Genomic DNA, 283035 nt, shown 5'->3' with positions numbered 1-283035 from the left:
CCTGTAAGAGAGTCACGTTTAGATATTACTGTAATATTAATATATTAATTTGTTTTCTTTTTGTACGATTTTGTAAATAATAGGACTTGTATTTTGTGCGCATTTATTTTAATTCTCCACTTACTCCAGTTAAAATTCTATATTGTTTAGTAGTGGCTATTTATTGCTGTTATTGGTTTTTCGGCACTCTTCCAGGCTGCAACATCACCTGTGAATTGTAAAAGAAAAGTGTGGTTTGGGTCTTTGAGAGGCTTGTCGCTGACACGCCCCCTATCAAAACGCTCCTAGTAAAACAACTCCTACTGATATTGTATCTTTGTTAATCTAAAGATGACCTAAGAAGGTCGAAACGTTGTTCTCTGTTTTATTAGTAAAAGTATTAATTCTCACACCAGCCGTCCTGAGATACATTTTTACTTCAAGTGGGTTACTCGTCATCACGAATTACTCCTACTGATATTGCCTTCTGGTAACAGTTTGTGAAAACATGACTCACGTGACCTCCTAGACTCCCTGATGTATTTAGGCCACATGACCGCATTAACAGTTTCGACAAGTTAACGACGTAGATGGTTTGAGAAAAGTGTTTTTACTTCTTTACCTAATAAACAAGGATGTATTTGACTTGGTATAGACGTCAGGCAGAATGGTATTAAAGGATAAAAAGAAAAGGTACTTTACAAGCGCAAAACACTGTTACACAAAATTTCATATCAGTCTATGTTTATATACACATATATTTGAGCATTACATAAAAGTTGGATACAGGAGGTTTGCACCTACTTCTTAACTTTCAAAATTTAAGGACAGTAAATGTAAAACTAAATTTCAATATTACCAAATCTGTAGTAGACGAAGGCAGAAATAACTTGATTTTTTCATCCGTAAATAAACCGAACGTGACATAATTTCAACAGGTAATAAAAAAGGCAACTAAAGATATAACATGTTAATAAAGTTCATAACTGGGAGTATTTTGGTGCAATTAAAATACAATATTAATTAAACTTTAACCTTCGAGATGAACTCATGAGTGTTACCGGAGTTGTTTGTTTATTACATTTGTTTATCAAATACTTCGCTTTTAAATTATAGATAATTTAAATGTTTTGAAACAATGACGTGTTTTCTTAGCGTTTTCAAATTTCCCTTTATTAGTTTTAACCATTCAGCTAAAAAAAAAAGAAAGCTTGAACAATAAAGTTAGTACAATAGTTGAGGTGGGTAAAGCGCAGATAACCCATTGAACACATACAAAAGGTTTACACCGAAGTATTACAACAGGCTGACTGATTTTGTTTCAGAATAATTTTGACGCAAACCTATCTCTAGGTTACGACCATCCCACATAACATTTTTAACAGGCAAAAACATAAAATTACCCGATATATTGGAGTATGTGGACCACTACCAGTAATTAACAGCTTAAAAAAACAAATAGGCAAGGTATATCAGAGGATAACGATGCGAAATTGAACGAGGTCGATAACAACCCGTTGGTGCTTCAGAGAATGTTTTACTAATAGTAGTCACAAAACTAAGCCTCATGAGAAGATAAGAGATAATTACATATTTACATCTACATTTATAATTCGCTTTTCCGATTGTCTTACTGATTTTCATTGATTTTTGCTTTAATAATATTTCAGGTACTTAAAAAAAGCCGCAATCCGTTTTTTTATGCCAAAACAGTTTAACAAAATTTAAAAAGAATTCAGTGTAATGACTTTTATGGTTCATTTATGAAAAAAATTAAATTGTCGATTTGGTAGATCCTTACCAAAACCTTTTCTCACCCGTAACTGTCGAATTATTAATGAAAGTAAGATATATTGATTTAAGAAAGATTTAAATTAGTTAAAGAGATCTAAAACGTGATTATTTTGATAGTTTCAGGAATCTTCGTGTCTCGAATGAGAGACCTTGAAACAATAACTTTACTATCTGGATTGAAGAAAACAGGAGATGAAATTTTAGGAGTAGATGGCGTGAACGTCAAACAGGAAGATATTACAGAAGTATGTATGTGTGTGTATGTGTGTATTTCTTATAGCAAAGCCACATCGGACTATCTACTCAGCCCACCGAGGGGAATCGAACCCCTGATTTTAGCGTTGCAAATCCGTAGACTTACCGCTGTATTACAGAAGTGAATAAATTAATAATAAAAAATAACAGGATATTCCTGACAATCTTACCATATTGTAATCGAAAGAACGTTTGAAACTGTACCTGAACATTACAAAGATCTTCGTTTAAACACCATTTTTTAGTTATTCTTTATAAACGTCTCCTCTAATGTTGTTTTTTATTAATCATATTTTCTGTGTATTTATATATGTGATTTATTAAAAATTATATACATTGTTTGTTTTGGAATTTCGCACAAAGATACTCGAGGGCTATCTGTGCTAGCCGTCCCTAATTTAGCAGTGTAAGACTAGAGGGAAGGCAGCTAGTCATCACCACCCACCGCCAACTCTTGGGCTACTATTTTACCAACGAATAGTGGTCAAATATTATTTGTATGAGATAATTTTAATGTGTTTTTAAACCTTTGCCCAAGCTGTATCTTCCTCTGTGTAGTAGTTAAAAACTATATTAAGCCTACGTTATCACATAGAAACAGTCCGTTATAATGCAAATCAGTTTTTGATATAATGTATAAACATAGGCGTAGTAAAATGACTTATCATAAACGAAAGTGATTAAAACGTATCAAAACATGTCACTCTGACGTCATGTTCTGTAATTTTACTACTCATTTTACTATAATAAAGAAGTGGGACGTCGGGTATAGGATTTCTTTCCAGTTACCTGAAGTAAATTGAAACTTTCTCAGACGTTGTGAGCTGGCTTACGTATTCAAATTTGTTTTTATATAACGTATTTACCAATGTGGAAGTTTAATGCAGTCAGGTAAATTTGAAGTTAACATATTCGATAACTTATTGTTGATATAGGTTCCTCAAGTAGGTAAACAGTAAGTTGACAAAGTCACAACCATAAAATCTTGGTTTTCATTTCCTATTCAGAGAGTATAAAGCCCATTCTGTAGCTTTACACTAATCCAACGACGATAGGAACAACTTAAAAAGAGATTAAATTAGTCACAACAAATTAAAAATCTTAGGACTCATAAGCAAACACACAAATGGTTTTAATAGAAGCAGAACTGAATACCTTCATAAATATTTGTACCAGTATATAAATAATAAATGTAGTACTATACTATAAGATTCCATATAATCGTACTCTGCAATACGCGAAAAAAATAACTCCAAAATTTGTAGTTTTATTCACTATAATTCAACCCAATGTTTTGCTGTTGAACTGAATGACTATTAGTCGGGCATGTATAATAGGTCTGCCTGCACCACCCCCATGATCCTCTGAAACCAACTTTTTTTAAAGTTTTTAGGATACTTTTGAAGATTAAATATGTTTCCGGTTGCGCTTTTATGGTATAAGGGGGTTTTCGAACCCTTTTTAAAATGGTCGCCACCGAAAATCGTAAAATTACACAATATATATGAAATGATCATTATTTGCATCCACTTGGCCTATAATATTTAAATTGTTGTTATTCACTTATGTATAAAGCACAAATTGGACCAAAATATGGAGTTTTGAAATTTTGTGACATGGCAGAAATCCAAAATGGCGGCCAAATTTTGGTGCATTTTCGCAAAATCGCTCATAACTTTTGAACCAGTTAATGTATAAAGTTGATTTTGGTGTCTAACCACATGTTTTGCCACATAAGGAATTCAATAGAACCATAATTAGAATGATTTATCCAACCCTAGCCATATTAGCAACATATTAACTGTGCACAATGAGTGCAAAGTGATTCATGCCATTTTCCGAAAAACGCCCTATTATTCCACTCTATACTCAATGCTTTGTACATTTGACTTCCAACATTTTTCTGAACTAGGTACATAACAAATGACCTTATTCAGCAATTTTTAGAAATATTTTGTACAAGTCTATACTGAATAAACACTTGTTAAAAAATATTTATTTCTGGTCACATATGGCACACACATATACTACACATCAGTAAAACATAAAAATAACATAGTAATCAAATAAGATATATAAGTTGCAATATATACATGTATAGTAAAAATACTATAAACATGACGAATAATGCATTGTAACATGTCATTTTAAAATATCTTTCTTTGTTATAGGTGGCATAATTACCAATCGACGGTGGTTAACAAGACTCACAGACTTAGAGCTTTCCCTATTCCTAGCGGTGTCGGTGATCTAATATTGTAGTTGTAGAGACACTTTAACATCTGCCTGCATCCCCATGCCCAAAGCAAAATCTAAAACTTGTGGTGGTGGCACTGACTCTGGTGATGGTCCAGCTAAAAAACAATCACGCCTGCCAGTTTGTATTATACACACTGATGGCATCAAAAATACAGGGAACCTGACTTTGATTTCCAGCCTTTCAGATCCACAAAGAAGGTACAATGAAATTTGTAACATAAGGGACAGGCGATTGTTGCTACCAAAAGATTCACCAGAAAAGAGAGAGTCGGCATGTTACCTCATCCCAGAAATTCTCCAAGATCACCATGGGTATCATAGAAATTGCTACCAGCGATTCACTAATCATCTGGACCAGCTTCCCTTGCCTGATCCTACCAGTGTATCACAAAGCACCGCACGTCAAAACTCTGTGCAAGGCACATCAAATCCTTCTCGTAGATCCTTCACACAGGGAGATCACTTTCTGTTCAAGAAAGACTGTATATTCTGCAACAAAGTTGGGCGTATCAAAGTCAAGATTGCAGGAAATTGGGAGCAGCAGTTTACGTCAACGTTCGAGTATGGTGGCGGTCAAACTGTTATTGATATTGCCACAAGCCGCAATGATGACAGACTTCTAACACGCATACGTGGGCAAGACCTCTTTGCTTGTGAAGTCCAGTATCACCCGAATTGCAGAAAGAAGTATACATCAAACCCTGCGCTATGGAACAGCAAAGACCCTGAGAACATCAAACAACAAGCAGGTCTGGAGGAGACACACCAGAATGCCCTGCAGAAAGTTGTCGATTATGTTTCCAACACCATAATAGTGGAGCAAAATGTTGTCATGTTATCGCACCTTCGACGTTTGTATGCTACTGAATTACAGCAAACACGCTATGACAATCCATACTACAGAGCTGAGAAACTCAAGGACAAATTACAAAAACACCCAGAATTAGGTTCCAAACTTGAGTTCACATTGGTTGAGACAGATCGTGGCAAACTGCCATTTTATCTTGTATTCAAAAGCAGCACCAAAACATCTAGTGCTATCGCCAAGGCTTACCAGCTTGCTTCACAAGATCCGATGAGAGATGTGGCCATGATCCTTCGTGGAGCTATCTTGCAGGCATATGAACAAGTAGACGATACTCAAGAGAAATGGCCCCCAAACCCAATGGAATTGATTGTCTAAGATAAGGTGATTCCACATGTACTTCAACGGTTTCTGGGTCTGGTTTTGACAGGTAGCGAAACGGTTAAGACATCACGAGCTGAACGCATCATGCTCTCCATTGGCCAGGACATATGCCGAGCCGTAACTAATGGAGAGGGAAGCTGCCTAAACACCATTGAGTCCTTCTCCTCAGACGACGACTTGGACAATGAAGTATAAAGAAACAGTGTGGTTTCATGATATTGTTTTTTTGTTTGTCCATGTTCAAATGGTTATTCTTGTAACAATGTAAAGTTTGATTACATTGATTAAAGTTTTATGAATACTTACTTTGTTTTTCTTTGTATGTAGTGATATTAATACCATATAAAATAGCGATATTACCTTATAAAATAGCAGAATAAGGTCATTTGTTATGTACCTAGTTCAGAAAAATGTTGGAAATCAAATGTACGAAGCATTGAGTATAGAGTGAAATAATAGGGCGTTTTTCGGAAAATGGCATGAATCACTTTGCACTTATTGTGCACAGTTAATATGTTGCTAATATGGCTAGGGTTGGATGAATCAGTCTAATTATGGTTCTATTGAATTCCTTATGTGGCAAAACATATGGTTAGACACCAAAATCAACTTTATACGTTAACTGGTTCAAAAGTTATGAGCGTTTTGCGAAAATGCACCAAAATTTGGCCGCCATCTTGGATTTCTGCCATGTCACAAAATTTCAAAATTCCATATTTTGGTCCAATTTGTGCTTTATATATAAGTGAATAACAACAATTTAAATATTATAGGCCAAGTGGATGCAAATAATGATCATTTCATATATATTGTGTAATTTTACAATTTTCGGTGGCGGCCATTTTAAAAAGGGCCCAAAAACTCCCTTATACCATGAAAGCGCAACCGGAAACATATTTAATCTTCAAAAGTATCCTAAAAACTTTAAAAAAAAGTTGGTTTCAGAGAATCATGGGGAGGGGGGTGCAGGCAGACCTATTATACATTCCCGACTATATTGTATATGGAACCTTGTATGATACACTTGTAACAGACGAAGGACTTTTGCCTAAAGTGTTGTTTATAAGAAACAAACCATAGTTTGTCACGTAGTCCATTTTTGTTTTTGTTTGTTTTTAAGTTATGTAATTTACCTGCCAGGCGAGTTGTTAAAACTATTTTTACAACAATAATTGTGATTATTTAGCAAGTATTATTGTGAAACAACAATATCTTATTTTGTAATAAAAATAATGTAAACATTAGATGTTTTTTTCACACATTTTTGAATTTGTATATTTTAACTCCAAATCAAAGCTGTTTAAAAATGGAATTGTGGTTTCTGTAGCCTCATCATAAATTTTACACCTTTTAGTTTCTGTACTTTGTCAGCTTTTGGCGTTTAATCCGTAACTCCGTAACTTTTATGATATATTGTTTGTGGTGTATTTGTGTAGAGCACAAATAGACGAACATAACAAGAATGTAATATACCTTCAGTCACATATATTTACTTACTTTCTATACATTTTTATGCTGGTGTTCTGCGTGAACTTTAGACACCGTTATAAATATAATGTATTAAGGCTATAAACTTTACACTCTAATCTTCCACCTTATAAGAAACGTTTCAATTTAATGATGCGGTATCGATTTTTAGAAGGAAATTGCAGTCGGTGTAAATGGATACTTGATAACTAGCTTCTAGAGATGTTGTGTGTAGATATATACATATAATACAAGTTTCTTCTTTATCATTGCAGCCATCTCAAAACATTTTCGAAATTGTTGTTCTCTAATGACTCTGTTTATGAGGCATGTGTTTTCACAGTTATTGCGCTATTGACACAGTTGCGGATGAATCTTAACTTGGTATAGGTATACAACAACAACTTTATGCCATGTCGCTTAGCAACAAAAGTATAACCTGATATTCTTGTTAATCTATGTACTCAAAGTATAAAGTGAAATGTATGAACAACAAAATTGTAAAAATTACATATTTCCTACTGTGTTAACATTTGGGAAGATATATGAAAGATGCTTCTAATATGGCCATTTTAAAACGGTTCCACTTGGATAGAAGCTGTTTCAAATTATGGTTCTAAGCCCGCTACGGGGAAAGGAAGGCGTTTTATCAGTATTTTATCTCATGGTTTTCATTGATCTGGTCACATATAAGGGAGACAATTCTTCATGTCGTTAGATAACTTTTCATTAATTATGAATTTACGTAAATTCCGGCCAGGGGACTAGTACTTTCGCTAGTATATAATAATATTTTCTTCATTACCATTCAAGCCGTCTCTAAACCTTTAATAAATGTTTATTCTATAGATTTGTATTGCATGACTCTGTTTATGAGTCATTACCTCGTAAAGTTGACTCTCACTCATTCCATTTAGTAGCAGAGAAACATATATACGTATGATGTATAATGTGAGGACTTCCTTCCTTCATACACTACAACTGCTAATTTAGTAGTGTGAGACTAGAGGGAAGGCAGCTAGTCATCACCACCCACCGCCAACTCTTGAGCTATTCTTTTGCCAACGAATAGTGGGATTGACCGTCACATTATAATGCTCCCACGGCTGAAAGGGCAAGCATATTCGGTGTGACGGGGATTCGAACCCACGACCTTCGGATTACGAGCCGAGCGCTTTAACCACCTGGCCATGCCGGGACATTTGTATTTGCTTATTTTCTTTTGCTGTTTAACAAACCGGCATTAGCCAAATTTTCTTTGCTTGGATAACTGTAGAACTTTGATGTATCTTATCTGATGTTCAAACACCCCTTTCGTCATGCCAAAATATTAAACAGCAGAAATTCTCTAACAGGTTTACATTTATGCTAGCTAGAAACTTTCTAATTAAAAACACTGGACTCATTTACGCACCACATGGAGTTAAAAATGTATTTTATTTTACTTTTTATGAAGCATCATTATTGTCGTGTTTGTATTCTTCTTGCGCTTTAGTTCAAATCGATATTGATGAATTTCGCAGCGTTATCTCGATGTTAAACTGCTTCCAAACAAGTATTAAAATATTTCGAATTTTAAATACAAAGGCACCCATAGATCAAGGACATCTGGTGGAGCCCAGTAATAAGACCGAATACTTATAACTCTAATAGTCTGGTATTAATGCTCTTGGTGAGCAGACACAGATAGCCGGTTTTGAAGTTTTCTGATAAGAAAAAACAACAAAAACAACGTAGAGTGAAACTCTCGATAATTGCAGCAACTAAATTAAAATATACATCACGCAATTTATCATTCTCAAAAGTATAGTTGTTAGTACCAACGTTTTTTATTTCAATTGTTTTTTAGTTTGATTATTTTTGAAATTCTGAAATTTCTAATAACGCTTGTTAGTAATTGTTTACATTTTGTTCTCTTTAGTACTAGAGAAATATAATACTTTCTACAGAGTTTTTCCACGAAGTAAAGTTGTAAATATTTCGATATGCATAAGATAAACATTCCCTTCCCTTTTTACTTATTAGAAATCAACTTATAGAGTCAATTAGTTTGCTCAAAATTTAGATATTTCAATAAAAGTGTTGTTCGAAAACGTATTTGAATTGATATCCACTAAATTAATATAGCCCAGTTATCGGTAGTTTCATTGTATTAATTTCCAAGAGGTAATTTCCATATAATGATAACTCACATCAAACTATCCTGATTCTTGTTATTTTTAGAAAGAAACGAAGGCGAATGTTTTTACCAATAGGAAGGACATTCAATATAGTCATGCCTCAAATAAAATAACAAACGTGATGACGAGTCTTGAAGGATCACATACAAAATATTTTATACCAACACAGACTCATAAATATCAACCAATAATCTCATATATATCAGAAACTCTGTTAACTGAAAGGAAGAAGGTACCTTCACATTGTAGACGTTACAACAAATTTAAGAAATATAAATCAAAGAGACCACCATACTTCAAAGAACTGCGGGATTTGTTTCACGAAAGGAAATCATCAGATTCAGAGTGTTCAGAGGACTAGAGTAGATAGAAAAATTGAGAAAAGTAAGCTCCTGAAACATATTTAGATCCGCAAGAATATTTTGACTAGTGTTTAACTGAATTAGAAAGCCAGATGCAAGACAACAATAGAAGAACTATGATCGGACGATTTTCTTCACCAATAAGAGACAGTAGAACTCGATTTATGTTTTCTTGTCCCGAATTTTCACAAACTTCACATCGATAAAAAAATTAAAATAAAATCTATGTAAATAGAAAAAGTTATAGAGTATTTAAAAACCGCCTGTTTTATCGCGTAAAAAATCCATGTTTGTTTCAAAGAAAATGATTATTTATTACAGAAGCTTTATAAATTATAAACCCTCATATTGTAGTTGTGAGCAGAACAGTTTTATTTAAAAGTGTGTTCTGTTATAAAGGAATGGTTGTTGCACATACCACACTAATTTTTTTTTAATTTTCTGATCTAGAATACCCAAAGAGTGAAAGATTTTATGGATTTTTGTACAGCCATCCAACAGATAACGCCACATTTAGTATTTCATTATAGTTATATAACACTTTATCGCTCAACAACCCAGCTCTCAAAAGTTTGTTTGTTTGTTTTTGAATTTCGCACAAAGCTACTCGAGGGCTATCTGCGCTAGCCTTCCCTAATTTAGCAGTGTAAGACTAGAGGGAAGGCAGCTAGTCATCACCACCCACCGCCAACTCTTGGGCTACTCTTTTACCAACGAATAGTGGGATTGACCGTACTTTATAACGCCCCCACGGCTGAAAGGGCGAGCATGTTTGGCGCGACGGAGATGCGAACCCGCGACCCTCAGATTACGAGTCGCACGCTTTAACACGCTTGGCCATCCCGGGCCCAACGTGGTAAGAGTCATACATTGTGTGAGTGAATTATTGACCCCACGTTACTGTATTTTTTATGTTTCCTCAAGTTTGTATTGTTACACTCAAACGTCACTGCGTAGTTTACAGAAAGTTTGAGGCCTCAATGAACACTTTATAAATATATGGGCTACCAACCAACTGTGAGCTGGGTTGAGAAAAATTGTTCTTTTCTCAGAAAATTAGTCAATGAGAGAAAACGTGAAGTTAGCTGGTGTGAGAATAATTAACCATAACGCGCGATACGATAAAGTTAGTTTCAAAGTTTAATAAAGATAATAATTTGTATTGTAAAAGGGGGATCTATATTAATGGAACCATTCTCTGTGGATTTTGGTGAGAAGTAGACAATTTTTTAAAGTTATGATACAACTGTTGTAACCCATGGGGTACTTACTAAGTCAATAATTTACTAATAGTACTGTGAGAAAAATTGTTTATATTGTCAATTATATTCTAAATTAATTGAATCAGCCTAAATGGATATTTTAAAATAAAGATTAATTATTTAGAGTTTTGGATACAACTGTGATATTTCATGGTGTAAATAATTTTTGTACATACGTTTGTCTTATTTTGAAGAGATTATTATTTAAAACAAAAACTGGTATTTGACAAGAAACAGGAGTCTACCAAAGGTTACATGGGGTTAACAGACAAATGGGTAAAGAAATGTTATATTTGTTATAAAATATGTAACGTTGCGAAAGTATGGAAGTCCATTACTAACAAGCAACAGCAGAAATCTCAGTATAAAGCTGCTATAGCAACTTCTATAGATGGTGTTGTTAAGAAACTAGAAAAGTTTGACTGTCAGCATAGATGCTGCTGCCAAAAGAAAGAGAATCAATAAAAGACGCCAGATTTACTATGAGAAGGAAGTTCCATTTCCATGGTTAATCAGTACACGACTAACAATCGATTTAAGTTAACAAATGGATCAACAGTGCCAATAGTGATTGGAGCATGTTACAGATATTCAGAAGTACCAATAAATCACAACATGCCAGTGAGTGAAGAATATGTTGGGGACAAAGAGTGAAGTGTCTACAAGAAATTGTTTGCAGTAGTGAGAACCAGTCTACTATATTATGACCAAATGAGAGGCAAACTACACATGTGAGTGTGTGTGTGTACTTATTAATGGGACAATGATAAAGTGTGCCATAAGAAAATAAAGATAAATGCACTATATTATGTGGGAGACCTGGAGACAATAGTATAAAACATCCATATTTGACCAAATTGTTTAAAACAAACCAGCTAGTAGAAACTCAGATACCAGACCGAAAGAAGATAGATGAACCATTGGTGGTCACTACTAGTGGTCAAGAAAAGAAGAGCAAGCAAGACATCAAGACCTTACAAGTTTCAAAAAGGAGACATTCCGAATGTAGGTTTGTAGGAACTGAAGGAATCATGAAAGAAAGTCCCTCCATTGCAGAAACTTTGGGACAATGCCTGGGAGAAAATTTAACAGAAGACAAAGGAGACAGTACCAACAGAATAGAGAAACAAAAGGGAGTGCTTATCAGACCTATCAAAAACTATATGTATGAAAAACATATATATATAAACGAAAAAGCATTGGCAGTCACCAATAGAACTCAAGAAAATAAGAGCAAACATAACACGAAGATCTTACAAAGGTCAAAAGGTGATATCACGAATGTAGGTTTGCAGGAATTGAAGGAAGCGTAAAAGAAACACTTTTCACTGCACAATCTTTGTGACAGTATATGGCAAAAAATCGAGCAGAAGACAAAGGGGTAAAGCACTTATAGAGTAGAGTATTAGAAGGAATTGCTGTACCAAATCAAACAGAGAAATTATACTGGGGAAGTGTAGCAAATCATAACAACAGAATACAGGACTCAACTGATGAAACAAATTCACGAGGTGACTGTTCAAGGACACCTAAGAGCAAAGAAGATAGCAGATAGATCCACTAGTTATGTCCATTGCCCAGGAATCATTAGAGATGTGAGCAGATCTTGCTGGCCATGTACTATCTGCCAAAGGACAATACCAGGAGGGAGGATGGTTGAGGTGTTACTGGGGGAGATTTATTAATTAAAGATTAATTAATAATGTGATTAATATATGGTGAAGTGCAAATTCTTAATTAATATCTAAGTAATACTTTATTTAATTAAATATTAATAAATTACTTAGGTGATGGATATGTATGTGATATGCAAAATTAAATTAATTAATATTGGAGTAATAACCAAATTTAATATCAATTTTTTTTTCAAATACTTAATATGAAAGCCCATGTTTTTCCAAAAACGAGGATGTTATCAGGCAGCATAATATGATCATGTCACTAATGTCAGAGGGCGAGCAGCTAGAAGTGATCCCATCACCACAAGACGAAGTGTCAACATTGATCTTTTCATATTATAATACTAGATTTATAGTTTTCGCTTTTAGAGTCACTTTAAAAGTATCTTCTGATTGAAAACAACAACATTCTATGATTTTAGTAAATGTAGTTTTACTCTATTGTAAAATAAGACTTCAGATATATGGCATATTTTACATTTTTAAATACGTTATTTTTTTACTTATATAAAACTCCACTATGTTTTATGTAGGTATATGTTAACATGTGTTACTTAAACAATGACTCAATGGCTTTCACTTCTATATTTCTGTGGACTTATAATGCTAGAAAATAAGTTTAGGTGAACGTGATGGGCAGCCACAGATAGCCTATTGTGTATTTGTGTAGCTAACTTTAAACAAAAATAAACAAACAGTTCTACATTTAATTTGCATGGCATAGTTTTGCATTTATAACGTTTTATAGGTATAGCACTTATCAATAACAAATTAGTTTACATTTCTGTAATTAATATATTGTATAACATATATTTGTAATAAAGAAAAATAAATCCGAAAAAAATCAAAGACGCTGTACCATTTAAAAGAATCCCAGGATACAGGCTAAAATGTGATATATAAACTGTACTCTAGATTTTGAAGGTGACTGATGACGTAGAAACCACATTGTGGTTGGAAACACTGACTGTCAGTTTTAACCTCCACTCGCCAGTCTCACATGAAGAAATTCAAGAGCAATAAAATAATCAAAATCAATTGAAATTAGGAGAGCGAGATGTGGGTGTTCGAGCCCATAACGTCCCACATCTATATCACCCTTTACTACCAGCAAACAATTGTGGGAAAGTGCCTGCTCTCCAAAGTAAAGAAGAAGAAATCAAAATAATAAGATATCACCACTTGGGGGTAAGTAAGATAAACTTACCTCCTGAAATTGACATTCCAGCCCCAAATATGAAGGTAAGAAACTAATTAGTAGCCTAGCAGACAAGTAATAATAGAGTGGAGGGACCCAACCAGTTATTCAAATTAACTAATATAACTCTGAACCACCATCCACTGTATTGTTTGTTTGTTTTGAATTTCGCACAAAGCTATTCGAGGGCTATCTGTGCTATCCATCCCTAATGTAGCAGTGTAAGACTAGATGGAAGGCAGCTAGTCATCACCATCCACCGCTAACTCTTGGGCTACTCTTTTACCAACGAATAGTGGGATTGACCGTCACATTATAACGCCCTCACGACTGGAAGGGCGAGCATGTTTGGTGCGACCAGGATCCGAATACCCGACCCTCGGATTACGAGTCGAACGCCTGAGCACACTTGCCATGCCGAGCTTCCATCCACTGTAACTGTCAATTTTCATACTATAATGAAACGCCACCGCTAGTACAGCGGTAAGTCTGTGCATTTACAAGGTTAAAATCAGCGGTTCGTTTCTCCTCGGTGAACTCAGCAAATAGCCTAATGTAATTTTGCTATAAGAAATACACACACTAAACAAGCATTTGTAGGTGACAGTGTGTTCATCCGCATAAAAGTAGGTCGAAGTTGTTTAAATGACCTTATTAATAACTAAAAATACTTATGTTTGTTTGTCTGTTTTTTTAAATTTCGCACTAAGCTACTCGAGGGCTATCTGTGCTAGCCGTCCCTAATTTAGCAGTGTAAGACTAGGGGGAAGGCAGCTAGTCATAACCACCCACAGCCAACTATTGGGCTACTCTTTTACCAAAGAATAGTGGAATTGACCGTCGCATTATAACGCCTCCACGGCTGAAAAAGCGAGCATGTTTGGCGCGACGGAAAAATACTTATGAGAAAGTTTCAGTAAAATTTCCCTAAACTTTACTTCTTTATATTTATATAACACATTCTTATATTCATCAAATAATATTTTAATAATTTTATTTAGAGTTTCTTTATTTAATTTATTAAATATTAATTGTTGCATCAATAATTGAACATTAATAATAAAATGGAATTTTTACAAAATCATTCTAATTGTGAAGTTAAAATGCTTATAACAGAAAAATAGGGTACACGACGATTAAAAAAGGTAAACCATATATTTCAAAAGCAAAATATTTTTTCATTAAAATATTTTAGATTGATGTAATTATCAATTATTTTGATTTCTAAATCTAAATAATGTGCCTCGTAAGATACTGACGTATTTTCAATTTCTAATTCTACTGTACAAATAGTGTTAATAACATCATTTATGTCAGGATTTTTTACACTAATTAAATCATATCTGTAAGTTAAACAAAAATGCCTGGATTCAGGTAATAATGTTTAATAAACATTTTCTCATAAAAATAACTGTATAAATTTGCAATACAAGTAGAATAGTTAGCGTCCAATGAAACTCCTATTACTTGTTTGAATTCCTGGTTATTGAAAAACATATAATTATTATAAATACCAAAACTTAATATATCTTTTATGCTTTTGGAGTAAAAGTTTATTTCTTCCGATACTATGAAAGAATAACACAATTGTTCAATTAATGAATTTATAATGAAAATTGAAGCTTTTAACAGAATTGTGGAGAACAATGTAGTAAAGTCAATTGTTGGACCATTCTTTACTTGTACAACATAACTTGACCATTCTAACCACTCACTGTTGTATATACTTACAAAAAAAAATAACTTGACTCTTCCAACTCTTTCCGTTGTTTCAATTAACAATAACGCTTTCTATCTAGAAAATGAGAACCAAACGACAGAAAGATTAAAGGTAAACAAAACCATAACGTTATCTTCAAACCTATTTCTAATAATAGAACAATGCATTTCATAAATAATTTAAGTGGACAAAGTCAAATCCCCTAGTGACCAAATGTTATGTCTGCGGAATTAAAACGATGGAATCCAGGTTTCAACAGTCAAACGAAACAAATCAAATAAAACTTAAATGAACGTCGTAGTTGCAATTGGCATAAAATAATGATACATTAAATATATTTTTATTCATAAATACTTTGAGTTAGTAATTGACTATTGTCGATAAACTTTGCAGTTAAGCACAAAACTACACAACGTGCTCGGACCATTACATGTATCGAAAGCTGCTTTATAGCGTTGTAAATTCTGCAGACATACCACTGTGCTGCTAGGGAATGTGTGTCGAAAAACATGTAACTTTTTTCTAGATGCACACAGTGAAACTATTAATCATTTTGGTGATGAAGTGAGTAATTATCTAGTCTCCTGGAAACCAGTCTCTCACGTGAGGTTCTAAAAGTAGTAAATGCTTAGAACTGAATCATGTAATAATGCCAACTGGTTTTGTTGCACTTGGTTGAACAAGGTACAAGAATGACCTTTTAGAATAACGTGGCTGCTGCACGTAACACAATCATATTTCTGTTACACCCTTGTGCAAATTAATTGAAACAAATGGTCATTTTACAATATTTTCAGCATGGCGACCGGTGTAGGCTCGCTGGACCCGCTTATTTCCTTTAATACTCATTTTTTCACACAGACGGCGTAATTAGCTTTGTTTTACAGTACGGTCGATCTATTTTTGGGATATATGACGAAAGTTTGAGGAATATTACGCCATTCAAAATTGCGTTAGACTTTCTTCAAAAATGAGGCTATTTGTTTTACTGCTAATCAGTCGTTTTTCAACAGTCATATACAATGGATGTGACTCCTAGAAAGCGTACAAAGATTGTGATACTGCACGACCACACCGGCATGATTTACAGGAAAATCGCGGACGTTGTTGGTGTTAGCCTATCGACCGTCAGCGGTGTAATCAAGGCCAAGGTGAGTACCGGATCTAGCAGTCCGAAACGTAAAGGAAGATGTGGCTGAAAAAGCAAAACAACGCCAAGAGACGACGCGTACGTGGTTCGGGAGTGTGTGAAAGATTAACGGAAAAGAAGTGACGCCATAAAAAGATATTTGGAGGTCAAAGGAATAAACGTTAACTCTTCAACGGTTCGTCGTAGGCTTCTTGATGTCTGTCGAAGGGCAAGGAGACCAGGCAAAAAACAACTTCTTATCAACTCAATGAAGAAACAACGGTATCAATTGGGTCTGAAATACAAGAACTGGACTCAAGAACAGTGGGAGAAGGTGTTATTCAGTGACGAGTCTCATTTCTTCGTACAGGGTGAAATAAGTCTGCATGTTCGCAGATCTCCAGGTGAGAAACTTCGAGAATCTCACATCAATCAATTCGTAAAACATCCCTTGAAGAAGATGTTTTGGGACTTTTTCAGCTACTATGGCGTCGGAGGCTTACATATCGTAGAAGGTATAATGCGAGGACCACAATATATCGAAGTTTTGCAGAAAAGAGTCGTTCCAGAATTGAAAAAGAGATTTCCAGATGGATCTGGCATTTTTTAGCAAGATCTGGCTCCGTACCACACATCGAAACTTGTGAAGAATTTTATGACTACAACGCGAATAAAGGTGCTGGACTGGCCTGAAAACTCTCCGGACTTAAATCCTATTGAAAGCCTTTGGGCGATTTGTAAAAAAAGACTTCGGGCAAAAGACTGTAATACGCAAGATAAGCTAATTGAGGCCATAGTTGAGGTGTGGTACCGCGATCCAAAAATTAGTAAAGATTGTAGTCAACTCGTGGACTCAATACCAAAGCGGATTAATGATCTGCTGAAAAATAAAGGCGGTCATATCATGTATTAATTTGTGAGTAATTTTTGGATTCTCAGAAATAAAACGCAAAAAAATTGAAAAAATCGTAATTTTTCGTCTTGTTTCAATTAATTTGCACAAGGGTGTGCATACGTGCAATGTGCAGTCAAGTCCTGGCTTTCTAGTTGACCGAAAACCCATACAAAGGACTGTCGGACAGTCATTGTGACTGACGTAGTTACAAACATACACGAATGTAATACAAGTATTTTCTTTCGGAGAATGAAATTGTCATGAATATTTGGTTATCTACTGTCTCTACTGAGGGGAATTTATCCCCGTATTTTAGAAATTTAAACCTAAAGATATACTGCTGTGTCATCGGAGAACATCATGAATATTAATACTAGAACCACAAGAGATTCGAGAACAGGAATAATTTTTGATACAGATCAAACAATCCTATCTAAAATAATAGCTCACAGATATTTTTACATATATTTCGGCTAGTACTGAAATATAGCATTAATATATAAACTTTTGTAAATTTGTGAACAACTTGAAATTTAATAACCGTGTTTGTCCTTATGTTTTACCATTTTACTGTAAATCAAGATCAGTAGTTAACTGATATGAAAATAAACTTTTGTTGTAAACTATGAGTGTTGCCTCATTTTAACACATTAATTACATATTTATCATCAACACATTATATTTCCGAAACTGTAAGTATATATACCAGCCTGTAGGTGGTGCTTGTTTCATGAAAAATGTGATTATTTGGACAGAATCATGCATTAAAATATATTTATTGGTATATGATCTATAAAATATAAATGTAAATGTATCGTAAGGTTACAATTCAAGCGTTGCCCCGTTAAACAATTAGATCTAGATTCTAGGCCTAATGGCCCAACATAACATGATAGTTAGAGCGTTCAATTCGTAATATGAGGGGAATGGATTCGAATTCCCGTCACATCAAACATGTTCGTCCTTTCAGCCGTGGTGGCGTTATAATGTGACGATTAATCCCAATATTCTTTGGTAAAGACTAGCCCAAGAGTTGGCTATGGGTGGTGAAACCCAGCTGTCTTCTCTCTTGTCTTAAACTATTAAATTAGAGACGGCTAGCGTGGATAGCTCTCGTGTAGCTTTGGACGAAATTTCCCCAAACAAACAATAATACTAATATATCTGGTAAACGTAACTAAACAATTTAACAAATAAGTAGTTTCTCTTTAAGTGTAGAACAATATCTACCCACATTAAATATTTATAACCAAGTAAAGGTGGTTATATAGAACTCATGTGTGTCCAGTTTAACAGATTTTGTACCAGTTCTTTAACTTCGACTGGATTATGAAAACTAATGCGTCTGACTACGTGCACCCAGCCTGTTACAAGGCATTTAAACTTTGTGTGCTTTCAAAATTAAACACTGAAAATTAGGTAACTGAAAATATCTGGGTATTATGTGTCGGGTATATCCATAACTGTTTCTATGTAAAAAAAACTGATAAAAACGGCAGCTAAATCTGTGGACAGAGCTGACATTTATCCTGTACTGACAGTTCATTTAAATCTTCAGACAAGGCAGTGAACAAAATGTTTTCCTGCACACAAGAAACGTTACAGAATTCCATTTGCTCCAAAAATAGAAAGTAACTTCCTTGGGTTTAAACCAATCATTGTATCTGCCATTGAAGATGATGAAGGTTATGTTTTCATCCCAGTGTGTTTGTTTCTGTGTGTGTTTCTCAGCACGATTTATCATAAACAGCTGAATGGATATGGACGAAATTTGATATACTTTGGGTCAAGGTTACAGCCATATCCGTTAACATGGGGATAAATTTTTTATACTATTTTTGCTTTATAACTCAGTCCAAGGTGATCGAATCTGATGAAACATGAAGGACATATGTAGAATATTATTCCTCATTGTTTTGCCACACTGGTTTGAGTCTGTTGATAATCACGGACATACGAAGATATTTTCGCATTTTATGAGGGTCGAATTTGATCAATGTGGCAAACTATCTTTCCTAAACTCTCTACAAATGTCGCCACTTGTAACCGGCAAAATTCAAGAGCTATGAAGCTTTTAAAATACGAAAATCTGCTAAATCGACTGCTGTTGGCTACTACAGTTGAAAGTCATCCAGAACTATGTGAAAATCCAAAAGAGTTGACGCTGTTTTCGTTACCCGACTTACAAGTCAAATTAAAAAGTTTGGATAACGAAGTGAAGAGGTTGGTGAGTAAGCACCTTACAACTGATCACACACCCCTGAAAAACATTCAAACACAATGACATTTAGAAAACCCTTGAAAAACACGGCTATTCATTAAAACTTCGTAAAATTATCAAGCCATATGTACGATAGTGTCCTGATTATATAATTTTATATCGCTATCAATTTACCTGTGTAACATTTGAGTTCATTTAACTACTTTAAAAGTAATCATTTAAGGTTGGTAATTTTAGCATGAGTAAACCATTATTAGTACGCATGCGTAAGCTATTATGCATTTAACCACTACTAAACTATATGGCGCTTTACGTATTTACTTTATAATTAACTCACATTACTCTTCTCAACCTCCGTCATATACCAGTAATGTTCATAATGATATGGAATGTTTACTTTCTGGTACTGTTTCTTCAAATTTACAAAGAATGGCTAACTAACTTCATTTTAACTTTGTGTGTATTAGAAAATCCTACTCGTATATGTTATGTAAAAATGCAAAATTCTTTACGATATGGGGCTTACACTGACCTACTGTTTGTTCGGAATCGAATTGTAAAAATGCAGCAAAGAACACACGACAACCTAGTTACAGAAAGACAAAAAAGAAGTCATAACGGCAACTTCGTATTTACAAAATAATTCAATTGGCTGATCGGTCGGTTGTTTAGCGTGCAATTGCACAAGCGATATTGAAATTCGAGTTTTAACATTGTTAGTCTGCTAACTTCTTGTTGAGCCACTGGGGTAGAGGGGGGGCAAAATGATTCGAACACCACTTGTAATGATGGCCCGTTTGATGCTGATTTTAGATATTTTGTGGTAACAAACACGCTAAGTTAGCATTGGATCAAAGAACTCTATCCTATCAAAGGTCTAAATCCACAATTAACCATCAATCAAATAGTTGGACAGTCCGCTTTCTCTACGAATCCAAGTTATAGGCTAGGAATATGTTTATAAATTTAAAACTTAGTAATAGTATATTTAGACTAGTTGTTGTTTTGAATTAAGCACAAAGCTACGCCATGGGCTATCTGTGCTCTGCCCACCACGGGTATCGAAACCCGGTTTTTAGCGTTGTAAGTCTGCAGACATACCGCTGATCCACTGGGTGACATTCAGATTGGAGGAATATAATAATGTTTGTTCTGTAAATTGGTTTTGATGTAAAACTGAAAAATAAAATTCGTATTGAGACTGGAAAAAATATAAGATTGTTAGAACTGTGATATAGAACTGAGAGAAAATATTGCTACTGAGGCCGTAAAGGGATAATAATGTTGGAATTGTAGTGTAGAACTGCTACACAGAAGAATTTTACTGAAAATGGAAAAAACATAATATTGTTAAAGCTGAAATGTAAAACTGTTTGGTTTGTTGTGAAATTCTTGCAAAGTAACAAGTAGGCTATCTTTGCTAGCTGTCCCCAATGTAGCAGTGGAAGACTATAGAGAAGAAAGCTAGTCATCACCCTCCACCGTCAACTCTTGGGCTACTCTTTTAACAGTGAATAGTGAAATTGACCATCACATTATATCACCTCAACGATTGAGGTAAACGGGAATTCGAACCCGCAACCTTCAAATTGCGAGTCAAACGCCCTAACATGCCGAGCCATGTGTTGAATTAAAATACAAGAATGGTACTGAGATTAGAAGCATTGTAGTGAAGCACATGAGATGAAAAATAATATATATATAAATATTATTTGTAATATAAGAATTCTTACGTACAACCAAAGTAAAAAGACACTTCATAAATATATCTTAAAGTGACAACAGCTGTAGAGATAGAATCCAAACACATGTCATTACCCAGGCTGCAGAGGAGCCATTAAATCAGACAAGTAAATGTTCAACAAATATTTTTAGGATATGCAGGAAGGACTTGAGGGTGGATGCAGAAACTAACGATAGTTGCTTGACAGAAATATATAATATAATTAAAGTTAATTTTGTTATGTTTGTTAACTCGTGCCGCTAGAGCTGTTAGAGATGTGCACCGTTGAAATCAATTAATCTTTGGCCCATGTTGCGTTGTTACGGTTGCGCGGCCTTTTATAATTAAATGTTTTAAATATTTCAGATTATGAAAGAACTACGTACTTGATGAAGAAACCTTCTTATTTTGTACCAGAATTCTCCTACCGCGTTTACGATCCGCCATAGAACCAGTTTCAAACGCAAAACAAATTTAAGCAATCAAATATCTTATAGCATACCCACATCACGCTATATGCCGTGTCCCTGATTTTTAGCATTGTCAATGTGAAGACTTATCCTGTTTCACTGGGAGGCAGTCAATCCGAGAAAAATATATCTTATTAAAAATGTTTCGTTTTATGAGGAAATTTTATGAAAGAAAGAAATAATAATAGAAAAAGAGGACTTACTTTGTCGACCAAATGAAAGTAACAGTTTAAAGATGATATTTTTTTCATGTTAGTATTCTATTCATGCATTATTTTATTGTATCATGTCGAGTAAATTGCCTTGAATAAAATATCTTTGAAACTTCTTATAGAAACGACAACTGTCAAACAATTCTTACCTCGGTAGAGGTCTCTTCTTGCGCTCAGTAAAATGACAAGAAACAGTGGAATCCAGCTGGAAAATCTACACAACTACTTAGCGAACTTGGGCGCTCTATATTGTGCTGCATGCACCCATTGCTTAAAAAACAAAACATTTTTGCCAACTGCGCAACAGTTGAATTGTTTCAACAAGCACCTGCTAGTTATTACACAAACATCTGTTAGTTAAACATAAACATAATTTTAAAATAATCATAGTAAAGATGGTACTTGACCAACATTTAGTACCTAATCCTAGACTGAGGTAGAGGATGACTTGTAGTGATGAGGAAGAATTGGAACAAAATAACTCTAAAACCAACTAATTCAAAATCTCAGCAATAATTTAAAATATATACAGCAGTTATAACAAAGTTGAAAATTTCAGACATTAAACTTGTTGACAGTATCATCTCATCTATGTTACGTTCAGTAATGTAAATTATATCCATAGTAAGTCGTGGCGACTTCTCTTGTCTCCTGTTAAAACAACAAAAAGTATTTATTTATAACAATTTATATAGAAAACATACCTAATTTTTACTAAAAGTCTGCTGCGAAAAGTCACATAAGGGATTGAAAATGCAAAGTAATAATTACTTGTATAACATGTAATTAATGGTAGAAAATTACAACAAATTCTTATACTTGTAAAACACGATGAAACATGTTAAATAATTGTAAATGTGAATACGGTCCTGATTAATGAGTGTTTTTCATAATGAATCTTTTCTCCTGTGAAACATAACATTGATCTTTTGTTTAAGTAGATTCAACTTTGTTCATAAATTTAATAGTGCAATGTCGAATGTTGTTTTTACAGCAATCATTACAAGTAATATTTGTTGACAAACGCATATTTGCATGGCATGATATTTTGTCAAAGAAAAAGAAAATAACAGGTGAAAAAATTATGAAAAAGTTAAAAAGTATTGTTTCAATGGGCGATTCCTATAAAAAACATACTATGATAAAACAGATTGGCCAAGGGTAAGTTTAAATGTAATATGTACACCAGGAGCTTTTTCTACATTTAAAACTTAAAGAAAAGTGTGTTAAATTCTATATGGTAGACACTCTTTGGTTTGAGATTCTGTATGTGAGTTGTTCAGAAGACTGAATCCAAAGAATAAGCACTTAACATTTTATGAAAAGTTGCAAAAGAATGATATAGTGATTTAAATATAAATTTGTACTAAGTAGTAAAATATTAGAGAAAAAAAGATCATTTCTGGAACAAAACACTAATTAATAAGCAGGTATTACTTTAAGTATATTACTTCAATAATCAGTTAACTGTTTTTTGTATGCTGGAATTTTGTTTATTTTTTGTTTTAGGTTCATTAGTTCGATCCCGCGACCTTCGGATTACGAATCGAGCGCCTCAACATATATGGCCATGCCGGGCCCCTTAAATAGCTATACTCATTCAGTGCTACCCTCCACAAGCAAAAAGGTTTTTACGCATACCACAAGTGTCCTCCCGCCCCTCCATTGGAAATAATTCATTGCAATGAGTCTTTCATGCAAATTACCAGACGAAAACCCTCCACCAATAATAGTGACAAATATTCTTGTCACACATACGACTCCCTCCATTCAATTCTACTAGACTATCATTTCGTTTTTTGCACAGTTCTTGTTAAGATGGTTAATTTTTTTTTTTTGGTGTGCTTTCTAATTATAACTTAAATAGTTATACTATTGAAATGGTATTTTTTATTAATCGCTTTTATTATTGTTAATTCACTGTCCAATCTTTATTGTTTTCCTGTTTGTTTGTTTTTCGCACGTTTGTATTCATTTATAAAACAATTTGTTCGATTCACTATTTACCACGAATGTCGAGGTTAATGTCACCAATTTGAGTGTCACACCTCTTACAAAACACTTTTTCATTCGTAACAGGTGGTGTCACCCGTCATTGGATTTATCTACGATTATTTGCCAAGAGATAGGTACTGTATGGGCCAACTACCTCCACCTTCTCCTGAACTATACCTTGCTTCCCAAGAACATGTCAAACATGTTCGGTTTAACGAAGATTTTGATTGCATTTTTCTGACGCTCAATTTTGCCGTAAATTCTTATGCCCCATCTATGGAATCAGCTAGCCCTTAATGACATATTAAGACATGATTTCTCAGGTTTGTGGTGTTTAATATGTTTCCTCGATTTCTTATGTTCCCTATCATCCTTATCATTATTATTTACTCTTCCAATCTTCTCTGGATATATGATATTTCTAGTAGGGCATTTTACTTCCCAATTGGTTGAGAGTGCCAGCATGTCTTTCCTTTCATGAGTTACCAATCACATTGCTTTTCTCAATTTTGGACACTCCATGATTTTCTGCAGTGTTTACATCACAGCAGGTTTTCACACACTCGTCTTCACTTTACTACATTCTAACGGTATTTATCCACAATACATCATCTTTCCCAGGCTATGTATGCACCAAATTCTTGAGGGTTCATTAAGTGACGGCCTCATCTGTCATTCTTGATTCTTGACTTACAAACGTGGTTTCTCTGTTGTTGGGATCTTCTGGGTTTCAGTGTGGCCTTATCCCAGGGTAGTTTGCCACCAATTTATCTTGGAGAATTACATTTTGACCCTCTATTTAGTGGCATGTATCAAACATGTTCCTGACACTTTGAAATCACGTGAGGAATTATTTACCATTTATACCTTTGTAAATTGTTTATTCTAGTAAAACCATAACAAGTCCCTGACCCATTTCCTGTTTTAGTCCTCATCAATGCTTACCTGTTCTTTCTTCCAGAGGTTCTGTATTTCATCATTTTATTTCATGTAAATTGGCACAACGTCAAGAGTATTGGTGACTACTCACTGAAATGTGATTTGGTGGAAGCTTGATTGTGAGAATTTGTTCCCCTGTGATGATCTTTTGTCACAGATGAGTGGGATTTTTGGATTCTATCAGATAGATCTTTGTCAAAGGTATCCATTTCCTTCTCTCAGCCTCAGGACCCTATCACCGACAGGCCATTGAACCTATGACGTATCTCAGACGTATTCTATGCTGTTTATTTTCTCCAACAAAAATAAAGACTGGCGGCCTGTCATATATTTGTTTGACCTCAATCAACTTCTCAGTCTCCCTCGTTTTATCGTTTCTTACTCTCAAGTCGGTTTTTACTCCAGGTGTATGAATGACCAAGATAGATGTCGCGAATACTTTCTTACTTATTCAAGTAGCTTTGCAGTCATGACTATATCTTTCGTATGCCCATCAAGAGATAAGTTATCAATCTTACAAGCTCCCCTTTAGGCTTTGTTTTGGCCCTGTATATTTTCGTTAAACATTTTGATCTTTTTTCTCATCATTGTCATGCTCTAAACAGGAGTCTACCCATCATACACTTCAGTTGCTCCAGGAGACGACAGCTCGAGTGGGCTGGTTAATGAAATTTAACTTCCGATGTGCTATGCTTTTGGGGATGTGGTCTTCCTTGGCTACCATGATCCCATTTAGTCAGGCTCATTTGTGAGCTTTTCATAATTAGTAGACTCGTGCATGGAATCCTATGCAGGATTTTACTACCCTTCCTCCTGCTGTAGTCAAAGAACTACTTTGGTGGTTGTCCAGGATCAACACATCGGCAGGAGGCTTTAAAGTGTTGTTTTGCAGCTGAAGAGACTTATTGTATCAACACTCTGCAGCTTCAAGCTATATGTCACACTTCAGATCATTTTCTCCATCTGGTCAGACATTGTCTGGTCATGATTCATTCCAGCAACTCCACAGTGGTTACATTAGTAAATCACCAACGTAGCACTCATTCCTAATCCCACATTAAAGTATACAGAAACAAAAGGATTGAGACATCAAAGTGCATGTTACACCTTAAATTGGGATCTCTCATCTTACTTCCAAGTAGATGTCAGTTACCAATGGCCAAGTTTTGGATTTAGGGTATAATCAATCAACATGGGTCCTCATACATGTTTTATGGATGTCTGTATTTCTTGAGATGAAGACAGTATGCTCCTCATCCTATCCCTGCATGGATTTCAGTTCCCAGTATCATGGTTTTAGATGTAGTTACCTTGCTGAGTGTGGCCTGTCGTGCCCTAACCACTTTACTCTTGGGAGCAGTTCCATATTTTTCTCATACACCACTTGGACGTGCTCCTCTGTTTTTCATCCATGTGTACCGTACCTTTCTGGGATAGACGAAGACTATAACTTGTTGAGACGTGGTGTGGTCTCTCACATCAGTTCTTTGAGCCTTATTCTCTTGTGTCCAGGTGTGTCCTTTGCATACTTTCAAAGAATGCTTCTATTATTTCCTTGCACATGTCCCTTCACCTCTTGAATGTGGGATTATAGCTATTTATGTGAATGCAGGTATAATTTTCATATACTAAATATCTATTTTCGATATACACCTACACATTCCACATTTCCTTCTCATTGAAAACCGATGTTTCCAATTTCTGGGGAAATGCCAAGTAATAGTCTGGTTGAATTGAATAGAAAAAATCAAATGTGTAACCAGAGTATGGGGCACTCTCACTGGTTGAGGGTTGCCTCTTGATAATTTTCAAGGACACACACTGGAATGTTTTTTTTTTAGTTTTGTACAAAGCTAGCTATCCCCAATTTAACAGTGTGATACCAGAGAGGAGGCAACTAGTCATCACCACACACTGCCAACTCTTTGGCTACTCTTTTACCAATGAATAGTGGGATTGAACATCATATAATAATGCCCCCATGATTGAAAGGGTGAGCATCTTCGGTGTGATTGGGATTTGAACCTGCAAACCTTAGATTACAAGTCGGACATCCTAATCACCAGAGTAATTTCCATTGGAAGGGAGGCAGAAAACTTTTGTTATGCGTGAAAAAAATGTTTTGCATGTAAAGGGAAACAATGGATAACAATAGCAATTTATATGGAAGGAGGTAAGTATGGCATGGAAATACATTTTGTGTACAGAAAATTATAACTTTCATAACATTATTACACTATGTGTAATGTAGAGAAAAAATGTATGTGCTGGTTAACCAGTCTGTAGAATAATATTCTTCATGTATTGATAATGTGACTTAAATCAAGAAATATAGAAATGTTCAATATCAGCAACATCTTCCCAATTTCTGACCTACCAAGGAATAAAGAAAATAGAGTTACAAGTGTGCAGTTTGATCCATCTCACACAAATATATCTACTTTATTTTGCATCAACAAAAGTTTTTGTTAAAAATAACTATTTTAGTCCCAGCAAAAATAGTTGCATAGTTCAGAAAGTTAAAATTTTGAAACTGAATAATTGCACAGTTTGATTAAAAGAGAGTATTTGGCAAATTATGAAGAATAAAATAACAGCGCAGTAAGACATCATTGTGTTGTGAAATTTTAAAGTACATTTGATCACACACAAATTTACAAGATTTATGGAACAGAATAATCAATAGTGACATTTATATTATTGTGCTTAAAAGCATACATTTGCCCTAATGGATTATTTCATTAATGAATGCTTAGGTGAAAAGATTCTAAACCCATCACATTACTAGTACTTTTCGATTGTAACAGCTGAAAGTTCTTTCAAAAAGTTACTGATGTTATTTTAAAAAGCAGTGCTTACATGTGTCAATATAACCTGCTGTTTATTTTTTATTGATACTTTATAGTAGTCTTAATATAATGAGATATTTAATAACGTATGATGTTGTATTTCCTGTATAATAAGATAAGCATACAGTTTTATCACCTTACAAATACTTTAAATAGGTGATATTTCATTGTTCATTTGTTTTTTAAAGCACAATACTTTTATCACCGGAATCTGGTAACGTTTTTACGTGACAATATATTACAGATTTTAATGATATTTCTTTTAATGTTTCAGTGATTCAGTAGCTGGAAATAAAGCCACAGAAACCGGGACTGTTTCTTGTACCTTGAATGATTTAGTGGCAGTTGTACAATATACCTATAAATGATTTATTGTTAGCTCTATAGTACATTTATAAAAGAATTTGTGTCAGTTGTACCATTTTGTATAAATGAATTACTTTAAGTTATATAATATATGTATAAAGGATTTAGTGTGAGTTGTATATTGGGCTATAAATTATTTGTTCTCAGTTGTATAGTCTATCTATCTATAAACAAATTAGTCTGATATCTAAGTGTCTAAGTGTCAGTTGTTTAATGTACCGATGAATGATTTAGTGCGAGTTGTATAATGTGTTATAAATGATTTATTTTCAGTTTGATAATGTACTTATAAATGACTTAGTGTTGTATGTACAATGTACTGCAAATGATTTAGTGTCAGTTGTGTGATGCATATATAAATAATTTAGTGTTATTTTTATAATGCACTGCAAGTGATTTAGTGTCAATTGTATAATGTACTACAAATGATTTTTGTCAGTTTAATAAACCAATTAATGATTTTGTGTCAGATTTAGTGTCACTTATATAATACACCTATGAATGATTTGTATCACTTGCATTATGTACTATAAATGATTTAATGTCAGTAATATAAAATATCTATAAATGATTTAATGTCAGTAATATAAAATATCTATAAATGATTTAATGTCAGTAATATAAAATATCTATAAATGATTTAGTATCATTTGTATAATGTGTTATGAATAATTTACCTTCAGTTGTATAATGTACCTATAAATGATTTAGTGCCATCTATACAATGTACCTATAAATGATTTAGTGTTAATTGTATAATGCATATATAAATGATATAGTGTCGTTTCTATAACGTATTGTAAATGATTTATAATTAGTTATAATCAGTAATCTGAAAATCAGATTACTCTATAAGCCATTTACAACTTCAGTTTATCGAAAAGCAACGGGCTACTACCAGTGAACATGATTCACCAATATGACCCACGCCATCTTCTAGATGGTTTAAGTGTGAAACTACAAAGTTGATAAATATAAAAATAAATATTGTTTTTCTAAATGTTAAAGAAATTACTTAAATATTGTAACATATAAAGAAATGTTATTTTTCAGTAGCAGGTTTTAGAAAAGCTACAGAATGTTCAAATCTATTACAAAAATATTTAATTCGTGAAATGCTTAAAATTGATTAACGTAGATTGACATTTGCACGACTACACAGAAAATAAATACCTACTTATTTTTTTTATTTAGTGTTTATTTTCTATTATATGGTTCAAACAACGTCAGTAACATCACTTTGTTTAATGTTGATTTTACCTAATGGTTTTAATAAAATTTACCAAAAGCATGATAGCCCATTATAACTTTGTGCTTAGCTATAAACAAACAACTTAAATATGAACATACACTTTGTTTTATTAAACATACGTCTATATACACTTACTTCAGCTTTTAAAATAAACCAATAGCATTATATTTTAATAGCTGATCATTCACATTTTGTATGGTTATTTTTTTACAGGTAACTACAGTTAATACTTTCCAATTATTGTTTGTTGGTAGATTTCTTACATACGTAGTTTTTCTCTTATTACAATGACTTCTTATCATTATTTCGAGATAATTATATTCCCTGTTGTTATAAATATATTTTTATTAAATACAGTTTAGTTATTACCCATACATACATGTTTTTCAGGTGATTATAAGCACAAGTTTAGGCTTCTGCCGACACTTATAATTATCACTAGGGGACCGTCAGATGTTACGGGATGAGTCATAGAATAATACAAGTTAAAATGTAAGTGTATATTTATTTTAAATTCATTCATAAACTACTGATATTAGGATATTTTATAACAAACACAATAAAATATAAAACAACTAATATATTTTAGTGAAATATAGTAACATAGAAACTCATCCGATTAAGAAGTTTGCATGGCTATGCACCTGAATTGGGAAAGTTTGAAACTCGTGGATTATAGCGAAGTCAGCACCACTGCTATCCCTTGGATCACTCTTTTCAAATAGAATACTGAAATTTGCTATTGCAGATTATGTCTTATTACCCAGTCTGTGAGTCAGGGAAATGCAAGACTCATCGGTACTCTTTTTTTCTTTTTAAAAATTTTGAATGAAGATTTGGACTCTTTGTATATCTAGAATCTGATTTACTCACCAACGTAACTAAATTCACGTTAGTCACGAGGCTATGAGAAAATAAAGAGAACAGCCTCATATACAATCCTGTACAAAACTCAGTAGTGGCTACACATATTGAAAAATACAAGATATGAGGAAAAAAACTGAACTTGGCAGCAGCTGTTAATAAAGTATTATCGGACTGATCTACAAAAATAAGTTGGGTTGAAATGAGATTAGTCCTACAAACCTTTCTGTAGTTGCTGTTGATTTAAACTTGATTTATTCATCAAAAGGACTATGATTAGTTAATCTGTCAAAATAATATTTAGCCCACGACTGCACGTGGTACCTTTCAGATTGGAAGTTTCAATGCTAATCAAAAACAGTATAAATGTGATATGTTATCATTATAGTCTAAACCAAAGAGTTATGAACATTTCTTTATACAAATTGATTACTTTTGTTTGTTTGTTGTTAGTTTTTACTTTCAAATTGTTGTGTTTCTTTATTTTATTATAATTTTCCTATTTAATATTGTTCTCTTATTTTTTAAAAAGCCTTTAGTTGGGTCAGAGGTATGTGTAGGGACTTACAACACTAAAATCCAGCATTTGATTTCCTCTGATCAACAACACATATGTTTTCCTTTGTGTAGATTTTCACCAAAACAACTTTTTTATTTTTGCATTTAGAAACTTCTCCGGCTAGAAGGTAAAACATTAATAATTGCTCTGTTTACTTTTCTTTACGATCTTATCTAAATATTATCAAGAAAACAAACAGGTAGGTGGTTTCCAATACCTTTTGGCATGGCCAGGTGGGTTAAATCGTTTGACTCGTAATCTAAGGGTCTCGGGTTCGAATCCCTGTCGCATCAAACATGCTTGCCCTTTCAGCCGTGGAGGCATTATAATGTGAGGGTCACTATTGGTTGGTAAAAGAGTAGCCCAAGAGTTGGCGGTAGGTAGTGATGACTAGCTAGCTGCCTTCCTTCTAGTCTTTCACTTCCAAATTAGGGACGGCTAGCGTAGATAGCCCTAGTATAGCTTTCCGCGAAATTCAAATCAAACCACTACTATTTAATAGTGATTGACTTAATACGATAGAATACCAATATAGAATCAGTTATTAATATTGGCAATAGATCAAGCTATACTTAGACAAAAACTGAACATCAACCAAATAATTATATAAATAAATAAATATTCTTTTTCTTCATTATTAGTTACAAATATTATAGTGCAGTGTTTAAACAGTTGTGTTCTCTCGCTGTTAACGAGAATTTAGACTAGTAGTGATGACTAGCTAGCTGCCTTCCTTCTAGTCTTTCACTTCCAAATTAGGGACGGCTAGCGTAGATAGCCCTAGTATAGCTTTCCGCGAAATTCAAATCAAACCACTACTATTTAATAATGATTGACTTAATACGATAGAATACCAATATAGAATCAGTTATTAATATTGGCAATAGATCAAGCTATACTTAGACAAAAACTGAACATCAACCAAATAATTATATAAATAAATAAATATTCTTTTTCTTCATTATTAGTTACAAATATTATAGTGCAGTGTTTAAACAGTTGTGTTCTCTCGCTGTTAACGAGAATTTAGACTTAATATGAATCTAGTAGTATAAGACGTAATGTACATTAGTTTAGATTAACAGTATGTGTATTGAGTAGACGTTACATTTGATAGAGTATTATAAGAACTAGCTTTGATTTCGTGGCGTAAGTATTTTTTATTAGATGGTTTTGAATTTCGCTCAAAGCTGCATGAGGGCTATCTGGGTTCGTTATCCCTAATTCAACAGTGTAAGATTAGAGGGAAGGCAGCTAGTCATCACCACCTAATGACAATTCTTGGGCTACTCTTTTACCAATGAATAATAGTGGGAATGACCGTGACTTTATAACACCCTCATGGCTGAAAGGGTGAACATGTTTGGTGTGACAGCGGTTCGAAACCGCGATTCTCAGATTACGAGTCGAGCGCCCTAGCCACATGACAATGCCGGGTCTTGTTAGTTATTACACTATATTTGTGGAGAATATCTAAAACCAAACTCAGACAATTTCTATTCTTACATGTGTTGATGAATACTGAGAAAGAAGTCTAGACTAGCTTCTCATTCATACTGTTCATTTAAACCTAACTTTAGTCGTTCTTGAGTGGGTCGGAAGAAGCTTGTAGGCTTATAACGCTAAATATCGAGATTAGATACCTGCGATGGACATAGCTTAAAAGTACACAATTGTTTTCTGGTCAGGAGAACGACAACAAGCTATCGTAAATAATCGACATTGGATGTTTGATTGAAAGTATTCTAGAAATGTGAGGAAACACGAAGCTTTTGAAAATATTTTTCTAGCAAATATGCCCTCAAATTCCATGAAGCTATTGTTAGTTGATAATGTAATGGAAAAACAAATTAAATTTCATTACGAATAAACTATTCTATTTTCAAAGATAGAAATAAATAAAAGAGGGAAAATTTAGGTGACTCACACCCGCTAATATTGGGTGTTCACACAAGTTCCTGAAGCATTGTGTTACGTTTTTCATTATAACGTTTATCATCGTTGCGTGATACTACACAATACTATCCACTACCTTCTGAATATGTAAAAGTATCCACAGAGCGATAAGATGCAGTAGAAATACTGAGTTCATGACCACTGTAAACATCAGTGTAATCATGATGAAGACAATTAGCGTTGTTTGTTTGGAGGCCCGGCATGGCCAAGCGTGTTAAAGCGGGCGACTCGTAATGTGAGGGTCACGGGTTCGCATGCACGTCGCGCCAAACATGCTCGCCCTTTGTTTTTAACCAGAGCATGATACATTCAAGTAGACGCCATGAGATCCAGACAAGTTCAAATATTTTAAGATGAAAAAAATAAAGAATCTGTCAATCTTCATAAACGTAAGTTATATATGACTCTAGAACATGATATAGAAACAGTAATATTAGAAAACATCATTCCCATTTAATTTAATATTTTGTTTCTGAAGACATAAATTCCCAATTATTTAAATAATTAAAACGTATATGGTACGATATTTTTCAACTCTTCAACTATAATAAAATAAAATTTTCATTAATTTAAATTAAGAAATAGAAATATTATTTTATTTCTGGCCTAACTAAGTGGTCCTTTTCTGTAAAAAAAACCAACAAAACAATAAAAAATATACTTAAGGAGAATTTCAAAAAGAATCTGAGTAGACTGAGACAATCAAATACTAAGTAGTTTTGACTGAGACAATCAAATACTAATTAGTTTTTGTAATAGGATTAAACTCCTATAGTTCATTTGTTACTCACATAACTTGGTCAACAAAAATAGAAAAGACAGTCTTCATTCAGTTCTACTCTCGTGATGTCTAGAACACATCAGTGTACGTCTAAGAAATTTTCCGCTGGTATTTTCTCTCCAATAAGGGAATGACTCTTGATATCATATGACAAGTAGAAAAAAAAAGTTCTCAAATTGCAAAGCTAGACATACACACATAATTTGTCGAATAGTTGGATCAACACGTGCAAATGCGGAAATTTTGGTGAAGAAGAAGTGTTTTCTAAACTGAATGTGAAGAAGCACCTGGTGTGTTTCAACATAGCACAATTTATATAGTTTAATGTGCTTAATTAAAAAAAGAAATATTCAAATATTGTATCCAGCAAGCACGTGTAATTAGTTCTATGGTTACTACACAAAGTGTATATATATATATATATATTTATTAAAAAGAATACGGTATCAATTACTTTAAGCTTTACAAAGAACTTATCTTAACGTAACCTGATATGAATGTAACAGAAACATTAACACCAAATTTCTCCTTAATATACTTCGTCAACAGATATATGTATGAAATAATTAAAGCTGGGTAATTCATCATTTGTTTTGAAAAAACCTATCTTTCTACTTGTAACAAAAACTTTGCTTCAACCACAAGGAAACAATAAATAAGCCTCAAACCACATGGAGACAACGAGAACAAAATACATAGAAACATTTGTTTATTGAATTACGTTCAAAGGTACCGAGGGTTATCTGTGCTCGCATACCTAATTTAGAAATGAAAGATTATAGTGAAAGCAACTAGTAAACACCGCACACTACTAATTTTGGGTTATTCTTTTATCAACGAAAAATGAAACTAACCGAACGTTATAACACCTCACGACTGAAAGGGCTAGCATGTTTGATGACGAGATTCAAGCTCGAGTACCTAACCATTAAGCCATGACAAGCCCCCACATGGATATAATGAGCAGGTTAAGCTGTGTAAAGTTTTAGAATTTTATGACGAATCGTATTACCTTTTCTTTATCCAATTCAAATCATTATATATGTAAGATACAGTTTCATTTATAAATGTAGCCTTCCCTTCATCAGATATCTACCAAAACATTATATATGTAAGATACAGTTTCATTTATAAATGTAGCCTTCCCTTCATCAGATATCTACCAAATGCTGTGAAATATTTTATTGCTGCTAATTTATACAAAGGAGGAAGACAGTGGCCTAATATAGTTCGTGTTCCTCTTTCGTTTGTGGTGAAACAAAATATTCATTCTGTTTGATATGAATTGCTCTGGAATAAACCAGTTTCACGATAAGAAAAGTTCAGTTATTGGTGAAGTAACAACCTGTTTAATTAGTCTTCTTACGCCCGGTAACTGTGGAAAAACAAAACAGGATGTACAACAGTTATATGTGGTTTTGAAATTGAAAATTCCGAAAGTAAACAAAGAAAGAAATTAAAACAAAATTCAAATCTGTATATTACCTAAATAATATCAATTTTCAATTATTATTAACTTCTTATCAAGATGAAGCTTCTTTGTTTTAGAATTTATAAATAGAAAACTATTTATAAGTTTAAACTAATAAACCAGGTGGAAGTCAATTCTTGGGGCATTTAATCCAATATATTGGGATTTGACCATTACTCTTCAAACTTACTGACGACTCCATAGCGCATAGCGAGTTTTTGTGGCAAAGGCTCAGGGTCTATGAATTGTGGCATTTAAAATGTGGACATTCTCTGCAATTAAAGATGTAAAAAAATACATCTACTATATTCTATACCCACTCTTTGAAGGTTCCTTGTTATTTGCGTGAACATAGTTAATAAAGGAAATGAAAATATAATCTACGAAACAGGTTTTGTATTTTAATTTTAAATCTTTATTTGTTTTATTTTGCCTAAAGCTACCGGCATTTACCATCCCTAATTTTAAAGTAGCTTGGTTGTTTGTTTGTTTTTGAATTTCGCACAAAGCTACTCGAGGGCTATCTGTGCTAGCCGTTCCTAATGTAGCAGTGTAAGACTAGAGGGAAGGCAGGTAGTCATTACCACCCACCCCAACAATGCTTTTGTTGTGATCAATAAAGTTATTAACTGTATTATAAAAGTATCTGTTCATGTCTGGTTCATGATGTGTCTTGAACGTGTTTTCTACGTGTTTTTTAAATATCTCAGCTTTTTCTATGTCAGTGTACGATGTTTCTCCATCCAGTTCAAGTGGTGGATATACTGTGTTTGTTGTTCCTGTATTCGTAAATCTTTTTAAGTGTGTCCAGAATTGTTTTGGATCAGTTTTGTGATTTAGTTCTGAACAGAAGGTGTCCCAGTTTTCTTGTTTTTGTTGTCGGATTAAATGTCGTATCTTATTCCTTATAGTGTTGATCTGTGTTTTAAGTGTGGGGTTGCGATTTTGCATGTACTGTCTGCGGAATATACATCTGTCTTTTATTAAGTGTATTATGTCTTTATGTGGTTGCCATGAGTGAGTTGTTGTGAAGTGTTTTTGTTTCGGTATCGAACTGTTGGCTGCATGTTTTAGACACTCAGAGATGATATGACAGTATGCATCTATATCTGATGCGTCCGCTGCAATATGTAGTACTTCGGGAGGTAAGGTTTCATTTAATATAGTTTGAAAAACTGGCCAATTAGCTTTGTTGTAGTTCAGTTGGTCTTTAACTTTAATTTTGTTTAAGTGGGGGGTGAGATTGAAGATACACCAAACTGGGAGGTGGTCACTGTCCAAATCGTGACCAACAAGAAAGTTTATGAATTTGCGACTCATATTAGACGAACACAGGCATAGGTCCAGTATTTCACTGGTGCCATGTGCGTACGAGATATGTGTCGGTGTTACATCGTTTAATAAAATCATGTTAGATTCATTCAAAAATTGAAAAAGTATATTGCCGTTTGCGTTTGTACTTCGACAGTTGACAGAGCAGTCAGCAATAATTACATAAACTGACTCAGTAGAACTCTGTCACATTTTTAAGAGATTAGATTAATATAGCAGGAAAAGTACAACTTTCAAAAACATTTACTTTCCAAGTCAAGTTTAAACAACTGGGATAAAAATTAGTTGATTCAGTTAACAGGTACAAGTTTACTGGTGTCACTTAGAAGTAACTAACTAGTTATGCTGAAAGTGTTTATATGTTTATATGTTATATGTTTACTATTTAGATCGCCTGTAATGATTAGATTATGATTGTTATTATTCAATGAATGCAAAAGATTTGCATCTAACACTGTACTAGGCGAGCAGTAGATGTCCGCCACAGTAACGTCAGTGTGATTATGCGTTTTTATATTGATGACTATGGATTCGTTACGGGAAGGAATGCTAAGTTCCTGAACTATAAGTTCAGTCCTGTAAAATAATAAAATACTTCTGTTTGGATCTCTATTATCCTTCCTGTCATGTCTAATAATGGAGTAGCCGTTTAATTTGAACCGATGGTAGTTATAGAGGAGAGTTTCACTAATTATAATAACATCTGGTTTTATGGAGTTTGTTGTATCTTCAATCTCATGTTTCTTGGAAGCAAGAGCACCTTGGATATTGATGTGTAGTACTGAAAAGTTATCCATGTTTAGTGGAGTTTATGATGGAGGTTAAAATTTGCAGCAGGAATTTATGTATGTTTTTCAAAATAATTTTAACTATTATGTCTGTGAGACTGTTGGTGTTTGTAGGGTTTGTATATTCTGCCATAATTTCCGAGAAAGTGGAAGTTATGGCAGATGTCAGTGTGGTTTCAATCGTTGTTGGCGTGGTTGGTTGTGTGTCTTGAGGTGATTTGGGTAATTCGTCTTCACATGGTGATGGTTTTTCCTGTCGGAATGATGAAGTTTTGACCATCGCAGCATAAGTGTTTGTTTGTGTGGTTGTGTTTTGTGGTGCTGGAGTGGTAGGTATGGGTTCGTTAATTGTTCGTGGTGGCGGCGGCTTGTTCGTGTTGGGATTTTTAATTTCATATAAGTGTGTTTTAATGGATTTATATTTTTGGCATTCTTTAGCCGTATGTTCCTCCCCACAATTGCAGCATTTGGGTTTGGGGTTTTGTTTAGTGCATTGTGAAATGTGGTGATTCTCCCCACAGCCCACACAACGCGCATTTGCTTGACATGCTGCTGCTTCATGTCCAAACCTTTGGCATTGATAACACTGTGTGACAACCACTGTTGGTGTTTTTGTTTGTTCAACCGTGTACCTTTGGTACCACATAGTGATACCATTATTAATGAACTGTGTTATGTCCTGGCTATTATCTGTGACTACTTTGATTTAATTAGTGGGTGTTTTAGTGATGTTTGAGATTATTCTGTCCACTGAAATATGTTTTATGTTTAGTGTACTTAACGCATCCTTTATATCTTCTATGTCTATTGAGTAATGCACACCCCATATCACAAATGATTTAGGTGTTGGCTCCAGGTAAGTGGATTGTAATTTGCCCTGTTTTAAATGCGTCTGAAGGCCAAGCTTTCAATAAACAGTTCAAGTCAGCGGATTCCTTTCCTTGAACCAGAACACTGCCTCTAGGCAGAAGCTTAATGTCAATAATCCTGGTCGTTGGTTGGCACCTGTATATTTCTTTTGCCAGTTGTGGCTGGTTGAAACTACCAGGGTCTCCTTGGATAAAAACGGCATGCTTCGGTATTTTCGGTGCGGGTTGTGTACGTGTGTCGGGATTGGTTGTCTTTTGTTTAAGTTGTTTTTTCTGACTACGAGTCTGCACTAGCGTGAAGCCTTTCGTCGTCAGAAAGAGCTTCGTCTTGTTCTGAATTTGTGTGTTGTGGAATATCCAGGGTGGGGTTTGAGATACTTAAACTACTAGTTATTGGCTTGTCATTATCTAATACTGTAGGCTTATTAGCTACACTATCATCAGAAGTTGAAGGTAAAATATCCTTAACAAGTTTTCTTTTATTTTTCTAGTTCTTACAGTAGTATCTTTAGCAGGAGTTAGTTTGGCTTTTAGTTCTTTTCAGCAATAAACATCAGTGATTTTAATTTTACATTATCATCTACTATATGGCCACCATCACTAGACTTACTTTTGGTCCCTGTTGTACACGGACTTGTTACCTCTATATTAGACGCTATAGCGTTCTCCACGGTGTCTGACCGCTCCGACTCCCTGGCCTGCATGACGCCTCGCTGTTTAACTAAGTGGAACTTGCAGTCTCGGGCTACTTCTTAAGGTAATAAGGTCTTCTGTCTCTGTAACTGCTAGCGTGCAACTCGAGGTAAATAGTAGGAACTCGAAGAATATGAAACTAAAATAAGTTGTAGAGCATGTAGAATTTGCGAGCCTTCAGAGGTGTAACTTGTCTCGTCCCTCTCCAAGCGCAGAATATCCATTGACTAACGCTGATAAAGTTCAGGTTTGGTTTGAATTTCGCGCAAAGATACATGAGGGCTATCTGTACTAGCCGTTCCTAATGTAGCAGTGTAAGACTAGAGGGAAGGCAGGTAGTCATTACCACCCACCCCAACTCTTGGATTACTCTTTTACCAACGAATAGTGGGATTGACCGTCACATTATAACGTCCCCACGACTGAAAGGGCGAGCATGTTCAGTGTGATGGGGATTCAAACCTGTGATCCTCGGATTACGAGTCGAATGCCTTAACCACCTGGCCATGCTGGGCCTAAAGTTCAAGAAACTACAGTTTCTGTTATGTTTCTCCAGTTACAAAAAAAATAATTCATAATACAGTTCGAAACAGACACATTTCTAAACAGTTTTATAATCCTTACAATCCGCTTTTCTTGAACAGTAAATTGACAAGAGGAAATTCTGGGTAAAGATATGCACAGTTCTTGAAACTTGTGAGGAGTGTCTCTGTCTCTTTAATTAATTCTTCCAATCAACTAACTTCTGAGATTTTAAGCATTCAGTTGGATTATAATCTTAATAATCTAACTTATTCCTAACATCCATAAAATTATTAACCTTCAAAGATATCTCGTGTTTTCCAAGTTAGCTAATTCTGAATTACATAATTAATTACTCTTTGATAAAAAGTCTGTTTTTTGTGTACTATTAATCGATACATGGAAAAGTAAACATTTGTCTTTTGTCATATTAAATATAAGTTTTGCGAAACGAAAAGACAGTTACGTAAGTTCTAAATACTTTATTTCGATTTAAGCTACTGGTACATGATTATTTCTGGTATGTATGGCTTATTTATATCCAGTTTTAAAAATCTAGAATATTTTACAATGAGTGATATTTTGATATTTACGCTTACTGAATGATTTAAGACTTAACGGTAAGAATAAAGCTAAAGAACAATCTAAAAACATAATCTCTCTCCATACATATGTGTTTTTGTGTGTTTATACAAAAACAGGCCAAAAGCTTGTAACTTAAAAAAAACATTATAAATCTACCCGTCTCCATCTCAACATATGACTTTTTAACACAAATCGTAAGTTTAGTGTTTTTACTTTCAGAAAAGTAAAGTTTATTACCAACGTTTCAACTTTACCGTCAGTCTGAAACTGGTGTCATCACGTAGATAAAGATGTGAGTGTAACTGACGTCATCAGGCGTAACTGATGTCATTAAACAATCAGAAGTGTGACTATAACGGCATGAACTAGAACTGATATCATGAGATAATCAAGAGATTTGGTTATAAAATTTAGTTCCATTGAACTAGAGAAATAAACCGGGTATACAATTGGACAAATATATAAAATGTGTTCCACTCCATGTTAATTTTTTTGTTAGAGATACTCGACATTTAATATAATTTTGTGTTAGATTGTAACTGCCTGATCTACTATGCCTAAGAACAACACGTGCTAATAAGAACGGTTACTGGAAGAGAAGGCATCAGCTTTAAGATTAACAATTATGTAAGCACCCTTAAGTGAAAGTACGATATTTCAACAAATGTATTAATACAGCTATTAGGCTATAGCACAGATTTTCATAAATGTTTAATTTTCAGATCGAGGAAATCAAAGAGCAAATTCATTTTGAAAAGTAATAGAAACAAAATTATGGTTTTGTAACTATTACAGTATAATGTAACGATTGTATATATTGTAACTATATTTGTTACTATTATAGTAACAATGATAGATATTTTACATCATTTCTTCGGCTACTGTAAATATTTGGGCGATGATGTAACTAGCATCAAAATTAGTGTTTTCCTTAACTATTAAATATTTGTTTCAAAATACGTAACAATTAATATATATATATATATATTACAACTGGAAATTCAAAAGAAATTCTAATGACATTTTTAGTTTTATAATTTCTAAACATTTCTCTTTACATCTACCCTCCTTCAGTGAGGCCTGGCATGGCCAAGCGCGTAAGGCGTGCGACTCGTAATCCTCGGGTCGCGGGTTCGCGCCCGAGTCCCCCTAAACATGCTCGCCCTCCCAGTCGTGGGGGCGTATAATGTGACGGTCAATCCCACTATTCGTTGGTAAAAGAGTAGCCCAAGAGTTGGCGGTGGGTGGTGATGACTAGCTGCCTTTCCTCTAGTCTTACACTGCTAAATTAGGGACGGCTAGCAGAGATAGCCCTCGAGTAGCTTTTGTGCGAAATTCCAAAACAAACAAGCAAACAAACCTTCGTCAGTGAGCTCTTTTATCATATTATAATTGACGAAAGTCTTTCAATACCTTTTTCCTATTTAAAATTTCTATATTAATAATGTAACGTTTTACAATGAGCAATATTTTACTTCATATTTTTTCGGTGGACGACAATAAATTACAATTTTCAGAACAGTTAAAATACTCTAGCAGTTTCCTCTAAATACATATTGTATCATCATACTCGTAACAGGTAGGAAATGCCATTTATTTAATGACTTTTCTTACCGGATATATTTAAATTTTTAGTGCATTGAATTCAAATAGTTGGAAATTCAATTCTAACATTAATATTCAAAAATCAATGCTTACATACTCCAACATTACACATATCTTCTTCTAAATTTGAAGAAAATAACAACGATAATAAATTTTTTTTGTTTGTTTTGGAATTTCGCACAAAGCTACTCGAGGGCTATCTGTGCTAGCCGTTCCTAATGTAGCAGTGTAAGACTAGAGGGAAGGCAGGTAGTCATTACCACCCACCCCAACAATGCTTTTGTTGTGATCAATAAAGTTATTAACTGTATTATAAAAGTATCTGTTCATGTCTGGTTCATGATGTGTCTTGAACGTGTTTTCTACGTGTTTTTTAAATATCTCAGCTTTTTCTATGTCAGTGTACGATGTTTCTCCATCCAGTTCAAGTGGTGGATATACTGTGTTTGTTGTTCCTGTATTCGTAAATCTTTTTTAAGTGTGTCCAGAATTGTTTTGGATCAGTTTTGTGATTTAGTTCTGAACAGAAGGTGTCCCAGTTTTCTTGTTTTTGTTGTCGGATTAAATGTCGTATCTTATTCCTTATAGTGTTGATCTGTGTTTTAAGTGTGGGGTTGCGATTTTGCATGTACTGTCTGCGGAATATACATCTGTCTTTTATTAAGTGTATTATGTCTTTATGTGGTTGCCATGAGTGAGTTGTTGTGAAGTGTTTTTGTTTCGGTATCGAACTGTTGGCTGCATGTTTTAGACACTCAGAGATGATATGACAGTATGCATCTATATCTGATGCGTCCGCTGCAATATGTAGTACTTCGGGAGGTAAGGTTTCATTTAATATAGTTTGAAAAACTGGCCAATTAGCTTTGTTGTAGTTCAGTTGGTCTTTAACTTTAATTTTGTTTAAGTGGGGGGTGAGATTGAAGATACACCAAACTGGGAGGTGGTCACTGTCCAAATCGTGACCAACAAGAAAGTTTATGAATTTGCGACTCATATTAGACGAACACAGGCATAGGTCCAGTATTTCACTGGTGCCATGTGCGTACGAGATATGTGTCGGTGTTACATCGTTTAATAAAATCATGTTAGATTCATTCAAAAATTGAAAAAGTATATTGCCGTTTGCGTTTGTACTTCGACAGTTGACAGAGCAGTCAGCAATAATTACATAAACTGACTCAGTAGAACTCTGTCACATTTTTAAGAGATTAGATTAATATAGCAGGAAAAGTACAACTTTCAAAAACATTTACTTTCCAAGTCAAGTTTAAACAACTGGGATAAAAATTAGTTGATTCAGTTAACAGGTACAAGTTTACTGGTGTCACTTAGAAGTAACTAACTAGTTATGCTGAAAGTGTTTATATGTTTATATGTTATATGTTTACTATTTAGATCGCCTGTAATGATTAGATTATGATTGTTATTATTCAATGAATGCAAAAGATTTGCATCTAACACTGTACTAGGCGAGCAGTAGATGTCCGCCACAGTAACGTCAGTGTGATTATGCGTTTTTATATTGATGACTATGGATTCGTTACGGGAAGGAATGCTAAGTTCCTGAACTATAAGTTCAGTCCTGTAAAATAATAAAATACTTCTGTTTGGATCTCTATTATCCTTCCTGTCATGTCTAATAATGGAGTAGCCGTTTAATTTGAACCGATGGTAGTTATAGAGGAGAGTTTCACTAATTATAATAACATCTGGTTTTATGGAGTTTGTTGTATCTTCAATCTCATGTTTCTTGGAAGCAAGAGCACCTTGGATATTGATGTGTAGTACTGAAAAGTTATCCATGTTTAGTGGAGTTTATGATGGAGGTTAAAATTTGCAGCAGGAATTTATGTATGTTTTTCAAAATAATTTTAACTATTATGTCTGTGAGACTGTTGGTGTTTGTAGGGTTTGTATATTCTGCCATAATTTCCGAGAAAGTGGAAGTTATGGCAGATGTCAGTGTGGTTTCAATCGTTGTTGGCGTGGTTGGTTGTGTGTCTTGAGGTGATTTGGGTAATTCGTCTTCACATGGTGATGGTTTTTCCTGTCGGAATGATGAAGTTTTGACCACCGCAGCATAAGTGTTTGTTTGTGTGGTTGTGTTTTGTGGTGCTGGAGTGGTAGGTATGGGTTCGTTAATTGTTCGTGGTGGCGGCGGCTTGTTCGTGTTGGGATTTTTAATTTCATATAAGTGTGTTTTAATGGATTTATATTTTTGGCATTCTTTAGCCGTATGTTCCTCCCCACAATTGCAGCATTTGGGTTTGGGGTTTTGTTTAGTGCATTGTGAAATGTGGTGATTCTCCCACAGCCCACACAACGCGCATTTGCTTGACATGCTGCTGCTTCATGTCCAAACCTTTGGCATTGATAACACTGTGTGACAACCACTGTTGGTGTTTTTGTTTGTTCAACCGTGTACCTTTGGTACCACATAGTGATACCATTATTAATGAACTGTGTTATGTCCTGGCTATTATCTGTGACTACTTTGATTTAATTAGTGGGTGTTTTAGTGATGTTTGAGATTATTCTGTCCACTGAAATATGTTTTATGTTTAGTGTACTTAACGCATCCTTTATATCTTCTATGTCTATTGAGTAATGCACACCCCATATCACAAATGATTTAGGTGTTGGCTCCAGGTAAGTGGATTGTAATTTGCCCTGTTTTAAATGCGTCTGAAGGCCAAGCTTTCAATAAACAGTTCAAGTCAGCGGATTCCTTTCCTTGAACCAGAACACTGCCTCTAGGCAGAAGCTTAATGTCAATAATCCTGGTCGTTGGTTGGCACCTGTATATTTCTTTTGCCAGTTGTGGCTGGTTGAAACTACCAGGGTCTCCTTGGATAAAAACGGCATGCTTCGGTATTTTCGGTGCGGGTTGTGTACGTGTGTCGGGATTGGTTGTCTTTTGTTTAAGTTGTTTTTTCTGACTACGAGTCTGCACTAGCGTGAAGCCTTTCGTCGTCAGAAAGAGCTTCGTCTTGTTCTGAATTTGTGTGTTGTGGAATATCCAGGGTGGGGTTTGAGATACTTAAACTACTAGTTATTGGCTTGTCATTATCTAATACTGTAGGCTTATTAGCTACACTATCATCAGAAGTTGAAGGTAAAATATCCTTAACAAGTTTTCTTTTATTTTTCTAGTTCTTACAGTAGTATCTTTAGCAGGAGTTAGTTTGGCTTTTAGTTCTTTTTCAGCAATAAACATCAGTGATTTTAATTTTACATTATCATCTACTATATGGCCACCATCACTAGACTTACTTTTGGTCCCTGTTGTACACGGACTTGTTACCTCTATATTAGACGCTATAGCGTTCTCCACGGTGTCTGACCGCTCCGACTCCCTGGCCTGCATGACGCCTCGCTGTTTAACTAAGTGGAACTTGCAGTCTCGGGCTACTTCTTAAGGTAATAAGGTCTTCTGTCTCTGTAACTGCTAGCGTGCAACTCGAGGTAAATAGTAGGAACTCGAAGAATATGAAACTAAAATAAGTTGTAGAGCATGTAGAATTTGCGAGCCTTCAGAGGTGTAACTTGTCTCGTCCCTCTCCAAGCGCAGAATATCCATTGACTAACGCTGATAAAGTTCAGGTTTGGTTTGAATTTCGCGCAAAGATACATGAGGGCTATCTGTACTAGCCGTTCCTAATGTAGCAGTGTAAGACTAGAGGGAAGGCAGGTAGTCATTACCACCCACCCCAACTCTTGGATTACTCTTTTACCAACGAATAGTGGGATTGACCGTCACATTATAACGTCCCCACGACTGAAAGGGCGAGCATGTTCAGTGTGATGGGGATTCAAACCTGTGATCCTCGGATTACGAGTCGAATGCCTTAACCACCTGGCCATGCTGGGCCTAAAGTTCAAGAAACTACAGTTTCTGTTATGTTTCTCCAGTTACAAAAAAAATAATTCATAATACAGTTCGAAACAGACAGATTTCTAAACAGTTTTATAATCCTTACAATCCGCTTTTCTTGAACAGTAAATTGACAAGAGGAAATTCTGGAGTAAAGATATGCACAGTTCTTGAAACTTGTGAGGAGTGTCTCTGTCTCTTTAATTAATTCTTCCAATCAACTAACTTCTGAGATTTTTAAGCATTCAGTTGGATTATAATCTTAATAATCTAACTTATTCCTAACATCCATAAAATTATTAACCTTCAAAGATATCTCGTGTTTTCCAAGTTAGCTAATTCTGAATTACATAATTAATTACTCTTTGATAAAAAGTCTGTTTTTTGTGTACTATTAATCGATACATGGAAAAGTAAACATTTGTCTTTTGTCATATTAAATATAAGTTTTGCGAAACGAAAAGACAGTTACGTAAGTTCTAAATACTTTATTTCGATTTAAGCTACTGGTACATGATTATTTCTGGTATGTATGGCTTATTTATATCCAGTTTTAAAAATCTAGAATATTTTACAATGAGTGATATTTTGATATTTACGCTTACTGAATGATTTAAGACTTAACGGTAAGAATAAAGCTAAAGAACAATCTAAAAACATAATCTCTCTCCATACATATGTGTTTTGTGTGTTTATACAAAACAGGCCAAAAGCTTGTAACTTAAAAAAACATTATAAATCTACCCGTCTCCATCTCAACATATGACTTTTAACACAAATCGTAAGTTTAGTGTTTTACTTTCAGAAAAGTAAAGTTTATTACCAACGTTTCAACTTTACCGTCAGTCTGAAACTGGTGTCATCACGTAGATAAAGATGTGAGTGTAACTGACGTCATCAGGCGTAACTGATGTCATTAAACAATCAGAAGTGTGACTATAACGGCATGAACTAGAACTGATATCATGAGATAATCAAGAGATTTGGTTATAAAATTTAGTTCCATTGAACTAGAGAAATAAACCGGGTATACAATTGGACAAATATATAAAATGTGTTCCACTCCATGTTAATTTTTTTGTTAGAGATACTCGACATTTAATATAATTTTTGTGTTAGATTGTAACTGCCTGATCTACTATGCCTAAGAACAACACGTGCTAATAAGAACGGTTACTGGAAGAGAAGGCATCAGCTTTAAGATTAACAATTATGTAAGCACCCTTAAGTGAAAGTACGATATTTCAACAAATGTATTAATACAGCTATTAGGCTATAGCACAGATTTTCATAAATGTTTAATTTTCAGATCGAGGAAATCAAAGAGCAAATTCATTTTGAAAAGTAATAGAAACAAAATTATGGTTTTGTAACTATTACAGTATAATGTAACGATTGTATATATTGTAACTATATTTGTTACTATTATAGTAACAATGATAGATATTTTACATCATTTCTTCGGCTACTGTAAATATTTGGGCGATGATGTAACTAGCATCAAAATTAGTGTTTTCCTTAACTATTAAATATTTGTTTCAAAATACGTAACAATTAATATATATATATATATATTACAACTGGAAATTCAAAAGAAATTCTAATGACATTTTTAGTTTTATAATTTCTAAACATTTCTCTTTACATCTACCCTCCTTCAGTGAGGCCTGGCATGGCCAAGCGCGTAAGGCGTGCGACTCGTAATCCTCGGGTCGCGGGTTCGCGCCCGAGTCCCCCTAAACATGCTCGCCCTCCCAGTCGTGGGGGCGTATAATGTGACGGTCAATCCCACTATTCGTTGGTAAAAGAGTAGCCCAAGAGTTGGCGGTGGGTGGTGATGACTAGCTGCCTTTCCTCTAGTCTTACACTGCTAAATTAGGGACGGCTAGCAGAGATAGCCCTCGAGTAGCTTTTGTGCGAAATTCCAAAACAAACAAGCAAACAAACCTTCGTCAGTGAGCTCTTTTATCATATTATAATTGACGAAAGTCTTTCAATACCTTTTCCTATTTAAAATTTCTATATTAATAATGTAACGTTTTACAATGAGCAATATTTTACTTCATATTTTTCGGTGGACGACAATAAATTACAATTTTCAGAACAGTTAAAATACTCTAGCAGTTTCCTCTAAATACATATTGTATCATCATACTCGTAACAGGTAGGAAATGCCATTTATTTAATGACTTTTCTTACCGGATATATTTAAATTTTTAGTGCATTGAATTCAAATAGTTGGAAATTCAATTCTAACATTAATATTCAAAAATCAATGCTTACATACTCCAACATTACACATATCTTCTTCTAAATTTGAAGAAAATAACAACGATAATAAATTTTTTTGTTTGTTTTGAATTTCGCACAAAGCTACTCGAGGGCTATCTGTGCTAGCCGTTCCTAATGTAGCAGTGTAAGACTAGAGGGAAGGCAGGTAGTCATTACCACCCACCCCAACAATGCTTTTGTTGTGATCAATAAAGTTATTAACTGTATTATAAAAGTATCTGTTCATGTCTGGTTCATGATGTGTCTTGAACGTGTTTTCTACGTGTTTTTTAAATATCTCAGCTTTTTCTATGTCAGTGTACGATGTTTCTCCATCCAGTTCAAGTGGTGGATATACTGTGTTTGTTGTTCCTGTATTCGTAAATCTTTTTAAGTGTGTCCAGAATTGTTTTGGATCAGTTTTGTGATTTAGTTCTGAACAGAAGGTGTCCCAGTTTTCTTGTTTTTGTTGTCGGATTAAATGTCGTATCTTATTCCTTATAGTGTTGATCTGTGTTTTAAGTGTGGGGTTGCGATTTTGCATGTACTGTCTGCGGAATATACATCTGTCTTTTATTAAGTGTATTATGTCTTTATGTGGTTGCCATGAGTGAGTTGTTGTGAAGTGTTTTTGTTTCGGTATCGAACTGTTGGCTGCATGTTTTAGACACTCAGAGATGATATGACAGTATGCATCTATATCTGATGCGTCCGCGGCAATATGTAGTACTTCGGGAGGTGAGGTTTGATTTAATATAGTTTGAAAAAATGGCCAATTAGCTTTGTTGTAATTCAGTTGATCTTTAACTTTAATTTTGTTTAAGTGGGGGGTGAGATTGAAGATACACCAAACTGGGAGGTGGTCACTGTCCAAATCGTGACCAACAAGAAAGTTTATGAATTTGCGACTCATATTAGACGAACACAGGCATAGGTCCAGTATTTCACTGGTGCCATGTGCGTACGAGATATGTGTCGGTGTTACATCGTTTAATAAAATCATGTTAGATTCATTCAAAAATTGAAAAAGTATATTGCCGTTTGCGTTTGTACTTCGACAGTTGACAGAGCAGTCAGCAATAATTACATAAACTGACTCAGTAGAACTCTGTCACATTTTTAAGAGATTAGATTAATATAGCAGGAAAAGTACAACTTTCAAAAACATTTACTTTCCAAGTCAAGTTTAAACAACTGGGATAAAAATTAGTTGATTCAGTTAACAGGTACAAGTTTACTGGTGTCACTTAGAAGTAACTAACTAGTTATGCTGAAAGTGTTTATATGTTTATATGTTATATGTTTACTATTTAGATCGCCTGTAATGATTAGATTATGATTGTTATTATTCAATGAATGCAAAAGATTTGCATCTAACACTGTACTAGGCGAGCAGTAGATGTCCGCCACAGTAACGTCAGTGTGATTATGCGTTTTTATATTGATGACTATGGATTCGTTACGGGAAGGAATGCTAAGTTCCTGAACTATAAGTTCAGTCCTGTAAAATAATAAAATACTTCTGTTTGGATCTCTATTATCCTTCCTGTCATGTCTAATAATGGAGTAGCCGTTTAATTTGAACCGATGGTAGTTATAGAGGAGAGTTTCACTAATTATAATAACATCTGGTTTTATGGAGTTTGTTGTATCTTCAATCTCATGTTTCTTGGAAGCAAGAGCACCTTGGATATTGATGTGTAGTACTGAAAAGTTATCCATGTTTAGTGGAGTTTATGATGGAGGTTAAAATTTGCAGCAGGAATTTATGTATGTTTTTCAAAATAATTTTAACTATTATGTCTGTGAGACTGTTGGTGTTTGTAGGGTTTGTATATTCTGCCATAATTTCCGAGAAAGTGGAAGTTATGGCAGATGTCAGTGTGGTTTCAATCGTTGTTGGCGTGGTTGGTTGTGTGTCTTGAGGTGATTTGGGTAATTCGTCTTCACATGGTGATGGTTTTTCCTGTCGGAATGATGAAGTTTTGACCACCGCAGCATAAGTGTTTGTTTGTGTGGTTGTGTTTTGTGGTGCTGGAGTGGTAGGTATGGGTTCGTTAATTGTTCGTGGTGGCGGCGGCTTGTTCGTGTTGGGATTTTTAATTTCATATAAGTGTGTTTTAATGGATTTATATTTTTGGCATTCTTTAGCCGTATGTTCCTCCCCACAATTGCAGCATTTGGGTTTGGGGTTTTGTTTAGTGCATTGTGAAATGTGGTGATTCTCCCCACAGCCCACACAACGCGCATTTGCTTGACATGCTGCTGCTTCATGTCCAAACCTTTGGCATTGATAACACTGTGTGACAACCACTGTTGGTGTTTTTGTTTGTTCAACCGTGTACCTTTGGTACCACATAGTGATACCATTATTAATGAACTGTGTTATGTCCTGGCTATTATCTGTGACTACTTTGATTTAATTAGTGGGTGTTTTAGTGATGTTTGAGATTATTCTGTCCACTGAAATATGTTTTATGTTTAGTGTACTTAACGCATCCTTTATATCTTCTATGTCTATTGAGTAATGCACACCCCATATCACAAATGATTTAGGTGTTGGCTCCAGGTAAGTGGATTGTAATTTGCCCTGTTTTAAATGCGTCTGAAGGCCAAGCTTTCAATAAACAGTTCAAGTCAGCGGATTCCTTTCCTTGAACCAGAACACTGCCTCTAGGCAGAAGCTTAATGTCAATAATCCTGGTCGTTGGTTGGCACCTGTATATTTCTTTTGCCAGTTGTGGCTGGTTGAAACTACCAGGGTCTCCTTGGATAAAAACGGCATGCTTCGGTATTTTCGGTGCGGGTTGTGTACGTGTGTCGGGATTGGTTGTCTTTTGTTTAAGTTGTTTTTTCTGACTACGAGTCTGCACTAGCGTGAAGCCTTTCGTCGTCAGAAAGAGCTTCGTCTTGTTCTGAATTTGTGTGTTGTGGAATATCCAGGGTGGGGTTTGAGATACTTAAACTACTAGTTATTGGCTTGTCATTATCTAATACTGTAGGCTTATTAGCTACACTATCATCAGAAGTTGAAGGTAAAATATCCTTAACAAGTTTTCTTTTATTTTTCTAGTTCTTACAGTAGTATCTTTAGCAGGAGTTAGTTTGGCTTTTAGTTCTTTTCAGCAATAAACATCAGTGATTTTAATTTTACATTATCATCTACTATATGGCCACCATCACTAGACTTACTTTTGGTCCCTGTTGTACACGGACTTGTTACCTCTATATTAGACGCTATAGCGTTCTCCACGGTGTCTGACCGCTCCGACTCCCTGGCCTGCATGACGCCTCGCTGTTTAACTAAGTGGAACTTGCAGTCTCGGGCTACTTCTTAAGGTAATAAGGTCTTCTGTCTCTGTAACTGCTAGCGTGCAACTCGAGGTAAATAGTAGGAACTCGAAGAATATGAAACTAAAATAAGTTGTAGAGCATGTAGAATTTGCGAGCCTTCAGAGGTGTAACTTGTCTCGTCCCTCTCCAAGCGCAGAATATCCATTGACTAACGCTGATAAAGTTCAGGTTTGGTTTGAATTTCGCGCAAAGATACATGAGGGCTATCTGTACTAGCCGTTCCTAATGTAGCAGTGTAAGACTAGAGGGAAGGCAGGTAGTCATTACCACCCACCCCAACTCTTGGATTACTCTTTTACCAACGAATAGTGGGATTGACCGTCACATTATAACGTCCCCACGACTGAAAGGGCGAGCATGTTCAGTGTGATGGGGATTCAAACCTGTGATCCTCGGATTACGAGTCGAATGCCTTAACCACCTGGCCATGCTGGGCCTAAAGTTCAAGAAACTACAGTTTCTGTTATGTTTCTCCAGTTACAAAAAAAATAATTCATAATACAGTTCGAAACAGACAGATTTCTAAACAGTTTTATAATCCTTACAATCCGCTTTTCTTGAACAGTAAATTGACAAGAGGAAATTCTGGAGTAAAGATATGCACAGTTCTTGAAACTTGTGAGGAGTGTCTCTGTCTCTTTAATTAATTCTTCCAATCAACTAACTTCTGAGATTTTTAAGCATTCAGTTGGATTATAATCTTAATAATCTAACTTATTCCTAACATCCATAAAATTATTAACCTTCAAAGATATCTCGTGTTTTCCAAGTTAGCTAATTCTGAATTACATAATTAATTACTCTTTGATAAAAAGTCTGTTTTTTGTGTACTATTAATCGATACATGGAAAAGTAAACATTTGTCTTTTGTCATATTAAATATAAGTTTTGCGAAACGAAAAGACAGTTACGTAAGTTCTAAATACTTTATTTCGATTTAAGCTACTGGTACATGATTATTTCTGGTATGTATGGCTTATTTATATCCAGTTTTAAAAATCTAGAATATTTTACAATGAGTGATATTTTGATATTTACGCTTACTGAATGATTTAAGACTTAACGGTAAGAATAAAGCTAAAGAACAATCTAAAAACATAATCTCTCTCCATACATATGTGTTTTTGTGTGTTTATACAAAAACAGGCCAAAAGCTTGTAACTTAAAAAAAACATTATAAATCTACCCGTCTCCATCTCAACATATGACTTTTTAACACAAATCGTAAGTTTAGTGTTTTTACTTTCAGAAAAGTAAAGTTTATTACCAACGTTTCAACTTTACCGTCAGTCTGAAACTGGTGTCATCACGTAGATAAAGATGTGAGTGTAACTGACGTCATCAGGCGTAACTGATGTCATTAAACAATCAGAAGTGTGACTATAACGGCATGAACTAGAACTGATATCATGAGATAATCAAGAGATTTGGTTATAAAATTTAGTTCCATTGAACTAGAGAAATAAACCGGGTATACAATTGGACAAATATATAAAATGTGTTCCACTCCATGTTAATTTTTTTGTTAGAGATACTCGACATTTAATATAATTTTTGTGTTAGATTGTAACTGCCTGATCTACTATGCCTAAGAACAACACGTGCTAATAAGAACGGTTACTGGAAGAGAAGGCATCAGCTTTAAGATTAACAATTATGTAAGCACCCTTAAGTGAAAGTACGATATTTCAACAAATGTATTAATACAGCTATTAGGCTATAGCACAGATTTTCATAAATGTTTAATTTTCAGATCGAGGAAATCAAAGAGCAAATTCATTTTGAAAAGTAATAGAAACAAAATTATGGTTTTGTAACTATTACAGTATAATGTAACGATTGTATATATTGTAACTATATTTGTTACTATTATAGTAACAATGATAGATATTTTACATCATTTCTTCGGCTACTGTAAATATTTGGGCGATGATGTAACTAGCATCAAAATTAGTGTTTTCCTTAACTATTAAATATTTGTTTCAAAATACGTAACAATTAATATATATATATATATTACAACTGGAAATTCAAAAGAAATTCTAATGACATTTTTAGTTTTATAATTTCTAAACATTTCTCTTTACATCTACCCTCCTTCAGTGAGGCCTGGCATGGCCAAGCGCGTAAGGCGTGCGACTCGTAATCCTCGGGTCGCGGGTTCGCGCCCGAGTCCCCCCTAAACATGCTCGCCCTCCCAGTCGTGGGGGCGTATAATGTGACGGTCAATCCCACTATTCGTTGGTAAAAGAGTAGCCCAAGAGTTGGCGGTGGGTGGTGATGACTAGCTGCCTTTCCTCTAGTCTTACACTGCTAAATTAGGGACGGCTAGCAGAGATAGCCCTCGAGTAGCTTTTGTGCGAAATTCCAAAACAAACAAGCAAACAAACCTTCGTCAGTGAGCTCTTTTATCATATTATAATTGACGAAAGTCTTTCAATACCTTTTTCCTATTTAAAATTTCTATATTAATAATGTAACGTTTTACAATGAGCAATATTTTACTTCATATTTTTTTCGGTGGACGACAATAAATTACAATTTTCAGAACAGTTAAAATACTCTAGCAGTTTCCTCTAAATACATATTGTATCATCATACTCGTAACAGGTAGGAAATGCCATTTATTTAATGACTTTTCTTACCGGATATATTTAAATTTTTAGTGCATTGAATTCAAATAGTTGGAAATTCAATTCTAACATTAATATTCAAAAATCAATGCTTACATACTCCAACATTACACATATCTTCTTCTAAATTTGAAGAAAATAACAACGATAATAAATTTTTTTTGTTTGTTTTGGAATTTCGCACAAAGATACTCGAGGGCTATCTGTGCTAGCCGTTCCTAATGTAGCAGTATAAGACTAGAGGGAAGGCAGCTAGTCATCACCACCCACCGCCAACTCTTGGGCTACTCTTTTACCAACGAATAGTGGGATTGACCGTCACATTATACGCCCCCACGACTGGGAGGGCGAGCATGTTTAGGGGGACTCGGGCGCGAACCCGCGACCCGAGGATTACGAGTCGCACGCCTTACGCGCTCGGCCAACGATAATAAAACTGAATGATTTAGAATTACAATTGATTTAAGTAAATAAACTTACCACTGTCCTCGGTTAATAAATATTGTATAAATTTATAACAGTGATTGATATTAAGATCTGCAACCTATTAACAGATTTTTGCTTTGCATTTCCACTATAATTTTATCCTTTCTCCACTCTCCTTTTAAGGGAGAGAAAAAAAAAGAAAAAGGTTTTTAATGTAATTTTCGTTTAAAACGATTTATAAGTTATTAATAACGAGTTTTACTTTTTTTTTTTTTTGTTAAGCCTATATAATAGTGAAACTATTGCCAAGTGCAAGTTAAAAATAGTTTTAACAATACTGATTTTATTTTGGATATTAAAAATGTGGATATTAGGATGACGTCATATAATCACAAACGAGTAAATTTAAACTGATTTTTTGGAACTGTGCGTCTGAATTGAGTAGTGTGCATTACAAATATATCAGCTATTACATAATTACAACTATATTAAAGGACATGGATCAATCTAATCCAGTGTTTCCCAACGTGGGCGATACCACCCCTAGTGGGCGCTTTTCAAATTCAGAGTGCAGTAATCTCTGAGGGATGGCAAGAAGCGGACAGGAAGTTTTGAGTATTTCAAAGTAATATTTGTCGAAATTAAACCATAAGATTGGACTATTATTGCCTCACAATTTTCATTTAATAAGATATTTTAATGGTCTAAAAATATACTAGAAGGGAGCGTCAGCGCTCCTTGTTCGCTGAAGGGGCGCTGCGGCGATAAAGGTTGGGAAACACTGATCTAATCTAACAAGAATCGTTAAAGTTATGGGGTAAGTAAGACTGCTAACTGTTTGGCTTATTTCTCATCTTTTACGTGCAAAGAATAACGTATCTCCATGTGCAAACTGTTGCTTCTTACGATGAGAGGGAAAGATACAGGATGAGCAGGGTCAGATCTTCCACGGTGCACCTATTAAAAAAAAAAACTGTTTTTCAGAAAATGGAACGTTAGATATATAAGCACACGTTCAAACAATTCTACAGGATGTATCAAAAGTCAACTGAGTACAAATAATTACTCTGCTTCTTTTCAGCTCTATGAGTGGAAAATTGCTCATGGAGCACATTGTTTTGAATTTGTTTGTTTGTTAAATTTCGCGAAAAGCTGCACGAGGACTTCCTGAACTAGCCGTCCTTTATTTTAAAATGATATATTATAGGGAAGATAGCTAGTCAACAGTACCATCACGAACTCGTAGGTTTCATTTGTTAGACAAGGTTTGATCATTACTCATCTGGCACATTTAAGGGTCCACATAAGAGAAAGTAATTTGGTGGTGGTGGGATACGAACCACGGAACTTCAGATTCACAGTCTAGCAAGGTAATCACAGAACCATATTAAACTAGTATTACTAACAATATCGAAATAGTGTTATTGATCATATTAAGATAATGTTGTTGACAATATTGAGGTGGTGTTATCGACCATACTGAGATAATGTTACCAAGAATATTGAGGTGGTGTTATTGACCGTATTGAGACAATGTTAATGTGTATAGTGATTAGAATCAGAAAAAATAACAAATCACAAATTGTATTTATTACTTACTTCAGTAAATTTAGCTCTTATAGTTAAGTGAGAACGAATATTCGATGGTAAATGTTACAATATTGTTCGTTTCATTCGAAGAGCAAAGTTGCAAAATAGTCTACTTTCGTAATGTACACCGCAGGAATCGAATCATTAATTTTCGCGTTACTGCCAGTTACAAGAGGGAATACAGAAGCAACGTCAAAATCTTGTTTATAGTTCTTATTATATTTGGTTTCAACTGGTTTCGTTGTTCAAGCTTTAAGTATCAACTGTGTTATTTAAACAGAAAATAATTAAATTTCTGAATAAACTACTTTCAACACATTTACATATAAACATTATACGAAATACCTCGTTTTCTTTACAACTGAAATCGAGATAATTCACTCATTTACCTATCAGATGGTCAAAAAGTGAAATTCTGTCGAATATGCATCCAAAAATAATAATACTTAGTTGATGAATAATGACCATTCATTTAATTTTAGATTGATGTATTAAACACCAGTTTTTACTTCTAACAGAGAAAAAAGTTAAACGAGCACATAAAATAAAATAAAAAATATGAAAATTTGAGAAGTGTTTATATTCAATTTCAATCTTGAATTTTTCTTATACAAAGGTTTAGAACGTTTCATCAAAACGGTTTTAGAACCTCACTACTACGTCGTTGCAGTTTGTGCCCATGTGGATATGATCTTATTTGAGACTGAGAATTTGAACAATAGCCAATCAGCGTAGTTTCCATTATAAACACCTCCATCGTAAGGTGTCCCTTCGTAGCTCAGCAAGTTTGAAGGTTTATAACGTTAAAAGTCTTGTTTCGACAACCGTTTTGAGCACTGCACATACCGTCCATTGTATAGCTTCATGTTTATCAATAAAACAAACAAATTTATCAGAATATCGTAAGAATGTCATGGTCAAAGCACACCACAGTTCCCCATTTGCTTTTCTATACTCTATCTAGTCTATGAGAACGATAGTTTCCTAGTGTCTATTTGAGCAGGTTTTTTTCGCAGAGAAATCTGTAGACACCACATTTGTCTGCTTGACTGGTACGTCTTCGTATGGAATATCATGTTTCATTCTCCACTGGATAAACAAAGATTAAAAAGATATGTTGTGGAAGCAACTTGTGTACACGTGACTTGTGGCACTTTTTCAAATGTAGGTTTTTCTTGATCAAGTTCTTATTTGTTGCATAGGGCACATGTATAGCTTTTATCACCGACCTTTGTTTTCGTGTCTTCTCATTTGTTACAAAATGCCACATTCGACTCATCCTGGCTATGGTATGACTTGTTGCAGGTCTTCTTTTGGATGGTCTTTGTGTTCCAAGTTGATTCATCTTCTTCTAATTTCAATCTCATCAAGTTCAAGAAATGTCCTCTTAAATCTCAGTTTAGAAATAATTTTTATGATCTGAATGTATGAATATATTGCATCAGAAAGGACTGTTTGATACCCTTCCTAAAAAAAAGATTAGTTTTCGATGGCATCACACGAAACGCGAAACAGTGTCAGAATATAGGTTCGATGCATTCTCTTTCACCGCGATTTTATATCGGCTATGGTTGTCACGTGGCTTACTTATTTGCATATATACAAAATCATTATAATATAACGTATTCAATCCTGTGTAACATGTTACAGTCAAACACTGCAAGAGTAAAAGAAGTTAACTGAGGTTTATTTTTTAGAGCTAGTTAAAACTCTCGTGTTTTTATTATACAAGCAGCACTGCATGAATATAAACATTTTTAAATTCTTGTTAGTGTTTCAACATATACTTAGAATAGTCTAAGAGGTAGTTGCTAGTGGTTGATATTTACTGACTACCTTCCCTCTAGTCTGTCAGTTTAAAATTAGGGACAGCTCGCTTTGTGTAGGTTTACGCAAATATGTAAATCAGAGAACATCCTACAGTACAATTCACAATGTAAACAGAAACATATAACAAAACCACACTTCTTTTTACCGCGATATTACAATGGCATACAATTCATATACCAGAGGCGCGTATAGGTAATACACATACTGATAAATACCTTGACTATAGGTGAACCACACAAACAGTGTAAAGAAGGGTGCCATAGGCTGTCTTATTTCCAGAATGAACCAGGTTTGTAACATAGAAAATGTTAAGAAGAAGGAAGACAAATCACCACAACTACCCTTAACGATGGTTATCTGGAAAACTTGGTAAAGAAGATAAACGCCAAGAATAAATAAGGTGAAAATGACAGACAGTCATATTTCTCTACGTTAGGGGTATAGTTAGAACAGTATTAAAAATGAAACACAACACAATAAGTTAGTTTACATTAAAATACTTAAGGACCCAATGAGAAGAAAAACACCACTTATAACATTATTTGTAAATGAGGATTCTAACACATTTAAGAAAGGCCATCAAAGGTCAGAATTCAGAATCATAATATACATACAAGACTCTTGTAATATCAATCTATCTGCAATAGTATATCATGCCAGAGAAGACCATACAATAAAATGGTTTAATATTAAAATAATAGGATATGAACCACACACTATGAAAAGAAAGATAAAAAAGCCTTCTTCATCCACATAACTGTTAACACACTAATTCACCCTTTTACAGAAGTAAGGAAAACCTAATTATCCCTTGAACTGAACAGTTGGGTGTTTCAATCTTCAACGGAAGATACCCAAACTGAATGTACAAGACTTTCTACCAAGAAGGCCCTGGAACATATATCTAATACTAACAATACCTAAATATATCCTTTACAGACGTCACCATATTAGCTGGGGAAACGCTGGATAAAAACTTAGATGATCGTATAGATTAACACCCATAATAATGGTACACTAATTACTTTGGGCTCCTGTGTATGTATAGTGGAATTGAATCCCAAACTTCAATGTTGTAAATCTATAAACATACCGTATCCCACGGAGAGCATATTGAGTGCTCTTGTGAGATGTTAATATTTTTAGACGTCCTGCAGACAGTTGAAGTACATAAATGCGTTCTTGAAATGCTTTAAAACACGCAATACAAGAGTGAAGTGCACTGTTTAGTTTTAATGCATACGTTTTTACATACCACTAATAACCTAAAAACTTTAAATAAAACATATGCCCGTTACAGGTGATTATTTGTTATTATTCAGCAGACTAACTGATTATTTGTTTATTTCGTTTTCTCATCAAAACGTGAAGAAAAAAACAACATAAAAGCCTAACCTATAATTTGGTTTAATATTTCCACTGTAGCGGACTAGTTTTAGTTTTGCTGAATTCACAACGCATGAGTTGTTAACCATAAATATATTAAACCTCTGTTATCTTTAATTCACTGGAATTCACGTTTAGGTCAGGAAAGAAATTCACAAATGAATAGCTAAGTGTATTGTTGAAATTCAGTACTGCAGTGAGGTAAGTCTACTGATGGCGCTATGCTTACCGCTAGGTAGGACTTGAAGAAGGTATAAAACGAACTGTCATCTTCAGCTTTATTCCAAGGTAATACATTTCTAAGATTTTGTTTCTGCTAAAACAAAAGTCAGAAGAGGATAGTCACGTTGTTTCCCCTTCAAAGATATAAAGTGGAACAATACTTACGATAGCAAACTTTCTTGTGCGACGGTCCATCAATACGTAGACACCGTGTACCACAGTAGGCCGACAGACCACAATCCATACACTTAATACGAGCGGATTTCTCGCAGTTAGGTTCAGTACACTTCCCCATTGGTCCATCTAAATTTGAATCCATGTATTAGGATTGCTATTCTAATGAACATCATCGTTTATAAGACTGATGGTTTCTAATGTTTATATAATATTCTAAGTTGTTCTAGGATTAAAAACCATAATTTTGCATAAAATTAGTATGACAAGGTGCGCTGTATATTATCTTTAAAAATTTCAATTTATTAAGAAATACAGCACAAATTGATATTACTTGTTTAAATTACTATGTTAACCGAACAGAGTAATCTAAAATTTTAACTGTTAACTTAAGTTGCAGGTTAAAAAATATATTTACACTACATGGATATATTGTGATAGAAAAAACAAAAAAATCAAATTATCCCCTTTTTCAAAAACGAAAATGTGCAGCTAACAACATGTAGGTTCTCAAAAAGACTTAAAAACAAGACAGAAAGAAAAAAATACACATAGAACGAACTGTGAAATGATAGAGAATTAACATCGGGGTCTTACCAGCGCACAAAAAAAATAATTCCTAGCTAATCAACACAGTAATAAGTTGGAACAATAAAACCCAAAGGGCGGGCGATCGCCAGTGGGTTAAGGTGTGCGACTCGTAATCTGAGGGTCGCGGGATCGCATCCCCTTCGCACCAAACGTGCTCTCCTTTTCAGCCGTAGGGGCGTTATAATGTAACGGTCAACCCCCTATTCGTTGGTAAAACTCTAGCCCAAGAGTTGGCGGTGGGTGGTGATGACTAGCTGCCTTCCCTCTAGTCATACACTGCTCAATTAGGGACGGCTAGCGCAGATAGCCTTTGATTAGCTTTGCGCGAAATTCAAAAACAAACCAAAAGGAAAATACTCCATACTAAACAAATGTTAAGTTCAGCTGTTGTTTAGTATAGTTTCGTTTAACTTTTTTGTGTAATTAAGAATATGTTTAAAATAGTTTAAAAGTTCAGTTGTGAATATAAATTTTAGTCATAAAAGCAACGGTAAAATGAGGATTTACTTTTTTTCTAACTTCTTTTTCAACCTAATTCCTCTCAAAGTTTCTAGTGAAGTCAAACATATGCCATTATTTAAAATAATCCACTATCTCTCTCCTAAGGTTGTCAAGTATTAGATAAGTAGTGAGTAATGTAACACATTGTTTAGTTTTATTTTTAAGAATGATTTATGTCTGTATATTTGATATAAAACAATTATGAAATATGGAAAGGAAAATTTTTAAACCTTTTCCGAGTTTATTGCAGCTCTTAGAAAACGGAATATCTAAATTCGCTAAAATTTGTTATTACATTTTTCAATGAAACAAAAAAATTGTAAACATTAAATTGAACAAAACATACAAGTTGTTAAACAAAATGTAAACTTACAATATCGCTGAGTCTTTGCTTTTTTGGCGGCTTTTTCTGAAATACCAAAAACACATTGAAAACTGTTAATAATATAAAACATGCGCAACATTTGTTAACAATATATAAATGTTAAAAGTGATTCAACAATAAAAAACAAAAAGCAAGAGGAAAGACTGTCCAATAATAATATATATTAAGTGACAAAAATAACTGGTGAAAGTACATAAGACTTAGAAAAAATGTTTCGTTTTGGATTATCCAACTAACCTTATGTAAAATGACCGACTCTACAGTTTTTAAACATTTCTCCCCCCCTCAAAATCATATCCCACCCGACCTTAATGATTAATTATGTTATTTTCATTAAATTACTACATCAATATTCTACCATGTTTTTAATAAGAAAAACAAAGAATAAGATAAAAGCAACATATGTAATAAGACATTAGTATCAGTCCTACTATATTTCTAAACACTACATTCTTTATATAGTTCCTTAGCGATTTTCAAGCCACACTATATTTGCCGTATTTATTGCCGAAGAAACGATTCACTCAGTCCAGATCTGTTCAGGCAATCGAGGATACAATAAATACATTAGTGCTCGGAAGACTTTATAAAAGCAATTTCATACAACAACAGTTATCGTGTGTATATCTTTTACAAGCCGGAAAAGAATGTTTACTATTATACTTGGCATAATACATTAGTATTAGGCCTATTACATCATTAACCACAACACACAAATGTAGTGTGATTGGAATAGTGTTATTATAAATTCTTTAACCTCCTTTAAATTTGCAAGGAAACACTAAACATTGTAGATATTTAACATTAACTTCTGATCAGAGTAAACTACCTGTGTAAATCACAACTATACGTCGATTTGGTAATGAGTATAGCTAATTAAATATACTGTTCTTATAAATATCAGAAAGCATTATTTCATCAGTTAGATATGCTCTATTTTACTGATGGTTTCGACTGTAATCCTAATAATATTATATGAGATTTGGCCAGCTTAGGAGATTTAACCTACTCGTAAACCCATATACTAAGCTAAGAACGCAAATTAATCTTTATAATAAAAATATAACATTAAAAATAAGTGCATTAAACTTTCAAACCAACACTATTATTGAAGTAATATTAAAGAAAGTATACAATACACTTCACTTAAGAAACATAAATATTAGTTGTTAGCTTCATCACACATATGCTATGCGAGATGTGTGTTATTTACACACCAGAGTAAACAGAGAACTAGGTAGTGTATAAATACGATAGAATTACAAAAACTAAGTGAAACTAATTACCTTTCTTCTCTTTCCTCAGCTCATCTGGAACAAACAAATCAGAATGTTATTCATAAATATACCAGTACTAACCTTTAGTATTCCAGAAATTGTTTAATCTCGAAGTCTAACTTATTATAGCTGCTAATGTGCGGCTATGTAATCTGAAGAACTGAATAATACCAATTACTCTTTTTTCTTCACCTATCCTGTGTATAGGTTTTTTTCACAGTGACTAAAAAGCACGTTCATATCAACTATACATTTGAATATTTATACTTTACAAATACCACAATGCTTTCTTGGTCTATTATTTAAACAGTGTAAAAGGACCTTTAATTAATTATATTGAAATGAAGTTGATAAAGTGAGAACACAAAATATTTCCACTATCAGTGGTGAATGTGTGTTTTCTGTTTTGAAATACGTCATTTTCATTAGTAAAAACGATAACACGGAGAGTTCTAATATTTACAAGCTGTGTGTGTGTGTGTGTGTAGACTAATATCATAATCTATTGGTCCCGAAATTTATTTAATAGGTCGCTGGTCTTAAGAAGCCAGCCTTTCCTTTCGAGCTTTAATAATTATTATTACATTAATACCAAACGTAAAGCTTGAATTACCTTCGGAAACTAAACGGATGTTTATTCCATGCGATGGGTAAATTCTGTCGACTAGCAAAGCTCCTTCTTGGAATGTAATCTCTCGGAAACTCTCATTCACGAAATTAAACTTATTCTGGATTACATCTTGTACAGAGGGCGTTGCTTGAGCTGCTAAATAGTTGCGTACTTGTGTCAAGGTCACCGGATTATTATGTGGTAACCATACATGACCTATGCACTCCCGTGATCCATCTTCGTCAAGCATCAGGTAGACCAGATATTTCTTCTTATTCTGTTGTACTTCTATTATGTCATCTAGATCTTGAAAAGATTACAGAAGTGAATGCATGTAAGTGCGCTTGTTGAAATTAAGTATGATATATAATTACAGCGGCCTGGCACGGCCTAGCGCGTTAAGGCGTGCGCTTCGTAATCTGAGGGTCGCGGGTTCGCGCCCGAGTCGCGCCAAAACATGCTCGCCCTCCCAGCCATGGGGGCGTTATAATGTGACGGTCAATCCCACTATTCGTTGGTAAAAGAGTAGCCCAAGAGTTGGCGGTGGGTGGTGATGACTAGCTGCCTTCCCTCTAGTCTTACACTGCTAAATTAGGGACGGCTAGCACAGATAGCCCTCGAGTTGCTTTGTGCGAAATTCCAAAACAAACAAACAAAAATATAATTACAGAATTAATCATGAGTTATTTCATTTCTTACAACTGTATCGAGCGCAAGATAGTTTTCGACCAGCTTTACGCAAAATTCAAAATAGAAACAAAGAATCTAATTGATAAAATAATGAAATGCTGACAGAACAAAACTTTAAGATACACAACAATCCCTCTTTAGGTTTTATTTCTACTCTAGTTCGTTTTGTTAAAGTTTGGTTTTGATTTTGCTCAAAGCTACACGAAGACATCTGCGCTAACAGTCTCTAATTTAGAGGAAAGGCAGCTAGTCATCATTACACATCGCCACCTCTTGGACTGCTTTTCACCAAGGAATAGTGGGAGTGACCGTCAGACAATAACGCCTGTGTGGCTGAACGGACGAGCCTGTTTAGTGGGATGGGAATTCAAACCCACGGGCTTCAGATTGCGGTTTAAGCGCCGTAACCATATGGTCATGCTAGGCAATCTTTTTGTTAATATGTGGAAAACATTTGTGATTTCATGAGCAACAAAAGTTCAAGTTACAATGTGCATATCAACGAACATAGGAGACAGATGTCACAACCGTCCCCTACGCTCAGGGTAGATAAAATTAGTTGTATTTATTGTAAAACCAATAAACTATTATACTTATTTGTAGCTATAGTCAAATATTTATCTTATATACACTAACAAAAGAAGTGCGATATCGACACTCGCAAACTAACAGAACTTTTGGCTTTCAATAGCAGTTGAACTAATGATTTACTGATGGAGAAAATTTATTTACTTTCTTTAGAGATGAATACTTGCGTACCTTATATAATTTTGTTTATAAAACAACAGATAGCGCAACAAGTTTTAGAATGATCACGGAAAGAAATACGCTGTAACAAGTACATTTCTGTGAATTTGATATAAATAAATATTTGTCATGCGGTGCACTGGTGAATTAATTTAAGAAACGAAAAGAACCAAATACAATTATTTAGTCGGGAAATAAAGGTTTATAAGAAATCGAAATACGTTCTATCTGAAAACGATTTTTTTTCTCGAAAGAGAATAAAAACGTTTAATAGTAATATTTATTAATCCGTGTGATGCATACATTCAAAGCGGTTTTGCTTTTCGTACCTGTAGCTTTGCTAACATATAAAAATCTAGTGAGACAGCATTCGATGGACAAAATCTGGTATAGCTTAAGCTGGAAAACATACTTACCATCTTCGTGGTCGCTGATTTCGCTTTTTTCTATAGTACCAGGAAGAACTGGTAGGTCGACATCATCAAGGGAGTAGCTCCTGGAAACGTGAATAAAATAATCAAAAACTGCTCGCGGTGACAACGTGTATCTCATATCGAACTTTTCAGTATTTCACTTGTTACAAAATTAAACATAAATTTATACAATTATGATTCATGAATCCTCATATAAAAGAATGTTCACAGTGGTTGTCTACCCACTTTTACTTCAGAACACATAGCAAAGGATAAATTTTTAGCGGTTGACTTGTTAATTTCTTGTTTCATTGAATTCGCCTTTGCTTTTCGTTAGAAATGTTCCGTTTACTGAGAACTCTTTGGTGATTTAATAAAAGTGTTATCTTAAAATGCATTACACACATAAGATCTGTAAATTTCGAGAAACATATGTTGTATTTGTTGTTAGAGAAGCTTATATTCTACTCCGATACATTTCATTCAGAAGAAATAGGGAGATCCTTGAAAAGGACTCAATTTATCTGATGACATAATCTTTAAAACTGTAATTTAACTATTAAACACACTAATCAAAGTTTATGTTTAGTCCAGTTGAGTTGAATCAGTAGTAGTCAACATTTCACTGCATCGATTATAGAAAAACCAAACACTAAATATTTCTCCTCGACATAATAGGTAAAAAGAAAATATCAGTGACAGCTACTAGTGGATATATTAGTTATCTTTATATTTTTTCATGTGGTTTTAAACCATCTTAAATGAGCTTAAAGTGAGCCAGTAGACATTAATCCTGGACCGTCGTCACAGTAACAGTCAAGAGTGTTTCATGTGCACTGAGATATTCATCTGGATTCACTAAACTCAGGAGAATTATAAAACCTTGTGGAGTGAACACGTTAATTTGACTTTGCCAACTTCTCAAGAACTGTATGTACATCAGAAGCTTCTATCAAGTCATGTAATTCATAAAATCACAGCGCTCTTTTAGTATTACATCTATATGTAACTACATCTGAAGATGTATCAATATATATAGGCGTGATCCGATGGATAGCGTACCTGGACGGTGAGCCCCGACATTTAACCGTTCACAGCACATTAACTAGAACTTTGCTTTGCACTTTGCAATTGTGTAAATTATAAGATTAACAGGCAAAACTAGCTAACTGGTCTGACAACAGTGGTCCAAGAGTTGGAGATAGGTGTTGTCGACTAGTTGTCTTTCTTCTACACTATCACTTTTAAATAAGAAGAAAAACAAATAAATAAGACACATCAGTGAGACAACGTGTTCAATATCCCCAGTACAGACACGCTGATTCGACACACCATCTATTCCTGTAAGCGTTTTCCAAGTCCCTCAATGAGTCAGCGGGTGAGTTTCGCGACTTACAATGCTAAAATCCAGGGTTCGATTTCCCGGGGTAGACAGAACGTAGATAGTTCATTATAAACGTACTTCTTTCTAAAAATAAAGTAACATTTCAGACGTCATGTTCAACATGAAATTTTCCATAGTTTGGGCACACCTTTGTGTAAATTACTGGTTAGCTTGCGTATAAATATAAGAAGTAAAGAAGGTTATTTATGCGTTAAGTTTTCATGATTTGTATCTCACGGTAACTTTAAAGCATTTATTATACAAAACTTAATATAATATTTAGTCTCTTGTTCCTTTGTTTTTGACTAAATTTTAGCATTGTTTTTCACCATTATGGTATAACCAAAGTATTTTCTTAGTATGCAAGTACCATGTACCTTCCTTTCCTTATATATACACATTATAACCATAAATGTTTAAGCCAAAATAAACATATTAAAATTAAACAAAATACGCTGCATGTTTTAAAAAAGATCCTAGGGTACAAGCAACAACGTGGGATTATAAAACTTATCCTAGGTTTTGGAGGTGACTGAAGAAGCAGGACCCACATTGCGGTGAGGATACACCGTCTAACAGTCTTAACCTCCAATTCCCTAGTTTCACTTAAGAAGACTAGAAATTAGGAGAGCGAGATGTGGGTGCTCAAGCCAACAACGTCCCACATCTATATCACTCTTCACTGCCTGCAGACAGTTGTGGGAAGGTGACTGCTCTCTCAAGTTAAAATAAGAATAAGAAAAAGATAAACATAAAAAGATGAAAAATAAGTAAACAAAAAAACGAAAATAAAAATAAGGTACTATGAGTTCGTAAGTAAGATGAAATTTGATTTTGTTTATTTATTTAACTTCATTTAAATGTAATTATTTAATTTCATCTTACTTACTCCCAAATCGTAGTACCTTACTTTCCTTATTTATTATTTTATTTTTATTTTCATTTTAGTTAGTACATAGCAAGTACTAATCGACATTTTAATAAGAACTTACTAATAATTACTGCATAATAAGTATTTATCAATATTTAACAACCAGTTACGAATGCTTAGTGCATAATAGTACCCATTAGTGTTTACCGATGAACAGCGTAAAACAAGTATTCACAGATAACAAGTACATACCGACTGCTGTTTCTAGAATAACTAGGATTGTCAGTTCTGAAGTCATCAGTTTCTTCAATTGTTTCTTGAATCAGGTCGTCAAGGTTTTCTTCCTCTTCTTCTTTCTCTAGTTGCTGTTGTGATTCGACTTCTGGAATGGTTGCTGGAGAATTGGGAGGATGACTGTTTTGCAAATTCGGATCTAATCGTGAAGGATCGTCACAATAACATTCAGGAGTGTTGCACGTGCAGCGAGGATCTACTCTAGATGTAGGTCTACTCCCAAATGGAATGGAATAATTATCGACGTCATTACGGAACGAAGGCCTTCTATTTGATGAAGCGTAAGTCTGCTGAATTGGAGAACCTCCAGATTTTCCACTATACATTGGATCAGGTTCTCCGAGAAAACTATTTTCGATTATATCGGAGTTTCGAGAAGTACCTAAACATTTTAGAATATTTCAATTTTTAGTAAAAAATAATTATAATACACCTTATGAATAATGGAACCACAGTGTTAAGTTGAACAGTGAATATAAATGACTGAAGCTATAACTACTACCAACAAGAACTCCGTTTTGCAACTTCAGGCAATACAGAGCAGAAAACCAATGCATAGTCGTCTTTGAACAAGGGTATTGTATGTGTATGGAGTTTTTTCTTCCTCTTCTAGTTGCTGTTACTGTTCTACTTTTATTTTATTTAAGCTTTAGCACTATGTCTTATTTCATATTTCTTACATAAAATTAATTAAAATTATATCTTTGTCCATCAGGGTTAATACGACATATTATTAATCGATTAAAGTACACCCTTAATTATAATAAAAAAGAAGAAATCATATGGCCTATGTCAAACAGTATCCTCACATAATCTCCACCAATGCATTTTGTATATGCAAACAACTAGTTTTATACTTATATGTGTATTATAGGGAAAGAATGAAGGGACCTAATAAAGTAGCCATTATAATCAATGGTTATTTAAGATAAATTTATATTTAGAAATATACATAACTTATACTGTTAAATCTGCATTGCAAACTTCCTGCTTATTCACTAAATTGTAAAAGATTCTCGAGTGTAAGAATTAACAATATATATCTGTACGTAAACAATGGAGTATCGTCTATATTGTTGTGCAGGCTGAATTTTTAAGAAACTCTCCTCACACCTATAAATGTCACCAACGCAACGCGCCAAATGACAGTATATATTATTGGTTTGCTATTGGAAGTTATAACGGGATTAATATGGAACTTCATATATTTGATCAGGAAAGTTTATATATTTTGAGCATTACAAAACCATTTTAAATTCGCGGAATTACATCGGATATTAATATTTTAAATAAGACATTATATAACTTCAGCGGTGAATTAATCGATGTGTGATCAGCGAAGACTTGTACTTACATCAACTTGAAAATAATTAATTCATCGTGAACCTTCGATAAAACATCAAGGAAGTTCCAGCCCAGAAAGAAGACTCAATATTGTTTGTAATCTTTACAACTTTTCTATATAGATCATTATTTGTAATAACCGTTATTTTCAATTGTATTACTGTTTGTGTATTAACATATATATATATATATTGTGTTAAAAAAAGAAAATTGTATGTATCAATCCTGTTGGTAAGTATCATAAATTGGATACAAATAGTCATTTATTTAAGTTCTAAGACTAAATTATAATTTAACTTTGTTTTAGGCTATTTTAAATTGTAACATGTAACACCAGTAAGTTTAAACACATAAAACTCTTCCAATATTTAGTTGTTACATATCATAAAACTCCAGTAAAACATTATATTTATGGCGCTGTGCCTATTCAACTTAGCTTTATAATGTTCTATGTCTTACCTGAAGTTATACATGAAGACTAAATTCACGAAATAAATTAATAGTCTTGGACTGATTTGGCTGCCATATGACTGTTTTTATAACACTTTTTGCACTGTTAATAATTTTATTGACTTTTTCTTGTCTGTTTTTTTGGTTGTTTTAATAACATTTCACGTTATTTGTTGAGGCTTTCGGTAAGTGTTATGAAGCTAGGCGTGAGAAACATCAGTTAGGATTGAGAGAGGGGAGAAAGTATTCGACTTTTATAAGTCTCCAAAGGATTAAGCATTTATTTCACTATAAGTAATTAGAAGATTAATGGATAGATCAGATGTCTTTTTTGTTTTGTCAATGTGGAGATTACGGAACCCTCGAAAATTATGAAATGTTGTAATTCTAACTGTGTAAGGACATTAAGGAAAGAGACTTGCTGATGTGCAATTTAAGAAAGGAATATAAAACGCAGACATTCAACAGAAGATTTAAAAGAGGTATTAAACAAATAAAAGACGAAAGAATAAGTAATAGCCTGCCAATAAGAAACAAAACTATGTATTCTTGACTATGGCAAAAAATGGCAATTTGTTATATATATATTAGCATGAGTCAATTCTGATAGAAACAAGTACTATCTTAATAAATTTAAAGGGAAGGTGAAGTGCAAGCATAGCAAAATCATAATAAAATTGTGTTAGAAGCGGTCTACAGCAGTCAGGTCTGTTTTACATCTACGACATATATAATAATGTTTGTATTTTATTTTAAATTCTGAAACAAAATTCAGACAAAGTTTTAAGTATTCATAGCTTAATAACAGAATAGACTTATTTTTGTATTACCATTTTTGTCACTCTTTGGTAATACTTATCATATTTTATTTTGTTTAAAGTTTGTTTGTTTTGCATTTCGTACAAAGCTACACGAGGGCTATCTGCGCTAACCGTCCCTAATTTAGCAGTGTAAGACTAGAGGGAAGGTAGCTAGTCATCATCACCCACCGCCAACTCTTGGGCTAGTCTTTTACCAACGAATAGCGGGATTGACCGCACATTACAACGCCCTCATGGCTGAAAGAACGAGCATGTTTGGTATGATGGGGATTCGAGCCCACGACCCTTGGATTACTAGTTGAGTGCCTTAACCACCTGGCCATGCCACGCCCACAATGATAGGAAGTGATAGGTATTAAGAGAAAATATTGTAGCGCTCATTGGTGACAAAAAAAAAAGTGTGCCAGCAAGCACCATATCTAAGAAAAACAAAAGACAACGATGACCAAATGACCGTTCTTACAACGTCGTAGACAGTAGGTCTAAATGGACAAATATAGTTACAAAAATTGGAACTTAAAGACTACTGCAAAACGCACAAATCGAGTCATCTTTATGGTTTATTCAATACTACTTACTTTTTCTTTTGTTGCAGTAACAGTAGATCAAGAAAATGATGAACAAGAAAACCAATGCACAGTTTATAGCAATAGCAGCTATCCAAGCCGGCGGTAAGCCTTCACTGGCAACGTTGTTATTACTTGTCAACTTCATGGGCTAAAAACAAAACACGAAAATATAAAAACAAAGTAGGTAATTGTAAATAGAATCAGTCTCCACCCATGATGTTTCTTAATACCTGTTTGAGAAATATTTCTCATTTCAGAAGTTGAGTACAGTAACAAAAATGTGGAAGTTATTGGTTTCCTAACCATATGTAACCTCTTGTCGTTTTCTTCCTGTTTGTCAACCGTATAGTAATAGATGCCTATCCCTATACATTATTATATAATTAATTTCAGTAGTTTATCAACAGTAATTAACAATTTAACCTAAATATCACATATCATTTTTCCTTATAGCTAGTCTTTCAACAATAATTAAAAGATTCATTTACATATGAGAACAGTTATTTCAATATTTATTGTGATGCTCAAGCCATACACGATATATAAGTTTTATTTATATATAAGAAAACAAACATCATTGCATACTTTGAATAATATGCTTGTGTTTAACCCTGGAGAAACGTTTTAACATTTCTAACACACTCTTGCAGAAAACTGACTTTAAATAGGCTAATTCTTGTATTATAACAGAATCTAAAGGAAAATACCCTAGTTTAGGTTTGCTGAATGTAGTGTAATAAAATTAGTTATTCTGTAGGCGTAAGTTTGTTTTTGGATTGATAAGGAAATACAGGAGAGCGTTGAATGCACAAACGGGTTTTAACTTCGGAAACAAACAATTTTTTTATTCATTTAAAAACAACGCAACTTCAATTCTGACATGAATTGCAATTAATTCTAGAAATATCTGTAACAACACGCATGTCAGTCGTTCTTGTTCATCAGCATGTTGTTATTCCTAATCTATATGGGCGCAGAATTCAACTGAGTTAGACAAGGAACAGACAAAACTGCTCACAAACAATGACGAAACGGAAACTTATCTTTCAAGTAAGTAAGAATGTCAAAATAATTCATTTGAAGCATAAAGTAAATATAGACTTCTAATACTTTATAACCCAAAATAAATTTCCGTTTAAAAATTCTTGAGCAGTTACATAATTAACTTTAAAAAAGTTTGAAGGTTACGATATATGCGTATATGTCAACTAATAATTATGTTTTCCAACATACATCTCTGTTTATTCTTGGAGCTAATTGTTTCAATTAACGCTGTTTCCGTGTATAAATTATTTTTCCACTTGGGAGGGGATGCAACAAATCAACGGTGAAATTAACCTAAATATTTTAATAAATTGGTCAATAAAACTAATCAAATGTAATAATATTTAGAGATATTTTATTTTTATTAAATGATACAAAACGAATTTACTACATATAAAAGCTGAAACGTAGTATTTGATCAACAAGGCTAGATTCCCCCTTGTCTACACCTCTGGTTCTATAATTGTAATGTTACTTCCAATATTGTTGGGAAATACTGTTTTGCCAACGATGTTTTCACATAAAAAATTGTGTTATTTGTTTTTTTCTTGTTTTGTTTTGCATTTTCCTATCAGTTTCTCCAGAATAATTCATGCCCCACTCTAAGCAAGTATCTGGTAATCTATGCTATTATTGGTATACATGTTTCAAGTACCTTTTTCTACCATAGATTGTTACCCGATCATACAATGATTAACAGATACTCGAAGACCCTTTGTAACGTTGTTACTAATATATCAATAATCAGAAATTGTTAAATTTGAATCAGTTTTCTTGTTGTTGTTGTTGATAATAGAAACGAATGTTATTCGATAAAACATTGAAGCTCGGTTGAGAAGAGATATTGATATCATAATTACGAGGAAGCTTATGTTTTTCTGTGTAGAAATTGTAAAAAAAAACTTTATTCACTTACTCAGATAAACGATTGTTGATTATGGCACAATCTTGGTTATTTTTTACTTTCTTGTTCACACTAGTTTTCTGTATTAGGGATCTGGTGTATATTAATATAAATATGAAAGTTTCTATTCAGTAATATAACTTTGACAATAACGAGTTGTCACTTCGTTATAATCGTTTGATCGGATGAAAGTTGTATGTTGGTTACAATGACATATCATTACTTTGAACTGTGTTCAGTTGTGTATGTTTTTGACTCAGATGTCACTGTTTGAAGGTGCTAACGCGGTGAGTATATTTGACCTTACTTAATATTATCGATCGTTTTATGTTGGATAGTGTGAATTGTAAATAAAGGTGGTAAGATTTCGTGAGCTGTATAGTTCATCATCTTTTACTTTAAATGTGTCAAGAAAGGACAGTTCGCTAACATCTTTTGAGTGTTCCAAATTAAGCTAAATGACAGATTAGACAGCATTCAGTAATTTTAATTTATTTAGGTTCCAACGACTATGACGCCAAACACGTTATATATATATATTGTACCAGTGAAGGGTTTCACAGTCAAAGTAGTGCAAAAGTGGCAGTCATCCGGTTTACCATTACTTTCACTTGCTGACAAATATAAATCTTAAACTTGGAGGTGTTATTTGTTAGAACAAAATTGCACACATTCAACAATAGTCTCTAATTTCATAAAGGTAATTTAATTCACTCAATAAAGTAGGCCTTCCTCTTAAAAGCATAAGGTTACTTTAGTATTTTCTTTTGTAGGTGCTGAGTAATGAACACAAATAACATCAACCATAGTCAATGGTATATACATATATTAACAGTCGTACAACATTTAAAGGTCGAAACCTATTCGTTGAAAATGATATTTATTGAGTGTATCTGAAGGTGACTAATTTATATTTCTACTCTCTATAGCTTCCCTGTGGCAAAGGGGTACGTCTACAGACAAGCAGCGGATGAAACCAGTTTTCGATACCCGTGGTGGGTAGAACGCAGATTGCCTTTTGTGTTTAATTCCACACAATCAATCTGCTTCTGTAATTTCACATACCTCATTTATTAAATTTTTATATTCAGCTGTTTTATTTAACTCAGGTCTTCATCTATATTTATAGTTTCTTTGGAATTTGTCTTTAAACTGGGTCATATTCAAAATACAAAAAGGATACTCTGACCTAAATAGTTGCTTAATGTAAAAATAAAAGAAATTATATAAGTCTAAGGTTACTGGTAAAATCCCATCAAGTTACTGGTACGTTTTGTTTTTTTTATTTACTGCTGTTAATTTATCAAATACGGATTGTAAGTTGGAGTCTTTTGAAACTAGAATTTTCTACATCTATCTTTTGTCTGCTGAGAATAGACAAAAACGTCTATAGCTCTTGTTGGCTTGGGCAGTGAACAAAACATAGATTTAAATGCTCTGGATTGATATTTGTAATACACAAATTAAGACATATATAAAATATATACGTAGTATTGTATTTCTACAATGAATATTATAGTTATTGATGTAAATGTTTCCCTTTCTACATGTTTACGAATAATGTGCAAATATATATATATATATATATCATGCAAAAAAATACCAAGCTTTCAACAATCTGAACTGTGACACAATATTGTGATAAGTCATTTGAACATCCAAAACCGATGTATTCTAGGTTCTAACACTATTCCAATAAATTAGACGTAATTGGCATTTCTGTATCTAATAGTAAATAGTTAAATTTTGCTTTGATTAATAACTTTTTCCAGTTCAATAATTATATATATCACCAAGGAAAAGCGAGCCATTATAGTCGTAGTTTTTACAGTTTTATTCACGTAACTTTGATTGTAGATCCCTGCCATTTCCGTATGAAAAAATAAGTAAAAAAATTTGTTCCAACTTTCGGGAAAGATAAGGAGTGTTTAGCATTATGGTCTTGAACACTACTGATCTCGTTACTTTAAAACACACCATAGTCTTGACAGTTTACCGTAAACACTGCTAATCTTGTTACTTTAAAACACACTATAGTTTTGACAGTCTACTGTAAACATTGATAATCTGGTTACTTTAAAACACACCATAGTCTTGATAATCTACCATAAACACAGCTAATGTGGTTGCGTTAGAACACACCACTTACTGTAGTTTCTTGAAACATCAGTGACGATTAGGGATTGTAAGCTATGTGTTTCAGTTTAAATAGCAACAATATGTGTCTCATACTATATTTAAGTACAACTCATATCATATAAATAGTGTAAAACGATCGCTAATACTAGCTAAATTGAACTAGTTTGATTCCATATGCAACACTCCGAAGACTGAAGTTCAACATTTTCTGGACTTCATGTCACTTCATGAAGTGACTACTATTCTCACCACTTCATAGTTAACTCCAACAAATCAAAAGTCAAGGATGTCACCAAAGAAAGAATAAAGTGGTCGAAAGTGGGTTGAGGGTACACAGCGACCGAGAAGAAACAGAGTTTGGGTTTCTAGGTGTTAATTTTGCGTAAAAACAAAGATAAATAACGTGAATTGTTTGTTTGTTTTTTGAATTTCGCACAAAGTTACTCGAGGGCTCTCTGTGCTAGTCGTCCTTAATTTAGCAGTGTAAGACTAGAGGGAAGGGAGCTAGTCATCACCACCCACCGCCAACTCTTGGGCTACTCTTTTACCAACGAATAGTGGGATTGATCGTCACATTATAACGTCACGACGGCTGAAAGGGTTCTGCTTCTGTAATAGGAATGCAAACCCTCGACCCTCAGATTACGAGTCGCACGGCTTAACACGAAATAACGTGAAGCGCGCGTAACGGAAGTTACGTAAATAATCGTGAAGCACTTGCATTTCATACCTTCTTAATTAAACGCTGTTTTAGAAAAATGAGGCCGTGTTTACAGTGAGAGTGTCAATTGATGATAAGAAAAAAAATGCTCAGAATAAATGTACGCGATTTTTACAAGACGCGCGCATTTTTAAACAGTTGTCGTTTGGTGTATTAAAAAAAAAAAAGTTTGTGCTCACGACGTTCTCGAATGTACCCCTTCCCCATCTTTTCATTATTAGATTTGTGCAAAACACACGAAAAATGAAATCGATGTTGCCAGGGGAAATATCCGATGACTGAAAGAAAACTAATGTAGATTTTTGTTTCTTTGTTTTAAATTTCCTGCAAAGCTACATGACAGATATCTGCGCTAGCCGTCCTTAATGTTTAAGCAATAGACAAGAGGGAAGGCAGCTAATCAACACCACTCACGGCCAACACTTTGTCTACTGTTTATTAATTAATAGTGAAATTGATCATCACATATATAACGTTCCCCATGGTTTAAAGGATGCGCCATACTGTAGGGAACATAATGTAAACCTCTTCCATTACAGTTTTCGCCAGCATGTGAAGTGAGGCGTGTATGTCTAGCAGTGAAATCTCCTACTGTTAAATCCATAAGAGTGTCGTCAGACAGTTCAAGCAGAAATCTTCAGTCTTCAGCATGATGGATAATGAGTAGGACAGAAGTCCACTGGTAACAGCAGTGAAGCAATTTTCTTCTACCTGGGAGAGGCCCGGCATGGCCAAGCGTGTTAAGGCGTTCGACTCGTAATCTGAGGGTCGCGGGTTCGCATCCCCGTCGCGCCAAACATGCTCGCCCTCTCAGCCGTGGGGGCGTTATAATGTTACGGTCAATCCCACTATTCGTTGGTAAAAGAGTAGCCCAAGAGTTGGCGGTGGGTGGTGATGATTAGCTGTCTTCCCTCTAGTCTTACACTGTTACATTAGGGACGGCTAGCACAGATAGCCCTCGAGTAGCTTTGTGCAAAATTCAAAAAACAAAACAAAAAAAAAACAATCTCCCTGTGATGGTCTCCAAGCGCTCAACTCTTGTCCACTTTATGAGTTGAAACGCAAGAACCTTGTGTAGCTTTGCACTAAATTCTGTAACAAACAAACAAAAGTGAAACATTGATAATTTGATGTTAATAATTGTAGCGGATTTACCGTTATACGTTTATTTTAGTACCTACGCTTGTTTCATTATAGCTTTCGTTTTTGCCTGTAACTTATAATGTTGGCTGTATATTGAGCCATCCCGTCTGTTTTCGAAATTTATAGAATATTCTTGAAAGTAAAAATCAGCAATATTTATTTTATAAAAACGCTAGCATGTTCGAAGTTTGGTGAAAGTTCCAAAAATTTTCCTTAAACTAGACAAACCGACGCACCGAGAAGAATATAACTGGACAGCTACAATCAATGTGCTACAGGCCTCGGAAGCTATAATTGTGATTAATACGTATTAATCAGGAAACTACAGAACTGGACCAGGTACGTTTGTAAATGTTGAACATTACGAACCATTCAACTTCAGAGAATCAACTTCATACATTAGTATTTAACTTCGAACGTCTACGTATCTACGAAGACATTAAATATCTTCGCCGGAAAAAATCAGCTTATATCCAGTATGAGGTTAGCTAAGAAAATACATCGTTAGCTTAGGCAAGGTGTAACGAAATCAACTCAGAATTAATTTACTCGTCGTAGACCTGGATCGTCGATAAAATGTTCAGTTCTATACCAGATATAAAAATCAGTATTTTCTGTAAGTTTGCAAAACTCTTGTATATAAACCGTAATTTGTAATAACTATTAGTAAAAACCATTTTTTATAAACTGTATTGTTTTTGTGTTTGTACATGGAAATATATTTGTGTTAATACAAGAAAATTTTGTAGATCAATCTTGTTGGCAAATATCATAAATATGATATATGTCAACATTTAATTGACTTCTAAATTCAAATTCCCTGTTATTTGAAACAGTAACACGTAACGTAAGTAATATAAAAAGGTCGGAGACTTGTCCGTAATAAATTATAATACACAACATAATAAATTGGGGTCGTGTCGAAATCTAAATCAGAGACAAAATTCGATCTAATTTAAGATTCAAATCTTAATTCAATTTATGTTTATCAGTGTTAACAAGGTTTGATTATGTCTGATTATCAAGGCTTTCTTGAATCACCCACCCTCGAACAACTAGAAAAGTATAATAAAAGTGACTTGCTTGAAATTACCAAAATTTTAGAATTAGAAGTTAAAAATCAACGATTAAAAATGCGCTAAAAAAGCGTATTGTTGAAATATTAGTCGATGATGATTTGTTGTCTGAGGAAGCATTAGGGGATTACTCTAGTGTCTTCATTAGCCAATCAGAGTTCAATGATAAAGATAAGTTAGAAATTCAATTAAAACTCAGATTAATCGAGCTTGAACAAACCCGTATGGAAGCCGAAAAATAGCAAACCCATATCAAAGCGGAAAGAGAAAGTAAACCTCTTGAGGCTGAACTAGCCAGTATTGAAGCCAAAAAGGAAATTTGGCTGAAAGAAATTAAAATTTATCTCAACTTCGATCGAACAAGGCAAAATGACAACTTTGAACTCAGTCGATAAGTTAAAGTACTACCACTTAATGAAAATGACGTTGATAAATACTTTCAAGCAAGCAGATCACTGTTTCATCTGAGGATGATGTTGTTGAGAAGAATCCAGAAGTGTTTCTCTCGTGTTCAGTGATTTGAGCTCAGACTAAGAAATTAAGCCAAAAAGAAATGATAAACACGTATCAAGAGGACGATATTATTGATTTGTCAAGACATTTTTTATATCCGACATGGATCCTGTGAATGATTATCTTACTGACAAGGCTTTAATCAGTGATAATGATGGACGTGAGGGATCTAGTTCACCTGGTGAGGTTCCGTTTGCTGAAAGCAAACTGATCCATGAACGAGAAAAGGATTCACAGATCTCTTCACTATTTAATTATGCACTCACAAAAGATGAAGTGGAGAAAGTTCAAAATGGTGTGCTCATGTGAAAAATGAAGACCACCAAACGTACCAGCTCCAGAGGAAACATTGTTCCAAAAGCATATCATTCTGAAATATCGAAGGTTGCCCATGAACTTCCCATGGGAGGTCATTCAGGAGTCAAAAAGACATGTAACAAAATTTTGAGGCATTCTTTTGTTGAAAAATCAAGCAAGATATTTCTCACTTTTGTAAAGCTTCTCAGAGATGTCATCTGGCTGATAAACCTAATTTAAGCACTTTCACGTGCTATGTAATTTTATTATCATATGGTTATTTGTATTATCATGCGTATTGAAGTTGTATAACTCTTTGACAATGTATTGTATGTTATGCATTGTTATCAATATTTTTATATACATATGTATGTATGTAATATTTTAGTTAAAATTATCTAATGCTAATTTTTAATTCTCTAAGGAGGGAGGAGTAATGGATTTACAGTTATATGTTTATTTTAGCACCTACTCTTCTTTTATTATAGTTTTCTTTTTTTTTTTGCCTGTGATGTATATTATTGGTTGTGTATTGCGCAAGTCTCTTTTGCTCTCTAAATTTGTAGAAGATTCTTCAGAGTAAGAATCAACAATATTTGTTTACGAAAACGCTAATGTGTTCGACCTTTGGCGAACGTCGTAGATATTCGTCTTAAAGTATGTAAAACCGATGCACCAAGAAGTATATAACCGGAATTGGACAACTGCAGTCAGTGCGCTATAGGCCTCGGAAGCTATAATTGTGATTAGCGTCGGAAAACTACAGAATTGGGCCAGGAACGTTTATATATTTCGAACGTTCACACCAACGTTTTCATTTCAACGAGGACATTAAATATCTTTGTCGGAAAAAGTCAGGTTGCACCCCGTGCGAGGCTACCCAAAAAAAAAAAAAAACATGTCGTTAGCTCAGACGAGGTGTAAGAAAATCAGCTCAGATTAATTTACTTGTGGTGGACCTGAATCATGGATAAAATATTCAGTTCTAGACAAGATAGAATACTCAGTATAGTTTGTAAACTCTTATATACAAACCATCATTTGTAATAGCGGTTACTATAAACTGTGTAGCAATCTTGTAGGCAAATATTATAAATTTGATACATATTAACGATTAATTAGCTTCTAAATTCAATTTTCCGGTTATTTAAAATAGTAACACGTAACATACTTTCCATTATTATGATACTAAATAATACGTGATACGTTACTATGTCTTAAATGACGTGAAACATTCATATGGATATTTCTTACTAAAATGTGACATTTCAGTAAATCATAAATGTCTATTAAACGATAAAGTGACTAAATTTCGTTTTCTTGAATAAGTGTTGTTCCATAAAATGTGAAAGAAAAAAACTTGGATAAATGATAATAAAATATATATTGGCACGTCTACAAGAGCATTTTTTCTAGACTCAGAGCCTCATTCCATTGTTACACAGTGTTTACTGTCTGAAAAAGAGCATCTGATCCAAACGTTACAGAAAATAAATTAGAAAAAGTTTTAATTTTGGTTATCAATTTATTCTTTACAATCATTTGTCCAAGTTAAACTTTGTTTTCGTCGAACTCTAAGACAAAGACAAAGTTTTGCATGTCAAGCTTCAAATCAACAGTCTACTTTTTAAACCTAGTTTGGTCTTAAAAGACATTTTAATACAATTATGATCCCTTCTACTGATCTCTGTGACTTTGACAACAGAGTAAATCAAACAATATCACTACATTCCCAGTTATATTTAAAATATTATTTTATGTCTAATCTTAAACATGTTGGTAAAATTACTTTTTAATATTCGTGTTGAATATTTTTATTTATATTTTACAAAATGTTATTTGGAAATAAAAACCACATGTATCTCTTGACATGTATTATCAATTTATTTTCCCAGAATTACCTTTACCCTCTTTAACATTTATACATCTTCTGAACTACATTACCTGTCCAGCAGTGAAAACATCTTGTTCCTTATTCACTGCCACGTACGTTCGAGAAAAAGAGTTTCCATCGTACACAAATTCAGCTTCAGATGCCAGAAGCGCAGTTTTAGTTTTGTCCAAAGCCTCAACTGTTCCCTGGATAGACGTATTAGTTACAACACTACCTGAAAAACAAAGTGTTTCGAATAACTGTTTTCGAATATTCCCGTAAAGCCACTCAAGGGCTATCTGTTATAGCCATCTACAGTTTTGTAGCAATTAACTAGAGGGACATCTAGTCAACAGTATCAATTGCTAACTCTTGGGCTTCTCTTATTAATGTTCACGTACGTTTATAATGAATCTGTGGCCCTAAAGTGCGTATTGCACTTTTATTTATTTTTATAATTAGTAACATTTTTTTTATATAAATATATACAGCACTTAGGAATTAATGAGAAACTGTGTGTAATGAGGAGAGGAAGCGAAATCGGAAGTGAATTAAATTAATAAGAAATGATCTGCCTAAGGCAGGTGAAAACTGGGAAGTTTCCCTGGTATGTTTTGCATATTTTGATGCATTAGAAACCAAGATATTATAGAATTAAAAAAAAAAAGTGAAAATTGTGTAAAAATAAACAGTTTTATGAAAAGGTGCACGAACTTTTATTTATTTTACCTTATTAATCTGTTAATATTACCTGTTAATCGAAACTAATAACAATTTGTCCGCTTGTGGTATCTGGGCACCTGTACTTTTCATAACATAAATATTTGTTTTGTTTTGTTTTGGAATTTCGCACAAAGCTACTCAAGGGCTATCTGTGCTAGCCGTCCCTAATTTAGCAGTGTAAGACTAGAGGGAAGGCAGCTAGTCATCATCACCCACCGCCAACTCTTGGACTACTCTTTTACCAACGAATAGTGGGATTGACCGTCACATTATACACCCCCACGGCTGGGAAAGCGAGCATGTTTAGCGCGACGCGGGCCCGAACCCGCGACCCTCGGATTACGAGTCGCACGCCTTACGCGCTTGGCCATGCCAGGCCCAACATAAATATTTGGTATCAGAATGTGAAAAATATTCACTGGGCTGTAGCTTTATTGCAGAGACAGTCAAATAACTGATATTTTGATATCACTAAGACTAAACGTACAGGTGCTTCTCATCCTATTGTTGTTTACCATTTATACCATTGCAACATGCAAATGGGCAAATAGTACTTTCGATGCTATTTGTTTCTGAAATAAACCTGGTGATTGTATTTGTCTAGAGTAATTTTTCAACCTTCTAAGACTAGAACCTTGTCCTGAATTTCAGTATTTAAATAAATTCTCATCTATTTACTTTCACTTTGAACAGTTAAAATTGAAGTCCAGTTTTATTATCTTTTAATTTTAATTCTTAAGCTGTTTATTTAAATTCCATATTGTAGAAAAGTAAATAAATTAACTTTGTGTTTTATTTATGAAATAAATCCCTAGTGGCACAACGGTATCTCTGCGGACTTGTGAACATCTTTGTGAACTTGACGATGACCGAAGAAGGTCGAAACGTTGTTCGCTCCTCTACATAGAGTTTTCTTTACCCATACCAGCCGCTTTTACATATATATTTCTCTCTGCGAACTTATACCGCCAGAAACAGTGTATGGATACCCGTGATAGGCTTAACACAGACAGACATTTATATAGCTTCGTGCTTAATAACAAATAACAACAACAATATATCAAATAAATAGCTGTGATTTATATAACACCATATAGTTTCATGTCCTCAATTTCCTACCAAATCTTTCAATTCCTTTCGTAAACTAGCTTCCAGTAGCCCATCATGCAACCTTACTCTTAAGTCATATAAATAGACTTACAAACTATGGCCACAGGTTTACAGTTATCAGAAGGTTCTTAACATTCTGATCGCTAATTCATCTTTTTCAAAATTATTTTTTTTTATCTAGAGTTGCGACAACTAACACAAAATAATTAAATTAGATAGTACAGAGAGTCAAGACTTTTCAACCTGACTATTGCCCTTCCGAACACGTTTTAATTTTTCTTAGGTAAATATAACTCAAGAGATCACATATTTCCAATGAGTCATTTTATACACTATAATAAAACAAACTTTTTTCAACATCATTTACTTTGTCTAAGACATTTCTCTACATCAGTACTTTCTTCACTTCAGATGTTTCAACTCCGAAAGTTATTGTATAACGTTAGCGTAACGCTTTTTGTTTTAACGCGATACAACACTACTGGTCGCAGTTCTAGAACTATTAATCCACCTGTCCTGCTCACGCATTCATTTGCTTATATATACATATATGTACATTCCATCCGCCCATCCATTCTTATATCGTTATCTGCTTATCTTTAGCTACCTTCCGATCACTTAAACGTCCATCTACCTGGTCATTCACCTTTTTAAGGTAGTTTGATAATAACGGAAGTGATAAAGATATGGAGATAGTTTAGTTTAATAACAACAATAAAGATACGGAGAGAGTTTAGTTTGATAAGAACGATTACGCTACGGAAAGAGTTTAGTTTAATAACAAATATAAAGATACAGAGAAAGCTTAGTTTGATAACAACGATAAAGATACAAATGGGGTGTTACTAGCAAATAATCAGTTAGAAGTACCAGCACTAGAAGAGAAATTCATCCACTCCACTTCTGGATACATGCGACCAAATTTGTTCAGAAAGAAAACGTGGAAACGTTCAGTATCCCTACTGACCAGCGAGTAATCTTGACTAAATTTCATAGTAACCAACCGATTTGTCTTCGATGTTACTACTACAGTATTCTCGTCAACTGCTTTTCCTACGTCAAATGGCCCTGGACAGAAACGAAAATATTTCGTGTATGTCTTGCTAAAATACCTCAGTTTTGTCCTAATACAAAGAATACTTTTATTAAAAATAAATTAAACTATAGAATGAAAATAACAAAAACCAACAACAATTGCACAAAAGTTTAAAATCTGGAAATGTTGGTACCCAATCACATCCGTCAGATATTGTCAATTCTTTCGCTTTCTTATCTTTATTATCCAGTAATATAAGTGTTTTACCTGCTTTCATACATTTATGACTACTTAATTTAGGACCTTCATTTTGTGAAATACACATAAAATCTTCTGTAGGAGGGATTGAAGATAAGAAGATGAAGATAAATCTATATTTGAGATCGTTTTGCTCGTATATAATCTCAGTAGGTTTTCATATTCAGTGTCTTTAGAATTACAGCAAATATTATTGTCGTTTAACGAAAGGTTCCCATTATATTCAAATTGTATAATAATAATCTAAACTTATATTATTTTATCTGTTTAAACAAATAATCAAATGAGTGAAAATAACAGGTGTTGGATCTGTGATTTTAGCTTTCTATGAAAACGCTTTATCTGACTGAAAACTTGAGACAAAAGGGGTTTGTTCGTCTTTATTTTGAGAGCGGAAAACGTTTTATTACTTTCAACCTTTAAGAGGAAAGTATGTTTAACGTCTGTAAAATTATCCAATGGAAAATTTCAAATGTTTGCAGTTTCTTGAGCTTACCGATCGTAAGATCCATGGATTTCCTAAGCTTGCTGTCATCTGTTACTGTAATTTTTAAATAGTATCTATAACCCCACTTGGTTATTTTGAGATCCGGGAATAAAAACTCGTTGTTTCCATTCTGTAGAACTTTTTTCTTCTCCCCAATAATACTGGCACCGTAGACGTTTTCATAGAGAAAATCAACATTTGCTTTCCATGTGCCATTCTGTTGATGAAATAAAAAAACAACAACAAAGAAACATTTAGTCACGAGCTGCACGTGCTTGTAACAAATCAACACATTAAAGAATGAGTAGATATACCTTGTGTTGTTTTGCCATGTTTAGTAGTAATAAACTTGGCCCATCTTTCATATTAACATTGAAAATTTTGATTGTTTGTTACTAGTTTGTCTCAAAGTCCAAAGCTACACAGTAGGCCACGTGTGCTGTGCCTATCACGGGTATCAAAACCCGGATTTTATCGTTATAAGCCTTCAGACTTACCGCATAGTTAAGGTACAACTTAACGCGCCTATCATTTCAATTATCACACTTATTGTTAGTATTTTATTAATTTTCAAATAATATCTACCTATCTAAGGGTTAATCTAACTTTATAACAATAACGTATAATAACAATGTTCCAGGTCCATGAAGTCCTTAGGCCATTTTCTCCAGCGTATCGTGCTCGGTCTGAGGATCTTAATTACACACTGTTGTTCTACGCCGTATTTTTAGCGTAAGAAGATTCTGCGAAAAATAACTCAGTCCGTATGCTTTGACACAAACTTTGGACTGTACATAGCGTTGGCTTCTAAGGCCATCACAACATAAAATCTACCGGAGATACATCATAAAGCTTGACAAACTTGCTGTGATCCCAGTTTACTCATCCAGATATCTTATGTCGTTTATTTCATAATACAGACGGAAACTTGTGAGTCTTCGCCAATTTTACATGACTTTCGTTTCTTTATCCTGTTAACGGTGCTAAAACTAAAAGTATTATTGCAATGCCTTTTGGGTAAGAGTTCTTATTTTGTACCGAAATCCTTTACTTTTGAATTGCTCCATATTGGGTTGGAGTGTACTTTTGGAGCCATTTATTGTCCAAAATACTCTTCTCTGTATGTTTCTTTCTTTTCAGGAAGAACGTCAAATGCTTCCTTCTCTGAATTTTTTTTTATTATATTTCATTTAAATTTCGCTATAAAAATATCCATCTTTGAAAAGGAATATGTTGTCGTCCATGTTGTTAAGAGCAAAGCTGAATATGGGGCTATCTGTGCTGTGTTCACCACAGTTATCGAAACCTCATTTTTAATGTCGTGAGTCTGTCTGTAGGACAAAATGTGATTAACTCTTTATTTTGTGGCTGTTTTTCTCATTAAAACTAGCAGTGAAATCCAGCTAGCTGAAATGTAACAGTTAACAAGTAATAACCCACTTATGAAATTGTTGATCTAAATTCATCAATATTATCCTTTATATTACAACAAGTCCTAATCCATTTCACGGCCCGGCATGGTCAGGTGGTTAGGGCGCTCAACTCGTAATCTGATGGTCCCGAGTTCGAATCCCTGTCACACCAAACACGCCCGAACTTTCAGTCGTGCGGGCGATATAATGTAACGATCAATCCCCTTATTCGTTGGTGAAAGAGTAGTCCAAGAGTTGGCGCTGGGAGGTGAAAACTAACTGTCTTCCCTCTCATGATGCTAAATTAAGGACGGCTAGCGCAGATAGCTTTTCTGTAGCTGAGCGCGAAACTAAAAAACAAACAAACTTCATTTCACTGTGAGTTTCCCTGTTTACCTGAGGCACTATTGATATATCAAGATCATAGGGTTAGAATTATGACAAATGCCATTGAATGGTTAAATACTTCCTGTATATAAAACTCAAAATTAAGCGTAAAATACTGTACGCCTAAACACTTTTACAAAATTTCTTTTCTGTATTTATTTTTCATTCGTTATATTTAAAGTCAAGTATTTTAAATAATGTCCAGTCTCTTAATGTAGCACAGCGAAATGTTTGTGGACTCAAACGTTATAAACTGGGTTTAGATTAAAACAACAATGACTTTCAGAAAGATACCTAACTGTTTTATTCGTAAAACTTCGTACAACAACTAAATTATGTTACTATGGGTTAAATCTTTAAACCTTATACTGACAATCAGCAACGTTGCAAATATAATGAAGATAATATACTTCGAATAGTGCTTGGTATTCTAGTTCAAAAAACGTATTTAAATTTAACTAAAAACTAAAAGATCAGTTGGAAAATTTGTTAGTACAGACTAATCAGTCCAGTTGAACCTCAAACTTGTTAAAGAGATTGGCTACATAGCCTTTGACTTGTCAAATGACAGAAACAGTCACTAATAACCCCAAATATTTGAAAAGCTAAAATTTGCCTCGAGCAATGTTCTATTCCAGAAACTAAAGTTTATCCAAGGCAAACCTTTACCTGCGGAACTAAAATAGACTCGGGGTAAACTTCTATTCTAGAAATTTAAAAATACCTCAGGCAAAACTCTATTTGAGAAAAAAAGATATACCCTGAGAAGACAAATATAGTGCAAATAAACCTCTGTCTCAGGGTCCCGACACGTTCTATATCTCGGGCTGAGACCAATAATCTCATTTTAATAAACTGGTAAGCTTCATAACTTGTTAAAGTCATTAATAATATTATCCATTTTGTAGTTTACCTTCATAACTCATAGTCTCAATCGTTCAACGATTTTTACATCTTAGTTAACATTACCTAAGAGTTTTGGTGTTCCATCCACTGATTTCTTTTTTCGTTTAAAATTGTTAGTAAAGTATTCAATGTATGTTAAGAAACACTTACACCGATAACGCTTGTGTTGGCTGGTTGATTGTCTATGCCATCAATTATCGTAACTCCAACTAAGGCTCCTAAACTACCATTCTCTTTCACGTTATAAGGTACCCCGTTAGATACCTGCCTTAGTTTCAGTGGACGATGTTTAACGTTTATTGGCCCAAACACAACTTCTAGAGGCTTTGATGAGTTGATTGACGATGTTCCGTTATAAACCGCAAAAGTGATAAACATTCTAAACAGACATAAGAAATAATACTTAAGAACCTTAATACTATTTCACATAATAAACTCACCCAAAGTGATAAACTCACCCAAAGTGCTTACAGCAATAGATAATTTTCATTCTCCACACTAGAATATCAACTCATCTTTTCACGATAAGAATGAAGCCTCATTAGACATGGATAAATTATTATAATTATCTTTTTCATGTAAGTCGTTTCTGTTTTACAGTTTCACTTGTTCATTTACACCGACAGACACGAGGTTTATAAGATTTAATATAACTCTGTGTTTATAGATATGCTTTATATCTCAATTGCTTGAAATATTACAAAATCGCACTTTCTTACACTATTTCACTGCAAATGTTCTTATAGTAGGTAATGAATGGTTAGCGAATTCTCGTTGAATAAATAATGCTATTATATTCGCTACATCTGGAGACATAGTCTAAAACATTTATCACAACAATTAAAATACACTTCTATACACTACATTTACCTATTTATACTATAAAGAGTAAATAACGATTCTGACTGTTGTTGAACAATATATCAGCTAAAAGTTGTCCACTTTGCATAGTTCGTTTGAAACCTATAGAAATACTGCAGAACATTAAAATCGACCCGTGAACAATAAAAAGTTAAGAAAGCAGATTTATGGGCGAGCGCCAAAACGAGAAAGGAATGCCTGTTGTAACACTGATCGCTTCTTCTCTTACTATCTGTTAGGATATATAACTGATCACGACATATGAATCATTTGATTTATTTGAAATAGTGTCTAATATCAGAATGAATAATGTGTCTCTATAAACCTACCCGTCTTTAGCTTTAATAAATCGTAAATCAGTAAAGTTTGCCATCCCTTCAACAAGAGATACTTCTTTAGTTCCTTCAAAATCTAACTCAGACACTGATTCACCATAAGTGGCAGACACCTTTGCTTTCCAGGATGCTGATTTATCGAACGTTGTTACTGTCTTGTCCTGAACAACAACAACAACAAAAAAGAATAATGAAAAGACAGCAATCTTCAGTGAAAAATTCTATTATTTTACTGTTACTTTTATAGTGATTAAAGTTTTAATATATATATTTTTATTTTCATTTACAGTACAAAGCAAAAGTACACTAGAACAAATGAATATGTTGTAATTCTTTCCATTTTATGGGGCTAATTCCTCCATCCCATTACAGAATATAAATTTCAACACTCTTTACCGGTAATGCTTCACTGATCCCTGTTGACAACTAAATAAGGCAGGCTGAGAATACTTATCATACTTTAAAATTCCCATATACTTATACCAAGGACAATTCACAAGGGTTCTGCTTGAATGAGCATACTGACCAAATTTAGGGTCTGAAATAACTGTCAAGTTCAGCATATGTCGTGAGACTGAGACAAGTCAATTTGAAAATAGGAAATGGAAAAGATAGAACACTTAAAACTCAATGATACTGATGTTTAGTATTTTCGTTTATGCAGCCTTCGGGACAGAAGAAAGACTGTCACTGATCTCAAGCATAAGATAGACGACTAAGCACCAAATGACAAAAAAGGCGTCCAGATCTACAATACCGAAAATACTTTTAAAAATGAAATATTTGGTCGTGTAGCAGTTTAAAAAAACTTTTACTCTGACCTCCACATACTGTCAGAAGACTGACATTTTCTAAACAGTATAAAAACTAGACTGTTGGTGATTGTAAAAGAGCGTTATGGACGGATGAATCCAAGTTTGAACTATTTAGTTCAACGCGTAGGTTGTACGTCCGGTAAAAAAAAAAAAAAAAAAAAAAAAAAGGTGAAAGATACCTCAATGCATAGCACCTGCCATAAAGCGTGGGGGAGGCAGTGTGATGTTTTTGGGGTGTTTACCTGCTAAGTCGACAGAAGCTATTTTAAAAATAGATGGAATAATGTACCAGAGAAAATATCATCAGATATTGAACCGTCATTGTATACCCAGTAATTTACATATCATTGGTAAAGGATTCTGCTACTAAAAAAGATAATGACCCCAAACACTCATCCAACCTATGTAGAAATTAATCAGCTAAGAAAAAAGCCGTTGAAGTAATTCAAGTGATGCAATAGTCCATAGTGCCCCGATCTCAACCCAGATGAGAAGATCTGGGATTTGACAGATCAAAATCATGATTAATCAAAAGTTACTTCTAAAAAAACATTATGAGAATATGTAAGAGACATTATGAGTTTAATCCCAAAGGACGCTTTGATTAAATATGCTGTAACAATGTCTGTAGTTATTAAAGCAAAGGGGGGCACACAAAATATTAACTCTTTATTGAACTCAAGCACTTCCACTGAGTTTCTGTTGTACTAAATATGAAGAATAATAAAAAGTATGATGTTTCAACTGTGATTTACATTCATTTTATTTTGAAAATAGCCTGAAATCTAATTTTGACTTTGTCTTGACACTTTTGTACAGTACTGTATTTAGAATTATTTTAATTTCAACATTTTAGAAAATATCATTCGTTATCGTAATTGCTTTTGTAGTACTAGCTTGGAGTTTGGAATCTGGCTTGATATAAATCTTTTAAGCTATTCAAATTTCATGAAATGTTATTGAGATTACGGCCGAAAATACCACTGAAAGTATCCAAATGGTAAACCAAAATTTGTTGTAGTTGTTATTCGTAGTTTCTCTTAATGACTTTTCACCGTGCTAGTTAGAACGACAAATTTAATTACCTATGTTCATTAGTGGGTTCATTTTTAATTCTAGTTGTTGATAGCTTACTTTGATCAGAAGATAATAGTAATTACATTTAGTAACCAAAATTATTGTAAAATATCACTGTGAGTTACAAATATTGTGGCTTAAAAACCATATTTTATTCAGAATAACCAAAACCAAAGCATGTTCAGGAAATGCTTTAACAATAACATCAGGACCGATATCTCTCTTAACGAGTGAAAGTTGAAGATATATAGAGTCAACTGAACATAATATAACGCGGATCAAGACACTGGCACAATCTCAGGTGGTCACTTACATTAGCATCTTTAACAACCAAAGTTATGGCCAGAGGTTCGTAGACTGTTAGTACTGCTTCTGTATTCGTGCAATCTTCCCTGCACACTAAAAGGTTGTACGGCGTTTGATACGATGAACTGTCCGACGTAATGGAAGGATTTCTTTGTACAAATAAAATTTGAAATTAATTTCGTAATGAATGAGCATCTCGACTCAACAAATATACCATTGTACACGTATCAAAAATTAATATCTTTTTGTACTTTATTTTCTTAACAAAAACTCCGTAATTTCAAATCTACGAACACTTGTTAGAATCGACTGACTCTTAGGAAAATGTGGAAATATTTACATGAACGTTGACGTAAACCTCAAACCAAGTTGAGATTTTAAGCATAAGATCACATGTAGAATTAACATTAACAAGATGCTACATTTCAATGTGTACTTAGTAGTTTGGCAAGATTATATGTAACCTTTACTTCGTACTTTGACAAGGTATGTTTTAATTAATTGAATTACAATCTGTACATGAGGTGTGTTGTAAGTTATTAGATTGCAGTCTTTACTTAATAGCTTGACAAGGTGTGTTTTAAGTTTCTGGATTACAGTCTTTATTTAATAGATTTGCAAGGTATGTTTTAATTTATTGGATTACAATCTTCACTTTGTTTATAAACTGTTTTAAGTTACTGAACTACAGTATTTGCATGAAAGTAGTTTGACAAGATACTGAATTACATTGTTTACATAAAAGTCTGACAAATTACTTGATTACAACAGTTATGTTTTAAATTACAGAATTACAATCTTTACATACAAGTTTGACAAGGTATGTTGTACAGAGGCATAGCTCAGTGGTTAAAGAATTCAAGGCTCGGGCCCACAAACGCAGGAATTTTGAGAGTTTCAGTATGATATCGATGTTGGTTTTCTTTTTGATTTTCCAAGATACCAACTGGAGACTCAGGATATTGTCAAATAAGAACGTGTTTATAAAACAAGCAAATAAGGTGTATTGTATACCATTGAATGCAGCGAACATCAGTAAACTTGTATCAAGAGTTATGACGTGCTCACTTCGTAGCCTAGCAACGTTCAAAGCTTTGATTAACAACCACCAAGCACCGTGTGTTACAAGTTTACAAACATTCATTTTAGCAAAAACTGCTTGTCTACGTGAGCTCTTAGCATATATATCAGTATGTATTTGCTCATGTAAATAGATAGCGTATAATTTTATATGGTAAATTCTAATGTTCTTCACCCAGTTGTAAGATTTCATATACAGCCTCGTAATGGGACATCATATATGTAAAATCTATAAAACTTACTGATTATTTTGCCGTCGTGTCCGTTTTAGTGTGGTGCCTTCAATAACTGTGTCCATGTCTCCTCCATTGTGGTTTCGGATCTGTTATATTAAAATATTTGGTTCAAAAGTTATTTAAAGTTGAATATTTTCATATTGACAAACAAATAAAGCATTATTATTGTTTACTTACAAATTACGTTTACATTCTAGCGGGAGGCGAATTATTAGAAACCAATACTTCTGACAAATATGATACAAATCACATAATTTGCGTTTTGTATTTTTCGTATTCCTTTTAATTTGTACATTTCAGGTTTGAACTGAGGAAACTTTGTATAGAGCAAATGGCCTCTTGGGCAGTGAGTGGCTAGTGGGAGACAAAATAGATCTAAAATTGCTGCTTTTACACATTTCTGAGTTGAATCTGAAACTGACCCATTTTGAAAAAAAATACGTTTTATGTAATATTTTTAATCTAAAACACATTATTTAGCTGTTTCAGAAATATATCTTCCAATGTAAAATTATTCAGATACTCGATTTATGCTCTCATTTGATTTTGATTCTAAATCTATTTCACAAACAAAATAAATTTTCTTGTATGTCCATGCATGGACTGTGCCCTGAAACGGGCCTGAGTACGGTGTTTTACATATACTCTGGCCCAAAGCTATAACAAAACAAATCCCTGAACGACAGACGTTATCAACGTTCGGGAGGGAGGAAGAGGTCTAATGTACCTGACCCTCCTGGGTATTTAACATCAATACCCAAATACCCACTCAGTGAGGCTCGACAAACAAAAAAACGCTAACTATAATTATCAATTTACCTTAAACTTCCCTCCCCTTATCTTAAGCTTAACAAAACTTGTTCTTGTTGAAAACTTCAGTCAGCACATTTTACTTTTCTCTTTTTTCTTTTATCTCAAATATATTATTGTTTAAATACCTGTAATTGTAAATAAGACATATATTTACAATGAAAAGAAACTATTATAAATCTTAATATTGTAATTCAACCTTTTTTTTTCAAAAGCCCATTTTTTAGGCCTAACGTTACAATTTTAACATTTGCTACTAATTACTTCTAATACTAGCTTAGGCTTATTTGTGCAAACTTTTATGTCGTTCGCTGTTTAGTACTATCATATCTAAAATAGCAAATAAAGTGTCTACAATAATTTACGACTTTATAACGCTAAAATTTGGAGTTTGATTCCATGCACATTTTCATTAATATATATTTCATGATTTTCTATATATTTCACATTTTGTTTATTTTTATTACAGTTAGAAGTTATAAATCTTACCCGTAATGAATGAACTTCATGCTTCACTAGTTTATCCATGTGTCCGCTTTGAACAGCTGACGCCAACACATCCACGTAGTTTTCAACAGAGTTGACTGTTGTTATCTCAACTGATCCGTCAGTTGAGGTTCGTGGGTTTCCAACTTGAACCTTTAAGATTTCGTATTATTATACTCATTTAAAGTGTTAGTTAGATAAGAACTATCTATACTTTTCCAAAAGTTTTATACATGAATTTAATTTAGTATCTAAATGATATCAAACGTAATCCTTCTTAGATTAAATGCTGCTATTAGATATGAATGTTCGAAAGCGGTTAAACTTAAACTTTGAAACACAGAGGTTTTGAAGTATTTACGTTTGACATGTTTAAGTTATTATTTAGAAGAGATTTCAGCTTCTAATAGTATATCCTTTTACATAAAGTGTACTACAGGAATACTATGATTTTTTCTTAGAGTTTACAGAAATATTTGAGCAATTTTCGCTTCAAAGAAAGTAAATTTCAGTGTGTAAAATATACAATTTTCTGTGCCTTCCTAATGTACAACTGAAATATTTAAATAATCTGTTAAGTTACATACAGAATATATCTGAAAGGTGAGGCCCGGCATGGCCAGGTAGTTTAAGGCGTTCGATTCGTAATCTGAGGGTCGCGGGTTCGAATCCCTGTCGCACCAAACGTGCTCGCTCTTTCAGCTGTGGGGCGTTATAATGTGACGGTCAATCCCACTATTCGTTGGGAAAAGAGTAGCCCAAGAGTTGGCGGTGGGTGGTGATGACTAGCTCCCTTCCCTCTAGTGTTACACTACTAAATTAGGGACGGCTAGCACAGATAGCCCTCGGGTAGCTTTGTGTGAAATTCCAAAAAAACAAACAAACTTATCGTCAAAAGTTATCGCAAGCAAAACATCCAAACTTATACATAATTCGCCCACGAAAGAGAGGTTTATTTCGATCGATGGTGTAATTCCATACACATTGACAATAATTTCGACAAATTCAGACAGTTATGTCTAAACAGGTAATGACCTCAAAACTTATTTGGATGAAAAGAAAGTTGAAACACTACAAGAAACAGCGACTCTTACCAATGATTACACTTTAACACATAAAACCACTTTTCACAAAAAGAAATTCCTTTCATATTATCACAAACCTGTATCTGTTCATTCCACTAAAGTTGAGGATTCTTATAAAACGTCTAGATCTTCTAATGTGAAATCTTCTGACAGTCATCATAAAACTTTAACAAAGCTCGTGTTATTTTTCTAAAAAGCCTGGTAATATTATGTCCAATTGTTGGAGTTTGAAAAGGAAAAAAAAAAATAAAAGGAGACAACACCCAATACATTTGTGTCTACATATGGCCATAATTTCACTAGATCACCCGATATTGTTTACTTGACTACTGATAAAAAAAAGTTGATGTAGTTAGGGAGGAATTAAAACATTTTGTATCCGTTGGTTCTGTGTATTTAACAAATGACATCGCTAATCCTATACCCATACATATTTTACGTGAAACTAGGGAGATTCAATCACTGTTGCTAGAAGGTGTATAGCCTTTATATTCGAGTTCTGCCACTGGTGAGTCTGTTATTGCTCAGGGTATTGAGGGTGGTTTTGTTAATGTTCCTTTTTATAACATTTGTTTAACGTCAGACCTAGTTTTGAAATCAGTTGTGGTTGTAGTAAGATCTACTCTGTCAATTAAGGGTGAATCATTATTGTTGGGAAACGATTTGGCTGGGGAGAAAAGATGTTTCCGAAGTACTGTGCTGTGACTTAAGCTCAGACTAAGAAACTAAGCCAAAACGAAATAACAGGCACATGTTCAGAGAACGACGTTATAGACTTTCACATATATGTTTTACATCTGACGTGGATCTTATGAATGATTGTCCTACTGACACGTTTTAGATGATATGTTTTCTTATAGCAAAGCCACACCGGGCTATCTGCTGTATCTACCGAGGGAAATCGAACGCCTGATTTTAGCGTTGTAAATCCGAAGACTTATTGCTATCCCAGCGGAGAACAAGTGTTACATAAATGGTGATGATGGACGTGAAAGACCTAGTTCACCTGGTGAAGTTCCGTTTGCTAAAAGCAAACTGATCCATGAACAAGAAAAGGATCCACAGATCTCTTCACTATTTAAATATGCACTCACAAAAGACAAACTGGAAAAGGTTCCAAATGGTTACTTTTGCAAAAATGATACGCGTATAAGAAAATGGAGACCACCAAATGTCCCAGCTTCAGAGGAAGGGGCTGCAGTTTGTAAAACCGTTGTTACAAAAGCATATCATTCGGAAATATTGTGCAACAAAATTATATGACCGTAACATTATAACGCCCCAACGGCTGAAAGGGCGAGCATATTTGGTGCGAGAGGGATTCGAACCCGCGACCCTCAGATTACGAGTCGAGCGCTGTAACCACATGGCCGTGCTGGGTTTATAATACATGTCAGCTGGCTGAAAAACATTACCAGAAAATTTCCGTCACTTCTTTAAAACGTATCCCAATTTTTGAAGAACACCAAAGTAGTATAATTGTTAGTTTGGTAAGCCAAAAAGATAACATTTATGTTTAAGCACTTTCACGCGCTACGTAATTTTGTTATAATAAAGTTATTTGTATCAATTGCGTTATATATATATTCTTGACTTTTGAAATTGTATCATTCTTTGAAAATGTATTGTATTTAATAAATTGTTTTGAATTTCGCGCAAAGCTACACAAGAGTTATCTGCTCTAACTGTCCCTAATTTAGCAGTGTAAGTGTGTGTGTTTGTATGTTTTTCTTATAGCAAAGCCACACCTGGCTATCTGCTGAGCCCACCGAGGGGAATCGAACCCCTGACTTTAGCGTTGTAAATTCATAGACTTACCGCTGTACTAGCTGGGCGCTAGCAATGTAAGACTTAGAGGTAAGGCAGGTAGTTATTACCACTCACCGCCAACGCTTAGGCTACTCGTTTACCAAAGAATAATGAAATTGACCGAACATTATAACGCCCCTATGGATGAAAGGGCGAGCATGTTTGGTGTGACGAAGATTCGAATCCGTGACCGTCAGATTAAGACCCAGGTGCCTTAACCGCCTGGCTATGCCGGGCCAATAAATTAGCAGTGTGTAAAGTTGTGTATATATATATATATATATATATATATATATGCATGCCCTCCGCCAGTACAGCGGAATGTCTATAGATTTACAACGCTAAAATCAGGGGTTTGATTCCCCTCGGGGGGCCTAGCACATAGCCCGATGTGGATTTGCTATGAGAAAAACACCCATATATATGCATATCTAATATCTTAGTTAAAAATTGTCTAACGCCAATTTTTAATTCTCTTAGAAGGGAGGTATAACAGATTTGCTGCTTTAGATTTATTTTAGTGCCTACGCTTATTTCTCTATAGTTTTTTGTTGATTTTTTTTGTATGTGACGTATATTCTTGATTTGGTATTGCGCAAGTTTCGTCTGCTCTCGAAATTTGTATATAATTCTTGAAAGTGAGAGTCAACATTATTTGTTGTTTACAAAAACACACTAGAACATTGTTCAAAGCCCAAGAGTCTCGCGTGATCCGGATAAAAAGCAGCTAGCAAGTAAGAAAAACTACAGAAGTGGACTAGGAAAGTTTATAGATTTCAAACATTACACACCGTTCACCTTCAGTTAATTACCTCGGACGTTTTCATTTCTACGAGGATATTAGATATTGTAGCAGACAAAAATAAAACAAATACTGGTGTTTCAAGCTAATTAACCGTCAAAAAACGTGTACAGGTGTATCAACAAAAAGTTAACTTGCTTGTCTCGGAGCTATTTGTTTGTTTGTTTGGGAATTTCGCACAAAGCTTCTCGAAGGCTATCTGTGCTAGCCGTCCCTAATTTAGCAGTGTAAGACTAGAGGGAAGGCAGCTAATCATCACCACCCACCGCCAACTGTTGAGCTACTCTTTTACCAACGAATAGTGGGATTGACCGTTACGTTATAACGCCCCCACGGCTGAAAGAGCGAGCACGTTTGGCGCGACGGGGATGCGAACCCGCGACCCTCAGATTTCGAGTCGCACGCCTTAACACGCTTGGCCATGCCGGGCCGTCTCGGAGCTGGACTATCAGTAAAATATTCGGTTCTGGGTCGGTTATGAAACTCAGTATTCTCTATAAGTTTGCAAAACTCTTGTATATAAATCATCATTTGTAATAACTAATAGTAATAACCGTTATTATAAACTGTATTGTGTTTTTTGTTAATAAATTAAAATATTCTTGTGTTGAAAAAGAAAATGTTACATAATATTATACATAATCAATCGATTATATATATTTCGATAACTTTGTTCGACTATTTAAAGCACTCTTCTGGTGTTCCCAAAACCTAAAAAAAATTCAGATTTATTATACTCTTGTATATTTTTCTCAATATTTCCTTTACTTACCCGAACATCAGCATTTACTTGGTTTCGAATTAATGATCGTTTCTCCCTGCAGCAACCAATTTCTACTATCCTAGCACCATCTGGAGGTAATCCTAATAGCGACGAAACAGCTTGTATTAGATCCACTTCTTTAGGTCCTGCTCGATTTGTACTGTCTAACTCTACAGGAAAAATTAAACTAAAGACCAAAACGTCTTCATGGCGAACTTCAATTTCTTGTCCTTCTTCAAGCAATACGTATAAAGTATCACCTATGGCGTCGTAGTAATTTGCTCCTGTTTCCTAAAATAATGTAATTCATAAAATCGCATAACAATTTTTTTTATAATGTATGAAATTATAATTTAAACATTTATATGTAAAAAAAATCGGTAAATAAGTTATTTATGTGACGTCATTGTTCCGTACAAAATAAGTATCGCTTAGTTATATTTTAAATTTTAATCTTTGAAAGTTTTATGAAATATTCAGTGTCATCAGTTATCCGAGGGTTGCTAGTTCGAATCCCCGTCACACCAAATATGCTCGCCCTTTCAACTGTGGGGGCGTTATAATGATACGATCAATCCCAATATTAGTTACTAAAAGAGTAGTCAAAGAGTTGGCGGTAGGTGGTGATGACTAACTGCCCATCCTCTAGTCTTACACTGCTAAATTAGGGAAGGCTAGCCATCGTGTAGCTTTGAGCGAAATTCAGAACAAACCAAACCAGTATCATCATATTGTCGGAATTTAAAGTTAATTTATTTTATTAAATTATCAGTAACAAGAAGGTTTTTTTAGGTGGTTTTTTTTTGTACATGTACTTCTTTTGGAATCTTCTACAGTAGGTGTCTGTGACCTCACAATAAATTCAATAATAAATGAAAAACATGCTTCACTTGTTTTGAAAATAATATATATACTCGGAACAAGCAAAACGTAGGTACAATGACTTCTTCACACTATAGAGATTATAGGTATATCACAAGCACTATATACATATATATTTCTACTTCTCTTATCAACAGTCCACTTAGGTCTATTCAATTACTTTAGAATTTCAGTTGACAAGCCTATCTTCTCTATTACTATCGCCAAAGTATCCAACTATAGTTCATTTATCGTCGATGTTACTACGGTTGTATGAAAAACTTTTAAACTCAACTGCTCAGTTTTCTTATATTTATTTACGAAAAATCGTCTGTCTATTTGTCAAAGTCTACTGAGGTTAGTTCAATTACTTTAAAACTCTCTTTGACGAAATAAACTATTCTTCTTATGTTTATTATCTACTTTTAATTTTCCTCTGACATATAAATCGTTAGGCCTACATATTAACAGGTTTTTTTTTCCCTTTACTTTCCCCGAGCTTCTTTCCGTAACCTTACTTTCTCGTCAGCTCTTGTCTTTCTTCTGCTATTTCTCGCTCTTCTACATTCTCACAGAACAAGTTACAAATATAACTCCCAATACTCGTCTGCTTTTAACTCTCTTATAACAAATAAAGAAAATTAAACAAGGAAACAATTGGAAATAATCATTGATAAAATAAAACAAAATTAATATTGTCTAAACAGTCTTTTAAATTGTCACACATATAATAGCAAAAACTAATGAGTTCAAAATTATTTACAGTTTTGCAATAACAGCACATGGAGATTAGTTGATGAAATGTGTGTCAATTCATACATTGAGTTTTATCACATTATTGTTAACGATCGCAAAACCGAGTCTCCCACTGGGACAGCGGTCTGTTTGAGGACTTACAACTCCAGAAACCCGGATTCGATACCCGTGGTAGGCAGAGCACAGATACCCCATTATTTAGCTTTGTGCTTAACTTCCAATAAAACAAAAAGTGAAATTTTAATATTTTGTCAACCTCAATAGAATATAAAAGTGCCATAAAATTTACTCTAGAATGCTGATGTTTCATTATCTTAGTGACAGAGGTCGAGCCTATGAGATCTAAATATATGTTATTATTTTTCTTATTTGTTTGTTAAGAATATTCGCGCAAGCTATACAAGCCGTCCCTAACAATGAATTCACAACTACCGGAAATGAAACTAGCTAATAGCACCCACTACCAACTCTTGAGCTACTCTTGTGCGATCGGATACTGGAATTTGCCAGTCAGTCTTATAATGGCTTTAAAGTGCGTGATATTGCAGTAACGGAACTTAAACGGCAGTCCTTCCACTCTTTAGTCTGGCACGTTAGTTACTACGCCACGTTTGTATCAAATAATATTTGAATGTGGTTCAAGAATCTTAACATCATAGCGGAGAACACCTCAGCCTCCGAGAAAAAAAAAAGTCACAAATGAAGATAGATATGTTTTAATTCTCTTTTCTCCTTAATTAAACTACTTTTTTCTTAATCAGGCGATTAAGGAGTCAAAACTGATTCGCTAAATGTCGTTGCAAACAAAACTATTTATTCAGCAACTTGATTAAAATCTCAACCATCAAAATAATATTTGAAATTTTATTTGAAGTATTAATAATTATAGTGTTATTTATATTTATATTTATTTATACCAAGCTTGGTAAAATATGAAGCTTTTAAGTTAAAGATTATGAATAACTGCAACAATGAGACAATAATTTTAACTATTTCAAGTATTAACAGACTTAATTCTGGGTTTTAGTTAATTGAATGCATTATTAGCTTGTCATTTTGTTGTCATCTGTTATTTTGTGCCAAGCTTGGTAAAATATGAAGCTTTTAAGTTAAAGATTATGAATAACTGCAACAATGAGACAATAATTTTAACTATTTCAAGTATTAACAGACTTAATTCTGGGTTTTAGTTAATTGAATGCATTATTAGCTTGTCATTTTGTTGTCATCTGTTATTTTGTGCCAAGCTTGGTAAAATATGAAGCTTTTAAGTTAAAGATTATGAATAACTGCAACAATGAGACAATAATTTTAACTATTTCAAGTATTAACAGACTTAATTCTGGGTTTTAGTTAATTGAATGCATTATTAGCTTGTCATTTTGTTGTTATCTGTTACCAATGAAGTCTTCTACTTCAAAACATAAAACATGGTGACATTCACTATTATGTATAATTTAATAGCTCCAGTATGACAATTTCTAATACTTTTAACCAAGACTTTTATTATTTACATCATTCCATCATGATTAGTTGTTATTTTAATCAAAAATCTTCGTCGGTATCAGTCGGAGACTGATTGATTTACTGAAGAGTGCTGCAGTTAGCTTGGAGATACAGCGTATAGATATAAGTAGTTACTTTGGCTTATTTATAAAAAAAAATAAAACAAAAAGGGAGGGAGACCGTCTTTTTATTTCCTTTGTCTAATGACAGTTCGAGGATAAATATTTATCATTTTACAGGGTTCTTTGTAAACAACCATTGCTGACTTTTTTTACTTTACAGATTGAGTAGTGATACGGGTTTGAACAGGCATTAACATAATTAGAATATGAAAACATTTTAAAGAATAAAACATTAATGTGACTAAACAATGATAAAATATTTTGGATAGTGCAAGAAACATTTGAAGTAAACTGAAACGATAAGAATATCTGTTAAAATTTTGGCAAGCCATAAACATAATTTAATTATATTATTATATAAATAATTGTAGTAATAATAAATACAGTTATAAATATATTTTAGTGTCTGCTGAAGCTATTGGTGTTAGGCTACTAAACCTCTTTTAAGTTGTTGTTGTCTTTTTTTGCCATCAGAGGCATTTGGATAGAAATCAAGTTTACAAAAACCTTTATTCATGTTTATAAAGTTCTAGTGTTTTCAGGCAAAAGTATGACCAACAAGAAAGATACAAAACTGCAATCATGAAAGGTTTAAAAGGAAATGTATTGCTGAAGAAACCAAATTGAGACAGCAAGATCACAGGCTGTAGGGTTATCCTATAATTTTGGGTCACCTACGTCAAGGATCATTCTTATAAATCAATGGAAATTAACTTACTACTTTTCCCGTGCAAGCCTTTATTCCTCTAGTCGGATATTAAAACAATATCATGAATAACCAATGTGGTATTTAAACTTAGTTCATGACTATGGACATCGTGTTTACAAAGACGTGGATGGCTCATTACAGTAGATCAAGGCCAAATAATTTGAATAAACAAAAAATTTACTTGATTATATTGGATTAATTAAAAATACACGTAAGCAATTACGGTACAATAAAGTGAGCTGAAATTTAGCGGAATATTAATAATCAAGTTAAAGCTAACGATTGTCACAAAACAAAGCACAATGAAGCTCAAAGCAGAGCAATTCAAGATAAACTCGTGTAAATCCAATAAAACACAATATTTTTTAAAGACTGTAATATATTTCTTGTTTATGGATATTTTGGTAAAACGCTGCACTAGGTATCTGCACCATATAAATTATGATTTTGCGTAAAATGATTAATATCACATGAATTATCAGATCTAATGTCCTGAATAACTTTACAGCAAGAGTATTTAAATAATTAAATTTTCGACTTTTCACCATACAAGATTGGATTATCTTAAACTCGTGTACGATTAATAATAATTACAAATTCAAAGCATAATGTTATTCTCGTCGGTTTATTTGTCTTTAAATTTCGCGCAAAGCTACAGGAGGGCTATCTGCGCTAGTATTCCCCAATTTAGCAGGGTAACACTAGAAGGAAGGCCGCTAATCATCACCACCCACCGTCAACTCCTCGGCTGTTCTTTTTAACAACAAAGAGTGGGATTGACAGTTACATTATAACATCCCCACGGCTGAAAGGGAGAGCATGTTCGATGGGACGTCGATTCGAACTCTCGGATTATGAGGCGAGTACCTTAACCAACTGTCCATGCCGGGTTCATTCTCGTCGGTGCATGTTGAATTATAATTATTTAAAGTAAGAGGCAATGAAGTATCTAGAAAAATAATGACATAGAAACATGTAAAACTACAGAATATGTATGTGTACTCCAGCTCATAAAGATACAGATAAGTCCGAGATATGTGTTCAATGTAGATATCTACTGTTTAATCGTTAAAGCTTCGAAAATTTTTCATTTATTTTTCATCTGTTTCACCATACATAATCTGGTGTATTTTTCAAATATAAGTGGTTGGTTTCTCGTGAATATTCAGAAAATCAACTGAATTTAACAGCTATGTTTATAAACAACCAATTATTCTAGACGACTGATCAATAATACCAAGTTTGATCAAGAATTGTTTGTTTACCCTAAATAACCTAATACCTTGCCTTGCTAGCAAGCTTGAAATCCATAAAGAAATAAGTAGAGGTTCGATGTTACCATCAGCAAGAAATATAATTTAAACTGGAGCAAAAAAATCATTGATATATTTTTTCCAGTTAACATTGCCAAAAGGTTTAACAGGCGGAATACGTTAACTTCAACCGATGAATGTGCGTTCTTTGTTTACTTAAAGCATCAAATATACGATTTCTTATAATATAAAATATACCCAACTCATCAAAAGTTTGGCTTATCTTCTGTTGGCCGGCCAGTTTCGTAGCATCTTTACTAGTTAGGTTTGGTTAGAAACTGGTGAAAATTTTGTCAGACATTATTTTGTGTCTTCGTTGTTTAGAGACATGTTATACAAAGGAAAACAACCAGCAATATTCGCAAGAGAAAAGCAAGTTTTTTGTGGCGCCTCAACGTGTGTACACACACACAAACTAACATTCGAATCAGAGTTACTTAATCAATGTCTTCTTAGTGACTCAAAACAGACTTTCGACCTTCCTGTGCTGTCGATATAATGTCGACGCTGAGTACAGACTGACACATCGAACCAAGGATATGGTGTAAACAACATTATACATTACTACTACTACTAATGGGCAATCATTTTAGTTTAATATCTCCCAAGCCCAGAAGGAGCTTGAAAGACAACCAGGGGCGCTCAGAAACGTTTGTTTGTCTTCAGCCCCGCTCATGAAATTAAGGTTTGGTTCGTAGTGGAGATAAATACTTTGCTTACATGATTACCTGAGAGGAAGTTTAAAAGTTCATTAGACTTGATATAACATGTAGGGGGGTGGCATTGTAATGGAGGGAGAGAAGCGAGCGTGAGAGAACTGGGAGGAGACCAGGCTAGGCAGGACGGCACGTGGCTTGAATAACAGCTAGTAATAGGCAGAGGAAAAGACCAAGGCTGTGATGAAGTAACGACTACGGGTTTAACAAATCGAGTATAATAAATGGCTGGCTGAAAGAAATGTAGGTTATACGTAGTTTAGCCATTGGTTGTAACTATGAATTACTTCAATTTTGGGTTTAAATTTCAAAAGCCTTAAATTTACTTTTAGATATTTTACAGGAGAAGGCCCCTTTTCAGAGCCGAGATCATAGGATCCAACAATAACAAGCAATAATTCAGCTGTGGGGGGAAACGAGACTACCCCGCGAAAATCCACTTTCACGGTCAGGGCGCCGAATGAAATAATCTGACCGTACCCAGAAGTAGCTGAAAAAAATAAGGTTTGTAAAAAATAATAGAGAGTATAAATATCGAACGGGATGTACTGCTATACACAGCTAATAATGAAAATAACATAAAAAAAGTATACATAAACGTTGATTTGAATGGGTTATTAGTCGGGAAAGCAGATGTCGTGGTCAGCTTTCAATTTGAAAAGGTCATATAGTGGTACCTCGGTTCTCGAATTTAATCTGTTCCAGAAGGAAACCGATTTGTTCGAAAACCGAATCAGTTTTTCCCATAAGAAATGCTGTAAATTAAATTCATCCGTTACAGACCTCCAAAAATTACGCAGTATGAAGCATTTTAAGTAAAAATATTGCTTATTTATACCTGTATAATACTTGCATGCATAAAGTCAACCGCAAAAACTATAAACACAATAAAAAAAAACAATAAATGAAAAATTAACTGCACTTTACCTCTGCTGAGGAGAGCTGATGGCTTAAGTGAAAGGTGGAGAGTAAGAGGGTTATTATTGTTTGGAAGGGGAGTCACCTTCCATAAAAACGTCAGGTAACTCTCCTTCTGGGATTCTTTCTCTTTTCTGTCTCTTTACACCGCTACAACCTGCTTGAGACTCACTGGACCTATTTCTCATTAAAAACCTGTCTAATGATGTTTGTTTCTGCCTGCATTTTGAAATATTTCTGAAGTAAGACACGACATTTTCATTGAAAAGGTTTATGCTGCGGTTTGCTACAGCTTTGTCAGGGTAAAATTTTTCCACAAAACTTTGTAACTCTTCCAATTTTCCACACATTTCCTTGATTAGTGAACAAGGAACATCCTCCCTTCTCTCCTCCTCATCTGAAGACAATTCCTCAGTTGCCTTCTGTTGCTGCTCCTTCTGAAGGTCTTGGAGTTCTTCCGTGGTGAGCTCAGTGTTGTGGTCTTCCACCAACTCCTCCACATCATCACAACTCACATTCAAGCCCATACACTTGCCTAGTGAGACAATATCCTCGACAACAGGCTCAAGCTCAAAGCCTTCAAAGTCTCTTTCTGCTACTGAGTCTGACCACAATTTCTTCCAGGTTGAGTTCATGGTCCTCCAGGCTTTGTCTATGATCCTCTAGCAATAGAGGATATTAAAGTGATTTTACAGAACTCTCTGAGGGTTAACTCTGTGTCAGAGGTCACTTCAAAGCACCTTTGAGACAATGCTTTGGTGTAGAGTTTCTTAAAGTTCGATATGACCTGCTGGTCCATGGGCTGAATGAAAGGAGTCGTGTTAGGGGGCAAGAGCTTCACCGTAATGAAACTGTACTCCTCCACCAACCCGTCCTCCAAGCCTGGTGGATGAGCAGGTGCATTGTCCATTACAAGAAGTGCCTTGAGTGGCAACTGTTTTCCTGTGAGGTAATTCCTTACACTTGGGGCAAACACTTCATGAACCCACTCCATAAACTTGCCTTGTTACCTATGCTTTACTATTAGCCCTCCACATGACATTTAGTTTACTTTTCAGGACATTATTTTTCTTAAAAACCCTCGGGCTTTCAGAATGGTACACAAGCAAAGGCTTAAGTTTTAAGTCCCCACTTGCATTACTACATAACAATAGAGTTAGCCTGTCCTTCATTGGCTTGTGTCCTAGCAGTGACTTCTCCTCCTTAGTGATGCAGGTCCTCTTTGGCATTTTCTTCCAAAAGAGGCCTGTCTCATCACAGTTGAACACATGTTGGGAAATAAAACACTCAGCTTCTACATAGTCCTTAAATTCTCTAACAAATTTATCAGCAGCATCTTTGTTAGAACTGGCACCCTCCCCTTGTCTCACCACACTACGTATGCCACTTCTCTTCCTAAATTTTTCAAACCACCTCCTACTAGCCTTAATGGCATCACTTGTATCAGCACACGTTCCAGGTTTGCTTTTCAGGAGGTCAGCATGCAGCTGCTTTGCTTTCTCATAAATGACGGTCTCAGAAATCTTATCACCAGCTAACTGTTTTTCGTTTACCCAAATAAACAACAGTTTTTCTACCTCTTCCATTGCTTGTGATCTTTGTTTCGTAAGCACTGTCACTCCTTTTGCAACATCAGCTCCTTTGATGACCTCTTTATTTTTTCAGTATGGTGCAGACTGTAGACTTCACCATACCAAACTGTGTAGCAAGGCCAGACAAGCGAACACCACTCTCATACTTCGCTATGAGATCTTTTTTTCACCTCTATCGTGGCTCTAACAACTTTTCTTTTTGGTTTGCTGCTTTCATTATCCCTCTTTGACCCCATAATGGCTTATTTAATCAGAATATTTAGAAAAAAGAAAAACGAGAAATATGTTTGAAATATATATTTCAAACAATATGTTCGAAAACCGAATTGTTCAAGAAGGGAGTCGTTCGAGAACCGAGGTACCACTGTCTATGGAAGAGTATAATCGTACTGTTGAGCGACTAGGTGAGTGATGACAGGGTATTAGGTTTATCGCACGATTATCGTAGGAAACGATACTAGTCGTCGTGCTGTTCGTTTAAAGTCTGGAATTTTTTGTCCTTTCTGACGAGTTTGGGTCTGCTGGCAGGTGTTTGGTTGGTTGTTCGTAGAGGCCGACGTCTAGGGAGTCGAGACTCTTGTAGTTTGGGTCTGAGTTGTAGTAGTTGTTAGTTAAGAATTGATGGGACCTGGCTGAATTTGTGGCATTTCTTGTTTATTTTATACTTGTAGGCTGTCGTCGGCGTCAGTCTCAACGTTAAAGGGAAACTATGTCAGCGATTATCGGAACCGCTCAAACGGAATATAATTTTATAAGGGGAGCCGCGCAGAATGCCTCTGGTATGTTCCCGAAGGAAGTCCAAATAGAAAAGTCCGGTTGGGAGCTCCCTAACGGACAATAAGTGACTAAATAAAGACGCCTTATTTATACAAATATGTTCCCCGGTGAGTCAGCTCTAAGGTTACGGACTTAAAACGCTGAAATTCAGGGCTAGATTCACCGTGGTGGATATGGTAGAGATGACCACTTGTGTAGCTTTACACTACGAAAATAACAACATATATATACATATAGAAAATATATATATATGCGTGTGCAATATGTAAGGATAGAAAGAATATACATATAATGGAACGTAAGTTTTACAAAACAACATTTATCCAAGTTATTAATAACAACCGATGCTCAGAACATTGACATGGTAATTGGTAGTTAGCATAATCAACACGAGGTATTTTAGAATAACTTTGTAAGATATTTATTTTTACTGTGTAATGTCATGCAAGTATATCAAATAGCAAGTACACTGTGAAAATTCGATCAGCACTTGTTATATAATATACTGTTGAACGTAGAATTTTAAATATTGTTGTTACGATCAAACTAACACTGGAGGACCATAAAAGTAACCTGGTAGGACAGCGATAAGTTATCATACTTAAAACGCCTAAAAACCTGGGTTTGATTCCCCGCGGTAGAGTTAGCAGATGATTTAATGTAGTTTTGTTTTAAAAGAAACAAACAAGGGACGTAAACGCGTTCTTAGAAGTATCGATCAAACAACCATGACAAACAGTAAAAAAAATTTAAGGAGTGAATAAAACAGTCTTGATCCATTTTCTTCGTTGTTCCAAAATTATATCTGATTGTGGTGCGTGGTGTACAGAAATTGCACCACATCTTCAATAATGAATCTGTAACTGGTTGGAGAGTTGAAAATATCATTATACTTTTATCAATATTCTTTACTGATTTACATACGATTAATAATACAATAATATGTATCATGTTTACTGTAAACTTACTACGCGTTTTTACCATGAATGCTATAAAAATATGCTTACAAAGTGCGTGTTCTGCCTACGAAGTAGCTATAAATACTTACACGAGTATACGTAAATGTTTGTGCTGCAACTATAGGTGCGTGTTTCAAATAAAAATGGTTTTCTCGGAGATATATAAGCAAGAAATAATTTACATCTATGTGATTGTTTGGAGAAATAACCATAGACACATTGTGATGAAAAACTATTTGTTCGATTGAAGATAAATTAAGTAATGCATTTCCATCTGTAGCAGAGACATTGTTATGGTTGTTTTTACATTACCCGCTGGAGGAGACTAGCTTGACTTTTAAAATTATTTTTCATCTGTTTTGGTTCCTCACGACTCTAACAGAGATCGCTTAGACTGACAAAGACGTGGGCCCGGCATGGCCAAGCGTGTTAAGGCGTGCGACTCGTAATCTGAGGGTCGCGGGTTCGTATCCCCGTCGCGCCGAACATGCTCGCCCTTTCAGCCGTGGGGGCGTTATAATGTTACGGTCAATCCCACTATTCGTTGGTAAAAGAGTAGCCCAAGAGTTGGCGGTGGGTGGTGATGACTAGTTGCCTTCCCTCTAGTCTTACACTGCTAAATTAGGGACGGCTAGCACAGATAGCCCTCGAGTAGCTTTGTGCGAAATTCAAAAAACAAACAAACAGACAAAGACGTTAGATGGAACGACCAACGTAACCGCCGTAAACAATTCAACATAAGTAATTTATTAAAATAGTATCTTCCAGTTTACAAACCTACAGCTCTATTTGTTTGGCATCATATTCGTCGCGGTTAAGGTTCCGAAACAACAGGAAAAATACCTTTTAAAGGCCATATAGTCAAATACTTCTAAATATATTTTTATCTTGCTTCTTCGTGTTTCAATGGTTTCGTACACTAGCAAGGGCTGCAGTGTTAGAGACAAATCAAATCAGTAATGCTCAAAATCTTAAAGATCCCAAACAAAACATTTTTTTTTAACTACTACATTTTGAATATAGGATGTGTGAAGTGTAATGAGAAATTCTATCACAGTAGATTTTACGTCTTGTAAGGTTACTCAACAGTAATCGTTTCTAAAGCACTTAAAACAGGATTGGCAGCAAGTATAAATTCATAACTAGTGTAAATATACTTATTAAATAAAGTTTGTGAATAGGTTTATTCAAAACTTCGGCTGTTTGTTAAAATCTAGTCGACATGTAATTAATTAACTGGTTCCGGCACGAGAGTGGGACAAATTTTTTTTCTTTGAGAGGATATTTTACCTTCCTGTTTCTATGATAATATATTATCGAAGTCACTAGTATTTAATCATTAATATTTTGTTACTAAATAGTTCGATCATTAGAAACCTTTGTACATACTATATAATTAACTGATAATATTATATGTTAAAAACAGTGTTACAGAATCTATGTTACTAATATGTTGTACGTGGTTTTATGGTTAGAAGTAACCACCAAACAACCGTGACAAACAGTAAATAAATTTAAGGAGTGGATAACACAGCCTTCATAAGGCAAATATATCAAATATCGTGCTCTGGTTCGTGAGCTCGTTAAAGGAGTAATGGCCAAATACATTATTCTGTCACACAAAAGAAATCGTAAAGTTATTCAATCCTAAAGAAATAATAACTATGCGCAGGTAAAATTTTTATATGGTTTTTTTTTTGGAACAATTATTATAACCTAATATTAAGAGTTCTGTTTTGAATCAGGTTTAACTCATGTGTCTGTGATTTATACAAAATATAAATAATAGAAAACACAGAACTGGAAGTTCATTGCGCTATTATCATATTTCAAACTTTCACTATGACAACGTAATGATAACAATATGTCATATAAACATGTCAGATTGGTTTAATGTACAGATAAAAAAACATATGTACAGATTTGGATGGAATAAGCACACATAACTAAGCCGAATTGTTTTAGGACATATAATTTTACCTGCAAATATAGGTTTGAAATATACTGGTCATCTGAGAGTTCTGGATTTCTTCCCTTCAAGACAAACACTTCTTGACTGTAGTCTACATTTATTGGGATCACATATCGACCATTGAAGTATACATCATAACGCACTGGTTTTTTACACGAAATAGACAGGATCATTGACTGTTGGAAAAATAAATTGTCAGTTTTAATTTGTTTATATTAAACAGAAATAGAGGTTTAAGAAAATGGTTTATTCCTACATATCTGAGCGAAATCAAATACGTGTAACTGTTCCCTACGTCAGCGTTACGTAATGTTTAAACCTGTCGCGAAAATTTTTAATTCTTAATTAAACACAAAGGAGACGAAATGTTAAAAAACTAATACCACAACTATTATGTTTCTTCTAAATCATTAGAATATTGAATAAGCTAATGTTTAACTATGTTAACTCTTTCCTAGAAACTAACGCTATCCAAGTTAACTTAAATAATCAGAGCTACTGATGTATTTTATGTAATTGAAAATATTTTAATACCTTTTATATTACAGTAGTTTTGTGTTACTTACATGTATGAGCAGTGTTAGTAAACTGGTGACTATGAGTACAATGTCTTTATATTAGTACTAGAAGTAGTCTTGTAAGTTAACGAACAAAGTAATTGACTGTTGCTTAAAATATAAACAAAATTAACTGGAAGAAAACATGAAACACTATTAAAACAAACTCGAGTAATAAGAACCAATTTATCTAATAAAATATTATCACGATTGGTAACTCGGTAACAAACAAGATCCACCGTAAATTGAATAAACCAGAAGATCAAAATCAGAATAACTTGTTTTAATTCACTCTTGTTACTTTCTGACTGTCATTCACCACTAAACAGACTCCATTTTAGGTCACGAATAAGATTACATGACACCAGCTTACTTACTATGGTTGTATGTTTTTTTTTTAGAGAAGAATTCTTCATACATGTGAAGGTGCGTTATTTCATGTAATATAGTTACTTTATGAACTTGTTATAACCTTCAACTAGACAAAAATATGGATAATGTTTGCGAAAGCTATATTGTTTATAATTTCTTAAGCATTTCTCATAACACCCTCAAACAAACCTGTCTAAGGTTCAGAATATGTTAACACAAATGCGTATTGTGGCCTTAAAAACCAAATAAGATTCCAGAATTCAAGACCCATCTAAAGAACAGACATCCGGCATTAAAATTCACATCAAAAATTGAAGCAAACAACAAACATCTATTTCTAGAGGGACATCATAGACTGTATAGTCTTCAGAATGAACAAGATTTGTAACACTGAGAATGCTAACAAAAAAAAGAAAAACTTCCTTGACAATAAACGCCTTAAGCACTTCATGAAGAAGATAAGAAGATAAAATAAGATAGCATAATAAGTAACACAGTTACAGGATAGTGTCATATTTCCTTATGTAAAATGCATCTTTTAAAATATACAGAGGATATTTAAACAACATAAAGTCAGAGAAGTATTTAGAAGCCGAATACAAGACGAAAGCTGCTAATACATATTAACTACTTAAAGACTCACTGGAGATAAAAAACGTCATTTACAACATTCCTTGCATTAGACAAAAAAGGCCAATAAATGTCAAAATTCAGGAGTGTAATAGATGTATAAAACTCTGTAATGACAAAATATCCGTACGCAGAGAAGACCATACAATAGTAGAAAATAATGAGAAATGAACAAGACGTGAGAAAGGTAAAATAGCTTTCTTTGCCTACCTAATTAATAGTACATTCAATCAGCCTAGCATAAAATTCAGCAAAACCTAGATGTTCCTTCTGAAAGTATCTAAATACTAGATGAAGCAATAGACAACAAGGTAAATAATAACCAGTGCACTGTGAATCAATCTTCAGAACATGAAGACATAGAATCACTTCTTTACCACAATCAACATGCAAAAAGTCCTTTATAGGTTTTTTCTGAAGACTGCAGCAAACTAGAAAACGAAACGTACGCTTGAAGCAATTAGTAATTATTATCTTGTCATATAAAGTTAGTAATTAATTAATAATTAAACTTAGATTATCGTATAGGCTACTATTCACCAGTTTACCATAAGTATGTTAAAAACTCCCGGTTCTTGTTCTTATATAAGTTTACTAAAACTTAGATATACAGCAAAATGTTTCTTTCTTCAAATTTTCACATGCAGTAGTAGAAATACATTTCTTACCTGTATAGGAATAGCATCTAAATCGTCGAAGTTGTTTTTATTTTCGTAAAAAACACGCAAATAGTTCCAAGATGATGGAGACGACCTACTTGAATACCTAAAAACATGTATAATGTAGGTGCAAAATATATACAGTTTCCTATAAATTACCTCTTTCACATGGACAAAAATCAATGGAATGCCACAAACTATATGTTTGTTCGTATTGAAAAACAATCACTTTTCAATGTGATGGATATATTAAGATAAAAAGTAAATTTTCATTAGTGGTAGAGCAGCGTTGTCTTGTGGGTAACGCTTTGGATTGTAATTGAAATATTATAGTTTCTAGACTTGCCTAGGACATGTTCTTGCGCCTTTGAGCAAGGTAGTTTAACCTAATTGCCCCATTTTGCCTAATCGTGTAATGATTACAAGTGGGTAGCAGGGGGCTTACTGCAATGGACTGACATCTCAACTTCGTGGGGGTAATACGTTGGACATCGGTCTTATATGCCTTCATACAAGCTGAGGTATGTTTTCCACTCTTTCTTCATTACAAAACTGAGAGTAAAATTTCACTATTCGATTAAAATAGCCTAAGAGCTGGCTGTGGGTATTGTTCACTAACTGTCTTCCTTCTAATATGATTCAAAATTAGAGAAGGCTAGATATTTTTGCTCTTGTTTAGTTTTGCACTAATATCCGAAACAAAGAAAAATCAAACAATAGAAACAACCATTTATAATCGTGTATTATGAAGTCATACGATTTACATAACCTGTGACGTTGTAATATCTATAACGCAATTCTAATGAATTGACCATCTCACGAGACATCCAAAGACTGTACATTTGTTCAGAGGAAATTTAATTGAAATAAAAATGAATATAAAAAAATTCCATACGCACAACAGTTCGATAAACCGATCTTAGTCAATGTATATTCTGGTTCGTACTTGAGAAAGATATGAATAATTTTAAGAATAATTATTAAGATGAATGGCTGGTAATATATTGTTTACAACTCTCTAGTTTCCCACAAACGAATAAACTTGATAATCCGGTATCCTGAAGGAAATGAGAAGACAAGCGGAGGACATATTGTTTCCATGTGATTTTATTCTTGAGGTATTAAAATACCAAATGAAACTGAGAATGGTACATTACAGTCTTTTGTTTCAATATTTTAATTGTAAAAAGACTTCCAGCAACTCCTCAAAAAGCGATTAAAAATAATTACATAAAAATCACTACATAAAGCCAAAATGATACTTTTAACCATGACCAGTGTTTCGTTAACGCCATAGTTGTTATATTAAGATATAAAACACAATAGAATATTCTAGAAGATTCTATCTTAATTTTAATTTGAAGTTTTTCAAAAGAGTTCCATTTTCATGAATTTTTCAACTCCTTAAGAGAAAGATCCGACTTGATTTCTGTCAGAGAAAACCTTCTCAAATATTTCCATATATGTTATAAAGTAAAATGTGTTTTCAGTTGCATTTTGATTCAGAGAACCGTTTACTTCCAGCAAAGATTTTTTGATGATAAATCAGAGTTATAACCATTTTTATATTAACTATAAAATCATAGTTAAATATCTTATAAATTTCAAAGTTTTAGCGTTAAATTTTCCAATAATAGCTTTCACTTGTGGATAATTAGAAGATGATATTAACTATCACTCTTAGGGTATGAATGAGAATATTGTATGCAAAATGTGTTTTCACTTACCAACTTCATTTGTGAGCATTGGATCCTTTCTGAATATTGTCAAATGGTGTTTTAAAGTAATTTTATCAGTACTTAACTAACACCCCCAGCTAGTACAGCGGTAAGTCTACGGATTTACAACGCTAAAATCAGGGATTCGATTACCATGGGTGGGATCAGCAGATAGCCCGCTGTGTCTTTGTTATAAGAAAAAGCACACACACTTAACTAACTTGTGTAGCAGGAGTTAAACTGTTTAGACATATATATATCTAAGTTTAAACTAAATTCACTCATACTTTATTCACACCATTATCTTCCTACGTACAGACAACAAATTTGCTATGTTGTCAATTTATAGCAATGGGTCATACTTCCAAGTAAAAGAAGCCAGTTCTGGTGGCAAGAAATTTCCTTCTTGACACACTGTTTACTTTAAACCAAAAAGCTAGTCTAATGAAATTTTGTATTAACAATACAATATATACTACCTCAAAGCAACCCACTAGCTAATACCTTTCAGATCCGTTCGGTGAACTCAGCAGATAGCCCAATGTGGCTTTGCTATAAGAAGACGCACAAACAAACAACACCCTTCAGGTTCACTGTTTTAACAGTCCGGATTCCCTCCATTTTGTGTTCAAAATACATGTCAAATTTAGCTTTAGAGCAGGTTGGATAAAACAATTCCAAGATGTTTCACAATAACCCACATCTAGCTTATAACAACTGCAACTTACATTTAGTGATGCTTGCAATAACAGTATTTAAATATCTTAAATCGTTTGGTAACTGCTTCAAGGAAATGGCTCATTATTTTAGACAGTTTGGCAAAATAATGTGGATACTAGTTGCAATGGATGGCTTGGCATAGCCAGATGGTTAAAGGCAATTGACTTTTAATGTGAGAATCGCTGGTTCGAATCCCCGTCACACCAAACATGCTCACATTTTCAGCCGTGGGGGCGTTATAACGTGAAGGTCAATCTCACTATTCGTTAATAAAAGAGTAACCCTAAAATTGTCGGCGGGTGGTGATGACTACCTGCCTTCTCTCTAGTCTTATACTGCTAAATTAGGGACGATTAACGCAGATAGCCCTAGTGTAGCTTTGCACGAAATTAAAATTAAACCAAACTAGTTGTAACGGATTTACCATTATACGTTTGTTTCAGTATAGATTTCTTTTTTTGCATGTGATCTATATTGATTGTGCATTACGCAAGTCCCGCTTGCTCTCTAAATTTGTAGAAGATACTTGAGAGTAAGAATCAACGATATTTGTTTTACGAAAACGTGCTAGAACACTATTGAAACTTTTAGAAATCAACAAGAGTCGTATAAAAAAAGTTTACTATAGGCCTCAGAAGCTATAATTGTGATTAACGCCTATTAATCGAAAAATTACAGAATTGGATCAGGAACGTTTGTAGATTTCGAACATAACAAACCGTTCAACTTCAGTGAATTAACTTCGGACATTAGTATTTCTACGAGGAGACATTAAATATCTTCACCAGAAAAGTCAGCTTGTAGGGGTGTGAGGCCAATGAAGCTAGCTGGCTTAAGCGAGGTGTGACAGTATCAACTCAGGATTAAGTTACTTCTTGTTTAGTTCTAGACCGGATATAAGAATCTTTAGTTCTTTGACTGTGTGGGTATTTGGGTATTGATGTTGTTAAATACCCAGGAGGGTCAGGTACATTTGACTTCTTCCTCCTAAGAATCTTTATCGTCTGCAAGTTTATTTGTTTTGAATTTCGCGCAAAACTACGCGATGGCTAGCCGTCCCTAATTTAGCAGTGTAAGACTAGAGGATAGACATCTAGTCATCACCGCCCACCGCCAGCTCTTGGGCTACTCTTTCACCAACGAATAGTGGGATTGATCCTCACGTTATAACGCTCCCACGGCTGAAAGGACGAACATGTTTGGAGCGATGGGGATTCGAACCGGCCACCCTCGGATTACGAGTCGAGTGCTTTAACCACCTTGGTATGCCGGGTTAAAATTTTGTAAAGTTCTTGTACATAAACTTTCATTTGTAATAACTATTAGTAATAACAGTTATTATAAATTGTATTGTTTTTTATATTTGTATATTAAAATATAATTGTCTTAAAATAGAAAATTGTGAATCTTGTTGGCAAATAATTAAATTTAATACGTATTAACATTAAATTAACTATTAAATTAAAATTAAAATTTCCGATTATTTGAAATAGCAATACTTAAAATAATAAATCGGAGACTTGTCCGAAATAAGTTATGATATATAACATTGAGTGTGCAGTAACGGTTCTGCCAACTGTTTTGACCTACGACACTCACCATAAAGTAATCGCACATTACATGTATAATAAACCAGTGAACGTGAACTATGTTCCCTTTATGACATATTCAGCTGTCTGTATTCCTCATTGTTTGAAATTAACAAAGTTAAATACCCTAAAGTATCTATTTTGTAACTACAAAAATGCGAAATGCTTACATGAGATTAAAGTTGTTAAAGACAAAATAAAAAGTCGCTCTTTAATTATTTACACTTGCATTATTTATTGCGTCGCGTAAACAGTAATTTTATATACTTCACTTTAGATGCAATGGCATATTGAAGATATACAAGGGTGGTTCCCGTTTTATATCATTTTCTTCTTAACGCAAGTGCTATAAAAATACATTATTATTCAAATATTTATATTTGTTTTCATACATATTCAGTGTACTTTGCTAGTGATTGCATTTCTACCTTTGATTACAGTACAATGACTCTTTCTAAACATTTTATATTAGTATTGAATTTAAGTAAACTTTACATTTCATTTCAGAATGTATGCAGAATCTTAACAATTTCTAGCAGACGAATTGAATTTTCATGTCATATGCGGCATGTTGTACGATGTTTGCTTTTCTTTGCTGACAGTCCGTTTCCTACAATAACTGTATGTACGTACGTACTTAAAAAGGTTTACTCTAGTTTATGAAATGTTAAAGCCTTATGGATGTTTTATCCTAAATTAACTTCCTATGAGAAAATAAAAAAATTAAAGTAATCAGTACGTTTCTACTTATACGTACTTAACGATAGTTTCGGCCGTAATCCAAATATCACACGAGATTCAGGTTAGTTCTAAATACATGCATATATTAAGCTAAGAATGCAAACCAGTTTTTATAAACAACCAAAATAAAAAAGTAATGACATTCGAATGATATGTCTAAGATTATATTTTAGGTCATATTTAACCTAATGAAAACCTGTTAGAAGTTTTCGTCTTTACGTAGAGCTATGTATTTCACAGGCGCAGAAAAATATACTACAACCACGGTTTACGTATACAGCAAATCTTCAAATGTTCAGAGGTGGGAAATTTGTTCCAGAAAATCATATCAGATATTGAAAATTGATTACATATACAGCCTACTTCTCCTAAACCATTCACACATTTCATTAATTTTCAGCCCTTTATAAACTGAAGACATAACAAAAAAACTTCTCTATTTTTGTGAAATTGTAATACCTCAGCTGCTCTTGTCTACTTCTCGAGGCCTTACGTTAAATATCATAGTTCATTACACAATTTAAGTTGTCTCCAGTGGTGTCAGTGGTAACACTATGTAACACAAATTTTGTTCCTGGATAGTATGTGTAATTTCTTAATTGTGTTGTAAAAGTACAGAAAATAACAATTATTCCATTCAAACTTTGTTTTTGTGACCTGGATAATGAAATTTAGAAACTAGCCTATTTTCTACGTAAAAACGGACAAATTTGCACATTTTCATTTACATAAGGTCTGAATAAAACAACATATGAATCAAGATTTACATGTATTTATACTACAGTTATACAAAAATGTTTAGAAGTAAGTAGTTCTTCGAGACTTGCGACTGTAATGTAAATCACTTTCACGTACCAGTCCCCAAATATAGTCTCTCATCATGTTTTCGTTATACGCGACCTTCAAAATCCAGTATATCTTGGTGGAAGCGCTCGCCTTGCTCCTCTGAGTATGCTCCCATGTTCTCCTTGAATTTATTAAGATGGGCGTCAAGGATATGGATTTTCGGGGACATCCTGCAGCCCATTTTGCTGTAGTTCTTCACCAGAGCCTCAACCAGTTCCAGATAATTTTCAGCCTTGTGATTGCCCAAGGAACCCCGAACCACTGCGACAAAGCTGTTCCAAGCTTTTTTTTCCTTCCTACTGAGCATCTTGGGAGAATTCTGTGCATTCCAGGATCTTCTTTATTTGTGGTCCAACAAAGACACCAGCTTTGACCTTTGCCTCAGATAGCTTAAGGAAGAAGGCTCGTAGGTACTTGAAAGCTACAGACTCCTTATCAAAAGTTGTGACAAATTGTTTCATAAGACCCAACTTTCTATGCAAATGTGGGAACAACACCTTCTGAAGGTCCATTAGTGGTTTACACTTGACATTGTGCCTCCACACAGAGAATTCCGTCCGTTGTGTCCAGTGCTTCCTGTTGTAGTGCGCTGCGGTGTCCCTGCTGTCCCAAAGGCAAAGACAACAGGGAAATTTGGTAAAGCCTAATGTGTAAGTGGTTCATGCAAAAATTTTTATATGTGATAATTTTTTCGTTGGAAATTTAAAAAATAAATTAAAATATATTTAAATTTTAAAAGGTCTAAAATTTGTATAATATAAAATCTTAATATTCAAGCAAGCAAAAGTTATCCCTCTTACCTTCTAGAGTTTTTTTTGTTTATTTTTTTTGCAGTGCTCACAGGAAAAATGAGGTGCCCAGGGTTTGTCTTGATCCTTGACAGGCATGCTGAAATATGCTTTGTAGGCTTCACACATTTTAACAGATGCTGTCACAAAGTACCTTTTCGCTCTTGTCTTGATAAATTGGCCACATACATAGCAGAATGTTTGCAGCTTCTTGATACCATCTCTGATAAAATCAGATAGAACTATGTGTTCACTTAGGCAGCTAGAACTAAACTGAAGGGGTGAGTGGTGAGCCCGTATATATATTACTATGGAAAATTCTAGAAAATTCTAAAAGGTTCTTTAAAATTCTCGTAAGTTCTACAACATTCTATAAAAGTCTTGTAAGTTCGAGAACATTCTCTATCAGCTACTCAGCACTGAATCTACCTGGAATGTTCTGTAAAATGGGTAAATTTGAAAATTTCATTACTGAGGTCACAAAAGCAAAGTTTGAAGAGAAAAATAGGTCTTTTCCATTTACTTTAGGCATAAGCAATTTGTAAATAACACTTTCTGCCTAGGAACAAGAAAAAGTAAAAATTTTATTATACAGTGTAATTTCAATTCCATGTGGTAGCCCAAATACAGATAGGTCATTGTGTAGCTTTGCACTAAAATCAACAACCGACATAAAAAGCCCTAGAATGGACACTGTTAATATTAGCTATCAGGTGTATAGAGTATAAGGGAAAATAGTAATTCAAACTCTATTTCAATAATTATTAGTCACAATCATAGTGAATAACGAAGGATTCTAATGTGAGATTAGTTTACAAAACATAGGAATAAACCACGATCCTGGGAATTGTTATATAGTTTTCAACAATGTTGGCGTTCGTAATATTATTGTTTTTAATGTTATGCCTGTTTGAAAGTTGCGTGAATATTCTTATGTCAAGGGATATCAGGTAAGAATATTTAGGAATAGTGAATATAATATACAAAGATAACTGCAACGATAAATTATTTGGATCAAAGAAATGTGTTTTATTATCTATTTGTGGTGTTAGTAAATTTATTATTAGTCAGATATTGCACGTAAGTAAATAACTCCTCAACTGTTAAAAATCAAAAGTACAGAGAAATCGAGCTTGACCAAACATACAGTTGAAACTAGGTTGCCTGCAGTATATAATTAAAAGTTTTATATGTATATGTTATAACTTTCTTTTCTTTCTGGACGAAAAATCAATTAGGTTACTACGTCATCAGTATATGATGAAGTAAAACATACTCAAAACCCCATAGGTACACGTTTTGTTTTAATGGTTTTTACTATTCATGGGTTCTATGCTATTTTATGGTCACATAACTTTCAAAACTCGTTAGATATGTCACATATGACTTTCTGATCAATAAATGTTTGTTTGTTTTTTTCAAAATTCAGTTCTCTTTCTTTCATAGGTTTCAATTCGTCATTGTAACTTACATGAATATACTAGGAACAAGTGTGCTGTTACTGGAACGTTACAAACACAACAGTTTTAATTTTATTAAAAAATATACTTAAGTGTTTTTATTACTTTTGTTCCATAATGAAAACACATTGTTTATTGTACAGCTCAAAGCTACATAATGGTCTGTCTGTGCTCGGCCCACAGAACCCATCAAAACCCGATTTTTAGCGTTGTAAGCCTGCAAACTTACTGTTCAATCATTAGAGATGGCATAAGAAATATACTCTCCAAAACAAAAGGAGATATTTTGAATATTTTTAAAACATTTTCACGATAAAAATTTCTGAAAATTCGCAACTTAAAATATTGCACAAATACTTGTTTTCAAGCACAAATGTTATGTAGAAATTATGTACCATATTTAAGGTAGTTAGGTTTAACATATTAAATGTGATAAGAAAACAAGCATTGGTGACACATCTCAAATCCTCCACCAAGTAGTTCTGTTGGTTGGAAGACTCATGTTAGGATGGACATGTTTTCGGTTATTTTTTGAGGTAGTATTTAAAAGTGGCAAAGTAGTAAAGTGGCATATGTTAATATGGTATATATAACGTTTATAAGTAAAACTAACCTTTTAAATTATATTATCTATCCCATCTGTAATTCCTTACATCGTTTTACCCTACAAGTATACAGTTAAATTAATTCAAAAGTTTATTTTATTGTACTACTTTAACTCCAATATAATAGTGGTTTAAACAAACAGCATAAGCACATTAGTAAACGCTTGGAAACTTCGTTCTATTAGGTTGAGGAATAATTCGTGAGCGTTTTTAAATAATTTCATTCAAGCATTACATGCAAGACTATACAATACTTCAATGCATGAACACATTACACCCAAAACAATTATTATGATACTTTATTTCATGTAATACCTAGGTATATAGTATGCATTGTTTTAAACGAAATTGCAAGAAATCAAATGCGAAAAGCAGATGGTGTCGAAAATGCTCGATTTTGTCCACTTGACATTCCATTTAATGAGCTGAAAATGAAAGCAAAAATTAAAGACATATGAAAATCAAACACACCATCTATTAGAGAAAAAAATTATCTACCAAATGACATGAAATATTTTGCGAAAGCGTTTCATTTATGAATATATTTTTTTAACTTGAAAAAACGCTCACGAATTACTCCTCAACCCAATAGTAAAGTCTTGTTATAAAGTTTCAAGGTATCTAGATTTATCCCGTTAAATCAAAAGCTGTCTATAACTTCTTTTCAATTAAACTGAATTTTCGTTTCTAGAAATTCTTGTTGTAGTTGTCTTATTATTATTCGGTTTACTTTCATCGCAAGATTAAACCGACTACAGTATTAAAGTATCAGTAAAAGTTTTAGTGTTAATTTACTATACTGTTATAAGACAAAATAGGTTTCATTAACATGTAAATGAAGGTAATAAAAACCTTTAAAATTATGAATACAAAATCTATAGTTTATAAATACAGCTATATCACTATGGAAATAATGTTTGGTATCTCATTGAACAAAGATGTTGATTTACTATACGTACAATACAATTAGGAATTTATAGATAGCCCTAAAATTGATCCATGATACATATTTCATCTATCATTTGAACAAAGTTATTTGCAATTACACAAAAAACAAAATAAATTAAAAGTGATGACATAGAATCACCAAATTTAGAACAAGAAAAGATTTTTTCCAAGGATCTTCTAAAGTAAGATTTTAAAACTTCTTATTGACAAATAATTGAATAATAAGATTAACAAGCGACAAAGTTTCATGACAAATCTATTTTAAGAGCAACAGATGATTTATGTATTTGATACCTTATATCATGAACTTACCGCAGACAATCTAGTTTTTTAATTTTCTGAATGTCAGACGCTATTTTGTTTCTACATACTAAAGGAAATTAAATTTGGTACGTTACTTTTTCCAAGAAAAAATACTTTAAAAATTCATTTAAACTACAAAACTGAAAGTTTTCGTGGGAAAACCGATATTTATACGTGATATTTACCAGCTGTGGCAAGTGATGTCTTTTGTTTTGTTCAAAATGCTCGTCGCTTCGCATGAAATTTGCTGTGAACTTGTCTCCAATTCTATTTGTATTTTCTGGTCTTCACCTGCATAGCGTTGAATAGGCTTATCACGGAAAACTATATAATAAAAAATACATCTATATAAATATTATATAAATACTTAGCTAGCTCTCTGTTCATCTATCTGCATTTCAGATACTAAGTAAACTTTTGATCATTCTGTCTGGTATTGAAATATCTGTCGATATATTTTAAAGAGTGATCTAAGTTAGTTAGTTTAAATATAACTTAGTTGTGTATAAGAGATATATTCCGTATGTCAAAACGTATAAACGGTCAAAACAGGATTGAAAATAATACACCAGAACATACCTTTAATGTTGGCAAAACATTGTATCGTAGTGTATTCAATTTCTGGCGGCTTAGATGTTTTTATAATAATGTTAAAATAAAAATTGCTCTTAAATACTTATCTTCTACTAATGATTTGTATTTACACATTTAAGATTAAAATTTTAGTTACCCTAGTGCTTAAAATTAATATTTGTTTCACAGTGACACAGCAGTATGTATATGAACTTACAACGCTAGAAACCGGGCTTAGATACACATGGTTGGCAGAGCACAGATAGTTTTGTGCTTAACTACGAACAAACATAAGTGCAAAATGAAGCTGATAAATAAATATTAGATTATGTATAATCTATATATACATTATTTAGTCAACATTTCATTCACAATTTCCTTTTAATCTGCCTGCTATTTATCAGTCCACTTTACCCTTTTAATAGACTAAGCTTTTATCCACCTACTGCTGTATCAGTTTGTTTGAAACAACGCAACAAATTTTAAAAAAATATCGATTCGCAATAATAGTCTTGAATTTGTGTGGCATAAACTTCACAAAATGCCACAAAGTTTCTTATTAATTATTCCTCGTTTGTTGTGGAGTATGGTCTGTAGTTAGTTTCCGCAGAGGACGGTAATGAGGTGTTAAACTTCATTCAAAGAAGTTAAATCTGATTGAAATATGTTTTATGTGCTGTATAGAGAAGATACCCAAAGTCACAAAAGCCTCAGGTTATTCGAATAAGTTCCAGAAATACGATTCAGTAAATTATTGAATTGTTGTCTTTTAAGAGTTCTTGTCCATGGGAATGTAAAAGTAGCTTTCTAGAGCAGAAAGGATCGGGTGCATCGCTTACGTTCACACTCAAGGTTATTCTTTCTTCTAAGGAAATCAAATGACTCAGTCTATACCACGAGGACAATCCTCACACCATCATATAAAATCCGGCAGTTTGATTTGACGAAACAACACCAGGAAGGTTGAGTTTTATATAGTTTTCTCTACATTTTTACTAGATACACAAAAAGTTAAAACGTACTCTGCAGATTACACCATGTACTTCACTGTTTACTTGCTGCTGTTTTTTGTTGTTGTTGTTTTTTGGAATAAGGGACTTCTGAACTGGCTGGACGTAATCAGATCCTGACAACTATTGAATTAAAGGAATGCAGACTCAGTGCTGTGCCCTCAGAGGGCATGTTTTCTAGTAATAGCTGTATTCCATTCTTATTACGCTGTTTATTAGCCTTTAATATTATATGCCACTGAGTAACCGATCAAAAGAATGGTATTTGATGGTGTAATCACTCTAATCACTGTTGGCAAAGTTCAATAATCATGTTTTTTGGGTTTTTTTTAGATGTAAATATTAACATATATATGACATTTGTACAATTTATTTTACCTCAAAAACATAATAAATACTATCATACTATCATGTTGCTTAAATGATAGCAACATTTATAAACCACTTACATTAAAATTATTACGCTAGAAACGTTCTAAAGGATCTGAACAATATATTTTGTTTGCTTATTAATCTACTCTTATCGTAGAGGCCTAGCACGGCAAGGTGGTTAGCGCGATCGATTTATAATCTGAAGGGTGCGGGTTCGAATCCCCGTCACTAAACATACTCGTCCTTTCAGCGGTGAGGGCCTTATAATGTGACGGTTAATCCCGCTATTAAATTGTAAAAGAGTAGCCCAAGAGTTGGCGGTGAGTGGTAATAACTAGGTGGCTTCCCTCTAGCTTACACTGCTAAATAAGGGGAGGCTAACGCAATTAGTCCTCGTGTAGCTTGACGTGAAATTAAAAAAAAAAAATCTTATCGTAGAATTAATAAAATTTGGCAGGGAATCAGCATCAAAAGCTTTGATAACTATCACACATACACTTTCAGAGAACCTATACCTTGCTATCAGTTTGTAATTTATTTAAACATAATGCTTGAAATAATACTCATAGAAAATCAAGATGATGATATGAAGCTAAACGAGTTTCTTTGAACAGTATTTTGTATTCTAAAGCTAACAATATCTATCAAGAGAAAAGGCGAGCAATGCCTACAAATTATATTCTGTTTAGGTTTGCTGTCATAGTTATACCACATTTTAATCCAAGGCACGTGCAGACTTCATGATAAGGTTGTCTTAGCAACAATGAATGCACGACCTCATCTAAAGTAATTTATATTGGCGTAGTAAAGTATTCACATAATAATAACCATTACAATCCTAATATGGAAACACTGTCATTAAAAATCACTGCAGAATATTCTTAACATAATAAATAGCACACGGCCCCGGCATGGCCACACGCCTTAAGGCGTTCGAGTCGTAATCCAAGGGTCGCGGGTTCAAATCCCGGTCGCACCAAACATACTCGCCCTTTCAGCCGTGGGGGCGTTATAATGTTACGGTCAATCCCACTATTCGTTGGTAAAAGAGTAGCCCAAGAGTTGGCGGTGGGTGGTGATGACTAGTTGCCTTCCCTCTAGTCTTACACTGCTAAATTAGGGACGGCTAGCGCAGATAGCCCTCGAGTAGCTTTGCGCGAAATTCAAAACAAACAAACAAACAAAGAGCACGCATTTCTATAAATTATATTATGTCCTATGCACAGACATTCTACTATAGGTATATCAATACATATTCACTCCTTAAAAGAACGTATTTGTTTGCTTGTTTTTCTGTTATTTTTATAGTAACACACTATAAACCAAAATAATAATCTTCAGGGTATACCCAAATTTTTTTTTTTTTTTTGTATTTTACAATACTATTTGTCTGTTGTCGGGATTTGGTTATTGAGGGTTTGGGAAGGTCAGGTTCTTTTACTTCTTCCTCCCTTCTGCATGTATTGTTATACACAGGTTAATGTTATTTTACTCATAACAAGAGGACCAGAGATCATTATGCGCACGTGCTTTGGCTCTTTTCAAAGCCATGTCAATGTAGGTAACTAAAATATCATTAGATGCATAGAGCACACTTTCGCTTCGTTTGATTTGTACATATAATTCTATACTTCACAACCAGTCCCAGTAGTGTTTTAGCATTTTACATTTAAGTTAATATAAGACCATTTCAAAAAACACCCTACAATATTTTCAAAATAACTTAAAATTATTTGAAATAACTGGTAATTATGTGGCCTGTTTTTATTTATTTATTATGTATATATTTACTGGGGAAAGGTGCTGAAGGCTATCATCACCATGCTTGCAGTATTTCTCTAGTTCTCACAATAAAGTATTTTTTCCCCAATTTTACCGAAATAATTTAGTGTACTATGCAAAAGTCTACCTGTTACTGTTTCGGTGGTTGAGTATTTGTCCATAAAATCAAAGGAAGTAGTTTTAGGGACTTTGTATGCTGTTGTGAGCAATGTGTTTTGTATTGTTTGTAATTTGATTTTTACTAGTATTTGTTACGTTTGTTCATGCTGGGGCTACATAATTCAATTATAGGTTGTATGTATGTTTTGTAGATTTGCTTTCTATAACATAATCTGGTTTGGTTTGAAATTTGCGTAAAATTACACGATGGCTATCAGCGCTAGCAGTCTCCAATATAACATTGGTAGACTTGAGAGAAGACAGTTAGCCAATACAGCCCACCGCCAACTCTTGGGCTACTTTTTATCAAAAAATAGTGGGATTAACCATCACATTATAAGGCTCCCAAAGTTGAAAAAGCGAGCATGTTCGATGGCGAAGAATGGAAATCGCGATCTGAAGATTGCAAGTCACCAGGCCATGTAAAAATTTTCGATCACTCAAAGATGCAACACAATCTTATTGTCCAATATGCAGAAGAATGGTTCGAACCCAAACATGTGTAAACTAGAGGTTTGTAATTCTTTTTTGGAGTAAATAATTAATTGCACAGTAACATTTAACAAAGCCTGTATAAATATTCGATTCGTCAACAAATGTAAAGGTATTTGGTTCAGTCTGAGCTTTCAATACCCGAACCATTTATTTTCAAACTTCTTTTATCGCTAACGGGCGTTAGCAAATTTAGTTATCCTAAGATTCAATTACGTTTTAATGCTAGACGTATTCGGCCTTATAACACCAAATTTGTTATTTTTCTTTAATTATAAAGTTGTTGTTTTATAATAAACCTTTCTTGTTTGTTTGGAATTAAGCACAAAATTACACAAAATACTTACTTTGCTCTTCTCACCATGGGTATTGAAACCTGGGTTCTAGCAGTATAAGTCCGTAAACACACCGCTGTGCCACTGAGGGGCTTTAATAGAACAAGCTTTGTGTTGTCACTTATGGTTTGTGTTTTAGTGAAACACTCCTTAAAAAGTTGTAAAGAGAAACCTTCCAAATGAAGGTAAATAAATTTGATGTTATAAGGCCGTTAACATTTGTATTAAAATGGCTGATATACACCAATATGTACAATATAAATTAAATAACGAGTTTTCATGATGACTTTTCTCATAAACGACGTCTTAGTTTTGACTACAATTCACCTCCAAACAGATAAAATAGGACTGCAGAATCTTTAATTGGCTCTTTGGCTAAAAAAAGATTCTGTTTGTCTGGGATGAAATAGAAAAAGAAAGCAATAGAAATACATGTAGAAATAGAAAGTAATAGAAATACATGTAGAAACAGAAAGCAATAGAAATACATGTAGAAACAGAAAGCAATTGAAATACATATAGAAATAAAAAGCAATAGAAATACCTATAGAAATAGAAAGCAATAAAAATACAGAAATAGAAAGCAATTGCACTAGTCGTTCTTGTTTCTTTATTCTTAAAGTGAATTACTTCTCATTTTCGAGCTTCTTGCTTGAAATAACGGTTAAAAAGATGGCTTATAAAGTTTTATGTTGCAGTAATTTTCTGTTAAGTGAGTTTTGGTCTTCCGCATGCGAATTAGTTTTCTTCTGTTTAACGATGTATGAGTCAAATATATGCCACTTTAATAGTACAGTAACGTGTTGAAGACAGCAAATGTTTCATGGTTCTTCCGACCTGTCAACAATAAAGTTTGACGTCACAAAGTATTTTATGGCAGCAACCCTGTCCAACAGAAATGCTATCGATGACAATGAATAGAATAGATTCCAAACTGCACAAAACCATGTAGTTACGCCCTACCAAGAGATAATAGGGCACGTTAGACATGTTTATTGCACCCCTAAATCAAAATGCAAGCTTACACATCTATTTTGTATATTCTATGTATTGTAATATAAAACAAAATTCCTAACACCAGCTTTTGATATTTTTCTAAAGATATTGTAATCTGCAAAAATCGAAATGTAGCACTGCATATCTATTATTCGTAAGTTTCTAAGATGTTACTGCATTACAACACTAAAATACACTTTATAGCATTTATATGAATCTTGTTCAATAATTGATTGTTACAGCGCACGCAAAGATTCCACAAGGTTAGAAAAAAGAAAGCCCTTCAAAAATAATTGGTATATTGTTATGTTTACATTACTCATTTGTGTATCATAGCAACCAGTTAAGTATTAGCTGAAGGAAACATAGACAACACACAGAAGCATAAAATGAAGTAGGTCTATTTCAGAAATAATTAAATTGAAATATTAATTTTTTCCATCATTTTCAACTTTACGTTGCACGGTTCCAACAAAATTATAAATATTTTTAAATTTTAATTTTCGTGATGTTCCTACTCGAACAATATCGCGACTTACTCTATTGAAACAATACACTGGTAATAGTACTAGAAATAGTAACTGTAAACGTTATTATACTAAAGAAGTCATTCCCATGATGAATCAACGGTAAACCTACGAACTTACAACGCTAAAAGTCGGGGCTCAATTCCCCGCAATGAACAGAATGCAGATATCTCACAGTGTAGGTGTGCACTAAGAAAATGACAAGGAATAAATATTTAAGAATTATTATATTATATTATATTATATTATATTATATTATATTATATTATATTATATTATATTATATTATATTATATTATATTATATTATATTATATTATATTATATTATATTATATTATATTATATTATATTATATTATATTATATTATATTATATTATATTATATTATATTATATAAACGTGTTAGAATGCTCAAGATTTAATATATATAAGTTCATTATTTACACATACTAGTAACTTTTATAGTCTGCACAGTAGCGCCGTCTATATATACATGATATTAACTTACCACGTCCAAAAATATATATGGTACTTTCTTCCAGACCGATCCGAAATGGTGGTATGTTTTCAACCCACCAAGCTGAGGATACAGAAATGTCTGTGGATATAATAAACAAAACTACAATTTTACAATTGATAGGGCAAATAATCCGTAATAAGACAATAGCAGAATATTTCTATGTAAATAAAAAATTGTTTGAAATGTTCGCAAAACGAAATGTATGAAAATATAAAAACAAAAATACATATAAAACAAAGTCTAAATATTATTAGCTCTGTTTGGCACAGGATTAGGGCACTTGACTAGTAATCGGATGGTAGTGGGTTCGAATCCACATTACGCCAAACATACTCGCACTTTCAGCCGTTGAGACGTTATAATATAATGGTTAATCCCACCGTTCATTGGCAAAAGAGTAGCCCAAAATTTCTCAGTGGTTGGTGATGATTAATTGCCTTCCATTTAGTTTTACACTGCTAAATTAGGGACAGTAAGCGCAAATAGCCCTCCTGTAGCTTTGGGTGGAATTCTAAAAAACCAGTAGACTGAGTAACGTCCGTTTGTTGTTGAAATTTATCGCAAACAAGCCACAAACTCCTACTGTAAAGAATACAGCCCTATAAGAACCTGACACAATCCATAATCATATTAACAATCATGCATTAAACAATGAAAAATTAAAAACGACAACAAAATATCATAGAAATTCTAAAATTCTTCTTCACTTCAGTATTTAGAGTTTTATAAAGTGTTTCACTGATAAACAAAATATATTTATCTCATGGTTCCATGTGATGAATTTGTCCTTTTGAAGCTTTGAATTGAACACCTTTCAGGCTAATCGACGTAGATACAGAAGGATTTAATTTGATAGTATTCTATATTCATTCTAATAATATAGTGATTTAAATAAATAAAAAGAGCTTGAGAAGGTATTTGGTTTACTCTATGAGTCTTAGATAAATAGATTGGTCAGCCTCATTCTAAACACATAGATACATTTTTCTTGCTTTCACTCTCTCTCAAACAAACATTCCTTTGACAAGTTAATAATATTCCCAGTTAATTATCATTTTTGGCTCAGCATGGCCAAGCGTGTTAAGGCGTGCGACTTATAATCTGAGGGTCTCGGGTTCGCACCCCCGTCGCGCCAAACATGCTCGTCCTTTCAGCCGTAAGGGCATTATAATGTGACGGTTAATCCCACTATTCGTTGGCAAAAGAGAAGCCCAAGAGTTGGCGGTGGGTGGTGATGACTAGCTGCCTTCCCTCTAGTCTTACACTGCTAAATTAGGGATGGCTAGCACAGATAGCCCTCGAGTAGCTTTGTGCGAAATTCAAAAACGAACGAACGAACTTTATAATTTTTATATTTATATAAATAAATATTAATTAGCACTGATTAATATGGATTAAAGCATGTGCTTTTTGGAAAACATAATATGCATATAAGGCAGCAGAAATATTACTCGTAATAAAAATGGTAATACTCCACTGGTAGTATATTTTGTGCCTCAAACAAAACGAACGACATGCGTGATTCCGTCGAAATTAGTAAAGCACCAAAGAGGGACTAGTCGGAGTCATTTCACGTGTAAAGAAATAAAATAAAATCGAAAGTTTTCTCTAATATATGCCTTAAGGGATGGGTTGTTATATTAACGTTTTTGTTGCTGCTTTTCTGTCGCGGAAACTTAACATACAACGAAGCAAAGACTGGTACAGTTTTTATATAGTGATAAAAACGTACGGAAGTAAACAATAAAAATACGATTAAACAACATTTTAAAGACAAAAGGATAATGTTTTGTATCAAATTAAGTAAGTAATTAAAGACCGGAAATTCCAGGAAAACATCTGGACTATGGATGACGTGGACTACAAACATGTATCAAACCACGGTCTATAAACTAAAAACAAATAAACAGTAAAAGCTAGCTATAAAACGATGACTCACAAAACTGTAGTTAAATGTTATGTCGACACGTTAAACACTTTATAAATCATTGCTTAAAATTCCTAATCAAAGTTCTTATTAATGATATATTCATGCCATATGAATAAACGACAAATAGTTATTCATTAAGCCATTTTACGTAATTTGTTTGTTCCAAACATAATAACCTTCTTTTCCGGGAAATGTAACGTTGAATAACCTCACGGGAAATATAATATAAAGCATTATCAACCAGTGAGCGGTTAGGCACTGTCTTGGTCAAATCGTTTGCATATTTTGTAAGAAATAAAATAATAATTATTAAAATGTAATATAAATACCCTTAGTTTTGTCAAACGGAGAAACGCATATTATGTTAAACATCTACACGTAATATGCAAAATGAGACACCAATAGAAAGATGTGTAAGTCAACATTTTTTCTGCCAGAATAAAACTTTACCAAGGCGCAAATAATGACAGAACATAACACCAAATTATTATAAGTAGCATCTATAACACTATATAATTCCGATTAAAACACTCAGTAGTTGGTTGGTTCTTTTTGTACTCTAATAACCTCCCCAAGAAGACGTGGCACGTTATCGATGAGGCTATTACTGTAGTACACTGTAACTTCATTGCAACTCGTCACTAAAAGACGTTGCAGCTCAATCACAGTAGCTGGTTTAGAGTTGTAAATAGCAATGTTCTGTCTCAGTTCTACCCAACAATTCTCAATGGGATTGCAATCTGGGCAGTCGAGTAACGTCCACCTGGAATAAATAATTCTGCACAATAGATGAACTCTAAGCAATGGCATTGTCATCTTGGAACCGAAAATTATTGCTAAATCTTGCTATAACACATGGAAGAAATAACATCTCCATGTGACGCCTGTAGAAGGCGCCATTGACGTTTCCCTGAAGGACATGACAAGCAGATTTCCACCATGATGAAAACCTGCCCAAACATGTACTGTACCACCTCCTTAGTTTCCCTATTGGAAAGACAGTCTTCCCTCATCTATTCGGCAGGCAAACAACAAAAATTAATCTCACCAAAAGCTTTAACAAGCTGGAAACAGGAATAATATTGACAGATGACATGTCGCCAGTATTCTAACTGTAAGTAGGCATATTCTCTTGTACAAGTAGCATGGTGGCAGTGAAGAATTGTGGTTAATATCGGTTTGCAGATAGCATTTCTCACAAAATAACCTGTTTTGGTCAGCCTTCTGTTCACTGTTATTCTGGATATCCTGAAATGAATGTGTTCATACCATTCCTGTCATAAGGTATCGCAAGACTTCTTTTGTTCTTGACGTGTTAACTTTATCAAAGCATGGCAATCTCGGGCAGTAGGTTTTCGATATTTTAATGAACAGATGCTCAAAACAACTTATACAAACCGTAGTGATAACTCGTACACATCTGTACGATCTTGCTCTACCTTTTCTGTTTATTGCTCGGGCATTTACTTAATAACTACTCCAGGCATGCAGACAATAACATCAATATAGAACATTATGCAAACATTTTGGTCAAGACTGTACAAAGCATTCATGTCTGTTCACGTGACAAATCGTGACTTCACATGATGTTTAAGCGCTATTTTGTGTGTGCGCGTTTCTTTTGGTGTTTTTTTTTTGTTATTGTTGTTGTTATTCCTTGGACAATAATAGTTCCAGCTACGTGGAAGCCAACTATTATGTTTTCCTTTGTATCATCTTAATTTATGTCTTCTTAATATTTTATTATAAACAACTGTCAACAGAATTAGTTTGTCACTTTAATGCATTTCGTGACTATTCGTGATGAAGCCTTACGTGATATAAAAATGTCAATATTATATTTAATTTTGCAATTTTAACAGAAACTTACTCTTTGGAGTACTTGTAATGAAATTCTAAAGTTCTTCAATTTCATTGCTATTTTAAACACCTATACGAACGCGTACTTTCTTAATGCTAAATACGTAAAAGTCTAATAAAGTTCCGTAAACGTTTACCGGTTAGTAATGGCATCCATTCGATCAAAAAAACTTTTAATTTGCAGCGTAACAACGCAAAAAATCGCGCCTTCAACGTTTCGTTTTTACTGATTAATTATCTACATTACTTCGTCATTTTATGTTTTATTGACACGATCACCGTATCATATTGTCAATTATGTACTTTTACTGGTAAAATAATTGTATTGCTAATCTTATATATTTATTGACAAATTCTCAGATTTTCATTCTATGTTTCACTGATAAACTCACTACATTACACATCAATTTGGTTTTTACTAAAAAATTCATTACATTTTCAGTTTTTGTTATTCATGAACTAATTAATAATTAAATGTTGATGTAAAATTAATATTCTGAGCTACGTTTATAACACTGTATGAAACATTGGTTTCTTTAATAGATCTAATAATCAATATTTACACGTACTTTAGTGTTTGTCTATCTATTAACCGTAAGCAAAATGTGATTTTATCATGTATGTGTATTTTTACCGATAAACTCACTTCAATAAAAAGTACATTTTGCGTTGTTACTGACAGAATCACTTCATTATACGATAGTTCTGCTTTGTTGTTGTTTTTAAAATTCGTTACAGTACGAGGTCTGTTCAAAAAATACGCGGACTGACGTCATAAAACAAAATGTACTTTATATAGAAGTTACAGGTCTGGGACCCCTTCAAAGTACTCTCCTCCCCAACGCACACACTTATCCCAACGATGTTTCCATTTGTTGAAACAGTCCTGGTACGCTTCTTTTGTAATGTCCTCCAGCTCCTTCGTCGCATTTGCCTTAATCTCGGGAATCGTCTCAAATCTTCCTTTCAAGGGTCTTTTGAGATTGGGGAACAAAAACAAATCGCAAGGAGCAAGGTCAGGTGAGTAGGGGGGTGGGGAAGAACAGTGATCGAGTGTTTGGCCAAAAACTTACGAGTTCTGAGGGCTGAATTTCGTAGCAACGCGGTGCATCTTCAATTTTTCGGTCAAAATCTCGTAACAAGATCCAACTGATATCCCACACTCTTTAGCAAGCTTCCTGACAGTCAGACGTCGATTTGTCCGCACCAGGGTGTTGATTTTGTCGACGTGTGGGTCGTCAGTTCACGTGGAAGGACGTCCAGGACGCTCATCATCTTCAATGGACTGTCGACCATCCTTAAAACGTTCATGCCACTTGAAACATGCCGTACGCTTCTTAGCAACATCACCGTAAGCCGTGTTAAGCATAGCAAAAGTTTCAGTCGCAGATTTTCCAAGTTTAACACAAAATTTCACAGCAAGTCGTTGCTCCTTCAGGTCATTCATTCTGAACTCCGCCAAACGAAAAAATCGCACTTCACTTAAAACCGCGTAGCTAATACACAAATGAAGATATCTGCAATCGGGAAATGGCGTCGTAATCAGCTGATCTGTGCGAACCTAGCGACACCAAGCGAATTCCCCTGGAACCAACTGGAGCCGCGCAATTCAAACAGTCCGCGTATTTTTTGAACAGCCCTCATATATTCCAATATTTGTATTTTTTACTGAACGTGTTTTGTAAAGCAGTACTGTTATATACACGTATTACATTAAATGTTTCTTTAAATGGTAAGCTGCTCTTGGATTTTGGTGAGTAGATTACGTTTTCACACAACAGTGCAGTGCTAAACTATCTGACCTATATAAAAGCCAGTGTGTGTCACATCATTCGTTTGATATTGTAGTTTACAAATTTATGATAATACACCAACAGACAAATATTCCGTCAAAAAAATGTAGTATGTCCCACCATTAGTAAAATTCTTCATTGTGCTTATAAGTCGTTGTTTGCCTACCTACTGTTATTTTTAGAAAGATGTATTGCTTTTTCGTGAAGTTTTAGCACAGGAAACTGCCTGCAGCACAATGTTGGCAAAAATATTTTTTTTTTTTTTATTCAATGAGTGCATCCAGCACAATAGAGCACTCAGGTTCTCTAACTAGTAGCGAAGATTGTATCATACAGACTGTAGCGACCAAACAATATCATACCGTCTCTTGGCACATTGATTTATTATCTTTAGATGAAGTTCTCGAAAGTTCAATTGGCCCAATAATACCAGTAATCACTAGTATTTTACATACGTCGTACTTACATTGTCGATTCTTACGCTCAAAAATCTTCTACAAATTTAGAGAACAGCTGGGATTTTCGCATTACACATATGTATTTCTAAATACATATTAAACTGGAACAAACATAGATAGTAAAATAAATACTTAATAGTAAATCCGTTACAAAATCGATATTTAATTAACTTTTAAATTAAAATCAAAATTCTCTGTTATTTGAACTCGTATTGCATAACGTAAGTAAGATAATAAATCGGAAACTCGTCCGAAATGAATTACAATACGTAACATGCCACAGACATTTTCACTTTAAATATACATATGCAATTTCTATTTTTTACAAACCACCACCTCACACTGTCACTCCTCTAATTATAACCCAGCTAATGTTTTATTGCTTCCTATGTTTATGTTAGATTATATACATTTGATACTATATGCTATCTCAATTATGATTTTAATCACTGTCCTTATTTAAGTCTTTATTGTTAAACAGCTTAGATTTAATAGTGTTCACATTTCCCCTATTAAATACTACGAAAGTTTTTTATTTTTATTTTTCCTTTTCTTATTTTCATCTTTCGAAGCTCCACTCAAATAAGTGGTTGAGTCTAACAACGCAAAATACATATTTTTTCTTTATGTTCATTGGCCTTAAGATTTTGGCCAGCAGTGTATGTGCTAACTTAATTTTTAAGAATTCTGAAGTTCTGAAGGGGTTAGCTAAAAAAAGACTTACAAGTGCTTCATTTTGCAACAGAAGAATAAAATTTTCGGGCATAACAAATATTTAGCCTTGCTGAGTAGGAATTTCACAGTCTACAATTTATCTTTTGTTTCTCAGTGTTAATAAGGTAAGGTTACATTTTTAATACAAAGTGGAGATTAAGGTCGGTTATTCACTACACGGCACTAAAATTAACTGCATAACCATAGTTACAGTTCAAACACAACTAACCTAGTCATAAATCGTATAATAAAAGTTATTAAATTACGCATGTTAGTCCAAAATGTCTATTGTGTATACAAAATAAACTGAAGCTAATTGAAGTACTTAAAAAAATTAATAAGAAATTTAAAAGAACCTTAATTATTATGTTAACAAACACAAGAAAAAATTCATTGTAGTAAATAAAATAATCTGATCTGAGTAAGAGTTGTTTCTTTCTTTCCGATTTGTAAAAAATTCCCTACGTGATAGAAAAAAAATATTATTTTCAAAATCTGCGTAGCTGAATTTTGGAAAATCCGTTATAAAAACCAAAACAACGTTTCTGAAGGTTATGTTCGAAGGCATGCATAATTTAAGTAGTTTTGCAAAAATATGAAATACAGATTTCAACAAACAGACTAAAAACTGCTTTATGACAACATTGCTGTAGGCAGTATTTTTTTTATCTTGACCAGAGTTCCTCAAATTGTGGTTCATTAACCTATGAGGATACGTAAGGATACTCCAGGGGGTCCGTAAATCATGCCCGAAATTTCAAAAAATATTTTTCGTTAGTTTAAATTTATATCACTTAAAGCATTTAATTTTGGAATAACTCTTTTCATATACACTGAATCTTTTTCTTTCTTTCAAAATAAACTCTATGAGTTAAAGGCTCCGTAAAAGTGGTCCCCGGTTACTAAAGATTGAAAATCGCCTCTCTTGTTCGTTTTCAATTTTGCGTAAAGCTGCAGTAGGGCTATATGCGTTAGCCATCCCTAATTTAGCAATGTAAGACAAGAAGGAAGGCACCTAGTCATCAATAACTACTACCAACTGTTGAGCTAACGTTTTACCAACGAATAGTGGGATTGACCAATGCTGTAAGGGCGAACATGTTTGATGTGAAAGACACTCGAACCTGAAACCCGACTCGAGCCAACTATGGCCAACTGTTGCTCTATAAGATTCCAGAAAACTGCATTTATAAAGAAGGAAGTTTATATGAACGTAATAGGTTTATCCGCAGAGAATGGAACTTTCTAAAAAGTTTAAGAAATAATTTGAACATGTATAAAATAGAATTAGTCTACAGTAGAATTAGTTTATGAATCTATGATAATAAATTACTAAATTGGCGAGTTTTTTCGGCAGATAAAAAATGAATAATCAGCAACGTGATTTAGTTAATTTGTCTGTTACTGTCAGTCTGTTAGTCAAATACTTCAAATACCGTAAACAATAAATTTGTGTTTCAACAACACAATAAAGATACAAAATTAAATAAGAAGTGAAATTGCTCTTTAGACATAGTGAATTGGTAAAGTAAGATCTGTCAATGATTGTTGGATAAGCTAACAGTGAAACTTGAGAAACGAATTGTTTTTTTCATCGCTAAGTAGACTGGACTAAGCATTGTTATTTTTAAAAATAATATATTCCAAATGCACCTTCCCAACAATAAAAACCGTTACAACAATAACGAAATTGTAATTTCTCGAGTACATAGTTCAATGAATAATTGAAGTGGATTAGTTGATCACACTCAAGTACACCAATGAAACATTCTCTCAACATGAATCAACATATCTATTACACAAATCAGTTAATCGTGTCCAGCATGTGAAACAAAGCTTTTGTAAAAAAAAAATGTTAATCATGTAGAGCGAGTTGCATCGAATAACACATAATGAGCAACCACTACGTTCACGATATAAATTAAGTGTCGTTTGTTTGTTTGTTTTTTGAATTTCGCGCAAAGCTACTCGAGAGCTATCTGCGCTAGACGTCCCTAATTTTGCAGTGTAAGACTAGAGGGAAGGCAGCTAGTCGTCTCCACCCACCGCCAACTCTTGGGCTACTCTTTTACCAACGAATAGTGGGATTGACAGAAGCATTATAACGCCCCCACGGCTGAAAGGGCGAGCATGTTTGGTGCGAACGGAAAAATTAAGTGTCATGTCAGACCATGCTCATGATGTTTCAAAAAAAAATTAACTAAATGGAAGTAGCAATACAATATTTATTGGCTCAGAACTGTTAAAACGAGATATCGGATCAGCAAAACGTTATTCAATTATAGCACTGGCATATGCAAGTTGAATAAAAATTTGTTATTAAGGATGTTATTGTCGTTGTCGTTTTGAATTAAGCAAAAAGCTACACAACGGGCTATCTGTGCTCTGCCCACCACGGGTATTGAAACCCAGTTTTTAGCCTTGTAACTCCGCAGACACACCGCTGAGCCACTGGGGGGGGCGCTATTAAGGAATGAATGCTTCCTTGTGGCTTGGCATGGCCAGATGGTTAAGGCACTCGACTCGTAATCCGAGGGTCGCTAGTTCGAATCCCCGTCACACCGAACATGATCGCCCTTTCAGCCGTTATAATATGACGGTTAATCCCACTATTTGTTGGTAAAAGAGTAGCCCAAGAGTTGGCGGTGGGCGATGGTGACTAACTGCCTTCCTCTTAGTCTTACACTGCTAAAATAGAGAGGGCTATCGCAGACAGCCCTCGTGTAGCTTTGCGCAAAATTCAAAATAAATAAATAAATGTAATTAAAAACTGTATTTTATAATTAAAAAAAGATAAAATATGTCTGTTAATGGTCATAGACATTTCTTTTTGCATATATAAAACTAATACTGCGCATGTACGTGTAACTATTGAAATCTACAAAGTTAAACTTTAATATTTGTCATAAGACACTAGTATCAGGTCCATTATATTGTTAAACACATTCTATGTCTAGTCTCTTGCAGCTTGCAAGAAACACGAGTTTTTATTATTAAACTTTTTTCGTAGTGTTAATCTAGTGTAACGAAATTTTTCCTGATATAGAAATGAAACAAACTTAAGAAACTACGAGGCATTCAGTAAAAATGCCTCTACTTTATATTGTAATAACTAAAAACGTAAGATAGATATATAATTTGTTACAACATGGGATGATAAGACTTACCATTCGTGCATTGCTTCTAATAAACATCACTGATGTTATATACTGTATTTATAATAAATAAATTTTTATGTAAGTATGTCTCTACTGGTTGACATGGGATACTGGTTACTGATGCAAAGTAGTATTACTGGTAATGATTGACATGAGATACTGGTTACTGATGCAAAGTAGTATTACTGGTAATGGTTGATATGGGATACTGGTTACTGGTAATGGTTGACATGGGATACTGGTTACTGATGCAAAGTAGTATTACTGGTAACTCTCTCCTTTTTTTTTTCTTTAATTGTTAAAGTACAGTTACGTATAAACCACGCAACAAACATTGTCTAGTTAGAATAGTCTAAATTTACCTCGTTAACAGATTCACCCAAAACACCCAACAGACTAGGCCTGGAGTCAATATGTAGCTGCCGTCATGATAAATTGTGTGAATGTTCATCAGTCACTAACAACAAACATTTTTTTATATAGAAAATGCTGATACGCATAGGCTTACGTGAATAATTTGAAAATGTTCAGACTTTCTCAAGATTATTGCGATTTTAGATATAAAACAGGCATGCATAGTGTAGAAGCTTCCGTGGCTCAGTTTATGAGTTCGGTGGTTTAAGTAACAGTAAAGCACAATAAAAAAAATATTCCGTGAGGATAGGTTATATTCAAAATAGTGTCATAACTTATTTATACTCCAAGTAATAATTATGAAATAGGACAACAATCGGTGACTTTTAGTTGCAAGCATTGTGGAAAACACTATAAGAATGAGTAACAACGTGAATAATAGTGATAAATTACCTGATGAAGTTAAGGTAAATTTAGCATGAAAATTAAACTAATATAAGCCCAAGTATTATTAGGCCTAAAACTACCAAATACGTCTAGCTATGTGCAAAATAAAAAAGTGTTAGTAAAAATGGAGATAATATATATCTGACTTGAATGTATTGTATGATAAAGTACGTTTTGAAAATAACCCTTATTACATTCACGCGCTGCCGTTATTGTCAGTTGCCATGTAACCCTGTCTCACCAGCTTCACGTCTTATAAGCTTCAACATGGAAAAGGTTTTGTCCTTATAACAACAGAGTAGCACAATCATACTTGTGAGTTGTAATTTACAACACTGTATGTCACAGAAACTCCACTGACCATTGGTCAGTCGCCTGAGCTACATATGTCCACCTCTACAACTTCCAATGCGTTATCACTTGTTAACCCATCTACTGAAGATTGATTTCAAAAGACTTAATCGTTATTTAAACCTAAAAGTGACAGAAACGTATACCTCGGGCCTCCAGTTCGATAGATGAAGTGACCCAAAAAATGAACCGGTTGTGAATTTCGTTATTACATTACTAGTGTCTGACTGTAAACAACACGGTTTAGATTTTCAGATCACATGAAAGTTGTGTAACAAGGATACATAATTCATAAAAATTAACCAGATCAGTGAAAGTGGAATCTGAAATTTACTTCAAATGCAATATTCTGATAGAGTTAGACACTTGTGCTACACGTTTCTTGAACATTCTTATAGCCAACAACGTGAAGCTGAAACGTTTTTCTATAGAGACATAATGAAAATACACTGTTAAGTGTGTCCACTGTTTTCAGCTTTTGATCGCACTGTTCAATAGCATCCAGAAAAGAAAAATATCGACTACTTCTTTCGAAACTGCAAGTGAAAATACGTTTGAACATTTTGTGATTTGCCTTTTAAGCTTAGTTTTAGCAGTAGGATAAAGTTATGCCTAGCCTGGACAGAGAGGCTAAGACCCAGAAAGCAGAAATGTAATTTGATTAAAAGTTAACAAATTGATCGAGTTTTAGGAATTTTTCTTTCTGATAGACCATAACATTTAAATCAGATATTCGAAAAGTTATTCTTATTTCGTATGTTTTCAATTATCATAAAAAACACTTAACACTTTAATTCTCTAAATCCTCGACACTCATAAGAAACGTAAAAACTAGCACTTCACTCAGTTCAAAGGTTACAAACATTATGGATCATTTATACATTGGAAACTTTTTCTTTTGGAGGTCGTGTCCATGGAACATCTCGCTTATAGAAAGTTGCAAAAACTACGTCTGATGTTACAGAAAAGATTATTATCTGACCTTTTTGATAGAGAGGAAAGGTCAAAGTTTTTAAGCTTTTATGTTGAAATGTCAGGAAAGCAGGAATGTCGATTCAGAACTCGTGAGATTGTTAACCCTGACGTAGGTCGTCTTCACTAAGTAGCTGTTGCTGTTCTCAGCTTTTTCTTATTTACATCAGTAACCGAGGTGTTTTTTTCAGCACGTACAGGTTTATAAACTCTAAAAATCTTAACAAAATAACTGAAAGATAGCTGAAATGCTTAAGTATATAGCATTTATAAGTATATAGAAACAGTCTAAATATTTTGACCATAGAAACTCAAAATAAAGGCCAAGCAAATGAACAGGCATGGTTTGGCTTCAAAGTGAATCTGAATATTCTAAAGAGCCAGACTCGAACCTTCTGGTGAGGTTGTCATATTCACAGAAGAGGAAAATAAGGATGAAGGTAGAAAGACTGTGGAAACGTTTGAGAATGGAGAAAATACCGAGAAGAAAATGAAAAAGAACTAGCCTATAAACCAAGAACAATGAAAACTACATTTGTACTTTTTAAAATATTTTGAAAAGTTTTATTAAAAATAAATTATTTTATTTAAGTATTAATGCCAAATCTTATTATGATCTGTTAAAATTCTTATTGGGCAATGTTTAAAACGTTTTAAATCAGTATAATGAAAAAACACATGTGAAGTGAAAAGAAATTGTGCTGTAAAATGGTAAATCAGTTATGATATTTAGTTCAACAGATTTTAATTACAAAAATTAACAGAACAAATGTTGTTGTTGTTGTTTTGAATTAAGTACAAAGCTACTCAATGAACTATCTGTGCTCTGCCCACCACGGGTATCGAAAGCCGGTTTTTAGAGTTGCAAGTCCACAGACATACTGCTGAGCCACTGGGCAGCAACAGATGTTTAGTCCCCCGCTAGTACAGCGGTAAGTCTATGGATTTATAATGCTAAAACCAAGGGTTCGATTCCCCTCGGTGGCCTCAACAGATAGCCCGATATGGCTTTGCTATAAGAAAATACACATACACACGCAAATGTTTATTATTATTGCAAGTTATTATGTACTCTTATCTGTATATCACTATTCAAGTAAGTGATCAGATTTAAATAACAATACCAAGTTTTGTTTGAAATACAAATTAAAACAATGCAGTCTTCAGGCAGTCACAGAAATGTTAGAGTATAAATTAATGCAGTGAATAATGCTGCCATCTTTTAATTTTTTGTTTTGCTAGTCGTGAAATATTGTGATTGGTAATAAAATAAATACATCATTTCAATCTGTTACGTTGATGATCAGGCAATGAGTTTTGACATTTTTGTTATTATAATTAGTTCAGCTTACTTTGTGATTTGTTCCATATTCTCAGTATTTTAATATTCAATTTTAAGTCGTTATAAGTCGTGGATTTCAAATTTCAGCTGATTTTTTATGTCAGCGACACGCGCAAATATATTTTCACAACATAAAAATAAACAATGATTTGAAATATTCTATATTAAAATAGGCAAAAGTTCAATTCAGTAAAATCATTTTCAAAATATGAGCAACACCAAAAAACTGAGGTACATAATATTAAATGCTTCCAATGTATAGACAATACGAAAAGAATTGGGTACAAAATATGAGAAAAGCCAGGGTAGATCATTCCAAGATATTAATAATTCTAGGAAAACATAGATACATAATTATTTGTTTGTTTTCTGAATTTCGCACAAAGCTACATGAGGGATATGCGCTAGCCGTCCCTAATTCAGCAGTGTAAGACTAGAGGAAAAGCACCACCCGCAACCAACTCTTGGGTCATTCTTTTACCAACGAATAGTGGGATTTATCGTAATATTATAACTCCCCACGGCTGAGAGAGTAAACATGTTTGGTGCGATGGTTACAAATCGAGCGCCTTAATCACCTGGCCATGCCGGGCCAGATACATAATTATAATTCTTGCTTTCATAGCCGAGTGTCTAGTCAACATGTCGAAGGTATTTAACTGCGAAGCTATTTATATACATGTATGTATTAATTTATTTATTGTATTCTGTATTCATTAGACTAAGTAAGTTGAGGTACTAATGGCTGTATTTTATATTTGGTGTAAGACTTTTTAAAAAAATTACTTGTTTAATGGTATTTAAATAGATGGTGTAACAAATTATTTGAAAAAAGTTTAACTAATATCGCGATTGTCTTCCAGGTTTTCTTCAGACGTTACTTATTTTCTAGTCTTCTTAATGTTCTCCACAGCAACGTAAACTAATCTGTAACGCTTTATAGTTTGTTTGTTTGCTTTTCTAATTTCGCGTAAAGTTACACGAAGGCTACCTGTGCTAGCCATCCCTATTTTAGCAGTGTAAGACCAGAGGGAAGGTCATCACCACCCACCGCCGACTCTTGGGCTACTCTTTTACCAACCAATAATAGAATTGACCGTCATATTATAACGCCCTCACGGCTGAAATGGCGAGCATGTTTGGTGTGACGAGGATTCAAACTCGCGACCCTCATATCACGAGTCAAGTGCCTTAACCACCTGGCCATGCCGGGCTCGCTTTATAGTCCCAATTTACGCAATATTTTGTTTCATATCGTTTGTTTGTCATGTCCAATAACATTATAAAGCATAAAATTTAAAAAAAAAAATAGTAAGAGATTTTGAAAACAGTAACTTTCTCTATTCGTGCTTGGAAATCACGTGAACAAATAAAATTCGTAGAAGAAACATTCTCAAAAAGCCGTGTGTTCCATTTCCTTACGGCCCGGCATGGCCAAGCGCGTTAAGGCGTTCGACTCGTAATCCGAGGGTCGCGGGTTCAAATCCCGGTCGCACTAAACATGCTCGCCCTTTCAGCCGTGGGGGCGTTATAATGTAACGGTCAATCCCACTATTCGTTGGCAAAAGAGTAGCCCAAGAGTTGGTGGTGGGTGGTGATGACTAGCTGCCTTCCCTCTAGTCTTACACTGCTAAATTAGGGACGGCTAGCGTAGATAGCCCTCGAGTAGCTTTGCGCGGAATTTAAAAACAAAGGAACAAACAAACAAACAAATCCACCCACTTTCAAACGATAAAAAATGAATTCTCCTTTAGCTCCACACTTTCTACAATCCTTCCCAATGCCCACAGTATACAAAATGTTATAACCAAAAACAAGCCGAAACAAATATAAATTGAAAAATTAAAAAAAACGATGCACTAATTAAAAGGATCCCAGGATACAAGCTATAATGTAGAATATGAAATGTACCCAAGGTTTTGGAGGCGACTGCGTAAGTTTTTATTATTAAGGCTATAACACTTAACCTTTTAAAGATTAAATAATGTAATCGAAAATTGCGACACATTTAGCAAGAAATCACTTACATTGAATATATTTTTAAATATATTAATGCTGATAGAATTAATAAATTAAAACCTAGGGTACATTTTATATCCCAAATTATAGCTTGTACCCTGGGATCGTTTCAATTAATGCAGCGTTTTTAATTTATAATTTATTTTTGTTTTGGGTAAACTAAAACTAACATAATTAGTCAGGTTTTGGATTTACTGTTTTTAACGCAGTCCTTCCTTTCGATTTTGTTTTAATGGAATTTGCTTAATTCTATCAGTATTAATTTTATCTAAATGTATATAAATACGTCTTTTTTATACATATATACAGTAGTACCTCGGTTCTCGAACTTAATCCGTTTCAGAAGGCTGTTCGAAAACCGATTTTTTTCGAAACTGAATCAATTTTTTTCATGAGAAATATTGTAAATTATATTAAACCGTTACAGACCTCCAGAAATTACGCATTATGAGGCATTTTAAGTAAAAATATTGCTTATTTATACCTGTATAATAACACTTACAAGCATAAAGTCAACCACAAAAACTATAAACACAATAAAAAAACAATAAATAAAAATTTAACTGCACTCTACCTGTGCTGAGGAGAGCTGATGGCATAAGTGAAAGGTGGTAAGGATCTTGGAGAGTAGGAGGGCATTGTCATTGAAAAGGTTTATGCTGCGTTTTGCTACAGTTTGTCAGGGTGAAATTTTTCCACAAAACTTTGTAACTCTCCTAATTTTCCACACATTTCCTTGATTAGTGAACTAGGAACATCCTCCCTTCCCTCCTCCTCATCTGAAGACACTTCCTCAGTTGCCTTGGGTTGCTGCTCCTTCTGAAGGTCTTGGAGTTCTTCCGTGGTGAGCTCAGTGTTGTGGTCTTCCACCAACTCCTCCACATCATCACCACTCACATTCAAGCCCATACACTTGCCAAGTGAGGAAATATCCTCGACAACAGGCTCAGCCTCAAAGCCTTCAAAGTCTCTATCTGCTACTGAGTCTGGCCACTATTTCTTCCAAGCTGAGTTCATGGTCCTCAAAGACACTTCCCTCTAGGCTTTGTCTATGATCCTCAAGCAATGGAGGATATTAAAGTGATTTTTACAGAACTCTCTAAGGGTTAACTCTGTGTCAGAGGTCACTTCAAAGCACATTTGAGACAGTGCTTTGGTGTAGAATTTCTTAAAGTTCGATATGGCCTGCTGGTCCATGGGCTGAATAAGAGGAGTCGTGTTAGGGGCAAGAGCTTCACCGTAATGAAACTGTACTCCTCCACCAACCCGTCCTCCAAGCCTGGTGGGTGAGCAGGTGCATTGTCCATCACAAGAAGGGCTTTGAGTGGCAATTGTTTTTCCGTAGGATAATTCTTTACACTTGGGGCAAACACTTCATGGACCCACTCCATAAAATATTGCCTAGTTACCCATGCTTTACTATTAGCCCTCCACATGACATTTAGTTTACTTTTCAGGACATTATTTTCCTTGAAAACCCTCGGGTTCTCAAAATGGTACACAAGCAAAAGCTTAAGTTTTAAGTCCCCACTTGCATTACTACATAACAATAGAGTCAGCCTGTCCTTCATTGGCTTGTGTCCTAGCAGTGACTTCTCCTCCTTGGTGATGTAGGTCCTCATTGGGATTTTCTTCCAAAATAGGCCTGTCTCATCACAGTTGAACACCTGTTGGGGAATAAAACCCTCAGCTTCTACATAGTCCTTAAATTCCCTAACAAATTTATCAGCAGCGTCTTTGTTAGAACTGGCAACCTCCCCATGTCTCACCACACTATGTATGCCACGTCTCTTCCTAAATTTTTCAAACCACCCCCTACTAGCCTTAATGGCATCACTTGTATCAGCACACGTTCCAGGGGTGCTTTTCAGGAGGTCAGCATGCAGCTGCTTTGCTTTCTCACAAATAATGGTCTCAGAAATCTTATCACCAGCTAACTGTTTTTCGTTTACCCAAATAAACAACAGTTTTTCTACCTCTTCCATTGTTTGTGATCTTTGTTTCGTAAGCACTGTCGCTCCTTTTGCAACATTAGCTCCTTTGATGACCTCTTTATTTTTCAGTATGGTGCAGACTGTAGACTTCACCATACCAAACTGTGTAGCAAGGTCAGACACGCAAACACCACTCTCATAGTTCGCTCTGAGATCTTTTTTCACCTCTATTGTGGCTCTAACAACTTTTCTTTTTGGTTTGTGGCTTTCATTATCCTTCTTTGACCCCATGGTGGCTTATTTAATTAGAATATTTAGAAAAAAAAATAAAAAAATAAAAATGAGAATGTTCACAGCAGATTTTAGCGAGAGTGGACTGAGCGACAGGTGCGGGTAAAATGTTTTGGGCAAGCTTGGCATGGGCCGAAAATGGGCAAAAAGTCGTTCGGATCGTCAGTCGGGTTATTTCGGAGGTTCGGGCCACGACAGCTTGGCTCGGAAACCGAGTTTATGTTTGATAACCGAGACATTTTTTTTCTCAAAAAATATGTTCGAAAACCGAATTGTTCGAGAAGAGAGTCGTTCGAGAACCGAGGTTCCACTGTATATATATATATTCTTTTGTTTGATGCTTTGTCAGTAAATAGTGTTTATTTTCATTTCAATTCCATATCTGTCTTGACTCTTTTATTACACCCACAACAGACCACAATATATTCTACAACTACACAATTCTTGTTCTTGAAAACTTTGGGTAATTAATCTAGGTTATTAGTGACCAACTCAGCAATGATGAATGAGTTTTAAAATAGGCAAAATTAAAGTCGTTAGTAGCCTAATATATTCTTTGATTCTCCGTATCCGCTACTGATGACTTTAGTTTTGCCTATTTTAAAACTCATTCATCATTGCTGAGTTGGTCACTAATAACCTAGATTAATTACCCAAAGTTTTCAAGAACAAGAATTGTGTAGTTGTAGAATATATCGTGGTCTGCTGTAAGTGTAATAAAATGTATGTACAACCTAACATTTTTTCTTTTCAATTTTATATTTCTACTCACATAGCTATATTTTTATACCGATTCTTTTGTAGATTAAACAACTTTTGTATGTAATATTAAGTTGTATATACATTGATCTTACGAATAAACGAGATACCTTTGAAAACAGAACCGACGTTTCTCAACATTAAAACATTAAATAATATTTATTGAAATTAGTATACATATGTAATACAATAAAAGACAGGAAACAGAGTTGTAATTATAGCTGTAGCAATGTTAATTTTTTTCCTTCTTGTATCCTCGTACATTTATAGAGACTTTTCGATCCAATAATGTATTTTTATAAAAGTACAACAGACAAAAGTCCTAGTCCAAACGGCCCTACTCTATTCGTTTCACATGCGTAACTTATTTCGCCACTTAGTGAGAAATCTTATTGAAGAGGCACCAGCAGTTGCTCAAGAACTTTAAAAAAAACTGTTTTTTGTTTTCAGACGTTTCACGATGAATTTCTTTTTCCCGAGCACGTGTGCCGAGTTTGATCGCACGAACTAGTGAATGGGAGTGTGAATACAGTTTCAAAAATATAACTCCCCGGGATTCCGAGAGGAACTACGAACACAAGTTCCAATACCAGATTCGAGTTCAGTAACCATGCAAATTCACTCCTAAACCCTAATCATGCTTGAGTGACATTTTGGGAACATCTCAGCCCCTATTTGTAGGGGTCCTACGCCACTTATATATATATATATATATAAGAACAACCCTCTGAGCCCCTTTGCCAATTTTGGTCTTATTTCAAAACTGCAAATAGGGTTTGCGAACAAAAATAAATAAACACACAACGTGACTTATATAAGATACAACAATTTAACTTACACTTCAGTAAGAAACTCACTCTACTATTTAACAGTTAAATTACACTCAGTCAAAACAATATATTACACCACGAATTATTTTAACTATTATATGTATAAAACATGGGTTTAATATAGTAGCACCTCTCTATCCTTGTTAAAAGAATTAAAGCACATGCACATATATACATCTAGGGATATACTGCTACTTTACATTTTTTTCTTCAAATGTTAAAATTACTTCTGAATCTGTTTGAAACCAGTTCACTACACTACATAACTGGGATGTGGTCTCGATTATTGGCTACTTCCTTCACTGATGACACTTTTATAGAGTTCTGTGTTTGTTTGTCATTATAAACATAAAATAAGATTATTTACACTACTGATTCCATTAATGTGGAGATATTATATGCAATGCATTTAAATGTTCACGATAAATTGGTTATCTGTAAATATTGTAGAGACGCTATTGGAAAATTAGAAACGTGTTTCAAAATTCAGATGACCTGTTAACCGACAAATAATAATTGTTTGACTTACAACATGCTACGAAGATCAGACAATAATTCCAATAGGATTTAGTCAACTTTCTAGGGAGTAATTTCTTTCTGCCAGGAGGTTTCATAGTGGATCTTCAGTCTAATAAACCGAAAGGATGACTTCCACGTGGGTAATAACTTCTGTTTTCATGATCTATTGGAAAATGTCACTTTTTTGTTTTCTGACGTCATTGTTACGAAAGCAACGAGACATTTTATATCAGTTTTGTGTCTTTACGTGGACACTACAAAACAGTTGAAACCTATATATCTTGCCGACTGTCAGGTTAGACTCAGAGTTGAGCATTTTGAAACTTGAAATGGCACAACTTTAACATGATTTAATAAAAAGGTGTTACGCAGAAACCTGCCTAATTCAGTTAACCTGACACGAAGTGCAAATCTCTTGGTAACTTGTCAAAGATGTTTACGGAGTTTCCTCAAAATCTTCGGACTCGTAACCGACAGTGAAGTGCCCAAATGAAATAACTGATTGACTTAACTTCCAGTTTGCGAACGCATGCACTGCAAACGCGGCACGGTCGAAAAGCCAAACATATGCTTTACCTTCACGTTTCATCTTGTTTCTTCCAGTCTCCTTGGAGACGCTCAAACAAACTAATCAATGATAATTCGTCCTCATGCGTAAAGCATGCCAATCTAACCTCCTATATGTCGTTACGTCATTAATAATAATACCCATCAAAATATTTATGATTTATATTATTAATTTTCAAATATAAAAAGTTTCATTCGATTGCTCTATCAATGATTATGTCGATTATCGTTACTATATCATTAAGCTGAATAGAAAGAAAGTTGCTTTACGCTGTTATACTTTTCTTCTAATAAGTAACGTTCTGTGTGTACTTTCTAAATAATATTAAAACAAGAAACTTAAAGTTTCTAATTTCAATAATTATATGAGAAAAGCACAAGAGATTCAACCATATAAAAAAATTTCATGTTTCTGTTGAGCTGGACGTCACTTATCGAGGGTTCTAAAACAAATGTCATTTAACTAATAATAATAAACATTTCCACATGAAATTCACTCTTTAATGGTTGATTTTAGTTTAAAATATAAAACAATTTATTTCATGGACATCCTTCTAACTTGTATTTTTCAAACCATGACATAACTATATAAATAAACATTCGAGTTATTTTTATAACATTCAGAACGTTACTTTTATTGACTGCCGGAGAATACAAATTTTAAAATGGTTTCTCATTATTAAATAGCAGTAAAATGTGTTTTAAAAGTTAAAAAACAAAATTAGTTTCGATGAGAAAATTATTTTTTTGAAAATTTTGGTTTGGTTTCTTAATTTCACGCAAAGCTACACGAGAGCTATCTGTGTTAGCCGTCCCTAATTTAGCAGTGTAAGACTAGAAGAAAGGTAACTAGCCATCACCACCCACCCCCCAACTTTTGGGCTACTCTTCTACCAACCTATAATAGAATTGACCGTAATATTATAACGCCCCCACGGCTGAAATGGCGAATACGTTTGGTGTGAGGGGGATTTTTGAAATTTCTCATATACATCTTAGAAGTAAAATATTCCACAACAGATACAAAGGTAGAGATCATGAAATTGATTCAATAAACAAATGCAAATGGTATAAAAACCTAATATACAGGGTGTCCCAAAAAATGTAAACACACTTTGAATGATTATAAATACAATGTTTATTAAGATATATCTAGATTTTATAATCCAAGTTTAAGAAGACAAGTGTAGAATCTTTTGAGTTATCGCAGGAATTCGAACTGATAAACGTTCTGATCCAGGCACTGCTGATAACGCGGACAGATGAAATTGCAAACTTCATGAATCATTTCCTTTGGTATTTGGGTGCATTCTCTTTCAGTTGATGCTCTCAGCTCATTGACTGTTGCAGCTTTTGTGCTATAAGCCTTATATTTGACGAATCCCCATAAAAAGAAAAGTCCAGAGGTGTGAGGTCTTGTGAACGTGGGGGAAATTCAGTGCTATCTCTTCACCTAGTCCATCTGTTCGGCAAATTGTCGTTAAGATAAGCCCTCACATTACGATGGTAGTGAGAAGGTGCTCCATTTTGTATAAGTTTTTTTTTTCTAGGCTTAATGATATAGAAACGAACATCCACGTAACCGTTGATAAAGCTACTGAATGAATGCGCTTTTTAATGGATTTCATGTTATTGAAATCGTGCAGGCGTCATTTTTAAAACAATGTTAAGACCCCACTTACTTGTTAGCATAAACAAGCATAGCACAGGCACTTGAGTACCACAAACAGTTTCCTAACGGCAGGGAGTTATTTTAGGTCGGATTCCCCTATAGAACATTTACAGAAGTTATTGGGGATAATGGAGTAACTTGACATGTACACTGAAGCCTCTGTAACTTATGAGGGGAGCCTTTGAACCCCGCAACAGAAAGCGGGTATCATATGCTAATATGATGCAGTGTTTAAACCCTAGCGGTTGTGAACTGTTACAGGAATATCGGCTATTTGCAAGTTGCAAAATTGGTTACTGAAAGAGTTTGTGTTATGTGTTCACAGTAAACTCACATTGCAGATCTATCAGTCTTTCTTTATATACATAATTAGATAATAATGTATAGTAATAATCGTAGATTTTGCTTTTTAAGTTTGTTTGTTTTTTTCGAATCTCGTGCAAAGCTACACGAGGGCTATCTGTGCTAGCCGTCCCTAATTTAGCAGTGTAAGACAAGAGGGAAGGCAGCTAGTCACCACCACCCATCGCCAACTGTTGGGCTACTCTTTTACCAACGAATAATGGGATTGACCGTCACATTATAACGCCCCCACGGCTGAAAGGGCGAGCATGTTTGGTACGACGTGGATTCGAACCCGCAACTCTCAGATTACGAGTCGAACGCCTTAACAACTTGTCCATTTGATTTAGTGCTGTTTTGATGGCGTGTGTTAAATTTTAAAATTGTTGTTACGTGTGCTTACTCAGTACTTTTCAGCAGGATATTAATGGTGGACGTGCTAATACGTAATCATCAAAACAATACTTAAATATGAAAAATCTCATAAATATATTCATTTACTTCCCAAAAAATGGAGGACCGGATGTGGTTTATGGTAAAGAGTATAGATATTTACTCGTGCAATAATTCCAAGAAAAAATATTTTTTTAGAAAATATTAAATATGTTATACTTACGGCTATAATTCTACAATTTCTGGTTACTAGCATAAACAGCCGCCTTTAGGGCGTTGTTTTACTGATAGATTTACTGATAGAAATATAACTTCCAGTATATAATAATAGTCTATTTCAGTGTTTCAGCTTCTGCTTTTTTAATCATCCATAACTCATTTGCATCAAAATGATTCAATATACAGAACTAAGCGTTTCACTAATATAAACTGTAATATTTGTTTATAAGTGTTACCATTTATTGAAAAAAAGTTTTCGAAAATTCGATTTTCTGTACCGCATTTAAAAATAACAACAATAAAGATATAAGCAAACCTTCATGTACTGTGCTTGTGAAAGTCGTGTTCTTCTTGTCAGAATACTTTTATTTAAAATTATGTTAAGTTATAAAGAAATGGTTCTTGCACATATCATAATTATTTGTCCAATTGTATGGATCTTGAATACCCAAGTGTAAACTTTTTATTTTGATTTTAACGCCAATCACTAGATGACGTTACATTTCTATGCCTCCATAACCACTTTTGATATCGAGATCTTTGTATTACATCACCATAGATAACACTGTCGTATTTATTATTTCCGTCACATAAATAACCATTGCTCCATTCAGTAAAATATTTTTTCAGGTCATAAACTTCATTACTCATGTTACTTAATTATTCATATTTTCTTAGTAGTATGTTTTGGTTTATCTGGAAACTACAGGAACGTCCAAGGCCTGGCATGGCCAAGCGCGTAAGGCGTGCGACTCGTAATCCGAGGGTCGCGAGTTCGTGCCCGCGTCGCGCTAAACATGCTAGCCCTCCCAGCCGTGGGGGTGTATAATGTTACGATCAATCCCACTATTCGTTGGTAAAAGAGTAGCCCAAGAGTTGGCGGTTGGTGGTGATGACTAGCTGCCCTCCCTCTAGTCTTACACTACTAAATTAGGGACGGCTAGCACAGATAGCCCTCGAGTAGCTTTGTGCGAAATTCAAAACAAACAGTAACGTCCAAGATATACAGTAAAATAATGATGTAAACTTGTCAATGTTTTTCATGAATTTAGTGTTATATTAATTTACATTGAAAATACAAAAGAATCTGCATTACACTTCCTTTTCACATGATTTAGTTATCCCCACTTCTCCTTCACAAATATTCTACTTACTACTCAGTGTTCACGCGCTTTATTGTCGATTCAAACATGTTTTACACACAGTCGCAAGAAAACATTTATTCTATTATTTGTATTTCCACAACTAAAATCCAAGTCTTATGCATAACATGTAAAAAATATGTTAGAAAATTATAGACTTTATCTTCTTGCAAGTTGGAACTTTGCATGAATATCAGTGCAAGACATCAGGTACTGAATGCAAACTATTCGAAGCCTATTTTTGATGACGATAAACCCACTTGAAATAAAAATGTATCTCAAAACGGCTGGTATAGGTAATAACACTTATTGATAAGCAGAGAACAACGTTTCGACTTTTCGAGGTCATCTTCAGGTTAACCTACTAAATTCTTCTTTATAAAATAACCCATAGATAGCCAGATCGTTAAATATTTTTAAATATTGTCATCGGATGCATGTTACAAAATTGAGTCTCCAAGATTTATGAAATCTAAAACATGACGAGATATTGGTAAGACAAACTTTGTACACGATTACCTGAAGTTTTCAATAATAAGAGGTACATGGTCGCACTCTGTGGAGTGGTTTGTTATGGATGGAATGAAAGAGATGTGAAGTTTAAAAGAAAATAAGCATTTTATTTACAGAAAAAATATAAAAAACAAAGAGAAAAGTGGATGATCACTCAGATGAAGACTTCTTACTCTGTGAAAAGTAAAACTAAAAGTATTTAAACTGTTTCTTCGCTGGAATAAATACCAATCACAAAATTAGTCCCTATATAAGAAAAGGTAAAATACGTAGCTCAAAATAGACATCACATAAAACAACAGACAGCTTCATTGACAGTCTTGCTAGAGAAAGTAACACTAAGGGTTGAATTAGCAAATAATTTCGAAATAATTTGACATGTTCTGAATTAGAACTTAAAATCCATTCAATGTATGAATATGCTATAAAAATGTATGCCGTATTTTGCATTTGCATACAACAATGGCACCGTATCTAACAATACAAAATTACATTGGTTTTAAAACCTATAAATCAAGTTTTACAAAATAATACTTTTCTTAAAACCTATAAATCAAATTTTATCAAATGTAAAATCCAAAATTAACTTTTACTTTTCTTCGAAGTTATGAACAGTTTGGAAAACCTGCGAAATGTGAGCTGAATAATTAACAGTTCACATTACATCCTTATATTCAACAAATTTATTTAATTCTAACTGATCACTGTTAAAAGAATGGTCTTTAAAACCTTTCTAGATAAAAAGTAAATAAAAAAGATGCTAATTTTATAAAATACTTACTTGAAGCAGTTTTTCTTATATTATTAAACATCAGCGATAAAGAGGCTATTTTCCAAACAGTTGATTCGCCAAAGCAACATTTCTTAATAAGGTACAGAGTAATTATAAAGAATGTTTCATGGTTCAACTCGCCACATACAGTATGGCAAAGGAAAGTAAAATTGCACGTGGGTGTTAACAGCATCATGTAGAAGCCAATAACACAGTTGTCCCATGTTATTACCACAGACTCCACTGTTTCATTTTTCACACGTTTCTCTAAGTATTAATAAGAGTGTCATTCAACCACAATAAAACTTCCATAATTTGCTTTTAAATAGGTATCACGTTTATGTTTTGTGTCACAGATTTCTGAAGTAAACTTGGCCAAGTGTTTTATTCTATAGGGCATAACCAACAATGTATTAAACAGATGTCCTCATTCCTTTACTTCACTTAATTCTTTTGAATGAGATCGTGCACGTTATGTTTAGCAATGTAATTTCATAATAAACCAATTTAAAAGAGTAAGCAATAAAAAGCAGTATCAACATGTATCCACTGTTTTTCATATACTTATGATGTATAAGGTTACCTTTTATATCACATGTACCAAAATAACTAAAACTCTTCAACTTACCACAACCAGCACTTACATTTTGAGGTTAATCTTACTTACTTACTGCAATACTTGGAAAGTACAAAACATTTATCTATGCTCCAAATTTCCTTTATATACTACAGGGTTATGGGCTACTACAGTCCTTGAAAATGATTTTTCGCCTGCAGAAATACTTTATTTTACAAAATTCAAATTGCTTCATTAACAACACAAACAAACAGTTTTGTGCATGGGGAAGACAAATTATAATTATTCATGGTAATTAAACAAAGCTGTTCCATTATGTTCTTCCTTACCCTTAACTTTCTAGATGTTATATTGAGCAACCCTTGGCAAAAAATAATTGGGGATCAGTACTAGTGGGCAAACCATATAGCATACGAGGTCTGTTCAAAAAATACGCGGACTATTTGAATTGCGCGGCTCCAGTTGGTTCCAGGGGAATCCGCTTGATGTCGCTAGGTTTGCACAGATCAGCTGATTACGACGCCATTTCTCGATTGCAGATATCTTCATTTGTGTATTAGCAACGCGGTTTTAAGTGAAGTGCGATTTTTTCGTTTGGCGGATTTCAGAATGAAATGAATGACCTGAAGGAGCAACGACTTGCTGTGAAATTTGTGTTAAACTTGGAAAATCTGCGACTAAAACTTTTGCTATGCTTAACACGGCTTACGGTGATGTTGCTAGGAAGCGTACGGCATGTTTCAAGTGGCATGAACGTTTTAAGGATGGTCGACAGTCCATTGAAGATGATGAGCGTCCTGGACGTCCTTCCACGTCAACTGACGACCCACACGTCGACAAAATCAACACCCTGGTGCGGGCAAATCAACGCCTGACTGTCAGGGAGCTTGCTGAAGAGTGTGGGATATCAGTTGGATCTTGTTACGAGATTTTGACCAAAAAATTGAAGATGCACCGCGTTGCTGCGAAATTTGTGCCTCAGATCTCGTGAGTTTTTGGCCAAACACTCGATCACTGTTCTTCCCCACCCCCCTACTCACCTGACCTTGCTTCTTGCGATTTTTTATTGCTCCCCAAACTCAAAAGACTCTTGAAAGGAAGAAGATTTGAGACGATTCCAGAGATTAAGGCAAATGCGACGAAGGAGCTGTAGGACATTACAAAAGAAGCGTACCAGGCCTGTTTCAACAAGTGGAAACACCGTTGGGATAAGTGTGTGCGTTGGGGAGGAGAGTACTTTGAAGGGGTCCCAGACCTGTAACTTCTAAATGAAGTATATTTTGTTTTATGACGTCAGTCCGCGTATTTTTTGAACAGCCCTCGTACAAGGGAAGTATCTGTCAACATGCATAAGCAATTATGATGAGTGCATTCCATTAGTTTATGGATATTATATTAGGCAGCATCTACATTATGTTAACTACTGAATGTTACTAACATCAGTTTGGATCAATAAGTACACCCTAACAACAGTTTACATATATATTGCATTACTTGGCATTTCCTCATGAATAGCTTCAAACTGTGTCAAAGGCATCTATCAGTTAAAGAAAATTTACTAAGTTCTGCAACTTTCCAATATATTTATTTTAGTATATTACTATAGCCAAGTAACTATTCCTTACCTGAATGATGCTGTTGTGACAAAGGTTTAAGATTACTGGGTGATATTACATTCCACAATAGTTAGTGGCTGTAGTACATGATGAAGGCAAAACTGAGCAGTTTACTAGAAACAATGAACTATAGTTACGTTTGTTTTGGTCTGTACTTCTGTATGTGACTAGTCGGAAACAATACTATCTGTATAGTAAAGATAATGGTAATGATGAAAGTGTAAACTTGTGTTTTCTGAAATACATGTCATAAAAGCTCCACTTCAAAAATATTATTCCAATAATTATTATTACAATTGTTTTATTTAAAAATTGCTTATTATATGCATTCGTAGAATATATACCTATATAAATTTTTTAACTTGGTTCATGCTATCTCATAACCCTATTTGTTTCATGCATATATATGTATTTCACTAGGTTTTTCTACACAAGTACTTCAAAGCAGTTGTGGCCAGAAGTGTGCTTCAATAAGGAAGTTGAATTGCAAAAAATAAGTTATATTTTTATAGAATATTACTTTACATGCCTGGGAAAATCATTATTCATTTTAGTCAAATTAAAATAATTTGTAATTATTGAAAAAATCATATTGATCTTTGGTATTAAAGTTCTATTATGCATAAAAAATGTTTGAGAAAAATAACAATGATTAATTTCACTTTATAAAAATGATGTTCTAGATCTCATGCTGACCTTTGAACTACTTCTTCCCATCATCAGTCTCTCTTTTTTGATGTTCATGATTATACACTTCTGTCTAACACTGAAATTTTTGCTGAAGAAAATTCTGTAAAGGACAGACAGTGAGGGCAATTTTTGACCAATAATTTAACCATCTTTCAACAGGCTCCTCCACTGTCAGTGGACATTGCATTTAAAGATTGTCTTTAAGTACATCAAAAGCACAAAAATCTACCAGAGCTGCACTAGTAAAGACAGTGGCATGTAAGTAGTTGAATAGGATTGAAGTGATTCTAGGCTCTTCAACCATCTTTCTCACGGAAACAGCCTTTGATCTTCAAATGTGGCTAGATGCTTACAAACTTTTAGCTTGTGAACCTTCATCATTTTCAAATCTTATCTTACAAATGATACCAACTGATGCTTTCAGTTTCATTACAATTGATTTTAGAGCTAGAAAGTTCTCTTTTGTATACGTAGTCTTTGCTTTGCAGATGGGCGCATTATTACAATTGGCTTGAAGTGCAATTCCAGAGTGAAATACTGTCCCAAATGTTTTTTTTTTTTTTTTTTCTGCTTTCATGGAAAACAGTAAAGGTTCTCTTCTTCAAAATGGATCCATAAATTGCATTTGCAACAACATGTTATGCAGTAGAATATGAAAATAATTCTTAAAAAGTGCAATTAACCTGCTCTATTTCATTAAGTCATTTAGCAACAGAAATCCACAGCTTGGACAACATTTTTCCAGATTGATCTTCTCGAAAATCTAGAGTATAACAAAACTATTACTGTAATAAATATAAAATGCAAGTAAAAACATCAGAGCTAAACATTCTTGTAGCAAGAAAAACACAACTCAAAATCTGTTGACTTTGTTTTTAAAATATATAAAAAACAAACAATAATGAATATAATTACCTTTTTTAACAATAAGATTCTCTTTTTCTCTGAGAAATTGCAAAATATATTTTATTTACAGTAACTTGTGAAATTTGACATGGATGGATGAAACAATCTCTGGATGCAGAATGAATTACTCATTAATCAGTGCATAAGTTTTTGTGTTTCTGCTGCACATTATTTGACCAGAAATTCAAACAGTCACTGGATTACAGTTCCTTCAGACAGTGGGCTTGTTGTATTGAAGTAAGTCTCCATTAAGAAATATATGCGATATAAAATTTTCAATTTTGATTGAGTTTCTTCCTTTTTTTTCTTCTCACTAAAAGTATGGAAATTTTATTCGATAGAAAAACATAATTGATATGGATTTTTTTCAAATTTGGTACAGTGGCAGGTCTTTACAATCTACAATTAGAAGTTTCATTTGGTTTAAATATAGTCTACATGTGCAAAGTTATTCAACAAATACTGCTCAAATTTAACAAAACGTTTTGCTCACACCTACGCATAAAGTAAAGTGAGTAATCAGTTTAACATTTTTCCCTAAAGCTTCACCTAAGATTAAAAGTAGACCATTTTTAGTTTTTTTGTCATTCCAACTAAATGCTGCTGATTTTAGCAGCAAATTTACAAAGTAAATAGATATGCAAACACATAAGTACTGATTAGACCAAACAAACTAATTAGAAGTTTCTAGTTCAAGTTTTTCAAAGTAATCATATGGGTATTTCTGTAAAGTAAAGGTTTGTTTCAAATAACAAGGCTGCTATTCTAAGATTAATGTTAATTGCCATTGATTGTCACTATCTTATTTGTTATATTTTATTGTTGTGTACTGAGAAAAAGTCATGATACCTAATCAAAAATACCTTAGATGTGAAGAAAAGCTGCAGCTAAAAGAGAATTGTGTATGCTATGCACTTTAAAAAGAATATGATCAAAACTGACTGACAAACTGGTAGCTACACTTATATTACTGATAGGAATTTTGCAGCAAATATTCATTCATTAGTTAGTTAGTTAATTAGTTTCCTTTAAGTTACATGCTAAATCCTTTTTCTTACCTAAGGTTGTTTTTTTTTTATTAGACTAACCCATAAAGACTTTTTGGCTTAAAAATATTTCCTTTAACCAACAAAATACTGTGCAAGTTGTTATTGTTACTACATGCATTACTAATTTGTTCAGAAAGTAATTAATTCTTTTGTCTGCTTTTATCATACTTATTGGTTTTTTATCTCTTCTTGGTCATATCTAGTTACCTTTGTCTTCTCATTTTCATTGTTGACCAAATTTAAAATCAGTTTATCACCAAATACTTCCTTCAACACCCTTGTAAACAAAATGAACACTGCTGAACAGGTCAAACTTTTAACTACAAAACCAACTCTGTTTCTTCACTAACTTTCTTTCACAGTCCTGCTTAATTCAACTTAGACTTAATTCAACTTAATGAATTGAGTGTTCACTGTGGGCCAAGGTGACTGAAACAAAAAAACTTAACACTGAAATCGTTATGTATCTTAATGATTTCTTTTTATTACTTTGGTAGTGTCAGGACTTACTGAGATTTGGCAAAAGACTACATGAAACTGTTCTGTAAAAATTTAAATCTTACTAATTAATGAAAAATGAAGTTTTACATCAAATTACACCATCAAAATAGAAAAACAAATGTACTTATATCAAACATTTTCAATGAAAAAATTAATAATTTGATACAGCAAGTTAATATCACTCTTCTTTCATCTTTTAGAGTTTATCAACACAAGCAGTTTTATACAAGCTTTTTTACACTAAAATTATCAATATATGTCATCAGAGTTATACAAGGAAGCTCAGAAACTGTAGCTCAAGACCTACAGAAATAGTTCATTTATGATATAATAATCCATAAAAGTTATGTAATACTCAATAAAAAGTAACAAAATTCAGTTTATGTTTAAGATCAATTACTTTGCAATATTTTGAGTTTATCAACAAAAAAAATGATATTCAAATACATTGAATAAAGTAGACAACAGTTCATTTCATTTTAAGCTTTATTATTATATTAATACTAAACAAATAGCAGGTGTACTGTTAGTGGAAACACTAAATCTTAACAATAAGCCATCTAATTATTTTATACATAATAGCTCTAAAGTATTTTGTGCAGCTATAGACAACAGTTTTTAAAAAGGAATATTTATGTTAATCTTAAGTACTTATTTAGAACCTCACTGTTTCCTGAACATCTTTTACTTCCCCTGTAAAATAAATCACATATTTTGTTTGTTCAGGTAAAAAACAAAACAAAAATCCGACAATTTCTTATAACCACAATTACTTCTCTGGCTTTCTAACCATGGGATAACAGCCATTAAAAATTCAGCTAAACTTATCAATGTGTTTTCCACAGGGATAAAGTTTGAAGTGGAAGCAAAATAGACAAATCTCTCTAAAGAAAATAATGTAATATAATAAATTTCATAAATTAATACTTCTGAATTTTTTCTATTGGTTATAAATAATATAGTATTTAATATCAGCAAGAACTACTGGCAATTTATGAAGGAAAGGATGTGACAGGTTGGGGTGGACATGAGTCTGATTTTCTAGTTTGTGGGTCAGTAAACAAATAAAGTTGAAGGCTACAAAAATTATGCTTTGCCTGAGTAATAACTATATTATAATAAGTAATTTACAATAAATTCCTTACCCCTTAGAAATGTGTTAAAATAAATTAGAGAAGAGGGAAAATACCAAGAGAGCAAATGTACAATTATCACACTAGAAGAGACTGAGGATGTTTTTAAACATTTCCTTAAAAAATTAAAAACTTATGATAATATTAGTATTTAATTTTTATTAACATTTTGACGGCCATAACAATGAAGTAGTTGTACTAAATTGTGATGTAATTGAAAAAAGTGAGATGTGCCCTTTAACCTGCCCTTGGCAAGAGGATTGTACTTCTGGATGCTGGCGTCTTCATGAATAGCACTACATGTGACATATCTGATACATATAAAACTAAATGCTGACGTAACATGTACATTCATTTTTATTACTAGATGCTGATGTCTTCATGAACAACATTATGTGTTTACATACCCGATACATATTACTATTTTATGACTTCCTGAAGTGGTTACTTTAATAAATGTTTAAAGCAGTTATTCAAATCATTAGTCCATAATGCTTCTAAAAAACATTCCTGAATAAGATGTTATATAAAAAACAAATTTAAATAGATTTAAAGCAAAAACGTTATTAATAATTTTAAACTGATAGTCAAGAAATTAAATCTAGTAAGTAGGAAGGAAAAAAAATTACCACAGAAAACAAAAAGTGTAGGAACTGAAAATGAAGAAATATCTTTCTGAGAAAGAGATTCAGTTCTCCTTGGTTTTTGTTGGGTTTTTTTTAATCAGAAAAAGATTCAGTCAGAGGCAATGAAATTGAAGCTTTGGGTACTTCAAGATCCAGTTCCTCTGATTTAATCTGTTTACAAACCAAAATGACCATGAAATGTTGATCCAGCTCTTCTTGACTCTGTCTTATGGTCAGATCAATATGTAGCAGGTAAAACTATTTTGAATGAAGATGTTCTGGACTCCTCATGGCCAAGTACATCAGAACTATCATGAAGACCACCACCACAGGGAAGAGACAGAGCTAAAAGAAGTACAAGAAGGGATAAAGTTCCAGTGAGCACTGACCCTTCCACAAAAGAGAATCCTCTTTTATATAGTAACTCCTGGAAAGTGGCAAGAATAACAAAAAAACATAAAAAACAGATACCTCCATTCAATAGAGGTGAACCTATCTCCTGACACATCACTTCTTTGAATAAAGTGATTGATATTTTCAAACTGCTTTTGACAGTGGAAGCTCTCCACATAATAGTATATGAAACAAACAGATATGCTCATAAAACACAAGTAAACCAAAATAGAACCACATCAAAAGTAAAAACTGTAATGTTAAAAGATCTTACTGTTGAGGACGTCTTTGCTTACTTTAGCTGAGTTACAGTTATGGGCCTTAAGCATCATCCTTCGATTTCTGACTAATGGTCTGCATATCTTCCCTTTCATAGTTTATGGTTTACTGGTATCTTTTCTAGAAACAGGATTTATAGCCATACATAAATATTTACATTTCAATAGCAACTCTAATACTCTTCCTAGGACCAACTCTGACCATACCATGATAAACTTTTTAAGATTAGACCTACAATAGATCTTCCTATGAATTATTTTGTTTTCACTATTCTCTTAACAAGGAACTGTTTACAAATGAGCAAATGTTAGGTACAAAATGTAGATTTGGTTTCCTCCAATACTTACCAAAGAAACAGAGTCAAGTGGGGTATCAAATTTTGGGTCTTGGCAGATGCGATAAGTTGATACTGTTTAAAGTTCAGGATCTATATTGGAAAGGAGAGACAAATGCCAGCCAGAGGTTCAGCAGATAATAGTCATGGATCTGATGGAAAAATTCAATGGATTTGGACACTTTTTTCATGAACAACTTCCATGCTACACCTAATTTACTTGTTAATTTGTTGACTATTGGAACTTACGCTTGTGGGACAAGTATGAAGGACAGACTGCATTTTGCACAGGAACTGGTTGCAACAACCATATAGGGAGGGGAATCACAGTTTTTCAGGTGTGAAAGTGTAACAGCAGTAAATTGGATAGACAAACGAGACATCTACACCCTTTTTGTTTTACACTCCAATACCATGACAACTATAAGAAGAAAAGGAAGAGATGCTGAGGTTACAAAACCTCTGCCAATTGTTGGCAAGTTTATGGGAGGAGTGAACATCAATGATCAGCTCCTCAGTTACTGTTAAACTGGAAGAAGGTCAATAAAATGGTAATAAAAACTGTTTTTCTGGCTTTTAGATTTGACTACAATTAATACTTTAATTCTCTACAAGACAAAGACCAATTTTCCAGAATTATCACAGAAGTCCTTCAGGATGGAAATGGTCACTTGTTGAGCCTCTACTTCAGGGCAGACCTGGTCCTTATGGTATTACATTTACAACATCTGCACGGGACTCTCCTCTGAGACTTATTCTTGACAGGCATTATCCAATACTTATCAAACATGGTAAAAAGAAAAGATGCAGACTGTGTCTTACAGAACACAGGATACTCACAAAGTGTATAGAGTTCTGTGAGGTATTTATTTGTACGAAACACTTTTCAGAGTATCACTTGTGTGATACTCTTCAAAGAAGTTAAGTTTTCACTTTATACATACCCAAAACTGCTGAATTGTCATAGCTGATTTATTTTGCATGGTATAATGACATAAAATAAAAATAAATTTGTTTATGAAAGTTTCACTAAAGTATTGTTTAAGTACTAAGTAAAAGTGTCTGCTCTTTTTCTTTGACAAATACAGTTCATTCTTTTCCTCTAACAGTTTTTTTTTCTTTAAAAATTAACATACTTTAGACAGTAGAATGTTAATATTTTTACTATACTTGAAGGTACAAGTGTTTCTTTTCAAGAATGATTTTTGTAAAATTTTCTTTTATTATTAATATATTTGTAAGTATGAAACTTCCTTTCATTTTCCAAGTTTTTTCTGGGCAAAGTTTAATATACATTTTCTGAAAATTCTTCATTCACAGGCATTATAATACAATTATGTATATCAGTTTTTATAGCTTACATATTTTGTATTTTTATGTTGTTTATAACATCTCTTATGTGTATTTTCTAAAATGTAAATACATATAATGAAATAAATATATAAATTTGCATACATTTATAATTTCTGTACACAACTTTATATATGTTTTCTGAAAGTGTTTACATTCTTGAACAACTGCATACAAACTTTGTATAACTGTACATTTGTTTCAGTTTTTGCATGAACATAGTAAATATTTGCAAACATTTATATTGATAAGGTTGTATAACTCTTCATTGCTTTCTTTTATTGTACATTTTTAAATGTTAGGAATAAATATATGTTTTAAATGTTGCATCATTTGCTTTTACTTTATTTTGATTTAGAAAGTTAGAAAAATGCAAGCTCAAGCATCGTAACTACACAGCCCTATAAAGTACAAAACTAACTGTAATATCAATATTTTGGAAGCTATATTCATATTTCAAATATATATATCTACATATTTACTCACAAATGCTTAAATTTTAGTTATTTTTCTTAAGATATAGAACAATAAATGAAAGTTAGGTAGAAAACAATGATTTCTAGTATTTACAGGAAATCACAGTGACAGGAATATATTTTGCTTACGTGTGCCATTATTGATAAGCCTTACTTTTTGAGGAGACAATAAAGGAATATAATTTTGTGTAGGCTTCAAACAAATTTTAGAAAGAAAAAAATATTAAACTACTCTGTTAGTATACCAAAAACATTTTTAACTAGTTATGGTTTACAAATAAAATTGTGTGTTAAAAAAATATTTTTTGAAAAAACATTTTGGTCATCACTATTCAACAGTCTTTTCAAAATTATTTTCTCTTTTTAAGATATTTACAAACCGCCGTTGGAATCATGTGAAGTACAATTTTTCCTCTCTATTGGTTATAAAAACACCCTTAATAAAAGTAGGTTGAACTAAACAAGAGGCACAGAAAGAATGGAGTAGGAGGAGGCACTGTTCCAGTTGATTTGCTACTTACATTGATTTCTTAGCAAATAACAGTGATGGGAGGTTCTAAGTTTATATTACAGCTTGCCAGTCTAAATATTTAGTCTAGTAAAACACAGTTAAGACATGAGGAAGCACTATGTAGCACACATATCAATAATTAGTTGTTCTTTTATATATATATACTTTAATGTTAAGAAAGCAAAACACAATATTAAAGTTTGAAATATAAACTGTGTTTTGATACCAATTTTATTGATACATATTAACCCTTTTGCAATGGATCATGGGTCAAATTCCATGCCATTATGTTTGTTGACTTGCATTCAAAATTGTTTGAATTATTATTCATAAAATAATAAGTTTATAATCAAATTGTAGATTATAATTCAAACTTTAATATTATACAAGAGTTAATTTTTTAATTTAAAAGTAAATATTAAATGAAAACATATAAATATAGATTTTAGTGAGTCACATGGTATGTTGAATACAGCGCTGTTTAAAATTAGACGTTTGTGATTTCAAAATACCAAGTATACAGTTTCATACAAATTAGGAACAAAAATTACTAATATTGATAAGCTAGAATATAAAATAAGAACTGCATATCTATTTATCTTGCTCAAATATGATTTATGTACTGAATCAAACACATGTGGCCCTGTTCACCTCCTTCCATTTCTTTAACAATTCCTTGTGTACTCTTATTACAGTATGTGATATGTGAATAACCAATAAACAGCTTAAAATGTCCCCTTTGTGGTTTGATCAGCTATTTTCATCTGTGAAATGGTTACCACTTTCTTTTGAACCAATATTTCATGAAGATAGGTTGTGTCGATAGTCTGCTCAAAGTTTCATACTTTTTTTAAAAATCTGAATATCTCTTAGAAGCTAAGCTAAGTAAATTGTATTGGAATTTATTGTGTCAGTGTAGTTATTTATGATTCCTTTTGGTTATTCAACTGTATATATAACCTTAAAAAAGTTACTTTGATATCTTCCACATGCAATATTTTAAAATGCTTAGCTACCTGTGTCCAGCAGCAACCAAGTATAAAGGTTGTAGCAAGAAGAGAATTGTTTGCTTTTCTTCTTGATTTATTGTTCTGAAATGTAACTTGTATAATACAAAATACTAGTCTAGTAAAACACAGTCAAGACAGGGAAAACTTTATAGGTCAGTTTTATATTATTGGATACCTAAAAGGGATGCATGTGCACCACATCAATGCAAGATCTGTAATATTAGTTAGGTATGACTGGAAGGTCAATATAATAACAAATAAATATATAGCATTATGAGACTTAATCTACTTAGACTAAACATTTGTATTTTCACATTATAATATGTAGTCATTTTAGCACAAATAAAGCATAATTTATATTTATTTCCTAATTTGTTTATGATGGTTACAAGGTTGGTCAATTGACAAACCATGCACAGTTAGAGTACAGAAAATAACAAAACAAAATCTCATTGAAAACAAATGATTGAAATGTATTTAGGAGGTTTCACAGACTGTGCAAATAATATTTGAGATTTTTGGGATGAATAACACTTTTTTAATCATAACATGAAATCAGTTTGCACTCAGACTAGTAATGAAACAGAATATTTTCAAACAAATTTTTAATAAAAAAATTTTATTAAAAAATCTGATTTCTGTGTACTAAATACTTGTAATATTTATTAAACATCTAACAAATTTTGTGAAGATACACATGCTGTATTAAAAGTTGTAGTACAAATACTTAACGTGTACAAATGTGAAGATGAACTCTTGCATGTTATAATGAGCCTGTAAAGATATGTTTGTGAATATACTGAGCCTGTTTCGTTACTAGTCCAAATGGAAGTAATTTTCCTGTAACAACTAAAAATACTATTCTTTATTAAATAATGTGTAACACAAACTGCAACAAGATTATCAACTAAGTTTTCTGCATAATTATTTGAATCCATGTTAGGCTAAGGTTACTACTAAACTACTATTTGTCTTTTTCATATCACTACAAAATGCTATATTTTTTGCCTACAGGTTACCCAGAAAAAGTAGGTGGTTCATTGGCACTTTGTGCTTTCTTTACAACAATCTTCAATTCTTTATTCATATAATACTGAAATGTGGAAAACATACACGAAATAAATAACCACCATCTTACAATTCTAAATTTCAGACGAGTGTCACTTATGTCCTTTGATATTTTCCTTCTCAGGGAAAGCATATAATGAACTTAGAACAAACTCACTAATAGTATCTAGTTTCAACTTCAAACAATTAATATAATTTGATTTAGTTTTCCAACACATTTTATGTCATGAAAATTATAAAATTTGAAGAATTATTAAAAACAATTACATTAAATTTTTTTAATGTCAATTATGAAAATTTAATTTTACATATAAACACCAACATTAACATTTCTTTTGGCAATCAGTTTTTGACCAATTGCAATATGCATCACTTAAATCTATAAAACTGTTAAAAGTACAACTACATAACCTTACACTAATTTTTAATATGTGCATTGTTTGAATATGATAAATTTAACAATTATATTCAATAAATAAGGATTAAAGTTACTTGAATATTTTGTTTTTACCCATGACACTCACTAAAGCAAGTTAAGCTTATCTAAGGTTACATTATACAAGAATATTTCAAAGCTTTTAATCAAATATAACATGAAAATACTACCAGGAATGAAAATTTAAAGAAACTATAAAAAAATTCCAAGACCTACAGTTTATTGATAAGTCTTCTAACAGTCCCATCAGATTCCACTGTTCATCCTTAAAAGGTGCTACGCCTCATCACTTTCACAGAAAAGCACAAGTTAATCTTCATGCAAATTTATTTATTCTACACTGACAAATATTTTATATGTTCTATACAGTAGTAATTTGACTTTCTTTGTAACAGTTTGCAAAGATCAGCATCATTAGTAGTTCATATCACATACTGTAAGATTATAAAAGTGTGAGTGAGCAGTGATACTAATAAAATCTGAAAAAGAAAAGGAAAATCCTAATCCACTTTTTAATTTAATTTTTACATAGTCTTTTTTTTAGTAACTATAAACCCATACTTTGGGGTTGGCAGAAAATACTACAAACTGATAAGTGTTATTTATATGCAAGACTCCTTTGACAAACACAGTAATGTAAATTTATGAGCTGTTTCACTTATTTACAAATTATACTAAAAATATTACAAAATGACAAATATAAATTATAATGTTTTTTTAAAGTATTCTTGAAATAGTTATAATTACTATTTTTACTTACATTTTAAAGTTTGATTTGCAAGTGTGTATCTGATGCCTGAAAGAAGCTCACCAGTCATAATAAGTTTAAGTGGAAGCAAACAGGCAAACAAACTACCAATTTTATGTTTTAATAAGTATGCTGTAAGCCACCAGTGACTGTCAAACTGACACATAAAACCTACCTTTCTTTAAATAATAAAGTCTATTGATTACACTTGACATAATTGGAGGAGGTACTGTAAAAGCAGACAACGGAGCTTCATATAATTCTCCTGAAAACCCAATGTTATTAAAAAATATTACAAAAAAAAAAACACCACCTACAGAAACAACTCTTATACTATTCAAACTAATTACTTACAAACAAAATCATTTTCAAATTTAAGTAATCATAAGGTGATGGCCATATAGGATATGCAGGCTGTTCAGGGCACAGAGACCCACCAAACCCTAATTCAATAACTTTAAAAGGTCTACTGACAAAATGAGAACAGCAAGACATTCAAGACAGTCATGTCAATAAATGGTAACTATTTTTCTCATCCTTTGAGCCTGCTCTGTCCTGGCACTTGATCCACTTATTACAAGATTTCCTCTTTGCTCCATTTTATTTAATTTTTAAATATTTTGTAATGAATTGATATTTACTGCATACAACTAACTTACTATTATTTTCCAGTTGAAGCATAATATCTGATAAAGTAGAGAAGATTTTTGTTAGTGGTGATACAAAGTGTATATATATATAAAAGAGCACAGATTCAGAACATAGTAATGAAATTGCCAAAGATAATGATGTTTTCCAAGAAATGTAGGAAAACCTGAAAGTGAAGATATGGACACAGAAATTGAGGTTTCCAGCAGTGGTGCAACTAAGTAAAAAATACAGAACTGTGAAATGAAAGTGTAAAACAATCTTCTACTTATGGTATTCAGAGTACTCCAGAAGAACTAGAAGTTTGGGATGTAACTACAGCATCTCTAACTGACACTGACAATACAAATTTTTCAAAGAGATGTTGACATCAAATCAAAAATTATTTTGTTGTCAGAAGTGGCCCTTGTCACCCTAAGAGACCAAAGTAAAATATCATTATCTACATTACTCTCGTTTTCTCAACAATGTTTATTGTCAACCTGTTAAGTATTTGCATCACAGAAACCACGATGAGATTATTCAAATGCTATCTATTCAAGTACTAACACTGTTACAGAAATTCAAAGATGCTCCTTCTTCAGTGTCATAACAGATCAACTAGGTCATCTGCTAAAGGATATTTCAGAATGGTGAAAAAAGAATATCAACAAAAATTTACATTAATCAATGTTTTCTAGGCTTTCATCAGATCAGCACACTGAAAGCCTTGTGGACCAGACTGTGATGTGTATGAAAAAGAATGGGCTAATGCTGACAAAACTACATGGTCAAATATACAACAGCAGTGCAAATATGTTAAAGATAAACTGCTGGAGAAGTAGCCATTTGTTATTTACGTACACTGCATTGCGTGACATACAATTTGAAATTTAGCTTTGAATAATTCTTGTGATAATGACAATGAAGCTTTAAAACTACGTGGTTTATGATGCAGCAAACTACACAGGCAGAATGAAAGTTGCATGGAAAAGGACTTTTATTCATTGGTCATCAAGGAAATGCACTTTACAAGCCATCTGATTTTCCACCGACTTCTCTGTCATTTGGCATCAACTCTATTTTTCTCATGTTTTGATTGTACTGACAAAAGTAAAGTTGATGCCAACTAACAGAGAAGTCAATGGCTGCTGGCTTTAAAAATATTTAAAAGATTTCATCACTGTTTTATTTTTCATGTATCCAAATAAGGTTCACAACATAATTAATATATTTTTTTAGTTTAATCAGTATGTATATAACCAAACATGTATTAGTATTCTACTGTATATATAACCATACTACATTTGTGTTGAAAGGAGCCAAAGGAGTCCCAAAAAAATTTATCCCATACAAAACACATAGCTAACTACGACTACTGTTGGCAATCACATAATGTACAAAATAATTAGTGTACTAGTGTTGAATGAAGGTGAATTGGAAAAAAACAAATTTTAATCCAAATTACATGATTATACTTTAGATTTCTAAAAAAATCATAAAATAAAAAGCTTATTTCACATAACTCTCTGCTTACTTTGCAGTACTTGAGATAGAGATATAATTCCCATAAATGTTCCAGAAATAATTCAAATAGTTCTTTGCCCATAATTTCAGAAGATTAAAAACTGCACTTACCTTAGACATTTTAATCACTAATAAGTACTCACTTTCTTTTACAAGTTAAGCATTTAAAACATTGAATTCACTGAAATGAACAATAATAGAATAAATCTTCAAAGCAGAAATATTTTACTCACCAGTTGCTCTATTTATGTGGCTATCAACAACTACAGAAGTAAAATGCACAACACAGCTCACTCCTCAAATTAGTAACTAGTCTACTTTCCAAATATCTGTTCTAAATAATTCAATACTGAATATTAATACCAATTATTTTAGGAAACTGAATCTTTATTTAAGTTAAATTTTAAGGCAACTTAAAACATAAATTAACAATAAAATTGAAGTAAAACAAGATAACTGTGTTTCACAAATATATCATTTATTCACAGCCATGGTTTTGCCAGTAAAAGCACAACTTCACTGGAAAAACATCATGAATGAATGATGTACTTCTGAAATGTACAATTGTCTTGTTTTTCCTAAATTACATAATTACAGTTTCACCAGTTGCAAGTATCAATTACATAAATCATGTCTTACATCAGTTGCACTTAACAATATATTCACAATAAAAAAATATTCATAAGCTGGTTAAAAACAAACAAATTACACTATGTAAACAGATGAGAATGATTAATTTAAAAAAAAACAACTTACCACAACACATTCATAACAGTAAGACATTAAAAGAAAGGTGCAAGTATTGATAAAAATGTGCATGCTTCAAGAAATTTTCCAATACTGCAATTAACATGTTAATAAGCACCTAACTAATGCTGCACAAATTACTATCAGTTGTTCTATTATTCTATTCAGTTATACATTAATAAAAATATTAGCCTGGTGAGTAACTGAGTCTCATCTTCTGCACCACTTACTGATTTATTTAAGGAAAAATATTTATGAAACAGACACACACTAAGTATTAATAATCAAACATACTGTGCTTACCATGTATGTAAATAAAGGAATAAGTCCTCTAAGGCTATTTTCAAACTGTGTTAATACTGAATCAAACATCTTTACTAATACTTGACCTGCTTTCAGCTGAAAACAGTTTAACCTTGCAAAATAAATAAAAACAATTGTAATTCACTTGTAATCTTTATTTTAGAATTTTTCAAGAACTGTATATACAAAGTATTAATCTTTTTATGTAACTGTTTATTGTCTGTATATTATTAAGAACAGTATTGTATGTTGTCTGGGAACTGGTTAAAATTAAAACTGATCTCTATCACAACATATAGAATTAATACCCAAATTCTGCTATCAATAAATAAAGGAAAAAATATTAAAGAATGGTTTTATTGATGGCAGCATCACAGTAATTACACTGGGGTTATGCATAAATGCTCTTTATTCAAGTTTAACTCTTTCCTGTTCAGAATGCTGAAACAGTGTACAGAATTTAACTTCTATTTTTATATTTTTCATTATTTAATATTCAAAATTGTTAATATGCAATGTAGACAACAATTTTTAAACATGAAATAATTTTATAAGCTATAGCCATTATGGTGTGTTGATATTTTAAGATAATAATACTATTAAACTTTATATTTTAATACTTATGAATGAATAAACTATAGAATAATAAACAGAACAGTAATGTTGTCTCACCTTCTCAAGGCTTATTCAACTTTCACACTTTCTATTGTCTAGTATGTATAAACACTTGAGTAACTGATACCAAATTTAGGATGAAATGCTCTGAATGAAGAACAGACCATGTAACTCATAGACATTTGTAATTATCTCAAACCTACAAAAATATAAAATACAGATTGTATGTATATTTCAGCAACAACAAACCTCATCTATCAACTGATTTGCCCTATATTCTGAAACAAGTTTTCCCATGCAGTAACACCCTGTATCTAATTTTATACAACTGTTTACTTACCTATAAACATATTCAAATAACGCGTGTCCTCCTTGTTCAATGCACTGTGTAAATAATATATTATTTGCATTCTGAATCAATAGCCAATATTCTTGCTCATATTCTGCTGAAGTAATTTTTTAAAATCCTATTTAATATGAAAAGGTATTTTAAAATGTATGTAATTGATTTAAAATTAACTGAATGTCGTGCACAGTAAAATCAGTAAAGAAAGAAAAAAAACATAATATACACATATTATAATAATCTACTTTGGTGTCATGCATAGCAATCCATGTTCTTCAAATTTATAAAACTTAAAAAACAAATGTTTTGACCAGTTTGTTAAACAAACTCATTGACTAAAAAGGAATTTGACCTTATAAATATAGATTATGCATCAGCCTAGTTCCCAGAAATCTCATAGTGTATTATTATTTGATAACATGAAGGTAATTATATTACTTCATAATCTTCTGTGGTGGACACAGCAGGTAACCCAAAGTGGATTTGCTATAAGAAAATACACGTACGCACACAATACACATAATCTTCTGATTCAAAGAACATTTTCTGTTTTGCATTTTATTTCATTTAATTTATACACTTTTGAATGCATTATAAATAATGAAAAATGCAAACAAAAAATACATATATGCTTGAAGGTGTATTCATACAATATACTATAGCACTAAGTGATTATTGCAAACAATAAATTATTTTAAATTAGTGCATTCTTACGACGCACTACAGCACTGATTATTGCAAACAATAGATTATTTTAAATGAGTGCATTCTTACGACGCACTACAGCACTAAGTGATTATTGCAAACAATTGATTATTTTAAATTAGTGTATTCTGGTAGAGTGCACAACTGATGAGAAATTTCTTTAAAAAACATTAACTCTGTTCCCCTTTCTGACAACTCGGTTTCTCGAAGAATCAAGGATATGTCAGCAAATTGCTTAACGAAGTTAATAAAGCGAGTAAAAGCAAGTCCAACTTTTCCGTATCAGATGGATGAATCAACAGATGTTGCAGGTTATGCAATGTTCCTTGTGTTTGTTCGCTATATTCACGAAGCTAGTTTTGAAGAAGACATTCTAATTTGCAAGCCTTTGCTTACTCAAACAACTGGCGAAGAAGTATTTAAATTGATCGATTTAATTATGGAAGAACATGAGTTCCAATGGTAGGGTTGCTCAAGCATTTGCACTGATGGGTTTGCAGTTATGATTGAGGGCCCGGCATAACCAAGCGTGTTTAGAGGTGCGACTCGTAATCTGAGGGTCGCGGGTTCGCATCCCCGTCGCAACAAACATGCTCGCCCTTTCAGCCGTGGGGGCGTTATAATGTGACGGTCAATCCCACTATTCGTTGATAAAAGAGTAGCCCAAGAGTTGGCGGTGGGTGGTGATGACTAGCTACCTTCCCTCTAGTCTTACACTATTAAATTAGAGACGGCTAGCACAGATAGCCCTCGAGTAGCTTTGTGCGAAATACAAAACAGTTATGATTGGAAAAATTTCAGGTGCAGAGGAACGCATAAAAAAAACAAACCCGGACATCGAGAATATCCATTGCTGTCTTCATCGTCATGCACGTGCAATGAAACGAATGCCAGAAGACTTAAAACAGGTATTGGGTTACGTCATAAAAATAGTTAATTTTATAAAATCAAGACCACTCAATACGAGGATCTTCAGTTTACTTAGTGAGGATATGGGAAATTTGGATAAAATTTGTTGCTTCATACTAAAGTCCGATGGTTTTCTCGGGTAAAAGTGCTTGCTCGGGTTTTCGAAATACGTGTGAAGAAAGTTTTTTTTTTTATCTGAATACCATTTTGTACTTGCGAACAACTTAAGGGACAAATTCTGGATAAAGAAAGTCGCTTACCTTTCGGATGTATTTGGCTATCTAAATGAAGTTAATGCTACAATGCAGGGTAACATACTTCAAAGCTCAGAGTAAAATGGGAGCCCTTCAACGTAAGCTAAAACTTTGGGATGAATGTATACTTATGAAAGAACTTGATTGCTTCGAAAATCTCAGGGCTTTTTACTTATCAATGAAATGTTTTTATGTGAAGATCCAAAAGTTTCAATCTTGCAGCACATATCTAATTTGTGTACAACTATTGGGGAGTACTTTCCTCCTCATTTATAAAATTTACTGTGAATTCAAAATCCCTTTCTTTATCCTGCAAATACCAAAGATTTGACTTTGAAACAGAAAGAACAGCTTACAGAAATTTTAACTGATTAAACCCTAAAAACAAAATTTCAGCAGGAAGAATACACAATTTTGGATTCAACTGGCCATAAAATACCCTAAAATAAGTAACAGAGTCTTGAATATTTTAATTGTTTTTCAACAACATATCTTTGTGAGCAAATATTTTCACTGTATAGAGCTACAAAGACCAAATTTAGAAGCAGGCTAAATACTGAAGATGATTTGTGCTTAGAAGTAACAACCGTAACTCCAAATATTGAACTACTTTGTGAACGATTTTTTTTTTTTATTTCGCCCAAAGGTACTCGAGGGCTATCTGTGCTAGCCGTCCCTAATTTATCAGTTTAAGACTAGAGGGAAGGCACCTAGTCATCACCAACCACCGCCAATTCTTGGGCTGCTCTTTTACCAATGAATAGTGGGATTGACCGTACATTATAACGCCCCCACGGCTGAAAGGATGAGGAAAGCTCAGTTTTTCATTTATTGACAGCTTCATTTCGTGATCTTTCTTCTCTCACCGCATTAGTTGGCTGTTCTGTTTAGACAACTCGTCCGGTAAAGAATATTACTCTGATAATCTTTTCTATACATTAGTGTAGAGAACAAAGAAACAAATCACTGGAAAAAGGTAAATTTCATTGACTTTCCGAACCACGTATTTATGTTAAAACTGCAAACAAATCAACATAAAAGAAAATTAAAAACAAACTCCATAACAATAAAGCAAGTTAAGAACATATTATATTTCTTCATATTACACTCCTCCAGATTGGTTCAGTTTGTGATATTGATGAAAAAAGAAGAGGTCAAATCTAGTTGAGCTTTTTGACAACATACCTGGAAGTGGCTATTTTTATCGAACATTCGTGTTATATGTTGTTTTTTTTGTGCTTTCCTACTAAGTATTCATACTTTTCAAATTAATGAAACTGGTAAAAATTATGTTTAATCTTCCGTTCTCAAATACTGTGGTATATGTTTGTTTAGCATTATGAGAGAAGTGAAAAAGATAAACCAAAAAGATTATCAGCATGAACATTAAATGTAACTATCCAGTGTTCTTATAGGTTGAAAAGGAAAAATATACAGCAGTATACTGATAGGCCAAATGGTATTTTACACTTAAAATCCCTTTCTATATGAATGAAATGCCAAGTCACATGGATATCATTAATTGTTCTGAGGAATTTTCAACAATCTGGTATATGCTCTCGACTGGAAAAGTCGAGTATATGATCTCGAGGAAGAAAATTAGGTGGATGATCCAATAAAAGCAACTGTCCCTTGCCAACCACCCAGGTATACATACACTACATTGGTGTTATAATAAGGCAATTTGTTTGTGCTTTACATTGTGTTTAGTCTCTTTATTTCAATCTCATGAACTCAATTATTCAAAGAAATATAGAACTACTCTTATCGAATTTCTTGTTACCCATTGCCAATGCTCAAATAAAAATCATTTTGCACTGAATATACCACAGAGTGGATTGGAAGAAAATTTTGTTTCTGTGATCAGAAATTTTCTGTCTTCTGCTGATATGTGTATTGCCCTTCACTCTTGTTCATGTGTTATTAAGTTTAAAAATGCCTTTCTGTACTGTAACATATCCTAACAAGGTGACCATGAATCATAATTAAGTATGAGGTCACACTGAACTAATGGGCAAGCTGTCAAACGCGTCTTGTTATTCTGCCATTTATAAGCTTGGGGTGTTGGAGTACATCCACTACATTGTACCTCCCCGAAACGTGTAGAATATCTCAGCTTAGTTTGATCAAGGTATGTGGGAAAAAAAATCTTTATGATACCTTGACAAACCATTGTGAGTAACGCTAATAAGATTTTATCTTCTTTCATTTAAGGTTATATTCAAGGAAGGTCTTAATCACTTCCTTAACAATATCAGACAAGTAATTGTATGGAATGAATAGATTCAAGGTTAAGTAAAGAAGTGCCTGATGCTGAATTTGTATGGTTCAGAGCTTGACTCAATTAAACATTTGGGTGAGAACGTAAGAGCTAATAGTATATGAGTGGCTGGTTATGACGAGCCAGATTTAGAGGATACAGATAGTTCTAATAGTTGACTGAGTCGTTACTGATAGCATACCAATTGATAGGGTTGAAAGTATTTGATTATTACAGCTAGGACTATCATGTGGTTTAAATATCAATGACTGAAAGGAAGAGGTGCTCGTTGCTTTCCACTCTGTTGGATGGTATTGTAAGGTACAATGTATGGAATACACTGTATGATTTCTACTTGACTACTGCAGCTAGAATGTTATTAGGTTAAAAAGCCAATGCTTTAAAGGAAGTAGCATCACTTGTTTTCTGGGCTATTGTAAAATTTTCTTATAAAGTATAATGTATGCAATACATTATATGATTACTGCTTCATTATCAGGCATTTAGGATACTTCGATTACTGTAAAATCATCTGGACCAAAAGGACTCTTAGTCTATGAGGTACTGAGTAAAGTTTCATTATAAGGAATCTCTGTAGGATATCAGTTAATACATGAACCAATACAGTTATATACTGTTTAATATCAGTAGCTATTATATACATCAATAGTTTGCATAACTGAAGATGATAGTAAGGAATCCTAAAAATTAGTTGAAAAGGCATTGCAACCTTTACTTTCTTAGCTATCTTAATGATTTTCGATTGTGAATATCATTTGATACTTGTGAGGATCACTATCCTAACAGAGCTGAGAAAAGCAGTTTTATAGAGCATATTAGATGGTCTTTGTTAAATTTAAATATTTCCCTGTACAGCTAAGGAGTATATTACTTCTGAGTATATGAGTTTTATTTTATCTTAGCGTATATTTATGCATATTGTGGTAACAACGTTAATGGTAATTCTGTCTGGAAAATCTTAGTTTGGCTGAGTTATGTCAATGACTATTTATTTCATGATACTTAAAACGAAAAATGTGTCTAGTTTGAGGCACGTATATAAAACATTAACGTACTGCAGACATAGCCTAAATGCTATAACTAAAAAAGTTACCAAAATAAAGTACAAATAAGCCAGAATCTGTTTGAAGCTACAAGTATATGTGCCAATGTACAATGGTAATACATTCAAATGACAATACGCATATTTTTGAACATCATGAAATCACTCATGAATGTTGTCTAACACAAATGTATTAATTACAGAAAACACCACCTACTAAGTAATATATGGATGAAAACAAATAATTTGATCTGGATGTTTAAAACCATGTAATATGAGGTTAACTGCAATTATTAACTTGTAAGATATTACTTGAAGGCAAAGTGCACATGTAATTTTCGAAAGCGTTTGTGAGAGAATGTTTCTAATTTAAGACCTACATATTTAGCTAATAGTGTACTTGCATAGAAGGAACAAAGTAGCAAGGAAACTTATACAACGTCTGTGTGTATATATATGTAATGTACAGAAATCTCTGTGTCTATCTGTTTGTTCACTATCTAACTGCTTTTAGGTTGTTGGGGTAATCTCAACTAATCTTTGTTAAATGATAGTTTGGAACAAGGGGCACGTTAACGAGTGTTTGTAACCCCTTCATCCATTATTATTGAGCTGTTATTATCTTTGACGTACATTAATTAAATTAATAGATAGCGTCACGTTCTTATACAAAACCAAAAAACATTATTTTTTTTATAAAACAATTTACATATAGTGGGAGAGGGTACCAAACGTCTATATACTTCACAAAGTATTCTAGCGCTATTTATGGAGGAATGCAATGCAAAAAAATGTCGCCACTATTGCAATAATACATAATCAACTGAAATTACTACGTCAACAGCCATAATGACGCTGATATGAAGAGTCGTTTCTTGAGTTATATCCACTTCCTACTTAGCCTTATGACTTTAAGTTAGAACCCTAAGGCACTTATGCTCCCAATGACGATCATTTAATTAATCAGGTGAAATACTGTGAAAGAACATTAAGAGCTGGGTGTTGAAAGTGGGTAAAGAACGCATCTACCGCCGTTAATTTTACCACTACTTCTTATAAAGTCATCCTGACCATTGATATGTATACCATGTTTTAAACATATACATAGTGAGTTCTTAGAGCTTATATAAAAGTTTTGGTGAGGTGTGTGTTTTCTTATAGCAAAGCCACATTGGGCTATCTACCAAGTCCACTGAGGGGAATCAAACCCCTGATTTTAGCGTTGTAAATCTGTAGACTTACCACTTTACCAGCGGGGAACTTTGGTGAGGTAATAATGTGTTATAAGCAAACTGTATGAATGCCAGAATTTTTTGTGCTATATATCATAGTATTCGCCTCACAATTTTGTAAGTCCATAATCTGAACAAAGATCAGGTACCTCTGAAATAAAACAAAATCTTACCAGGTGTTTTGCGGTAAAAGTAATGCAAAGTATTTCGATTTAAATGTATTGAAATATTTATGAGGGGGAGAACTGTCGACAGTAAATTAAATAAGATAGTAATTTAGATATTGTATCAAACGTAAATTCAGTGTAAACAGTATTTCATTTAGTCATGCTGGAATGTTTTCTATCATGAAAATTGAAATATTTTAGTAGCAAACCTTTCTAAAAATTTTAAGTTTGTTTCAGTACAAGGTGCAGTAAAAATGCACAAAATTTTGGGTTGTGTGTGTACTAAAGGATCAGAACGTAACATATACATGGTGACACTGAAAAAACTGCACCTACCTAGTCCAAATAATAGAAATAGATTTAGTTATTTTTCTTGTAGGCTTTTACATTTTGAATTATATTTATTATTTATGTAACGTAATGAAAAATTACTTTTTTTCACAGTGCCATTGTACCTAGCACTCACTTTACACCCTTGAAGTTGCAAAACTGTAATTCAAAAAAAAAAATTCTAATTTATATATGAATCATCATAACTGATTTATATACTACTTTTCATAAAATTATTTCTAGAATTACTTAATCATGTTTTACCATAACATCTACCAATTTTTTAGAAGGTACATATATGGATGTTTTCATGCCTTCTTCAAAATCTTTTTCTCTGATGTCTCTTAATAATCACTTGTTAAAAGAAAAACAACTGACCCAATGGTACGGCATAGAACACCTTTAAGTTTTTTAACATAAAGCTCTTTTTCTTTCCTTCATTTCTGTTAAAACTATTTAGTCTTTCATAAAATTGAAAATAAATAAGGTGTGTTATCTGGACTTTTAACATGGAATTAAAGGAGCTGGTGAAACTTGGTACCTACTTCTGAAATCAATTATTTAATGTTTGTAATGAACTTGTTGAAAAATAAATAAGCACTTCATATTTACTGCAAATTAAAAATATTTCTGTGTTGTTTAACTAGGTTTCACCTGTATCTCATCCCTCCATATACTAATATTATGAATACTTAAAACATTGCATAATTTATAAAGATTCTAAAACTCAACACTAAAATGGTATTTTTTTCTTTTTTCTGCACATTTGACAAATAATACAAAATAGAAAAGCAACAAATATTAAAATTACTCGTAAATATTATTATTGTTTTTATTACAAATAAAAATAATATTACAGTTTCAAGTTTGTATAGATAGAATCATTAAAATATTTTTTTCCTCTACACAGCTGGTGAAACAAGTTTCAAAATCAGACGGCATATGTTACAAAATAAGTTTGTAACTAAATCACTTCAGGAACAGCCCTTAGTCTGCATGAGTGGTTTCACTTACAAACTCACTGATGTTAGCTTCATTACAAATACACTTTAAGAGCTTATACTTCAATTAAACTAGAAAAGCAAGCTTTGAGTAGAAAAACTGCACAAGTATTTAAGGATGACTATGTTTCACAATTAATATATTGTTTTCAACTTTTCATTTGAACTTAGTGACCTACATTCCCTTACAGTAAAATACCAAGAAAGGCACATTGTTATTGTATTTGATATAGGGACGTTAAGAAGTGCTGAAGTACAAAAACTAAGTTATTTAGTTAATGAAATCTAAGGAATGAATGTGATAATGGTAAAAAGTATGTTTAAGTGAAATAATACATTTATCACGAATGATTTAAATGAGTGCCAATACTCAAAAGATATTTTTACTTTTTGTAATTCATCCATAAAAAAATGTCTAGAGCACAAGCAAAAAAGGTGTAACTATAAATGGTAGTAAAAATACATTCAAAATGGGAAAGTACAGTACAGTAGACATGTGTTGTATATGAAAATGTCAATGGTAAACAAACAAACAAAATGACATTTAAACTTTTATTCTATACATAGAACTACTGACTGTGTGTGGGTCCTGCCTAACATCTTTTCAACATCTTCACTGAAGTTTTTCTTTTAATTATAGCTCCACCATATACTAAAATCAATTACATTGAAAATGTAATTTAAATATAACTTACTAATATTCTACCATGGAAATAGTAGGAATACTTTCATATATATACATACAGCCAAATAATGGTTTACTTTTAGGTTTACCGTAATGAAACTAAGGTTCATACAAAAAAAACAAAAAACACCTACATATGCACATTATGATAACAAAATACTAATATATTAACTTTAATAATTCTTAGTGCTAGTAGCTGATGAAAACACAATACCTCTTCATTAATAAAAGCTTTCTTAAAAACAGATAAACAAAGTTTTACAAAGAAAACTGTATTAACTAGAAAACAACTATGAAGATTGTTTTATAAAACATCATTACAATATTACTCTTTATTAAGTATAATGTTTCTAACTAACCTTAAAAGTAAATTTTATATTTGAATTCCTTAAATTTAGTTATATTGCACTTTTATAAAACTTAATCATTTACAGTAATCCTTAACAGAATTACATCAATTATTTATAAAATAACAGTCTAAGGTAAATAACTTTTTCTTGGGTGGAAACCAAGGAGAGTCTTTAAGGAATTTGCATCACAACTTTTAACTAATAAAACCTTGATCAGTAGTGCACTAAGTATTCCTTCATATTTATAAACAATTCTAAACAAGCTTCCCCAATAGAACCAATCTCAGTAATGGCCTATTCATACTCTCAGTTAAAGAAGGGATGACCAGTCAACCTCTAATTACATTTTATGCTTGCTAAGTAACATTTAGTACATAATTATTCAGACATTTTTATCTGAAATGCATAAACTATTTATTTAAACAATTAAACAACAAAAATGAAGGCATTATTGAATATTAAGTTTTGTCTTATCAAAATTGGATGAGAAATAAAATGTCTTGAGCATTAATACAGTATATTGGAAATTACAATTTTTGCTAGTGTTATAACATGTGGATGATTTTTTATTACTCTGCATAGTTCTTCCCTCCACACAAGAATGGATCTTGGTTGGAATTTTTTGTCAATAATAGATGGAAGAATATTATAATAAGAATGCTCAACAGTAATCTTAACACAAGACTGGCCAAAGATTACCCAAAAGCCTAGCAATTCTACATATCTATACATTATACTAAGATATAACACAAAAACAGTTAAAAAATAATTTTCAAATGCAGCACACAAACAAGTAATAAAATTAGCATACAATTTTAGAACAATAGATTAAGAACATAATATCAAAATAAATGTTTATCAGCAAGTTTTTATCACTATCCTACTCAACTAATTGCTACATTCATCAGGAAAATAAAAACATTCTAGAGCTCTGCAAGAAATACTGTGTCAGCCAGTAAATTTACATAAAATGGTTTCACCCAACATAATTACAACATAAAATTTAAAAAAGTATTTGTTAAGTTTTATTAGTTACTTGATACTTTAAACAAATCCATTATGTTCAGTTAGTTATTTAGTACTCTATACAAATCATGATAACCACGACATTTTCCAAAGAAATATTTGATCAACCACAATTAACACCATTACCAATACTGCATGAACTATAAGGATGTGTGTAAATATATATATTTATATATTTATTGTTAAAAGTCAACTATACATATGAACATTATTTCATATCAGCTATTGGTGCACAACAAACATATGTAGACATCAATCTAAGATAAAACTTGTTATGACTGTGTATAATATAGAAAAAAATATAAAAATATAAATTATTTAAAATTCCTTTAGAAACACAAATTAAGTGAAAAATTATTTTCCCATCTAGCAATGGATAGTTTTCTGCCACTGAATATATAATATACTCTTAACAACATAACAGCATTTTGCCAAAAAATATAAAAGTGCTGATAGTTAAAGGAGCATGACAACAATATTAACTAACTAGCTTAAAAGAGAAAATAGGAACTGCCTTTAGAACAGCTTGGCCCGTCGTTTCAGATTGTTTCTGCGCCATTCCGGCATGCGATAAAACTCTAAACGAGACATGTGAAATATTTGCTGAAACTCCTCATTTGATAGATGGCGCTGCAAAAAATGTATTATATATACATTTCAAAATAGTTATATGAAATAAATTCTCAACTTTTTTTAAATGTTATAAACAACATTAAAAAGAGTATCGACTGTCAAACATATTTTTATATGATATGATAAAATATTTGCTTTTCAAATGAAATAATTTTTCAGTAGATTTATAAAATGAACTTTGGTAAAATTTAGAACATGTTACAAAATTTAATATTATGTTGCTTATGCAAGTAAAATGCATATAGTTAAAAGAAAATAAAAATAAAGGTACAAGTTTTACATGAATTGTTACTAAGCTTCCAAATTATTCAAATAACTGCAGTGTTGAAAACAGTAGTACGAAACAACAATCCATATTTACCCTATCTTTTTACTACAAACCCTTACCTCAAGGTGACAGCGATCCACATCTGGTGGTAAACGGTAATTGGAGATTATCAGAAGGTGGTATGGATAAAGCTAAAATAGTATAAAATATATATACACACACATACTTACACACAAATACACATACCTAAAACGGAGAAAGCTTTAAGGTGTAGAAAACATCCAAAATTAGGTTAAATAGTGATTCCTAGCATTATCTGACATAAGTGAAATACATTTTTCAGAATTTCTTAAAAACGTATGATTTGTGCTTGATAATTTTACATTGGGTACTCAGTAACTCAATTTGTAACTTGTCAGCAGTTTAAAGTTTTCAGACTATGCTAAGCTGGAAATATTGAAAGAAGAAATAATTATCTTTTTAGAATGTAATATGAAAAACAAAAAATTATTAAATTCAATAGTGAAAAAAATAAAAAATCATCTTTGTCGTTCTTTCAAACCAGAATCATGGGTTCAAAATGAGGTCATTATGTATGTATTGCCAATGGAATTTTCAAATTTCCCTATCCAGTACATGTCAATGTTATGTTCAATACAACTCATTCTAAAGTGAGAAATATGCTCTCCAATTAACCTTAACCAGTACTAACCTAATACAGTGAATTGCTTATTGAGTCTGACATCATAAGCTAATGTATTATCAGTTGAATGCATGTACTAATACTTTAATCAACTTAGAGAATAAAAGATTTTTCATTGTCTTATGACGTTGTGTTTATAACTGTTGATTCTTGGAGTTGCTTCCACCAGAACAGTAAAACTTATTTCAAGTATGTAGTAAATAAAATGCAGTACAAATCTATTGCTCCATTTGCACATCTGGAACAAATAACAGGTATAGCCATTGCTGAGAAGATAAAAGAAACATAAATAAAGCATTCCATTAATATTGATTATTGCAATGGATAGACTAATGATACAACAGTGTCAATGAGTAGCATAAAAATAATAGTTGAAGGACATATAAAAAGTACTGGCCCAGACACGTTCAAATGAGGAAAATTTTATTGCTGTCTTAGAATTATTGACTGAAAAAAAAGTATTCTTCAAAAAATATCTTACTTCATGCTCAAAGACTGCAAAATATATAAACACTGATATCTTAAATGAAATATTGCAAGTAATACCAGAAAAAAAAAATTGTTCTGGACATTTTAGAAAATTCTCCACATTTTTCAATAATGGCAGATGAAGTCTTCACACAACAATAAAATTCTCTTTATCTACTTAACTTTGAGTTGAAAAAAACTGGGCAAAAAAACCTATATTTCATCAAATGATGATTGATTCTGCATCTCTAGAGCAAATAAAAGCTGTAGCATTGCTGAGAAATAAAGGAAACGTTAATAAAGCATTTCTTTAGTACCGGTAATTGCAAAAGACAGATATATGATACAATAGCATTAATGAAGAGAATAAATGGAGTTCAAGGTCAAGGATGCTGACTATCAAAAGTGCCTTCTACATTCCCTATAAATCTGGCAAACTATCACACTTATGCAATGCCTTCAATTCACAACATGATCAATACATTCCAAGAAGTTTATCCATTTTCGACAATTCTCCTAAAAGACAAACTTTTCTCAAAGCAAATAACAAAAGATTGATGTCCAAAGGTTGAAGTTTTTGTCTTCAAAATTTATATAAAACAAGATGGACTAAGAAGTACACAACATACGATACTCTTTTTGTTCTCTATCCATACATAATACAAGCACCAAAGGAAATCAGTAGACCATCTGATGGAACTTTTGATTCTTATATTACAAACTGTAACTGGGATAATGCCATGAAAGTAAAAGCAAATGAAATTCAGCATATTTTCATAGATGTTGATGATTTCTCTGCATTTTACTTGACTAACGAGTTTCTTCAAGCTTGATATTGCAAAATATGTACCAAAGTGATGTAGGTAACAGCAGTACAGAGACAACAAATCAGCCAAGTCCAAAGACCATTGTTAAAAGTCCACTGCAATTCCCTTCTTGGATTATATCATTTCTCAATTAGAAAGTAGATTTAGTGAGAATAAACAAGCTCATTTTGTGTTGTGTAGCCGAATAACCAAGTTATCTAAGGACATGGATGTTAAAGGTATTCACACCATCCTATTTGATAAATGGCAGCATATATTACCAAACCCAGAATCATATATATGTAAAAACGACTCGTTTGGGTTGAGAAAATTTTTTACGTAGAGGAACGAACAATGTTTCGACCTTCTTCGGTCATCATCAGATTCACAAAGAAAGGGTTTTCTTTACATCACTGAAATGCAGAATCACTTCATAATGAATTAAAGAGATTGAAATACATATATTTGTGAAAATAGTAAGAAGACCTCAGGCAGTATAACTTCTGTTTTGAACTCAGTTGCAGTTGCTTGTTTCTTTCCCTGATGTACAAAGCTGAGAAAAGCTTTCCTTGTCATCAGAGAATCTATCCATGGTTATGACAAATGAGTATGTCAAGAATGGAAAATCTTGGTGCTATTGCTATGCATACATTTTCTATGAGCATTTTGATAGAGCATATAGCAAAAAAACATTATTCAACTTTAACTCTCATAAAGTATATTGACTTTTAGCAATATACTAAACATTATAAATTAATTTCTATCTTTTTATTTTTCACCTTGTTTATCTACTTGTTTTCAATTCTGTTCAAATAAACTGTTAAAACATGTGAATTTCTCTAACTGTATGCATATATATATATACAAAAACATATTAAAAATTTTGGTATTCAAACAGCTAGCTACCCTCCTTGACAAAATCCTGGAAGAGTGCCTGCAGGTTTCAGGCACATACTGACTCTTGAAAAATTGCATAGCCAATAAGGAGTTATTTGGTTTTCCTGGTAAAGTGCCATGACTCCAACTGTCAGTGCAAGCCAGGAAGATATTCCTCAATTACCAGAGATTGAACTTGAATAATTCTAAAGTATAAGTAGGGTTGTGATTTATTTTCCATGGTTAAGAAGAGAAATATACCAACTGATTTATCTGCTGAAAGTTAAGCAAAGCTACTCAAGGGCTATTTGCACTAGCTATTCTTAATTCAGAAGTGATACTGGAGAAAAGACAGTTATAGTGAAACAACACCAACTTTTGTACTAATCTTTTATCAACAAAAAGTGTGATTGGCTATCACATTATAATGCCTCCATGGCTAAAAAAGTAAACATCTTTTATGGGACTTGAACTTGCAACCCACATGATGCGAGTTGAATTCCCAACCACCAGGTTATGACAGGTTCCATCCCAACTGATCATGTTACATATGAGATTAAGTGATATTTAGACCAAGACATTTTGATTGTTGATATTAGTAGAGTTTGAGCTGAATTGTCAAAATGTGGTTGTTGTTTTTTACACTGATGGTAACAGAACTGCCTATTACATTGCTTACTGTCATTGGTTTCTTAGTTAGGAAATATTTAAGTATGGAGCCTAGTTAACAACAAGTGAGGACACATTAATTACTACAGAACAAATTCATATGAAGCAAAGAAACAGGCCGAATCTGGAAAGTGTTGACCCAATGTTTTTCCTTCATAAAAGTGGAATGCTGACAAGTTTTAAAGCTTAAGATTAGTTTTGCTTGTGATGCATAAAAGCTAAGTAAACATATATGATTTTTTATTCATTAATCATTCTGATCAAAGTTCATTTTCAAGTTACATTTTATATTGTGCTATTTTCTCAAACCCTTCTGATTATCAATTGAAACTGTAAAGCATCTAATATATCAAATGCATAGGGCAGATACTAATTTTGGTATGTATTTGTTATGAGTTTTCTACATACAGTATAGCTTAAACTCAAGCTTTGGGATGCTTTGATTGTCATCATTGCAATTAGTATGACAGATTAATATGCTGAACTAATTAAACTCAAACTGAAGTAGTTTTCTTTCTTTAACATTGTTAGGTAACAAACAAGTAAGTACATGTGTTTTGTAAGACAAGGAAGATAAAGAAGTGAAAGAAGGAAGGTTGTAAAATAAAAATAGATTTTTTGAAAGACTTATTTATAAATATTAATTGATGGTGTTGATACAGAAAATATTATTTAACATTATATCAAGTGTAAAATTTCAAAGTTTTATAACAGTGTTTGAAATGCAAAATTACTAAGTCAACTTGATTCTTACTTGATAAAAAGTAACAGAATCTCAAGTTGCCTTATAAGGAATGAGTTGGAACACTAATGCCAATTATTAAAGCATTTTCACTATTATTATAATATAAAAATTGAATTAGTAAATGTTGAGTAAGTAGCAACTAACAATAAAAGTGCAACTAGTTAATTAGTAATTCAAGATGAAGAAAATAACAAAATAAGATAATAAATACCACTCTGAATTAATACCACAGAAAGTGCACTTAATATATTGCCTCCATATTCTGATAAAAATCATGTATATATTTAGACTATATGCCAAAACTTCAGTGTGTTCATATTTTATACATTTGTAAGGTTCTGGAAGTGTAAAAAAACAACAAAAAATAAAGTTATCTACTATAGAATGTATTCTTTACTTCTTTTTTCATAAACAGATAAAAAGAAAACTAAAGATGGAGCTGTTTACTTGATTTTCTATTTTAATTGTAGGTTTTATTAGCTTGTTATTTGAATTATAAATCTCTGGGTATTGAAATCTTCAGCCATTATAACTTACTTTATATATTATTACAATCCCAGACAAGATAACTGCTAAATTTATCTTACTAACACATAATGTGCCATTTTAAGGTGCTTCAGATCAACCAATAACCATATCATATAAAAGTTAATTTTCTCTTGTATAGAATCTGTAATTGTACCATTTGGTATTCATACTAAAACAAAACAAGTCACTTAGTAGAAATCTGAATTTGCAAGTAGTTAGATGAACTTCAATTTTTATTTGATTTCTTTCAATCATACACTCAATCCATTTTTGGTTGCACCTTTTTTCACACTTAAGACGTTTATGATTGCATAAATAACTTGTGAAATCTTAAGACATTCCAACAATCATAAACGTCTTAAGTGTGAAAAAAGGTGCAACCAAAAATGGATTGAGTGTGTGACTGAAAGAAATCAGATCAACCAATAACCATATCATATAAAAGTTAATTTTCTCTTGTATAGAATCTGTAATTGTACCATTTGGTATTCATACTAAAACCCAACAAGTCACTTAGTAGAAATCTGAATTTGCAAGTAGTTAGATGAACTTCAATTTTTATTTGATTTCTTTCAGTCACACACTCAATCCCTTTTTGGTTGCACCTTTTTTCACACTTAAGACGTTTATGATTGCATAAATAACTTGTGAAATCTTAAGACACTCCAACAATTCAGACTAAGTAAATTGTTTGCAATTTTGATTCATTCAGGGAAGTATATAGTTGTAAAAATATAACAGGTTGAAATTGATATTAATTGAACTTAATTATGATTATAATTTTTTTTATTTTGTTCTTCAACTGACTGTTTTTTATTTAACCATAGGTAGTTTATATTTTATGTTTATTACTAAGTAAAAACATTGTGAACAGTTTAATTCAATGACAAAATTAAAGGCCTTGGCTGTTCAAGAAGTACATTTTTTGTTATGTACAATAGTATTTAATTATTTACTAACTCAATTATAAGAGACCTGCTCAAAAACATTTTTTACAAGAGTAACCCAAATTAATTTATGAATGTTTTACAAAAATTCCAGTGAAATAGGAACAGTAGTTAATAAAAAGCAAAAAATCCAAGACATTTTAAAATTCCTTGGCACTTGTGTAATGTTCAATGTTAAAAAACAAACTCTTATTTTCATAATTGTATATTAAATGATGATTGCTTTTAAAATAACAAGTTTTCAAACTCCAATACATTATATAAAATGAACAGATAGTAAGCATACAACATACTTTAAAATATGAGATAACAAATGCTCATCCTTCAAATATTAGGACAAATATAGTTTCTACATTTTCTATATCTATAATTGACTAAATGATCTTAATTCACAAACTTTAAATGACAATATAATGATCATGTCGTGTAGTTTCATGATAGGTGTTATATATAAATTTTAGATTAAAATTTATCCCATGGAATAACGTGCTGGACAAAAGACCATCAGATAATTTTTTATGACTCATTTAATGAGCTAGCATTTATTCATTTTGGACACATTATAAAATAAGATACCTGTAAAACCTACTAAATATTATCATATAAAAATAAAGATTCTTATAGTAAAATCTGAATAAGTACTTGTTTAATTAGTAGTATTTTCAGTAGCTTTCATTTTTCAACTGTAACTATGTGTGCTAAATAAAATCATTTTCATGTATATTTGTGACAATGTTTATGTAAGTAATTGTCTATGGAAAGTGTTACCATACCTTAGGAGGAGTATTAGACAAACGTAAATTAACATTTGGCATTGAACTTGTCCAATGAGGACTATACGAGGTGTGATGCAAGCCACCACGAATATCAGAAATGGGTGTACTTCGAAAAAAACCACTTCCACTATTGTTCTAGAAGATAAAATATAACAAATTTTTAGAAATGTAAAGGAGTATAAAAAAGAGAGATCTGAACTCAAATGTTATTACAATTTTTTTTTTTTTAAACTATAAAACTAAAGAGTTAAATTTTAAAAATTTTACTGTGTCTTATTAGTTTTCTCCTAACTTATTTCAAATAGCTTAACTGCAATAATAATTGTCATTTAAGATATTTTTAACAAACCAGTAAATTTATGTAAATTCATTTGATTGATATCAAAGTTTACTGGTAAATAACAGGATGATGCAGCATGTTCAGCAACAAACATTTCATTCTTGGATGTTTTGAAATATACATATTCCATCTTCAGCAAGCTATATTGAACATAGTACATTATTAGGTACAGACATATTAAAAACTCTAAATTTTATAAAGTTTAATCACCAAATACTGAACTTTTAATTAAAAAACGTTTATCTGTTTTAAATGAATTCAAAAATTTAAATTATAACACAACTTCACTACAATTAAGTCTGTTCTAAATACCTATAAAGTTATTGTTGCAATATTCTATTCTTTGTTTATTTGACTGTAGATTAATTTATTTCATATTTTTATGCTATATTTTAATTACTTTTACAGAGTATTTAAACTTCATAATATGTCTCTATCTGATAATATACCATGTTCAATATAGCTTGATGAAGATGAAATACATATATTCCAAAACATCCAAGAACTAAATGTTTGTAACTAAACACACACATATCAAATGTTTGTTGTTGCTGCTATCATCCTGTTATTCACCAGTAAACTCAATAAAGAAAGTAAAACTATAAGGTCACACTAGTCTAATTAATGATCATGTAAATATAAGAAAGGTTTGTTTCTTTCCTTTATTGAATGGGTTCACAATAGCACATCTGACATCTATTGTAGCAACATTACTCACCAGTGTTTGTTGATCTCGTTCAGAAATTCTTGACACTATTAAATAAACAGAAGTTTTATATTATTCAGTTGCTTCCATATTTACTAAAACACATCTATCTGAAGAAATATGAAGTTTAATCCTCAGAACACCATACACAATCTATTTTATAAACAAACTTAACTTAGTGAAAACAACATTTCTTATACAAGTATTTACTTACAAAAAACAAATATTTTATAATGGACTCTGATACCCAAGTTTTGTTTTCTTTTAATTTCAAATCTATCATTTTTTCCAAATTTGGAACTATAGCACTCTGAAATATTAAATTTACATTTATGTAGTAGAAAGAATTACAAAAGAAAACCAATCATTAGAAACTAAATCTATAATTAGAAGCTATAAATTAGGTATTAAGCAACAGAAACTGAAAAAAAAGTTGTAAGTTGTTTAGCAAATCATTAATTCAATAGTTAAGTTTTATTATATGCATTTACAAATTGCCTATTAACTGAATAATTACAGATAACAAAATTATAAATACCTATTAGATTATTGTTATAAATGTAATGTTATATATTTGTTCAAGATGACATCAAATTATATTCCATTTGAGTATACTTCTCTCTGTATTCATGTGACAATTTACAGAACTAACCATCTGATTTTGCACTGCTAAAATCTGTGTTCTGCATGTTCATCAACTTTCCAAAGGTTAATTCTCTAGTCTGAAAAAGAAACACATTAAGATTGTATGCTATTTGAATGAACAGCCTGTCCTTAAATCTTGCATAATAGTCATTACATAAACAGGAATATGTTACCAAATAAACATTTTTGAAACATATATAAGCAGTTGTATCTACTTATCTTTATTTCTCACTTTAAACAGTTGAAATACATCAAGTTGTGCAGTGTAGAATATGTGGATCTGAATGATTTTGTGTGTTTTAAACAAACATTCTTAGGAAAATGATTCAATCATACATTACACAATAGATATATCCTCTAAATTTAGTACAGAAAATGTGGACAAAGACTTCAGCCTGAGTCAGGCTGCTACTGTCAATTAAAAATTGAACCAGGGTGGTGGGATACTGCAAACATGTTGCATCTCCCTTGTGGCCTTGAAAATGCAACATACATCAGTGAGATCCCTGATGCACCACCTTAGTGTCATACGTATCGTACATGTCATACATATCACTGATATTTTCTGAATCTGTAGTAGTTGTGATTGTGACTAATATGTTTAAAATACATTATTAGCTTTGAACGTTCACATATGATATCAAAACATTAGTAAATGTTCAATGGTTGCTTGGTTTAGAAATAATTCCTCCATAGTGTCAATACAATGTACTGTATAATATGTTGGTAGGATTATATATAGTTTGAGGGAAACCATGCTTGATCTAAAGTTTAAGTATATGTGTTTGTTTGATGTTGAGCACAAAGATATACACACAGCTATATAAGCTGTGCCTCCAATGGTATAAAAACTCAGTTTTTAACAGTATAAGCCATCAGACTTACTGCTGATTCAGTAGGGGAATCAAGTACCTGTAGGATAACTGTAAAATAAATACTGCAGTTACTCAATACATAATGACAATTTGATACTCAGACAGTTTCATTGAAATCAGAGGAGGAAGCAAAATTCCAACTTTATAATTTTGTTGTTGTTTTTTTACTTTCCAATGGTCAGTTGAATCAAAACTAAATAAAAGATTTTAAAGTCCCATGAGAAACTTTTTAATCAGTACAAAATGGAAATTTTCAGTGTCCTTGCTAGGGCAGACAGTAAAAATATGAAATATTTAAATGGAAAGAGTTTCCTACTGGAGTTCTGCTTGATTTCTAAACTCTCATGTAATGAAATTGAAATCCTATTAAGATGATTTTCAGACACCATTAACACTAGCATGCCCTACTTTGCTTCAATTCAAAAAATACTTTTCTTCAGTTGGTAGAAGGCACTTTTAGTGACAAAAAATATACTCTTCATAAAAAATTAATTTTCTTACCTTTTACTATTTTGCTTTTGTTGCCTATAATAACCCTTTCTATAAGCATTATTAAACTCTAAATATTGTTTTAATTTTTGAAACAGAGCTGAAAAGAATTATTGCTGTAACACCTAAATATCAAATACAATTATTACAATAATGGTTGTAGAATGGTCATTTCTTGTGTCTGTGATATTTATAATACAAACTGATTCAAATTCAAATTCTGAAGTTAAATTGATATTTATTACTTCCATATATTACTTCCTATTGATTGAAAGGTTGATAAATTATACACAAATACTATTTATTATTAGACGACATGTCAACACCGACTACAAAACTGTTTTAATGGATAAGTTGTAATCAGATTAAAAAACATAAGACATTCAAATGATTCTTCCAAAAATTTCTGATTATGATTATTCTGATTATTGCATCTATACCTACCATATAATCTGGGCCACTAACAGGAAGGGTGGAAGACTTATTTGCAAATCCATAACCTGGTTTTGGTACTGTCCGGAGTGAAGATACCACTGTAATTAAACAAAACAGTACATAATTTTTAACAACAGAAAAACAATGACATTATTTTCAAATTAAAAAACATTCTACTTGAAAAGCAATGGCACTGAAAAATTGAATTTAATAAATTAGAATGTTTTTTAAAATATTTATAAAACGCTAAATATGATATTTTATTCATAAAAATAAATTTATAGAACTTGCTGAAAACAATGTATTTTTGGTGAAACCAATTACTACACTGACTGATAGTAGATATTTATGTAACAATAAAATAGAAAAGTTTTCTTGCACCTTTTGTCAATCCAATTTAAATATACGTCACTTGTTTTTAAATTTTGAGAAAACTGATACAAACAACCTTCGACATAAAAAGAAAAGGTACATAAATATCAATTACAAGTATTTTGACACAAAAAATTACAGTGACTGATTTTAATCCCAGTTTACTAGAACTAAAGAAATAAACAGTTCCATGTTCAATACATACATTAATAAACAAACAAAAAACACAAGATATCTAAACTGACAATTTAACTACTAGTAATATAACCCAAATAAGTGTCAGTTTATTTTTTTTATAAATATTTTATTACATATAACTACTTCATTTGGTTATTCAATGATTTGATATTTTAAAATGTTTCTTCTTTTCTTCAAAATGAAAGTTACATTCCTACATTGGAGTTTGTAGTATGTATATCAGTTTTGATACATACAGAACAGTTCAAGCTGAACATGAAGTTGCCATATATTTTATTCTAGCTAAAACGTTTTTCTTAAGTGGCCCTCTGAAGTTAACATTAACCATGATTTTATAATTAATTATATTGATTAATACATACTATATCAATAATTAATGCATCAATAAAATCAAACATTTATTTATGTTTGATTTTAACCACCATTTTATTTTTGTCCTGATTCAGAAATAATGAAGGAAGCTGGTTATTTTTTCTATGATATTATAACAAAATGTCCTGCTTTAAATCTTTAGATAATACATGTGGGTTTAGTTACCATTGTAGGTTGGTGTGATGTAACCAGATTTACCCAAGGATGATCTGTTACTAGAACCTCGATCAAATTCATCTTCCTCCCATGGTCGGGGCCGATCCATTGCTCGAGATGGTGCTGATCAGACAATAAAAACATTGAAGCAGCATTTTTTTTTTTCTTGTAAAAGCACAACTTTTATCCATTTGCATAAATACCACAAATATTCATTGTTGGCAAGAAACACCATTTACCAAACATGTAGTTTGGCTGAAAATACAAATGAAATTTCTGAAAAGCAATTTATTTGTAAATTAGGTCATTGATATTAAAATACTTAAACTATATAGATCTACACAGACAGTAAAACTATATTTTATGTTAGCCAATTTTGTTTTCCTATACATATTATAGAGTTCTTACTATAAACCAAATATTAGATTTAATTTGCTTATAGTCTGAAAATTTCTCTCCAAGAAGCAATCTATTTGTACTGTAAAAGAAAATAAATAAATATGGCTATTAACAGATTACTAAGTGATGAATATCTTGATTATTAAATAAATTTTATATTGATAAAAACAAAGTGCTAAATTTCTGCTGGTTTTACTTGTCCAGTAAGAGACCAATAGCATAAGAATTAAGTTCACACAAGATTTTATTGGTTGTATACAGTAAAACTGTTTATTTTATTCACATTATTTCACCAGGTTTACCTGGCATTATCAGGTTGCATACAAGAACTGGAGCTAACAGATAAACATCCTATAACAACAGTAATCTACAAATGTATCACTAACCAACTGTAAACAATAAAATAATTTATCAATGAACTGTTAATTTTAAAATTAAGTATAAGCTTGAGTCTAAGTATTGAAATATGTTATATGTCCATAAAGAAAAGGAAATTAAAATTAGCACCTTTATATTTGTTAAGAATATGGTCATGATGTTTAATTAATTGGGCTTCTTTTATCTTCAATCTATTAAACCTACCAAGGTCAGTCATGGGTCAAATGTTGTGTCATCACATTTGTTAACTTGCATTGTTAACTTGATATTTTGTTGTAAAATTGTAGATCATAATTCAAATTTTAGTATTATGCATTAGTTAATTTTCTAACTTAAAAGTAAGTACTAAAAGAACACAGCTAATTATCAGTTTTTGTGAGATAAATGGTATGTTGAATGCAGCACTGGTTGAAATTACATGTTTCTGATGTCAAAATAATGTGTCTATTTTGTATGAATCAACAACTCAAATTACCTCTATTGATAAGGTAGAATATAAAATACGAAACTCATATCTTTTCATTTTGTTGAAATATGGCTTATGAACTGAATCAAACACAGTAGCCCTGTTCACCTCTTTCCATTTTTGATATGTGATATGTGAATAACTGATCGATAGTTTAGAATGTCCCCTGGCGGTTTTCTCAGCCATTTTAATCTGTTAGGCCACCTCATTCTTTGAAGGAAGTAGGTTTGTCTTTAGTCTGCTTAAAATTTCATTATTTTTTTAGGCCTAAATACAGAATAGTTACTAAACGTGTTAAATTATAGTGGAATCGTATGGATCAATGTAGTAATTTACGACTTCTTGGTTATTCAACTGTATATATATTTATAAAGCCTAAAAAAATATTTGTTTTATGTCTTCCATTTGAGAAATTCTAAAAGGCCTAGCAACCTACATCATGCAGCAACCCAGTTCAAAGAAATGATTACTTGCATTACCTCTTCATTTACTGTTCTCTAATTTAAGAAAAATCAGTTTAATAACTTATTTCTAAATACTAATAATCTATATATATATATAATGTATAATAATTGAAATATGACTGTATATTACAAAATATTACTAGTCCACTAAAACACAGCCAAGATTAAAGGTCAGTTTTATATTAATGGGTACAGTAACATGAGTGTACATGCTCCCTGTCAATATAAGTTCTGTAATGTTAGCCAGGCATGAGTGGAAGGTCAATATAATAAATATATATAAATGTACAATTTTTCAAGACTTAAGCTATTTAGTCTAAAAATTTGTGTTCTTGAGTGGTCATCTATAGTCATTAGAATGAAAAAAAGCACAATTTATGTTTATTTCCTAATGTTTTCATTGTGGTCGTGAGACTGGTCAAATTTACCTAACATAGTTAATGTACAGAAAATAACAGACAAAACATAAAGTCTTACTGAAAACAAACTTTTGAAATGATCTTAGGAGATTTTGTGAGATTACACAGAGTAAGAAGATTTTGGGGACAAAGAATAGTTTTTAATGGTAACAAGCAAATTGCTTTGCACTTGAACTAGTAATGAAACAGACTAAATATTTTCACAACAAATCTTTAGTAAAACTATTTCATTAAAAATCTTATTTTTTGTGTACAAAACAGATGGAATCTATACTGAAAGTCTAATACGTTTTGTAAAGATACACACATTTGCATCAAGAATTATAGTACAAATACTTAATGTGTGCAAATGTGTATACAGACTCATGAACACAACTGTGTACACTAGCCAATGTGAAAAGGTTAATGTTGTCCTCTTTGCTGCAAACCTTTATGTGGGAAGAATCAAAAGAATGGTTTTTCATAGACATATTCAACAATATGAGATGGAGATTTTAAATGTTTCCATAACTGAGTGGAAAGTTGTCTGTTAGTCTCACCAATGTAGCTGCTTTTCCAATTTGTACATTAAATCGTATATACATTTTCTGAAGTACATTATCTGTATAACTAGCTTCTTTTCAGGCAAAATATAAATTGTACTTTAATGTCAAATTTATACTCTCTGACTGTTTTCGACTAAATTATTTTGACAGCATAAGTTTTGGATGAATACTAAAACATAAATAACAGGAACATCTTCAAAAAATCACTTTCTGTGGCAATGTGTGGCTTATTTTCAAAAAGAGTAATTACTTTATAAACAACAGCAGAATGGAAAATGCTTTGTTCACAAAAGTGATATCTAAGATTTTCATTTTCTTTTCTGAAACAATCAGTGTTGGAACTTATATGTACAGTTAGCTCCTTTTAATATACCTAGCTTTTGGCATTGGATGTAAAAGAAATTCCAAGAGACAAAGTCTAGTGTGAGTGTTTTTACAAAAATATGGAGGTTTGGAAGTCTGTGTTTGTCTTTTTAACAAAAACATTGAGAAATGGCAATTTGAATTAAATTTCTTCCAACGTTAATTTTATGTTTGGGTGTATCTAGTTTAGTTGAGAGAAAAACTGAATAACATTATGGTTACTGAAAGCTGAGAAGACATCATCAGCATATAAAAACCACAAAATTAGTTTATAAAGTGAATTTGAGGTAGCAATGTCTTCAATTCTTATAAATATATTGGCAAGTACTGAAGCTACAGGCTTTCCCATACTTGGGACATCTATTTAGGAATAATTCACACCTTCAAACTGTAAAGTGGAAGATTTAGAGACAAGGATAAACAATTTTCTTATAGTGTTGATGTTTAGGCAAAAAAGAGAAATTAGATATTGTTTGGAATAGCAAAATGGTCAAAACATTTATTATTTTAATATATAATTGTTAAACTAACATAGCAACTTAAATATTTTGTTTTACCTTATACATATGTATATTTCTTTTTTGCTCTAGCTCAGAAGGGAAATGTCTATATAAAAACAATAACAACAAAATCTATAATATAATATACATGTTGTTTAATTATTCATAAATTTCTACAGTAATACTCAAAGATGATCTTTTATACACTTTTAATATATCCAAAGACAATGTACTAAACACACAAAAAAGTCATTTTGGTAACTTACAGGCGTTGACAGGACTATCATAACGGAGCTTAATGGAAACCTCCCGACTGGCAGAGGGAGCTCGAGAAGCATTTCGAGGATCAATGTGTGTCATCTTCCATGCTCGTATTTTTTCTCTTTCTTGCACAGTCTTCAGGAATACCTGGAAAATGTAAAAAAAAAAAGAAATTTCTTTAAATGTTGTAAAAGTTTGTGTAAAATCCTGTTGATTTTCTTGGTAGCACTACTCCCATGTTTGCAACTTTTCTTCAAATAATACTGTACCAAAATATCACAATGTCTACACAATGAATATATTGCAAAATATTTATAGCATAATTCACCAAAAATATTGTTTACCACAAATCATTCAATGTATGAAAATCCTGGTGACACTGTGCTTGCAGGGACCCTTCGCAATGAAATTATCACTATTAGAACAATCTTGTAGTACTTATAATTCAATGTTGAGGCACAAATTGAAATGCTTGATAAAAAAACAAGTTTCTGCTATAAGCTTAACCTTTGTTTATTTCTTTGTGGTATAAAAACAAAAAAACTTTATCTTCTATACTAAACACAAATGATAATTGATTAAAAAATATTTTAAAAGTAAATAATAACAATAGTCATAAATAAAAAAGTGGTAACTTCCTGAAAATAAGCAATGATTACTATTCAGAAGCCACTACTGGTAACTGATAAATGCTAGTGGTAAGAGCTTTAAAGAACTAAATATTAACAACAGTTTATAAGTAACTAGTGGTTATGGTTAGAATTGGACAAAAATAATTGATAAGATACAAACAGTTGTAAAAGTGTAAAAGCAACTGGTGGTTGTGATTAGCAATTGCCAGTAAAAACAAACTAGAAACAAGCAGATCGAAATGTTAGAAAATAACTAGTGGAACCAGTAGAAAGGATATTTTTAAAAATAACTCTAAGCTTACCTTGCCAATTCCACTTGCTATTTTTGATAACTCTTTCTCTTCTTTTTTTAAACGTGGGTCTTCCTGTACTTCCTCCTCTCTATCTCCTTCATCAGTCTCATCAACTTCAAACTGTTTGGAGTTGCCACTCAAAAGTTGTTTATGTTCTAAAAATAAATGTCAAATTAGTGTTTGTTGTTTTTACATTCTACTAAGAAATTCTTGCATAATTAGTAAAGTAAAAGAGAAGAACATTTAAGTTAAAAATTAGAACCAGCTTAAAATGTTCATCTTTCAAACTTAAAATCATTCAAATCATATATATTATGCTTTAAATATGCACCATGAAGTTCAAATTTTAAGTTTTATACACATATTTCAAATAAAATTGAAAGAAAAGCAACTGCAACAGGCTTTTCATACATAAAATGAAAAAAAAATATCCCATGGTGCAATTTACATTGTTTATTACTTTTTTGGTTTGCTTATATCAAGTTTCTATTTTGGTACGGAATTAACAAGTGAATCTGAATTGCAGTAAAAATAATGTTTTCTTTCAAAAAAATGAACATGTGATTCTCCTAGTTGTAGTTGTATTTTTGTACTGCACTTCCATTAACTATTACTTTTTTAAAGTGTTTAACTTGGTTTTATCTCAGTTTGCTCCTAGAAATTTGGCAAAAATGTTTTATTGTGATAATGTATGTTTACCACTTTAAGGTTGTGAATTACATGTGTATATATAAAGAGAGAGATAAAGAGAGGCAAACAACTATGTAGCAATACCCTATTTCTTTTACATCATTATTAGATATATGTTGAAAGTTCACAATTTATACTTCTGTACTGTGCTCAGGTACTTCTGTGTCTGTACAAGTTGAGATACCTCAACTACTCAACCTCATTTCTTAGAAGCCAACGTGTTACAATGTAATTTCGAGGAGATTTTTGTGTTCCAAAAACACTGATAATTATTTCAATGTTGAGGGTGACTAGTTGTGATATTTGTTATTTGAGAATTATTGTAGAGAGACATCATAATGTCAATTTAAATTTGTCTGTACAGTGGTTTATTTATAAACCATTTCTTGTAAAATAAAAAAATAATAATGATTAGCCAAACATCAGTTCAGGTTTATTTATTTTTTGGTGAAATTATGTCCTTTCACTTTTTTTATTACCATAAAATTCTACCTGAAATTTCACATCTTTTAAAAAAAAGATAATTTCATATCTGTATACCAGCATCAGTGTAAGGAAAAGGTGGTGCAGGAAAATCATCTCTTTCAATTCTAGCAACTTCTGTAGATTTTGGAGGATGAGCACCAGGGTACTGGGACAGTTCTATTGGCTCTTCATTATTCATGTATGGAGAATGAGGTCGAGGAACACTTGCTTGAATAGATTCCACTGGAATTCAAACAAACAAAAATGAGTATTCTTCTTTAGAAAAGGATGGCATACATCTAAAAAACCTAAAAAAAATTACATTATTATTAAATTAACGAAAATATACTGAACAATTATACTTTGCTCATAAAGCAACATAAAAAGTTAAATTTTTTAAATTAAAAAATCATATAAAAACTCAACCAACAAAATCTGGAGGACGTTTTTAATAATCAGTTATTATTTGTAAAATGCAAAAAAACTAATTCATGAAAGAACGAAAATTTTATTTATTATTTATATGTTATTTTGCCACTACACACAACATGTTATTTCACTTTGATAAGATAATCTAAAACAACAATCAAAGTTAATCTATTACTTACCTAAGACTGACATTCCTTTAGTAGTCCAAACATGAAAAAGAAAACAATAAAAAAGTCAGTAATCTATAGTTGAAATTAATAATACAAGATATTCAAAAGTATTAATTAACATCTATTAATTTATTAATTGAAAAGAGACAGCTATGAGTAAAGATTTTCATCCTTTACACAAGTTTCAGTTTGGGATACTAGCCCAAATAATCAAGTATCATAAAAATTATAAAGAAACATTTTAAAATTTAAACTGAGGCATGAAATCATATTCCAATCTAAAATACAATTTTTTAGTGATTTTGTACCAGCATTACATATTCTAAAACCATAGTAATAAATCATGTTTTTCATTTTTAAATCTTTAATTTTCCTTTTATTCTTGTAAACAAGGTTTAAGTTAACTGATTGAGGAAATGGAGGTGCAACAGTTTGTTTGTTGTTAAGTGTAAAGCTACACAGTGGACTATTTGTGTTGTGCTCTTCACAGTAATAAAACCCAGTTTTTAGCATTACAAGTCAACAGATTTACTGCTGAGGCACTGGAAACAAGAGTGCAACAATAATTAAATCAGTTGTTCAATATCACATGGTGTTTAACCACAATCCAGGAAGGCATTAAAAATAACAATTATACTACATTTTACAAACATAGATGTTGAACTTATAAAACTTATTCATATTCAGTATATCTTTTTATGTTTTATAAGCTGCTTTAAATCACTTTTGTAGATGCTTGAATATAAATAAAAATTTTTAAAAAATTGAATATTTATGTACATTAATGATATATATCTCATTATAATATTTTCAAAATGAGACCCAAAACTTGAGTGCTTTCAAATAATTGACTATTGAAAAGCTCTCGAGTTTTGGGTCTCATTTTGAAAATATTACAACGTTTGTAAGTGATCCTATGTGCTAACTACTAAACGTGAATATATCTCATTGGATATGTTTGTACTTATGTGAAAATTCTATTTTATAAGTTGTAAAGACCTACAATAAATGTTTCAACTAAACCTTCAACTAATGTTTGTAGTCAATGCTCATACTAAGCCGACATAAATGCCAAAAACAACAAACCTTGTTTTGGTACTGGTGTTCTTGGTAGTGGTGTTTTTTTTGCTTTGTTCTCTGAAATACAGAAACTTCATATCAAGAGAAACAAATTACTTATTGACCAATTCTATAAAATATGTTTAAAGAAAACCTAATTTTAAATTCATTTAATATTGAAAAAATTAAGTTTTCAAAAAAAAAAGCATAAAACAGCCATATGATGTCTTGATACATACACATCTTATTAATAAATGTTTGGAATGCTGTGTTATTAAATAAAATAACATACAGTTAACCCTTTTTTTTGCAGTTTTCATATTCTGAGTTTTTACTTGATTTTGCTTGCTAATTAATAAGTGTTTTTGGATGAACAAAACGTGTGTGTGTAGCACAAAACTGTGTGCTACATTATTTTGGTAATATAATTAATTAGCTTGAAATAAAAGGGGAAGTACAGAAAAATACAGTTGATTTAAGGCCAGATTTGTAGTCACAATAATCTCACAAATCATGCAACTGCTTGATATTCTCAGACCCTTTCACTCAGGTAAAGTTCTACTTGGATGAAGTTAATACATTACTTTTAGTCTATATTCATAATGAGTTGAAATAGATCTAGTTTTAGGTCTTATTGACGTATATTCTTTTATTTTTTTGACAACCACCTAATGTAATCCATTATGTTCTTTAGCAATGTATGAAAAACTTACACATACAAAAATAAATAAAACTTTTGGTATTACATCTTTAAATCTGAATAAATCTTATTCTACTTGCTGGTTTCATGGTGCCTCTAACTTGAACTCTTGCCTAAGTTAGCAGTTTACTTCTGCATTGCATAGTTTTAATGTTGATATTTGTTGCAACAAATTTAATAATTTTTTGTTCTGCTATGTTAGGAAATTTTACTTAGATAAGACATTTATTACTGAATGTACACAGATTTAGTAGCAGTGTTTTGTTTGTTTGTTTTAGAATTTCACACAAAGCTACACAAGGGCTATCTGCACTAGCTGTCCCTAATTTGGCAGTGTAAGACAAGAGGAAAGGCAACTAGTCATCATCACCCACCACCAACTCTTCAGCTACTCTTTTACCAACAAATAGTGGGATTGACCATCACATTATAATGCCCCCATGGTTGAAAGGGCAAGCATGTTTGGTGCAAAGGGGATTCAAAGCCGCGACCCTCAAATTATGAGTCGAGCTCCTTAACCACCTGGCCATGCCGGGCCAGCGGTGTTATGAAAAGCATAAAATCATAATCTGCATAACCTTTAACAACATGTTACATGCAGTTCAAAATATTTATATGTAATATTAGTTTAATGAAGACTTCTATGGAGTTTGGTTATTGGTGAAATAAGATTTTTAGGTAAAGAATATTTACTTAATACCTGGTGCACAAAAAAATGGGGAAATGGTCAACAACTAACTAGGTCAGAGTGACACTTGTAGAGAGTCCTGGAAGACTAATCTACAAATCTAACTGTGAACTAAGCAATTGCTGCTCATTTTATCTTTGTTCATCATGAATGTTCTGCCTAAATTATCTATAAAAGAATTATTTCCTATCTAATTCATTCATTATAAATGAACAAAAAACTACAGTGTAACAAATGTAATTACTTCTAAAACTAAACCAGACTTTATACCTCTCCTCCTCTAAATATTATCACATTTAGTTTTAAATATAAATTATAGAATATTTGAATTCATAAATGTTAAATACTTTACTTCTAAAATATCATCCATAGTTTCTTGCTTCAATTACAGTATAAAATTTTTTGCATTGAAATTAAATAAACACTAATGTAGAAGTACTCTGTGTATGGGGGATGGGGACAGTACCAAAAAATCCTTATATTGTCAAAGCATTTTTTATTATATTCATAATGCCATATTTAAATACAGCCAAGAAGATGATACACATAAGGTATACTTTACCTACTGATAAAAACAATACATTTAAGTGATTATTATAATATATAAATAAGTTTAAGTACTAAGAATATAAATATAATAAAAAACATTATAGTAACACTATAATTCAAAATAATAGTTCCATTACCCTTCCATGTTGTCATCTGTAAGTCATAATGAATAGTCTGTGGTTATAGCACCCAGGTACTTTAGGGATATTCCACTTGTCAAAAATGATCCTACACTAATGTAAAATTCACTAGCAGTTAAGGAGAATCAGTTGAGGTTTGGGAGCTGAGTGCTTAAGCCCACTGTGCCTCAACTCCTACTGCCTTTTGCTGTCTGCAGCCAGTAATGGAAAGGTAGTTGCCCTTAATATTTAGATATAACATTTACACAAAAGTAAACTGTCCTAAAATTTTACAATGTATAACTCCCAACCTAACATATTCTTAGAGCAGAAAAAAAAATCCTATATCTGTACTCACACAAAAAACTCTTAACCTCCACTCTTTCATTTAATAATTAGTGAAATTAAACAGAAATAAAGGCCCTTACTTTAATATTTCTTAAGTTCCCATTCTACTCCCTTTATTGTGAAAATTTTGTTCAAGTATAACCCTGGCAAGCTGAGATAAGCCCAGCTTCCTGAGGTTAGTCTTTTTCCCTGGTATACTGAGCAAAATTTAGATATGTTCATATTAGTTAGTTCATTTAAACCCAATATAAAATGTCTAGCTATTTTTACTATACACAAAAAACTACTACAAACAATTACTGGTTGTGAATAAAAAACAACAAATGTTTTACAATGCACAGCTGATAAAATCTTGTGTGAATACTGGCAAATACATTCTGAAGAAATTAAAACCTGACTGTAATTGTTTTATTGTATTTCTAGCATGTTAATAACAAAAATGCTAAAGCTCATATCAAATTATAAGTTCACTACATACTTAAAAATAGAAATGAAAGTTAGGCCTAATCCTAGTAGACTTCAAATCTATACAGTACAATCAGGTTAAGTTACTTCCCTAACAACATTTCTAATGTTTCTTAACAAGAGATCTTTTGCAAGATCTGTAAAAGAAATGCTGAAGAAAAATATGTTTTTTTCACAGCCAAAGAATGGATTTTGAAAGCAGCCTTCTTCATCAACCAACCTTGGGGTCTGTGAAATTGTGGAGATTTTGGTGGATAGGGCTGAATGGGTCGTCTGAGGTACCCCTGTATGGGTTCTGCTGTCAAGTAACTGATGGTGTAAACCCGACTGAGGTCACCAGCTAGAAGATCTTCTTTTTCTTGATAGTTCCTTGTATGTTTATGACCATACTACATAAAAAAAAGCAAACAAAAATAAATCAGTAAAATTACAATGTAGAAAATAATTGGTCTACTTTCAAACTCCATCAAAATTAAAAAGGAAGTGGTGTAAGGGATAATGTTTCTACTGGGCAATAAAGAGAATATAATCAAAAGCAAATTGAAAAAAAAAGTGAATTAATAAAACTTAAGACATATAAATAAACTATTCACATATTTTTCTACTGAAAATTAAAAGACTGTTGTCTTAGTTATTTTGGCTTCTATTTTGTTGCTGTTCTCAAGAAAGTTCAAGGGCTACTTCTGTGCTTGTAGTGTGATGGAAGTCTGATACATTATCAACTCAAATAGTCTCATCCATTATAACTTGAATTAAATATTTAAATGTTTTTATAGAGGGATATTTAAGTTTTGCTTTTTGTGGTTTATCACTTAGTTTTTTCAATATATTAGAATCCACATTTACAGAGGATGTTGTAAATGGTGTTTTTCTTCTTCATTGGGTCTTTAAGTGGTTTGGTGTGTACTAACTGTAATTATGTTGTACTGTTTTATGCTGTTTGTAAGTCATCTGTAATTTTAGGCTAATGTCATAAAGGAATATGACTGTGTGTCTGTAATTTTATTCTAGTTTGCTCTTGATGTTTATCTTTATTTTGTTTTTCATGAAGTGTGTGTCCTGGAAATTTACTGTTAAGGAAGATTGTACTGACATTTTTTTAGCTGGTATTACAGATCTTGTATCACATCTCCTTACATTGTTTCAAAACATTCCTTAAAAAAATACCCATCTTATTAGTCAATGAATTAAATGTTATTGTCAATTCTTCAAACTTGGCAGACAAAACTATTCAAGAAAAAGACATTAACAATATACAATTATCTTTATTCTAACAAATTGTTTTAACTGTAACCTGTTTCTTACTGATTAATATTTGTATTGAAAAATATTATCAATACACTATAAAACCCATATATTAAGATTTAAATTTAATCTACTAAAGCTTACATGTTTATATGAAAATTAATATTATAAAGGTAAAAAGATAAAAAAAAAATAAAATATTAACTTTCTTTATCACATCATGTAACTTAAAAGTATATGACAAATAACAATTATATTGTTAAAAAGACATTCTCAACATCTATTCTACTAACCTGTCTTGTAAGAGAACCATGTGGACTTGCAGAGCTTGAGCTTGATAGATTTGGGGAGTGAGATTGACCTATTGTGTACTAACAAGCGAAAAAACACAAACAAAAATTATGTAATAAACTATAAAGTCAGTGACATAATAGAGAATTAAAATAATTGAAGGAAAAGGAAACATGAATTTTTGGTTTAAAAGCTGAAACGCATTCAACCAATGTTTTTTTTAATAGAAACAGTTTTCATGGAAACTATTTTCTTATCTTCACTGTCTATCAACCTTTTATTGGTTTTACATTTAAACCTTACTTACTGAAGTTAACTTCTTAAATTAACTTAAATGTGCACTAACTAACTAATATCACTTAGAAATGTATCAATTACTGCAAAAACCAGCTTAAGCAGGTAAAAAGTTGAATAATAAAAAAACACACACCTGGCCATCAGTCATATCTTCTTGTTTTGTTTGACCATTTATATATCCATCAGTTAGTATTTCTTCTGGAGCTTCTCCACATCTTGGATGCCAGATGGCTCCACCTACAGCATTTCAATCTGAATTAATCTTGTGTTCTTATTAGTTAACAAGTCTAAATAGATTCAAACTCGAGATGTACCTTCCAACACCAACTGTTCTTTAAACATTCTACAGCAACCTTTAATAAAATTAACTTTAATGCAAATCATATACATAGAGTAATCTGCAATTTGCATAACAAAAACATACAAAACAAATAAATGCTATTCACAAGTCTCCCACATCATACACATAGTAATTATGAGTGGCAATTCTAATGGTAACACAATCACATTCACTTCAATGTAAATATTTTTAAATATATGAAACACATTTCTTCAAAATATAAACTATATGCTTGCCTAAGAAATGCTCACAAAATACATTGCAAAATTAAAACTGGTATATATTTCAATAAAGATAAAAAAACTAATGTTTTTCATTTTCTGAGTTTAGAAAATCAAAGATTTTGAAATACTTTCTCACTTTCTCTTTTCTTAAACAAAAGCTCATATTAACCATATGTAGATGCAAGGCTTCTGGCACAACTTTATACATAAAATTGGAAATAGCTTCTGTAAGTAATTCAAACTTACAGTATGTCACACATTAATGAGTTGATTGGTTGGTTTGGTGTTTTATGACAAAAGCAACTAGGCTATCTGTGCCTCACATTAATGAAAATAGCATGAACATTTACCTTGCATATACATTTCTTCACCATCACCAAAATGATCACCACATTTAGAGCACCGAGCACAACTTGGATGGAAGTGATGATTTTCACCAGCCTACAGTAAGAAAAGCTAGCTATACTATTAGAATGGTCACATTACAGTCCTTACACTGGTTTTCCACTGAACTTACTTTTACTAATAATAGAAAATTAGTCTGTAATTGGAAGACTCAAGGAGTAAATGACATATTTATTTCCAATATGTAATTACATGATTTATAAAATTGAAATATAATACTGTTTTTTGTGATTTTTAAAAAGTGATAAATATTAATTTAACTCTTAAGTACTCCCTTAATCTTTACATGCACTTAAGTTCCTATCCTAGGTCAACCCATTGTAAACAGTAAATAAAAATTGAATTCAAAGAACATTTAATTTTTTGCTCATTTCCAATAATATATATCAGATTAAATAAATTTATTTGCATATTTAATAAGTTGGGAGTCATTATAACTATCATTATTTAGTTGTGGTCCATATGGACTCCAAAAAGAGTATTATATAGTTAATTCTGAGAAGCCATAACATATAATACAACTACTTTAATTAATTTCTACAAATGTGGATTGAAGCCTGTAAACATTACTTGGGAGAAACCTGTTATATCAGTTTAGTGCTTTGTACATATTTCAAACTATATTTTTATCTTTAGTAACACTTACTTGCAACACCTTTCCTGTGATATAAAGATTACAGCAACCACATTTAACTCCAAAAAGTTGCTGGTAATCATTCTCACAATAAGGAAGGCCATCTCTGCAACAAAACAATTAATCAATATATTAAGTGACAAACGTTTTAAGCATAAACAACAAATAAGTGAAAAACTAAAGTAAGCAATTTGAACATTATTTCTCATGCAAAATTCGATATAAATTTCATTGCTGGCAAAACAAACTTGTTATTCAAAGTAGTTTTAGTTTTCTATTTAAGATTAGTTTTAAGACAAAACTGTGAGGTCATGAAAGAGTAGGAACCAAAAGACTTTGATAATAAAATCCAGAAAAAGTTAGAAAATCATGTGAGAAATAAAATTATATTGTCAAGGAATAATAGTTTCTTAGCAAATATAAACATATTACTTGGGATAAGTTAACAAATTCTTTAAAATAATCAATAAATACATTGTTTACAAGCTGGACTCTAAAGTTGTGCAAGAATGTAAGTTTGAAAGTTTTATACATTTTTCTTTGCAAATAACATTAAATAACAGGTGTTCCAAAATTATAATATATGAATTCTAAACGTTTTTGAGTAAACAATTGTTGAAATAATCAACAGTTGCTATGGGTCATGTTTTCACATAATAGGTACACTAATGTTAACAAAGGTCAGTTCTGAAAAAAAAAAAGACAGCTGGGAAATCTATTATCTGTGCATTGTCTGAGAAGTGCAAACCTTCTGCCTGAGTGACTTTCACTGGATCCTGGCTTTGTTTTCTCACCATACCCCAAATTGAAAGTTCATACAGTGAAACTGTGAGGTCCTTAATTTGAGATCAATGACCAATGCATGCTAAAATTGGTCTTACTGAGATTATGTAGTGCAGAAAATACCTTGTTTAGATAAAGCATTGTCTTTCCTTTACATAACTTAAGAGGATTGTTGGGATACTATAGGGAGGCATGATTCAATGCAGGGTTGCTGCTGCTCTTGGTACATCTCTAAGTGTGATATTCAAACTCTGGAATAGGTTTAGATGGTTTGACAGAGTCAATAGGAGACACAGTGGAGGAAGTAAAAGACTAACAACTCCACAACAAGACTGCTACTTGACTATCCAAGCTCAAAGGAATTGCTTTGCTCCAGCTGTTAACCTCCATAAATCCCTCCAAGATGCCACAGGAGTCTGAATGCCTACACAGACAGTGTAAAGATGTCTTCACAAAGCTCACTTGAGAGTTAGATGTCCTGCTGTTCATATTCCTTTAAGATAACAGCACAGGCAAATATGATTGCAGTGGGCTTCAGAACACAAGAGGTAGATTGCATAACAACAGAGGGCTGTACTCTTCACTGATAAGCCTTGCTCATGCACGGACTTTCTAGACAGACACAGGAGAGTTTGGAGATGCCCCGGTGAGTACGTACAACTGGCCTCAGAATGCCATTGAACATGATCACTTTGGAGGAGGCTCAGTCATGATGTGGTGAGGCATCTCAATTACAGGCCATACTAACCTTGTAATCATCACAATAGAAGTCTCACTGACTTAAGCCACAGTGATGAGATCCTTGCACTCATTGTTCACCCATCTTCAGGTGCAACATGGCCAAACTTCCTGCTTATGGATGACAATGTGCATCCCCACCATGCAAGGAGAGTGACTATTTTTTTGGAAGCTGAAAGAATCCTCAGAATGGAGTGGCCAGCTAAGTTTCCTGACCTCAGTCCAATAAACCATATCTGTTAGCAGGAAAAGACAAGACTACAAGCTCATCAAGCATCACGAAAAATGGTCCAGAACCTGGAAGATGCCTTTATTGAAGAATGGCAACATATTCCATAACAATGATTGGCTAATCTGATCATGAGCATGTACAGATGTTGGGCAGCAGTCATTAACATTCAAGGTGGTCACACAGACTATGAAATCATCTTGACTGTGAACTAGACACTTGTTTCAATAATTTTGAAATTTTTCTTAATGCTACCACAAGGTGCATCAATTCCTCAAACTCTGTTATCCAAGTTAAATGTTACAGAATTTAATCAAGGGTAAAAATGACTTATCCAGGTGCTTTTTTTCCTAAAGTGTTCAATCTATGCATATCATTGTGGTAAGTTCAATTACTGATAGGGAAAGTTAAATAAGAGATAAAATATAAAGTTTTATCAAACAAACTTTTGATATTCCTTTTTACAGATTATGAAAATAAAATATGAAAACATGAAAATAAAAATAAATATTTTTATTTTTAGCATGAACATCATCCTTCACTCACACATAATAAAGGATAAAGAACTTCATACAAAAATCTTTTGCATAAATACTTTATTGAAAATACCTGATGTATTTGCATCTAACAGACTTACAACATTTATTGAAATCTTGTTGAACTTAAAGAAACACACAGTAAATTCAAAAATATAATATGTTTGGTTTTACAGTTCCAAGACTGGTTAACTCAACCAGCTTCATTTTTACAGAGACATTATGACAGGTTAACAACATACACATGAAATAACTACTGAAAATTATATCAATATAAGCGTGTTTTTTTTCTGATCCTCCAGCCTCAGTTTTGCTTTCATTTCAGTAGATAAGTGTTTTCATAAGCAACTTGCATTTAAAGAAATGTTGAAAATGCACCACTGACCTTCAAAATGATTCACAATATAAGTGTCTAGGAAATAAAGAATTTTTAGTGTGAAATACGGGGAACTATATGGTTTTAGAAAAGCAGAGTGCTTCAATGCCTACAAGTTAGCATTTTCCTATGCTCACAATGCATTTCCAAGTGATACATCTCCACAAAATAGCCTTTCTCAAGTAGTGCTGCCCTCTATTGGTGTAGATTTTCAACACACATCAATAGCTTTCCACCTTCCACTTCTGCATACATACATGCAAATGATCACTCAGTAGCTCTCCACAAACAGGAGTGCCACATCACTCCTATTGTAGTGAGTATCTTCTTCACATCTGCACTCATTAATTACTTCAAAATTGGTCTGAAGACCTACATTATATATCACTGGAAGGCTAGGTAGGAAATGTGAGAAGAGGTATATATCTATCAGAAATACAGATTCAGTACAGAAAAAAGCTAATTTCCAAAATAATATCTAGCCTTCACTCCTAAAATATCTAGAATTTCACAATGATCTGGTGAAAGGTAAATTAAAAAAAAATTATCTTGTGGGAAGTGTCCAGAGAGAGACCAGCAGGTGTGGAATCAAAAAATAAAGCATCACACTTCAGCAGAAAACTGTACTGCATCTGATATAAGTATACTCTTTGCTCTTTAGTGTCAAAAACATAAAAGGTAGAAAAATATGAATAAATCCTAGAAAATGTATGACCACTGAATGGGAATCCTCAGTATCAAGTAGCTAGAGCAAGATAGACCACGATGGTAATTTGACCCTATCCAACATCAGGCAGTACACCCACAGAATAGAGGGGAGAAGGAATATCCCAGTTTAAGGGGCAAACTGTAATTATAGATATATTTGTGACATAACAGACTGCTTTCACCAAAACTTGGCAGCATCTGGAATTATTTATCAGTTCAGCAGTAGAAAACATGTCAAGCAAGGCCATCTTCAACTAAAACCAGAGGAGAATAATAGGAAAGAGGAATGCCACTGTAGGAAAAAAACAAATTAGTCAGATATATAGAAAGGAATCTGGTGTAGTGCTACAACCAAAACCTGATGGCATCTGGAATACTTACATACATCTCTCTGCAGTAGTAAGTGTGATATGTCAGTAACACCTACAGAATGCTACCACCCTATTCTCAATTGAGTGATGTGACTCATCAGTCAGGAGGACAAGCCTCCATAGTCCACTACCACAACAATTAAGAACTGGTATGTGGTCTGGACTCTTATATGCCACTATAAGAAAGAGGAAAAGTACGTGGGAGAATCTGGAGAATTGCCATAGTGCAACAGATAACCAAGATACAGAGCTACCACACCAAAGCTGATCAACCAAAATCTGGTGGCATCAAGTCCATGGTAGAAAGAGTCTCAATACCACAGTGCATCAGAGATGGCCAGAAATCTCTGTCTGTTGTACTCATGTTATTCCATAAACATGCAGTTTAGGATGAACAAAGTTATGAAGAAAAAGCCACTAGAGAGAACTATTAGCAGTTCTATGAAATACCCCATCTCTAGAAATATGCATAACCCAAACCTGCAACATAATTATTTAGTCACAGATAACAATAAATCAGAGACACACAACCAACAACTGAAACATCTAAAACTGTACAGCACATCCACAGTAAAGGGGCTACAATGTAATTGACATAGAGCATGGTTATAGGATGAATAGTGCAAATTTAAAAAAAAAAGTATATCTCGTCATGAACAACTTGTCACAAAATGAAATCCACCATACACTTGCAAAAAGGCCCCTTAAAAAAATATAAATTTTTTTAGAAAAAAAAAAGTTGCCAACTTTTGCAATATCAAAATGGGAAAATCTAAATAAATAGTAAAGGGAAAAAAACTTAGCCACTGGTATAACTGAAAACTTCAACAAATCTGCAAGCAAAAACTAGATCTGTACAGTATTACTGATAATCAAAAAATGATTAACAAGTGCAAATAATGGTTACTTTAGGAGTGGTGGAGAGCTGCTGCATGATCATTTGCATGTGTATATGCAGAAGAGGGAGGTGGGAGGTTAGTGGCATGTATTGAAAATATATCATATCAGAAAACTCTACACAAACATAACTAGTCTCTTTCTTCACTTACTTGCCCATATATTCACCATGTAAAACTGCATTACATGTGGTACACTTAAAGCACCAAATGTGCCATGGTTTCTGCATGGCTACGAGTGCCTGTCCCTCCTTGAGCTCCTGTCCACATCCTGCACATTCTGTAAGTGAAGCAATTAAGGTGTTTAGGTAGGCTTAGCCAGTTTTACCTAAAGACTTTATCATGAAACATGTATCTGCCACACAATCAAGAGTATACCAACTACATAAGTGACACATCTGAAATGTTTATTTTGTACCTGATGGCAGAAATAGTTAAGAAGTTTACTGAAAACATCAAATATTTTATGTAATTTACTAAATTAATAAGAAATGTAGTAAATGTTTTGCTACTACAATATTTTTCATTCAAAACCTGTCCAAGTTTATAATCTACTCTTTACGAACATGAAAGATTGACATGATACAAGTCTTAAAGATATAACTCAAATCTAAAATAAGAAAAGAAATTATTATCCTAGTTAGGTTTATTATAAACAAAAAATTAGCTGAAAATACCAAAAAAAGTGTGATATATTTTTATTTTTCTCAGACTTAAACATTAATTTAAGAGAACTTTAAATAATTTGTTTTTATTCTATTTTTGGTTCATAAAATCACAATTCAATAACACTTATTCACAAATTTTATCAACTTCTATATAACTAACACAAATTTTAAATAAAAATGAAACAACTAAAAAGTATACAAAATCAAATTATTCCAAAAAATCAGTCACCGAATAAATAAAAAGCACACAAAATATACCGTGGAATCATGATGCTCTTGGTGGCACAGAATGTAAATGGCAAAAATATAAAAAAGAGTGGTCTTAATACATTCACTTTGAAACTTCTTTGAATTTGTTGTAACTGCACAGAGGTAAAAGGTTCTTAAACTTTAATATAATTTTACACAGTCACCATAAGGTGTGACTGTAACAAATATTTTGTGCAAACCACAGTAAGGCTAAATAATGTTTAGAAGAAAGATGATTGCGAAGAAAATTTCATGTATATTTGTCAGGTAACAACATTCTAAGACTGCACTTACTCTGACCACTTTCAACAGATTGTTCTTTTGTGTTTGGTTTATGTAGAACATCTTCCTCTTGGGATTGTTTTATTACCTCTGGAATCTGTACACACTTAGAACAAAGGTATTCACTTACACTGAAGCTCACCTTTTCACCTGTTGGAAATGGTTTTCTGTAGAAAACAGAGAAATAAGAATACTCAAAATGTAACTGATTTAAAGGTTTCCAAGCATGTAATAAAATTTGAAATATGCTACTCTTTTAAGAGTGTGTTTGTGTTTTTCTTATAGCAAAGCCACATCAGGCTATCTGCTCAGCCCACCGAGGGGAATCGAATCCCTGATTTTAGCATTTTAAATCCGGAGACATACCGCTCTTTTAAGAGCTATTCTGACAAATATTTTTAATGTAACCTTTACTTCCTATCATTAAAAATTAAAGAAGTTCTATATTTTGGGTATGTTCTTTTTGCAGTCTTGTTTTATCTTACTATAATTTTGGTTCTTTTGTAATTCCTCCAAACACAAAAGTTTAAGATGATAAAAGGGATTTAATCAGTAATCACTTTTACTTTTAACTAATCTTTTATGAAAATATTTTTACATAATCATTATTTTCTGAATTCAATACTTTTATTTTTAAATGACTGGAAAAAACTAATATTAAATTTCTATTTTACCATTTTCCATCTTTTGGAAGCAAAACAGAAATCATCTTAAAGTAGTTCAACAGTTAGTTAGCTCATACTGGCAAATTTAAACATTGTTAAAAGAAGAAACACAAGTGTTTAGTTATACAAGCCCCACCAGAACTTCATTAATTTAAAACAAAAAACAATGTGTACAAACATATTTATGTTGTAAATTTCAATCTCCACTTAAAATAAGAAAAAAAACTTTTGAAAGCTTTTGAAAAAATCTGAAAATTATAAACGCATCTTCTTTGCAAAAGTGGCATTTAGAACTGGAAAACTACACTTGCTGCACCCAAGGATAAGATGTAGATCTAAAGATAAAGTAAAAATGTTTTACATATAGCTGTATCCACTAGCATTTTCATAATTTTGCATCCTTACTCTCTAAAGTGCCCCCTTTTAACAACAAATAATTTCAGTATAAGATTTTATTTCCTGCCTTTCCTAGCTGCAGGCCAATAATTTATAATACTATATTTAAGTTTGATGTACCATATGGCTACATCATACAAATGATTTATGCTGAAATTATGTACCATCTATCCAAGTGATCACACCCACTCCCTCCAAAATCCAAGATTCCACTACTGTCTGCATCTGTACAAATGGCTGTGAAAGTTTTAAGCAATATAAACCTGAGTCTTCAATGAAAGAGACACTGAAAATACTATTCACACTGTTCATCATACATCAAAATGCTTAGGAATGTAAAAGTAATTTTAAATTATATTAACATATATTAAGCAAATGTTTAAAATATATATATTGTTCATGATGCATAAAAATGCATAGGAATGTTAAAGTAATTTTAAGCAAATTATACTAATATAAACTAAATAAATTTAGAATTTATGTTAAAATGTTGCTACATATCTTATAAATTTGACTTGAGTCAAATAAACTCACATCATAATGAAGTAGTTATTGTATTAGTTAAAGTGATTTTACTGAAATAATTTAGGCAAATAACAAATTACACCAACTTATAGTTACATGCCTTCAGTCTTATTTTTTAAAGCAAAAGTCACTGACCCAACAAGTAATGAGCATTATATATCATTTTACGCAGCTCTTATCACACACTTCAAAGTTTAATAAAATCTATAAGCTTTGATACTACTGGTTTAAATATTAAATTAATAGAAGGTTTTACTGATGTCAAATATGGATCAACAGAAACTGTACAAGCATGCAGTGTATATAGTTTTGAAAATCAGTTAATATTTTAAAATAATAAAAGAAACGATTAATCTACAAACCTAGAAATTCCAAAAAATGGTTATTATCTCTTTTACTAACTTACCTGCATCTACCACAAACAAAGCAGTCCTTATGATAAGTGTTCCCTAATGCTGAAACTATCTCTCCTTCCACATAGTCTCCACAAGCTGCACATTCAGTTCCAAATGACTTCTGGTAGTCTTTGGAGCAGTAATAGCTGCCATCTTTCATAAAAAATCCACCTGATGCCAGTGATGCAAAACATACTTTGAAGAAAGGATGAAAAAAAGAAAAGAATTTAAGAGGCCTGAAGCTCTGGTCACTACCAAAATAATCATTTTGTACAAATAGTTCAATTTCTTAAATTCTTCTACTGAATAATATTTAAATATCAATATCATTTTTTAAATGTGATAAAAATGTGCTTAAAAAACAAAATGTATTTTATACCAGTTCAAAATTCATAGTAATAATAATAATATATATATTCTCAAACATTATATAAAATTGCATTTTCTCATATCAGATTATCACTATGAACAGTATGAAAATGAATTTATAGATATGTTTATCACATTATCTATACCTCTTATGTTTATCACATTATCTATACCTCTTATGTTTATCACATTATCTGTACTTACTATGTTTATCACATTATCTATACTTACTATGTTTATCAATGTCACTTCCCATTATTTCTGTAATTTCTAACTATAGTTATGCCTGCTTGACTTTTTACAGTGACTGCATGCACATTAACATTTCTACATTTACCTTGTTACATTAAAGGATCATTTAACTCATTTTTAATCATCTATCATTCACCTCTTTCTGCAGTGTTTTTCTCTCTCTTGCCAGATGTAAAAAATCCAAAATGATTTCAAAACATCACATGTTTACAAAACTAATTTTATCTTTAACACTGTATTTACTAAATGTGATTATCATTAGTATTATACATAGATACATAAATTATCTCTATATACCTATGAATAACTTTCTAAAAATACTCAACTAATTTTAATGAAAGACTAAACATCCAGTTCATGCATTATAATAAAAATTTACTGCTTCTTCATTTACATTGTGTTACTAATAATAAGAGCACAAAGAGTTGTTGGTCTTAGAACATACCTACCAGAATAAACACAGTTAAAGTAAATAACTAGTCAACTACTGTTTAATAAACATATAAAGAAATGATTGCTTTATCTTACTAGTTATTCATATACAGTTATAAAAGTGCATACATATTAGTATTAATATCAACAAAAAACTTGTGTTTATAAACTTACCAAATTGTTTTGGGATTTACTGTGCATCTCCCCAAAATGGCATGTGTATATTAAAAAACACTTATGTACATTAGATAATTATTACAGAGTTTGATACCTTATACCAATGAAACTACATCCACATTAATTAAATATAAAAAGTTAAAACACTCAAGCATTTCAAATGTTGGAATATAATAAACCTATCCAGCAACAATAGTTTAGGTAACTACCAACTTGTCCCACAAATTACAGTATGACTGGGTGATTAATATAATTTACTAATCAATTAATCTCAGTCATATTAATTGAACACATTCAGTTAATTATTACTCTGATGAGACTTGGATAATTCAAATAGTAAAAAATAAAACCAGTTATACACATCAATTTCAATTAGTTGATTGTTTTTGTGAGTCTGACACCAATCAGTTGAGCTCAACAGCCTTGAATTAGTCAAAAATAATAATAAATCATGTTTAAATTATTTGGATAGTGAGAAACAGTATACTTTTGATTATTTTTTGACAGTAATTGATATAATAAGTTTTAATAAATTGGTCATTTTATGTTAATCACTCAGCTCTAAATTACAGTACAACAGTTAACCATAAATCTCTCAGAACTACCCAATACCACAGATAGTAATAAACCCTGAGGTATCTACCAACTTGTTCTATAAATTAACAATAACAATCAATTACAAAACCTTCATATCTACCAACATATGTTATGCATCATAAACATTAGTAGTCTGAAAACACTTCAAGACTAAGAATTTGTTTAAAAAATTAAGAAACTAGAAACTTAAAAATACACAGAGGTCATTTGTAACTCTATATAATATTAGAAATGAGCTAAACCCTAAACAGCATGTTATATGAAAGTCAAACTAAGGATTAACAAAATGGACATTAAACTTAATGTAACACAACTGAAAAACAATCTCTTATTACAGAGGTTTATAAAATATATAAATAATTACATACCAACAAAATATTTGTAAAAATGTAAACATAATAGTATTAATAATATACAAACACAAACTAAACCTAGTGTTCACTAATCATTAGACATGTATTAAAAACCATTTTTACCTATTAAACAAGCTTGACACTATGGATGTAGTTCACCTATCTGACAGTTTTATTTGTTTACCACATTAAAAGTTAGCATAAAAGTACAAACTTTACCATTCATTATATTTATTTGATATACTTACAGTTCTTTGCTCAGATTAAACTAACATTCAGTTATTATATTTAATGTTTAAACTTGTTCACACAATTTCCAGTTTCTACTTACTTTTACTGGACTTACGTTTAAGTCCAGTAAAAACAGTTACTAGCACAATATGTCTGTATTGTTTATTAATCATTAGTACACTGATCTAAAAAAAGGATAATCAGCAGTTGGACATTTTACTGCTAAGTCCACTACAAAAATACTAATCTTCATTCGAACAATTCATGAGTATGTCATTTAGTATTACTTGGATATTCAAATGGCATATTATTTGTGTCAAAATATTACCTGTACATTTGAAACAGTCTTCATGAAAATATTTGTCCTGAATACGAAATGCATTTCCAGTACATTTTTTCTTACAAGACTCACAACTGATTTTACCTACAAAACAGAAAGAAAAAACAATCAAACATTGTGTCTACTTGCCAGCATATGATTACATTTGGTTATATGATTATAGCAAGATATAAAATCTGTTGCTATTGCATGATTCTCTTTGCAAAAGTATATATTATTTTTACAACACAGTGAAATTAACTCAAACTGATTAATAATAAGAATAATGTTTCTATCAGCAATTTTTTCAGAAATTTTATTCTTATTTAGTTAGATTATGAAATATACTGCTTCCAAAACACTGGTAGCATAAAAGGCATTATGAAAAACAATGTGTTGGCAAAGAACCAAGAGTTCATGAACCAACTGAAAATGTATTCAAACAGGTCTCTTTCATCTGACAATGGCTTAGCTCAAGGTTAATTAGGATAGAGAGTTTAAAGCAACTAAATTATGAATTAACAGAATGATTTCTTAGATACGGCCTTTCTGTCTTATGAGTTTCTATAGAAAGTGATGAAGCATGCATTAATATTTTACAGACAATAATAAAAAACTGAAAGCAATACTGCAACCTTATTATGCATTGTTTTCTCTCTACAATATATATTTCATGTCATAAGAAAATCCCACATGGAATTCATTTCAAATTATAACCTATTTATAGTACAAAATGTTTTTTACAAATAAGACAAAAATACCTATTTCTTGGCCAACAAGTATCATATTCTTGTTTGCATTCATTTTACATTTCCTCTAATAACAGTATGTCAAAGCCTGTTATGATAATCACTGGTGTTGTATGGTTGGGGTATTCATTGTAATGCATATTACGAAATTTGTAACAATAAATAAAGTATTTATGGATAAAGAAGCGAATGTTTAAAACCCTATTTGTAGCTACGGGAGAATGACACAATGGCTCCGAGTTTTACTGAGCACAAATTTTTTTGCTTATAGCTCCGTCATCTCTCAACAGCTGGCACAGCCAAGTGGTTAAGGCGCTCGACTCCTAATATGAGGGTGGCAGGTTCGAATCCCCATCACACCAAACATGCTCACCTTCTCAGCCATGCGGGCTATATAATGTGACAGTCAATCCAATATTCGTTTATAAAAGAGCAGCACAAGAATTGGTGGGGACCACTAGTGGCTTTCCCTCTAGTTCTGCATTACTAAATTAAGAACAGCCAGCAAAATTCAAAAAACAAACACTTCTTCACCAGTTTGATATAATCACAGTTTTGAGTCAGGAGATCAAGCCCTTTCAACTAACTTTTTGTTTCTTTTTTTTTTTTACTATGCACGAGGTCTTATAAATTAATGTACTCTTATCCTGCCTAAAAGAATGTCAATTTTGGAGTAGGTTGGTAGAGATCTTTCAAGTAATAAAATCGAATCAGCACAGAAAGCTCACAGAAATATGAATAATAAAAAGAGGGAAGGTGTTATAGATTAATTTATTCTTAACCTGTCTAAAATAATTTCAGGTGCCGAGATTATTGAGGATTCCCTTTTTTTTGTTATTGTTAAACGTTAGGTTTTGTTAGGTTTACCTAGCCCAATGATGTGGCAAGATTTGATGTGAACTTTTTTAAAAAAAGAAGAGGTTTTTAAACATATCTGTTTATTGATCTGTATATAAATAAATAATAATGTAGATTGAAAAATTATTTCTATAAATCAAATTAAATAGTATTCCTAATTTTTCTGGTTGTTGTTGTTTTTTTTCTTACCATGGAATCATGTTACACAGAAAGAAATGACGGCATTTACTTGACATTGCATGACAAATGTTCTGACTTAGCAAGGAAGTTATAACCATTTATCTTCAGCGCAAACACTTAGTGATGTAACTATTTCAGATGACTACAAAAAAGTGTCCATAAAAGGAGGAAACAAACTGAACCACGAAGAAACAACCCTGTTTATGAAGTCGGTGTTATAATTAATTACATGAGTGTCGAATTTTTTTGTATATGCCACTGACATAAAGATAAACTTTTAGTATAACATCCGTTGGAAAATACCTTCTTTATTCAAACAATGGTTTAATATAAGTGATCGAGTAGAACTTGCAGAAATTCTTACACTCTTTTTCTGTACATATAAATGTCAACACACACAAAATCAAAAAATAACAGTTTTCTTAGAAACCTATACGAAAACTGAAGTGATGCATACCAGTTAACACACGCGTTCACTTATTCGGTTTTAAATTGTAAACACAAGATGTTTACTATTTTAAAAAGTTGACATTTTTGTAATGTTGTATGTGCCTGGCATAGCCAGGTGGTTAGGCAACTCGACTCGCAACCTGTAGGTCGTGGATTCAAATCCTTGTCACTGAACATGCTCAACTCTTTCAGCCGTGGGAGCATAATAATGTAACTATCAAGCCCACTATTCTGTAGTAAAATAGCAGCCCAAAATTGGCGGTTGGTGTTGACTATCTGCCTTCCTACTTGTTTTAAGTGTAATTAATATAAACTCACAAGGAAACAGTTCAACCACAAATACCGACACGTGTCCTTTCCTTTTCCGTCAATTATCTCAAAAACATCTACTACGGTCACAATCTGAAAACAACTAGCAGCAAATCAGAATATCGCTGAGGCTTGTTAGTTGTACATAGCAAAAACACTTTCTGATGAAATAATAGGAATACGCAACTATTTGATCGGTTGGATGATTCGCCTGTAGCGAAGAACGCTTATTGTCACGCAGAAACATAAATCTGTGGAGATTGTAAATACTAAATGTTTCTCTTTGTTTAACAAATTGTTGGGTTGTATTCATGTTTCACTAATTAAAACATAACTTTATCATATAAAGTGGAAAAAAATAATGATTTCAAACTTTTTTTTACGAAAGTGTTTACCATGGGTGTAGAGCTGGCGAGACAATAATCGAAAATTCTGTCCTTCTTGCTTTATTCTCCACGTAAATTACGCCTGTTAAGTAAGCTATATTAAGTAATATTACTGAATTCCTTTGTTGTTATATGCACTTAGTATTATCTGTCCCATTTAGTGAAAGTAATTTTGTTTATGTAGTTGTTTTAATTCAAAAATTGCATGTTGTAGATTTAACTTTGGTCTTTCAGTTTTAACTGTTGCACTTAGCACTGTGTTATTATTAAAATGTATGCTCAAGACAGCTGATATGGGTATTAAAACTTTAATTAAAATAAAGTACAGAACAGCGTTTCTACCTTCCTAGGCTTTCTTCAGGTTAACAAAATACATTTTAATTCAAGTGCGTTTCTTGTGCCCCCCGTTAGCACAGCGGTATGTCTCCGGATTTACAACGTTAAAATCAGACTCAGCAAATAGCCTGATGTGTCTTTGCTCTGAAAAAACACACAAACACGCGTTTCTCGTTATCACGAATGCGTTATTGTTAGTCGCCTAGTTTAACGTTTGAGTCATGTGGTCGAAAGTAGTTCAACATGGTTCCTTAACTGCATCCGAATATTTTATTATGTAATACAGGAACAAAACACTTTTCTTAATGTGACTTGCAGGTGGTCGACATTTTATAAATGTAGAGCTTAAAAAAACAATCGTATTTCCGGTAACCGTATTGACGTTAATATGAAAGACTTCCACATTTAGTTACGCCTGAACGCGAAACGTTAGCCACACCTAATTCAGAGAAAATTACTTTCTCCAGCAATACGACTACAGGTTACATATGCTTACACCAAATTTAGGTTTCGATGATCTCTAGAAAGCGAAAAGTAAAGTGTTTGGGACATTTTTATAACTAGAGGTAAAGCTACCAGATTTTTTTGTTCTGTTTTGAATTTCGCGCAAAGCTACTCGAGGGCTATCTGCGCTGTAAAGTTACCAGCAGATGATAAAAACCCGAACCACATGAAACGGCAAATATTTTCATAGTGCGGTCTTAGTGACAGTATTAATTTAATTATAGATACTAATCACGCACCTACATAATTATCATGAATGTTGTTAGGAATTCAGTTTAAAAACAAACGAGATGAAAAATGTTAGAAAGAGTCTCTTACAAATAATAGCATGAACAATTTCAATCAAAGGAATTTTGTTGGTAAGATAGACATAAAAAAAATCTGATGAAAGACTATTTGTACAATTAGTACAACAACAACATTGGGATAAAAGTAAAACAAAGACAACATCAAAAGCATGACTCAAGACATCTCGGACACTAGAACCTAAAAATAAATATGTACATAAGCGTATATCTTTTCAACCTCCTCTCACCTAGTAACATTCACCTCACACTCTCAAGTCAGCTCGTCGTAACCATGTGGTTAGGGCAATCGACTCTTAATCCGAGGGTGACGAGTTCGAATCCCAGTCACACCAAACATGCTCGCCCTTTAAGCTGAGGGGGGCGTTAAAATTATGTCGATCAATTCCACTATTTGTTTGTAAAAGAGTAGCCCAAGAATTGGCGGTGGGTGGTGATTACTATCTGCTTTCTCTCTAGTCTTACACTGCTAAATTAACGACGGCTACCGCAGATAGCCCTTGCGCGAAATTCCAAAAACAAACATTCTCAAGTCGCATGCATCCGCCATTCTCGACAAACTACGACAACCACTCTGAGATATAACTAGTTCATCACCCTCAAGTGAAAGTCACTCACGCAAGTTTCATACTACTGCAAACATGAACAGAAAAAATGTTATCATAAATTAATTACAGTGAAATACTAAACTGCTTCCAACATTTTTACATGGCATTGTTATCTGATGGACTTTCCCTGAATCTATTTTAATATAACAAAAAAAAAAACAGGCCGAAGTACGAAGACAAGTCACTTTACAGTGGTTGACAGAAACAGCCTTGTCTTCCTGGTTGCGATTCTCTTTGAATCATATTAATAATACCGTTGACGTGTAGGAAATGTGTGTAGTTAAGCGAATTAGCGTGGGAGGGATTTCTAATTATTTTCTTCGCAGCCTTGAATGATCCATAAACTTCGTGAAACGGTCACAAGTAGGGGAATGGGAAACAGGAAAAAATACATTTTGAACTTGTTTTTTATGTGTGTGTTGAACATTTTAACAATGCCCTAAACTTTGGTAATGTTTTTTGAAATAAATTATGCATATAATGTCATAACAATGTACGTTGAAAAAAACACCTTAAAACGTATCGAGGGGTTGAAGAGTAACAAGAAAAATCCGTGGTTGTCCATAGTTTCATCTTTTCTGGTTACTTCTCTTATACAATATCAAAGACTTGCAAGAATGTTTTTGTTTTTAGAATTTCGCGCAAAGCTACACTAGGGCTATCTGCGCTAGCCGTCCCTAATTTAGCAGCGTAAGACTAGAGGGAAGGCAGCTAGTCATCATCACCCACCGCCAACTCTTGGGCTACTCTTTTACCAACGAATAGTGGGATTGACCGTCACATTATAACGCCCCCACGGCTGAAAGGGCGAGCATATTTAGTGCGACGGGGACGCGAACCCGCGACCCTCGGATTACGAGTCGCACGCCTTAACCCACCTGGTCATGCCGGGCCGAATTGCAAGAATCGGTTACAACTTTGACAATTATACTGAGTGTCCAAAGCCAACCATTCAGTTCGAATCCCCGTATTACCAAACATAGTCGCCTTTTCAGCCGTGGGGACGTTCTATTGTTGTAGTCAATTCCACTATTCATTGGTAAAAGTGTAACCCAAGAGTTGGCCGTGGGTGGTGTTGACTAGCTGCCTTCCCTCTAGTCTTACACTGCTAAATTAGGGACGGCTAGTGCAGATAACCATTGTGTAGCTTTGCGCGAAATTCAAAAATAAACATACGCTGTTGACAATTTTCTTTTTGTAACATTACAGAATACACTAATTACATCGGCGTACAGAGTACCTAAAACCACTTCATCAAAGTTCATGCATAATTACTCAAATACACAAACAATACCAGACAGACTTCTACATAGTACAATAAAATATTTTGGTAAAAATTGGCAAAAAATGAATTTTTATGCAAACTAGACAGATATTGCGTATATGATGAAGAGAGACCTAAACACCTCTCCCCGTTAAATTTATACATTAGATCATTAAAATAAAATCATTTAAAATCATAATAATAAGAGTAATAATAGAATAGAGCTAAAATAAAACAGGCCACCTACGTTCTAGACTTATTAAAAATAATAATAATAATAAATCAAAGAACAATATAAATGGACATTGTCCTGAAAAGGACCAGACTAAACTTATGATACAATTCCAGCCATTCAGTATTTACTCGAAATATATTAATCAGGCCCACTCCAACAAAGTCATGGAAGGAGGAAGAGGTCTAGTGTACCTGACCTTCATGGGTATACAAATAAATATACCCAAATACCAGAGAGAGAGAGAACTTTCTTTTTAGTAACGAAATTTGTGTGTCTACAGTGTCTTCAGCTAAGAAATAAAACGTTTTTCAATTCTTTCCATTTATCAACTGTGCTAGGCCTTGCATTATTTATTTTTTTAATCAAACAATCAAAATGAACTCGTCCAGTGATAGATACCACGACAATAGTTGTATAAGAAATGGTATTATTTTGATTAAAAATAAAACAGGATATAAAATGAGCTTCAGGGTGACAACATGTTCTCGAAATGAGATCTAAAAATTGCTAGAAATAATTAAATAATATAAAAAAACATTCAAATAAGATCAAGAATTAAAAAAAACTAAAAATTAGAAAAGGCAACAAAATCAAAAGATGAAAATATGTGTTTAATTTTGCGTTAAGCTCTTTGAAAATTGACTGTGTTGTCTATTCATTCTTGTCTAGTTAACACCACCACAACGAATTCTCGCGGTACTCCATTTGAATAATAGAATTTGATAATCATAACATTGCCCCCAAAATGCAGAACATCATTTTGTTTGCAGTAAGTCATAAACTACAAAACCTGAAGTCTACAGTTCAGATTGCAAACGACTGGATAGGAAATCAAGAATAAATTTATAGAAAATTAGGAAAGAGAAAATTAAAAGGAGGCCATGAAGAAAGAATATAAAGATAAAAAATTAGAGAGACAATTGTAAATGATTATAGGGACTGTAAAGACGTTTATAAAGCAAAAAGAGACTGTAACAAGACAAACTGAAGAAATACAAAAATATGTTAATAAAGTATTGAAAAAAGATAAAGTAAACAAGATAGAAAAGAAAATCAATTCCAGAATAAAACATATGGAAAGTGAATTGGCAAATGGAAAGATTAAAACAGCCGCACTTCTCACTGCAGCTGGCCAATAATATGTCCTAAAATTTGTTTAAATATGAGCTAAAGCTCTACCATAGATGACCAAAGAACCCTTGTGCATTACTTTCATCCATCTAATTAACTCATCAAGTTACAGCACTTAGCAGGCCTAATCAACAGTATAACCTAATTGCAAAAACAAGTATAATATGATAGAAATATATTTGGAGACAGATAAGGTTCGGTTTGAAATCATTTCCAAAATAAATAGATGAAATAGTGCACGACAAGCTATTCATGCTTCTCACTTAAAAAAAAAGAAACAAGAAGCAATATTCCAGCCAATGGTGGTTTTGTTATGAAACTAGGTTTGAGTAACATCGGGAGTCAATTTCCAAAGCAAAGTCATGTAAAATGATCCATTTGTTGACACGTCTTGTTGTTGCTTGTTATTAAACACAAAGCTACACAAAGGGCTATCTATGCTCTGCCAACTATAGGTATCGAAACTAGATTTCTATCAGTAAAGTCCGCAGACAAACCCCTGTACCACTGGGGGGCCGTTGCCATGTAAACGACTCATAGATGCTATAACGGATGAAGACAACGGAAAAATATACACATCTATGGTATCTGACAAGTTAGTTTCTTAAATATTATGCCCTTGTTATTTTTGGAGAAAAACGAACATTGAAGTGTATTTTTAGGATATTTAAATAAAATCCTCATTTGAAGTTTAAACCTGAAGAAGAAAATGAATGAAAGTTGTCATTTTTGGAATTTGATAGTAAGAACTTTGGTAATCATTTACAAATAGAAATGTCCCATAAACATACATATACAGACAGCTTTAAACCTTGAAGTTCATTTCTTAAGTTCTTATTTTACAGAATTGATCATATCGCTAGTGATTATTATTGTTTTTACAAAATAATATAAAGTGTGAAAACGTATTTTTGAAAATCTTTCACATTTGTAATTACTTCACAGCATTTTAAATTGCCTTTTAAATTATGTGCACACCCTTTTTATACGAGTTGTGATACTTCTAAACTTTTTTTTACTTCATTCACCAATTTGTGGATAAGAATAATTATGATTTCGGAAATATATTGAAATAAAACTAGCCATAAATTTCAGTGTATAGAGTTTTGAAGTAATTGCTTAAGAACAAACAATATTTTGAAGATAAAAAATAGAATCAATACGGTTTCGACCTTTCTAAGTTGTCTACTGGCAAATTTATTGTAGACGCGAACGAGATTACATGAAATAAATCACGTCTCGTTGTCAGCAAAGGATAAGAGTATGTGAAACGTAGTTCTAGTACTTCTACAAACATCTATGGGTATCTAGAGCAAGAATACGATGGTGCTAAAGGTGGAAAGGACTTAAAGGAACAAAATAATTTTAGCCAATAAGTTGAATTCTAATTCATCAACAACTGCAATCCTTCTAACAATGTACTTCTATGAATCACCTAACTTTGAGGATCAATCCGTATGGACCATTCACACAGACTCGTAATTGCCTAACTTTTCATGTTTAATAATGAGACTGAAGAAAAAACAGAGCGTAAAATGCTGATTCACGGACTTAGGTAAACATTTGAACCAACCGTCGCTAAACTAGTTCAGACAGCTATCAATATTCCTGAGTATACTGTAAAATTATTTTAAATTACTGTACTATGTGGGATTCGTCATTTTACAAAAATCGTTGATTTTTGCCTTCTTGGCCCCAACACCAGTCACTCAAAATCGCTATATTAAAAAGAAAACAACAATGCCATAGTTTTTATCTACGTAAATTTCGTACCACACATTAACATTAGTTTACGACATAATCATTAACTTTTATATGAAGGTGTTTCCAGTTTCATTTGTTCAAACAAATCGAACTGTCTCCGTGATTCTGTGTTTATTTTAGTGAAGAAACATTCACAGTGAATAAGATATATATTTACAAAACTCCACAGCGTTGATATGTTACTTTTGCATATTTCACCACTGATAAGTTGTGGAATGGATAGGCAGTTACAAAACAAAAAAATAACAAAAAAAAACACACTCGCTTTCCCTTTTATATGATATTCCTACGGGATCTAATAAGATCCCATTTCTGCCCTTAAACTTCAGAATTGAAACCAACGTGTGTATATGCGTAATTATATTTTTTATCAGATTTGCGAGATTAATAGAAAGCAAGTAAACAAACATGGTTAATGTTCTAACAGAGCATTAAGTTTAAAAAAAAATGAGCATTTCATACATTATTTAAGTTGATATTCTATCTGCCTGCGTAGGATTAGGACGAATACGAGATTCCTGCTTGTCAAACATCGAGAACTATGAGGCTTCATAAATTGATCAGATTACTTCGTAACCTACAAAGGACGTAGAAAGTCTCGTTCCCACGGTCAGTACTTGACGAACAATGGTAGAAATTAAATCATTTTCTAATTACATTGATTCTACAGAGCATCATTAGACAATGTCAGTTTCATGTATAAAATTACTAAGCATTTATCCTTAGCCTTTGCTCTCTATAAAGTTGATTGTTTTGGTCAGAAGTTCAGGTTGAAATAGCGAAGAAAAAGACAGAGGGTCAGTTTTTGATTTTTGTCAATACACACCAATAAACCATGGCTTTGGTTTTGTTTTGAATTTCGCACAAAGCTACACAAGGACTATCTGCGCTAGCCGTCCCTAATTTAACAGTATAAGACTAGAAGGAAGGTAGCTAGTCATCACCACCCACCGTCAACTCTTGGGCTATTCTTTTACCGACAAATAGTATTATATTCTCCCACGGCTGAAATGGCGAGAATGTTTGGTTTGATGGGGATTCGAATCCGCAACCCTTGGATTACGAGTCGAGTGCCTTAACCACCTGGTCATGCCAGGCTACTAACCATGGCTACTAAAAAAGCGACACTTGACAGTAACCAACATTAGTTTTGGGATCGCAACCCTAATATTCTAAACAGGCCTATATTTTATATAATAACCTAAATCTTTAAAATATATGGTGGTAGTATTTCTTATCTAAAACAATGCTAATAACTTCCATTATAGTAGTGCCATGGAAACAGATTAACAGTATGTCGTCATCACCCTCATGCACTTGGTAAGGCAGTGTGAAGTATGTTTATTAGTCAAATTGCTTAAGCTAATATAACTTGAAACTAAACACTCTTCAATTAGGAGAATTTAATAAAACTTAGCAAATTTGTGCTTAAAAGTTGGCAGTAAATAACAACCACTCACAGGCCTAATCAATACTTGTGTATAATAAGCACGTTCTTTTTTTCTGTAGTTTCCCTGCTATTAATTAGCCGTTTTCAGTCCAAATAACAACAACAACAAAACTAAATACGGTCACATTTATTCTTAAATAAAGCTGTAGTAAAAATATCAGACCCGTAGCTTAAGAGAATTTGCGTGGGCATGCGTAAACATTTTGGTCACAACTGAGTGTTTTTTTTTGTTCAATAATTTTGCATGAGTGACTTATATTTCTAATGATCTATTATTGTACCAAATTTGAAAAAAAAAATCTAAAAAGTTAAGTGTGTTTTTCTATCAAATAATATTTCCGCACTTTCTGTGCGAAGGAAATTCAACGTGGATATTTTATATCTTGTGCATTTTTAATGGATTGCCTTGAAATTTAATGCGTGAAAGAAGGGTCCAATAAATTATATTCGTTAAAAATATGTGATAGTTTGGCTTATTACAGTTAGAGCTGTAGAAAGTGAAAAATTGCTAAAATATCACCCTGTTGATAGCACACACACAATGCCCTGCAGGTTATTTTAGCTGTACGACAGGTTAGCATGTGCCTTGATAATTATGTAATCAATTTAATATTTATAGAGAATAGAGTTTTACACTGAAGTAATTTGTATTTAATCTCAGGTGAACAAGTAAACTGCTGCTGGCATTACCTAACGTTTACTCTACTATTATCATAATATTCAATAATCTCCTTTAAAAAAGTAAAACATACAATACTTACTTGATAATGAATAAAACTCTTTGGTCATAATAGGTGCTATTTGTCACGACCAATTATGATTCTTTTTGTCTACGTAAAGTACCTCCACGTCTATTGGTTGACCCATAAATGTACATATACGTGAACAGGAAATAAACTGTTTCGAATAGTTATCGTACGTTGGTAATAAGTGGCACATAAGATATATACCACTTTTCTTGATGACAGATATGAACAGCAGACTTGTATAAAAGCGGACTAGTAAGATGTAGTGTTTGGTACCATGTAGTGGTAAAATGTCTACGCCAAGCATATTTCGTTGCAAGTAAATACTGTTTTCAGAAATGAATTAATTACTGTACTGTGTTCAAACAATAATTACGAAATTAAACTAATACTTTCCATAGTATAGATACGGTTTTCTCTGATATAAAATATCCATAATAGTAGTAAATACAGAAAACTTATATTTTTTTCTAAGAGGCTATGGTAGTATAAAGTTAAATGAAACTTAAGACTAATTTGTAAAAATCCCAATGTAAAGAAAGTGCAGCAGAAACATCGGCCATGATAACCAACAAAACTTTAACATTAAACATAACTTTCAACCACGTGAAGGAAACCTAAATGAAAATATATAAGAATTTTAGTACTTTTTAAAGGTAGAATAGTCTGAAAAACCAGGTCTTTCATTGAACAAAATGTGTGTAATATTCAAATCAGATTGTGCAAACAGAACGTTAATTTAAACTATTTTCTCACGTGTAGCAACACATTGAAGTTTATTTCTACCAAAAAAGATATCGCAAATGTTAAAGATAAATAAGTATATATACATATATATGTACAGTTCTATAGTTCACGATTTAACAAAAATACTTCTGTTAACTCCTAACTTTTGGAATAGTTTTCTTGGTTTGGTTTAGTTTAAATTTTGAGCAAAGACATAGAGGAAGGGTAGCAAGTTATCACCACCCACCGCCAACTCTTAAGCTGCACTTTTACCAACGAACCAGGAATTAACCAAAACATAAGGTTTACACAGTTGAAAGGGTGATGGGACAGGGATTTGAACCCGCAACCCTCAGATTGTGAGTCAAGCTCCTTGGCCACGTGGCTATCTTTCCTTCAACTTGATAATAGTATAGCGCTGCAGTTTCTGTAAAGGACTGGGACTTTAACTAAATGATCAAGACTCCTAATTTCAGATATAGCTATCTTTAATACTGAGTTAATGAACAGAAGAAAGACATCTCGCTAAAACAAATACCAAGTTAACGACCAGAAGTAAGACAGCCAGCTAAAATCAATAATACTAAGTTAATGACCAGAAGTAAGACAGCCAGCTAAAATAAATAATACTAAGTTAATGACCAAAAGGAAGATGTCCCGCTAAAACAATAATACTAAGTTAGTGACCAGAAGTAAGACACCCAACTAAAACAATAATACTAAGTTAATGACCAAAAAAAAGATATACAGCTAAAAAAATAATACCAAATTAATGACCAGAAGTAAGACAGCCAGCTAAATTCCATAATACCAAGTTAATGACCAAAAGGAAGATATCCAGCTAAAACAATAATACGTTTTGTTTGTTTGTTTTTTGGAATTTCGCACAAAGCTACTCGAGGGCTATCTGTGCTAGCCGTCCCTCATTTAGCAGTGTAAGAGTAGAGGGAAGGCAGCCAGTCATCACCACCCACCGCCAACTCTTGGGCTACTCTTTTACCAACAAATAGTGGGATTAACCGTATCATTATAACGCCCCCACGGCTGGAAGGGCGAGCATGTTTGGCGCGACCGGAATGCGAACCCGCGACCCTCAGATTACGAGTCGCACGCCTTAACACGCTTGGCCATGCCGTGCCAACAATAATACTAAGTTAATAACGAGAAGTAAGACAGACAGCTAAAATCAATAATACTAAATTAATGACCAAAAGGAAAACACCCAGCTAAAACAATAATACCAAGTCAATGGCCAGAAGTAAGACAGCCAGATAAAATCAATAATACTAAGTTAATGACCAAAAGGAAGATATCCCGCTAAAACAATAATACTAAGTTAATGACGAGAAGTAAGACAGCCAGATAAAATCAATAATACTAAATTAATGGCCAAAAGGAAAACACCCAGCTGAAACAATAATACTAAGTTAATGACCAGAAGTAAGATATCCAGCTAAAACCCAAAGATCTTTCTCCATTTCTTGAAAGTGAACAATGGAATTAACTGTAACGTTTATAACGCGCCATCAGCGTTATACGGACATGTCTCAAGTCCTAGATCTTTCGATCCATAGCTTGAAACGTTAATTACTAGGCCACGTCTGGCCAGGTTCTCAGAGAATAGTGACATCAAAACACTGCTACAGATTTTGCAATTAACTGTTAGTGTGTATGAATATAAAAAAATATGTAAAGTAACATAAGTATGTCTATATTTGGTATAACAGTCAAATGATTCAGTATTCATATAAAAGCTTGATTACACAATTTACTGTCAGTAGAAATAATTTTACAATATATCTTCTGTATAAACCACAATCTTAATATTTAAATAACTTTGAGAATATAGATACACTCGGTTAAGCAGCTTATCTCTATATGAAATATTTAATAATCAGTGAGATAACAATGGAGTAAAAGTCGTGGATACGCCCTCTGCTGGCACCTTTGTGTTTACTAACCAAACTTGTATAACGAGTGTTTTGAACGCTTTTTCTACTTATACGATTAATGTAGCGAGATAGTATTGAATACTAGGTCAATGTGTCACATGACCAGGAGGGAGTCTGGTTTTTATAGTCAGACAAGTTTAACCATGTTACGTGAATGCCCACAAATGGTAAGTAGAAGGTTACGATACAACAGCTATATTTTATTATGAGACAAAATATTTAAGAGCTGCTGGATAAGTAGAAGTACACACACAAAAGAAAACGAGGCTTAACACTGTCAGATAACTGGACATATTGCATACTACTTCAATATTTTTTTTCACAACAGATAGTATTTGCATGACATCATAGGTAATTTTGGATATGACTTTCTGAAAGTTACGCCCTTATTAATCTGAAGTTACAACCTATTATCATGCATGGTTCTCTGATTGTGTATTTATTACATTCTTCAGTTCTCATTTAGGCCCGGCATGGCAAGGTGTGTTATGGCGTTCGACTCGTGATCTGAGAGTCGCGGGTTCAAATCCCGGTCGCACCAAACTTGTTCGTCCTTTCAGCCTTGGGGCATTATAAAATGACACTCCATCCCACTATTCGTTGGTAAAAGAGTAGCCCAAGAGTTGACGGTGGGTGGTGAAGAATAGCTGCTTATTTACACTGCTAAATTAGGGACGGCTAGCACAGATAGCCCTCGAGTAGCTTTGTGCGAAATTCAAAAACACACATAAATTCTTCATCTGATGGTAACATAAAAATTTCCATTATTATATTCCACCTAATTTTATCCAGGGAAACTTGAAGAGGCTAAATGATGTTTACTAATCTATAAGAAGCGAAAATGTTACAATGAACGTTTTGCTAATAATGTTTCACTGAAGTTCGCCTTTTGTAATCGTTTATGTATACAGTCCCATTTACCAATCCTATCAATGTTTAATGATTAGAAACGACTACCAAATCGTGATGTATTGTAATTACTTTTGTTTTCTAAATGTGTGTACTGTACAAACAAACTTTTGTAAATGTTTCTACGATCCGACATGGCCAGATGGTTAAGGCACTCGGGTTCGAATCCCCGTCACACCAAACATGCTCACCATTTTAGCCGTGGGGCATTATAAAATTACGCTCAATCCTACTATTTGATGGTAAACGAGTAGCCCAAGAGTCGGCGGTGGGTGGTGATGACTAGCTGCCTTCCCTCTAGACTTACACTGCTAAATTAGAGACGGCTAGCACAGATAGCCCTTGTGTAGCTTTGCGCGAAATTCAAACCAAATGTTTCTACCTCATATCAGAAAATGTTAACTTACGTAATACATATTTATTTCGTGAACTAGAAACATTTTTTAGACTTTTGACGTGTTTTTCAGGTTTTTTGACGGAGTTTTTACAAATAGGTTTTAGTGTGTGACTGTTATTATGGTTTATCGTCTTTAAAGTTACAACAAAATGGTAAGAATTATAATTGAATCACAAAGTTATGTCGCTCACTTGAATTTTCGCGAAGCTGGTTTATCACTTGAAATTCGCCTTTTCCCCTTCCATCTCCCATTGTATTGACCCCCTTTTAAACTCTCTGTACTTCATTTTATGATAAAAATTACTGCATTCAAAGAAACAAATGGGTTGTTGTGGTGTATAAATTTCTCTTTACTTGGATATGAACATACCCTTATTCATATAATTTTTTTCAATTGCAAGCACTTTTCAGTATGTAATTACAAGTTCCAGACGAACAGAATGTACATATTCTTAATTATACCAATCTTGCATCTATATCACACTTGTCCTTACGATTGTTTTCCACGTTCAAAAGATGTAAATATGAAATTTGTTTATCCTGGTGCATGGCTTGCTTTGTGAATAGCTTACAAAGCGGGTCTGAGTAGTATGTTTGATCTTCTGGCAAAATACGTGGATACGAAAGTTAAAAATTTTGGCTTCCCTTTTCGGTAAATAGGACTTGCCTGGTAACGTGGATGACGTTTTATTCTGCAAAGTTGTGATGAGGTTGGGATTGAATACAAATGGAAGCTAAATTCTTTCTCAGATTCTACTATTCCTCCGTCTTGTAAAGATCAACTATCATAACATTGCAGTATCTAACACAAACAGCTAACCTTCAAAGAAAACAAATTTTAATAGTTTTCTTGTTGTTTTATATTGTACTATATTTGTAAAATATTGTTTCTATTTCCGAAACATCTTATCCTAATCTATTATTTATAGTGAAATTAAACATATTAACACTTCACTTGGCAAATGCAGAACCTCTTGTTATTGGGATACATAATTTACTTAAAGGTTGGCCAAACATTTGGAATACCAAATAATAAGTTATTAACTCAATTTTACTTTCATAGCCAAGAAATTATTTTCAGGTTCTTATTTTACATGTTTAATGCTCCTTAGTATTCTTATATATCCTAAGTTTGAAATCTGCTGAGATAGAAGGATTGTCTCCGAGATGACAAAGCATTTGCGAAGAGGAGGAGATAGCTGGTTGAATATGTTCCTGGTCAGATGACCTACAACAAGTTCAGAAAAGTCCTAGCTGCAAAGAACCTTGAAAGAGTTCATGATATTGCCACTGGGAAAAACATAGTCACAGCCCAGATGTTAAGTTTAGAAAAGCCAACACTGGATGCTACCAAGCACTGGAGGCAAACACGATGACTGAGAAATAGCTCAGTTACAATTGTGAGTGCCAGCGTGTTTATTTGATATTCATTTTCAGTTAGATTGGTTTTTAGCACAGTGAAAGATGCGTAGATGATTAAAACTGAAATTATGAATAGTGAAACATTAGCTACACCATGATTAATCGAAAGTACATGGTCACCAGAATCTCTGAGCTACTGACTGTAGATAATACAACCCATTTGAACTCAACAATGACGAGAATTCAGTAGCTTGTTATTGATATTTATAAATATGTTTCAAGTCCACATGATTAGCTAGATAGAATAACATTTATTGAACATTATACAGACACACATAATATGTGCCTTCTACTAAAACAATGACAGCGAAAGCTTCCTTGAGATGTTGTCAACGTTGACATAGAGCATATGGTGAAGAATGGAGCAATACAACCTTTGAAAAACACTTGATCATTCTCAATAGTGACAACAAAGGAGGGTAAAGCAAGTGATAGTGACTGTTCGTGTTAATATATTTACTATGTCATGCATAGACAGATGTCTACACAAACAGGAAGGTATCTGATAGTTCAACATGTAAGACTAATTTTCTGGCTCTGGTAAGTATAGCTGGAAAATAAAATCATATTGGATAGCTTGAATGAATTTTGTTATGTTATTGAATCTGTGTAATGTGCATGCCACTTTCCAAGATTACACTAAGAGGGTTTTAATGGGAGAGATATCTCACCACAGGAAATAAGATTCTAGAGCTGGCCTGCATCTTACCGATGAAAACTTACGTATTGTTGTTACAGTGGACGTAGTAAGTAACCTTAAAGTGAAAATCAGGAAAGTCTACACTTACGCATATTCTAGAAAGTTCTTGTGGACTTAGGATTAAGCATGTTTAAAAGCAAGTTTATATTTTTCATGTGAATATTGTATTCATATATACAGCAATAGTTACAGATAGCCTAGCTGCTTTGTGCCATAAAGCACTAAATCAACCGACCAGTTACCAAATTACAAAACTATTAGTTTCGCTTTTAAAACGTTTTTGTCTTGTTATACCGTGTACGTGTCATAATTTAATTATTATTATTATTTACTTCTAAAACACGTTGCTTTGGTTTTATTTAGTTGTGTTCGAGTTAAACCTACTTACGCTTCACTTACTAAATATAAATCCCATCATTTTAAGGGAACACTACTTTGCTGGAATACCGCATGTTCTCAATCTTAAAGAATACGTATACATACATACATACATGCATGCATATATATACACAGCAATAATAACAAAAACGGTGAAGAAAAAAAAACGAGTACAAAAACTTCGGTAATGCCACCCACAGCTGTATTAAAATAAACTGGACCAGGGTATAATCACGTGTCAATTGGCGACTTATTGTCATCTAGCAAACCAGAATATGTTACATAGGTATAAAGCCTATAAATCAGTCATTCTATGTCCAGTATTAATATAATATAATCATGGCTTAAGTACTACTGCTTAATTAATGAATAGAAATCAAATACTTGATTGGTCAAGGATACTTCATGTGAAAAATCGGGGAAGACTGTTTCAGTATCTAAAGAACCAAAAATCTCCAAAAGCGATGCTATATATCTCAGAGTATGTTCTTTGTGAGATAGTGAATGGATGAGTACAGATCTTTCTAACGACACTGTTGTAATTCAAGGGAGAATATTGAGTACTACACTGAAAATAGTAAACTACGCATTAGCACACGGCGTCCTCAATGAATGTGTAGCTGTTTGAAATCTACTTCCGAAAAGAGGGGACCAAAGCAAAAAGATGGACATCACATCATAAACAAATTATCACACAACGACAGAGAGTAAAACCACGTCTAAAATGAAGCATAATGGAGGATCGGTGTTATTAACATTCTGCATCTCAAACAAGGGGTCGGTTTTGGTTTGGTTTGAGTTTCGCGCAAAGCTACACGAGGGCTTTCTGCACTAGCCGTCCCTAATATTTACCAGTGTAAGTCTAAATGGAAGGCAGCTAGTCATCACCACCCACCGCCAGCTCTTGGGCTACTCTTTTACCGAAGAATAGCGGGATTGACCGTCACTTTATAACGCCCCCACGGCTGAAAGGGCGAGAATGATTGGTGTGATGGGGAATCGAACTTGCGACCTTCAGATTACGAATCGAGTGCCTTAACCCCCTGGCCATGCTTAGCTTTTTTTTTTCTTTCAAACAACTATCGTACAAATCATAATCGTTTAACTGTTTTTATGTACGCTGCAAAATTGGCGTTCAATTTATTTCTATACAAATATATATAAATTAGAACGCGTGAAACTATGCATTTTAACACTGCTTTAACTAGTTATATAAAATATCTCGGTGGTTAAGGCGTTCGAAAAACGTTTAACTGATAAAACATATTACGATTTGTACGGCAGTTGGTTTTAAAGAAGAAAAAGGTGTGACTTACCTGACTTTCAAAACAGACTCTAGGAGCCCCGTTAGTGACCCAAACTATACAACTTCTTATCTTTGCAAGAGGAACAGCATCAGAAGTTATTAGAGTATGAAGACTGATACAAAGATCAGGAGAGGTTTTATTCATTCTGAAGTCCTGAGCAAATTTCAGTAACTGGGGCCCAATAATGATGAATAAACACAAAAGTAGGTTAAAAGGCATAGCACTGATGGCCCTTTTCATGTGTGGGACCCCGGGAAATTGCCCATTTTCCCCAATATGTAAGACAGTCAATGATGATGTCATTATGAGTGAACACGACTATCGAACTTTATGTCAAATTATTTCCCCAAGGAATGGAATCTAATTTCTCAGCACATCTTATATAACGCATAGTAATAAGATAGATACCATATATAATTCCGCAAAACAGTAAATATTAAATTGACAGCATTGACACTGAAGCGGTAATGTGTTCTGAGTTTTTAACGTCTTCTAAATGTGAAAGATATCGTATATTACAAGTTTAAAATGTATGAATTACGTTTAATTATCCAAGTCAAGCAAGAGTGAGAGTTTTTTTGCAGAACGAACTAGCCTAGGGAGGATCGAGGTAGAGAGAACGTTCCACATAATACTGTGAAAATCTTCCTCATAGTACACTGAACGTGATATAGATCGGAAGTCACATAAAAAACTTATAACCGTTATTTCATGAAATGTGATCGTGGAGTGAAGAATATAGTGACGTTACCGATGACTCATACGTCTCTCAAGTCATCATACACAGACCATGAGCATGTTCTAATAGCGAGTCTGTTGTACGCATTTTTATTTCTTATAATTAATCATCTTGCGCATTCTCTTCCATATTTGGTAAACACGTAACATAAAACTACTTTTCATGTTTTACAGCTCTTTCAATTTTGAAATAAACATTTTTTTGTTTTTGTTTTTTGTATTTCGCGCAAAGCTGCCCGAGGGCTGTCTGCGCTAGCCGTTCTGAGTGGCGCTCCTAGAGTCTGTTACTGAAAGTCAGGTAAGTCACTCCTTTTTCCAATGGCGTTTCACAGCTAACGTGAAACAGAGTTTATACATGTTTATACAGTAAACATCACCGGTCTAATAGATTACTGGAATAATAAATTAACCAATCTGCTTACGATTTGGTCCATTTAACGTCTGAAGAAGAAGAATCGTTAGAGCTTTAAGTAGGTGTTTCTATCTTCTGGCCCCTGAAAATGTATATTACATGCACCTCTTATACAGTGTATCACATTTTTTATTTTTGCAAGTTAGAGTAACCTAACTGAAAAATGAAGACTTTTATATCGTAAATTTGAATGTGTATATTGAAGTAATTATCAATGATAAAAGTATGGGTATGTGATAACTATTTTAAAAACAGAAATAAAAAAAAATATTATATGTGCAGCTCAAGAATTATTCAATATCCAAGTATGTTGTAAAGTTCCTGTGCAAACGGTGAAATGAATACTCTTGAGAATAATATGATAGAAACAGGATAATCTAACAAAAACCATCTTTATCCCCACAATATTATTTTCCTGTTCATCAAGACTCTTTCAACTGAAAAGAACAATCTATTTCGAGTACACACAACAACTGTAAGACTCGCAAAACAATTAATAACTATAAAATCTAATAAAACATGTCTGTAGACTATTCACAATACGTTTATAAATAACAGTACACAATTATATTACTATACAAGACTTTAAGCACTTTAGACAAGAATTGGACATGATTCGAGCTGTTTTGTTCTCTGTTATTCAATAAAAATCCAAAACGTTTATTTGTGCAAATTAAAGTCGTTTTACGAACGACTTTCCTTTAGTTACGCACGTGAAATCTGATTATATACGCTGAAATGACCCAACTTTAAACGGTATTTCAAGCCAAGAAATGTTTAATAGCATATTCTCACAAAATTCAAACACAACTGAATAGGTACAATTACATGGAGAAGTATCTTCATCATAAACAACACATGGACCTTTTAATTTCCCTTATTACGCAAGAGCTTATCACTGCTGGGGTGTATCAACAATATATATAATTATGTGGGAATATAATTTCAAAGATGTGAGTGTAATTTAAATTTCCATTCGCGTAGCAGAAAAGAAAACAATGATTTAATTTCTACCGAAATAACAATAAAACATCAGTGTTCGATTACATTACATGCACATGTTCCAACAGTTAAGGCCTCGTTTTCACACTACAATTTCATGAAGTCACAAGGACAAACTCGACAGTACATATATATATTGTACAAATGTATAGCACACATTCCGACGACAGTGGTTAATCTAGCCATCCTCGGAGCTTTTAACGACAATACGTGACATAATATATAACCCACACTCTTGTTAAGAAGTCTAAAATAACATGGGCACTTCAAGAAAAAATAAACAAGCGGGTTTACAAATGTGCGTGGTTTTAAACACCTACATAGTGCTCACTCAAACTAAAACACTCCCGTTCCTTGTTGTGGGTATATGCAATAGATAACGTTTACAATAATACGGTTATAATATTAATCGCGGTTTATACAAACAGTGCCCCTCCAAACGTTTAGCAGAGAATAAGTGGATAAATTTGTGTTATTGACTAGATAATGGACGAGTTTGACTGTAATTTAACAAAAACTGCATGTTTCTACCACCAACAAGACAGAGGCATAGATGTGTAAAACCGCGTACATTTGTGGGCAGTTTACTGTGAAGTGGGTTATACGTTTTAGTATGTTACTAATCATGAATTAATATCTGATTTTACGAAACATCAACTGGGAGTTCGGAGAACTGTCAAATAGAATCAGGGCACAGGCCCCTTACGCCGGCGCTTAGCAACGCTTCTGCTGTGGAGAATGATATATCTACAGGTGCTAATATATAGCAGTAATAAAACTATAACCATCTAAAAACTGCACTTGTGAAGTATATTAAAGAGAAACACAACACAAAAAAGAAAAGAAGAAAGAGATATTTTAAAAGTCCTGACAAAGAAAAGAGATGAACACGTAATGTTCATTTGACCAACCAAAATATACCTGCTTGACAGTGGAAATGAAATCTTCATTTTATATATAATACCCTATTGTGATCCCACGCTGTGTACACTAAAGATTCTGGCAATAGTTACAAAAGAGAAAAGTCTTATCAGCTGTAATAATTAAAGTGTAGCCAGTATGGCCAGGTGATTAAGGTTCTCGACTCCGTAATCTAAGGATCGTTGGTTCGAATCCCTGTCACATCAAACATGCTCGCCCTTTCAGCCGAGGGGGCGTTATAAGTTACAGTCAATCCCACTATTCGTTGGTAAAAGAATAGCCCAATAGTTGGGGGGGGGTGATGACTAGTTCCCTTCCCTCTAGTCTCACACTGCAAAATTAGGGACGGCTAACGCAGATAGCCTTCGTATAGCTTCGTTTACGTAGTACCCATCTGAAGTGTTCGATATTCAGATCCCAGTAATGATAATTTACACAACATTCATCGACTTACAAGTGAAATATATGTGAAATGAGAAAGAATGTCTTGATAGCGAAGATATTTGGAAATAAATTGACTTCGCTTGCCTATTATTCGTTACTCATAAATATACGTGATTTCAAATCTTCGACTATGCTCCTAAGCTTCTTACATAGTACTTGGTCGTATCTATATTCGCATAATATCCTCTGTAAACACGTGCAAGGTTTTAAAGATAACAACACTAATTAGTTGAGTTTGTTCACATGGAGGCTGGTTGACCTACTCACTAGTGAAGATTATCACTCCAATTTGTTTTTTTCAGAAACTTCGGTAAAATTATAAGGTAAATTATTTCTACATACGTACATAGACACACATATTAACGTTAAATTCATATTAGACGTTCACAATGTATTCAGTGTTAGCACTAAGAACACCATTTTAGTAACCAGTGAACAGAATACAGTTGAAAGCACTGTAACCTATATAATGCATAAAAGTGACACGTGCATCATTTGTTACGGATGTTCAAAAATATTTTTGCGGATACTCTACCGTTATATACATACGAAATACTTTACCCTCTGTAAGATATTCAAGGAATATGTCAGCCCAACTTCACGTTTTACAAATGCATACTTTTTTCTTTAAACTATTTTACTTACTTCAGCATCTAACATTACTCTCTTTCATGGAATGATGCAACATTCTTGTAACCTAAAATGAGTTTCAGTAACTTTTTATAGAAAAGTCCAGCGGTAGTACAGCGGTAAGTCTACGGATTTACAATTCTAAAATCAGGAGTTCGATTCCCCTCGGTGGACTCAGCAGATAGCCCGATGTGGCTTTGCTATAAGAAAAACATACTCTTATAGAAAGACAAGTACAGAAAAAAACTTTAAGAAAGGATGTAAATGTAGAGATGGCTAACATCATCCAATCAAAAGCAATACAACCAAAATAGTAGATATATAATTTACATCATCCTTATATGGTAATAACACAGGCACACAGTGTTGACACACAAGAATAGGATAAATTAAACTCAACTGTGTTTATCTGTGAACATATCAGTTCATGCCTGTACTATTATGATAGTGCCATCCCTATTATCTTGTTTGCATTGGTTTGAAGTATTAATATTAGCCATCCCTACATTTACTTTCCTTCTTGAAAAGTGTTTATTTGTATATTATTGGCTGGCAATTCTTGTTTCACCCTGTACTCAAGCTTTTGGTGGAAAAACGAATGTATGTAAGAAAGCTAACTTCAAGGAGGTTGTTGATAACACCGTTTACACTAGAATTATGAGTTTTTAATTACTACTAGTCATTAAAAATAGTTACAAAAGCAGATGGTCAGTTTGAAACTATGTGACCTCAGTGAAATTGACTGACACCATTGTTTGGGTTTTTCAATTATCATGTAATAAAAAAGAAACAGAGGAAAAAGAAGTTGGAACTTTCTATTATAATATTTACAAATATTATCAGAACTTGTGACTCAGTCATTACATAGCTATTTTTATAAAAGGAAACACTATAGTATTGTAAGGTTTTAATGACCTATTGAGGAGACACTTCATTTCGATGAACAATCCAGCCACCCCTACATGAGCAGTGCTACCGCCTGCTTAATAACTTCACATTTAAGTATACAAATGCATGTACATATAAGTATATAAATATATTTTCTCCTTGTGCACTCAAAATCGATTAAATTACAAAAAAACAACACTTGTTCCTTTTTCTGATGCAACAGAATTTACTTGTATGTCCGTTAGATTTCCTGAGTATATACGTTCATCATGAACATCTGTATAGGCGTTCAGGTATGACGATTGTTACACGTATTCTGTTGTCTCGGATTTGTGCTCTATGTGAATCCAATCACGAGTGTCCGTAGAATAGGACATTTACTCCCTCCCTCGGGTCCCCAGCCGGTACAGTGATAAGTTTACGGATTTACAACGCTAAAATCAGGGTTTCGATTCCCCTGGGTAGACTCAGCAGATAGCCCGATGTGGCTTTGCTATAAAACATACTCCCTCGGAGTTTCAGAAGAAAATGTATTTGAAATATATATTACAAAATAATATTGCTCAAATACAAATGACGAAATTAGGTGCATGTAAATAAGCCATAATCAATTAAAGTATCGCATTCAAACTTCTAGGTAAGACCTGCACTCAGCAATGGCTACCGAGTTCAAGGGTGGGGGCTTGCATCCAGCTGGAATAAGTTCTGCGGATGCTCACAGATACTATCACACATATATGTGTGTTCGTAAAATTTGGTTTGGGCACAGTGTGACCTGATAATATAATGCTTAATCATAATAGTTAGTATAAGGTCCTGGAAAAAACAAACTTGTACTTGGGTGCCTGCAGGAAGGGGCAACGGTTCACAAAATTGCGCGTGTTATTATGTAAAGTTAACATCGTAGTTATTGCAACTAAATATTTTTAGTAATTATCAGTAAAACTGTACATTTGTGTTTCACTTCCAAGCACACAAAACACGTTTTTGTGTGTTGACTTAAACCGTAAAAGATGATGCCATACGTACTTTTTACCCCAAACCTGAAAAACATTTCTGTAGGCACCTATGACCTTAGGTTTCTAATAGAGGTTTCACAAAAACCATACACGAAGTTGACTACAAAATCACAAAGTTCAGCATAAACGTGTATTAAGAGTAGCGTATAGTTCTTTTAAAATGTAAAAGTGATCGCAATTTTACTAACAACCAATCTGCCTTGAGGGATCTCACAATGGTTACTGACGTTTCTGTAAACTGTGACGTACATTCAGGAATGTGTCTAATCTGACAAGTATCACAGCCGATCTCTGTCTGCTATGGTAACTTTTCTCAGTTCCTACAGACTGTGTTTAGACAAAAACTACTGCAAGTTTAGGCCAATGAAGCCTGTAACAGCGTCGTATTACAGCAGCAAAGTCAAAATCAGTGTTACCGATAGCTCGGGTCAAGGATTTGTCCTTTTCGCAGCATCAGAGTCAAGATTTTCTGTGTGTGTCATCAGCAATCTTTAGGTCGCCTAAAACATACATATTGTTGTGCATGTTTTTGTGCCCAAAAATATATATACTACTCTAATTAGTGTATATAACATTTGTTTTGAGGCACTTTCTATACAGAAACAAATCTAAACAAATATTTCTGTTTTATTGTAATAGTAGCTACACTTCCAATTTTGTTCTAAAATCCCACGAAAGCAATATCACGAATTGAAATAGCTGGCCAATGTTTGAATCTTTGTAACAGTACGGCAGGAATTAATTGCCACCATGCTCCCTGGTAGGAGAGCGGTAAGCTTCGATTTATTTTTCACATGTTGAATATTTTGTAGGAAGGAAAAGGTCAAAAGCACTTGACTCTCCCATGTCCTCAAAGATCGAATCCAGATAACAGACAGACATATATTTTACATTTAATGTTTTTTCATTGTTTTTTTTCGAAATCTGGCCCTGGTCCATTAAAACTGAAATTAATGATGAAATTCTTCTGCGTGTTTAGCAAATTAAAAACAATAACAAATGGTTACATGTAGAGAATTGTTTTCCTCACTGACACTGAAAGGGAATATATTCCATGAATTTTGACACATATAGAATATTGTTCCTTTAAAAAAAAGTTCAACAAATATGTTCTATGAATTGTGAATCACTTTTGCAGCATGATAGATTCTTACCATGAATTGTTTATATACGACTTTGGCTATGTTTAGATATACACATTTCACTTTTATTTGTTTCTAGTTGGCAAACCAGATTCGAATTGGTGCAATTCCCAAAATATTTGTAAGTATGTGTATGTGTGTTATGTAAAAGGTTGTTAATGATGCTCATATTGATTATGTGCTAATAAACACCTGCATTTGAAGGAAGAAATAATGCTAACTTAATTCCTTAAACCACCTATATGTATGTAATGAGATATGAAAGTCATTCTTTTATTCCATTACCAACTCTTCACAAAAAAGATTACACAAACTGTTTCAATATAAATGCTACTATCTTTTACTAGTATACAAATGTTACAATGTCATACATTAAAAAAGAAACTAAAACCACCTGTATATCTACAGCTTATTACCACATAGCATCCAAATCAAACTCTCAGCTCCAAAAACTAGTGTATAATGGCACCAATTAATACCATGTTTATCACCAGGTTTCAGGTGTTGAAACCTTTTATATTTTAGTAAATTTAGTTGTTCACTATATTCAACACTTATAATCAGTGAAACAAAATGCAGAAAACTTAAAATGCTTTTCAATAAACATGTAAATATAGAAGTAGATCATAATATATAGTTCTTTGTGAGGGAATTATTAGGATTAGGATATCATTAGCTGCTTGAAGATAAACTTTAGTCACATGATGATATGATATCAGATACTGGTTCCATAAGACAAACTTGATACATGACAAAAACAGAAGATCAAAGTAGAAGAGAATATGGTAAGAAGCTTTTAAATATAGTCATGCAAGAATCAGGTGAACCAAATATGGTGATAATTATTCAACACAATGGCAGTTTTTATTTTACCAATGTTAGATTGTCATATCCTTTTAAAAGTAATAATGTTAGTAGAATGAAAAATATTTTTAAATTTGTCATATCTAAAAAACAGTAATAAATGCTGAACAACCTTACAAATATCTGGTCATTCTTAAAATGCATTGAAATAATTCAACATGTTGACTTTTTTCAGCTTAATACTGATGTTTATTGCTAACTGTTATTCTGATATAAACTATTAGGCATTTATATATTATTTAATTTTACAGAATTTATGAGCATTGTTTAAGAGTATTTATACAGAACCATAAATGTTCTGGATTATAACACTTAAACTGTTCATATTTTACTATTACAAGGTAACGTTAGACAACTTTGGATCTTATTTATTCTATAGTTTACTCTTAAATGCATTAAAAATCCAATAAACAACAGAAAAAGCACTCAAAACTAAAAACATTAGAGAAAGATGAATGAAGAAAATTCTTTAACATAGATGTGTGTATGGTAAATGCTTATATATATATTATATATATGAATTTATAGATGTCTAATAATGACATGTATATTAAATATATTTTTATACTTTTTTACAAAATTTAAATTGTCAGTAGTAACAGTTCTCTTTAGGCCTTTATTTTTTCAATTCTTTAACAGATTTCAATTCCTGTAAATTATCTTTCTTAATGGAACTTATTAAAGTTGGAACTTAACCTTGTTATATCAAAATTTAAAATTAATCTGGCAAAGAGTAATTTATTTTATAAGCTTGTTTCAAATTTTAATAGATTTAATATTTTGTTTGCTCTATAAAAAGTAAATTTTAATTTAAATAATTAGTTTAATAATGGTTATTTTTAGCTAACAAGTAAAGCAAACTGCATACTTCGTTTAGGGATCAATAGAATTTAGAGAGCACTATTTGTGTGCTTTGTTTGGTAAATTATTGATGAAATTATCTATTTTATTATGGAATTTTTATTAATCGTTCTGGCTTTGTTTTCAAACATTTGTTAGAGTAGGGAGACTTATTAGTGTGATTATATTTTATTAAACTCTTGTTACATGTTTTATTTATATCTTTTCCAATGTTTTAAAAAACTTGTACCAGAATTTTCTAAAATTACTGTGTAATGAAAATTTTAATAGTATTTGAAGTAAACTCCATATGATGGTGGATTAAATACTGCAGGTGTTTTTCATCTGAAATTAAAAAACGGGCTTTTAAAAACTGTCTCAAAATCCAGTTGCTTTTTCATGTTAGTTATATTTTTATGTTTTAGTAAACACTTTTGAAATTATGTTTCCTATGAAATAAACATTCGTCAAAAATATCTTAAGAAAACTATCAAGTTTTAATCACGAATAAATGAAAAACGTGGACATTCACTGAAATAACGGAAACCATTTCATTACGGATACAAAAATAATATAAAATTTTATAAAATGAGTTACTCACTTAAACACTGTGAACAAAATTGTTAGTGTTACTGCATGATAAAAAAGACTGAAAATAAAACTGTTAAGTACATAATATCTCGGAAATAACACTAAAAACATGTATAATGTTAATGTGTTATTTTATTTTAAAAACCTAGAATTATGGTTTGAGAATATAGTCTTACGTTGTTACAATTTACACTTTACAAATTACACTATTACAGAGCTACTTGCATTTGACAAAAACGATAATTATGCTTCTCAATAAAATATTAAAACGTTCTTACCCATCTTCATTCGTTTTTATATCTTAAATGTTCTTCACATGTGACTTAAATAGTAGTCATGCTTTTTCTCCAATATATTCAACTTTCTATTTCATTCTATAAATCTACCAGTACCACAATGTTTAAAATTCATCCGCTACAGTACCAAAACTATACATGCGAAATCTAGAGCGTACAACGTCGTACTGCACTTTATATTCAGCGGGCTCTGTATCTCTATCGAAATAAGTACTCTCACCACAACAAGGAGAGTCCAATCAAATTGTCAGGGTAATTAAAAGATACGATGTAGCAAATAAAACAAATAAATCACTTGGTCTAACCTAAATGATTTATTTTTGAACGATGCAGTAAAATAGCCAGAATTCCAATGAGTTATTTTGTAATTTTTTCATCTGAATAACTGAAATATTTTGTACAAAATAATAGAGATAGAAGGAAAGATATTTACTAGCTTGTAGTGCCATCTTCCGTACTTAATATTAACTACTTGAAAACAACTGTTTCGCTGATGATCTATTGTGTAACTCTGTGCTTAACGAAACAATGACATTTCTGTTCGCTTTTCACGGAAAGTTTTTCGTTTTTAACCTAACCTTCTATATTTTATTATAGTATTATCAATCTAACATAACCATAACTCAAAACCTTACCCATCCAAATATATATAAATATATCAGAAATGTCTTGAAAGGTACACTATTGAATAGATATATTCTTTGATATGATACTAATTTTTTAAAATTATTTATATATTGTTATCAGTATATGATTTAATTATATTATAATTTTGTCCTCAACAGCGTTTTGTTAACCGATAATTTGAGAGTTTTCTATTTTAAGCAAAAATTGCTCTCGGTATACTCACGAACAAGTGTAATTTCCTACTTGGAATTTCTCGATTAAAAACACACAAATAAAATTCAACGCCTAGTCTATGAGCAAGGGAAACATATTTAGTACGGTGTTCTTGTTCGTTTAATTCTTAATAGAAATTTAAATTAACTGCAATATCTGATTCTCTCTCTCACACCGTTCACCGAATAATATCTGTTTTTTTTTTATTCTGTAAAGCCATTGTCTATACGGTTTTCTGTCAATAACGATAGCCAAGGAAGACTTAATAAAGTACGTGAAAGTACCATTTCTGTTATTTTGTACTAAAAGGAATACAGATTAACCAATCTCCAAACTCTCCATTGTTACACTACTTGTTTATATGATGCGCAAGTACCTGACATTGAACATCAGTTTTATTTCGAGTCGACTTCAGCATTAAAGGGATAAAACTGAAATGACTATCACACTTGAAGAGTTACTCAAAAGCAAAATAGGTACATTCCTCGGATGGTGATTATTAAAGTCTAAGAACGGCAGTCGAAACTAATTCACTACACTTCAATATGTATTGCATGAATAAGAGCGGTAATAAAAAACTGGAAGTAGTTAGCTTACAATGCTGTATGAAATACATTACGTGTGTATTTTCTTTATGTTGAGAAAGATGAGTGTTCCTTGTTCACCAGTGCTCTCTTTTGGTTCTTCCACAAGTACAATTTTCATCTGTATTTAGTACAAGTAACATGTAAATAATCAGATTTTATATGCGATGACCTAATTTTGAGCTAGTCAAACATTTGTCAAGATGACACTTCTCGGGGTTTCTGAATTCTTTCGCCAAGTGTCGTTTAAAAATTACTTGAACCTATATTAATAATCTTTCAAGTAACATCACTCCTGTATAATTTAAGAAATACTTTTAGGTTTTGTCCTACATACAGAAAGAAAATGTGATGTAAGTGGCAAATGCATTATAAGAAAATTGACACTTGTAATAAACATACAACAGTTATTTCTCTCAACTCTCTTCAGAACTTCTTTTAATTAAGATTGCTCGATATTTAAAGAGAAGTGCTGTCTTTTGTAGTGTGTGCATGTTGATGAAGTAACGTTTTTGTTCAGTAAATAACTAATTAGATATAAGTCCTTGTTACGATATTCTGCCAAACCTGTAGTTAAAGCAGTCACTATGATTATCCGTAGGAAATAAGTGTACCTGAGCATACCACAGACTTAAGATCTAAATAAGTGTATAAGGCTACACAGTTTGGATACATAATGCATACATCAAAGAAATAACAGCATAATATCTCAGCAAGGAAAACGAGACAAAAAAAAAAGCCTGATGATTTGTTTTTAGGCAAAAGGACAAATGGAAGCCAAACGATAGCATACATTTATGCGATGTACATTTTCTTAGAAGAAGAAAGTGTAACAACACGAAATTCATAGATTATCTTTTAATAAGAGAGGTGACGAAGAATAATTAGAAAGAAATCCACTTGATCGCTAAAACTTTTCAATGTTTTACGGTTCAATAATACTCAAGTTCCTTGAGTAGCCAAATATACATGAATAAGAAATTGAAGAATGTCTGCCTACTTGAAAAATTATAATGTGAAAACATAAAACTTATGAAGTTGTTTAGTTTCAGCAATAAGTATCATAATGTTATTTGATCTCACAGTGTAAGCTCTAGGGAAGTGACATCGCTTAATACAAGTTATTGAACTACTAGCCAGTGTATGATTTTTTTTAGCTACAATTATATTGTTTTAAGAAATGTATTTGACAATGCTGATATTAAAATGTAAGGTTATAAATTGTGATGTGATAGTTTTAGACGTATAAGTTATGGGCGATAAATGTCAGCAATAAACAAAGAGTACGCAACGCACTTGTTCATTACACTGTTGGTTACCACAGTTGTATCCATGCCTTTAAATAATTGTATATTTTCGTCAAAAATCCACACAGATTTGTTCAGTTTCTTCACAACACAACTGGCAAGCTAATTTATTATTCTCTACTCTATTGTTACAATACAGTCTGGGACAGGGGCGTAGATTTTTTACACCCGATAGGGGGGGATGATTTTTGCAACCACTTATATGGACTGTTCAGTTTGCAAATTGGTAATCTCCGATTACGTAAACCTGAAAGCTGTAAACATGCAGTCACAGAGTAATCTTGTTGCCACGATACTTCAAGGTTTCCATGTAGGTTTGTATAAGTGAGTGTTGTGAACAGTTTTCAAAATGTTAATAGAATAACGACAAATGTGTCACAAATTAACTGCCACATGAATTTATTCCTGCACACTGCACAGAAAAAGATGGCCATTATACTTGACAAGGTTACTAATAACTTTTATTGCCTTAATTACGTTTTCAAATATTAATAAAATTAGTAATTACCCTTGATAAGTTTATATCTACTGAAAAACTGTTCATGTTGTTTGATAGCAATAATTAAAATGTCTTTGCGAACTCTTGAAAATTACACATCAATACAATGTAACACATAATTATTCATACTTTTCATTGAAGTAAGATTCATTTAGTCCTCTAGTCTACATGTTCCCAAACATAGACCTCCTTTGTGATGATTTGTTTATGAATTATTTCATAAGCTCTTCTATATTTATCTTGTCGACCTCATCTTTGTGAGTGTGACAAACTGCCACGTGGTTGAGGTGGCACTGAGACAGAGGTGACCTTAACCACGTCTTCGCAGCTGGATACTGGACATACAAGCAAAATTTTCATGAGAAAAAAAACTTCACTAAACATCTGCTGGCTTGTTTCATGCATTTTACAGTAAGCATCCTTCGCACCTTTCAGAAATACTGCTTTTGTTTTTCCTTTGATCATGGGTAACTGAAACTCGAGCCGTTGTGCAGAAATTTCTGGATAGAAGTTTATAACCGAGTTGTCAATCTTGCCAGATGTGATCATGTTCTCAAGTGCCAGATATTGTCTCAAATCATTGTTGTCTGCATTGAACCTAGTGGTCAGATGTTCTATGATTGTATCCACAAATTCAAAATATTGGCTTCTGTAGTAATCTCTAGCTGTTGCAGAATGGTGTACTGAGCCATCACCTGTGATCCTTCTGGGGGGTCTGCGAATGTGTGGTAGTTCAATAGGCACCAGATCTAGAGAAGTTACCTTTTTCTCAGCTTCATAAAATATCTTGTAATTTTCCTCTGTTCGCAATACCCGCAATTGCTCAATTGTCATTGCAGATGCTTCAATCATGCCAGATACTGTCGATGATTTTGCTTGGAATGCACGATTTAGTTCTTCTAATGCAGCTAATGGATGCTGAGCCATCAACAATCCTAAAACCGTCTTTCCTTTCCTTTGTCAAATTTGTCCAGCAGACCTCATGCTTTCACTGCTACATCTGATTTTTCATTTGCTAATTCAGGCAAAAAATCAACAATGTCACTGTAGTGATTATTAGCACATGTAATTGCAGATAGGCGGCACAACCAGCGTGTTGAACACAGTGGGCAGATGTATTTAACTGGACCATTGACTGATACTTACGAACTATCGCTTAGATCGAAAAGCTTAGAAGCACGCCTATATTAAAGATGTACATTTTGGCTACTGAAAAAGCCTACATCTAGGCCTAACTATGTAATTCGATTGGTAAGAACACAAAAATCACAAGAACAAACAGACAATTTGTAGGCCTGTGATGCAATAAAACAATTTAACAGACCCAACTGTAGGGGGGGGATGATTGTATGTACCATCCCCACACGTAAAATGAAGGGGATGTATCCCCCATCCCCCCAGGATCTACGCCCTTGGTCTGGGATAATTTCACTTTATAAATCGCTACTATATGCTCTTATGGCTAAACTCACAATCATAAAGTCTAAATCTATCTATCTAACCTTATCTCACTTGAACTAAATTTTGGATGCATATTTGTAAATAGTCCAATTGATGCCTATAACTGTCCACACACTACGAGATCTTAGAAAGTAATAATATTTGAAAAAATCTTAAAAGGTTCTAGTAAGATGATGCAATGATACAACAATCGTCAATTTACGAAAATTGAACTACAGAACATATGATTAGCATAGTTACGCAAACCTACGATAAACAATTGGTTCTAAAAGAAATAAATTTAACGCTCACACTATAATCAAAGTAAAACGACCGTGTATATCTGTCAAGAAGCCCTCTGCAAAAAATATTTATATAATTTTAACACGATATACAAATACTGTTTTAAGTTCATGCACAAAGGCTTCTTATACAGCCTAAAGCATCTAGTAAAATTTCACCTTGATCGGATCCCAGTAATGGTCTCGATTTTGTGTTACTAAGGCCATTCTTGTTTGGTCTATTTGTGAAAACATCTGCATGTTGGCACAATAGATTTGTAGCTCTTTCTTCTGCTAGCCAGTCAGTTCTTCACTGGTGTTGACATCTTTGTACATCTTGCCACACAGTGGTCTAAAGTCTATTAGGCCTTCACATGCTTTTACAAAATCACCATCTTCTAGTTCTGTAATTATGACAGCTACATCTTCAAGGTCCATTTGTGCCTCAATAGCTGCATCCATTAGGTCTACTTCCCTTTTGAAGTACCACTTCAATAGATTAGCATATTATATCTTGGTGTTCTGTCTACTTTCACCTTGTAGTCCATTCTGTTCACCTCTTCCTGCATTTCAAAAATTCATTTCCGTTGTATAATGAGTTTATTTTCTGTGGATAAAAGAACCAAGACCTTCTGTCCAACCCTGAAACAATGATTCTTCGTATTCTTGTCATTGCAGTACTTCCGACTCTCTTGAGCAGCCTGAGAGATCTCCTTTGCTTAATGTCTTATGTCTAACATATATTGGTATGTGTTCCTTACTTCTGATTCGTTTCCATCTGTCCAAACTTCTTTCAGTATGTGCATCAGACCTCATACTGTTATTTCATAGAGTAACTGAAAGAATGAAAATCCTGTACTCACGTGAGACATCTAGGTAAGCAAATAATAATGCCTCCAGATACTTGTTTCAGGCACGTTATCTCTCATGGCACTTCTTCTTCAATGTGTTATTTAAAACCATTTTGAGTCTCTCATAAAATCTATTATATCAGGGTGGTAATGAGCTGCCTAGTGCTAATGAGTCTGTACACCTCTTATATCAGTTCTAGGTAAGCTCAGTCATTCCTCTGTCTTCACAAGACTTCTTTTGGAAAGTCTACTCTGTAGAACACTTCCAGGAGGGTTTCAGCTACTCTCTTTATCTTTGGCAATGCTATGGCTTATGGATAATGTGTTTCATAGTCAACTACATTTCGTAGTCAAATACAGATACTAGTGATCTGTTTAAGTCCACCACTGCTTCCCAATGGCACAGTAGTATGTCTTTAGACTCGCACCTTTAAAACCAGATTTTGATATCCATGGATGGTGGGCAGAGAGCAGATAACCCATCGTGTAGCTCTGTGCTTAATTTCAAACAAACAAAGAAGAAAATGTATTTTTTCTATAAGAGGCATCTCACACTGTGGCACTTTGTCTCCTGCTGGTACAGCAGTAAGCCTACAGATTTACAATACAAAATCAGGGGTTTGATTCCCCTCTGTGGACTCAGCTGATAGCCCAACGTGACTTTGCTATAAGAAAAACACACACACATCTCGTCTACCTTCTCTTTAGGTATTGTCCTTTGGCATCTATCACATGGCCTGTAGAATCTGGTCACATTTCAGATGATCCTTGATCAATGAAAACTACTGGTCTGCCATCTTCTTCACTTCTAAGTGTCTTCCCACAACCAACTCATAAGCCAACTTCATTGAATCACTTGAGTCAGGTATTCTGTTGTTACTACAATCTGTCTTAGGTTTTTCATTTTTTGTTGGGAGAGCTTGATGATCTCAATTTGTGTTATTCATCTCTCTCTTTCCAGTCTCTTCTTTCTCATTTTGTGCTCTTATTTTCAATTTCCAGTCTCTCCTTTTTTTCTTTATTCTTTGTCTCCTCTACCTCTTCTCTCTCCAGGCCTTGTTGTTGTTTAACAAACTCTCGTATATCACCATTTTCCAACTCAAGTCACTCGACTCTCTCTATCCACTTATCAAAGCCAGTTAACACAGTTGTAATCTTTAGAATATTTTTGCCATCAGTTTTTCTGATCAGCATGTGTGTTTTCTTATAACAAAGTCACATCGGGCTATCTGCTGCATCCACCGGAAGGTTCTGATAAAACAAAGCATGTTTCGTACTGCATTTTCAATCTTGACTATACATATTTAAAATCATATAGTTAATCCTTCTGGCTATCTTTATTTTCAACTATCCAGTCACGAACAGTATTCTCAAGTAACCAGACCAAGATGGTGCATCACAAACCTGAGACTGCATTGGAGGACTTGCTGTCAGGACTTCTGTACTAAATAATTCCAGCTTCTTTGATTATGGTATATGTCTTCTTGTGAATTGTACTTAATTGTTTGCTAAATTATACTCTATAATGCATTATTTCTTCTTATGAAAGTTATAAAGGGTTATTTTCTATATATATGTTTATATTTTTTGTGAAGTCAGTGATAAAGATTTTATTTTCAATGTTATATTTTCTTTTTATTATTCAAATAGACTATTTAATTTACAGAGTACACATTTACTTTTTTTTATAGTTCACTCTGTATCCAAATCTACTTAATTATTTTCAGTATTTTGTGCAAATATTCTACCCATTTACTGTGAAGAGAGATTAGTGTAACACAAAGACAAAAAACTTGAGTTACAGGTCATTAAAAATCAATGAAACTTTTACTTCTTGATATAGATTTTATTACAAGGAAAAAGTACATGCATTAATCACTTTTACACCACATCTACATAATTCTTCAGATAAAACAAATACCACAGTGAGTGTAAAATAAAAATCATGCAAATTAAAGTTTTAGAAAAAACACTTCTTTAAACTTTTTGTACCACATATATTTTTTGACAAATGAACACAAATTAGATGAGACAATCTTGATCATATGAATCGTATCAAACCTTTTCTATTTTACAAGAATACATTATTCAGCCAGTTTTTATGTAAAAACTATGGTTTATAGATGTTTCCTTTTTTATGCTTTTATTTTTAAAAAACTGATATCTCTCTCTGATTTATTTCTCATTTATACGTCCACCTTTATACTATTACCCCCACCTGCAAATTACAGAAGGTTCCTATTTAATTTAAAATTTGTGAAATGTTCACCTTTCAATGCTGCAAGTTGCATGACAAAATATAAGGTAATAAAAATCCATACAATGACCACATGAGAAATTGCATTTTGAGAAATATCAGCTGTTAATCCAAATGATTCAATGAATGAAAATTTACCAATAAACTATTTTTTTACTCTATTTAGACCAGATGGATAACATGCTTCTTACAAGTTCAATATAAACTAACAGATATGCTGTCCTTTAAAACATTATGCTTTTTCTGGCATTCTGCTATGATAAACAATCACATAAAAGATCTCTATGAATTGAGTTGAGATATGAAAGTGCTACCTCCATATTAAATGCAAGTTTATCAATACACTTCAAATATTTGATAATGTAAAATTAGGTTTTGAATACTTCACACAGAGAAACAAACTGTGTATGAACTGGTTATACTTTAAATATTTTCAATCTTTTCACAAAATTTAATTTTGAATCCATATACATTATTTTTGCCACATACCGTAAAGACCCGATGAATCCACAGTACTCATACAAAATCTTTACATACACAAGACTTGTTTTAAAAATACATTCTTTAATCAGTTGTTTTTGTTGTTTCTTTAAGCAGAAAGCAAGCTTTAGCTTGTAGCTTCATTTCTCTATACTCATTTGTTTACAAAACTTGTTCCATTGTCAGGTATATTTTTGATTTATATTCCCACCTTTCAGTTTTCTTATTGCAAATGAATTATGATATATTTATTCACTCAATAAATTAAGTAATGATGACTTTATAATCTTTTCACAGCTACAGTCACATTCTCAATCAAGGTTTGACTGCTATCATTTGGCTGTACTTTAAACCAGGATAGAACTTGCAACTTGTATATAGTTTAATTTACAATTCAGTAACCAGAATAATTTGCATCACCACTTTTACAAATTACACTTGTTACTTAATGAGTTTGATCCATATTTAATAAATTAGATGGCTCACACTGAACTTGGATAAATAATAATTTATTTTTAAAATATTTTAAAAAATTAAAAACATTTGTTGAATAATAAAAGATGTTCTAAACATCACAGTGGTCCTTTATAAATTTATTTAACAAAATTTCACTACATTTACAATACTGTGCATGTAGTGTAGACTAGCGAGAAAGACTTGGCTACAAAGATTAATGTAAAACACAGCACTTCAGGATGTAAAGAAACTTTGGTAATGAAATAAAATTTATATAAAGGAATAAATAATGCAAACTATATAAAACACACAACTACCAAAATGTTCTCCACTAATCCTCTAAAATACCAACTAGAAAATTTCAACCATCCAGTGAAAATAACTAGCATTTCACACTTCATTAGTGCTTTCTAGTAACTAGCAACTTAAGTACTTTGTCATAAACTGAATGCTCCTAATTACAACAAACTATAAAGCAGTCAAAACTGTATATTTTCAGGTAATAAAGTTCCACATTAAGCGACGTTTTCATACAGTTGTACTCACAAAAGTGTAATTTAAAATTCTGTTCAGTGGTACAATAAAGATAAATATGTATTTACAGAAGAAGAAAAAAAAAGATAAGATATATTTCAACTATACAGGTATTCTGGTGAAGTAATACCAACTTAACACCTTTTTATAAAAATTCTTAAATACTGAACCTGCTATTACTTTGTAATCATGAAGTTTATTATCTTACAAGCACTTACAGATATGTCCATATGATAAAAAATGTATTATTTGCTTATCTCAAACTCTTTAGTATGAAACTAAAAAAGATAAAATCTTAATGTTCTGTTTGTAAGATTATGCAGTCTGTGTTATAGATGTTTACCTCTTTTTGATGCCTCTGAGAACTGGAGAAAAGACATGCTCCCCCATCAATACTTTTTAATATTTTTACCCTATTAACTCAACTTTTTAGCATTTTCATGCTAATAACACATAGTTAAATTACTACAGCTTCCCAAATTTTATTTTTTTAAACTTTTCATTTAATTACACCTTGTTATTTTGAGGCAACTGCCCTTTTCAAATGAATTATAATTTTTCTATTAAAATATTTAAAAATAAGTGAAAATTCTTAGGTTTAGGTCTTCCACTGCTGCCTTTGAAAGGCAACCAATTATTTAATTTGGAAAATATTTTTTATATTTATAACAAACAATCATTTCACAAAAAAATCATGATTATGGACTCTGGTAACTGTAGTGATATCTAATATTAATTATTAAAAACTGATCGATTTTCAAACATATACAAGTACACTAAATTTTAAGATTATCATAAAGAGCTACATGACATACATGGATGTTCTATCACACGATACTTAATATTTTCTACATGTGCAACTCTATGTAACTTTATTAATATTTTCTGCATGTGTAATTCTTAGCAATATGATTTTTTGTTTTTGTATAAAAACTAGAAACTAAGAGTAAAAGGACTATTAAATGTAATCACATAACTGACATTAAATTGAACTAAAATTAAGGTTTTCAGAGAGATAAGTATTTCTAAGACTATTACAAAAACATTTTAGGAAACATAAACACATGTAAACAAAGACTGATCTGTAAAATTTGTAACTTCTAAACAATTAGAGACTATGGTCCTGCATTTCTAAGTAACATTTCAACAAACATTAAGAAAGAAGAAAACATATAAAATGACAAAAACAAATACAGCTAACTGTAATATCTGTAAAACACAGTTATTTTTTTTTTCAAATTGTCACAAAAACCAGTTTTCCATTTTAGCATGTCAAAAATGTTATACAAACAAATTATTACTATATTCATAATATATATTTATTCTTCCAATACATTACAAGTATGAATATTATTAAGAATACATAAAGAACAGTTTCCATTAATTAAAATAAAAGCATGTATATTTTCTTTAACATGAACCAGAATTTTTAATATTGTTCTCAATACCTGGATTTACTCTCAAATATTTCACTTAACTGAAGATTTCTAATATACATGTCAATTTCATAAAAATGGGTTTTAATGAATGTAATAAACTACTTTCCAAAGCCTGGTGTGGTTTACCAAGATGTAGGACTTATTATATTAATATCAGAATTAGAAAATGCAATTTCCTTCTTATTCAGAGAAGAAGCAGAGATTTTGTGTATGTGCATGTCACATATTGGATTTTCACTATGTGAATTATCTTTCTTTGGGATAGTAGATCTATCTCTTGCTTCTTTAACTGGTGACAAATTGGAACTGTAAGAAGTTGTATTTTTACCATGGGTATTGAAAGTGCATGACAACCCTTTTGAATTCCAGTTTTGGTCAAAGGATAATTCAGGATTGGCTTGTAGGCCACTCTGTTTTATTTTGCGAAATATCAGTGGTGAGCTGCATGGTGTTACATTGGGAGTGGATTCTGCTGATGTGCTAGAAGTGCAAGACTGGGAGTGATTTGGTTTCTCTTCCACAGTGAGAACCTTCATTACTGGAGCTGACATTGATGTAATCAACTTGGGAGGTTCTTCAGAAATACTAACCATATGCTGTGCTTTAGATGAAGATAGCTGAAGATTATCTTTGGCTAGTACATCTGATGAACGTCCTCTTGATTCTTTAAAATGGAAAATTGACAAATTCTAATTAATACATCAGTTACAAAACTCCATTTAATTATAATATCTGTTACTTATTAATAATTTTAATAAAAACAAAACAACATTCTTGTTTCCCTTAAGCCTATGTCTTATGTGGATTATTGTTTTGCAAGATTTGGCAAAGCTTTACATCATTTACACAGATTGCTAAATGAGACCAGGAAAATGTAAATGAGTCAGTTATAAAATCAGTCTTTGAGTCACACAAAACAGAGTTCTGTTCTATTCTGCCCGACTTCAGTAATGAGTCATTTCTGATTTCATTCAATGAATAGAACTGTTCTTCTTATGCATAACCTTGCACTCAAAAGTCAGAATTCAAATGTAAAATGAAAAAACCAGTTTAATATTTAATCTATGATTTGTTTTAGATAATCCCATGTAATCATAAGCCCAGGTATGATCCAATTTCATTTACATTATTATAAAGCCCAGCCCCAGACCTAATGAAGGACTAAGCCTGTGACATCCTTTCTCACTGCATTTTTAATAAACAGAATTTACTCACTCATGACTATTAACCTAACAGTTATTGCCAGCTTCCTTGCTGCTGGCAAAGCCTTTCTAACCACTGATCTTGTTCCTGAATGATATGGGGTAGCAAACACCCCACTAAATGTTGTAACTAGTCCACATTCATTCTTAAGAAGATACTTAAAGTGACTGTGCATGTTATTGTCTCTCAGATCAGACATATTACGAATTAGGTCTATACTGTGCTTTCTTAATGATACATGACCTCATCTTATATGACTTTAGGCATATGCTAGCTTTTCCCACTTCTTTTAGAATGTTACAGACAACAAAAACTGCTACAAATGTACTTTTCACCATTCAAAATAAAATCAGCTTCATCATTTTTCTGCCATTTTGTTGAATCCTTTAAATTGGTTCAAAGACACATTGAAAAGGTAAATTGCACAAAAAAAATTGATACACAAGACCCAAGCACTATTTACATACAATCTATGCATTTTGAATGCAATTTTTTCATGAGTACTTTTGTTGTTAAACACAAGCTTTCATGATAAATGAATTTCTGTTGATTGACTGATTATTACTTAAGTTCACAATATAAAAGCTACATTTGTAAACCAAAGTATTACAAATCTTAGAGAGAAGAACATTTCTGAATTAATACATTACTTTTGTATTGCTTGAGAAAGAATAGCAGCTATTTATGGTTTATTGGTTATAAATCAGATTGAAGTTTTTATACTATTTTACAAAATGCAATATTTCATTACATAAACAGAAAACCTTATTAATATCAATGTGACAAACTTGTATGCAGCTTTTTCTAAAATCACCAATTTTACAAATGGTCAAATATTTGCTTCTTCCAATCAGTCAAACGTGAATGAACGTAAAAACTACTATACTTTTCACTTAGCATATAGAAAAACTTTTGCACAAAAGAATGCAATACTAACACAGAATCCACTTAAGCTTCTTAATAAAAACAACAAAATGCAGCATTTATATTTAAAATATTGATGTTGTCTATTGGAGAAAATGCTCTAAAACACACTCTTCTTTCTTTAGATTCTATTTAACTGAAAATCAGTTACAAATCCATAACAAAAGTTGCTTCTTTATTTATTACTATTATTCACACTTATAAGATTATTGTACAAATTTAGAGTTTAAGAACATAACACGTCTCAGTAATTAAATACAAAAATATTTTGCATATCAAGCTAGTAGGATAAAATATTATTAACTACAAACATTTCAAACTTAAAAATAAAGGAAAGAATGTATATTACTTGTACCTGTTAAAGATGGTGTCACCATAAAGCTGTCTTTCTTCTTTGCTGCATCCCAAAAGAAGTCAGTGTCACTAGTTGGTGGTGAAGAACCATACTTATCAAGATCAGTAGAAACATGTAGCTTGTTGAGTCTTTGAGTCATCCATGTTGGCATTCCCAATTTAAGGAAAGGAGTTGATTCAGCTTTAGAAGGTGAAGAATCCATGATAACACCTTCAGGTCACTCTCCATTCAAAGATCTAAACAAAAAAAACTTCAAATTGGTTTGTTTTGAATTTCACTCAAAGCTACACGAGGGTTATTTGTATTAGTGGTTCTAATTTAGTAGTGACAGACTAAAGGGAAGGCAACTAGTCAAAACCACTTACTGCCAACTCTTGAGCTACTCTTTTACTAACAAACAGTGAGATTACCAATAACATTATAACACCCCCACAAATGAAATAGCAAGCATGCTTGGTTCCAGGAATTTAAACCTGTAACCCTTATGTTGCAAGTTAAGCACCTTAACCACCAGACCATCCTAGCCATTTCAAATTGATAATACAGTATTGTTTCTTATGATAGCACAGTAACTAATTTTTCTTCATCCAATATTATATACTCAAAATTATATTAATATTTTGTTGTTTTAAGTTCACTATGTCTATCATGAGATATTCACTACTGAATATTGCATTTTAAAGAAACACATTTTAAGAACTTACACTTCTGTAATAACGAGGTACATTTTAGTTAAGCAATATCTAAAAAAACAGAGCAAGTGTCGAGGTTTGCTACAAGAGCTTTTTTTTTCTTCTCATTAAGTCAGTTTGCAAAATCACCATTGGTTCGATAATTATACATTTATTGTTTGGACTGTACTGAAGATAATAAAGGGATTATTACATTCATAATCATTTGACATTATGAAAGGGTGTTCAACATATTTTTCAATTTTTTTGCAAAAACAACAACAAAACTGTGAAGTAGGAAACATAAATATACACTTTTTTATCTGGGGAAAAAAGCATGTTAAAACATCAAGTATTAGGTAATTCAGTTTAATTATTTTACCAATTAAGACATTTCTTTTAATAAATGCCATTATTATAAACAGGCCTTAATATGTAATAAAATCATGTTAACTGCAGTTGTTGTTTAGGTGTTCCTCTTTCACATTACTCCTTAGTTTGTCCATTATGAATTTAACATTTTTGAAAGGCATGCAAAAATAGTATTTTTTGTCTATCTTTTACCTCACACGAGTTACTGTCCAAGAGTCCCTTCATTAACAAGGACTCATCAGATAGGCTGGACAGTGACAGACAGGACTCTCTAAAATATACAGCATAATACTTGAAAAATGTTGAAATGTTAAAAGCTCATGGCACATTAGAAACCAACAAGCCTAAAAATTTATGATAAACTGTACATTTTCAATTTGGTGCTGAACAAAAGACCTCTTGGAAGGTGACTTTAAGTTGAAGATGCTGTAAATAAAAATAAAAATGAGCAAATGCTTTTTTTTTAACACTTCCAATTTGGAATATTAAGCTCACAAATTAAAAGGAATGTTAAACAAAAAAGAAACAAAAACATACATTGCAAATAACTTGTGATTTTTACCACACATTTCTAGGCCTATTGGCTTCTTCTGTTTTTACTATCTTTCATTTTCCTTGTCCCAATCATGAATTACATGATTAATTTTACAGTTACTTGTAACTAATTACACATGTGAGATTCTAATCATTAGGTAACTGTTTCAGAAACGTTTGAATGTCAACAGTGTTGTAAGTTATAACACTAAGAGATCAATGAGGACACAAAATACACAAAAACTTAAGCCTTTAAGATAATCTCAATTAGTAAATAACAATATAAAAACATCAATCCAAATTAATACCAGTAGATTTACTAATACCACCCAATTTCACACAAAAAAAAGAATGACTTTTGCTTTTAATTTTATATCTTAGCCAATGAGCTATCCTCCGCAATCCCAAATATATTAATATTTAAATTATATAATAAATGTTTACAGTAAACACGACGTATTGCAATAATAGTAACAAAAATTAGATCTAGCCAAGGTAACTTTCCCATATTATTCTCAATATAGACGTTTTTGTAAACTTACTTTGCGATGCTTAACTTAGTCTTAGATTTTAAGCGGTATTGATATTATTTTATAACACTGAATTTAGACGAGTAGTATTAGATTGTAAGCATGGAGAAAACAATTAAAAATAAAACTTACTTTTTCTCTCGAATATAGCCCAATCTATACCATTAGATATTAAAATTAAATGAGAGTAACAACACCGCAGTTTCATATTATTTTGTTCCCGAAAATCTTTACCACAATATTATTACGCAATGCTGCCGCAATGCATTGATCGTAAGTTCACGTAATATATTACAGTACAAGCAAAATTATAAGGGTGTGAATATAAGATGGTTATTCTGCCGCGAGATACTGACAGATCACTCATGAATAAAACTTTACTCGATATTTTTCAGTGCACTGAGTTAGTGAATGTGCAAAATATGTGCAAAACAGTCATGGCACTGCATATAAAATCAAATGTCATTATACCAGCAAAGTTTGTGTTTGGAGGTAATAATAAACAAATTGTGGTTCTATAAAGCCTATATAAACAAATACATTTTACATAAACTGGATTAGCGAACACCAGAATTAAAAATAAAAATAAAACTCTTGAAGAAACTATAAATTCCAAAATGACTTAGGTGCAGAAAACACCCTAGCAAGATAGGTGTCTGCCCACCTCCTTTTCCCTGGAAAATGTAAAACATGTTTATTTAGTTAATTATGCCGCATATGTGTGTAGATTTTTTCTTTAATTCACAATTCTTGGCGTCTTTAATATTTTCTATATTCCGCGACAAAGCTGTTATCTAATTAGAATGTATTACCGTTGCTGGTGCAGCCACGCCGAAACTCTGTATCTCTTTGACTGCTCATAATTTTCGATTAAAATAGATTAACAAGTATGAATTGCATATTTTGATACAGCAGATTCCAAACTTTCCAACAATGTATGCAACATATCCAAGAAACAATTACTAGAATTTCTTGTTCCTTGGTCTACCACCTCAAAACAGCACTTCAGGTCGAGGGAGAGATTTTACACACAAGTTAATTTTTGTGTTGAGAAAGTTATGATGACAAATGTTTGTACAGAGCTATTCAAGTACACTCTGGTATTAATCTGTGTTTTATGTTAATAGTATCTTATAAACTGGTAACAATAGCATTTATTTGTCACTTTTTAGCCACTTAATCCTTCTTAGGAGTTCCCCGCTGGGACAGGGGTAAGTCTTCGAATTTACAACACTTAAATCAAGGATTCAGTTCCCCTAGGTGCACACAGCAGAAAGCTGGCACTGATATAAGAAAACACATAACACACCGTTCTTAGGAACATATTTAATAGTGAGGTTATTACAAAATACTCAAATGGTTTATACAGGTGGACACTTTACCGAGCCATTTTATCATGCGAATATCTGGAATTATGCTTTGATAAAATTCCATCAACATAGTTAGTAAACGAGAACTAAAAACCTGATATAAGATTCTTTATTAGATCTGGGGCCCGGCATGGCCAAGCGTGTTAAGGCATGCGACTCGTAATCCGAGGGTCGCGAGTTCGCATCCCCGTCGCGCCAAACATGCTCGCCCTTTCAGCCGTGGGGGCGATATAATGTTACGATCAATCCCACTATTCGTTGGTAAAGGAGTAGCCCAAGAGTTGGCGGTGGGTGGTGATGACTAGCTGCCTTCCCTCTAGTCTTACACTGCTAAATTAGGGACGGCTAGCACAGATAGCCCTCGAGTAGCTTTGTGCGAAATTTCAAAAAACAAAACAGTTATTAGATCTGGAAGTATGGTTATGAGTTTCAATACTCCCAGGTTGTATAATGATAATCCTTTTTAGTTTTAACCCTAGAACTTTGTTCAGCAACACTAACTGACCGTCTTAATTTTAAAATGAGGAATAAGGCTTCCTCATTAGCTCTGCTGCTAAGACTCTATATGGTCTTAACGATGTATCTAATAGGTTGTCCAGAAATAAATGTCGGAATTCTTAGGATGACATTTAGAAGCTGAATATTGAGTAACTATTTGTTGGTTGTTTGATTTAATCCAGGGGTTCCCAAACTTTATAGACCTGCAGAGCTTCACATCAGAAAGAAAAAACATTCCGGAACCTCAATAAAAAAAAAAACCCACTAAAAATAGAAACAATCGGTCACTAGCGCCAAATAAAGTTTACTTCAAGCTTTTAGAATATAAATTTGTTAAAAATATCAATATTTAAAGAAAAATATTTGCTTCTACTTACTTGTTCGGAATATTCTGCTTGAAAAAATTATATCACTAAAAGTTCAGTGCATTTATGTATTTATAAGTGGCTCGGATGAGCTTGCTTTTGTTCACAAAGTAGTTCAATATTTAAAGTTATGGTTGTTACCTGTAAGGGCAAATCATCTTCAGTATTTAACCTGTTTCTAAATTTGGTCTTTGTAGCTGTATGCAATGAAAAATGTTTGCTCACAAAGATATGTTGTTGAAAAACACCGTCCCCCCACTGGTACAGAGGTAAGTCGACGGATTTGCAACGTTAAAATCAGGGGTTCAATTCCCCTCAGTGAACTCAACAGATGGCCCATTGTGGCTTTGTTATAAAAAAACATACACACACGTTGGAAAACACATCAAAATTTTTAAAGCTCTGTTACGTATTTCAGGGTATTCCATGGCAATCTGAATCCAAAATTGTGTAATTTCTTCCTGCTGAAATTTTGTTTTTAGGATCTAAATAGTTGAAATTTTTACAAGCTGTTCTTTCTCTTTGAAAGGCAAATCGTTGGTATTTGCAGAGTCCACAAAGGGATTTTGAATTCACAGTAATGTTTCTAAATGAGGAGGGAAGTACTCCCCAACAGATATGTGCTGTAAGAGTGAAACTTTTGCATCTTTACTTAAGGAAATTTCATTCATAGGTAAAAAACTCTGAGATTTTCGAAGCAATCAAGTTATTCCATAAGTATACACTTACCCTAAAGTTTTAGCTTACGTTGAAGCGCTTCCATTTTACTCTGAGCTTTGAAGTAGCTTAGCCTGGTACCATGCATTGTAGCATTCACTTAATTTAGATAGACAAATACATCCGAAAGGTTAAGCCACTTTCTGTATTCAGCATTTGTCCCTTAATTTGTACGCAAGTTCAAAATGGTATTCAGTTAAAAAAATAAAACCTATCTCGTCACATATTTCGTAAAACCAAGTAAGCACTTTTCTCCGAGAAAGCCATCGGACTTCAGTATAAGGCAGCAAAATTTTATGCAAACTTCCCATATCCTCACAGAGAAAATTAGAGATCCTCGCATTGAGTAGTCTTGAATTTATAAAATTAACTATTTTTATGGCATCACCAAATACCTCTTTTAAGTCTTCTGGCATTTGTTTCATTGTAAGTGTATGACAATGAAAACGGCAATGGATATTCTCGATGTCCGGGTTTTTCTTTTATATGCGTGCCATTGGGCCTGAATTTTTTCCAATCATAACTGCAACCCCATCAGTGCAAATACTTGAGCAAAGCTGCCATTGGATTTTATGTTTTTCCATCACTATATCGATCAGTTTAAATACTTCTTCGCCTGTTGTTAGTATGTCTTCTTCAAAACTAGCTTCGTAAATATAGCAAACAAACACAAGCAACATCGTTTCACCTGCAACATCTGTTAATTCATCCATCTGAAGCGAAAAAGCTGGGGACTCGCATTTACTTGCCTTATTAACTTCGTTAAGCAATTTGCTGACATATCCTTGATTCTTCGAGAAACCGAGTTTTCAGAAAAGGGCACAGAGTTAATGTTTTTTAAGAAGCTCTCATCAGTCGTGCACTCTACCGAATCTTTTGCTCATGGTTTTATAAACTCTTTTGCAATTATATGAGCTTTACCTGCTTTTACAATACGGTATCTGACATGACAGAAAGCAATAAGAGCACCTTTGTTATCCTGATGGACGAAAGAACGAAATGTAGCTTTCCTTGCATTTAATTGCACTTTCTTTTGAAATATTTGGATATTTTAATTGGGAGTGTGTGGTTTCTAGATGCCGTTTTAACTTTGTTGGATGCAAACTACTGTTACTCAACACTGTTCCACGTTCAACACACAGCCAACTAAGGTCTATCTTCATTACCTTACCATATTCAATAAAACTTTCATCATACTTTATTTTCTTTCTTGTTTCGGTACTTCTAGCACAGATAGCCCTCGTGTAGTTTTGCGCGAAATTAAAAAAAACTTCTTACATCATCCTACGTTGAAGTGATTGCACACGATAACGCCGATAAATTCATATAAGCCTAGGCCTAGGAAGTTTTTTGCTCGTACAAGATTTATTACTGATATTCAGCCACTTATCCATTATAAGGGTGACAACTAATTATTAATGTGTCTTAAAACGTATTTTTATATCTTTGGCACTTCAACAGTATTTTCACGTATACAAAATAGCTTCTTAATGAAAACTCGTTCAAGCACTTGAGTTCATCATCATACAATGACATGCTGACCTAAGATCAGTGTTGCCATAACGAAGTCAAAAATAAAGATTTGTATAAAAAAGGCTAGGCCGCTAGAATAATATATTTTTCTAAAGGAAAAGTGTAACCTATTATTTTTGTTTTTTAACAGAAATTTTAAAGCCAAATAACAAAATATTAAGCCAGATCTGAAGTGCGTCTGAATCTCCAACGAAATGAAACATGACGTTATGGGGCATATGATATCATAGACCTCATTGGTACCAAGTTTGCCCACTTAAAGTACAAAGAATCTAACCCTAACCTAACAGTTACCAATTATAATTGTCATAAATATAACTATACTTCATATAAATATACTTTGAAATTGAAACAATTGATACTGCAACTAACTACATCACAATGTTTTACATTTGGACAAGTTTCAGCTATGACGTCATGTTTCATTTCGTTCGAGATTTAGCCGTTAATCGAGATTTGGCTTTTAAAGACAGTTGGTATTATTAGGCTACGAAAATCACTAAACCATCTTGAATCTCCAATGACGCATGCGATCTTGAAATGATACTATATCTACCAGCAACCGAGATTGTATTAACACTTTCATCGCGAGAACGTCTACTAAGCTAAATAAAATTGTCTGGTGTTAGAATAAAATATTAAAAGGCCTAGTACGCAGTAAACATGTTATATTAAAGATATATTTTAATTTTTTGTTCAGTGTATTCTGATTGAAGTTTATAGTTTTAGGAAAAAATATTAACATTTTAATAATTCCTCACGGAGCCCCAGATAAGTGTGGCGGAGCCTAGTTTGAAAAACCATGGTTTAATTCAACGTTTGTCGCTTACTAGGTGTTTTAATTGTCTGCTGTTTCAGCTTTACTCAGAGTAAGTTTTGTAACCCCGAAGGCAGCATGGACAAAAAGTACTTTTGTCTGATTTTCTACTACGACTTCAAACTAAGACAAAAAGCTATCGAAACTATACGGAAGATCAACCAGGCATGTAGCCATGGATCTGTTAGTGAACGTATAGTTCAGCGTTGTTTCCAAAGGTTTCGAGATGAAGATGAAAGTTTTAAAGACCACGAAGGTCGTGAAAGGAAGCTTTTTTAGATGAACACGCATTAAGGGAAGCATTTGAGACAGACCTTCGCATAACAGTACTTGAGCTTGCAAAAAAGGTAGGTACAAGCAAATGAATCATTGCCAACCATCTGAGTGCGATTGGAAAGACGAAAAAGTTGGATAAGTGGGTTCCGCATGAACTGACTAAAAATCGGCGTTATGAGATTTATCAAGAATGACGCTCCAAAAATTTAAAGAATTGGGAATCGAGGTTCTGCTTCATTCACCTTATTCCCCAGACCTTTCTCCTACAGATTTTTTATTTTTCCAAGCACTTTGACAACCAGTGACGGCGCCAGGATATTTTCGTTGGAGGGGGGGGGCTGAGGTAAACTGTGGAGGGTTTGTTTGTTTGTTTTGGGAATTTCGCACAAAGCTACACGAGGGCTATCTGTGCTAGCCGTCCCTAATTTAGCAGTGTAAGACTAGAGGGAAGGCAGCTAGTCATCACCACGCCAACTCTTGGGCTACTCTTTACCAACGAATAGTGGGATTGACCGTCACATTATACACCCCCACGGCTGGGAGGGCGAGCATGTTTAGCGCGACGCGGGCGCGAACCCGCGACCCTCGGATTACGAGTCGCACGCCTTACGCGCTAGGCCATGCCGGGCCAACTGTGGAGGGGCTTCCCAAAATGACATCAATATGAAGTATAGATGGTAAATTATAATAATGTAAATTGTTTGTTTGTTTTGGAATTTCGCACAAAGCTACTCGAGGGCTATCTGTGCTAGCCGTCCCTAATTTAGCAGTGTAAGACTAGAGGGAAGGCAGCTAGTCATCACCACCCACCGCCAACTCTTGGGCTACTCTTTTACCAACGAATAATGGAATTGACCGTCACATTATAACGCCCCCACGGCTTGGAGGGCGAGCATGTTTGGCGCGACACGGGCGCGAACCCGCGAATGACGAGTCGCACGCCTTACGCGCTAGCCCAATAATATAAATACCAAGGTACATTTCAGAAAGGTGTGCTATTTTGAACTGCTTTTTCAATGCAGTTTTTATTGAAAACTGGCCCGGCATGGCCGAGCGCGTAAGGCGTGCGACTCGTAATCCGAGGATCGCGGGTTCGCGCCCGCGTCGCGCTAAACATGCTCGCCCTCCCAGCCGTGGGGGTGTATAATGTGACGGTCAATCCCACTATTCGTTGGTAAAAGAGTAGCCCAAGAGTTGGCGGTGGGTGGTGATGACTAGCTGCCTTCCCTCTAGTCTTACACTGCTAAATTAGGGACGGCTAGCACAGATAGCCCTCGAGTAGCTTTGTGCGAAATTCCAAAACAAACAAACAAAACAAATTATTGAAAACTCATACTCTAATTAATAATTCATTATGACATATTAGAATTAATCTGTTTAAGAAAATATGCGTATATGTAAAAGAGGAAGTGTTTTCCATATTTTATGAATATATGTAGGTAACAATATTTGGGGGGCTGAGAGGGGCTTTGGCTCATTTGAGGGGCTCAAACCCTCAACCCCCTGGCGCCGCCACTGTTGACAACTTTTTTAATAATAAACGCTTTCAAAACCAGGCAGATGCAGAAGAAGCTTTCAGGGAGTTCATTGATCACAGAAACTCTGATTTCTACAGTAGGGACATAAACAGCATAGTTACAAGTTGGTAAAAGTGTGTTGAAGCAAATGGGGCTTGCTTTGATTAAAGCATGTTTTACAACGTTGGTTTATACTTTTCCAAACTTCGCAGCTCAAAAACGACATTTATTTCTGCGCAACCTAATATTTCTTTCATTGACCTTGTTGTTAACAATAGAAGTTGATGCGTTCTGGCTACGAATCAGAGGAATCAGAAAGAAACCTGTCAATATAATAATAAATTTGCCTTTTTTCGTAAAAATGTATAATAATATGTATCCAGCTGCAATGAAATTTAATCCCATTATTTTATGCTCATAAAAACAAACATTTCTGTTATCTCTCATACAACTGGTCCAATCCTTAGTAATTTAATTACCTTCTACAACATCTTTTTTCTAGCTTACTGTAAATTACAAAAGTAAATATTTGAATGATATTGTACCGATCTCAATTATAATTTTAATATAACGTACAACATAAGGAAATTACCACTGTTTTCAGAAACAAAAAACAGTATATGAGAAGATAAACAAAAATTAAATGTATTTATTGAGGAAAAAATAGCAAAATATAGAACTCTTTAAACTAATGTATTCTTTAGGTGGTTTGTGAGTTTTATTCGCATGGAGCAGCGGTTAGCGTGCCGGAATATGAATTCAAGATCCTTTGTTTATTCCCTCGTTACTGAAAAAAAAATCACACTCCGTACGTTGGTGTTGCGACGCTCAAAATCCACTATTTGACAACAATAGACGACTGATTGACATCTTTCGGGCTTTGTTTGTTTCGAGTTTCGCACAAAGCTGCACGAAGGCTTTCTGCCCTAGTTGTCCCTAATTTAGTAGTGTAAGGCTAGAGAGAAGGCAGCTAGTAATCACCACTCACCGCCAACTCTTGGGCTACTCGTTTACCAACGAATAGTGAAATTGATCGAAACATTATAACACCCCCACGGCTGAAAGGACAAGCATGTGTGGTGTATCAATAACATAATAACTTCAAAGAGTGCATATATAATATAGTAAATGTATTTTTACATCTTTAATAGCTGAGCGTGCCCAAAAATTAAATACCACAATTCATGTCAGGTGAGCCATTGCCCCGAAAACGCGCTCTGCGCTTTGGAGCTGTTGGTAAGTTTTGGAGTAACGGTTAGATCCCAATAATTAAATACCACAAGAATTGATGGAGGGTAATGTTAACTAGCTGACTTCCACTTTGTTTGATCAGGAATTTGAGTCCCCTCGATGGATTCAGCAGATAGCCCGATGTGGCTCTGCTATGAGAAAACATATACACACACAACATCTATTTTATTAGTTTAAACTAATAGAAAGCTATTTGTAGCTTTGTGTGAAATTCTAAAATAAAGAAGCTTCCTCTTAATCAGAAGTTATTATTAATTGAAAACTGATATTATTTAGGTAATATATAGATTTACATTTTGTGTAAATTTGTTTCTTTGTTTATTTTTGAAAATTTCTATTTCAAAATCACATATAACTGTAGTACATTCTGTTCTTTCTTTTACAGTTATCGGGTGTGAGAAGACTAATTAAACACGTTGTTACTTCACCAATAACAGAACTTTTCTCATCTTGAAACTGGTTTATTCCGCAACAATTCATATCAAACAGAATGAATATTTTGCTTTACCACAAAAGTAAGAGGAACATGAACTATATTAGGCCACTCTCTTCCTCCTTTGTATAAATTAGTAGCAATAAAATATTTTATAACACAGGGGTGGTCAAATCGCGGCTCTTTGACATGTAATGTTCGGCTTGGAAAAATATATTGGCTGAGCTCCTTTTTACATCATAATTAATACAAAAGGAAAATAAAAAAATTCAAGCTTTATGATTATTTACTGGGTATAAACTGAGGGTCCACTGGATTAAAACGTAAGTTTAATGTTCATGGGAATAAATATATTTAAGAATTTAAATCCTAATTTTAATGCTAGATTTGAGTCAAAGATTAAAAAAATTTCGGATCAGTAAGAATTACAGAGGAATTGTACTGGAGAATAAGTAATCGTACAAGCTGGTGCTGAAAATGTTGGTATTAGTGGGCGTGGCTTGCGATCGCATGATTGTGGCGTGTGTGGCTGTGTTGCGGGCAGTGAAAATAGTGGAGTGTTAGTGTGATACTGGGCGCTGTAGAGTTTGGTTGTGTTGCGCGTGTTGGAGCTTATTGTTTCTTTTCACTTTACTTTTTTAGAAATGCCTGTGAAAATATTGTGAAGGAAGATGGTATCATCAAACTGTAAGAAGCGAAAGTATGAAAATGAAAACAGAATCCAGAGTGAGAGGAAGATTTTACATTCACTGTTAAAAGGAGGTAATCCTTTGTATCTTATCTGCAATGTGTTACTCAGTTATTACAAAGCCAGTAACTTGAAACGCCACTATGAAACAAATCACAAAAACTTTTCGTCTGATCATCCACCTAAATCAGAATTACGGAAAAACCAGTTAACTGTGCTAAAATCATTACTAAATAGCCAGCAGACACTACTGACATCATTCAGTGAGGAAGTTGATACAACGACTAAAGCTAGTTTTGTTATATCATGGAATATTGCTCGTGCTAAACGTCCATATTCTGAAGGGGAATTTGTTAAGAACAATATAGCTGAAGTTGTTGCAGTGTTAGGTTTAAATAGCACAAAACTTCAGCGACTAATAGCACAAACACCAGCTTCACGTCACACTACAGAGAAACGTATCTCACAGATCAGTACTGATGTTGCAGGCAAAATGCAAAATGATTTAAAGAATTTCCTTGCATTCAGCTTAGTCCTTGACGAATCTACAAACATACAAGACAATTCACAACTGGCGATATTTGTTTGTTATGTCTCCTCTGATGCAACTATGAAAGAAGAGATGTTAGACTTAGTGGCACTAAAAGAAATAGCTCGTATTGTTGACATTAAAAATGTGCTTGACTGACAGAGCTTTAACAAATGCTGATATTCTACTGGATAACTCGTCAGTGTTACAACAGATGGAGCACCTGCAATGGTGGGGATAAATGCGAGATTAATTGCACGAATGAAAAGTGACCTCAACTTTCCAGAGTTTCTCCTTGTTCACTGCATTAGTCTTCGTGAACACCTGGCAGCCAGATACTTCAAATATGAAGATGTTATGAAATTTGTTTTTGAAATTGTCAACTTCATACATTTAAATGAAAGACCTACCGATAGTTCAAAAATTTTATAGAAGAACTGGAGCTTGAAGATAAATTAAGTGATGTCTCTTTCTGCTGTATTGTTAGGTGGCTGTCAACCAGCAGTGTCTTAAATAAGTCTGTAGATCTTGAAGAAAAGAAAATATTCTATCCTTAACTGGAAAATGATGAATGGATGCAAGATTTAATATTACTTACTGACATAATAAATCATCTACAACTTTCAACTTAGCGCTCTAAGGGAAGTTTAGATTGTTTCTAATCTTACTCAAACAATTTTCAGCTTTCAGAATAGGATAAGACTTTTTCAAAGAGACATATTTTCAAGAAACTTTAGTTACTTTCCCAATCTCAAAAGGAGAGTAAATACATTTCCTGATATTGAAATAAAAGACCTCAAACTGGAAAAATACAAAGATAAATTACAAGGACTGCTTGATAATTTCCTAGATACGTTTGAGAACTTGCAGAAGCTGAAGCCCTGCTTCGCCTTTCTTGTAAACTCATTCATGGTTGATGTGATCAATGATGGTTGTCCAATTCTCGAACCTCTTGTTACATAATCAGTTGTTGTGGTAATGGAACTAATAGAATTACAGGAGGATTTGGGTCTAAAGATGATCTATAAATCCCATTCCACAATTGAGTTTTGTAGGCAAGTTCCGGAAATAAAATATTCTTAACTGACGAAAACCAATGTGCGACTCATCTCAATTTTCAGTACAACGTACTGCTTTGAATCACTGTACCCTGTAATGAAGTTTGTGAGGTCGAAGCATCGTACAGACCTTACAAATCAACATCTGACAGAGCTAATACGTACAGCCTTGACAACATATCAGCCGGAATTTCAACGACTCACAATCAAGACGGAAACTCATAAGACCTCTACTGACAGTAAATAGCCTGATAATTGTATTAATGTTTGTTTGTGTCCAAAAAATATCATGAGAAGACTAAAATTTTGTAAGGTGGTATCTGATTAAAATATCTATAATTTTATTGTATTACATATTTTTCTCCATGTTTTGACCAGATATTTACTAAGACAAATAAATATTAAAATATATGTTTTTATTCCTTTTATTTTTATTTTTGGCAGTCTCAGTTAATATTTATGAAATGCAAATTTTCATATTTTTCTTAGATGTGTCCGTAGGTTAGTAACATATTAAATACGCTCAATATAGTTAAAATAATAATCAGCCAGGATTTTGAAAACATTTGGTGCATATATGTGTACTTTGTGATTATTGAGATTAATTCAAATTAACAGTTTAAAACCTACATACATCAATAAATATTAATACGTACGTGTATTTCTTAATATTTATATATAATTTAGTAACATAATGTGTATGTAACAATAAAACGTGTGTAATATTTGTTCATGTCTTGTGGCTCTTTAGTTTATCTAAAGTTTATCGTTTGTGGCTTTTACGTTAAGCAAGTTTGGCCACCCCCTGTATAATATAGCAGATATCTGATGAAGTGAAGGCTACATTTTTAAATTAAATTTTATCTTACATATCTGGATGTTTGAGCTGAATAACTGAAAAAAAAAAGGCAATACAATTCGTCTCAAAAAATCCCGAAACTCCATATAGCTTAATCTGCTAACTGTATCCATGTAGGCGGGGGCCTGTAATGGTTAATTGTTTATGTACTCGACTCACGACCTGCCTGCCTGTAGCGAGTTTGAATTTCATCATCAAACATGCTAACCCTTCCAGCCGTGAGGTTAGTTTCACTTTTCTTTGATAAAAGAGTAACCCAAAATTAGCAGTGTGTAGTGTTTACTAGCTGCCTTCCTTATAACCTTTCACTTCTAAATTAGGGATACCAAGCACAAATAGTCCTCAAGTAGTTTTGAACAAAATTCAACAAACATATGTTTCTATGTATTTTCTTCTCATTGTTTTCATGTGGTTGAGGCTTATTTATTGTTTCCTTGTGGATGAAGTAAAGTTGAAAGATAGGCTTTTAAAAACAAATGATGAATTATCCAGCTTTATTTATTTCTTATATACATAATATAATATCTGTTGATAAAGTGTATTAAGGATAAGTTTGATGTTAAAGGTTTTTGCCACATTCATATCAGGTTACGTTAAGATAAGTTCTTTATAAAGCTTAAAGTAATTGATATCGTATTTCTTTTAATAAATATATATACACACTTTCTGTAGTAACCATAGAACGAACTACACGTGCTTGCTGGATACAATATTTGAATATTTCTTTTCTTAATTAAGCACAATAAACCACATAAATTGTGCTATGTTGAAACACACGAGGTGCCTCTTTTCATTTAGTTTAATAATTTACAAGTGTTCAACAGATAGCTAAGTAACTTGAGGACTTGATTATCTACTTGTCATATAATATCAAGTCATTCCTCCATTCAAGATAAAATATCAGTGGATAATTCCTTAGACTTACACTAAAGTGTTTTAGAGTAATGTCACTAGTGTAGAGGTTAAGAACAGAATGTTGGTGTTTGTTGAATTTCGCGCAAAGCTACTCGAGGGCTATCTGTGCTAGCCGTCCCTAATTTAGCAGTGTAAGACTAGAGGGAAGGCAGCTAGTCATCACCACCCACCGCCAACTCTTGGGCTACTCTTTTACCAACGAATAGTGGGATTGACCGTAACATTATAACGCCCCCACGGCTGAAAGGGCAAGCATGTTTGGCGCGACGGGGATGCGAACCCGCGACCCTCAGATTACGAGTCGCACGCTTTAACACGCTTGGCTATGCCGGGCTAGAACAGAATGAAGAGTATGCCTTTTCTATTTTATGGCTATATGGGTAACATATGCACTCTGGGGGACTTAACCCTACTGCAAAAACTACATGGTAGTTGGTTGTATCGGTCTCATCAAACTCTTTCTGAAATTCTCCTTAAGTATATTTCTTTCTTTTTTAACAGAAAAGGACTACTTAGTTAGGCCAGAAATGAAATAATATTTTTATTTTTTAATTTAAATTAATAAAAATTTTAATTTATTATTTTTTAAAACTTGAAAAAATTACAGAACCGTGTATGTTTTAATTACTTTCAAAATTTTGGAATTTATGTCTTTAGAAACAAAATATTAAATTAAATGGGAATGATATTTTCTAATATTACTGTTTCTAAATCATGTTCTAGAGTCATATATAACTTACGTTTGTGAAGATTGACAGATTCTTTATTTTTTATCATCTCACAATGTTTTATCTTGTCTGGATCTCATGGCGTCTACTTGAATGTATTATGCTCTGGTTAAAAACAAAGTAGTTTATGGAATCAAAAATGCCCCCCGCTAGTACAGAGGTATGTCTCCAGATTTACAACGCTAAAATCAGGGGTTCATTTCCCCTCGGTGGGCTGCGCAGATAGCCCTTTGTGGCTTTGCTATAAGAAAAACACGAAACACACACAGAATAAAAAATTCAGAGAAAGCACATAATCTAGAATTAACACTAGAAAGATTCATGTGTGGGGACTGGAACACTGTTATGTCCTTTAACTTAAAAGCCATTGTTCAAATAAGGACAACGATAAGGAATTTAGGAAATTTTCTAATATTTTAATTGAAATGTACTCTGAGATGTCGCTCTGGTTTGTGCAAGTCTTCAGAGAAGTCAGAATAGTTGTTAACTTTTGCTCTCCAGAAGCCACAAAGTAGCCTCTGTAATTGTTGTAACAACACTTACGTCTTTATAATCAAAGATTGTTAATAAACTGTTTGTTTTACATTTATTGTACATGGTATGTCGCTTTCATTTCAGTTAAGTTTTTTCTTTTCATGTCTTTTTTTATAAACATTTGTGAATAAATGGTTATTTTACAATTTTGTTTTTCTGACTAAAAATTTGTGTTTTTCCAAGTTTATTTTGAACGCGTATGTTTAATCTGATTGATTAAGTTTTCTGAACTAATAAAAATAATAAAAACTAATTTCCTAAGGTCACGTACAACTGTTCTTTAACTGAGAACTTGTTTGAAATCACTACAAATACTAAAAAAAGATTCGCTATTGGAAATAAAGGTTATCATCAGGCATAGCTAGTTCTGTGCCTGCATTTTTGATTCCATAAACTACTTTGTTTTTAACCAGAGGATGACACATTCAAGTAGACGCCATGAGATTCAGTTTGTTTGTTTTGTTTTTAGAATTTCACAAAAAGCTACTCGAGGGCGATCTGTGCTAGCCGTCCCTAATTTAGCAGTGTAAGACTAGAAGGAAGGCAGCTAGTCATCACCACCCACCGCCAACTCTTGGGCTACTCTTTTACCAACGAATAGTAGGATTTACCGTCACATTATAACGCCATCACGGCTGAAAGGGCGAGAATGTTTGGCGCGACTGGGATGCGAACCCGCGACCCTCGGATTACGAGTCGCACGCCTTAACACGCTTGGCCATGACGAGCCATATGAGATTCAGACAAGTTCAAATATTTTAAGATGATAAATGAAATAAATAATCTGTCAATCTTCATAAACGTAAGTTATATATGACTCTAGAACATGATTTAGAGACAGTAATATTAGAAAATATCATTTCCATTTAATTTAATATTTTGTTTCTGAAGGCATAAATTCCAAAATTTTGAAAGTATCGAGGTGTTGAAAAAATCCTTGGCTGCCCACAGTTTCATCTTTTCTGGTTCCTTTTCATATACAAGATCATAGACTTGCATGAACCGGTTACAATAGTGACAACTATACTGAGGGTCCCGAGCCAACTATTCAATTTGAATCCTCGTATTACCAAGCATAGTCGCTCTTTCAGCCTTGGGGACGTTATAAAGTTATAGTCATTATAGTTAAAATCATTTTCAGAAATAAAAAATAACGTCAGAGGATTTGTTTTGAATTTCGCGCAAAACTATTCGATGGGTTATCTGAGCTAGCCGTCCCTAATTTTGCATTGTAAGACTAGATGGAAGGCAGCTAGTCATCACCACTCACCGTCAACTCTTGGGCTGTTCTTTTACCAACGAATAGTGGGATTGACTGTAACATTATAAGGCCGCCATGGCTGAAAGGGCGAGCATGTTTAGTGCAACGGGGAATCAAACCCGCGACCTTCAAATAATGAGTCGAGTACCTTAACCACCTGGCCAGGCCGGGCCTAAATCAAAGAAACTATAAGAAAATTCCCAGATTTGTGTTTTCGTCCTAAACATGGCAAACTTTACATTATAATCTTTTTGTGCACTGTTATGGGAGCTCTACCTGGCTAACATATCAACGTAACAAATACTGTTACAATGACATTTATTTATTCTTTATTGTGCACATGTACCATGATGTTTTCTATCCGATCATTTTTAGTCATTTTCTCGAATTATTTTTAAACTTTAGCTTCATTAGTAGTTATTCAAATCACGTGTTGTAATAACATAAGAGGGTGAGAACAAGAAACCGTAGTAATAAAACCAATGTTGTGAAAGGAAACTTACATGAAAAACAAAGACGTAAATTATTATATTTTTAAAATAGAATATAAACCTATATTTCTGGACGAGCAGACAAATTCTAAATTCGTTATTTACAATGCAGTAAATGTATCGATAAACTTAAACCAAAAAACTTTTCATGAACTGAAAGTCATCTATCAACTTATTATTGGAATAAGATAATGACATCAAACTTTTCTTGTCATTTTAGCTGATCAAGCAATTAATCAGTCAATTGATTTAAAAATCCATATCTGAAAGCAAAAGCCATTCTTTGCTTTATGAGCTATTCATTGGTGGATTATGGTACAATGTCTAAAGGACATCAATTTAAAATAGCACTGCAACTCATACTTTCTGAGCTTTTGAGCAATACCTGGTAAGACTTTGATCTGAAATATTTCAATAATTTGTTAATTTATCTATTGAGCTGTAACAGTAGTTCTAATGAGTAGCCTGTAAATACTTGTTAGTCAAACAGTAGGGACAAATGAGGTTGTCAAGTAAGATCCTATGAAACTAATGGTTGGTTTTAACTATCGAAAACAACCAAGAACTCTGGCACACCGCTGACTTGAAAACACCTTGAAATTTGAGTAATCAGTGTAAATGTTGTGGCAAATGTTGCTCAGTGTTTGCCAGTAGGAAATTTCTGTGTGAACTTTCACTTCACGAACAAATTTACGAAACCTTAAATTAAGTTGCAGTGCAATATTGTAGTTGCTTGTCTGTGCCGGTCTTTATGAAGTACAGTAACAAGACGTTTACATTGATAGCATATATATACCTCAAAAAATTGTTTAAGGTTTATTTTGGGGTTTATCTGGTGTGGCAGGTTATATGACCCTATGAAAGAAGAAAAAGTGAGTACGTTCATTTTTCTCATGCCTCAAAAGACACATAAGATAAGTGCCTCACTGCAGTCTCCTGTGGCACAAAAGAATCGGAATGATGACGCATTTCCTTTGAATGGTACTCATTATACAGCTGGGTACACTGAGGCAATTAGAGGTAACTGTCGTTAACCATGAGGCCATTGTTTTCCACAAAGTTAAGCATGGAATTTGAGGCTTATTGCTGTGTTATGATAGTAAATGTAGTTTTTATCATCCTTGGAACCAATACTGTATTATTTTGTGTATATGTGAATTGTGTGGACAGTTATATGGTAAAAGTAATTTCTGCTTTTTCCTATTTGAGATCTTTTTTATTATTATTGTTATTTAACTGATGTGCTTTGGCTTAGTATTGTTCTAACATTTTAGGTGACACCTGAAGGCTACAATGTTCACTTTGTTATGCACTGGAAGAAGCTATTGATACTGGTGTTGGCTTCTGTGGGTATTATACTTGCTGCTGATTGGTGATCTAATAAAATAGAAATATATTTTGGTAAATGTATGCACGTAAATATACGGGTTGTTGTTTTGTTATTTATAATTACACACAAAGTGCTATCTGTGCTTTGCCCGCCACGGGTATCGAAACCCGGTGTTTGGCGTTATAAGTCCGCACTGGGAAGGAAATATATGGAGAACAATTTGTATATAGTGAATTATTTACACGAAGTAACATACACAGGAGTTAAAGCATTACATTAAAATGAGTTTGAATGTGCAAATTAAATCGCGCAACATTAAACGGTTCTATAAAGTTGCAGCAGAAGGGCATGTATCAGAACTACATTTTGATATTGTTTGGAATTTTTAGGTAGTATCATGTCACCGAAAAATGATAGCTTTTGAAAAGGATATGTAACAACCCTTTCCAATTCAAAATATTCCTACAAAGAGATTAAAAAGGTGTGTTCAAGTTGAAGGTTTGTAATTTTAAAATGAGAACATCTTTCGTACAAAACATCACTGGAGAAAAAAAGAATGTGGATCAACTTGAGGCATCAGCACTTTCCAGAAATTGATCTGTAACCAGTCATACACCACCTACTTGACATCTTGTGCGATCTGAGAACAGTGGACATGAAGGTCTGTTTCAAAAGAAATATACATGTTCTAGATTACAGTATAGAACAGAATCAAGAATTATCTAAGTCTGAAAACTAATACAAGCCACGTGTAACAAGTTACTTTCATGATATGTCTATTAAACAATCGCATACTTCATGCAAATAAAAAATCAAACTGGTATTCATGCTATTCCTCATGAAGAAATAGTGGTAAAGCTATTGGATACAGTGTCAGTGGATTTATGTATGACCAGCCAGAAATTGTCATCCTTCTACACTAGATAGATTATGGAAAGCCAGGGAGGTAGTGATGTGCCTTGGATATGAAAACAATAAGATGGAGCCTTTTGCAATGGAAAATATTACTATTAACTAAATAAAGTGTAACTGGATATACCATTACAGACTTCAATAAGGTGGTAAGGCTCCAAGATCGTTTCCATATAACGTACGCACTATCTGTATGTAAAATACACAGTATATCAGGAAGAGAGAATAACTTGATTTCAGTATTAAGGTGTATATATTTAGCAAAATCTGCAACATTTATCTGAGACTGCATTTTGAGTTGAAGGAATTGGAATAGTCACAGATTTTGTGGTTTCGTCTTTGTAAGGAGAAATCATGATTCTGTGTTAATACATTACCGTGTAGAAAACTGTTTAGACATTATTTTCGAATATTATTTAATTTACTTCACTGAACTATTTATAAATTTTATGGATATTTACTGAAAATTTCATATCAGCATTATTTCTGAAAAATAGCATTAACTGTACATAGATAGATTTTGTACTGATTTCATCAGTTAATAAAATTAATTTTGTATGAACTATACAAATATTATCCTGAGTATATTTGTGAAATCAACCACGATGTTACATCTAATTTTTATCAGAAGTTAGTTTAGTGTTCTAAATATACAGGTTATGAAAACGTGATAAGTTTTGCGTTCACTTTCGGATTTAATACAGTGTCTGTGAAGCACCACTTATGCTCCTACCAAAACTGGAATTTCAATAGTACGATATTCATAATTATCAACTAGTGCCAATAATTATACAGATAACAGTTTGAGTAAATGTATTCTGTTTTGCAGACAAAACAGTTGGTTTATGCATCAGTTCTATCAGTGAAACAGATTGTGACAATACACTAGGTTGGATTTGTAATACATCACTGAATACCATTTAGATACTGAATGATAACACTGCCTTTTTCTGAAAATATACACATTGCTGTTCACTGTTCTCAAACCCATTGTTGTCAAAACTGCAAGTCTTTTTTTTTTTTAAAGGTGAAACTAGTGGACAATTTACCACATTAGGCCCATACTAAAAATACAAGTGTCTAATCAAATATCACAAGCAACTAACTTCTCTTCATTTTCTAGAGCTAATTTTCTTCTTATTGGCTAAAGTGATGGCTTCATTTGAAGAATCTGATAGATCATAATGTATTAATTATTTACATTGCCAATGAAAAGTTACATTGAAACCATGTAACTTTACAGAAACATACTACATGATGTCAAATACATGTTTTTTCCAAACCATTCACCATGATATTCAATGCAAGCTGACTACAACACCCCTCATAACTAAATAGTTTTCAACTAAACTCCATAATTTACTGTTAACTCTCATGCAGCTACTGTGACATTATCCAGAAAGTTTCTTTTACAAGATTATCCCGTCTTACAATAGAATACAGACATTCCTATATACAGCTATAAAATAAGTAACAGTTAAAACAATGGTTTGTTCACTCTGGTTCCTCTGTCTTTACAGATGGTGAAACCATGGCAAACGAATTTCCCTCTTATCCAGCTTAGAACTCTCGCAAGTGCATCAAGACACCATGTGATTCCACCTTCAATGAAGCTTTATGTCTTCACTTTGGTAAAATCTTGGAGACATTATAAACTGTTTATTAAATAGTCACTGAATATTCTTTTATCGTCAACAGGAGATACAGCTAGGAATGTGTTCCCATGCAGCTAACTTAGGTTATCTTATACGCCTTTCAATAGTTCCAATGAGGAAAGTCTGAGGATTGGCTTGTTTTGAATTTCACGCAAAGTAACTCGAAGGCCATCTACGCTAGCCCTCCCTAATTTAGCAGCGTAAGACCAGAGGGAAGGCAGCTAGTCATCACTACCCACCGCCAACTCTTGGGCTACTAATTTACCAATGAATAGTAGGATTGACCGAAACATTATGACACTCCTAGGCTGAAAGGGCGAGCATGTTTGGTATGACGGGGATTCAAACCCGCGATCCCAGGAAAAGTTTGAGGAACAGAAGGTAATCATTACTGCGAAAGTTTAATAAACCGTTAATTTAAAGCAATAAATCAGTTTATATACCAGGTGTTTGTATAAAGAATATTAGGTGTGATATTACATTAAGATAAACACTGATAATAACTTATGATCCTCTCATCAATATTCGAGCAATAGTTTTCACAATTCTGGAAATAAGTAAAAACTTGATAATTATCAACTACGGTTGTACAATTTAGATGTTCTTTATCGAGTGTGCGTTGTTTTGCATGCGCTTGCAAACATATTTTTATTGTGTAACTTTCAAGTGTTTAAATATATTTTATTTTTAATCCCATAATATGGATAAGAGAATAATTCGAAAACGAAAAAATCCAGATATTGGTGAAAATAAAGACAATTTAATTGATTCTGACATTACTGAAGAAAAGAGAATGGCGCGTGACTAGAAAAACGTGAAACAAGAATTAAATGAAAGTTGGGAGTTGAAATTTGCAGTGATTGAAGTAAATAATAAGCCAATGTGTCGTTTGTATAACAAATTTTTTAGGAATAGTAATGTATACAACCTTAAGCAACACTTTAACAATTTTCACAACTAATTTGATGTAAAATTTTCAGTTGATAGCAAAAAACGTATGAAAGAAATCAGCCGTCTGAAAGCACAACTTCATGACAAAAGGGAGGCCTAGAAAGATTTTTATCATCGATAGAACTAGTTACGTTAGCTAGCTATAAATTAGCTTGAATTCTAGCTCAAAAGAAAGAAATCATTTTCTGATGCTGAAGTAGTAAAAGAAATATTGATTGTGGTCATTGAAACTCTGTTGGAGAATTATGATTCAAAAATGAAATACGATATTCTTCAAAAGGTAAATAATTTACAATTAAGTCGAAAAACAATTTTCCGCAGAATGCTAGAGTTAGCGAAAGACATAGAAAATCAATTGTTTGAACAACTAAAAGACTGTTTGTATTTTTCTTTAGGACTAGATGAGTCAACAAATGTTAGTGACACTGCACAGTTGATATTTTGGGTTCGATATGTAACTTCAGATCTTCAAGTGAGAGAAGAAATACTTGGCCTTTATGGATTACAAGATCGAACATGTGAAAAAAAAACAACTTTTAAAAAAATTCAATCTGGATTTAAAAAAAACAACTGGCTTTTGTCACAACAGACGGTGCTCCCGCCATGACTGGGATGAAATTAGGATTTGTTTCTCTTTTGAAGCAACATTTAATTGAAAATAATGTGAAGTCCACGCTGCCATCTTTCCATTGCATTTTGCATCAGGACAATTTATGTGCTCAGATGTCTAAAAGTGATGAATTGATAAATTTGATGGACATTGTTGTAAAAATTATGAATTATATTAGAAATTTAAGCTCTCTCATCTATCGACAG

General features: G+C 33.0%; 3 protein-coding genes and 2 long non-coding RNA genes across 14 annotated transcripts; 1 reads left to right on the top strand and 4 right to left on the bottom strand.

Moving 5' to 3' along the window:
- The first annotated feature begins 50351 nt into the window (after positions 1–50351).
- On the top strand, positions 50352–76672 carry LOC143229328 (uncharacterized). Of its 3 annotated transcripts, none has more exons than XR_013015797.1 (4): positions 50352–50603; positions 67015–67521; positions 73008–73073; positions 76304–76672. It is a non-coding gene; the product is annotated as an uncharacterized LOC143229328 (long non-coding RNA). The 3 variants fall into 3 exon arrangements; XR_013015798.1 differs by having other exon boundaries at positions 67015–67526; XR_013015796.1 differs by having other exon boundaries at positions 67015–67532.
- LOC143229327 (uncharacterized) lies at positions 53949–147863 on the bottom strand. 2 transcript variants are annotated; one of them, XM_076461508.1, is made up of 22 exons: positions 147270–147863; positions 127517–127606; positions 120947–121085; positions 111053–111149; positions 108834–109001; positions 96634–96915; positions 92169–92318; positions 90876–90955; positions 89561–89702; positions 87350–87516; positions 86310–86538; positions 83464–83671; positions 82544–82741; positions 79912–80075; positions 70140–70278; positions 66905–67328; positions 64401–64480; positions 62551–62853; positions 61947–61970; positions 60649–60684; positions 59175–59312; positions 53949–54938 (listed from the first exon to the last, which is right to left on the bottom strand). In XM_076461508.1, the coding sequence occupies exons 1-22, from the start codon at positions 147352–147354 to the stop codon at positions 54919–54921; spliced, it is 3363 nt and encodes a 1120-aa protein (XP_076317623.1). In that variant the 5' UTR covers positions 147355–147863; the 3' UTR covers positions 53949–54918. The 2 variants fall into 2 exon arrangements, with proteins under 2 accessions (XP_076317623.1, XP_076317624.1); XM_076461509.1 differs by lacking the exon at positions 127517–127606.
- A 6685-nt stretch (positions 147864–154548) lies between these two features.
- Positions 154549–170729, bottom strand: LOC143229325 (uncharacterized). Of its 5 annotated transcripts, none has more exons than XR_013015791.1 (7): positions 170459–170729; positions 169787–169898; positions 168970–169070; positions 166051–166313; positions 157925–158146; positions 156678–156981; positions 154549–156525 (listed from the first exon to the last, which is right to left on the bottom strand). It is a non-coding gene; the product is annotated as an uncharacterized LOC143229325 (long non-coding RNA). The 5 variants fall into 5 exon arrangements; XR_013015792.1 differs by having other exon boundaries at positions 154550–156525; positions 166051–166123; XR_013015795.1 differs by lacking the exon at positions 156678–156981.
- Positions 170730–178474: 7745 nt separating this feature from the next.
- On the bottom strand, positions 178475–246167 carry LOC143229324 (actin-binding LIM protein 2-like). Of its 2 annotated transcripts, none has more exons than XM_076461507.1 (22): positions 245957–246167; positions 217131–217226; positions 214403–214586; positions 212423–212577; positions 211365–211491; positions 206587–206680; positions 205886–205976; positions 205105–205208; positions 204677–204754; positions 203359–203527; positions 200297–200347; positions 199220–199234; positions 198687–198854; positions 197466–197611; positions 196537–196678; positions 192746–192859; positions 191648–191736; positions 189847–189916; positions 189207–189241; positions 188146–188283; positions 181750–181821; positions 178475–181359 (listed from the first exon to the last, which is right to left on the bottom strand). In XM_076461507.1, the coding sequence occupies exons 1-22, from the start codon at positions 245964–245966 to the stop codon at positions 181246–181248; spliced, it is 2262 nt and encodes a 753-aa protein (XP_076317622.1). In that variant the 5' UTR covers positions 245967–246167; the 3' UTR covers positions 178475–181245. The 2 variants fall into 2 exon arrangements, with proteins under 2 accessions (XP_076317622.1, XP_076317621.1); XM_076461506.1 differs by lacking the exon at positions 245957–246167 and adding an exon at positions 228412–228454.
- A 7443-nt stretch (positions 246168–253610) lies between these two features.
- LOC143229323 (uncharacterized) lies at positions 253611–261812 on the bottom strand. 2 transcript variants are annotated; one of them, XM_076461505.1, is made up of 4 exons: positions 261664–261795; positions 260660–260893; positions 259425–259660; positions 253611–257606 (listed from the first exon to the last, which is right to left on the bottom strand). In XM_076461505.1, the coding sequence occupies exons 3-4, from the start codon at positions 259624–259626 to the stop codon at positions 257065–257067; spliced, it is 744 nt and encodes a 247-aa protein (XP_076317620.1). In that variant the 5' UTR covers positions 259627–259660; positions 260660–260893; positions 261664–261795; the 3' UTR covers positions 253611–257064. The 2 variants fall into 2 exon arrangements, with proteins under 2 accessions (XP_076317620.1, XP_076317619.1); XM_076461504.1 differs by lacking the exon at positions 260660–260893 and having other exon boundaries at positions 261664–261812.
- Between the last annotated feature and the right edge of the window lie 21223 nt (positions 261813–283035).

Source organism: Tachypleus tridentatus, chromosome 10, assembly GCF_004210375.1.
Source record: "Tachypleus tridentatus isolate NWPU-2018 chromosome 10, ASM421037v1, whole genome shotgun sequence".
In the NCBI taxonomy this organism is placed as follows: Eukaryota; Metazoa; Arthropoda; class Merostomata; order Xiphosura; family Limulidae; genus Tachypleus; species Tachypleus tridentatus.
This window is presented reverse-complemented; position numbering and strand designations above follow the sequence as displayed.

Bases quoted from the DNA above. Each gene is read 5' to 3' on its own strand.
- LOC143229323 (XM_076461504.1), bottom strand. From the start codon at position 259,626: ATGGATTCTTCACCTTCTAAAGCTGAATCAACTCCTTTCCTTAAATTG. The intron at 257,607-259,424 runs GTACAAGTAATA...TCCATTTTAAAG, and splicing joins GGTGACACCATCTTTAACAG to AATCAAGAGGACGTTCATCA.
- LOC143229324 (XM_076461506.1), bottom strand. From the start codon at position 228,439: ATGACCAAAGAGTTTTATTCATTATCAA. The intron at 188,284-189,206 runs GTGAGTAATGTT...TTTATCTTCTAG, and splicing joins AACGAGATCAACAAACACTG to AACAATAGTGGAAGTGGTTT. The intron at 181,360-181,749 runs GTAAGGGTTTGT...CATTTTTTGCAG, and splicing joins TGGATCGCTGTCACCTTGAG to CGCCATCTATCAAATGAGGA.
- LOC143229327 (XM_076461508.1), bottom strand. From the start codon at position 147,354: ATGAAACCTCCTGGCAGAAAGAAATTACTCCCTAGAAAGTTGACTAAA. The intron at 87,517-89,560 runs GTAAGTGACCAC...GTTGTTGTTCAG, and splicing joins TGGTTGTTAAAGATGCTAAT to GACAAGACAGTAACAACGTT. The intron at 64,481-66,904 runs GTATGTACTTGT...TCACGTTTCCAG, and splicing joins TATTCTAGAAACAGCAGTCG to GAGCTACTCCCTTGATGATG.